Source organism: Miniopterus schreibersii, assembly GCF_964146895.1.
Source record: "Miniopterus schreibersii genome assembly, chromosome: 2".
In the NCBI taxonomy this organism is placed as follows: domain Eukaryota; kingdom Metazoa; phylum Chordata; class Mammalia; order Chiroptera; family Miniopteridae; genus Miniopterus; species Miniopterus schreibersii.
In genome coordinates this window covers 154,759,321-155,045,217 of record NC_138102.1, presented here as the reverse complement: position 1 = coordinate 155,045,217, position 285,897 = coordinate 154,759,321, and the positions used below count along the sequence as shown (strand labels likewise).

The 285,897-nt window shown below is 39.9% G+C and overlaps 6 protein-coding genes across 18 annotated transcripts; 4 read left to right on the top strand and 2 right to left on the bottom strand.

Moving 5' to 3' along the window:
• Positions 1–33,459: 33,459 nt before the first annotated feature.
• Positions 33,460–52,163, top strand: SMCO2 (single-pass membrane protein with coiled-coil domains 2; the record flags this gene model as incomplete). The annotated part of the gene is given in 9 exon segments (XM_081127798.1): positions 33,460–33,516; positions 33,519–33,549; positions 38,014–38,161; positions 38,773–38,922; positions 43,335–43,425; positions 46,077–46,133; positions 46,854–46,910; positions 47,934–48,109; positions 51,965–52,163. Coding segments are annotated over 9 exon segments (966 nt in total).
• A 25,064-nt stretch (positions 52,164–77,227) lies between these two features.
• PPFIBP1 (PPFIA binding protein 1) lies at positions 77,228–235,613 on the top strand. 13 transcript variants are annotated; one of them, XM_081124752.1, is made up of 31 exons: positions 77,228–77,469; positions 127,052–127,143; positions 179,642–179,740; positions 186,384–186,589; positions 194,044–194,130; positions 195,749–195,862; positions 196,736–196,867; positions 201,274–201,366; positions 201,694–201,786; positions 203,152–203,266; positions 205,054–205,086; positions 206,568–206,629; positions 209,578–209,662; positions 212,330–212,484; positions 215,668–215,783; positions 216,352–216,408; positions 217,892–217,952; positions 218,305–218,334; positions 220,438–220,609; positions 221,095–221,127; positions 223,221–223,371; positions 223,683–223,811; positions 225,495–225,645; positions 226,331–226,442; positions 226,573–226,661; positions 229,224–229,346; positions 229,882–230,007; positions 231,203–231,391; positions 232,658–232,837; positions 233,542–233,607; positions 233,745–235,613. In XM_081124752.1, the coding sequence occupies exons 3-31, from the start codon at positions 179,677–179,679 to the stop codon at positions 233,829–233,831; spliced, it is 3,111 nt and encodes a 1,036-aa protein (XP_080980878.1). In that variant the 5' UTR covers positions 77,228–77,469; positions 127,052–127,143; positions 179,642–179,676; the 3' UTR covers positions 233,832–235,613. The 13 variants fall into 13 exon arrangements, with proteins under 13 accessions (XP_080980878.1, XP_080980883.1, XP_080980887.1 ...); XM_081124757.1 differs by having other exon boundaries at positions 209,578–209,653; positions 233,745–235,612; XM_081124761.1 differs by lacking the exon at positions 201,694–201,786 and having other exon boundaries at positions 209,578–209,653; positions 233,745–235,612.
• LOC308552580 (uncharacterized protein C12orf71 homolog) lies at positions 141,338–144,477 on the bottom strand (the record flags this gene model as incomplete). Its single annotated transcript, XM_081127797.1, has 2 exons — positions 141,338–141,460; positions 143,827–144,477. The coding sequence occupies 2 exons, from the start codon at positions 144,475–144,477 to the stop codon at positions 141,338–141,340; spliced, it is 774 nt and encodes a 257-aa protein (XP_080983923.1).
• A 683-nt stretch (positions 235,614–236,296) lies between the features above and the next one.
• REP15 (RAB15 effector protein) lies at positions 236,297–236,986 on the top strand (the record flags this gene model as incomplete). The annotated part of the gene is made up of 1 exon (XM_081124743.1): positions 236,297–236,986. One exon carries the CDS (start codon positions 236,297–236,299, stop codon positions 236,984–236,986), a length of 690 nt encoding a protein of 229 aa, XP_080980869.1.
• A 6,599-nt stretch (positions 236,987–243,585) lies between these two features.
• Positions 243,586–275,942, top strand: MRPS35 (mitochondrial ribosomal protein S35). Its single transcript, XM_081127659.1, has 8 exons — positions 243,586–243,747; positions 246,995–247,041; positions 248,034–248,201; positions 250,068–250,128; positions 256,884–257,023; positions 261,743–261,852; positions 264,029–264,098; positions 271,772–275,942. Exons 1-8 carry the CDS (start codon positions 243,636–243,638, stop codon positions 272,039–272,041), a joined length of 978 nt encoding a protein of 325 aa, XP_080983785.1. The 5' UTR covers positions 243,586–243,635; the 3' UTR covers positions 272,042–275,942.
• A 148-nt stretch (positions 275,943–276,090) lies between these two features.
• On the bottom strand, positions 276,091–279,997 carry MANSC4 (MANSC domain containing 4). The gene is made up of 3 exons (XM_081127658.1): positions 279,604–279,997; positions 277,001–277,135; positions 276,091–276,776 (listed from the first exon to the last, which is right to left on the bottom strand). Exons 1-3 carry the CDS (start codon positions 279,830–279,832, stop codon positions 276,103–276,105), a joined length of 1,038 nt encoding a protein of 345 aa, XP_080983784.1. The 5' UTR covers positions 279,833–279,997; the 3' UTR covers positions 276,091–276,102.
• Between the last annotated feature and the right edge of the window lie 5,900 nt (positions 279,998–285,897).

Here is a 285,897-nt window from a genome sequence, read left to right as displayed (position 1 = left end):
TTGAATGGAAGCATCATAAAAAGAGTACTCTAGTTGTCATTTTTTTTTTTTTTTAACCCTAAGAATTACCTACAGTAGAGTAGTGGGTGGGAGGAGTGCGTAGACTCAAAAGAGCCTAAATTTAGCTGTGTGACTGCAAGCAAGCTATTTAAACTCTCCGTGCCTCAGTTTCCTCATTTGTAACAAGAGATTTGATCTCTGAGTTCCAGTTCTGATTCTGAGATTCTAATCCATAGGACTGGGTCAGACTCTAGAACTGTGCTGTCGTGTGATTGCCACCAGCTACATGTGGCTCCTGAACACTTTAAATGTAACTAATTTAAATTGAGGTAGGCTGTAAATATAAATTTCATGTCATATTTCAGACAGTATAAAAATGGAATATAAAATATCAGCAATTTTATATTGATTCCATGTTCAAATAACATTTTGGATTTACTGAATTAAAACATTAAATTCTTTTGACTTTTCTAATGTGGCTACTATAAGATTTAAAATTACACATGTTGCACACATATTTCTGTTGGACAGATCTGCTCTAGAACATTTTATTAAGTGAATATTACTGAAGTAGACCAAAGGTTATACCATGAATATGATACTTACCTCTAAATGCTATGGTTTAAAACACAATTGTGTATTTATCTTTGATTTAGTACAAATAACTGGACCTCTATCCATGTATCAAACTTAAAACTTTTTAAAAACTGGTAAACTTGAAAATGTGATCAAATATTTTATTATAGGATGATAGCCTGAAATCAAATAAAACTTGAGGTATATGTTGACACACTATGGTAGTTACTAAATTTGGAAATCCATTGAGAAACCAAAAGACAAACAGGAAAGTACAGAATAGACTTTTGGTGAGTAAATGGGATTAAAGTATTTAATTACAGTGTTACCATGGGGAAAGGCTGTATTTATGAGTCGTTCTTTGAGGAATCTCTTTAGAGTCAGAGGCACAGGGAAATGAAAGAGCCACTCACTAGTTGTCAGACAATGTTTGGTGCCGTCCAGTTTCAGATCCTGCTCTAAAGAGGTATCAGCCACTCAACTGGGTCATTGTTGGGCTCTAGAATTGGGGATTCAGATTTGCCAAGCAGGGTGTCATGGGCAGAGCAAGGCTGACAGCTACAATAATCAGAAGCCATAAAGAAAAATTGCTAAGCGGCCGCTAGGTGTCACTTTTCCATTTCTAAAGTGCTTGCTCTGTGTGTGTGTGTGTGTGTGTGTGTGTGTGTGTGTGTGTGTGTGTGTGTGTGTGTGTGTGTTGATTTCAGAGAGAGGAAGGGAGAGGGAGGGAGAGAGAGAGAGAGAAACATCAATGTTGAGAGAGTCATTGGTCGGCTGCCTCCTGCACGCTCGCTGCTGGGGACTGGGACTGAGACTGCAACCCGGGCATGTGCCCTGACCAGGAATCGAACTGAGATCTCCTGCATCATAGGCTGATGCTCAACTGCTGAGCCACACAGCTGGGCAAAAGTGCTTTATTTTCATTAGGTGGATTTCCAAGTTACTAGAGGCATTTATGTCTTTTGTGTCAGAATACATCTGCCTCTCTGGTATGAGTTATTTTGTGAGAAATGCTTTTTAAGAGAAGATTCTTCCTGCATAATATAAGAACTTTGGTTTAGGGAGCTTTCCAGATGTGGGTCTAGTAAAATGCTGAACTTAGAAAGAAAACCCATCTGACCTGGAATATGCTTTCTGAACTCACTTGAGAGTGCATGGTATGTGTGTCACAGCTCATGCATTCTTGAGTTTGGGTTTGTCTTTTATACAGTTTTTAGCGTTTTTCCAGTTCACTTGTGCTTCTCTGTATATTGGTATTTTTAAAATTTTGTGGTAAATGAAAAGGGTGAAATTAAACTGTATTTTATAATAATGACTAGTTTGGAGTTTTTTTTTTGACATATTAAAGTTTCTCTGGTGGGCCTCCTTCCTCATAATGACACTGAGAAGCTCCAGCACACAGGTGTTCTCATGCCTGGCAATCTCAGTGCAAATCACTTTTTTATTTTCTAGTAATTCACTTGAAGATGTCCGTTGATTCAGCCTCTGGATTAACTCAGTTCACGTGGACTTTCCTGTGGTCAGCAACCTAGAATATACAGATTGGCCAGGCTTTGGTCACATGCCCACACCTGGATTTAAACAGAAATTGTCAAAAATAGCCAACTCTCTGACAGCCTAGGGCCAGAGGAAGGAATGGGGACTTATGTAGAAGGGACAGGAAAACCTGTAGTTCATCGTAGTTGATTTCCTAGGATTGTGGGTTTAGGTAGTGAGCCTCTAGTCTTTTTGTTTTTGATTGTTTTATTTGGGGTAGAGGTGGAGAGGAATAGCAAGTCATATCACGTTTTTAACCTTGGCCACCTTTTCTGTGTAATATCCAGCCAGGAGTCACTTTGAAGATTCTCCATTGCTTGAGGTAAGTGTGAGCTGAGAGAGGCAATAAGGAGCCGTCTTAAATCCTGTCCAGCTATGTGTTTCTGGCATTTGATTTACAGTTTCTGAAGCAGTCCTACTTGGCTGATCATTACGCAGTATTTCCTGCATTAACTCCTGTCCAGCTGTAAATCTGTTATGTTTTATCTTAAGGGTAAATACATTAAAATAATTTTTGCAATGAAATTCATTTTTTAAAGGATGACACTAAAATGAGAAGCCTAGATTGTGTAAACTTATAACTTAATAGAACTCATGGAAATCTCATTTAATACTTTGCTGAGTGAACAATAACCCCAAAGGCTTCCCATCTACCAGAATTGGCATCTGGACCAATAGCACAAAGTTAGCTGATAACAAGAAAACAGATATAGTGCCTCAAATATCTGTTCTTGGAAGAGAAGGTGGATATGTGTTAGAGTATATATGTAAAATAAAATTCATAATGTTCACTGTAGAAAGACTTCTATTTTTTTATAATGGTAATATATTTTTAGTTTTCTAACTGTAGCTTTATATTTTTGAAAATTCAGGAATACAGAAAAATGCTAAGAAGAAAATAAAAAATCACCTATAATTCACCACCTAGTGAAAAACCACAATTAGTACTTGGGTATTTCTTTATCTTTTTCTAGGCCTTTATAATCTGTTGCATTTTTTTAAAGTTAGAATCCTGTTGTTTATACAATTTTATTATTCACATATATATTTTTTTAATCCTCACCCTAGGATATGTTTTTAATTGATTCTAGAGAGAGAGAGAAACATCGATGTGAGAGAAAAACATTGATCAGTTGCACCCTGACCTGGGATCGAACTTGCAACCTGGGTATGTGCCCTGACCTGGAATTGAACCCGCAACCCTTCAGTGCATGGGGTGATGCTCTAACCAACTGAGCCACAGTGGCCAGAGGATTTGTCCCTATATTTTTAAGTATAAAAGTAACACATGTATGTTAAACATCAGATAGTATTTAAAGGCTCAACCAACTGAGCCACACCAGCCGGGCCAAATTGTAAAACATATATAACAAAATCTACTATCTTAACCACTTTTACGTGTACATTTCAGTAGGGTTAACTGTTGAAAGAAAAACTCCCCCACCCCCAAATCAAATAAGTACACACCTATATTACCTTCTAGCTATCATGTGGTTTCATAGTTTTACACTAACGGCTTTGATACAGCTGAAGTTTATGTTAGACTGTAATGATACAGAAGTCTACTGTTTCTTTCCAAAATATTAACCACTTACCCCATAACCCTTCAGTGACTAGTTCTTTTCCCACCGGTTTGAAATGTTTTTACCATCTATTAAGTTCTTACATTATCCTGGGACCTGTTTAGAAAGGGAGTGGTAGTGGCAGGTGGGGAGGGACTTCTGATTTATTGAATTATTCTGGGTGTCTCTTCTTTTACCAATACCAACTGTTTAACTTAATGTTTTTCTAAAGCAATTTTTAAAAATATGATTTTAGAGAGGAAGGGAGAGGGTGAGAGAAACATTGATGAGAGAGAAGCATGGGTCAGCTGCTTCCTATATGCCCCCTGCTGGGTATCGAGCCTGCAACCTGGGAATGTGCCCTGACTGGGAATAGAATCGATGACCTGGTGCATGGGATGGCACTCAACCAACTGAGCCACGCTCAGTAAATTGTAAAACATATGTAACAAAATGTACTATCTTAACCATTTTTAAGTATATGTTTCAGGAGGGTTAACTATATTCGTGTTGTATGATAGAGCTCTAGAACTGTTCATCTTGCAAGACTGAACTAGAATAAGTAATCCTAAAATTTATATGGAACCAAAAAAAATATGAATAGCCAAAGTGACTTTGAGAAAGAATAGAGTTGTAGGTATGTTCATCGATTTCAAACTATACTACAAAGCTACAATAATCAAAGGACTATGGTACTGGCACAGACACATCAATCAGTGGAACAGAATAGCCCCCAAATAAACCCTCTTTTATATGGTCACATAATCTCTGACAAATGAGGCAAAAATATACAGTGGGGAAACAATAGTCTCTTCAACAAGTGGTATTGGAAAAATTGGGCAGATACATGCAAAAAACCGAAACTGGACCAACCTCTTAAACCACATATAAAAATAAACCCAAGTGAATTAAAGACTTAAATGTAAGGCCTGAAACCATAAAACTAGATGAAAACATAGATAGTAAACTATTTGACATCAGTCTGATATGTCCCCTCAAAGGAAACAAAAGCAAAAATAAACAGATGGGACTTCATCAAACTAAAAAGCCTCTGCACAGCAAAGGAAACAACAAAAAGCCTATTGAATGGAAGAAGATATTCACAAATATACCCAACAAGGGGTTGATAACCAAAATATACAAGGAACTCATAAAACTCTAACAAAAAAAATCCAACCAAAAAATGGGCAAAAGACATGAAATGACTTTTCTCCCAAGAAGACATACAGATGGCCAATAGGCACATGCTCAAAGTCACTAATCATCAGGGAAATGCAAATCAGAACCACAAGGAGGTGTCACCTCACATGAGTCAGAATGGCTGTTATCAAGTCAAGTAAGTGCTGGTGAGGGTGTGGAGAAAGGGAGTGCTTATGCACTGCTGGTGAGATTGTGAATTGGTACTGACACTATGGAAAACAGTATGGAAATTCCTCAGAAATTTAAAAATCTACCATATGACCCAGAAATTCTACTCCAGGGTATTTATCCAAAGAAAATGAAAACACTAATTCCAAAAGATATTCGCACCTCTATGTTCACTGCAGAGTTATTTACAATAGCTGAGATAAGGAAGCAACCTAGGTGTCCATTGATAGAAGAATGGATAAAGAGGTGCTTTATATACAACGGAATATTATGCAGCAATTAAAAAGAATGAAAGTGTGCTCTTTGTGACAACATAGATGGGCCCACAAGGTATTATGCTAAGTGAAATAATTCAGACAGAGAAAGACAAATACCGTATGATCTCACTTATATGTCAAAACTGAAAAAAACACAAAACAAATGAAGAAACAAAGCAAAACAAAACAAGACTCTTAGAAACAGAGACCAAAGGGATAGTTGCCAGAGGAGATGGGGATGGGGGATGTGTGCAATAGGTGAAGGGCAATATAGTTAATAATAGTGTAATAAGTTTGCATGGCAATAAATGATTACTAGAATTAGAGGGTTGATCACATTGTAAGGTATAAAAATGTCAAATCACTATATTATAAGCTTGAAACTAATATAACTAATATAATACTGTATATCAACTACACTTTTCAAAAGCAGACTTCCTCAAACATGTCATATTGAAAAAGTCACAGCTGCAGATTCATGGTGATGACAAGCATATTAAACTCTCTGAGAAAGAACTTATTTAACTGATTAATCCATCATCACTTCCTAAATGGATTCGACCACCGAGCCCTATCACATTGTTCCTATTAAAATAATGAAATAAGATTTTTACAAAATAGTTATTTTATATATTAAAACTGGTCTCTGACATTTCCCATAAAAATGCAGCATCATTTATTACATTGATGTCAGTTCTCTGAAAAATGTTATTCATCTTTATTTTACATCTTGTGGAATTTGGTCTCCACAAATTTTTTAAATTTTTAATGGTTAAAAAATAAGAATATTTTAAGAATATTACCACATCTTCAAACTAGGGATGAAAATTTCAAGAGTGTGAGAAGAAAGGAAATTCTAAAACATTGTCCTATTTTCTGTGATTATTGTAAACCAAAATGATTAAAAAGAATGAATACACGAAGGGGATGATGTCATTATTAATGGGATACCTGATAGTGCCTCATACAGATGAGGACCATGCCAGTGAGGCCCACAACCTAGAGCTTGACTCTTATTTTAACTCTAGATTTTTATGTTTTTCATAAATACAGTTTTGGTGAGCATTTGTTCAATGGGTCCTTTTCAAGAGATCATAGAAAACAAATCAAATCATTAAAAAACAACAGTTGCTGGGAACATGCAAGGTTGCGAAACAGTATATGGCTTAATGTTTTTTTCCTCTAAGATGTATGTTCATAGTAATAGCTGTTAGAAGAACTAAATCCAGCTTTTCTCTGAGTAACATACTATCTAGTGCTGAAACATACAGAGCTGATTTCTTAAATATAACCTAACATGGGAACAGAACTCATCAAAATAAATGTAAAAATCTACAGTGGTTCTCAACATGTGATCCCGGGATAAGTAACATCAGCATCACCTAGGAGCTTGTCAGAAATGCAAATTCTTGGGCCTCACCTAGGGTCTACTGATTCAGAAACACTGGGACAGGCCCAGCAAGCTGAAGTTTACCAAGTCCTCCAGGTGATTACCTGATACACGCTGAGATCCGAGACTATTGCTCTGGTTCCTGTCTGCTATTTGGCCTATCTTACCCAGCCTCTGAGGCTTCTCATTCTGTGTGATCTTGGCAACAGTGAAATTTCCCCACATTTGAGGAGAATGCGGACTTGTTTTCCAAATATAACATCTAATGAACAATCAGAAATGACCCGCCCCCTGTAGAAAGATAGAGCACAGAAATGGTCTATGTATTTTTAGAACACAAAAAGAAAATTTGCTAGCATTTTCTGGAGAACAAACAACTAAAAAGGATCCAGTTGTTTTTTTTTGTCACTAGCTTTAGATAATTGGTCTATAAATAACAAATAAAAGGGAAAAAATAACAGGATAAGAGTTTAGCTATGAAGTTGACTAATATTTGTGGCAGTTTAAGGAGAAAATAACCTAAGCATTCCCTAGCTATGAAAACAAGCCAAACGAGGGCATCTTGGCTCTAGGGATGGAAGAGACATCGCCCCACACCGTGAGGCAGCCTCTGAAGGTGGCTGTCTGTACGTAGAGGTGGCATCTGGTACTGGACCATGGTGGGTGGCGTGAAGGCTCCAGTCACAACCACCACTTTGCAAGGAATTCTTGAAATCTGCCCTCCTTCTCATAGATCTTCACATTCACCTTCATATCAGTGTGAACTGTGCTGAAAACTGGGTTCCCTAGTCAGGCATTTTTGGAAAATCCTGGGTTATGCTTCCATTTGGGGGGGACACTTAATTTTTCAGATTACAGTCACGTTCTAGAGCACATTATATACCTTAAATACTGTATACGCAAGTTTTACTTGTCAATCACATATCAATAAAAGTAGAAAAGAAGAATAATTATAAAATACTAAAAAAACAATGAATGGAAAAAGAAGATGTGGTACATATATAAAATGGAATGCTACTCAGCCATAAAAAAGAATGGTCTTGCTATTTGTGACAACATGGATGGGCCCAGAGGGTATTATGCTAAGTGAAATAAGTCAGACCAAGAAAGACAAATACCATATGATTTTACTTATATGTGGAATCTAAGAAACAAAACAGAAAGAAACTCATAGGTACGGAGAATAAACTAATAGTTGCCAGATGGTAAGGGGCTTGGGAGATGGATGAAAATGGTGAAGAGATTAGAAAGTAGTAATTTGCAGTTATAAAAATAGTCAAAGGGATGTAAAGTACAGCATGAGGAATATAGTTAATAATATTGTAATAATTGTATGGTCTTATATGGGTACTAGACTTATGGGGCTCATCACTTTGTAAGTTATATAAATGTCTAATCACTATGTTGTACACTTGAAACTCATTATATGTCAACTATAATTGAAAAAATTTTTAAAAAAACAAACAGGGAATCACTAAGAAAATGATACATGTATAATTTAATATTTTGTTTTAACCTAGTGTGCCTCCATTTGTTAATCTGAGTTACAACCAAGGCATTTTTTAGGGAACCTATTAATTGGAGTTCTGCAGAAATCTATCAATAATTTATCATTTGAGGTATCCAATTTAAATGGCTTTTGATGAAACAATATAAATGCATAATCCTACTAGATTTTTAGTTTTAGGGTTTTTTTTATCCAAACAATTTATTTTTAATTTTTTTAATCCTCACCTGAGGATGTTTTTTCCATTGCTTTTCAGAGAGAGTGGAAGGGGGAGAGGGAGAAACATCGATGGGAGAGAGACACACCAATGGTTGCCTCCCACACGCACCCCGACTGGGGATCGAGCCTGCAACCGAAGCAGTTGCCCTTGGCGGGAACCGAACCTGGGACGCTTCAGTTCACAGGCTGACGCTCTCACCACTGAGCAAGCCGGCTCGGGCCTTCTTGCCCAAACTCTTACAGTTGTGTTGCCCACACCTACTTTCACAAAAAGGAAAAGTAGCAAGTTACGTTTTTAAGATTTTCTCAAAGATTGGCTTTCATAGACAATTATTTTATTTTGAACTTATTCCATCACTTTTTACTATTCGGTACAATAATTACAACAGGGTCACAAAGGGAAAAGAGGTCACTTAGGTGAAAAGGGAAAAGGTCACTTAGGTGACAGAGCCCATGCACACAGCTCCTGCCTCAATTCCACTATTGCACGGAGCCTGCCAGGTCACCAGCGCACAGCCGTTGTCTCAGAACAGAAGGGGGCCCCCTCTGCTTGTCCAAAGAGCCCTTCCCTCAGGCCCTGCATCCCATCTCCCAGCGCCTCAGGTGCCTCAGTCTATCCTTCTCTCGGATCAGCATCTCCCTCTTTCCTATCTCTTTGCCCTTGGCATTTAAACCTATTAACTCTTATTAACAAAACAATTATCCAATAGGCCCATGTCTTGCTCCAAGTACTATTCTCCCCTTCACAGCTGGGTTTTGTTTTATTTTTATTTTTTGTAACTTGCCCACACTTCTGATTTCACTTCCTCACCTCCAATTTACTGAGTGTCCCATACTCCTCCGCTAAAATGTTCTTCAACGTCATCGATGGCCTTGTTGTCTCTAGCATTTCTCTCTTTGTGATATTCAGCACTGCAAACCACTTCCTCCTTTCTTTTCTTTTTTTAAAAATTTATCTTTATTATTGAAAGTTTTACAGATGTCTCCATTTCCCCCCCATTGACCCCCTCCGCCCCACTCCCGCCCTGTCCCCAGGCCTTCGCCGCACCGTCTGTGTCCATGGGTTATGCATATATGCGTATACGTTCTTTGGTTAATCTCCTGTGATCTCTCTCCTGGTTTCTCTCTCAGCTCTGGTTTTTCCAACATTAGAATTCCTGCAGGCTTAGTCCTAGGCCTCTCTCCTTCTATGCAGCCTATATTCTGTGATCTCAGCACTCCTAGAGCTTCCCTACCACCCGACTGCTTATGATTCTTAGATCTATGACCCCATTCTGATCTTCTTCCTTAGCTCTAGAACTATATATCCAACAGCCTAGTGTGTGTATCACCTGTATCTTCCAGAGAGACCTTAATCTCAACATGTCCAAAATATAACCCATCTCTTTGCCTTTCTTCCCCAATAAGCTTTTCCTCCACTGTCCTTTATTTTCCTGGATGGTACCAGGATTCACCCAGTTTACAAGCCAGAAACTTGTAAGGCGCCATTGACTCCCCTGATCCTGTACATCTAATCATTCAGTCAGTAAACATTCCCTAACTATATCAATTCTTTTTAGCAAGTAAAAATACAGGATACCCAGTTAAGTTTTCACCTTAGACAATTAATGAATAATTTTTGGTATAAGTACAACCCATGCACTATTTTTTTTAAATTTATCATTATTGTTGAAAGTATTACAACTGTCCCCCTTTCCCCCCCATTGATCTCCTGCACTCTGTACCACTCCCCACAGGCCTTCACCCTCTATTATCTGTGTCCATGGGTTATGCATATATGCATATAAATTTTTATGTTAATCTCTCCCCGCCCATCCACCCCTGCCTTTTCTCTGAGATTTGTCAGTCTGTTCCATGCTTCTATGTTTCTGGATCTATTTTTTTTTTTTTAAATATATCTTTATTGATTTCAGAGAGAGGAGAGGAGAGGGAGAGAGAGAGATAGAAACATCAATGATGAGAGAGCCATTGATCAGCTGCAGCCCGCAACCCGGGCATGTGCCCTGACAGGGAATCGAACCCTGATCGCCTGGATCCTAGGTCGACGCTTAACCACTGAGCCACGCCTGGCCGGGCTCTGGATCTATTTTGTTCAGTTTATTTTGTTCTTTAGATTCCACATATGAGTGAGATCATATGATACTTGTCTTTCTCTGACTGGCTTATTTTCGCTTAGCATAATACTCTCCAAGTCCCTCCATGCTGTCTCAAAGGGTAAGAGATCCTTCTTTTTCACAGATGCATAGTATTCCATTGTGTAAATATCTGAGAAGATGCTTGATATGATTTCAATCTTCTTGAACTTATAGAGACTTGTTTTGTGTTCTAACATGAGGTCTGTCTTTGAGAATATCCCATGTGCACTTGAGGAGAATGCATATTCTGTAACTTTGCAGTGGAATGTTCTGTAAATGTCAATTAAATCCACTGACCTAGTATGTCACTTACGGTCACTGTTTCTTTGTTGATTTCTTGTCTGGAAGACCTATCCAGTGAAGTCAGAGTAGTGTTAAAGGCCCCTACTATGACTGTCTTGCTGTCGGTCTCTCCCTTAAAGTCCTCCAGAAGTTTTTAAAATAAATTTAGGTGCTCCTATATTAGGTACATATATGTTTATCAAGGTTATATCCTCTTGTTGGATTGATCCCTTTAGTATTATGTAATGACCTTTCTTGTCCCTCATTATGGTCTTCCTTTTGAAGTCTATTTTGTCAGATATGAGTATTGCCACCCCAGGTTTTTTTACTTTCAGCCTGTATGAGTCATTTGTTCTGAGGTGGGTCTCCTATAGAACAGCATATATTTGGGTCATGTTTTCTTATCCACTCAGCTACCCTATGCTATTTGATTGGGGCATTTAATCCATTTACATTTAAGGTTATTATTGATAGATACTTATCTATTGCCATTTTAATTCTTTTTTTTAAAAAATATATCTTTATTGCTTTCAGAGAGAGAAAGGGAGAGGAGGGAGATAGAAACATCAATGATGAAAGAGTCATAGATCAGCTGCCTCCTGCACGCCCCCTACTGGGGATCGAACCCACATCCTGGGCATGTGCCCTAAGCAAGAATCAAACCTTGATCTCCTGGATCATAGGTTGATGCTCAACCACTGAGCCACCCTGGCCAGGTACCATTTTAATTTTTTATGCCTATGTTTCTCTTTCTCTCTATTTCAATTTCTAATTATAGCAGTCCCTTTAACATTTCTTGCATTGCTGGTTTGATGGTAATAAACTCCTTTAGCCTTTTTTTTTTTTTTTTTTTTTTTTGTCGGGAAGCTCTTTATTTCTCCATCTATTTTGAATGATAGCCTAGCTAGGTAGAATATTCTTGATTTCAGATTCTTGCTTTTCATTACCTTGAGTACTTCATGTCATTCCTTTCTAGCCTGTACAGTTTCTGAGGAGAAATCAGATGACAGCCTTATGGGAGCTCCTTTGTAGGTAATAGATTGCTTTTCTCTTGATGCCTTCAAGATTCTCTCTTTGTCTTGAATTTTTGGCATTTTAATTATGATGTATCTGGGCATGGGCCTCTTTGGGTTTTTCTTGCTTGGGACTCCCTGTGACTCCTGAGCTTGTGTGACTTTTTCCTTGACCAGGTTAGGGAAGTTTTCTGCCATTATTTCTTCAAACAGGTTCTCTAACTCGCGCTTACTTTCTTCTGGCCCTCCTAAGATACAAATATTGTTGAATTTCATGTTGTCCCACAGCTCCCTTAAACTGTCCTCCTGTTTTTTAATTGTTGTTGTTTTTTTAATCTCTGATTGAGTGATTTTTTTCTACCCTGTCTTCTAATTCTCTAATCCAATCCTCAGCTTCCTCTAACCTGCTGTTTATTCCTTCCAATGTATTTTTTATTACTGCTATGTCATTCTTGATTTCCTTTATGGTTTCCATATCTTTTCTCAGCATCCTTAAAATCAGTATTCTGAACTCTATATCTGATAGATTGCTTATCTCCATTTCATTTAGCTCTTCTTCTAGAGAACTCTCTTGTTCTTTCATTTGGGGTTGTTTTTTTTTTTTGTCTTCCCATTTTGGCTGCCTGTTTGGGTTTGTTTCTATGTATTAGGTAGAACTGCTAGGACTCCCAGTCTTTTGGATGGTCTCTGGTGCAGGCCAATGTCATATAATGTTTGTGACTGGCCTTGAGTACCCTGTTTGGAGCTATCAACAACCCACAGCTTGTAGTTCCCTCTGCTGGGGCTGGATGTGTTTGGTCAGGACCAAGATGCACAGCAAAGCCTGCTTTTCCAAGGCCCAGGTCCAGAAGCAGATCAGGCAAAGACTCAAAGCACTTAGAGGTCTGCCTCTGCCTACAGGCTGATTAATCTGATTCTCTTAATGAGCCTCAGGCTATAGAACACAGCAAGGAGTAAACTCCATAGGGTGGGGCAATTGCTTCCCCTACAGGCAAAAGCTGCCTGGCTGGCAAAGGTCTGCCTGAGAAAGATGTCCTCTGCAGTATGGGGGAATGACTCAGCACAGAAATCCAGATGGCTGCCTCTGAGCTCTATCTCCAGAGGCCACAGCTCTGGATTCTCCTCACACCACTCTGCCGTTCGTCTGCCAGAGCCCAAGGTGAGTGGCTGCACACAAAACTTTGTTCATTGGCTCCTTAAGAGGGTGCTTGCATTTCCAGCTGTCTCTCCCTGGCAGACAGAAACAGGCTGATTTCACAGCCAGATGTTATGTGGGCACCCTTCTCAGTTCTGGTGCTCTGGGCTGGGGAGACTAGCTTGGGGTTTAGAAACCAGAGTTCTCAATGGGAACCACCCACAGCTGAGATATCCTTCGGGACCTTCAGCTGCTGCCTGTGGGAGCCCATACAGCTCTCTCATGCCTCCACACTTCCAACCAGTCTCTGTGGTCTCCACTTTAGGTCCTTGGTTATGAGGGTGCTCTCCAGCTGGTCTTCAGTTAATTATTCAGGATGGTTTTTCTATAATTTAGTTGTAATTCCATTTTGGTCCTGGGAGAGTGTCAGTGTCGCTTCCACTTAATCTACCACTGTCTTGGAATCTCTTAATTTATCTTTATTGTTGAAAGTATTACAGATGTTCTCTTTTTCTCTCCATTGACCCCCTCTAAATCACCCCTCACCCCCTGCTCCCCACCCCAGGCCTTCACCACACTATTGTTTGTGTCCATGGTTTATCCATATATGCACGTAAATTCTTTAGTTGATCTCTTCCCCTCCCACCCACCCCCTGCCTTCCCTCTGAGATTCATCAGTCTGTTCCATGCTTCTTTTTCTCTGCATGTATTTTGTTCATCAGTTTATTTTGTTCTTTAGATTCCACATGAGTGAGATCATGTGATACTTGTCTTTCTCTGACTGGCTTATTTTCGCTTAGCATAATACTCTCCAGGTCCCTCCATGCTGTCTCAAAGGGTAAGAGATCCTTCTTTTTCACAGATGCATAGTATTCCATGGTGTAAGTATACCACAACTTTTTTATCTACAGCATTGGTATTTTTTAAAGTGCCCCAGGTGATTCCAACATACAACAGGCCTGAGGACACCATTCTAATGCATTTTCCACACTGTAGACAGTTTGCTTTTTTGAAAAGCACACACCTGAGAAAGGAGCTTATCAGCTGAAGACACTTCATGGCATTTCACTGATCTCAGGGTTATACATGGCCCTTTACCAAGTCTTACAGGGTCTGTGTAATGTGCTTCCAGTTTTCTTTTCTCTGCCACCTGCGGCCCCATGTCTGGCCACATCACCACTTCATGCCCTATGATCCAGGCTTTTTGGGTCATAGCAGTTCCCTGAAGTCGATCTAGTTCTTCTCCTTGAGTTTTTGCACATTCAGGATCTTTACTGGGAAAGTTCTCACCAACGTACCTTTTCACCTGGCTCACCCTTACTTTCCCTTTAGAGCCTTATAACTAAGAAGTGTGATGCATGGGCCAGTAGCATCAGCTCTCCTGGGGGCCTGTTAGAAATGCAGAATCTCAGGCCTCACTCCAGACCTACTGAATTAAAATGTACATTTTAGCAAGATCCCATATTGACATTAAAATTTGAGAAGCTCTGTTTCCAAGCTCATGTAGACATATTTTCTCTGGATTGATGTTTCTGAGTCTCACAGACTCAGCCAGGTGCCTCTCCTTTGTGCCCCACAATAATCTTCACGAGCAACTAACACATTGCATCTGTGTGCACCATCTACCACTATGAACTCGACGGGGGCAGGGCTGTATGTTTATCCATCCTTGCATTCTCTCTATTCTAGCTTAGTATATGGCACATGGCAGATGCTCAGTACATAATTGTTGATTAAATAAATGTGTTTTTTGGTGGGGGGGAAGCATCAGCTTTCCAGTTTAAGAGATTTGGATGTAAATTCTTGCTGTGCCACTTACTAGGTGTAGGACCTTGGACAAGTCATTCACCTCTCAGAACTTGTTAGTATAATACTGGTGAAATGGGAATGACATCAATGACCCTATAAAGTTGCTGTCAGGATTAGTGACAATAGATATAAACCCAGAACACAATGCCTGCCAGGTCAGAGCTGCACAATAAATGAGTGTTTATTGTACAGTACAGCTTCCCTCAGTTTAGTATGGTCTCCCTCAGTTCTCCCAGGTAGCCATATTGTACTGAGTTTAGTAGAATATACTATTCATTGCTATATAAAGCCTGGCAATACTTAAATTTAATGCCATTTCCCCCCTGTTTTCTCCCCACTGTGTTAAAACAAAACCAAATCAATATAAGTGAGAATCAACCTGGAATCAGTGTTTTGCTCTGCTTTGGGTCAGAATGACAAAACAGCCTTGGGCATCCTGACATGCTGGTCTTCAAAGACCTATACAAGGAGCAAGGAGTCTCAGCCAGGCTCTGGTACCCCTGGGATTAAATTTTGAAATTCCTCTCTCCCCATTTCTATCCCCCAATGTCCTGAAGAAGTAAAAACAAGGGAAGTTTTTATAGTATGATTTAAGGTGGGCAGCTTAAGATATACTAGCTAGAGACCTGGCCTGGTGGCTTGGTTAGTTGCAGGGTAGTCCCATGCACCAAAAGGTGGCAGGTTCAACTCCTGGTAAGGGCATATACCTAGGTTGTGGGTTCAATCCCTTGTCAGGCACATATAGGAGGCAACCAATTGATGCTTCTCTCTCACATCAGCGTTTCTCTCCCTCCCTCTCTCTCTAAAAATCAATAAAAACATCCTCAGGTGAGGATTAAAAAAAAAAAAGATATACTAGCTGGAGGTTAAATTTTGCTTTGAGAAAGGTCTTGTAGCCTTTTTGATAATTCACCCTGAGTTCACTCTAACATCCTCCACCCTCATTCTCCAACCACATGATTCTAATGCCCTGCATTGTTCACTCCTACACTTCATCTAACAGTTGAGCTAATGAGGAGAGAGGGTGAAATTATCAACTTCAGAATCAAAGGCATAAAAAGACCAAGGGAGTTTGAAAGGAGAAAGAGAAGGCGGGGGTGGAGAGGTGGACTTTCTGTCTCCTGTAGACTTGACTCTATGTTGGTTGTCAGGCCACCTGAGATCTCAGCCACCCTATTGGTCAGAAAACTGTATTCCTTAACTTGAAGTCACATTGTCCCGAAGTGTTGTGCTGAACTGCTAACCTGAAGACTCTTTTGCTATAGATCATGCCACCTCTTACTTCCATGATCAGGAGCAGAGAACAATGCTAGCATTACTGGGTAAACCACAAATGTCTTAAAGATCTTTCTTTGGACTGCTCCATCCAAACCAAATACTTTGCTTTGGTCTTTGCATAAACAACATTTGGATAAACAAACGTTTTATGCTTTATTACCTTTATCTCTGTAGGGAATGAAGTAATCCATCACCTGCTGCATACTTATGAAAAAATAACGCATAGAAACAATTTGACAAGATTTCTCAGTTACAAAGAACTTCTCTGTAACAAGTAAGTTATTGAAATTAATTGTGAATAATGCAGATATAATGGGTAATTTTATGTCACCCTGCCTGGCCATGAGGTGCCCAGATTAAACGTTTTGGGTGTGTCTATGAAGGTGTTTCTCGATGAGATTAGTGTTTGAATTGGTGGATCCCTAAAGTAGATTGTCCTCCCCAGTGCAAATGGGCATCACTCAATCTACTGAGGACATGAATGGCACAAAAAGTGGACAAAGGAGGAATTTGTCTCTTTTTCTGCCTTACTGTTGAGCTGGATATCTTGTCTCATCTTCTCTTACCCTTGGACTTGAATTTACACCACTGGCTCGCCAAGGCCTTTGGACTTGGACTGAATTATACCACAAGATTTCCTGGGTCTCCAGCTTGCAGACTTGGGTCTTCTTATCCCAAAATTTATTATGAGGTATTTGCTCATGTGATTATGGAGGATGGGAAGACCCAATACCTATAAGAGGATATATCTACCCTCTTCCTTCTCTTTCTCTGAAGAACCTGAGTAACAGAATAGAAACCTGCTAATCGAGGGTTTGGATTAAAAGACCAACAGAGGGAATCATAAGGCTCTTCTCTCTGCTTTGCTTTCCTGGGAGCTTTTTCTGCCTAGAGGAAATTTGATTTAAAAATCTATTGTGCCTTTGATTGAGTTAAATATAACACCAGAGGATTTATACAGAATTAGTATAATAAATTCTGAAGAGGGGGAAAGTTAAAACCCCTGATATAAATCCATTGAGTAATCCACTGCTAACAGCAGTATGTCTCGCTTCCCTCCTTGCACGCTGTACTTCCATTTTTGTGGCTGGGTTTTCCATTTGTCCAGCAGTAGAGCCACAGGCTTTGAAAAATCCAGTCTCCTCCTGCTGGAGACCCAGAAGCGGATGAACCCATTTGTCCTCAATGCCTGGCCATCTGGGCCTTGGCTCCCTAGCTAAGCCACTCCTACAGAACTTTTCAGACCAGAGCCGCTGGCTCCCTACTTTGCTGCCTGTCTTCCCTCTCTCACCTCAGTCTTTGCGTTTATGTAGTTTTAGCTCCTGGCCCCCACCTCAACCAGAGCAGCCTTTTGAGGCAATTGTGTCAAGTGAGGAGTGATTCTGTGGACTAACACAGGCACAGTGTTCAACCAGGGCTCGCCTCTGTTCCTCTCAGGACAGAGATCTGTGGAGGTCACTTCCCTGGCAGCCTCACCCTGTCCTGTCCTGAGGGTCACACCTGGTCACCTAATCCTATTCTCCCCAAGGCTGTTAACCCTCTCTCTACTCCTGGTTCAGGCCTTGTCCCTTCCTTGAGTGAGACAAGTACCTTTTTCCATCAGTATCACCAGCCCACTCACTCTGCCCTCCACCCCCACCCCTGCAGGCAGGGCTGGGTCTTGACCTGGCCTCTTTTCTCCTGATGCAGGTTTTAGGGAACCACTTGCATGCTCATCATAAGTAGATGTTATCAATTAGCTGAGGCTTCTTCTTACACAGATAAGTTTGTTAGAATCTAACACCACCAGGACGACTAGGACAGCTACTTCTATATAAATTACACCATAGATGTGTGTCAATTCATGTTATCTATACCCCCTGGGGGTTCTCCAGAATCCACACTTCAGGACTGGTCAATTAGCATTCTCGGGGCTGTGACCCAGAGTCCTAGAAGAGAGGGAGCATTTCAAATCTGGGTCTAAACTTGGAACAGGGAATTCTCTAGTTATCCAAGGGATCTAACACATAATATTCATTGGCGAAGGATTGATTGTTCCTATGTTATTTAAAAATGTCATTTCAGGCAACTCAGCCTGTCATATAAGATAAAATTATGACCATTATAGGCAAATATTAAGGTAGAAAGGCCTAAATCTTTCTAGGTGGAAGTTTCTCGACCTTTTTGTGTCACTGGCTTCAAACAGTGAGTACAAGGGCATGTCTGTTAACAAGGTTATCCCGCAGGGAAGAAGCGCTTCCCTAACTGATTCCTTGGGGAGAGTGAAAGAGACAGTTTAGCATCTTTATGAAACACTGATTCGGTCTAAGGAACTCTAGGTTTTGATAAACTTTACTGATGGCCACACTGAGGCTCTCATTCAACTCTTCTCATGTGAATAATTAGAAGACACAAATACAGTTATTTATTTTATCACTAACAATAATTATTTACCATTTGCCCTTTCTTCTCCTTCCGGAATTCAGCTTACAGTTGGTTCCCATTATTTGTGGTAGTTTTGATCTATAAAATTGCCATTGAACACTGACTCAGCAAATATTGAACTGCTGCTCCTAGGGGAAATACTGGGTTAGGGTCCTGCAAGCCCTGGTCACATTTTTATCAACTGATCAATACATAACCTTGTTATATGTGTGTCTCTATTTAAAGATACCATATTTAATATATATTATTGATTCATTACCATTGAAGTACCAGCCAACAACACCACAACTCATGATTGAATGAAGCTTATCTAATACGTGTTATTTCCTCTGTAAGGCACATCACTGCCTTCTTGTGCAAAGGAACACTAGATAACACTTTAGCATTATGCTTGGGGGGCATTATAAATAGTGAAATCAACAACAAAAAACCCACAAAAATGCAAAAGCATGGCACTGTATAGTCCCTGAATGGACACTTGTTTGCGATGTAAGAGCTCAAAGGAACAGACAGAGCATTACCTTGTCCAGGCTCAGCTGGGAGCCTGTGGTCAGGGGACTCAAACTTTTCACTGCTCTGTGCAAGGTCACAAATGTCTGTGAAAGGGCCAAGAGTATTGATTTTGGGAATTACAAATAAATTTTAGTGAGTAGGTCAATTTGCAAATACGGAATCTTTGAACAATAAGGATGACTATATATATTCTTGGTTCACCATCCGCCTCTCCCTCAACCACCCCCAGTCTTGGCCTTCTCTTCTAGAACCCTCCTGGACCTGCTTTCCTGAGGCAAAGTCCTTAATGTATTACCCGCCCCCCCCCCCCCCCCCCCCCGTTAAAGTCACTTTATACCTATCACTCTCTGCAGGGAACTTGTGTGAGTGAGCAGGAAGAGATGCAGTCAATTCCATCACATTTAAGAGATCATAGCTGATACAGCCAATACCTGTTGCAGAGATATTCATAATTTTGTAAAATCTGTTCCTTAATGATATAGGATAAAACTTTAAAAGAAAAATTGTGATTCTGTTGAGTAGTAGGATGGGTATTAGGGGAAATTAGGGCAAAGAAGGCACATTTCTGTCATCACATCCTATAAGAGACCACCTGTTCTGGAAACTGAAACCTTCTTCCTAGGTCCATGGTTGTAAATATGTCCTGTGAAGTCTATGGTTCGGGAGTTCTTTTGATGCCGGCAGTCCCAGAGCACGAGAGCCCACAGCCCACTCCTCCTGGGGTTCCCATGAGTATTTCAAGCCCCCGTCTCAATGTCCAAGGAGAGACATATCTGTCAATTGGCCCTAAGTTTTCAACCAGGTGGGATTCTGGGCTTGGACATCCTTCATCTTATAGGAGATCTCTGGTCTTGGAAGGGCCTCCTCCAGGAGCTGGCTGGGCGGGACTGAGACAGCCTTTCAAGTGTGGTCAAGATTCTTCAGTGTGGTTTGGGTCTGCCATCTATTGTTTTAAGGTTTATCATTATAAAAAGACGATTCTAACCAGAGCCTGCTGAGATAAAAGCTGCTACCCCATCCCATGCTGGGGCATATGAGTGTTATTTTAGTGGCTGTGTACACAGTTCTGTAAATCTATACCTTGGATGAAAGCCCAGCTAAAGAATGAAACATTCCCCTGTATGTATTCTCTGAAAAACAGTCACATATGCTCAGACATGAAAGAACAGCAAGCCTGCCCATGGCAGCTCCCCGAGTTGCAGAATTTCAAAAATGCCTGCAGCCTCACCAAAATGAACTGTCTGAACAAAAGGAGGTAGACAAAGTGAGAGGAGGCTGGATGTTGGCTGATTTCCTGGCCTCTCCTCCCTTCCACCCCCAGCCTCCCTCCCTACAGATGTTTTCGCTGAGCTTCTGTCAGCCTTCTTGGCTTACTCTTTGGCTCACTCCCCAGGGAGCTGTAGTCAAGCAAGTATGGCAAATGTTGCATAAATCAAGATAAAAGATTGCCTTTTCCTAACTAAGCAATTTTAGTTTTTGCTTATTTTTAAACGATAATTTTTTTTCTCTAAATATGAAAGTTGTCAGGCTCGTTGCAAAAAAATTGGAAAATGCAGATAAGCAACAAAGAAAATGACAAAAATAAGTGTAACCTCATCAACCAGATATAATCATTGCTGACATTGCTATTGCTTTTTTAGTGTTTCTTTAGGAATTAATATGAGTAGATTGTGTTTTCAATGGGATTACAGTAGATACACCGTTTTGTATGCTGCCTCCCCCGCCACTTAGCAATATATCCTAAACATCTTGCCATGATATCACATATCTTCAGAACATCATTTTTTTAAAAAATAGGCTATTTTTTAGAGCATTTTTTAGGGTTAGAACAAAACTGAGCAGAAGATCAGAGATTTACCGTATGCTCTCTGGCTTCCCACAAGCAGAGCCTCTGCCATTATCAGCATCCGCCCCCACACCACCTCCACCACATTTAATAACTGTATAGCCTTCCAGTATCATAATTCTTTTAACCAGTTCCTATTGTTGAACTTTCACATTTCCCCCCCAGGGATTATATTCAAAACACACAGAAAGCATTTAACAGGCAGCAGGCATGGACCAACCAATCAGAATGACCAGCCAGGCAGGCCGGGACTGGGTTCAGGATGCCCAGACTGTGCCAGGCACGAATCTTAGTTTAGCGTTTGAATGGCAGGGAACTCTAGGGAAAACCCAGGAGAGAGGCAGTGTCGGGGTACATGGGGGAAGGGTTTCAAGCAACATCTGTTTATCAATAGCACAAAAGATTTTCAATATTTTAAGAAACCATATGGTCATATTGATGCAAATTTTCTGAATACTGGGATATGTGTCAACATTACAAATAGAACAGCTATGAACATCTTTATAGACAGCTCTGCACAGATCTTGGAGTATTCCTAGGTGCACCTTTGCTGAATCAAAAGATGTAATACATTCCTAGGGCTTTTAGATGTAGTTCCAAACTGTTTTTCAAAAGTTACCACAATTTATTTTATTACCAATCTTATCTTGTGTTTTTAAACTATCAACCATTATTTTAACTTTACCAATAAAATCTGTATACTGTGGGGTATGTTTTTTGTTTTTTTTTTAATCTTTGTTCGTCCCAACCCAGCAAATATACTTATAGGCATGTATCTAAGAACACTTTTGTATTTATAAAAACACTCTTATAAAAAGAGACGCATGCATGAACATTCACTGTAGTGTTGTTGATAATAAGAATGACAACCCCCCAAAACTGAAGACAATTGAAATACCCAGGAACAGGGGGAACGATGATAATCCATATCACGAAATATTATAATGTGATTAGAAAGAATGAAGACGTGTAAGACTGACATGGAAAGTTCTAAGAGATACTGAGAGAGACAAGCAAGTTGTAGGACAGGATGTGCACTGTCGTTTGTTTTCTTTTTTTCCCCAGCAGAAGAATTCTTCCCCCAACCCAAACTTTTAAATGAAATTCCAATATATATACAACCTAAAATTAGTACCGATCTAATTATAAAGCAGCTTCAAGGGCGTGAGATCTGCAAAGTCACACAAGCCCCACATTTGACTCAATGCTCTGCTGCCTGTGTCCTGAAATCCTTAATAATTTTTGAGTAAGGGGTCCCACCTTCTCACTCTGCACTGGGCCGCACAAGTTATGTAGCGAGTCATGACGTAGACTAGACACCCCAAGTTGCAAGAGTCTTTCGTGAGCTTTCAAGGTATCAGAAGCCCTCACTAGCTGACCAGGGGGCCCGGAAGTCAGCCTCCTGACAAGTGTTGTAAGCAGCCCTCAGCGTCCAGGTCCCAAAGTCATAACTAAGTGACCGAGGATTTCAGGCAATTTAGGGGCTCAGGTCTTTGCAATCAAAAGCATGTCAATGCCAGGTACATCTGTAGCACTTCAGTGAAAAATCTGCATATGACAAAATAAATAAAACTTTTCAACCAGAACTTTTGGTTAAAAATGAAATGTAATATTTTGTTATCTCGCCTTAGAGGAAGTAGGATGGCTGATGTTTCAGATAGAGGAAGAATATGAGAAAATCTGTATTCTACCTCTTTTTTAAAAACAAATTCTCCTGGCTTACTTACTTGGGCTTCCAATGATTCCATTTTTCTCGTTCTATGTGAATTGAATTGTTGAATGTTTGAGATGAGATTTCGTGTACAGAAAAGACTAATTGCATCTGTCATAGAAAGGAAAGTGAAGTGAATCTCACGGGGCTTGTCTTGGAAAACTCGTGCCAGCAGCCCAGAAACCACTGCTTCCTTTCCTAACAGGTTGCTTAGAAACCTTGCATTCCTTTCTAAAACCCTGCCTGACATTGCGCTCTTATAGCATGACCTGGGTCCTGTCATGCTCTTACACAGGAATCCTCACCAACTCCCCATTGCCAGAGGGCCTGCCTGCTTTCCTGCCTGTCTCCCTTTCTTTCCCCCTTTCTGAAACCTGTACTGTACAGAAAACTCATGAATATTTCCACCAATACAAAATAGCCACTTTTAACCTTTGAGTGAACAGCTTGCAAATGATCTATGTGAAGAAAAATATAGGTATGGCTATAAATAACTATGTAAATGTCTTTCATCATTGACTTCTCTTCTGTTTGGTTGTAAAACATTGACTAAGTGACATTTGAATAAAATACAATGAAATTATTCAGAAAGACTATCTCCTGATCAAAGTCAAGTTTGAACTCCTAACGTTGGCGTTTAAGACAGTTCCCATTCCCTGGAAAACTTTCCGATTCTTCATTTATCCAAACAATATTTTCATTTTTATTTATTTAATTAATTAATTTTTTAATCCTTACCTGAGGATATTTTCTCCCTTGCTTTTCAGAGAGAGTGAAAGGGGGACAGAGAAAGAGAGAGAGAGAGAGAAAGAACCATCGATGTGAGAGAAACACATCAATTGGCTGCCCCCTCCCCACACACCCCGACTGGGGCCAGGGATCAAGCCCGAAACCAAGCTTTGTGCCCTTGAACCAGAATCAAACCCAAGACCCTTTAGTCTGCGGGCCGATGCTCTAACCACTGAGCAAAACCGGTCAGGGCCAAACAATATTTTTAAAAAGTATTAGAGCCCAGCCGGGCATGGCTCAGTGGTTGAGCATTGACCTAGGATCCAGGAGATCGCGGTTCGATTCCCGGTCAGGGCACATGCCTGGGTTGTGGGCTCGATCCCCAGTTGGGGGTGTGCAGGAGGTAGCCGATCAATGACTCTCTCATCATTGGTGTTTCTGTCTCTCTCCCTCTCCCTTCCTCTCTCTGGAATCAATAAAGATATATTTAAAAAATATGTATATTAGCAAAGCTGCCCTAACCCCCATGTAGGCATCCTTCCAATGATCCCTTTGCTCTGCAGTCCTATTGTGCTCACTGTATATGCCATTCAGCATCTGCCATTCAGTGTTTACTGATTATTGTGTTATTTCTCTTTTCTAAACTGAAGGGACAACCTGTCTTGGACATCCTTTTATCTTTTGCCTTATTTAGCACAGTGCCCTAGATTAAATAGGCAGCTGATGAATATTTGATAATACAGATGAGGATGCTGTTACCATCACATAAGGGGACTTCACATTGATGTTTTATTCCTGCGTACCTGTGAAGCTGTAGGCACTACCGTCCCTATTCTTCCTCACTGTGTGTGCTTTCTTTCAATTTCTGTGGTTCCAAACCTGACATGACTCTTGTTTAGAGCCTAATGCGACAGTTTTGGTTTCCTAGATGTTTCCTTAATATAATAGGACATCCACTCCATTCCCAGGCCTTCCCCATAATAATGTCTGTGTCCATGGGTTATGCTTATAGACATACAAGTTCTTTGATTAATCTGTCCCCACTCCCCCATCCCCACCTTCCCTCTGAGATCCCTCAGTCTGTTCCTTGCTTCTATGCCTCTGGGTCTATTTTATTCATCAGTTTATTTTGTTTATTACATTCCACATATGAGTGAGATCATGTGGTACTTGTCTTTCTCTGACTAGCTTATTTCGCTAAGCCTAATACTCTCGAATTCCCTCCATGCTGTCCCAAACAATAAGTGCGCCTTCTTTTTTACAGCTGCATAGTATTTCATGGTGTAAATGTACCACAGCTTTTTTATTTACTCATTTACTGATGTGCACTTGAGAAGAATGTATATTCTGCAGCTTTGCAGTGGAATGTTCTGTAAATGTCAATTAAATCCATCTGATCTAGTGTGTCATTTAGGGTCACTGTTTCCTTGTTGATTTTTTGTCTGAAAAACTTACCCAGTGAAATCAGTGGGGTGTTAAAGTCTCCCACTATGACTGTCTTGCTGTCAATATCTCCCTTAAAGTCCTCTAGAAGCTTTTTTATAAGTTTAGGTGCTCCTGTATTGGGTAAATATATGTTTATCAGGGTTATATCCTCTTGTTGGATTGATCCCTTTAGTATTATGTAGTGACCTTTCTTGTCTCTCGTTATGGTCTTCGTTTTGAAGTTTATTTTGTCAGATATGAGTATTGCTACCCCAGCTTTTTTTTTCATTTCCATTTGCATGGAAAATTTTTTCCATCCTTTCACTCTCATCCTGTGTGAGTCTTCTGTTTTGAGGTGGATCTCTTTTAGACAGCATATATTTGGGTCATGTTTTCTTATCCATTCTGCCACCCTATGTCTTTTTATTGGAGCATTTAATTCATTTATATTTAAGGTTATTATTGATAGATACTAATTTATTGCCATTTTAATTTTTTATGCCTATGTTTCTCTTTCTCTCTATTTCTACTTCTAATTACAGCAGTTCCTTTAACATTTCCTGCAATGCTGGTTTGGTGGTAATAAACTCCTTTAGCCTTTTTTGGTCTGGGAAGCTCTTTATTTCACCATCTATCTTGAATGATAGACCTGCTGGATAGAATAGTCTTGGTTTCAGATCCTTGCTTTTCATTACCTTGAATACTTCATGCATTGCCTTCTGGTCTGTAGAGTTTCTGATGAGAAGTCAGATGACAGCCTTATGGGAGCTCCTTTGTAGGTAATAGATTGCTTTTCTCTTGCTGCCTTTAAGATTCTCTCTTTGTCTTGAATTCTTGGCATTTTAATTATGATGTGTCTGGGCGTGGGCCTCTTTGGATTCTTCTTGCTTGGGACTCTCTGTGCCTCCTGTACTTGTGTGTCTTTTTCCTTTATCAGGTTAAGGAAGTTTTCTGCCATTATTTCTTCAAACAGGTTCTCTAACCCTTGCTTACTTTCGACCTCTTCTGGCATTCCTATTATGTGAATATTGTTGCATTTTATGTTGTCCCACAGCTCCCTTAAACAGTCCTGTTTTTAATTGTTTTTTCTTTTTGGATCTCTGATTGAGTGATTTTTTTCTACTCTGTCTACTAAGTCTCTGATCCAATCTTCAGCTTCCTCTAATCTGCTTATTCCTTCCAATGTATTCTTTATTTTTGCTATGTCATTCTTAATTTTCTTCATAGTTTCCGTATCTTTTTTTCATGCTGTTGAGCATCCTTACAATCAGTATTCTGAACTCTGTATTTGATAGATTGCTTATCTCCATTTCATTTAGCTCTTTTTCTGGAACTTCTCTTGTTCTTTCATTTGAGGCTTATTTTTTTGTCTTCCCATTTTGGCTGCCTGTTTGGGTTTGTTTCTATGTATTAGGTAGATCTGCTAGGACTCTCAGTCTTTTTAGAGTGTCTCTGGTGCAGGCCAATGTAAGGCACAGTTTGTGACTGGCCCTGAGTACCCTGTTTGGAGCTATCAACAACCCTCAGTTTGAGGTCTTCTCTGCTGGAGCTGGGTGTAGTTGGACAGGACCAAAGTCTCCTTTTCCAAGGCCTGGGTCCAGAAGCAGATCAGGCAAAGACTCAAAGCACCTAGAGGCCTGCCTCTGCCTGCAAGCTGATTAATCTGATTCTCTTAACGAATCTCAGGCTGTAGAAACTCCTCAGGGTAGGGCAAGAGGTTTTCTAGCAGGGTGGGGCAATTGTTTCCACCCTTAAGCAAAACCAGCAAATTGTCTGCCTAAGAAAGATGTCCTCTGCAGTGTGGAGGAATGAGTCAGCACAGGAATCCAGCAGGGTGCCCTCTGAGCTCTATTTCCTGAGCCCACAACCCTAGATTCTCCTCACACTGCTCCAGTCCACTCTGTCCTCCCTCTACTGGAGCCCAAGGTAAGTGGCTGCACATGAAACTTTGTGTGTTGGCTCTTTAAGAGGATGCCTGCATTTCTAGCCATCTCTCCCTGGCAGACAGAAATCTGGCTGCTTTTCACAGCCAGATGTTATGTGGGCACCTTTCTCAGTTCTGGTGCTCTGGGTTGGTTGGCCCAGCTTCGGGTTTAGAACCCAGAGTTCTCAGTGGGAACCACCCACAACTGAGATCTCCCTTCAGACCTTCAGCCTGTGCCTGTGGGAGCCCAGACAGCCCTCTCCTGCCTCCCCATTTTTTACCTGTCTCTATGTGGTCTCCACTTTAGGTCCTTGGTTATGAGTGTTCTCTCCAGCTCCTCTCTGGTTGCAGTTGATTATTCAGGATGGTTCTTCTATGTTTTAGTTGTAATTCCAGTTTGATCCTGGGAGAATGTCAGTGTAGCTTCCACTCAGCCTGCTGCCATCTTTAATCTCTCAATTCAACATCTTTCTCAATACCAAGTGCCACATCTCAGGACTCACTGGGCTGGGGTGGTCTGGTGACAGGCAGGTAGGACAAGCTGGGACTACAACCAGAACCTCTGGTGGGGGTGGGACACATGCTGGGTTACACCCAGCTGCAGGCCTGGGTAGAAGTCTGTGTCTGAGCACCTAGAGATATGACACCGGATGAGAAGTAATAGTTTAGGAAAGCTCTCAGGGTCACAAAATCCAGAACACAGACCGGGGATATCTCATGAGTGTGGTTGCCGCTGTTTACCTGAGCATCCTGTGTGCCTGGAACTTTAATTACATTATTTATCACCTTAAAACAAGGTTTCCCAAAATGTGGTCCATGAAACACAGTGCTGTGAGCACAGAAGTAGCTCTGGGGTCAAATAAGTGTGAGAAACTAAGTGTGCTATTTCCACCCCATCAAAGAAATTAGATTATTAAAGGTCCCTAAAGTACAAACATAAGCAAAAAATAAATAAATATTTGCAACCACAAAGCCTTACTGAAAGCACTTAAGATAAGAATACGTAATAAACACTAGAAATGGCATCTACATTCTCTGAAATTTTGAGAAACTTTTGTTAACAGAAACAAGAGAGACAAGATGGTCGCTCAAATACACAAAGTGAAGAATATTTTTCTACAAGTGGGGATCCAGGAGGACGTTTCCACGCAGAGGCCAAGGGACCATGTAAAGGCAGAGCTTGAAGACGAAGAGATATAATTCTCTGTCTTGCTGCTCAAAGAAATCCTGAGCTCCTTAGCAGACTGCCAAAAGAGGCACTCAGAAGAAGTTTTTGAAAAGGCAAGAGAAAACACAGGGGTATTCTGAGTAGAGAAGACGCTGCACGAGGGAGCTGTTTGGCAGTAGAGAGACTCCCATCAGATGGCCTCGATCAGTTCAGTGATGTGGGAGGCCTGGTCACTGCGGTCAGAGGGGGCCAGCAGCATTCGGGAGGGGGGCAGAGTGGGAAAGGCACTGAGCGAGACAGAGCACAGCTGTTCAGGCCCATATGTTTGGGAGTCAACAAGAGATGCATAAAGTTATGCTGAGTTAGAGAACCAAATGTGAAGGATAGTCCATAGAGTGGTGCTTAAGGGCACGGTCCCAGGAGAAAGACTACCCAGGTTTGGGTTTGAATCCCAGATCTGACCCTTTCCAAAAGGTGGTAGGAATTAACTTAGCTAATAGATGTAGAACACTTAGGAGAGTGCCTGGCACATTAGCAAGCACTCGGTAAGCGTTAGCTATTATTGTTGTTGCTGAAGTTGGGGTGGAACCACTCATACAAGAATCTTGAGATTTTTCTTAAAGAAACATGAGGTTACCTGGGACAACCAAAGGTAGGATCATAGTCATGATATGAGTCATGAACCCAAGGTTGAGGATAGGCCCAGCAGGCACTGTGAGATGTCACAAGACAATGGAGTCTGGATTCCTAACTAGGTACAGAACAAAAGTGAGACATCTGAGCTTCCGCACTTAGCTGAAGAAATACTCAGTGTGATGACAAGACCTAATATGTTGCCATCAAAATCATGGTTACCACATACGCATTCTTTCAATTCCTTTGACAAAAACAGTTTTGAGCACCTACTTTGTGACAGCCACTCTTCTAGTGCTGGGGATACAGCAGTCAACAAAACACACAAACATCCCTGTCCCATGGAGCCTACATTCTAGTGGAAGCTTTACCTAAACTCCTTCCTCACATTATTGCCTTTATCTCCTTAACAAACCAATTAGGTAGATATTTTCAAACCCATTTTTTCAGACAAAGAAATTAAACTCTGTCCCAAACCAAATAACTAATAAATTGCAAAGCTGGGTTTCAAACACTGATCTAATTTTAAAGTTTATGCTTATAAAATCTGCTCTGTATTTCATTTCTATGCTGCTGAATAATTTTGGTAGGTGCAGAGGAAAGCCTAAGGGTTGAGGAGCTTAAGACCTGTAAGGTCTGACTGTTAGGCCCCTTCCATGGGTGCTGAGTTCCCCAAGAAAGATGGGAGAAGCTGAGGTACAGAGGGAAATGTGACCTTGGCACTGAAGTCCTGGGAAAAGTGAGAGTGAGTTGTGGAGAGTGGTAAGAGGAAGTGTGGATTTCAAAGCCAAGTAGGTGACAGAGTCATGAAGTAGGAGCAGCCTTGGGTTGCAAGATCAACTGCTTCTTTTTGTTCCTGCTCAGTGGGGAAGGAGTGGGAGAAGTCCTGTCCTCCCTTGTAGAAAGTCTCAGATGCTTTGTTCAGGCAAGGAGATGAAAGAGGCAGGCATGGCAGAAACAGCTGAGGTTGGAAGAGCATCCAGGAGCATCATGTCAGAGGCTCCTAGATGGACGGACAGAGGGCTGGGGTGGGAGAAGGACTTCGTTTTCAAAGAGTTGGCAAGGAAGCTGGGAGACAGGCTGGAGACGCAGGCTAACGGGGGAGCAGGAGAGCACCGCCTCCCTGGAACACTGGGAGAGGGGGTTGAAGGCTGCATGAGCCACATTCCAAGTGGAATGTCAGACAGGGCAAGCCCAACTGCAGACTTACCTGCCTGGGTGTGTACCACTCATTCATGGCCTTTGGTGCTTGGAAAGGAACGATCTGGCATCCCCAGAACCTTCCAGAGAAACTTGACTGTTGCTAGTATACAACACTGAATTCAGAGGTACCTGTGATTGCCACACTGGGAAGAGCAAGGATATTATCAGGTATACACTATTTCACAGCTGTTCCATTTCTTTATAACCTTGCTAGGAGCCTATGGTGACATCAAATCCTTGCTTTAAAATTTCTGAGACTCCTAGCTAGCAGGTATGGAAGGGGGTGATCTTGGTAGTCTGACCTGGAGGAAATTCCCCTCAAAATATAAGTTAGAGATTTCATTAGCTGTCTTTTAAAATAGTTGATCTGATCTTTTTGACTAATGCTTCTCCAAATTTGTAATTTTAAAGGTTTTGTTGAAGTGGGGGTAAGGAGGGGTGATTCATTCTAGTTGTACCAAATACTCCTAGAGGTCAGTGGTGTAAACATGTAGGGATGAAGAGATGGGGTGTAGGGAGAAGAGAGATTCTAGTTTATAAGGTCTAGAGTGCAAGTACTTCTAAACTTTAATATGTATATGAATCACCTGGGATCCTGTGAAAATGCAGAGGCTGAGTCAGTGAGTCTAAGGTGGGACCTGTGATCTGCACGTTTAGCCAGCTCCCAGGTGCTGCTGGTGGTCTGCAGACCAGGCTTCTGAGCAGCACGGACCTACACTGCATAACTAGTCCAAAGTCAGCTTCAAAAGGTGGCTTGTGTTTGAGATAAGAAGGCTAGGAACAAATTCATGAAAACATATTGGACATTTAATGTTATAATAGTAGGATAATTGTAAAACTTACAGCCAGAATTGGCAGATTTAAATCCTGATTCTACCATTTTCTAGCAATAAAACTTTGGTCAAATCATGGATCATCTCTGGGTCTTGGTTTCCTCATCTGAAGAAATGGAGGCGATAGGATCTGTCCGGGTTGCCTGACCCCAGGGTGGATGAGAGCATTAAATGAAACAACTTAGTGAAAATGCTTCATCAACTGAAAGTGCTGTCCACGTATTTCCATTATTATTATTATTATTATTATTATTATTAATTTTAAGCTAAAGAAACCTTACTAATAGCTCCCACTTCCACTGTTTGTATTTTACTAGGTAACACTGCCAAGTGTTTGCATTCGTCTGATGCTGCCTTAAGCAGAGCAAGGGTTATTTGGCTTACTCTCCACAACTCTAATAACATCAGCAGCACAATGTTAGCTGCATTTTACAGATGATGAAAGTAAGACTTAGGGCATTAAGATTATGCGTAGGTGCTAAGTGTTGATGCTCTGATCTGAACTCAGCCTGACTCTCCAAAGCTCAGGCTCTCATTTTCGATCTCCAGTTGACTCACTGGAACAAACACCCAGCGTCACAGAAGATGGCGATGGTTTGGAATAGCAGTTGGCCGCCTGTTTCAGCGAAGGGCAACGTATTAAATATTTTAGCCTTTGCATACTAGGTAGTAAATATTTTAGGCTTTGCATGCCAAATTTAGGTCTTTTGCAACTACTCAGCCCTGTCGCTGAGGCACAAAAGCAGCCATAGACAATCCGTAAAGGAATGGGTGTGGCTGTGTTCCAATAAAATGTTATTTACAGAAACAGGTGGCAGGATGGATTTGGCCTGTGGGCTACAGTTGCTGATTCCTGGTCTAGAAAATTCAGACTTGTCCAATAGGGTGGCTATTTAGATTTAAACTTAAATTAAAAATTCAATTTCTCAGTTACATTAACCACATCTCAAGCGCTCAATGCACACACGTGGCTAGTGCCTGCTGCTTTGAACAGTGCCGAGGACATTCCCATCATCACAGGAAGTTCCACTGGAGAGCCCTGGTCTAAGCCATCTTTGGGGGTCAGGGAGAAATCTCCTGCAAGTAGCCCTAAGGACATGAAGTTCTGGGTCCTGGCTTTGCTAGTTCACCAGCTATATGAGTCTTGGCAAATCACATTGTCTCCCAGAGCCTCGGTTACTGCACACATAAAATGGGGACTCTACCTTCCTCACTGTGCTGCTGTGGGCACTAAATAAGAAAATATGTGAAAAGTGCTTTGTAATCTTTTAGGAGCTACACAAACACAAGCCATCATTAGGATTCTAATTGTTACTCAAACTGTGAGAAAATATATGGAGGCAGAATTTGTGTAGGTAGCTGGATTGAGAGAATTATATTTTCTTTTAAATCACCCAGTGGAATCTACTGGGATGTCAGAGAGTTACCAGAATAAGGAAATCTCATTATTTGAACAGGAAAGAGGTACGAAAGCAGGCAGATTTCAGAGGCCATTCATCTTTCAGAGCTTGGAATTGCTTTAGTAATGCTTATCACCTCCAGGAAACAGATGCAACTGTCCAGATGGGAGCTGTGATGAAGCTGGGCAGGTCTCAGTGTCCTTCCTGAAAGAGACCAAAGGTTTATTCTTCTCTGTCAAACTCCAAGTTAAAGAGGGTGGAGCTTTTTCCCGCTGCTTCTCTTTCCAGGGGTCCCCTCTGCACCGCAGCCACTGTGCACCTTCACGTGGGCCAGAACACAGCTCAGCTTTTCCAGAGTGACAGGCCCTCGGTTACCCAGATGGTTCCAGTCTCTCGGTGGCTCCCCATGCCTCTTTCCTCCCTCCTCCTGTTCCTAATCCCAGCTATAAATCACCTTCCCAGGGAAATCCCTGCATGATATCATTTCCCTTCCCACCAGTCTGCAGGCCCCTCTGGCCCTCGGGATTCTGTGTCTCAGGGTCCTGGGTTCCAGGCTACTCTCCAGTTCTAGGCCATCTTACTATTGTCACCCATTTGAGTACACAGAGGCGGTTTCTCCCTGTTTGGGGCTGGGTACAACCCTTCTGATTTCTGTCAATAACTGGAAGTTATGTTTGTTTCATATTCTTTTTTGTAGCTTTTCATATGAGCTTCCTGGAACTCGTCTCTCACCTCTCTACCTTCTCTCCTATTTCCTTTCACTTTAGTTTTTCTCACTCCTTAAGTCCTCTAACATCTCTTCTCTGCTCCCCAGCTACACTTGCCTATCTGGCTTGGATGAAGGTTCCTGCTCTCACACGGCCAACTAGGGATGGTGTACATTTAGAAAAGTAATTTGGGAATATTCTTCTAAATTCTTAAAAATCTGTATTTGTATTCTCAGTCGTTCCACTTCCAGGGAAGTGTCCTAAGTAAATTATAGAGATGCACTAAAAATGACTAAATAAGGATATTTATTGCTGCATTATTTATAATCGTGAAAAATTAGAAAAAAACTAATTGTCAACAATAGTAAAAGAATTAGAAAAAACACCAAATTTAAAAATGAAAAGATATATACCAATATATTAACAGTGGTTTTGTTTGTATACTTCTAAGGTATCTATGGTTATCCCTGAAGCACTAGTGATTTTTCTTTTTTGTCATTTTCTATTTTTTACAATGTGCATATATATACTCAGAAAGAGGTTATACAAATAAAGGTACCCCCACCCCCACCCCCAGCCTGCCTATTTTCTATTGCTCACTAATACTTCCATTCAAGGATCCAAAATGCACATTTACCGGCTCAGACAACCCTCATGTTAATCAGAAAAGTCCTTAGGGAGAGCCACCCACAAGACTTTCCCATATATATTTGAGCAGAGAAACCCTAAAAGCTTATTTTGGGGTCCCTTCCAATTGACAGCCAGTTTTGGAAAGAGACGGGTTAAGGCCAAATCCTCTAAACAAGCCTGCTATCAGCATAGGGAATATAGTTGCCAATCTGCCATGAAACCCCTCTTGTCATTAATGCTGAAGAAATGGCTCTCATGAAGCTAAGTGACAAGACATCTCTGCAGATGGAGGAGTTGGGAAGGAACAGCAGCTGACCGAGAAAAACAATGGCTTTCTCTGAAATAGTGATGAGGATGGAGGTCCAACGGAGAAGCAGGTCAGGGCTGAGCTCTCAGGAAGAGTTTCTGGGGTCATTTCTGAGACTTTATGGGGCCAGTAGGATGCAAACAATGACATTTCCAAGTTCAGGGTTGGGGTTGACAATCTTCTCTGCCATTCATATTTTGACCTTATGAATATTTATCGTGATAGGACCTGTGAAATATTAACTGGGCCCACTATCATAAACTAGGCAGGTGTCAGTTGAAAAGAAGTGGTCAAGACTCTAGTCTCAATTTACAAAAATACTTTGTTTTGTGCTTTCATTATCTTCACTTGCTAAAGATATAAACTATTTAAAGTACTTCCCAGAGTAGAGGAAGTACAAATATTTATGTAAGTACATGAGTGCATTTCTTTTTTTTTTCTTTTTCTTTTTTTTTTTTTTTAATATATCTTTATTGATTTCAGAGAGAGGAAAGGAGAGGGAGAGAGAGAGAGAAACATCAATGATGAGAGAGTCATTGATCGAGCCCACAACCCGGGCATGTGCCCTGACTGGGAATCGAACCCTGATCGCCTGGATCCCAGGTCGACTCTCAACCTCTGAGCCACGCCTGGCCAGGCATGAGTGCATTTCTTAATACCTGATTAAAATAATAAAAACCAACAGTCACCCCTGGCGGGGTGGCTCAGTGGGCCGGAGCGTTTTCTCGTTCACCAAGAGGGTGCAGGTTCGCTTCCCGGTCAGGCACACACCCAGGTTACAAGTCTGATCGCCAGTCGGTGAGTACAGGAGGCAACTAGTCAGTGTTTCTCTCTCACATCGATGTTTTGGTTTTTTTCTCTCTCTCTTTCTCTCCCTTCCTCTTTCTCTAAAAGTCAATAAAAACATATCCTAGGGTGAAGATTAAACAAACAAAACAAAACAATGGTTAACAACTTTTTAAACAGGAAGAACTTTTTTAAAGTAGAAGATTTTCCAGAACCCCTCATATGTCAAAAAAGCTATTATGATGTTAAAGATGTTTTAAAATGCATTTATAGTTTCTTAATAACAGTAGCATATACCTTTGGAAACTTTGAGCAGTATTTATTCCCATAAGCAACACTTATTCTGCCTATAGAAATGTATACAGATTGCAGGACCCTTTCTAGGCAGGGTGGCTATGGAGCGCCCCCCGCCTCAGAATTCAATACCCACAGACCGGGAACCACGGCCATCGGCCTCCATCATAAGTATGTTGTGATTCATTCAGAGGTACATGTGAGCGTGCATGTGTGTACATATATAGGGTGTCCCAAAAAATGTATCCACACTTTGAATAATTATAAAGGCAGTGTTTGAACTTCAACTGTGTTTTCAAACTTCCAGTAGCATTTTAGGATGAATTTCCTTTGTTCAAAGCTTAGTCTGGCTGAAAAGAAAGAAACATTGGGCTATCAGCTGTTAAAGTGTGTATACATGTTTTTGGGACATCTTGTATACACATATATGCACTCCAGAAAAATAACAATAGTCCAATAGGGAATGGGCAAAGGACATAGACACAACTATCATACAAAAGGAAATACAAATGAGTTTTATAAATATATGCAAAGATGCTCAACCTCACCCATAAAATAAGATGCCAGTTTAAGTATACCAGATTGGCAGAGATTAAAAACTTGAATAATATATGATTGTAGAAAAAGAGTGGGAAACAGGCACTCTCACCATTTTTGCTGGATGTGCAAATGGAGTCAACCTTTTTAAAGCATAATTTGTTAAAATCTATCAACATTTAAAATATACATATCTATTGACCCAGCAACTCTATTTTTAGGGTTCTTCAATAGGTGTACATATACACATGGACTCTTAAGTGTATAGGAATATTCATTGCCTCATTATCTGTAGTAGCAATCGACTGGAAACAATCTACATGCCCATTAATAAAGAATTGATTAGCAAATTATTAGACAGCCAGCCCCAGGAGGGAATAACCATTTCTAAAATGAGGCAGCTTTGTGTGTACTAATATGAAATGGACTCCAAGATAGGTTATTAACAAAGAAATAGTGTGTATAACGTCTTCTCATTTGTATTTTAAAAGGCATATGTATATTCATATAAACATAGCTGCTTATTTATGTATAGAATCTCTGTGGAAGAAGAAAGAAGAAACTAATAAATGTTGTGGGAAGGACATCTGGGATCAAGATGATATGGTAGACTTACTCCTTTCTGTATGGTCTTTTGAACCATAAGACACTTTTTAACTCAAATTTTTTAAATGGACATTTATTTATTATTCGTTTATTTTACACACACATTTGCCTGTGAGCACACACACAAGGGGGCACAGCTACAATGGCTTTGGAATTTCAAAGAAGTTGAAATTGTAGATGCTTTTTGTCCGCAAAGAGGTAGTTAGTACAGTGGAATCATATAATACTTGGGAAATCCAGCCTTGGTTTCTTCATCTATACATGTGATAATAATCCTTGTATCACTGGTGAGGTGTCACTGGGTTGTGGAAGTAACAGTGGTAAGGACTAGATATTTCTTAATCTGAACCCAAGACCTGGATATGATGGAAAGAGCCATGGTCTTGGAATCAGAAAAATGAGTCCAAGTTCTAGTCCGTATACTTACTAGCCACATGTATTGGTTTCCCGTGGTTGCTGTAACAAATTACCACAACAAGCAGTGTATTAGAACAACAAAAAAAGGATTCTCTCAGAGTTCTGGAGGCCAGGGTTCTGCAACCCAGGGGTCAGCAGAGCCATGCTCCTTCAGAAGGCTCTAGGGGAGAACTCTTCCTTGCCTCTCAGCTTTTGGTGGCTCCAAGTTCTCCTTGGCTTGTGGATGCCTCTGTTTTCACATGACCTTCTCCTCTGTGTTTGTGTTTTCTCTTCCATCTCTCGTTAGGACACCTGTCATTGAATTTAGAGCCCACCCAGGTAATCCAAAATAATCTCATCCCAAGATCCTTAAGTTACATCTGCAATGACTCTTTTTCCAAGTAAGGTCACATTGATAGGGTCTTAATATTAGGACATAGACATATCTTTCTGAGGCAACCACTTAACCCACTCACCCCATGATCTTGGGCAAATCACTAAATGTGAATACCTACCTTTATCCACCTCAAGTCTATCATGAGAATTAAAAGAAATAAAGTGCATGAAATATATTTGTAAAGAGTTATATGGATGTTAGTTATTCCTACTGACTTGGCCAATCATTTATACAAAGATTTCAATAAGAGATTGATCTCCACTCCAACTTTTTCTCCTTTCAGTTTAAAAACAGTTTTGCTGAAACACAAGAATTTCAGACAAATTTTTTTCAAAGGGAAGGAGAAATATTTCACAATGTAGTTACTGAAGATAAGAAATGTTTGGAGATAAATCATTTTCAGCTGTGTGCAGGCACAGACTTGAAAGACCAGAAAAGGCCTTGAATGTTTTTTTAGAACAAGGCAAAGAGTAAAGAAACAAAGAAATAAATTTTGTATGGAAAACCGATAGAGTAAGCTTTTCCCTCCAAACTCATTATTAAAAAAAAACACAAACAGCCCTGGCCGGGTGGCTCAGTTGGTTAGAGCATCATCCCAACATGCCAAGGTTGTGGGTTTGATCCCCAGTCAGGGCACATACAAGAGGCAACAAATGAATGCATAAATGAGTGGAATGGCAAATCAGTGTTTCCCTCTATCCCTCTCTCTCAATCAATAAAAAAAAATAAAGTAAAAAACTTAAAAGAATTATATCATGATTACTCATGGTCTCACACTTATATTTTAAAGTTGTTGCGATTTGTCACATTTGCTTTATATTTATATATGTTAGTAGATGTAATATTCTGAACCACTTAAAAGTAGGTCAAAGCATGACACTTCATTCCTGTTTACTTCAGACGGCATCTTTAAAAAATCTTTCTTCTACATAACCAAAATACCCTTATCACATTAGAAAATTAGCCGTAATTTAATAAAAGAATCTAATATTCTCAATTCTCTCAATATTCTAATTTTCTCAGTTGAGCTCCAAATAGTTTTTTGTGGCTGTATTTTTTTAAACCAGCATCCAAACAAGATCTATGCAATGCATTTGGTTGTTATATCTCTTTAGACTCTCTTAATATAGAACAGCCCACCCCGCCACACACACTTTTTTTTCCTTGACACTGACTTTTTTGAAGAGGCCAGTCATTTTATTTGAGTGGAGTGCTGGAGTCCATGGACAAATGGAATTCTATTACTCATCAGCACTGAAAAGAGCTGTGTGTGTGGCCACTGAGGTTCTACATGTCCCTGCCCCAGCCTTCCTCTGTCAACAGAGCAGGAGAGCATGTCTGCTTACCTTGCAAATGCATTAGAAGGCTCCAGCCTCAGAGAGGGCTATGTGCCGGCCCCCAGAGAGAGGGCATGGGTGAGCTAGGGGGACCACCACCTGTTGTGAGAGCCCTTTTGTTCTGCTTTGCTTCTTTCAAGATCATTATTGGGACATGTTGGAGCTGGAGGCTGAGCATGACCAAGGCCTGCAGAGTAAACAAGACGAGCAACAAACACATCATGTTCAACGTGAGGATCCTAAGGTGGCCACATCTTTGCAGTTTTCAGAGGAGAACGTCCCTGAACTGTAAGCCCTGATGTATGCAAACGGGAACATATAATCATGTTTTGTGGAGGGGAAAATGAACAGCAGAGAACTTAGGGAAAGCCTGGAAGATTTAAAATCCATACATGAATTAAACCTGGAAGCACTCATGTGCACAAGTAACTACCTACACATTCCAGCAGGAATGCAGAGTAAGGATATTTCTAAGGACATAGGCAAAGCCGTACCACTCAGATAATTTTCTAGATGTGAAAAGTATTATAATTATCATTAAAAATATATTGTTAGGCCCTTATAGGCCCTTTCCCTACTGTATATCTCTCCATCCCCCTAAGATGTCACCACTATCCTGAAATCAATACTTAACATTCACTCTATGCAGGGAAATTAAAAATATATCTATTGTTTTTACTAAATATTAAATAGGCTTTATTTTCTCCATTCTTGAAAAGATCTGTTAAAATGGATATCAAATACATTCCCAAACTTCTTTCTTGAGGCCTAACTGCCTATTGGGCCTATTTTGATGACAGAAAAGCAAACCAACTTGCCATTCAAAGGAAGAGGGTTTGGACCATGTGAGAGGTTTCCCATTTTTTACCTTAAAACTGATCGTAATAATATTTCTGCAGGAGTCAGGAGAACATGTTTTTCCAGCTAAACCACTGGAATACACAGATGGGTCTACAAGCAAAAGAACTCGGAGCTGATCACGTGGGCTGGATGAAGAAAATTAGCCATATTATACAAAAAGTAAACCTAACAGAAAACACAATGAAGAGGTAACTGTAGAGTGCTGGGGTTGGTGAGAAAATAATTAAAATTTTCATAGCTTCAGAAATTTTAGAAACTCTGGGTTTAAGGTGGTTGAGTCTTTAGGATAAGAAGTGTAAAGCCTTATGATTAGAAGTTAATGTCACATCTGTCAGAGTGGCCATCACTAATAAATCAACAAACAACAAGTGCTGGCGAGGGTGTGGAGAAAGGGGAGCCCTGGTGCACTGCTGGTGGGAATGCAGACTGGGGCAGCCACTGTGGAAAGCAGTGTGGAGGTTCCTCAAAAAATTAAATATGGAACTGCCTTATTTAAAATTAAATATGGAACAGCGATTCCTCTTCTGGGAATATACCCAAAGAAACCTGAAACACTAACTTGAAAGGATATATACACTCCTGTGTTCATTTAGCATTATTTACAATAGCCAAGATTTGGAAGCCGCCCAAGTACCCGTCAGTAGGTGAGTGGATAAAAAAGCTGTGGGACATTCACACCATGGAATACTGCTTGGCCATTAAAAAAAAAGGAATCTAACCTTTTGTGACAGCATGGATGGACCTGGAGAGTATTATGCTTAGTGAAATAAGCCAGTAAGAGAAAGATAAGTACCATATGATTTTACTTATATGTGGAATCTAATGAACAAAATAAACTGACAAACAAAATAGAAACAGACTCACAAATACACAGGACAGACAGCTGTCAGAGGGGAGGTGGGTTGGGGGACTGGGTGAAGGTGAAGGGATTAAGCAAAGAAAAAAAATTCCCTGGCCGGGTAGCTCAGTTGGTAAGAGCATCAACCCTTACTCAAAAGGTTGTGGGTTCCAGTCCAGTCAGGCACATGCCCAGGTTGCGGGCTCGATCCCCAGCAGGGGGCACGCAGGAGGCAGCTGATTGATGTTCCTCATCGATGTTTCCATCTCTGTATCCCTCTCCCTTCCTCATTCTCTAAAATCAATAAAAACATATTTAAAATAAATAAATTTAAAAAACGATTCAACCTGTTTGACATGAAAAAAATTAAATTATATTTATTTAATGCATATCTGAATTTAAATGCAATATTTAAAGATGAAACAGAAAAAAATTAAATTGTTATCTACCCAATCACTGGTATGAAGAGAATGGAGTTTGGAGTCAGAAGGAGCCAGGTTTGACACTGATAATGACATTTCTTGGATAAGTTAATCAACCTTTTCTAACTCTTGACTTTTATCTTCTATAAAAAAGAGACTAATGACAGCCACCTCATTGATTTCTTGTGTCTGGTACACAATAAACAATAAACGCAAGCTATTCTTAGAAATAAATTCCTCTGGTCTTCTCAACCATCCTACCACATTCCAAACTCTTTCCCACTGCAGGGCTACTCTTTTGTAGACGTTTTCTCACCTTTCAGTTAAATACCTTCACATGGAGCTAAAAACATCACCATGCCTGTCAGTTAAACATCTCCTCCCACCAGCCTTTTCCTGACCATCCTATCCAAAATAGTTCTGTTTTCTTCCAATGCACTAATATTTGCTTTTTAAAAGAGCCTGTGGTTTTCATTCAAATCCTATACATTAAATTTTCTTCCCATTTTGAAAATTAAAGCATAATTTACATACAGTAAAATTATGTTGCTCTGCAAGTTTTGAAAAATGTATTAAAAAAATTGTATTGCTCTGCAAGTTTTGGAAAATGCATACAGTTGTATAGCTGCCACAGTGAAGACATGGAACACTTCCGCCACCCACCACATCCTTTTGTAGTTAACCGCTCTCCCCTGGCTAAGCTGCTGGCGACCACTGATCTGCTCTCTGTCCCTACCGTTTCCCTTTTCCCGTCTGTCACATGAATAGAACGATGCAGTATGCAGCCTTCTCAGTCTATCTTCTTTCACTTAGTCTAATGCATCTGAGATTCACCCATGTTGCTGCATGCATCAATAGTTTGTTTCCTTTGTTGTTACCTAAATATACCATGGTTTATCCATTCGCTAATGGAAGCACATTTTAGGTTTCTCTGGAAATAAAGACACTATAAAAATTCACATACAGATTTTCGGCTATTCAATTTATTTTAATTTTATTTTTGCTTTTAAATTACATAGATTTTAGAATCAGTTTGTCAACTCTGCTGTGATTTTTACTAGAACTACCATTAATCTATAGATAAGTTTGGGAAGAATTAACATTTTAGTAATATTGACTCCTCCAATTAATGACTAGAGTATATCTATTTACTTAGATCTTTGATTCCTTCTATCAGTGTTGTATAGTGTTCAGTGTACAAATATTTTAGATTTCTTTAGATTTATGCCTATGTTTTCATGCTCTTGGTACTATTATAAATGGTACTTAAAATTTTTCAATTTCTAATAGTTAATTGCTATTATGTAGAAATACAGTTGATTTTTGTATATTAACCTTGTGTCTTGTGACCTTACTTAACTCGTTTATTAGCTCCAGTAGTTTTTGTAGGTTATTTGGGATTTTCCACATAGATAACCATATCAAGTGCAAATAGACAGCTTTATACCCTCCTTTCCAATCTGTGTGCCTTTTACTTCTTGTTGTTGCCTAATTGTATTGGCCAGAACCTCTAGTACAGTGTTGAATAGGTGAAGCAACAGCAGCCAGCGGACACACTTACCTTGTTCTTACTCCTACAGGAAAAGCATCAGCTGCTTTTTAAAAGATGCCCTTTCTTAAATTGAGAGAGTCGCTTATATTCCTGGTTTACTGAGTTGTTTTTAACATCAGAATAATCTGAATTTTTTCAATAGCTTTTGATGCATCTATGAATGATCATTTAAAAAATTTGTTTATAATCTCTTGACATGGTGAATTATAATGACTAATTTTTGAATGCCAAACCAGCCTTGAATTCCCAGAATAAGCCCCACTTGCTCATAATATGATATCCTTTTTATATATTGTTGGATTTAGTTTAGTAAAGTGGAATTTTTAGATGTATGTTAATGAGAGATATTGGCCTGTGTTTTTCTTTCTTGTAATGTATAGTGTTAGTATAAGAAAAATATTTGCCTCATAGAAAAAATTGGGATGTTTTCTCACCTGTTTTATTTTCTGGATGAGTTTGTGTAGAACTGGCGTAATTTATTTCTTAAATGTTCGGTTGAATTCACCAGGAAGCCATATTGCCTGGCGACTTCACTGTGGTAAGATTTTTAATTCCTTTGTGCTATCTCTTTACAGCCCCCACCATTCATTCCCTCTCACCCCTCCCTAACCCCTGGCAACAACAAATCTGTTTTCTATAATTATGTTATTTCATGAATATTACATAAATCAAATCATGCAATATGTATCTCTTTGAGGTTGGCTTTTTCACTTGGTGTAATTTCTTTGAGGTTCACCCAAGTTGTTGCCTGTATCAATAGTCCCTTCCTTTCCATCTGAGTAGTCGTCCGTGGTATCGCTGCATATAGTTTGGTTAACCATTCACCCACCAAAGACAATTGCAAAATTTCTAGTCTTGGGCTATTATGAAAAAAACTACTTTGAACATTCCTGAACAACTTCCTGTGTGAAAGTAAGTCTTAATTTCTCAGTTGTCCAAGGGTGAAATCACTGGGTCACATGGTAAATCTGTATTTAGTTTCGTTTTAACAGGAACTGCCAAACTATTTTCCAGAGTGACTGTAGCATTTTACATTCCCACCACCAGTGTATGAATGACCCCATTTCTCCACATTCTCATCTCGCTGCCATTTGGTGTTATCACTGTTTTTCACCTTAGCTATCTGATCAGTTACACGTGGAATGATATCTCGTTGTAGTTTTAACTTGCCAATCCCTCATGGCTAGTGGTGGTAAACATCCTTTCGTGTGTTTATTTGCCATCTATACATTTTCTTGGTGAAATCTTTGTGCACGTCTTTTGTTCATTTTCTAATTGGAGGGTTTGTTTTTTAATGTTGAGTCTTGAGAGGTTTTCATATATCCTAGATATAAGATGTTTGCCAGATATGTGACATGCAAATCCATTTAAAAGTCAATGGCCAAACAAACATTTTAAATTGTAATGAGGTTTATTAATGTTCCCTCTATGGGTAGTGTTATTGGTGTCAAGTCTAAGATCATTTTGCCTAATCCTAGGTCCCAAAGATTTTCTGTGTTTCTTTTCTAGGAATTTAACTAAGCTTCCATTTTAATCATCTGCCCCTGTGTCATTAGGTCTTACATTTCTTTACTATTATCGAAATTATTTAGAGTGTTTTCACTTTTTTGAATTGCATTTATGTCTTCCAGTTCCAACACAATCACTACCCAAGAGACTTCTTATTTAGGAATAGGATTTCATTTTTTAAAGATTAAAATTGATTCTTCTAAAAAGATTAAAAAAAATTGTCTGTTAGGTGATTTTTCCTAGTCCACAGATTTAGCCCCTCTCTTGGTCTGTTTGCAGCTTATTAAATGAGGTGATGTCCTTGGAGGGCCAAATTGAAAAGCTGGAGTCACACCAGGACCTTGACCCTGACCAGGGGGTAAACATCGAGGTAGGCTGGACGATTGGAAACAACAATTGGGAAGTTGTGGGGATGCTGCCCCCCACTCCTTATATTTTTTAATAGGTCATAACAAAAATTAAAACCCATCTTCTGTCACAAGGAGGAAGGCTATTGGCAGTCAGTTCTGAGCACCTTTCGCCTGGATACCACCACTTCTATTCTCTGATAACATAAAAAGGCTAGATTTATTTTATTCTACCTAGAAAATCAGTCAGACAAATTTGATAGGTTGACATCTCGATGCGTCTTAAGATAATGATGAATACTGTAAGGGGAAACTCGTCTTCCTCTTTGTATCCCAGCACCTAACAGGACAGAGAAGATAGTCACGGAACAAATATTTCTGAAGAATCGCCTCCTCAGAGTGAGAGAGAGAGATTTGCGTGTCTTTGTTTTCTTCATTGGGAGTTCTTGCGTTGGTTTTCACTCCTAAGTTTTCCTCTTGTTTTGTCTCCTTGTGTTTCTTACAGAAAGGTCTTATTTTCTCTTTCATAAAGAGTCACAGACTGGTGTTAGAAAGGTAGTGATCAACTCTGGAAAACAATTAGACTTTAGAACCCTGGATGATACTTTTTCTGCTCTCCTGAACTTCAGGCCTTTGAAGAAAAGTCTCTAAAAAAGGAAAAAGTCTGTGTCTAGCTTCCCCCCATTTTTTATTGAAATTGCCAGCCTCTGCTTTAGCCAAAGAGTTTAAATTAAGTGGATTTTGGAAAAAGTAAAGGAGCAATAGCTCTTTTGTTGTAGGAAGGTAATGTAATTTAGGCCTCTCACATATTAAAAGCCATCTACAGATTAGCACAGATTTATTACCAAGGAAAAAATTACTTTTAGCTGTGACTTGGTCCAATTTTTCAAAGTAGCAACCCCATGATGTGCTAGTTGAAAAGTCAGGAGTTTTTTTCACTGTCCTTGGGCTTTGGAGATTGCAAAATATGAAAACAGGGAAAAAGACTAAGGTCAAGAAATACTCTGCCTGAGAAAACTTCCTGCAGAGGTCAGCTGTATTACAGGAATGTGGATTTCAGCAGGAGTCGGGGCTAGGGAGGGGTGAACATCAAAAGAGTGGGGAGGAAGATAGAAAAGCACAAAAATAAATGAGAGAGAGATAAAACACACATGCCCACACATGCACACACACAAATAAGGGCTTGGGATAATATGAAAGGGAAAGACATCACAAATATTTAGGGAGATTCTCTCTGGAGTTACACAGCTGTGTATACACTGAAAAAAATAGACACACACTTAAAAATTAAAAACAGCCCAAATATCCACCAACTGATGTGTGGACAAATTGTGGCACATGTTGTATAGTGGAATACTACTCAGTAATAAAAAGGAATGGCCTTCTTACTCATCCAACAACATGAATGGATCTCAAGTACATTATGCTAAGTGAAAGAAGCCAGACTCAGAAGATCCCATACTTCGTGATTCCAGTTACGTAACATTCTGAAAAAGGCAAAAATAGGATCAGAAAATAGGTTAGTGGTTGCTACAGTCAGTTGGGTAAAGGGAGGAAGAGACTGACAAAAGGGCACAGGAAATTTTGGGTGCAATGGAAATATTCCATACATTGTTGTGGTGCTGATTATTTGACACTGTGCATTTGTTAAAATTCATAGAATTGCGCACTTTTAAAAGGTGAGTTTTACTGTATATAAATTATAACCTCAATAAACATAACTTTTAAAAAATTGACACAAATTCTATCCTCAGTAGGTCTAATGGCTGATGGGAAAGCTTGCATAAAAACAAATGCAGTAATTTAATGAGTAAGAAATTTTAAATATAATTGTTACAGGTGCAAAGTCAGTAGGAATGGCTGTAGGTTTCCTCTAGTGAAGGGAAAAGTGAACACTGTTAGAAACAGATATGGGAACAGCAAGCAAACTTTGGGAAAGTTAAAGGAGAAATAAGTTAATGAACTTTTAAAATATCACATGAATTGGCTCATTTATTTCTCATATAGAAATGAAATGACTCAGCAAGCCATAAAAGAGGAGGGACATTTGGTAAAAAGCATTTAAACACACACACACACACACACACACACACACACACACACACACACACACACCCCAGAAACAAATGTAAAAGAGCTTTAAGCTAAGAAAAGTCCTTTGAGGTGGCTTTTGGGTGTTGCCTGCTCTTGAGGCCCCACGTCCATGAAGCTTTCTGAAATCTCCATATGAACATCTAGACTTTCATTTTGAAACTGACTCCCATCTCAGTTATCTTTGATAAATGCTGTATAAAGATATTTTCTATGTAAACAAACCAGGGCACTAAGTAAAATATGATTATTATATCACAGCTCTTTTCTAAATAAGTAAATCCCACAATTCAGGGGTTGGTAATGAATGAACTTGGTAAACATAGGTATAGACTATACATTCTCTATAGCTATTTGAAGGCAAATACTCTTATTCCTGGTATCCAACCAGTGCAATGCCTAGCTCAATGGCTTCTTACAAAGGATGTGGCTAATAATATCTTGTTGATTTAATTTAATATTGATTTTGGAGATTGGCACCCAGAACAGTAAGGGAAAAGTAGCTTCTATTAAATCTCAAACTTCTTGATCATGAACTAGCTTTCTTTTTTACAACTTTTGTTTTATGCCCTTTGTTTTAAAGGAGAAGATTATGGAAATTAAAGAACAATTAGGAGAAATGGATAACAAATTTATCCAGGTAATGATAAAAATGGCTTTATAATTAAGGAAGAAAAACAGTTTTTCAAAGAAATCTCAGAGAATTAGAGAATTCTCTTTAGAGAATTTTAGTGAATGAATCTAAAGTTCAATGAAAGATAGAATTGTGAACCTAGAAGGGAACTTACTGTCATTTAACCTATGCCCTCATTTTCAGAAACTCAGAAATATAAAGTAACTTGCCCATATTTCCAGATGAAAAGAACCAGTCTGCTCTTGCTCTCCCATGAAAAACATAAATATATGTATATATTTTAATATATCTAAATATACAAAAATATTTAATATATATTTTTAAACATATAAGTACATATATATTTTTTTCTTTTAACAAAAGTAATACATGCTTTTTTTTTTTAATTCGCACCTGAGCATATTTTTTCCATTGATTTTTTTAGAGAAAGTGGAAGGGAGGGAGGAGTGGGGAGAGATTAATCAAAGGACTTATATGTTTATAAGCATAACCCATGGACATAGACATTGGTATGGGGAAGGCCTGGGAGTGGGGTGGATGCAAGGTGGAGGGGATCAATGGGGGAAAAAAGGGGACATCTCTAATACTTTCAACAATAAAGGTAAAACAAACAAACAAACCAAAACCACTTTACAATTAAGTGGTATCAAAACGAGTGAGGTTTTTATTGTATAAACCAGAAAAACATAATTTTAATTTTACCCCAAATTGTGGGTGCTTTTTCAGGTTGATGCTTGTAATGAAGCTCATGAATTAAAGGAGAAACTCATTGCAAAAATAGAGGTAAGATTTCACTGTTACACAAGTTCAAATAATGGTAAAATAAACTGATTTAAATATAAATACAGAGGCAATTCTTTCTCTAGAATTTGAGAGTATACCACATACTGATCTCTTTTTAACCTTATTGCCATCTTCTTCCCCTCCTGGCCTTCTGCTTTGGGCCAACAGAACATCTCACAGGTCTGGCAGATTCCCAATCCCTCACACCCCTGGGCAGCTTCCACATCTCCTCTATCTGGAGCTTACCCTCCATGTATACAGATTACCCACTCTTCAAGGCTCAGCTCAAATGCCATCTCTTCCAGACCTTCCCTAATCCCCCTTAGGTAGAAAAATGACTCTGAACTCCTCCCACAAGATCTTATACATTGAGATAAATGTGAATGAATGGGTGAGTGAAACAATGAATGAATGAATCAACCGGTCACCTGCTCAGAGGTGCCTAATCATCCCACTCTCTAGAGTAGATGTCCACCACCAAATCTCAGCTACTCTGTCTCATCACCTTATTTATTTTCTCTTTAGCATGTATCTTAATCTATAATATCTAATGTGTATATGTGTTTAGCATTTAATTCCTTGTCTAGTTTGTTAAGCAAAAAACAAAACAAAACCAAACGCACATGCAATGGAACGCACATTTCTCGTTTATTTTGTTAGCCGCTGTATCCTAGAACAGTGCCTGGTAGGAGTCGCTCAAAAACATGTGTTCTACATGGATGAACAAATTGAATAGATAAATTCAGCACAAGGATAATTGTTTTCCTACATGGACAGTCCAGCAAAGATTAGCATGTGGGTTTTGCTTAATTTTATACCATGGTGCTAACTTACTCCGTGATAGCGTCTCTTTCTAATAGGCGAGAATGCCTGCCAATGGCCTCCCTGAGGGACTCACACGTGATTTGCCATGTGGGCCCCTGAGGTGTTCTAGAGGAAGAGCACTCAGCATCATCTGCAATAAGACTGGCAGACATCTAGAGTCATTTTTTAAAAATGATAGTTGATTGTTCTTCTTCCCAGAACTTTTGCAAGGACATGACTGTGCTGAATGCAAGGCTGGGGATGCGCCAAAAGCAAGAAGAGAGCACAGACTCCCAGAATTCTGAAGAAATGGGTTTGGAAGAAATGGAGCCCCTGCATCTTCAGGCTCCAGCCCCCCCTTCAGTGCAGAGCTCTCCTCCTCCCATTAAAATATGGTAAGTCAGAGAAAGGAGCTTTCGGGGGCTGGACAGAGGCCCTAACATGTATGAACTACAGTAAGATTAAATTTCTTCAAGTGTTAATTAAAAATTTGTTTCACCTCCTTTTATAAATTATTTGTGTTCTTTAAAATCATAGTATTATTTTATTTATTAATTAAGCTTATTGGGGTGACAATGGTTAATATGAACACACAGGTTTCAGGTGTGAGTTTCTATGTTACAAGATCTGTATACTGCTCTGCGTGCCCACCACCCAAAGTCATATCTTCTCCTGTCACCATATATTAGGAGCCCCTTTACCCTCAACCTCTTCCCTCTGCAACCACCACACTGCTGTTTGTGTCCATGAGTTTCAGTTTTATATCCCACACATGAATGAAATCATATGGCTCTTAGCTTTTTCTGGCTGACTTATTTCACTTAGCATGATATTCTCAAGGTCCGTCTGTGTTGTGGCAAATGGCAGTGTTTCATCCTTTCTTATGGTTGAGGAGTATTCCATTGTGTACATGTGCCACGTCTTCTTGATCCACTATTGGAGGACACTTTGGTTGTCTCCATGTCTTGGCCACCGTGAATAATGCTGCAGTGAACATAGGGGTGCATATATCTTTGCAAATACATGTTTTTGAGTTTTTCGGGTATATACCCAGGAGAGGGATTGCTGGATTGTATGGTAGCTCTATTCTTAATTTTTTGAGGAATTGCCAGACTGCTTTCCATAGTGGTTGTACCAGTCTACATTCCCACCAGCAGTGAATGAGGGTTCTCTTTTCTCCACACCCTCTCCAACACTTGTTATTGCTTGTCTTATCGATGAAGCCACTCTAGCAGGTGTGAGGTGGTACCTCATTGTAGTATTGATGTGCATTTCCCTAATTGCTAGTGAGGCTGAACATCTTTTCATATATCTGTTGGCTGTTCGTGTGTCTTCTTGGGAAGCTGTTTGTGTGTCTGTTCAGGTTCTCTGCCCACTTTTTGATTGGGTTGTTTGTTTGTTGTTGAGTTTTATGAGTTCTTTCTATATTTTGGAAATTAAACCTTTTCAGAGCTACTGTTTGCAAATATCATCTCCCACCTGGTTGGCTGCCTCTTGGTTTTGTTGTCAGTTCCTCTTGTTGTGCGGAAGTTTTTAGATACAGGCCCATTCATTTATTTTTGCCTTTACTTCCCTTGCCTTTGGGATCAAGTTCATAAAATGTTCTCTATGACCGAGGTCCATCAGTTTGATATCTGTTTTCTTCTATGTAACTTATTATTTAGGGCCTTACGTTTAGGTCTTTGATCCATTTTGAGTTAGTTTTTGTATGAGGGAACAAGCTGTAATCCAGTTTCATTCTTTTGCATGTGGCTTTCCAGTTTCCCCAGCACCATTTATTGAAGAGACTATCTTTACTCCATTGTGTGTTTCTGGCTCCTTTGTCGGAAATTATCTGCCCATATACATGTGATTTTATATCTGTTCCATATATATGTGTTTTACATGTGGCTCTCTATTCTGTTCCACTGATCTGTGTGTCTGTTTCTGTGCCAATACCATGCTGTTTTGATAGTATTCTTATTTTAGATATAGATCCATTGCATTAGATACAATACAGATATAGGTATATATGTCTTTCTTATTGCTTTAGATAACTATTTGTACGTAAATCTTTAAGGATGTTTTCTGCAAAGGCGATGCAGTCACCTCCACCAAAGAAGCATACTTGCTAAGCAGATTCAGAAACCTCTGTATGCTGAACAGGATGTCTCTCCCTTGTACAGTATTGAAGACATACATACTGGAAAATTCTCACACTTTGAATTCCTTTCTAGAGATGCCACACCATCACATATACTCCGAGTACATATACTTCTGATTCTTTATCCCCAGCCACCAACACAGGTAGAATCTTCAGCTCCCTCTTCTGTTTGTGCACTATATCTTGCATGTAATTCTGAGGTAGAGCCCACAGCATATTATTGCAATTAGTTTAAATCTGTCTCCTAATACTCCATGGGCTATTTGAAGGCAAAAATCTTGACCATTTGGGGACTTGAAATGTAAAAGATATTCATCATGCTCAACCAAAATTAGTAAGTGAGGAGTGATGTCAATGAAAATGGTGGAGTAAAGACCCCAAGAAATCAACTAGAGGGCTGAAAAAAATGAATCAATTTATTTAGAACCCTGTATATTAAGGATCCCAGTATCCAGAATATATAAAGCACTTTTACAATCCAACAACAAAAAGACAAACAACACAATTTTTTAAATGAACAAAGAAGTTGAATAGACATTTCTTCAAAGAAGATACCCAGATGGCCAACAAGCACATAAAAAAATGTTCAACATCATTGGTCATTAGGGAAATGCAAATAAAAATCAGAAGATACCACTTTACACCACTAAAATAACTATAGTTAAAAAGACAGACAATAACAAGCATGTGGAGAATTTAGAGCCCTCAGATATTACTAGTGGGACTGTAAAATGGTACAGCCACTTTGGAAACAACTTGGCAGTTCCTGAAAATGTTAATATAGAGCTACCCTATGACCCAGTCCTAGGTATGCACCCAAAAGAATTGAAGATACATGTTCATGAAACACCTGTACACAAATGTTCACAGCAGCGTTATTCATAATATTTAACAAGCAGAAACAATACAAATATCTACCAATTGATGAATAGGTAAACAAAATGTGGTATATCTATACAATGGAGTATTTTCAGCCACAAAGGAGAATAAACTACTGATATATGCAGACATAGATGACCCTTGAAAACATTATGCTAAGTGAAAGAAGTCAGACAAAAAAGACCACATACTATATGATTCTATTCATATGAAATGTCCAAAATAGGAAAACCCATAGAGATAGAAAATAGATTAGTGGTTGGAAGGCCTGGGGGTAATGGGAAATAGGAAGTGACTGTTCACGGGTACAGATTTTCTTTTGGGGTGATAAAAACTTCCTGAAATTAGATAGTGGTGATGATTGCACAAGCTTATGAATAAACTAAAAGGCACTGAATTGTATTCTTGAATAGATGTGTGAAGTAGAAGCAATTATTTGTAGAACTACCAAGAGATAGCCAGTGGCAATAATGCCAAGAAACTTGACTCAGGTTTATAGAATCCACTGAGTCGGGTCACAAAATAGATCCATAGTTAGCTTGAACTGTATTCTAGATTTTTCTCTTCTGAAATGATTTATAGATGGTGATTATCTCCAGGTAACTGGATTATCCATGACATTTCTTTTCTTCTTGGTGTTTTTCTGGATTTTCCAAATCTTTTACTCTAATCATGTATTGCATTTCTAACTAGAAAACAGTAATGGAAGGACATAAAAGCAAATAAATAAAATATATCATAGGTACAGCTCAGAAGGAGGAGTCCTCAAAGATTTGGAAAAGCCTATATTACTTTATAAGGGTAAGTCTGATGCCAGGACAAAACTGGTGATAGAGAGGCCTGAATTCCATTGGTCACATTGTATTTTGTGTCCTGAGGAAAATCTAACTACCCTGTGCCTTTGTTTTCTCCCAAATAGGTATCACATACCTCATAAGTGAGGCAAAGATGGCAATAATCTGTGAGAAGAACATTTAAGCGGAAAGAGCCCCAAAATATTGAGGGTTTCATTGTTTCAGGGCTATAGAACCTTAGGATTCCAATGCCAGTCCTAAGATGAACTTAAGTGCTCAACTACTCCAAGCTCCTTTTGCAGATGTCAACTGAGGCCAAGAGAAGTTCATTTACTTACGTGAAGTTATAGAGCTACCCTGGGTGGAGGTCCCAGGAGTCACGTCAGTGTGGTTTTCTTCACAATGTTTTTAACACATGTTTTCTTTCCTTGTAGGAAACGTGCACTGAGGATTTTCATCATATTTTATGTCCTCACCTTCACTGTACTTTCATGTTACATATTATTTTTTGATGCTACATTTATCTTTGAAAGGGTGCTCCCCACAATGCTTGGGCGGCGCAGAATGTGGGAACTACGGGAGATTATTGCACCTTTCTTAAATTTGGAAGTGGAAGACTTGTTACCTTCCTAAAGATATTGGTACCCTACTGACTTTCTCCCCAATAAAATTCTGGCTGTTCTTGTATTATGGTAGTTAACTTAGTTTTTTAAAAAAAAATACTATAGGGTGTTTGGCAAAGGACATTGTAGTCATGTGGAAATTGGTTGATCACAGACAGAAAAAATTGAAACTAGTTTGTCTCTACCCTTAAACACACAATGACTTCTAGAATCATTCCACACATCAATTAAGACATTTACTTCAAACCACTAACCTCTCTCCTCCCCCAACCCTGAGGACACTGAGACCATCAAGTATTAGTTTCCTTGGTAATTTCACCCATTTGACCTCTGATGTCTCAGAAAAGAAAGCACAGAATTCCTCTCCATTGTTTCCAATTTTACTTAAATTGGATTGGGGCCATATTTTGGGTATAGTGAACATTATTTAGTCTTAGTCCCTCCCTAACATTCATTTGTGGCTTTGGTAACAGTATCTTAATTTTGCTTTGAAAGAAGTATCTTTTTCCAGTGAGCATAATTATAAGTGGTTCCCCATTGCCCTATTAGTAAGAGTTGGAACTATGTTGAATCAGACAATCTCCAAGAATGAGAATCTTGAGAATTATATGAAGAAGGGAAATGATTGGGACTTCCATTTTGTGAACTAGCTCATATCTTTTTCTGCTTAAGTTAGTCAGAGTTGGTTCGGTGGCTTATAATCAAATGAAGCCTAATTGGTGTGGTAGTTTTCAATCTCAGACTGGAGCATTTTTATCCAGAACTTTGTAGGTAATGGGGAAATAGTAAACTTTATTTTCAATGTGAAAAACAGTTATAATTGAACTGTGTAATATTAATAGAACCATAAAGAATAAATTGTGGTAGTAGGGCAGATGGAGTGTGACATGTCAGTTAAAAGGCCATTCAGTGGTTCAGATGAGCTAGAGGGGTAGAAATGGGAATGAAAAGATGATGGGTGAAGTAAACATTCTAAGGGTACATTTTATATTTGGTTGTGTCATGGATGTGCGGTTGGAAGAGTGGTGACAGGGAGATTGTGGAACAAGGTTCCAATTCTCACACTTGAATGGATCTTGAAGTATGGATAATATTTCACAGCAGAGAGGAGGAAAAGGCATTTCAGAGAAAAGACACATGGATAAAACAGAAGCCATGAATATAAGGCAGTCAAGAAAGTTGGTAGAGCAAATTGCACAATATATTTGTACATTACTTAAAAGTCAACATTATGCCCCATTCATTTTTGTGGTCTCTCTGGTACAGTCATTCCCAAATACTGGTCCTTTGATTGCATGTATCAGAATCACTTGGGGAGCTTTATACATTAGAAATTTCCAATTCCAACCCCAGATATTTTGATTCAACAGAGCTAGTGTGGGAATCAGGAATCTTATTTTTAAAAATCTCCCCAGCTAAATCTAATACAAATGCAAATTTTGGAACCATATCTTCGTACACTTTAGGACAAAGCAGTGCACATAGTAGGTACTCAAGAAATACCTGTTGAAGTAAATTAAATTATATGTTCTTATCTTTGTGAGCTCCCTAACATTATTGTTCAATAATTTGCATCATAGCAATTTTTCCAGTGCCACTTTATCACTCCCTTGAAGTGATCTTCAAGTCCCTTACTATCTTTTTGTCTTAACATTGGAGAAATCACCAGGTCTTCCCAATTCTCCCATAGCAATTTTCCCCAGGTCAGCTGCCATTCTTTGTATTAATAATGTTTCCATTCTGATAGGCCTTATCATACAAATGTATTACTGCTGGGAAAAGCCAGCCTATTGTTCCAACTTTCATAGACTACTACTATATACACAACTTTAGAAAAGACTCAATTCCAAATGCCACTTGTAGCCTGGGATCTTTTATAGCCAGGAAACGATATCAGTTGCTAGAAATGTGAAATTTGCTTGTAAGTGGTTCTCAAGCTGGGATGTTTAACAGAATTCCACCAAGAGACATTTAATAATAATTATACATTTGTTGAGCATCTCTTCCAGAAGTTCTGAATTTTTAGATCAAGGATGAATCTCTAATATCTTCTATTAATAGTTCCCCTTGACAATTCCTAGCATTCAGAGTTTAAGAGCTGCTATGCAATGTAATGGGCAAAAGCTACCTGAGGCTACAATTTGGCTGAGATCCCATATAAGGCTAACCAAGAAGTGACTAATTTTAGAGAGGAGGAGGAGGCCTGGGGGATGGGTGAGGGAATTTCCAGGCCACACAAAAAGGGAAAAAGCCAGAAGCTCTGGGAACAATGAGTAATATATTCAAAAGGTCTTGTGGTGTTGAAAGGATATGCTGAAAGACAGATTTTAAAAAGTCACAGCTAGACTTGTTTACAGATAAAGGGACTACTCAGACCAATTTGTAGACAGAACTTGGTGTGTGCTTTTTAATAATCTTCAGGTATTGTTCGATACAGTATCAGCTGATTTATTTGTAAAACTAGAAAAGAAGTGTTGAGTTTAAGTAACTCAAATAAAGCTAAAAGTATTGTTATAATCATATAACACTATGAAGTAAGGTAGGGAACCCAATTCTTTGAAAGAATAAATATTTTACTAACTTTCAAGATATATTTTATTAGGATTTTGACTAAGACAAAATAATTTTCCCTAGGGAATGAATATCCTTAAAGTGGGAATGATACTATTTCACATCAATTTATTTTCAGTTTGTCTGCTTCTCAGGCTGGAAAGCTGGATGTCATAATGTCCTGCTCTACTCAGAGAGGGAAACATTTAGTAAAGTACTGTAATATTATTAAAGTACTGTAATATTAAGCTGATATAAATGTATACATGTGGTAATTCAGCTAACTACTTTGGTTGGTTGGGTCTTATTTCAGATCTTTTAAATGCCATATTCAATTGCATCAGCGGCTATGTTCAAAATCACTCACTAAATGTCAGAATCACTTTACAAATATGGTCTTGGTTTTGGACTAGGAGGAAAGAAAACGAGTGGTCACAAAATCTCTATTTGTCATTTTTTTTGAGTGAGGAGAGCTATGACATAGTGAAAAGAGCTTTAAACTTGGATTTGAAGTTGAATTAATCTGCTGCCAAATGTGTGTTTGGTGGGGCCGCCTAATCCCACCCGCCCAAGTGGATCCAAGATCTCCCTCCCCAGCTGCCCAGAGTGTTGGCTGCTGAGAGTTCACAGCTAGGATCCTCCTTTGGACCTGCTTTTGGTTAAAGAGACCTGCTTCACCTAAGGTTCCTCTTCTTTGCCAACGGTAACCTGCATTCAAAGACTGATCCAGGCCAGGGTACATTTCTGAAGGGCCATCCCAGACCGAGAGCTCCTCATGGCATAGGTTAAAGTCACTAGTATAACTGTGTCCCAATCCAACTTCTCCCTCTGCCCAGTCCTGTTCCCATCATCCCCTTCACAGGTGACTGTGAGAGTTTTCCCAATAAACCCACACTCAAGTTTTCATTTCAAAGTCCATTTCCTGGGAAACTTGACCTAAGACGCCTGAGGAAATAAATGAAGACTAACCAAAGGAGAGCAAGCAAAGGCTATTTATTTTGAGTTCGCTGGAACAAGAAAGTCCGTCACATCACTTGTGATTTAACAGACTCAAGGAAAGAAGAGAAGTGGGAAGCTTTATAGACGAAAGCTTTATAGAAAAAGACGAAGGCTGCAGGTATGCCCTGATTGGAGGCTGTTGGCAGAGGGAAGTTATAGGCGGGCTAACTAAAAGCAAGGCATTCTATATAATGTTGGGGGTGGGGGGAGTATATTTAACTTTTTCTGGTTGGTCCTAACTTGGAAGGGTGACAAAAATTAAGGAAGCTGTCAGTTATTAATCACATCATTGTTTACACATGTATAAATTGGGGAAAATATTATCTGCCTCATGAGATAGTTGAATTAATGGGTTGGGTATTATTATTTTATTATTATTACTATTATTAATTACCATGGACAATATTTTTTTGCAGTGATCCATACACTTTATTACATTTTTCTTATTATTTTATAAAAATACAAATGTAAAGCCAAAAAAAGTAAAAGGGCTAATACTACAGTTTAGACAAAAACTAATAACATTAAATGTATCCAAAGCAGTGACTCTTGAGATAAGCATACTAGAGCAGCTGGTCAACAGGAGATTGAATTGTGAAGAAAAATAAGGTAAAAGAACATGTACAGATGACTGAAAATACATCAGTGAAAACTGAGTCAATATATTTTTATGAATAAATGTTTCCAAATTTTTCAGGTAGATATCCAGAAGAGGGATTTCTGGGTTATATGGTAGCTCTATTCTTAATTTTTTTTGAGGAACTTTCATACTGTTTAACACAGGGGCTATACCAGTCTACATTCCCACCAGCAGTGAATGAGGGTTCCCTTTCCTCTACAACCTCTCCAGTACTTAATAGGTACGAGGTGGTATTTCATTGTAGTTTTGGTTTGCATTTCCCTTATAGCTAGTGAGGTTGAGCATGTTTTCATATACCTGTTGGCCATTTGTATGTCTTATTGGGAAAAGTGTCTGTTTAGATCCTCTGGTCATTTTAAAATTGCATTGTTTGGGTTTTGTTTTTGCTGAGTTGTATGAGTTCCTTATATATTTTGCATATTAGCCCCTTATCAGATGTATTGTTTGCAAATATCTTCTTCCATTTGGTAGGTGGCCTTTTAAAACAACTTTTATTTACTTCATTGTTGAAAGTATTGCAGACATATCCCATTTCTCCCCCTTTACCCTCCTCTCCCCATCTCCTACTCCACCCAAGGCCTTCACCTGTCTATTGTCTGTGTCCATGGGCTGTGCATATATGCTTATAAGTTCTTTGGTTGATCTCTTCCCACCCTCCTTCCCCACTTCCCTCTGAGATCTGTCAGTCTGTATTATGCTTCCATGTCTGTGGCCCAATCTTGTTCATCAATTTGTTTTGTTCCTTAGATTCCACATATAAGTGAGATCATGTGATGTTTGTCTCTCTCTGACTGGCTTATTTCACTTAGCATAATATGCTTTAGGTCCATCCATGCTGTCTCAAAGGGTAAGAGATCTTTTTACAGCTGCATAGTGTTCCATTGTGTAAATGTCCCACAGCTTTTTTTATCCACTCATCTACTTATAGGCACTTGGGTTGTTTCCAGATTTTAGCTATTGTAAATTGTGCTGCTATGAACACAGAGGTACATAAGTTCTTTCTGATTTCCTAAGAATCCCAAAACGTTATTTTTAACGTGTTATTTTTTAGCATGTGAAATTACGTAACTAAGAACTGGCCTAATAGGGAAGAAATGATTTTGAGTATACTTCCTGAAAGTCTATATCTTGAAGTAAAAATCAGTGAACCACAAAGTTTTACTCCTCTCTTTCTCATGTTCCATTCATAGTCTGGCAGAAAATCTTGTTGATTCTACCTTAAAACCTATGCAGAATTCAAGTACTTCTCACCACTCCCTGAGACCAACTGCCCTACAGACCACCATTATTGCAAAAATCTATCAATTCTCTCTTTGATTCTCCCCGATTCCATCCTTGCCCACATATAATTAAGCAATCATGATGATAATGTTATATTGTCAAATCACATTACCCTTCTGTTCTAAAACCCTTCAGTGGCTTCTCATTTCTTGTAGAGTAAAAGCCAAAGTCCTTACAATGGCCTTTAACTACCTGTGTTTGGCCCTCCATTAGCTCTCTGACTTCCTTTAATCATACCACTCTGTTACTCACTTCACCTTGCTATTTCTGGAGCACATCAGGCACACCCTTACCTCAAGGGCTTTGCCCTGCCTGACCCCTCTGCCTGGCAGCATCTCCCCCTGAATATCCACATGGCTCATGCCCAGAGTGCCTTCATATCTTAGCTTAAATGTCATCTGCTTAGCCTTAATAAAAAAAAGACAGATAATAAGTGTTGGCGAGGGTATGAAGAAATAGGAAGCTTGATATATTGCTGATGGCAATATAAAGTGATATAGCCATATGACCCAGTAATTCCACTCCTAGGTATATACCAAAAAGAACTGCAAACATATGTCCACACAAAAACCTGTACATGAATGTTCATAGTAGCATTTCACAATAACTAAAAGCATAAATAATTCAAATATCCATCAACTGATGAATAGATAGGCAAAATATGGTATATCCATACAACTGAATTATTCAACCACAAAAAAATGAAGTATTGATGCATCTACAACATAAATGACCCCTGAAAATATTATACTAAGTGAAAGAAGCCAAACACAAATGGCCACATATTGCATGAGTCCATTTTTATGAAAATGTCTAGAATAGGCAAATGCATAGAGATAAGATAAAATACAGGGGGGCAAAAGTATGTTTATAGTTGTGAGTATGCAAAAACACTGAGTTTATTCTTATATTATTATTTATTAATTATTGTATTATTTATTTGTATTACAACTGTAAACCTCCTTTTGCCCAACTCTGTATTCTGGAATTTGATAGTGGTGATGGTTGCACAACCTTGTGAATATACTAAAAATCACTGAATTGTACATTTTAGAATGATAAATTTTATGTGAATCATATCTCAACTTTTTAAAATGTTGCCATCTTAATGAAACCAGTATGAACATCATGTTTAAAACTGCAACCCTCCCATCCCATCCCAACCTTCCCAATTGCTCTCTCCATTCTGTATTTTGCCATGACTTCTAATATAATATATAATTTACCCATTTATTAGATTTATTGTTTATCTGTCTCTTTCCATTGAAATTCAAGCTCCATAAGAGAAAAGACTAAAAACTAGGACTATATAGACACCACATTATTTTATATATGTACATATATAAAATCAGAAAATATGTCCATGTGAAAATGGGGATACTAACATCATAATCACTAAGAAACATTTCCTGAGAGTGATCATGCTGCTTTGAATGCTAAAGGCTAAAGAGAAAGAAGCTATATCCAAGGTGAGGGAGTCAAATTGAAAAGGGGTAGGTAGTCACAAAGGAGGAAAAGGACTGGGTCTGTGAGAAATCTGAGTCTAAAAAATATTAAGGAAGAGAAAAACATGTTCAGTGTATGGCAGTGGGTTTCTCGGTTTTGACCAAATTCATTTACATAGACCTCCCTAGGCTACAGAGGCCAGAGCAGACTGGCAGGGATAATCCACAGGACTTACTAGGTCCCTGGGAAGCAAAATTAAATTCACTGGCTGGTGGAATCGAGCCTAAGGTGACACACCTTGGATTGGGACTGGATGAGATAGGATCTTTTTTTTTTAAGGGCTCTTTTTTAAGAAATATATATCTTTAATGATTTCAGAGAGAGGAAGGGAAAGGGAGAGAGAGAGAGAGAGAGAGAAACATCAATGATGAGAGAGTTGTGATTGATGGGCTGCCCCCTGCACGCCCCCGACTGGGGATCAAGCCTGCAACCCGGGCATGTGCCCTGACCAGGAATGGAACTGTGATCTCCTGGATGCTAGGTCGATGCTCAACCACTGAGCCACACCTGGCCAGGTGAGACAGGATCTTTAAATTAAGAGCCCCAAGCCTATGGCCAAGCAGAACTAGAGAAAGGTAGAAACAGCCCACAGGACATTTAGTTTGCAATGGGGGATGGTGTGTGTAAGGTGTGAGGAAGGATATTATCCCCTGTGTCATTAGAGGGCCTGTGAGTAACCTAGGAGATTAGCTTCAATATTGGCATAACTTCACAAAATGTGAAACGATTTTAGTTTTTATTTTAATTTCAGTTTTTGAACCTCCTACATGAATTTTAGGAGACTCATTAATATTCAATATCACAGGATAGTTACTAACCAAGTGACACATGGTTTTTGTTTGAACTTGACTGCTTAGGATGATTGCTTTTTCTCTATTTCTCCTCAGTGTGAAGTAGATTTCACTAATATAGGCCAATCTCCAAGTGATTTTGCTTAACAAATAAGGCAGAGTGCAGAACAATGTAGCTGTGCTTATCTAGTCGCCACTCCTCACTTCCCCTTATTACTGTTCAGGTGTCTGCATTTGTCTCTTATGACTCTGGATCAGATCCTTATTGGTCTAAATCAATCAAAGTGGCCCTGATCCCCTTTGCAAGTGATTGGTTTAGATGTAAACATGTGATTCAATTCTGACCAATGAGACTTGGAGGTATATCTACTTGGGGAAGGGAGGTTTCTGGGCAAAAGATCCCTTTATATTAAAAGGAGACAGTAGGGAGCTGGGCTGGTGTGGCTCAGTTGGTTGGGTATTGTCCCATGCACCAAGAGGTTGCTGGTTTGATTCCCAGTCAGAGCACATGCCCGGGTTGTGGGCTGGATTCCCAATAGAGGGCCTACAGGAGGATGCCAATTGATGTTTCTATTTCTCTCTCCCTCTCCCTTCCTCTCTCTTTGAAAAAATCAATAAAAACATATTTTTTTAAAAAGAGAGAAAGAGTAGGGAGAAACGATCCCTTTTTTACTTTTGCATGTCATTGTGCTCAAAATTCCTTAGTCATCTTGAAACTACAGAGGGAATATCAATCTAGTTTGGGCTTGCAACCATTAAGAGAAGGCTGATAGATACCACAGAGAGACAGAAATAGCCTGGTTGCTCAATGGCACCAATGAGCCATTGAATTAACCCAATCTATAGGCCTATTGCATATACCTTTCTCATTGTGCAAGACTCTTAGATTCAGATCTGAGAAGGGGAACTGAGAAGGCGAGCGCAGGGTGAATGAGATGATTACTTTTCAAAGTTTATTTTGCTTTTTAAAAATCATATATATGTATAATAAACTGAGTGATTTTTATCTTCTTTAAGTAAGTGGATCAAGAGAAATCTTAAGTTTAGCTTATGGGTAGATGTCATCTTAAAATTAAGTGACAACAAATAAAGGTTTTACTAGGTCTGTCATCAAGTACAGAATTAAATGTACTTGAGTGAAATTTGGGTCTAGGAGGAGGAGGGAGCTATGCATGTTTGAATTAAGGGAGCTCCTTCGGTGATTAAACTACTGCTTTACCAAATGCTGGTGTTTATGTCGTTACTTGCTTTCCAAAATAAAAACAAGCAGTAGCGTCTATTGCGACATTTGAGTTTACCTAATAAAGAGCACTTGACTAACACGAAGCCTCACACATGGCCAAATGTCCTACTGATTGTACTTGATGAGGTCCAGGCCTTTTCAAAACAATTCCAAATGTGATATCTGTCCACACTGCACAGTTAATGTTCCTGTGTGTGGATACAGGCATAATTTGTTTCTCATTTTCACATTTTCTTCCTCAAAATGTGATCAGAGAGGGGGGAAAAGAAGAATCTTTCATGGCATATCAAGTGACTGATAAGCCCCTGGCTTTTTGGGATTTTAAAAATGATACTAATCCCTTCCAAGAGTGAATGTTTTCTTTGCATTTGGAAAGGTACATTCCTGCCTCTCAGACTCTGATAATCTCTCCAGGTGAGAGTAGGGCTGGTTTGAGGGGAGAACTGTTCTGGGGCTTCTGAGATCTCAGCTCTGACACTCAAGCTTTCACGTGTTTATGTGAAAGGTGTTGAGGAAAAGAGAGTAATGATAGCTTGTTGATTCCAAGACTATGAACACATCAACCCGACCCAACCTCCTTCCGTGGCTTTGCAGATAAGGAAGGTTATACTCAGCTTTAGGGCAGACTATGTCCAACAAAATTCCATCTTCTTTATCACAATGAGAGCACAAAGGTAAATAATAATATTAATAATAACAGTAATAATTATTGTTATTCACTAACAATATACCAATAAAAATAAATATAATATAAAAATACCAATATATAACAACACTCATGCTGTTTATTAATGATTACTATGTTCCATGCACTATATTAAGCACTTCATATATATTTTATTATTTAATCCGCACAGTGACTTTATAAGCCAGTTATTGCTGTTATCCCCATTTTTATATATGAAGTAATCGAGGCACAGGGAGGATAAGTAGTTTGTTCATGGTCCCACTGTAAATGGTAGAGTCAGGATTTGAATCTAGATCTGCCTGGCTGCAGTACCTGTGACTGTACACAGCCTCCCAAAATTGGATTGCAAGCTCTGTGAGAGCAAAAAAATGCCATATTAACCCCGTATATTTAGCATCTAGCACGTCACTTAAAAGATAGCAAGTACTCGATAAATATTTATTAATGAATGAACTAACATTTATTAAGCTTCAGGTGGAGCTTCCACTGGTGCTAAAGCTTTCAGATACCACCTGTCACATGCCCCTCTCTGACATCATCTCTGCCTGATCACTACTCCAGAGCCATGTTGATGCACAGGTCATTGACATAGGCTTGGAATGGCCAATGGCCCACTCTTCACCTAGCCTGTATGTGAGGCACAGATATCAAGCTACTCCAGGGGCTACAATCTTTTCTCCTTTCTTCACTTTGTCTACTCCCCAAATTGAATCCCCTCTGGAAGCCAAAGCAGTTCTTGTGTCCAGTTACTTTTTCTAGTACTCAGGGCCTCTCTGTACCAAGGAGAAAGGTTGGCTCTCCTTTCTCACTTTCTGGGCATGAAGCCTACATTGCCTGTCCCAGTCTGGAAACTTGTGTTCCATTTAGCTTCTGGCTGGTGAGCTAACTAACCACATGCTCAAAACCAGATTTGGTCCCAAGAATCCGCCCCCCGCCCCAACTTGGAAGAGTTTTGCTACATGTGACTGATAAATGAGCAAAGCAAGTAGTTGCATTATCATGTTTGGAAGTAGAGGTTTAACAGTTGGGGTGCTTTCGTCTGTAACAGTATATGAAAATAGTATTGGCTTAAAGAATAAGGGCATTTATTGCCTCATGTGATAAAATGTTCTGCAGCTAGGGTGGCTCCAGTGTTGGTTAATTAAGCAGCTCAATGACGTTAGCATCCTGAAGCACCTCAACTTCCATTCTCTGGGCTTTTCCTTCATGATCCCAAGATGGCTATTTTTGCTCCAAACATTCAAATGACACAACATGCAACAGAAAAGAAGGGTGGTTGGGGTTGATTTTTTCCAGAAGGTCCCAGCAGATTTCCTCTTGGGAACCATTGGCCAGACTAGATTATAGGCCCCAACAAACCAATTACCGGCCATAATCTGCCACTCTTCCCACTCCCCTGTACTTTCAAGCTGAAGCACAACAAACACCCAGCTGTCACCAATGAACTCTCTTCTTCAAAAGAAATTGGGTACCAAGCATACCTCATTTTATTGTATGTCACTTTATTGCACTTCACAGGTGTTGTGTTTTTCACAGCTTGAAGACAAGACCTTCCACCAGCAAAAAGCTCACTTTTTTTGTGTGGTGGTCTGGAATCGAGCCCACCACATCTCCGAGGTATGCCTGCATATGCAAAAGGTTAACAGTTATCTCTGGGTGGAGGGATTGCAAGTAATTTTTCTTCTTCAGAAAATTTTTTGCAATGAACATGTGTTACTTTTTTATTTTTATTTATTCTTTTTTGTTGTTACTCCTCACCCAAGGATATTTTTTCCATTGATTTTTAGAGAGAGTGGAAGGCAGGGGAGAGACAGAGAGAGAGAGAGAGAAACATCGATGTGAGAGAGAGACATTGATTGGTTGCCTCCCGCACGCCCCCTGACCCTGGCAGGGGATGAGCCTGCAACCAAGGTATGTGCCCTTGACCAGAATCAAACCCGAGCCACCGGGGTGGAATGGATCATTGGGGAGAAAAAGGGACATCTGTAATATTGTGAACAAAAATTAAAAAAAACAACAACAGCCCAGCTGGGTGTGGCTCAGCAGTTGAGCATCGACCTGGGATCCAGGCGATTGGGATTCGATTCCTGGTCAGGGCACATGCTCGGATTGTGGGCTCGACCAATGATTCTCTCATCATTGATGTTTCTATCTCTCTCTCCCTCTCCTTTCCTCTCTCTGAAATCAATAAAGATATATTTAAAACAACAACAACAAAAAATCAACAACAAAAAAACCCCGAGGCCCTTCAGTCCGTGGGCCAACACTCTAACCACACTGAACCAAACTGGCCAGGGAATGTGTTACTGTTTTTAAAACCACTTTATTTATTTATTTAAAATATATCTTTATTGATTTCAGAGAGAGGAAGGGAGAGGGAGAGAAAGAGAGAGAAACCTCAGTGATGAGAGAGTCACTGACTGTAGATCTAGCCTGCAACCCGGGCATGTGCCCTGACCTGGAATCAAACCGCGATCTCCTGGATCCTAGGTCGATGCTCAACTGCTGAGCCACCCCTGGCTGGGGAAAAACCCTTTACTTTAAAATAGTTTCAAACACTGAAAATCTGCATGAATATAATTAGGTATTCCTATATATTCTTTACTCCAATATTTGACGTTTTGCCATTTGTCTTATCATTTTCTCTTTTTTCTAGGATTTGAAAGCCTGTCATTCCCTTTACTCCATAATATTTGAATGTGTATACCCTAGGAACAAGAATACTGACTTATAGAACAACAGTATGGTTGTAAAATTTAGGAAATTTAACATCGATACATTAATTTAAACCCCATATCCTAATTTTGTCTATTGTACCGATACTATCCTTTATAGAAATATTTTTTCCATATAAGATCTAGTCCAAGATAATGTCTTACTTGTCATATTTGTCTCTTTAATGTGCTTTCATCTGGACAACTCCTTCAACCTTTCTTTGATTTTCGTGCCACTGACATGTACTAAGAGTAGGCCATACATTTTACAGGATGTCCTCAATTGGGGCTTGTTTGCTGTATCCTCATGATTAGATTCAGATTATCCTTTTGGGCCAGAATATTACCTAAGTGGTGTTGTGTCCTTCTCGGAGCATCATATCTGGAGGCACGCAAAGTTCACCTGACCCTCACTGGGGATGTTAATTTTAATCACCTGGGCAAAGTGTTGTCTAGTTTTCCCACTGATGTGATTTTTTTAAATCATAAAGGAAGTGTATTTTACAAAACAACAAATTGTAAAATATCACACTGCAATAACTGGAAAGTGAATTTAATGAAAAATAGTAAGTCATGCTCTCTCGTTTGTGCAAAGAACATTTATTCCACCCCATCAATGGTACTGACTTTGAAAGATAGAATGGAACTTTAAAGCATCAAGTTGCAGAGAATAAACTAAGGTCTAGACAGGTAGAGCAACCTGCCCAACGTTAGCATCAGAGCCAGGACAAGCCCAGAGTACTCTGTGCCTGACCTGCCTCCCTTCCTTCTCTGCTGGACCTTTGAGCCAAAGCACAACAAATGCTTTCCCTGCCCAGCTGTCACCAAAGAGTCCTTTTCTTCGAAAGAAGAAATCTGGTGCCCCCACCCCCTTCCTTGCCAGTTGGTATTATAATACCCCCAGGTCTTCAGTCCAGATTCCAGATCTGTTCACATTAAAACATTATCCATGTCCAAACTGGAAATGGGCTTCCTGTTTTATCATTTAAATGAGTTACCTTACTCCCCAGTTATCTCCCGCAAACCCACTTCTCACTGCTCACCTCTCACAGCTTGGAGCCAGCAAAAGCATGAGATAAAGAGGCTACACCATGGGCATGTTGGATGAATTCCACAGAGGTGCCTTTGTGAAACTTGGGAGTAGAAGAGTAATGATTTTTACCCCTGGGTAGAAACAGAGTCAACTGTGCTATTTTGAAAATTACCAAAGGCAGACAGCCGGAGAGCCTATAATTGTAGAGAGGGACAGTCTTTTCTGGCAGCAGTGTCTGTGTAGGTTGTAAAAGGCAGTACAAGTCCAGCAGTTGATTCATTGCCGGGGGGCTGAGGTTTGGACCCAGTGCTATCATTACACTAATATATTTCCCATATTGCCATTTTGTTTCACGATAGCAAGTAGTTAACTTTGTGTGCTCCGCTTCTCCCACTGGTGATAACAAGAGCTGCTGTTCCATGCTTGCAGGGGTATTTTGAAGACAAAGAGGGCACAGGGAAATAAAACAAACTTGGTGGCTCTTCCACTCCCTGGCTGTTATGGGACTGTATAGGCTGAATTGTGTGTGTGCCCCCCCCCCCCCACACACACTAAATTCACATGTTGAAATCCTAACCCCTGGCTTTAGAAAGTGACTATATTTGGAGATAGGGTCTTTAAGGAGGTAAATTAAAGTGAGGTCATTAGGGTGGGCCCCAGTCTGGAAGGCCATGTGAAGACGGAGAGAAGGCTGCCGTCAAGCCAAAGAGAGAGGCTTCAGGAGAAACAATCCTGCTGACTCACTGATTTGGGAAATCAGGCCTCCAGAGTTGTGAGAAAATAAGTTTCTGTTGCCTGAGGCACCCAGTCTGTGGTACTTTGTTATGGGAGCCTAGCAAACTAACATAGAGAGCTTGGGAAAGTTAGTTAACCCTTCTAGCTACATAATTTGTGGGGCCCAGTGCAAAATAAAAATGTGGGGCCCCTTTGGAAAAAATTAAGAATTTCGAGATGGTGACAGCAGGGGATTAAACCAAGTGGGGGCCTCCGAACGTGGGCCCTGTGCAACTGCCTGCATCTCCCTCCACGAAGCCGGCTTTGAATTCAGTTTTCTTATCTGGAAAGTGGTGATGATCATTTCACTTACCTTTAGGTTTGTTGGGAACATTAAATCAGATTCTAGAACTAGGCTCTCAGAGAACATGAAAAGGTGACTAAGAAAGGTGTTCAACTTGAACATTAAATGTCTAGCCCAGGCTGAGTCCCAGAATCACAAGAAAGAATAGTTTTCCTTTTCCTCAATTTATAGTTAATCAGCCACTGACTAGTGGGTGGGGACAATGTGTAGAGGGGGAAGGTGGGACAAAGTCATCTCAGAGCTGAGACCCTCTACTGGGGTGAACAATGCAGACCGTTGGATAGCTTGGTACTTACAGTTTTAGGGTCTCTGCTGAAAGGCGTGCAATTTCTCTTCCTCTTCTCTCTCCATACTTGAACCCAAGGAAGTATGCTCCACCCCAAGTGGCATTTGGACCCCAGAGCTTCCACGATGCTACTTGACTTTCTGACAAAAGTGTTATTATTGCCATGCATATGACTCCTTTTTTCTATAAATAAATAAATAAGTAAATAAATAAATAAATAAAGCTTTAAAAGGCAACTGAACACAACCCAGATGTCTAAAATAGGACAGGACAAATAAAGCTCATCCTTCTAAGAGTACTCCTCATTAGGAGGTAAAGTCAGGGGATTTTGAGTGGCATTTTGGAAGAATTATTTACTTTGACATATTTATTATTGCCTAAAAGAATTTAGAAGCCAGTGGGTTAAAAGGATTAGAATAAAATGCCCAACACTAATAATTTTTCAAACAGTAATATCATATGGAAATAATTTTTAGTGCAAGACAAAGTTCTAAATCTTCTACTGGTTTTTCAGCAGATTTCATTTTTTTGTAATTAAAAAAAATAAGGGCAGGGTTGCATCTAGGCTCCAGCTCTTTTCCTTCTCCCCCTTCATGTGATGATGGAATCGATGATTCACAATATCCGTTGGTTGCCCTTTTGATAGCAAAGCTCAGACTCTTGCAAATAAGTCCTGAAGAAAGCAGCACCTGTCCTCATATCAGTGATCTCTCTCACAAATGTACTCAATTAAAGCAAAACTAGGCTGTCCCGCCTGCATGGCTCACCAGTTGAGTATCGACCTAGGATCCAGGAGCTCGAGGTTCGATTCCCGGTCAGGGCACATGCCCAGGTTGCAGGCTCGATTCCCAGTAGGGGGCGTGCAGGAGGCAGCTGATCAATGACTCTCATCATTGATGTTTCTGTCTCTCTCTTTCTCCCTCTCCCTTCCTGTCTCTGAAATCAATATTTAAAAAAAAACCCAGCAAATCTAGGCTAATTGACAGAAGGTTTTTGTTCTTTACTTGAAACAAGAAAATGGTAGTAAAGTATTCCCTTTGTTCTCATTATAATTAGAATAAGTATAAACTCCTTTAGGAGCCTACGTGGTCTGGCTGCTGTGGTGAGAGGTGGTAGAGAGATAAGACGATATTCAAGCTCCTTTCTTTTGGTCTTTATTTAGGGCCCCTATAATCATAGCCTTTTCATTTTAGTTGCTTAGGGAAGAAATGAGGTAGAACAGGGTCATGTAATTAATATAATTATATTTAATTAATAAGTAATGATAATTACATGTTGAAAACAAATACGTTCCAGAATTCCCACAGTGTGTGGCACAGTATACTGCCCAGACAGACTGAGACTGGACCAAAGTAATGTCATAAGGGAACATGATTTAGAGAGAAACTCAATCTTGATCACTAGGCCATATCTTCAGAACTTTCACCTCATTTCAGAATAAAGACACTTCACTTTGTCGCATTTATTATTTCACCTGAGTCCTAGTGTTAGGCTCTCTCAAGGCGCATTAATGAGTGTTCAGGTTACTTCAGGTGACAGAGATTTAGCGTGAGACCACCTGGGGAATGAAGGCAATGCAGGAAACCACTGAACCATTGAGCCTCATAAGAATCGGAATATGGTAAAGAATTCAACATTAGCTCTGCCAGTCCTGTCATTCCTGCAACTCAGCTTCTCTCTCTGCACAGACTCCTAGTGCCAAACTGGGCTCAATCATGCTACTTCCCAGCATGTGACCTTGGGCAAGTTTCTTAAGCTCTCTGTGACTTCGTTTCCTCATCTGCGAAATGAAAACAGACTCACAGGGTTGGATATATTTAAAACATTTAAGATAGTCCTAGACACCCAGAAATTGGTGTTTCCTATTATCATTTTCATTTTTATTACTGTTGTGATGTTTTCCATTACTTCTGCAGCTACCCTCCATTACCCTCACGGTGTCTCCTGCCCCACGGTTCCAATCACCACCTTTTCTATGTGGGACTGTCAGCATCGATCTTTTTCTGCTCTATATTTTACCGGACTTGCTGACTTCCTTCTGATCTCATTTTTGTATATAGTTCATGCTTCTGTTTTCTCACTCTTCTGTTTTATTGCTTTCATTCTATTTGCTTCATTGCCTCTTTCTTTTCTACCCTACCTTCTGGTTTTCTTTGTGTTTACGTTCACTGTCTTGAGAGAGGATTTGATAGGCCACTTAGTGGCCATTCAGGATGACGCCCTGCTGAGGAGTTCCACGTTTATTTGCTTCAGGCTGTTGGCAAGTTTATACCTGACTGTACTATACCTTGATTCAGGTGGGAATCCAGGGTCCAACCAGTACTGTTCCAGATATCAAGGGTCTCAGGATGTTAACTGAGAACCCTGTGTATAGAGAAGTTTGGACTCTGTCAGAAGGAGCCTGTTGGGATCACAGCATCTAGGGCTTCATGACTCCAGTCCAGTACACTCTTCCTTTAGCATTGTTGCCAGCCAGCTTATAGATGGAGAAACTGAGCTCAACAATGTCAAGTGACCCTAGGCCTTATAAGTCAGAGTACATGCAGTGCTTTATTTAATTTTACCAAAGAAGAGGTTCTATTTCTTACACTCCCTCTTATTCAGGAATGGATGGGTGATCTTTTTCAGAAATGGCATCTTGCAATATAAAAAGTAGTTCTGTGGCTACTATATTATATCTACTTCAGAATTCAAGCAATACAGAATCAAATGGAAATTATTTATGGTGAAATAAGAGGAAAGAGGTTTAAAGCATTTAGAAACAGACATGCTAGAGGGATAGTTGTAACTTTCTCTTTGCTTCCTTAATACCTTGGCCGGTTTAACAAACCACAGCACTAATTATCTGGCAATTCAGATGCTACGCAGTCAGCATCCTACAGTGGAAGGCGTTTCTGGAGATAGGCTGGAGATAGGATTGAGGGGAGCAAGGGAAAGCAGCAGAGAACCTCATTTTTGTAGGATTTGGGAGGTAAGAGGCTCTAGCTTGAAGATTTGTTAATCAGCAACTTGTTTCAACTTGCCAGAGAAGTTCCTTTAATGAAAGTATTTAAGTAAACCAGTTGTCCCATGGTTATCTTACATCTGTTTATAGCTAACACTCATTCATCTTAGTCCTCTCAGAAGTTTCTGGATTGAAGTCTAACATGCCATTTTAAAATGTAAATTCTAGTTAAGTAGAAGAATTCTAGTTAAGGATTAGGAGAGACTGGATAAAGCCCCAGTAAATTAATGATTGTCCAGCTGAAAAGGTGAGTGGGATAGGAATTAATGGATCAGCGAGAGGCCTGGGAATCATACATGGCACTGGTCCAGAGAATGGGGTGTGCCGCAGTGTCAAACTGGGTACATTTTGATTAATAATGAACCATAATATATTATTTGAAAAATGAGCTTTACTTAATACTGTGACAGGTGAAAATCAAGGTGGGAGTCACTGGTTATGAGTAATGCTTTATTGTTGATTGAGCACGTTCCCAGGACCTCTAAAGAAGTCTGTCTGTGCATAGTACATGTTGGTAGGAAGGAATGGCAGTGACTTATCAACCCTGAAAAGGCCCGACAGGCCTGGGGAACGGTTTGCCTGCTTGGGAAGAATGCTATGCAGATCATCCGCATGGGATGGAAAACAGGAATTGCTGCTACGTATTGAAAAGGCTGACTCTCCTTGGTGGCCTCTTTCGGAGTGTAGGAATCAGACATGCTTTTGAGGAAATTCAATTTACCATGTTTGTAAATGGGGTTAATTGTTTAAGGAAATTTAACTTGTTTAATTTAGTCACTAATTGAACATTAATCAAAGACCATGAAAAAGACATAGTTTCTATTTTTTATTATTTCCCTCCCCCAGCCAATTTTAAATAGAATAATAAGTTGGGGAAGTTGACTGACTGTAACTAGGTGTTTGAATTTATCGGGCAGGTAACTGGAAAATAACCAGCACCATCTTGGTTACAAGGAGAGAGTGATGAAACAGAACTTTGCTTGGAGGGGGAGATGGGTAGATTTCTAATCTGTTTCCATGGTCAGAAAGGGGACAAGGAGGGTCCGATTCAGAATGGATATCAGTGGTGGCAGATGAGTAGTGACTTAGTCTCCAGGGAAAGGATATTAAGATGGTGTCTGGGTTATCAGCAATGCCATACTTAGAGTCAGACAGAATAAGCAGAAATTTCCTTTAGAAGGAATTCTACAGCTAGGCTTGTTTCATTTGCATTTGGGTTCATGATTTATACCGTGTGTTCAGCAATGTGACCAGAATGAGAACAATCTGATGCACCCAGATCCCTTTGTTACTGGGAAGGGACCGGGCCAGAGAAGGTCTGCCGTGTGGGTTCTTGGCTCTATGCAGGAAAGATTTCACAGTTCGAGTCCTGCTGATTTTGAGAGTACGTTTATTAAAGCTGGGACAGTGAAACAAGGAAGGGCCTAGGATGGAAGAAGCAATGGGAGAGAGCCTAGGTGGGGCTCTGCTTTGGCTCCCTAGAAACTCTATGGGAAAAGCATGAGCCAAGCTGCTAGGCTGCTGTCAGCTCACTGGAAAATCAGGGAAAAGGGGACCTTGGAGAGACAGGTTCAGGGGGTTAGCGTGGGACTAGCTGCCATTGCCCATTGATGTCCTGGTTGTAAATCTCATGGGGTCCTTAGAGTTTAGGAGATAAACGCCTTAGTGGGAAGGAGACAGGGAAGGGAAGGGCAAGGGCATGCTCCCAGGAGGAAGAACGAGCCCTAGGTTCTTCAGCTTGAGGGTTTTAAAGGCTGGGAGTTTAGGGGAGGTTTTAGGGAAGGATTTCAATAGAATATTCATCAACTTTTACAGGTGTATCTTTTAGGGTCTGGTCTCCACTGATTGGTCGGCAACAAGGCAGTGGGTCATCAGTCATCACAGCTGGTCCTGGCGTTGCCCACCTGGTTTTGCTGCTTTTCTGGGCCTGGAGCTGAAATACAACTAAGGCCTAGATGTTATCTCTAAGGAGGAAAGGTCAGGGGGTCTAAACTGAATGACCAGTGATATGCCAGGGGAGGAAAGGTCACCCTGGGGGTGAGGTCTGGCACTAGGCTCCTGGGCCTTTCTGCCCTGGTGACCTTCTGTATCTGGCTGTAAACTGCTCAGCCAGCTTGTTCAGCTATGTGTCTGTTTCCCCATTCTGCTTGCCAAGGAATTTTTCTAGCTTCCTACTATCCTGCTTCACTTTAAGACCACTCTGGTCAAGTTCTTCCTGAAGTTCTAAAGACCTAGCCCATCGCAGGTTACAGGTTTTAAGCAAAAGATGGCATTCATTCATTTTGTAATTTTTCTTTTTTAATCCTCACCTGAGGATATATTTTTATTTGTTTTAGAGCGAGAGGAAAGGGGGAGAGAGAAACATATGTGTATTGATCGGCTGCCTCCTGCATGTGCCCTACTAGGGATTGAATTCACAACCCAGGTATGTGCCCGGACCAGGAATAGAACCTGCAACCTTTTGGATGTTGTGGGTCAATGCTCCAACCAACTGAGCCACTCAGCCGGGGCTCATTCAGTAATTTATTTACTTTTCATAGGGCAACACATGGTTCTAAATCCCATAAAGGACATGAGAATGAAACAAATTGGCATCCTGACCTCAAGGACTGTAAGAAACTTACAGTCAGTATAGGACATAAGCCATATATAAAAATAATACTCTAGTTGTTTTATGTTATTAGAAAAAGGAAAATATGTTGACGTACTATGCCTCAGGCAACATGATCCATCATCTTGCATATGACATCTCATCAGATCCTTTCAACACCCTGTGAGATGGATTTTAGAAGAAATGGGCAAAAAATGGGAGTATGGGTGCAGAGTCATTCAGTTTGCACAATGCAAATGTATGAAGCAGAGTGATAATAAGTTCAGAAAGGTAGGTTGGGGCCGGGATGTAAGAGCCTGGGTGGGTCTTTGTTCCTTGGTAAAGGGGAGACATTCAAGTGTTTTGAAAGGAGTCTAGAGTGACTGGGACTGTGCTTTAGAGAGCTGCAGCTGGAAGCCTGTAAAGACTAGACAGCAAATGACATGACCCTGATGAGCTGGGTGAGCCTTTCCTGGTATCTGCATCTAAATGAGTAAGTAGAGAAAGTGTCCTCATGCACGCACAGGCTTGGGGCTGGAGGTAATAAAAATAGAGTCAATCTGTAAACTGTTACTCCAGAGGGCAGAACTGAAAGCGAGTAGATTGTAGACAACATATATATATATACATATATATATGGTTTGTAAAGAGACCTTGGTTTCAATCCCAGTTCTGGGTGTTCCGGAGCAATTTGCTTATGTAACCTTGCTGAGCCTTTGATTCTTACGTTATAATGGGGCTAATAACATTCACTTCATAGAATGGTTGTGAGAATTAAATGAGACACAAGACAGTGGTCTTTAGGGGAATAGTCAGAAAAGCAGGATCTGGTTCCTTGGGAGAAAGATCTTTAGTGGTGGGCTGCTCTCCTAGGTCAAGTGCTCATTGTTGCCAGATAAATTCAAGTGGGTGCTAGAAGGCTACTTGTCAGAAATGCTATAGAAGGGATTCTTGCCTCCAATAGGTAGTAGCATCAAATGACCTTTAGGGTCCATTCCAAGTTCTACTTTTCTTATTTTCTGCATGTTTTCTCTTGCTAAGTGTCCTCCGCCCCACTTCCACCCCATAGTGATAGTATCTGGCAAAATTCATAGGTACTAAAGGTAAGAGGAACATAGGAATAACTAAGCAGAAAATAGATATCTAGATCTTCAGAGCTGATTAGTGTTGAAGCCACAGGAGTCGTAAACAGACTTTGCTATTAAGTCAGCTAAGATCCAGAGTAGTGGGTAAACTCTGGGTAGCTGCTCACTGGGCACCCTATTTCACTTCTGCTGAAATGTCTTCACTCTTTGGGGCTTCCCTAAGGTACGCAGAGGCAGTGATTTCAGCATATTTCAAGCGTTAGAGTCTCTTTTAAAAATGAAGCATTATGGTGAAGCCTAAATGTAGAACTGAGAAGAGCTGTAACTCTGATTAAGGGGGAGGGGAGAAGGTGGGGAGGAGCCTGAAATCTGGCCCATTGAGTCCTTTCTCACCCGCTCTGGAACCCCTGGTATGAACACTGCTGCTCCAGCCCGGGCCAGTTTTCAGCTTTCCTCTTGAGTCTTTTGTTTTCCGGACTCTGAAGGCAGCTGTTATCACTCCAGCTGTGGAGGGGATGGGAGGCAACTTCCTGTTATTCTATCCTGTCATCCCTATGGGGGTGGAACATTCCCTCCCTCATCTGCTGCTGCTGGTTGTAGAATGTGAGCCTGAGTGTAGCCATCCTATGACCGGGGCTGGAGGAATGACTGGTAGCCACCCAGCCACTGTTACGCGAGGCATTTGAGAGAGCAAGGCAGGCAACAGGCACAACAGACAAGTGTGTCCCTGACTGTGGGAGAGGGAAGGATGAGTGGCTAAGAGGCAGGTTAAGTGGTTGGTACATAAAATATCTGAGGGGGTGAAGGGTTGTTGCATAAATGGTGGGAGAGTGGGAAAGGGGAAGGACTCTGGCCAAAGTAGAGAGAGAGAGGAAAAGAGAGATAGTTAGGGTTTCTGGCTTGGAGATTATTTGAGGTTTGGTTTATTTAAGGAATGGAGGAGGGTTAGAGGTGATATAATGATCCATTTTCTGTCCTGTATTTTTATTGAGTGTTTTCCTTGAATTGGGTGTAAAGAATACAAATAGATAATATACACGGATCTTGCTCTTCAGAGTTTGGGAAGATAGAAAATGTATGTAGCTAGACATATATAACCATATGTTTACATGTCTGTACAATCTCAATAAAGCTTACAATAACTTTCGATGTATTATCAGCCCCATTTCATAGAATAGGTAACTGCTGGTTGTTTTAGTGACTTGGCCAAGTTACACGGGAAGTAAGTAGCACAACTGGGCAATGACTGGACTCCAAGCCCTTTTTCTGTCCACTGTAGTACAGGGTGAGGACAGGGACTTTAACTAATTAGGCTTTGGGAGGACAGGACGTAATACGGAAAAGGGGGGTCAGAAAGTAGAAACTTCCAGTTATAAAACAGTCATGGGGAGCACGGCCAGAGTGGCTCATTCGGTTGAGCATTGTCCTGTGCACCGAAAGGTCACTGGTTCAGTTCAGGTCAGGGCACACACCTGGGTTGCGGGCTGGATTCCCAGTTGGCCCATGTAGCGAAGACAACCGATTGATGTTTCTCTCTGACATTGATGTTTCTTTCTCCTGGCCCCCCACCCCTTTCTTCCTCTCCCTAAGCATGTCCTCAGGTGAGGATTTAAAAAATAAAAAAATAAAAATAGTCCTGGGGATGTGCAGCATGGTGACTATAGTTAATAATACCGTGTTACATATTTGAAAGCTGCTAAGAGAGTAGATCTTAAAAGTTCTTTTAACCCCCCCCCCCCCCCCCCCCCCCCCCCGCCCCACACACACACAGAAGAGTGGGGTTTCCAGTTAGGTCAGAAGAGAATCAATCCGAGATCTGTGAGGAGACCAGTTTGACTGTAGCAGAGTGTTTCCCAGGACTGAAGTGGGAGATAAGATGAAGTGGGAGAGGTAAATAGACCAGATTAGGGAGAGTTTTAAATGGCTAGCCAAGAATTGCAGAGAAAGGGGGGCCGGATTTAGAGGGGAAGATCTTGATGGCAAAACCAAACTGTTTCAGGAAACTCATCTGGTAGGGGCACATAGAACTGGGGGGAAATGGAGTCAGAAGTATTAAGATAGGAGCTTGGAATAGTGTAGGTCTGACAATGCTAATGACAAAAAGTAGGCTTGTGAGAGCACTGGCCCAGGGCTGTGGTTTTTCTTTTCTTTTTTTTTTTTTTTTTTTTAGCATCATAGTGTTAGAATGAGTCTACATTGTGGGCAATCACAGCTTTAAAGAGAAAAAAATGGTCTTGGAGTTAAATGGACCTTGGTTTTAAGCCCAAGGTTCATTCTGGGTGTTCTGGAGAAATTTACTTATGTAACCTTGCTGAGCCTTTGCTTCTTATGTTAAAATGGGGCTAATGAGGGGCGGGTGGGACATCTGTAATAGTGTCAACAATCAAAATAAAGTTATAAAAATATAAAACTGTTAGATTTTTAAAAATGGGGCTAACGACACTCACTTTACCCGATGGTTGTGAGAATGAAATAAGGTACAGGGTTGGGCTCAACATCCCTTTACAATTTCTGGCAGGACAGTGAAATGTGTGACATTGTCATCCATCAAAAATAAATAATATAATCCAACAGAAAGTCAATAACAATTTCCTTGTGCTTCCAGAAATGATGGATACTATGCTACCTGTATCTCATATAAATAGAGCCAATTTTCACCATTCAGCTCTGCCTTGGAGCAGATAGGCAAATTGAAAGAAACCATCTCCTCAGAATCTTTCTGTTCTGTTAGCCGAGGGGATTATACAGCATGATATCCGTCGAGGGTAAATGTTAGTTAATTCTTAATTGATAGCTCAGCCTCCGCAATTGGATCCATTCAACAGTAATTATTCTCATGTGGCTTGTTCAGCTCCATTGTGAGTTCCCCTCCCTTTCAGCCGTGCATGCAAACAGCAGCGTGGAGGCTGTGAAAACGGTAAACAGTAATTTTTCTTATTTCAGAGGTTCAATTTTATTTGCCTGGAAGCTCGCGTCGTGTGACCGATTTTCATCACTCCCAGCAAAAGCAGTCGCAGGGTCGGGTAACGCCGCAAGTTACACATTCGGAGCCGGTCGCCTTCGCTAGCACCGGCTTCCAGTTTTCCCCCGAGTGCCTTTGAAGTTCTCAGTTTCTCGGCGAGGGGAACACCCGGCAGCCCCAAGATAAACGGGTAGCGCGGGGAGCTGGCGTTTTCCTTCGTGTGCCTGACTTAGAGCTAGCCATTTTCTGCTCCACGCACCGGGGGCTCGTACTTGCCCGTGACACAGAGGCAATTGTTTTTCTTTAAAAAGGGGACTCGGGTGGGTACAGTTTCATTTCTGACGTGGGAGACAGTGAGTGCGCCAAGAAAAGTTTCAAACACGACCCGCGAGCTTCTTCCCCATCCATCGCCTTTCCTTGGACACAGCAGAAAAGGCAGCATATTTTTTTTTTAATTTTTTTTTCCATCAACACCCACTCCCAGTCCTAGTCTGGCTCGGCGAGGAATGTATAAAATGAGTTGGCTCCTCTGAGTGACCGCCCGCGGGCCCAATCAGCGCGAGCCGCGGCGCTGCCGGCCCCGCCCCCTGCGGACGCTCTTTGGCCGATTCCCGCAGGGAGGGCGGGGAGAGGGCGGCGGAGGGAGGGGGAGGTACCTGGGCCGCGGGGTGATGTCAGCTCCCAGCTCGGTGTCTGCCCGGATTCCTGACATGGTGTAGGGCCCGGAGGGCGGGGACGGCGGGAGCGGGACGGGACCGGGTTCGGGTTTGCTAGCCTGTGGCGGGGCCGGAGCGCTGGGGCTCGGAGCTGCGGGGGAAGGTGGACCAGAACTTTTGGAACTTGCGCCGGCGGCTTGCACCCCCCAGGTAAGGGCGTCTGGCTCCCCTCGGAGCCCCGAGAGGAGTGGCACCGTCGTGCGGTCGCCCCAGGGTGTAGCAGCTGCTCCTCCTCCTCCCCGGGTCGGTTTCCTTTTCCTACTCATTCCCGTTTCCCAAGGGGGAACGGGCACTTTTTGGGGGGGTGGTGGTAGGGTTGAACTCCTGGGGCTCCCAGCTAGCTTATGTGTGGAAACACCTCCGGGACTGGACGTGTGAGGTCTCGTCTGAATCCTCAGACCCCTTCTCCCGATGCACCCTAGTCTCCCAATAATACTTGGAGAGCCCTAATCAGAGAAGGGGGGGCGGGAGGGCAGTGGATTGCGGGGGTGTCACAAAAAGTTTATGAAATATGGACTCAAAAACAGTGCTCTTTGAGAGAGAACAAAAGTTTTGTATCTCTTTAGTTCCCGTGTGGCCTATTACATAGTGATTTAAATGAAAGGATATAATTGCTATTCTTATATATTCTTATATAGCAACATAAAAAAATCTTTTCATAGAGTCCTGTCAGGATGTGAGAAATTCACTTGGGGGGTATATTCATTATGAGCTTGTGGGAAAACTAGGCTCTTGGGACCACGCTTGTAAAACGCCAGCCTTTTTCACGCCTACATTTAGACTGAGAACCCCTTTCCCTGCCCCCTTGGTGATCTGGAGGGGTTAGGAAGGTTGCTGAGAATCTTCAGATAAGTCTTCTATGGCTCAGAAAAGGAAGAGGGCTGGTCGCTGTGTTTTCAAGGATCATTTTTAGAGCAGGGAGTTTTAAGAGGGAGATGTGGCAGAAGGCGTGGCATACAAACTCTTCATTATAGGAACATGCGTTTTTCAACATGTGGGACCAAAACAAATCCTTCCTTTCAATAAGAAGTGCAGGGAGCAATAGAAGGAGGATTTGATTTAGTGTCCAAGTTGGGTAATTAGGGAAAGCAGTTTCCTGCTGGGAGGAAAATATATTTTGAGAACTGGCAGTATAGAATTCTGATTTTTGTATATTTCCTGTTTCAATCCCCCCACCCCCACCCTCCTTGGAGATTTGTGTGCCCAGGTCACTAACTGGGTGTGATTGATTTTTTTTTTTTTTTCCTGGGGAAATAACTCCACAAAGTGATTCTGAACTGCCACTCATTTATCAGTGCTTAAGGCTCTTTCTTTTGGAGAAGAGAAAAAATGTATGGGCTGAGACTCCTGAGTCAAGTTTCCCTTTTCATTCACCACTGTTCCTCACAGTGAGGATCCTTCTGTTGCCAGGTCTGGGAGGAAACAGGCGGGCGTGGACTTCGACTTCATTGTGAGTCAAAAGCTGCATCCCCAGTGCCTGAACGAAAGGGCATTTCCCGGACACGGGGAAAGGAAGAAGCCACCACGTTACATCCAATAAACCCAAGTCAGGAAGTGTGGAGATTCAGGACTTCATAGATGGGGTTCTCTATCTTTCTAGCCAGATGACAGTTAAATTTCAGAGCTAGAAAGAATATTTTGTTTGCTGTTGTTTATAAAACCACCTGGGTCTATATTGTTCTCAGTTTCTGAAAAAATTAATTAGCACAGGGTGGAGAAAGAACAGGATTTTTGCAAAGGGCAGGTGTGCTTTACTGGAAAGGCCGGAACATTTTAATTTTGGTTTGTGCTTTAGACTCAGAACAGAAATTTCCTCATGGCTCTGAAATACTGGTGGACAAGTCTTTTCTATTTGTGTTCTATAGGAAGCACGTAAAACATACTGTATTTTTCAGTAGGAAAGAAAAGGAGGTGATGTGGAATTCCTGTGGGCTGATCACTGGAGCCCTGGCTGATGGAGTTTGTAATACCCAGAAATGGAGCTGCAAAAACCAGTCAAGTAAAGAATACTTTTGGGATGTTATCCTGATGAGCCAAATTCAGATTTATGCTTTTTCCCTCAAGAAACTAGCCCTGGCTTAGGGACTTGAGTATGCCAAAGCTTTAAATTTTATTAACAGTTTTTTGAGTAATAACAGTAATTTTACCTACTTAGTTTTAACCAATATTTCTCTTTTACGTTTATGAGGCAGACGTGGTATAGTAAAACACGGTACTTTTAAAGGACAAAACTTGAAAGATGTTTGTTATTGAGAAAGGTAGGCTCAGGTTTTGATTAAATTATCTTTGACCAGCATCTATCACTTGTTCTGGTAGCTAGTTAAAAAAAATGTACTGATCTGGCCTTTGTGGACCAATGTTGACTTGAAATCTAGGGCACACTGTAGTTCCAGATCAATAGTGCCTAATTCCAAGGGCACCATAGACCTTTTTTGGAAACAAGTTCAGTGAGGGAGAGGTCATTTATTGTTTCTGCAGTCTTTTTGTCACTCTCTGTACCAGCATGAGAGATATCAGAACAAGGTCATTTTTTTTCCCCCCTGGGTTACTGACTTAGCTGACTTGTTTTTAAAACCTGTCTTTCATATTCATGAAATATTTGCCTTTTATAGTTAATTTAGGTTATGTTGGTAATTTGGTACATTAAAATTAACTTTTTGAGTTTTTCATCTCCCATTTTTAAAAGTACCTATATCCCAAACAGCACATTTTCCAAGTTGTTTACTAAAAGGCCTCATTCATCATCCATCTTTTCAAAGATACTACGTGTTTCTGACCTGATTTTATTCACGTTTTCACAACAAGTGAATGAGTGAATTAATGAATGCACATACATTCCCCTTTGGGGCTGTGTCTTGATTCTATATTAAAGAAACGTTGCTTCATGGTGAAAACATAAACAACAGATATTGTGTAACAATGGCTTTTTACTCCCAGAGGTTTCCCTAGAAAGCCATATTCTGAAATTGAGAGAGAAAAAAAATCACAGTTGAGCAGCCAATTGTGAAATTTTTCAGGGAGCCATGATTATGATTATTAATTTAACTACGGTTGAACAGATGGGTTTAAGTATCAGATTCAAAGCTGTTAAGGTTAGTGATGCTGGTTGTTGTTTGGAGATGAAGGGAACAAAGTGTCTGCCCTTCAGCCAGCATTTCTCTTCTACTAAAGGTTGACCATTTCATAATTAAATCAGTCATCAAATTGTCTAAAAGTTGACACTATCCAAAAACTGCTCTGGGCTGGTGCAGTTCTTGCATCTGTAGTATGTTATATCATTTGTTTCTCAGATTCATTGTCAGAAACTTTTCCCTTGTCAAAAAGCCTGCAACTTATGTCACATATATCACCACCACCAAGACTGATGCTTTATTAAATGGATTTAAAAAACTAAACTGAACTAGCCCACCCTATAGAATACAGACTCTTCTATTTTATACTCTTTGTTTTAAATATAGCCATTATTGATGCCAGTTTGGCATTAGTTGATAATGTTTCAAAAAGCCAAGTGGTGAGTTTCTTTTACTTCATTTTTTTTTTCCAAGTTGAGGGATCTGGAACAACAAACAACTGGATTTTAGATTTAAAAAATGGGCCCTTCTGGGAGTTTTGAGTTTGCACACTTGCTGGGCAGTTTTGGGGGTTGAGGAGGGTCTGAGTGAAACGTGTACCAGTCTGTACCGGTTGAAGAGCTTCTATTTCTGAAATGTGGGTTTGGAGTGGCCCACATTTGTGGCCCAGTGAGTGTGTTGTCATAGTTTGTGACTGAATTTTGTTTGTATGTCTCCCTGGAACTTGGTGTGACTCACTTTTTTTTAAAAAAAAATTGATTTAAGAGAGAGAGGGAAGGAGAGAAAGAAAGAGAGAAACGTCAATCAGCTGCCTCCCTCACATGCCCAGACCCGGCATCAAACCTGAAATCTGGGCATATGCCCGGACTGGGAATCGAACCCCCCACCTTCTGGTTCAGGGGACGACTTTCCAACCAACTGGGCCACACTGGCCAGGACAGTGTGACTCACATTTTGACTGGCTCACACACACTTCCTTGTTTTTGTTGGCAAGTGGAATGAGTTCAGAATAGAAAGATCATTTAGTGGTTTCTGTTCAGCAGTGCACCTAAAAATGTTCATGACTTGAAGGAATTGTACAAACTCTAATTGCACTGAATTACAGTCATTCTGGCAAAGGCTCATGTCTGAAATATGGATCATGGAGGAAGAAGTTCAAGTACTATAATGTTTGGGCCTGGCTGTAGATTTTATGGACTTCCTAGGAACTCCAGAGTAAGGCTAGATATTTTCACCTCTGGTTTAAGGAAATAAAACATTTGACATAAAAACATGCATGTTCAAGGGAGCAGGTGTGCTGATTTCTAGTGTGTGCCTTTGTTAACAGGGAAAACTTAAAGATGCTGGAGAGACTAAAGATGCTGTTTTCAGTGGCAAGCCCATTCATAAATAAGTGGCCAAATTCTTTAAGCAAGCCAGGAGTAGATAGGCCCATTGGGAAGTGTATTAACTCTTGCCTTGCTATGAATGTAGTACTGTACCATATCACTAAGTATGCCTATGTTATCTCATATTTCTGTGCCTAGGATCTAGCTCACAGAGGTCCTTTGCTGTCTTTGTCATCCCTCTCTTCATCTGTAATCTTTTACGCAAATGTCATTTTGCCATCACAGAGCTGTATGAGGTTGTTATGAGGAAAGCTTACTGAATTTACTTTATTTGGAAGAAAGTGAAAACAAGGCTGCAACTCTATGGCCTACTTTCTTAATATAACTTGATAGTGTGACTGCAGTTGCATAAATAATGCCCCTGCAATCGTTATTTTTTTTCTAAAGATGTTGCTTCTCATAACAACACATGGTGGAGAATTTTGTTTTGTTCGAATTGGAATTTGAACATGCTCTACTTTTTCTTAATGAATGATAGAAGAGTCGAATGAGCTTGTTGGTTCTCACCTAACTTAACCATGGGAAGTGTGTAGTGGGAGGAAGGGAAACAGTGACAATTCAGGAGAAACACTCTGGTCGAACCTGTGAGTCTGCCAGGATGATTTGTGTGAAGTCACCTGGGACTCAGTGTTTTTCCTCAGGATCAGCTGCTTGGATGCTTCTGTAAAACTTTCACGTTCTTCCAGCCTCTGCTCCCATCAGTGTGTGACTTTGCACAACCAAGAGGGATTTTAAACATAGATTTAAGATTCTTTTATTGCTTTTCTCAGGGTACCTGGATTCTCTAGGATGACTTGTCCTCTACATCACTCTGGGGGCAGACAGAGCTAGATGCCCAACCAATGCCCATTCCACTCACTTCTTCGCTGCAGCTGAACCCATTTTATTTATGACCAGTTAAAAAACAAACTTGATTTCCTAGAATCCCTTGCAGTTGGAGGTTGTCAAAGGGACATAGCCCTGGCCATTGAAATATATGTAGCTGGGTGGGGCTCCCCAACAAAGCTCTTTTAAGGAGGTGGCCTCTGTGCTCACTTGCTAGCCTCTTGCTCTTTGTGCTGCTTATTTCTCCCTGGAACGTGGATGCTGTTTTCTAAATGGAGAAGTCTTCTTGTGACCAAAGGCAAGAAACTTGAGGGGTAAGCAGGCTTGGAAGTTGAGGGGTAATAGGTCTGCTGTACCAGACCTCTTCTGCCCATCTCTTGACTTTTTGTGAGGACAGGAAAATTTGATTAAACCACAGAAGTTAGATCTGTTACTTGCAGCCAAGTGGGATCTTAACTGAGTTTAAATTTTGAAAAAGTCATTATTGTTCTCTTTTCTAAGAGAAGGCAGCATTGTGTATGACAGAAAAAGGGATTGGACTTTGCCCTACAAACTCTACTTGAATCCTGGCTTTGCTATTATAGCCTAATATTGGCAAGTAATTCAGCATCTCTCAGTCTCAGTTTTCCCATCTGTGAAATGGTGGTACTGATATTTGTCTCATAGAATTTTTGTCAGTATTAGAAATAATTAGAAATTGTTAATAAAAATAATGGCACATTTGTCACATAGATTATTCAACAAATGGTGGCAATTATTATTGAAGGAGAATGTAGTGGCAAGCCTGTAGTGGGGCGAGTGTGGAGGAGGAGGCAAGTAATTTAGATTCCAGTAAGTTCTCAGTAAACATAGATTGAATGACTGAATGGTTGATTAGTTTTATAGCTGCAACCACTCGCCCCCATCTTCTTGGTGTTTATTTTGATGCTCATTTCTTATCCTCGACCCACCCGCCTAAACCAGAATACTTGGAGCTCTTGTGTTCTCCAACTTCAGTTGAAAAAGCAAAGGCTGTCCTTATGAAAAATTATTAGCTATAGCATAGGAATGAAAGGAGTGAGCTCCAGAGTTGGACAAAGTGGATTAGACTCCCTTGACCTTACTAGCTGTGTGATTTTTGTCTTCTGTGAAATGGGAATGATTGGGTGATTATGAGGAATAAATGTGCTAATATATGTGAAGCTCTAACAGCTGTTTTCCTGGGACAGAATGAGCACTGGATTAATGACAGATACTGTTATTATTTCATTAAACACTTGTTAAGCAATTCTTGGCCTTGGTATGAGGTCCTTTTGGAAATGTGAGGGCAAATAAAAATGTTCTTTACCCTTAAGAACATTCATAGGCAAGCGATTCAGGGAGGAAGGGGATGACCCTCCCTGTACGTAATTGTAATAAAGAACAGATTTAAAATACTATTTATCTGTTAAAAAGTTGAAAAAAGGTACTGATTTATACGATGTCTCTGATATATATTTTAAGAAGAAAACAACCAAGCACGCATGCGTACTTTATATATTTGTCATTGTATAAAGAATTGTTAAATGGGGTGATTTGGGGGAATGAGATTGGGGCAGCAGGAAAGATGAAGGGGACTTTTTTTTACAGCATAATGTCTATTTTATAACATTTAATGCATTATTCTTGAAATATGAAAAATATTAAATTTTAAAAAATCAGTTTGTTGGGCCTTTTGGAAATAGGTGGGGAAGATCATGCTATGAACTAGACTAGTCACTTGAGCAAAGGATTGGGTTTAGGAGGTCCCACTTGAGGAGGTGGGATTTGAATGGGCATTGAAGGATGGGGAGGAGATGTTGACGAGACAGTGGGGGAGATGAGCACATTTGGGTTTGGAGCAGAATATAGAATTTGGTAAGATTTAGAGGAAGAAAAGATAGAAAAATCAATATCATTAAGAGAGGTAAGATATACTGGAGCCAGATCTTAGAGGATTTTGAAGAGAGTGACAAGATTATGCTTTAAAATAAGCTATTTTTTTGGTGTAGGGTGGGGAGGGATATGAGAACTATTATTTTATGAAGATGACTCTGGGAAGTATATTGGATGTTAGCTGGAGTATATGTGGCAAAAAGGGAGTGGGGAGGGATAGAACATCCTTAATCAAGAAAGGCACACAAGCGAAAGTTGAAATTTTATGGAAACATGATGAATTAAGATTTGAACATGTGGAGTTTGAGATTCCATCATGACCCACAATAGCCTACGTTTGTTTTCTCAGTGTACAAATGGGTAAAATAGTAGTACCTGTCTCATTAGGCTTTTAGGAGAATAGCAACAATAATAATAGCTAATGCTTACATAGAACTTGGCGCACTAAGCACTCTTCTGAGCACCTTACTTTAAAAAAATTTTTTAAATATATCTTTATTGATTTCAGAGAGAGGAAGGGAGAGAGAGAGATAAAAACATCAATGATGAGAGTCATTGATTGGCTGCCTCCTGCATGCCCCCGACTGGGGATTGAGCCCGCAACCCGGGCATGTGCCCTGACCAGGAATCAAACCACAATCTCCTGGATCCTAGATCGATGCTCAACCACTGAGCCATGCCTGGCCAGGCAGAACCTTCTTTATTTTAATTTAGATTTAATGTCTACATCAGCCATAAGAAAAGGTACTATTATTATTCCTATATTACAAATGAGGCATCTGAGGCACAGACTGGCTAATTGAATTTCCCAGGTCACTCATTGTGTATGTTGGACTCAGAATTTAAATGCAGGTACAGTTTTTAGGGTCAATATCCTCAGCCTCTTTATATTTCTGCCTGTGGCTTAGCTTTGTGCTTGGCATGTTAAAAGCCGTTAAGAACTGCTAGTTGATCTTATCCCCATGAAGATGTTAAGCAGGAATTTAGAAATATACATTTGGAGTTTAGGCAAAGCCCTAGAGTGATGGATCATCTCCATAGGGATGTTACATAAAGAATGAGAGTTGTTGGACTTGCCAAAGAAGAGGATCCAGGCTAAAAAGAGAAGGAAGCATCGCAGGTTCTCCAATAATGTCTTTTCGTTGTAACTTTGATGAGGGAAAAGAAATTTGATTTCCAACCGGGGCCACGGTCTGTGTGGAGTCTGCACATTCTCCCCATGTCTGCTGGGTTTTATCCAGTCCTCTGGTTTCCTTCCATATCCCAAAGATGTCTCAGTCTCAGTGAGTGTGGGTGTGGGCGTGAATGTCCCCTATGATGGAAAGATGTCCTGTCCAGGGTGGGTGCCTGCCTGGGGCCCTGAGATGCCAGGATAGTCTCTGACCATCTGCAGTCCTGAACTGGAATAAGTGGGTTGGAAAATCATCATCTTAATTTTTATTAATCTTTTAAAAATGTATGTGTAGCTCACATTTATTTTAACATTTAATATTAGAAGTGTTTTGAGTCTTATTTAGTTTAGTGATTTTTTGTGACCAGAAATAAGCCATAGGAACTTAACTTTTGTCTATATCGATTAGCCTGCAGTAAAAGCGGTTTCCTTATATGTCATATCACCTAAAGTTGCAGTTTCCAAGAACCTGTTGGGGATATTAAGTGAGGACTTACTGAACATGGCATTTGGTGAACTCTTGACATTTAGACACGGTCAGGCCAGGGAGAAGTTATTAGAGGAGGTAGAGTGGGAACGCCCGAGAATCAGAGGATGGTGGTGGCAAAGGGAAAAAACACCCGGCCGAAGTGGGTGGTCCGTGCCATCCTGCTCTGCGACCCATTATGAGGTCGGCTCTGAGAAACTGCCCCGGTCCAGCTGCCAGGTCATTCGTGAACTTGGAGAGCGGTTTCACTAGCGCAGCGGAGATGAAGCCCAGAGTGCAGGAGTTTGAGAAATACATGGGAGGTGATGAATTCCAGGCGGCCCCATTGGCCCAGCCTTTCAAGGAATCGAACAAGCAGGGACGTGCTGTGATGTGACAGCCTGGGTTCGAGGAAGGTGCAGGTGGACAGGGTGATATGAGAGACTCAAAAGAGAGGGGAATGGGTACAAAGGACAGGAATAGATTCACAGTCAAGTGGAGAGTGGTAGGTTAGCCTTGAAATCCGTCAGAACCTTCTTCAGTTGGGATGAAAGAAAGGATAGGGGAAAAGAGAAAAAAATGTGATTGGAAGGGGTAGGTTGAGTAAGTTCACCTCAGGCAGTCTGCATTGTTTTCTGTCTGATGGGAGGCAGCGAAACAGCATTTACAGACAAGCAACTCAGGCTCCTGAGAGGCTGGCTCTCGGGGTTATTGGTTCAGAGGAAAAATTGGAAAGAATGACAGAAGTGTCTCATCTAAACAACACAAACTGACACATTTGCCCGGATGTGTCTCCGGGCAGGAAATTAATGTATTGCAGTGGAAAGTAGTGGTGGCACACAGAAGGGGAGAATGACATGAGACAAAGGAAAACTTGACTGTATTTAAAGGAGGAATTTTTAGACAACCCGACTTAATGGTTTGCAGAACAACTGCCCAGGGAAAACCTGAGCGCTCTGAGTGGTGAGAAACAGCCTGGTTCTGGAACCACAGTGTGGGTTTGGTTAAAACCGAACCACCAAAGCACCGGGAACACTTTAAGGAAGTTGTCAGTGGAGAGGCCGCTGCATTAATTGTTGCTCCTGGTAAGTTTTTTTTTGGTCTTCAGTTTAACTGATTATTTCAAGAGAGATCTTTAGTTGGAAAGACATTGGGTCGTGATGTTTCAGCAGACTTGCTGTTGTAATGACGTTAGGGGGATGGGAGAAAGGGACTGAAGCAATTCAGTAATTAACTGTGTGGTACTATAAATCAGCTCCTCTCCCATCAATCCATAGGCGGGTCTCTTGGGGGTTGCTTTGAAAGACATCAGGGAAAACTTAATCTAAGTGTGTGTAGCATATTTAGACAGACATCATACTCCTGAATTAAATGATTCTCCGTGGGGCCAGATAAGGCATTGAGGAGCCCAGTGTAAAATGAAATTATGGGGCCCTTCGTTTAAAAACCCTGGCTGGGTGCTCCGTTGGAGCGCCGTCCCGATTTGTCAGGGTTGTGGATTCAGTACCTGGTCAGGGCACATACAAGAGTCAGCTAATGAATGCATAAATGGGTGGAGCAGCAGATCGATGTTTCTCTCTCTCAAATAAAAAAGTAAATTTAAAAGCAGGAAAAAAGTGTGTTAAATGTACTAACATAAAAGTTTCTCCTTTTTGTCTGCAGTCTCCCTCTTGACTCATCATGGTGTTTATTTGCTATTTAATATCATTGTAAGTGAAGAAAAAGGAAAATTGTTAGCATGAACTTTACTGTTCACCTTTATATCGTACAATGCCAGTTTTAAATGCAAAAATAAGAGCTTTTAACATGTACGCAGAATCACAGAAATGACACACTTCCTATTTTGCATATGTATATTTATATTGTTTTTACCAAAACAGTGGGAACACTGCACAAAGCTAACTCACTACTTTTATTTCACTTCTTGATTTGTGCATTTGATCAATCTGGTTTACAGAAGGAAGGGCTGGTGTAAGGAAGGACTGAAAGGAAAAAGAACTATGGGTTTCTCTTATCTTTCCGTTTTCTTCTATCTCATCATGTTTAGCATAAGTGGGTGGCTAATACAGGGAGGTAATGGGAGTAAGAGAGGATGTGATAGGAATCCTTGGTTGTTTGTGTTTTATTGGTTCGAATGGAAAGCATGGCTTCTTGGCGCTGTCAGCACCCCCCCATCTGCTTACTCAGGTTTCGTGACACACTTTCAACTAGTCTTGCTGAACTCCCCATACATCACGAATCCACAGAGTTCTGTGCTCCTGGGCACTGCAAACACTATGTAGGAATGGGGTGGCAAGAAATGGTGTGGCCACACACACTGACTGGGTTCTCCTCTGCTCACACGCACTTTCCCTTGTCCCATCAGATCTCATTCACAAACAAGTTCAAAGTTACACTTATGAAGAATCTCAAGACATTGACAGCAGAGCATTAAACCAACTGTGGAGCCTTTCTGAGCATAGGGTTCTGTGTGACGACGTGAGTCACAAATCCCTGAAGGTGGCCCTGTTCTCAGAAGTTAGAGAGGTCACTTTTAAGCCTCTGATTTTCCCTCTGGTCTTAAAGACTCACCTTCATTATCAAAGTTTGCGATGGGGCAGGTTTGTGTCTGGTATCCTAGGAACTCTCTCCTGGCCATCAGCACTGTAATTTTTGCCTTTCAAATATATTTTTAATAACTCTCTATTGCCTCTACCATTACCTCAGTTCACATCCCTGTCATCTCTGGTATATACCCTGCAGTTAATTTTATACTTGTTTCTACACCTCATGGCCAGACAAATCTTTTAAATAAACTTTTGATATGAGGCCACCTTACCTGCTTTTTTTGATCTCCTGTAGGCTGTAGCTTAAAGCAGACTTCTCATACTGAGTCCTGGTGTGGAGACTGCTTGGAGACTGGTTTGACCTACACAGTATGTATTTTAAGAAATTTAAGCCAATACTTAAAGTGTAGGAGATTTCACCTGTTGAAATTCAAGTTTTACAAAGAGAAGATCTGGCTACTCTGGGCTTCTGTTTTGCTGGGCTGGTGCCCTAGAGAACAGGAGTACCCATGGACTTGGGGAGGAATTTAATTTGGGTTTGCTTTTAGGGCAGACTCTTTGTTCTGGCAAAATCATCACTTTCACTTATGTAAATTTAAATCAAGTATCTGAGGGAGTGCTGTGAAGCAATTAGGAATGCTGATCTTTTATCTGAGAAATTAAGTTTCCACCTTCATACTGCAAGTTGATGTATGCTTCGTAGCAGCCCTTGGTTGCTTTTTTAGGAGAAATATTTCTTAGGTCTCACCTGGCCAGTGTCACTACTGGTCACCTGAGATCACTTTGTGACCTCTTGTGACCTTGACCTCTTTCTCCAAGTTTGTCTTCCCCTGTCCCCTGTGCTCAGACCAGGCACTGCACCCCTAGAGTGCTTTAGGTCCTCTCAACCTTTCTCCTTTTTTTGTTGCTCTTCTCTTTGCTCAAACCCTCCTTTCCTCCAGGCCCACTTAAAGCAGTTCAGGAAACTTTGCTAAGAGCCTCAGTCAGAGCTCAGCCTGTGAATTCAGGTAATGAAATTTTTAAATGCTCAAGTACCAAGAGGGTGCTGAGCTCAGGTCATTTTCTAAGGTTCTTCTAGCCCAGTGATTCTGAGATGCTGTGATTCTTCCAATGCCTGTGCCTATTTATTGCCACACAATTGGTATGTAGTTGGTTTTTGAAATTGTGCTTTTTGAAAGGAAATTTGCTTGCACTGTCTCGGTTCATTATGAGGGCAGCACTAGCGTTATCTCCATTTTACAGGTGAAGAAACAGAGTTTTCTCCAAAACTGACACTGCAAATAGATTATCTCTGGTTATGTCTTATTTCTCCAAGTAGATTATATACTTGTTGAAAGCCATTGACTGTGCCTTTGTTGCTAGGCCCTGTGACTCAGCAGGGACTCAATGTTTATATGATCAGAATAATGGTTCACTCAACCAATATGTATTGAGGCCTAGATGAGGCTCCATGGGGATGCAAAGGAGACTCAAGTGGAAAAGATGGGTGTGAATCAGTTATACTATAAGATATGTCTCCTACCTGTGCACAATTACGATATAGAGTCTTGGGCTTTGGAGTTAGCTGGGCCTCTAGCTGTGTCTCAGTTTCCTCATTTGTAAAATGGAGCCAATAACAGTATGTACTTTGTAGCATGGTTTTCAACCAGGGTGATTTTGCCTTGGAGGAATCATTTGGCAATGTCAGGAAATACATTTGTGTGTGTGTCGTAAGTAGGGGTGGAGGCACGACTGACATTTAGTGAGTAGGGTCCAGGGATGCTCCTAAACACCTTATAATGCATGGACAGCCACCATAGCAAAGAGTTACCCAGCCCCAAATGTCAGTTGTGCCAAAGTTGAGGAGCCCTGCCTCATAGGGTTGTGGAGATGAAACAAGATAATGAATGCAATGAGTTTGGCCTAGTTAACTGTTACTCTAAGAAAACCATCTCAGAGATTGCAAAATCAGCTTTCGAGAGGGTGAACGCCAAAAGGATTAATTTCAGCAGCGTTTGAGATACTTGCCAAGGAAAAGCCTAATGCTAAGGATTTCATGGTCTCCTGTTTAGAAGTGGCGAAAGACTCACTGGAGATTGTTAGTGTGTGTTACACTGTGTACTGACATGAGCTGGCATGGGTTTATCAGAGCTGTGAAAACAATCATTAATTTTTAGGGTGTTTCTGGTAAACTTCCTGCTTGCTTAACTAGTTTATTCTGTGGAGATAATTTTGGTGTGTGCTTTTAAATCCTCTTCTGATGGAGGATGTTTTAATTAGTGAATTTCCAAATTCTGTTTTGGTAAGTGGGACATGAAAAATGTTTGTTTTCACATCAAGAAACCTAATGTTTTTCTAGTTCTAGATTTAAGACAGAGCCACCTTTCCCCTTGTTTACTGCCACGCCTGCCTATTGCACAGTGCTTTGGTGTTTGTGGGAGTGGTGTGGAGAGCTGTTGGATTTCCATCTATTGTTTATTGTAGATTTGCAGTTGAGATTGTTACGCAAATTTTTCGTAATCATAAAAGTAATATATGTACCACTTAGAAGATTTGAGTAGTAGAGAAAAAAACATAAAGACACAGTGAAAGTAATCAGTAACCCTACTACACAAAGAAAGGTACAACTAGTGTTGGTGTGTTTCCTTTCATTTCTTTCATTCAGATATTTTTTCCATATTTAAAAAAATCTTTTTGATTTTTTTTTTTTTTTTTTTTTTTAGAGAGAGAGGAAGGGAGAGAGAGAGAGAAAGAGAAACATTGATGTGAGAGCTGAACATTGATCAGCTGTCTCCTGCATGCCCCCTCCCGGGATGGAGCCTGAAACCTGGGCATGCACTCTGACCAGGAATCTAACCAGTAGCCCTCAGTGCATGGGACAGTGTTCAACCAACTGAACCACAATGGCCAGGGCTTTTTTCTATATTCAAAATATTCTGAGTACATGATTTTTGTGTTCTGCTTTTTTTTTTACTTAACATATTTTATTTGCCTTTCCCCACACAATTAAAATGTCTGTAAATATTATTTCTAAGAACTGTAAAATATTCCATCTATATTTGTTTCATGATTTATTCAATCCCATTGTTATTGGAAGGGGGACCTGGCCCTGCTCAGGTCTGCCTAGGGCCAGCCAGTGGTGTGTGGGTTGTTGATTTCGTGCAGGAAAGATTTCACATGAGTCCAGGTGATTCTGAGAGTACGTTTAAAGAGGGGACAGTGAAACAAGGAAGAGCCTAGGATAGAAGAAGCTACAGGAGAGAGCCTAGGTGGAGCTGCTTTAGCTCACTGGAGAGTCAGAAAAGCGGACCTTGGAGATAGGTTCAGGAGGTTAGCCTGAGAGGAGCTGCTGCTCCCCATTGCTCCCCTGGTTGTAAGTTTCATGGGGACCCTTAGAGTTTAGGAGATTCATGCCTGGGGGAAGAGAAGGGGAAGGGAAAGGTGAGGATGTACTCCCTTGAGGGCCCTGGGTCCTTTGTTTTGAGGGTTTTTAAAGGCTGGGAATTTAGGGGAGGTTTCAGCAGAAGATTAATCAGATTTCCAGGGCTAGAGGGTCATTAGTCATGGAAGCTGGTCCTGGTGTCTTGTCTCCCACCTGGTTTTGCTGATTTTCTGGGCCTGGAGCTGAAATACAACTGAGACCTACATGTTATCTCTAGGGAGGAAAGGTTAGGGGGTCTGAACTGCATGACCAGGGATATGCCAGGGGAGGAAAGGTCACCCTGGGGGTGAGGTCCGGCGCCAGTTTCGCTCATTGCTAGGCATCTGGGGCTTTCTGCCCTGGTGAACTTTTGTGTCTGGCTGTAAATTGCTCAGCCAGTTTCAGCTGTCTGTCTCAGTTTCTCCATTTGCCAAGGAATTTTTCTAGCTTACTAACCTGCCTCACCGTTGCTGAACATACACAGCCGGTTTTCAATACTTGATGAGTATCTTTATGCAGCCAGCATTTTCTGTATTTCAGATTGTTCTTATCTTTGCAATGGATGATCGGAAGTAGAACCAAAGGATGTAGACATGTATGGATATCTCAGTCAATATTGCTGGTAGTTGCCAAAAGTTTCTATTAACTTTTGTTGCCATTAGCAGAGTGATATTTTCATTTTAATAATATTTGATAATTTTCTAGGCATATTTTGTTTTTCTCTTCTTTTTTATTTGATATTAATGAGATCAGACATGTTTATATGACTATTGGCTATATTTCCTGTTTTTAACAAACTTCATGTATTTTGCCCATTTTATCTATTGGGTATCAGTTTTCTTGTCATAAATTCTAGTTTTATGTATTTCACTTATTAATCCTCACTCATAGTTACTGCAAGTATTTCACATAGTTTTTTCTTAATTTTTTATTTGTTTTATCTTTTAATATTGTTTTTAGTGATATAGAAGTTTAAAATTTCTTTTAGTCAAATCTGTTGATTTTCTTTTCTACCTGGGGTCTTTGATCTTTGTCTATACTGACATGAACCCTTTCTGCTCTGGAAGTCACTATACTGTGTCATCAGTCTTTAAAAAAATTCAATCCCCAAATGACCACTGTAGAGTCTCCTAATGTGGATAAATGGGCCTTAAGTGCTTATTCTAATATGGCCACCCACTATATACCATGGAAAACCTTCGTGTGTGTGTGTGTGTGTGTGTGTGTGTGTGTGTGTGTGTGTCAGAGAAAGAGAGAGAGAGAGATAGAAAGAGAGGAAAATTGATGTGGGCCGAGCCTCCTTTGGTTTGGTTTTGAATTTACTTTTGCTCAGGATGGACCAGAGCTTCCTAAAGTCAGGGAACTTCCATAGATGCCCAAGTGGCACAGTGTCGGGAACCAACTACTGGGGCAAACTGGGGCTATGCCTGGCACAGAGTTAACCCACAACAATTTTTTTATTTGTTTAGTGCATGCGAAAGTAGACTGAGCAGACTGTGGCAAAGTCTCCTCCACTCCTCACTCCCCAAGTTTTCTCATACGCTCCAGGCTCTGTCTCTTGCTCAGCCTGCTCAAGACAACACCTGTCCTGGGTGGACTCACAGCAACCCACAGCCCTATCGCAGTCCTCCAGCCGCATTAGCCAAGGATAGGGAGGTAGCAATAGCAATGGGCGTCCATCTGTTTTGCAAAGCCCTTTCTCTGGGGCATCTTCATATGCTTCTCAGCTCAACCTTAGGAGATTAAATACTACTTTCCTCTCCATTCATCTGGGGGAAACTGCCACTCAACAGAAGCACAACTCAAATCTAGAGCTCCTGACTCCAGACCCGATCCTTTCTACTTATGAAACAATTCTCTCATTGTAATTTCTTGGCAGTGCTATTGGGTCAGAGGGTAGCAGCAACTATTTTAAGTTTTGGAGTCAGACGTATCTTGGATGGAATCGAACTTGGTCATGTCTTAACATTGCGACTTTATTATTTAACCCAGCCTGAGCCTTGGTTTTCTCACCTGTGAGATGGGGACAGTGTTTACCTTGTAGGAATATTAAATTAAGATAATACATTCAAGATGCCTAGCACAGTACCCAGCTCATTCATTATAGGGGCTCAGTAATGATTGTTTCCTAGCCTCAAAGTTGAAAATGCTGCTGTTCTTTTTTGTTTAAAAATTTTAGGATAACTGGTAAACCTGTTCAGTCTTGTAAACTTTTAGTAAATATTCGGAATATTTAAGTGCAAGAAACGCTTTTTTTATCTGACCTACTTGTTTTCCTGTTCCATAGTTTTTCTTTCCTGTTAAGGATGTCACCTGATTCTCTTAAATCCTTCTGCTTAGAAAATTTCGCGATGAACTCCCAGCTTAGGACATTTCTCACAGCCAAAATAAAACATGTATTGTCTATGTGTTTGTGTAAAAAGCACAGACAGCTCTTTGGAATGGCAGTCACTCAGTCATTCCTTTACACATAGTTGAGATTTTTGGCATCATTCATGGAGTTGTTACTTGTCCATGTATAATAAGAATTCAGGTAATAGAGCAGTCTTCAAAAGGAAAAAAAAAAAGGTAGAAAATCATGAGAAAAGACAACGTTGTTAAATAACCCAGGAGAAAAGTTGTTGAGTAAATTGTTTTTTATACCACATATAAGTTGGGTTAGATTTGATTGGTTTTATGCTAGATCTTGTTAACCACATAAAAAGTACTGTATGTTTGCTCAGACTTTTCCATTTTAATAAATCGAGCCAAGTAATTATAAATGTTGTTTTCTTAGAATATTATAATCCAATGCAATCTTGTTTTTATGGAGTTAAAGATAACACCTGTTGGGAATCTTCTTTAAAATATGTTTTGCACCTTCTTTCTTTTTTGGTCCCTGAAGCCAGGTTTGCATTTTCAACAATACATCATCTTAGTATATTGGAATATGGGAAAGGTTAATGTGGATGGGGCTTCATTGGGTTAATAACTAACCTTCTAGCTCCTATTCTGGGAAATTTAGATCTGTTGCCCTATGGTTTTTCCAACCCCTTACCCCCCCAGCCCTTGGTAGGAATAGGGCAATAAGGATGGGAAGTTCTTTTAAAGTATAATTTATATAAATTCACAAGTTAGTTGCGTTTTTATATAATGCATGCCCTATGTGTATATGCTTTGCACTGAATGTGGATACAGTTAAGTATCCGTGATTAAATGAAATTTGCATGGTTTCTAAGTTCCTTCTTAGGTCTAGAATTCAAGGATCAAAGTGAGTGAACCGTTGGCCAAATCTTGTGACTATTGCAATTGAGTGTAGGGCATTGTAAAATATCACACCCAATTTATTTTATTTTATTTTATTTATTTTATTTTATTTTAAATATATCTTTATTGATTTCAGAGAGAGGAAAGGAGGGGGAGAAAGAGAGAGAGACAGAAACATCAATGATGAGAGAGTCATTGATCGAGCCCGCAACCCGGGCATGTGCCCTGACTGGGAACCGAACCCTGATCGCCTGGATCCCAGTTTGACGCCCAACCGCTGAGCCACGCCCGGCCGGGCCCACACCCAATTTTAATAGTCAGTGGACATTTGTTTTCCTAAAATTCCAGGCCTATCATTTAGTTTCTTAATTTGCAGCCAAAGTGGACGTTTGGGGCAGAGGCGGTAGTGGTGATAATGGTAAAGGGAGTGTAGAAGAATAAAATTGGTTCTGACCCGGCTATTGATTTTCAGGATACAAAGGACTAAAGACTATGCTTTGCGATCCTGAGATAACAACCCAGTTGAGCAGCCCTGTGTTGATCACTTCAGCCAAATCATTTTGGCAACAACCCTTTGAAACAAAGCCTGAGAACCCAGCAAGTTTTACTGGGCATTTCTTGTTGATGGCTGGTTGGCTAATGGAGTAAATAGAGTAATTAGCTCTCATTAGCACTCCCACAAGCTGTAATACATCCACCTGCAGCAGAGGGATGCTTGCTTCTGTTACTGAAACCATGAAAATCCCCATCTGATCTCTTCCGTCCAAGCATTTTCGCATTGCAGACACAGAATGCCAACTTGGCAAGAGTGAAATCCAACAAGTACTTCAAATAACAGTGGCAGAACCTACTGACCAGAGCGGAAAGGCTTTTCTGAGAACAATGACTGTCTAAGAAATTGGTGAGCTGTTTAAAACTTTTTCTTTTTTTTCTCTCTCTTGTGTATGTGGCTGATATGAACCAGGTTAGTTACAGACATGGAGTACTGGTAGTCATAGAACTTGATCCCCTTAGCTGCTTGTCAACTGCACTTCAGAAGTTGTGGTCTGTATCAGCAGGATCTGGGTTGTTTTGAGTCACTGAGAGAGACAGACAGACAGAAACTGACCTTTGATGGTGGTTTGTGGCCTTTTTTAGGACCACCTGCTATTGATAGACCTTGTTCCTATGAAATATAGATCTGTAGTATGAAGGCGGGGCCAGAAAAGGAGAGGGAGGGAAACAAAGTTTTGGGGCTTTGCACATAAGCCTGGAGAAATATATACAAAAATTGCAAATTGACATAATTTTATTGTATTATTTTTTTAATCCTCACCCGAGGACATGCTGAGAGAGAGGAAGGGAGAGAAAGAGAGATCAATCGGTTACCTTTTGTACACACCCTGACCAGGGATTGAACCCGTTACCCAGGTATGTGCCTTGACTGGGAATCGAACTGGCAACCTTTTGGTGCACGGGATGGTGCTCCAACCAACTGAGCCACTCCAGCCAGGCAAATTGGCATAATTTTATAGGAAAGGACCCTGAACCAAGAATCTGGCAATCTGACCCCAACATTGGTCAGTTGTGTGATCCTGGGCAAGTCTCTTAATCAGTCATACAGTTGAGATAATACTACCAAACTGGTCCTCACAGGGAGGGCTATGAGGGTCAAATGAGACAATGCGAAAAAAGTGTAAAATGTTAAGTAGTAGTATGATTTTAAGTTGCATTTTTCATATGGAGTACATTATCTACATTTTTAACATCCTGCACCGAAACCTCTGATAATAAGATACAGACACTGCAAGTGCCTGCATTTCCTTTGACTTGCATTCCTATGACATCCCTAACTCTGCCCCAGGACCCTAAATTGGACTGGAGCCTGGATGACTACTAGGCAGTTCCTCGAAATTTTCTGGAAGATGGTGCTGCCTCCTGGGCAGTGCAGTAGCGGCAGCTCTGGATTCCTGCTCAGGCCTGCCTGCCATCTGCTTTCTCGGGGCTGCAGTCAATACTACAGTCTTCAATAATCTATCAGCTTCAGGAATGGTTCCCTGTTATTAAAAGTTTGAAATGTTGCGGACAAAGTGTTCATGACGCATTTTCATACTATATGTAGAACTGTTCTTTTCTAGCAGCGTCAGAATGAAGACTTGCTAGGATTTGAGGTTATAAAGCATGTATGTCTTAGGTGGGGAGGGGCAGACTCTGATGGTTAAGGTTGAAAACTCCAGATCTAGCATCCTGTGCTTTGGTGTCAGTGTTTAATGCCACGTGATGTTGTGCCTTGCAAATCCCCAGCCCGGTGATGTCTCACCTCCCTTGCTTGTGAAACTGTGAAACTCCTGGGCACCATTTAACTCCTGTCCCTGTTGACTGCATTGGCTTGGTGTTCAGAAAGTGATCTGAACTGATTATCAAAAATTTGTAATTTTTAAACTGAATTAAAAATATTTTTTCAAAGATTGTTTTCACCTTCAAAGAACTTCTGGTAGAACGTGTCTCTGTGGGGCCCTTAACTTTCTCAGAACAAGTGAAATAAATAACTTAATATTTAGAAAACTGCCTGTCTTTGACTGGGCTCCCTAGAAGCACGCTAACACCAGGAGTTGGGTGCTGAAGGATTTTAGGGGCGAAGAAAGGAGGGTGGCAGGGTTGGATAGAGGAGAAGCTGACCAGCAGTGTAGCTGCAGCTGAGGTCCCAGCTGCCCTTATGGGGAGCTCTGGAGCTGGGATGGCTTTCTGAGTTGTCCACAGCTGAGACAAGGGCCTGGACCTGTGTAACCCCGAATCAGCCAGCCGTTGGCAGCTTAGCAACTCCTTCTTGGGGCATGCCCTTGGGTGAAGCAGTGTCTTGCAGCTGGCTAGGACCTTTCCTGTGAGCCAAGAGCAGCCAGAGATGGATGCATTGGCCCTAAAACTGGGGTCTGTGTGGAGTACACCAGTGTCTACTATCCTGTCCCAAAAACCTAGCCTCTTGAAAAAGAAACAAACAATAGTAGGCAGCACCAAAATCCCAGTGTATGGTCAGTCCCTTTATCTGCAAAGTTAGACAATTTGAGCCCTTAGCAAAACTGAAGGAAGAGGTCATACCCCTTTTGATAATGATAAGTCAAACAGATCTCTGGCCTTTCAAAAGTTTATGAGACATTTGGAGAATATTTCCACATGATTATGGTAGCTGGGATCAGCTTCTTTATATATTTGTGAAATGGTTGATCCATAATTGAATAATTTTTCCCAAGCATGAATTTCTACTGCATGTGTAGAATTTTAATTATATGTGTACATAAAAACAGTTGTTTCTGAGATATTAAACTCCTGTTGAGTTTGTAGAATTGGTGGGTCATTGCCACAAAAGGCACACAAACCATCAAACCCAGAACCTTCCAGAGAACCCTACGGATGGAGAGCAAATTAGGGAAAGTATAGCTTGTGTCAAAATTCCGATCACCTGATGTGGTATTTTAGCCATGGTTAAGGGTAATGATTTAGGAGTTCTCTTGCCAAAGGATAAGTTAACATGCTGTGAAGAAATGAATCAGTGTTCTGGCATTTACAAAAGCTGGTTGTATTCAGCAAATGTCTGAAACTGTCTGGTATGGTTTGTGGGATGAGTAAACAAGGCCAAAAGTTATACATAATGTCTTTCCCAACTGCAGATTAAGTGATATCCATGGTTCTCTTTCATTTTCTGTTTTCTAGTACGTGAAGGAAGCAGTAGTTTGAGTGTGTTGTGGGGACTGGAGGTAGGGAAGTCTGACGATGTGGGCCTGGCCCACAGAAAGGGTGACAGAGTGTGTGTGTTCTGACCAATGGGCTTCACTTCCCAGAAAGTCCCCCTTAACTCCTGTATAGCCCTGTGGCCTTTGCCTCCACCTGCATTGCTTCCCAGGAGCTCTTAATGCCAAGTCATAGAACATGTTGCTAACCTCCAGCTGCCTTGGTGATAGGTCCTGTGTTAAAAACACACATCTCTGAACATCTCGGAGAGATGAGACGATTGGGGATTGCATGTGAAGTAGATAGTGTGCCAGCTGGCTTATTGTATTGTCTAGAAATGGGAGACAGAATAAAATAAAAAGCTTCCAGGGTTTCCTCAGATGAGAAGGAGATTAATGTAGCATAGTGACTCTGCTGCAAAGGAAAGGCTGAAGGTGAGACTGTTGAACAGGTATGCTTTGCTGTCTTGAACTCCACTTTCTTAGAGTGACCCAGGAGTCTTGGATGATCCAATAGGGCTAGGAGCAGACATCCTAATCGGGGGCAAGAAAAATCATAGCATCGTGCACATCTTTCCGTGGCTTCTCCCACTTTCTGACCTGCCCGCACGTGTGCGTTTATCATTGATGTTCTGGAGAGTTCAGATGAGGACCCTTCAACTACAACTTTTCACTGTGACTCATGTCTGCAAAGGATGAATAAAGAAGAGTTTCCAGGAAGTGCAGTGCTGTGTCAAGAGAAATAATGTATTAGGAGAGAAAATTTTGAAGAACCAGAATTTTTTAAAAAAGAAAGATGGAGGAAACCTATCAAGAAAGGGGAGAACCAGAAGTAGTCTGCAGGGTGGTGCCTGGAGCTATGGGAAATAAATCAAGGACAAGAGAAATGGAAAAAGGTCAAAAGCATTGCCTGATAGGGCTGGTTGGAGCTGGAGGACACAGATAGCACCCACGAGGCTTGGAAACCCACTTGACACTCAGTGCACACAGAACTGCCCTATCCACCTGCCTCTCTTTGCCTCCATTCACCTGAAGCAGGAGGATCTGACACACATGTGGGGAAGATGCTCTTTGGCCGTTGTGAAGGTGAGACCTTGAAGTGTGGGAAAGCTATACTTGCTTCTTTGGCTGATGTTGCATAACCTCCCTGAGAAAGGACACAGTTGTGAAGGACACAGGCTTTGGAACCAGCGGATTTCCGCCGCTTATCAAGATCTGACTTAAATGCTGGGCCTCGGAAAACAGAAATGCTGATGTGAGGTGGTTACATTTCATAGGGTTATTGTGAAAGGTTTAGTGGACTATAATGAAGTGCTCAACACTAGCTAGCTGTTAACGTGCCAAGAGCTATAACTGGATTTGTAAAAGGCACCCTCCTTATACTCTCTGGTCCCACCGTACAAGCTTTTAACCTGAGCGCAGTCTCAGGAGGGTGTTAGACTCTGTACATGGCCCCATGTCAGGGCTGGACAGTGATTCATGCTCTGGCTGGGTTGCTTAAAGCAGCTGCAGGTCCTTGCAAAGGCCTCTGAATGTCCATACATGGCCCTTCCTGAGCATTCCTGGACTTTAAGCCCCTGATCCTTTCTATAGGCTGCTATAGCAGGGACATCCATACACATTAGCTTGGAAAGCATCCAGGCACTCTTTTTAAATTTCCATGGATAATGGGTTGCTCCATTACATACATATAAATATTTATTCACCTCCTAAGCACCCCCCATACATAAGACACTGGACGCATTAGGGCGCAGAATGCAATAGTATATCAGTGCTGCTTGTTGTGAGTTAGGGGTTTGCATGGTTATGTTATTTGTGCCTTACTGCAGCTCTGGGAGAGGAGAGGAAGGTACTATCCCCAGTTTTACAGAGATTACATAACTTGCTCAAGATCAGAGATTATACTCAGTGGAATGTAAGATGCCATTAATTATAAGACATATTCTAATTTCAGTGATATTAAAGTGTGAAAAAAGATATCTTTTTACTTAATGAAATGTAGTACATAGCAGAGTCTGTATGCTACCCCATTCCTGTCTGATTTCAAAGCTTGTGGGGGTTTTTGTTGTTTCTTTTACCTCTAACACAGACAAGGGCTTATCTATCTGGCTGGTGATGATAAAACAGGCACAGATAAGAGGACAACTTATGTTTTAGGGCTTGAAAGAGCAGAAATGTGGATGCTGATTCATAAGAGCATTTTAATCTGAGGTGTGGACACTGTTACATTCTCTTTTTTTTATAAGTAAGGGAACTTACCATAGGCTACAAGTCTCTGCTGGTACCATCTTTCTAACCTGGCACTAGCTAGAAGAAATGGGCTTTATTTATAATTTACATCCTTTCCATTTCCAAAGAGCTATTGACATGGTTTAAAAGGATTATCTTAAATCAGACAGTAGTTTGAGAACTAGGTGGATGGCCGCATGGAAGTTCTTGGAAATCCAAAAAATGGGAGGAAAATACCCCAAACACCTATTTGATGTCATTGTGTATTTTAAGTCAGATGAATGGCCAAGCATTCTTTCTGCAGCTTTTATGTTGTCCTGTCTTCTTAGGCCCTGGCAGAGCCCCATCTGTGCTTAACATACTGGCTGGCCAGTCTCTATGACAACTCAACAACTTGGCTTTTCGTTTTTCCATTTTTACGGAATTAATTATTTTTATTTCAAGTAAATGTGTTGCTAAAGGATGTGAAGATCGTGTGTCAAGCTGCCATCGAGAAATAAAGCAGAATATTTTTAAATGGATAGATTTTTCTGTCATTTAAAAGTACACTTTTATAGACTCTGGTTCATAAGTAGATAGAGATATTAGAAGACTTCAACCCAGCGATTCCACTTCTGGGAATATATCCAAAGAAATCTGAAACGTTGGTTCAAAGGAATTTATGCACCCCTATGTCCATTGCAGCACTATTTACAATTGCCAAGATTTGGAAGCAGCCCAAGTACCCATCAATAGACGAGTGGATAAAAGAAGCAGCTATGATACGTTTACAATGGAATACTACTCAGCCATAAAAAAGAAGGAAATCTTACCTTTCTAGAGAGTATGGATGGACCTGGAGAGTATTATGCTAAGTGAAATAAGCCAGTCAGAGAAAGACAAATACCATGTGATTTCACTTATATGTGGAATCTAACGAACAAAACAAAGTAGAAACCGACTCAGATACAGAGAACAGATTGTCAGTTGTCACAGAGGAGGGGGGCTGGGTGTCTGGGTGAAATAGGTAAAGAGATTGAGCAAAAACAAACACACACGAACTCATGGGCACAGACGACAGCATGGTGATTACCAGAGGCAGGCGGGGGTGGGGGGTGTTGAATGTGGAAGAGGGTAAGGGGGGATGATAAATGGTGACTGAAGGCGACTGGACTTTGGATGCAGAGATCACAGTGCAATGTGCAGCTGATGCAGAATTGTGCACTTGAAACCTGTTTACTTTTATTGACCAATGTAACCCCAGTAAATTCAATTAAAAGAAATAAAGTCTTTGAAAGAGGCAGAACATAGGATCCTAATTGCCGCATAGCATACTGCATTCCAGGCATCTGTTAGCACCAGCAGAAACCTCTAACCCCTGGTTTCTTTATCTTTAAAATGAGGGCATGATAGATATTGCCAGACTTCTCAGGCTTTAAAATTCTTTTGACTTAAGCATTCCTGATCAATTCTAACACAGCTTTTATTCTGACTAATTCACCAGGGGGGGCCTGCCTAATGCCAAATGTTGAGTTTGTTGGTTTCCTATTTTCTGTTGTCAGTGAATTGAAGTAGATGCTGTATTTTATATTTTGATCACCTGCAAATTGCGTTTCACAGGGAAAGTATTTTGGACATTTTCTCCCCCCATATCTTGTGACTAGAGAGACTTATTGTTATTGAAGAGAACTGAGCTGTGGTAGGTTTGGGGTGGGTGGGTCAAGATGCCCTTTGGCTGCAATAATCCCTGACAGTCAACCCCACAGCCAGTGTTCAGCTGAGCTGTCCTGAACTGCGCGGTCAGGAGCACTGACACTGTGTATGGGTTTATTGAAGGGATGTCTGGAGCAGAGAACAATTGTTTGGGCTGCTTGAGAGAGGCCCAGCTGTGCAATGGAACATCATAGTTTGGACTAAGGGACAGACAGGATTGAAGATGGGAGAGAAAAAACTGCATTCATATTCAGCCCACTGTGCCCCAGGTGAGATTCTAAAGGGGTGATTCCAAGTGCATGTTTCACAGAGGGGAAAAATTTTCCTTTCCTATAGTTCAAGGCTATTTGGTAGCACCGAACTTAATGTATTGTGGCATGACCCTGGTTACTTCCCTGGGTGGGGGACAGAGGGGGAAATAAAGTTGAACTCAGGTTTACAGTGCTATGAAGAGAGAGAAATGTCTTCATATTGGTGACTGACAAGCCTGATCTCTCCCGCGGGCCTCCAACAATGCTGCCTCTGTCACCATGCAGGCCAGCTGGGTTGGGGATTGTGCTCTTCAGGGCTGTGTGTGAATGCTGTTTTGTGCCCTGCGATGTTGCGTTCCGCTGCAGCCCTTTCTGGCTCACAGATAGGTTGCCCCCACTGCTCTCTTAAATGTCCAGAGGCCGAAGAACTTTGGCTGCCCTGCTGGATAAGCTGTCTACCATGTATGAACTGACTTCATGAATTACCCTGCAGAAGCCAAGGGTGCCCAGTAAAGCTTTCTGGAAGAGTGCCGAAGCTAAGGGTGCCCAACATACTATGGGACTAATATGCTATATGACACGTGTTGGAAAAGTCCCTGGTACTTGATCAGCTCTCAGTAAGCAGTTTTCATAGGAAATTGATTTCCTATGAATTGGTGACTTATGAATTGAAAAGAAAACAATTCTTCTCCACAACATTTATCTGGGATGACAAGGAAAAGCTCTCTAAGAGAATTCACTGATCATTTTGAGCCTTATACTCAGGGACTCAACATGCACAACCCTAGGGGATGCCATTCACATTATACATATTGCTGGCCTGCATTTGATTTCCGTAGTAATCTCTGTACCTTTGAGAACATTTTCTGGTGTCCTCTATTAGAACAGGGAGATGGGACTGGCTGCAGGCAATGATCAAATGGTTCCTGCTTTTCTTCCCTCTTCCACATCTCCAAACTGATTAGAACACTTTCTGAATTATATGTGGTATTTAAATAATTGATTCAAGAGGCAGTTTATAAGCAGCTCTTTAAAAAATGTTTATTAAATTTATTTGGGTGACATTGGTTAATAAAATTATATAGGTTTTAAGTGTATAATTATATAATACATCATCTGTGTATTGCATTCTATGTTCACCACCCAAAGTCAAGTCTCCTTCCATTACCATATATTTGACTCCCTTTACCCTCTCCTGCCTCCTCCTAACTCCTTCCTCTGGTTACCACGGTACTGTTGTCTGTGTCTATGAGTTTTTGTTTGTTGTGTTTATTTGTTGCTTTCAGCTTTATATCCCACATACGAATGAAATCATATGGTTCTTGACTTTTTCCATCTCACTTATTTTGCTTAGCATGATATTCTCAAGATCCATCCATGTTGTCGCAAATGGCAGTATTTCATCTTTTCTTAGGCTGAGTAGTATTCCATTATATATATGCCCCTCATTACAAGCAACTCTTGCTAAGTGCCTTGGATAAACCTTCTGTCACAAAATTTAGCAGTGCAGAAAAAGGCATCTTTTGGGAATGGCCATGTTTCAACAAAATTTCATTTGATACCGAGGTCTGCTTAACAATACCCATCTAGTTAACATTGAGTGCTTAGGTATATATTGTGGTAAATGAATTAAAACTGGTAAACTTGTAGCCTGGTTGGCATGGCTCGGTGGTTGGGCGTTGACCAATGAACCAGGAGGTTACAGTTCGATTCCCGGTCAGAGCACATGCACGGGTTGTGGGTTCGATCCCCAGTGGGGGATGTGCAGGAAGCAGCCGATCAAAGACTTTTTCATCATTGATGTTTCTATCTCTCCCTCTCCCTTCCTCTCTGAAATCAATAAAGATATATTTTTAAAAATAAAAAAAATAAAATGATTGCTTTATGAAAATCTGTATTTTCTTTGATTAAAAAAACTTGTGCACCAGGAGGAAATGGTTTGTGATTTAGAAGCACTCAGCACCAGTTTCTTATTCAGCATTTTTATCAGTGACTGGGAGTTGTGGTTGAGACAAAGCTGGGAGAGGTAAGCGATGACAGTCAAAATTCAGATACTAATCCATACAAGATGACATGGTAAAGGGAAGCTGGTAATATTTTAACTAACAGGGCTGTTTGTCATGCTGTGAATGTACATTTTTAAAGAGTCAGCTACAAATGGAGATGACTCGGTTTGACAAAAGCTTCCTAGGGATTGTAGTTGAGCACAGATGTGATGCTCTGATCACGGAAAGTTAAGGAAAGTTAACCTAAACCGTGTTGAACAGATTTAATGCACATTAGTGTCCCATTTCCTGGAGATAACAGCCCCTTTGTGCTCTGTGTGGGAGTCTTGTTCTGGACTCCATACGCTGCATTGATGCTGCCAATCTGGAAGGTTTCCAGTGTGGGGTGTGGAAGTAGTGTGACCAGAGGTCAGGAAATTGTGTCCTGTTAGGAGTGGTTTGAAGAACTAGAGCTTGATGTCCTATGAAGTTAAGGGAGACAGGACTGCTATTAGAAAACTTTGGTTGCCAAGCGGAAGAGGGAATAGGCTTGTATTGTTTGGTCCCTGAGGACAGTCCTCAACTGATGCTGAGACGGGGGTGGGACAGGCCCTTCCAGTAACCAAATGAGTCTAGCCATTTACGGAGGTGGAAGAATTCATCGCGATGTGTCAGAAAATATTCGGGTTTTGAGAGAGCACTTGAATCTAGTGTTGGCTTAGGTCCTTTGAACAATAAGGTTCTATGATTTTGTAAAAGAGCCAGCTCCTCTTGATTCTTTTCAAAATTTATTTAATTCAGAGAGAGATAATGGTGGAAGAAAATAATCTCTTTCCAGTGGGATAAGTCATAGAAAATACAATTACTGCTTGTTTCTGATGGAGCTGAAAAAGCTCTGGAAATTTCTCCAAACGTGACTGTTCTTGTTTCTTCTTTACTGCAGAGCCTGTTAGGACTATAGATTTCTTATTCCTTTCTTTGGTCTTGTGTTTTACTTGAGTGGGCTAAATAACAGTCAGTATTATATGCAAAAAAGATTGCTCCTATTTTTTTCCTGATGTGAAAGCTAAGCCTTGTTTTCCGTTTCTTGGCAGAAATTGTGCTTTTCTTTGGAGGAAATCATAAATCAGGATTGAAGGGAAAAAGATATTTTAACCCAACTCTTCTCCCTTTCTCTAACGAATAACAATCACTTAGTGATCATGTGGCACTGCAAAGACAGAATTAAAGCACCAAAGCCATTTACCTGTTAGCAAGCTTGTATTTCCATTAACTTGGATCCTTTTGAGAAATTGTATTGTTGGGGGGAAAAATGTCCCTGTTTTATGTTAATTGTCCTGATCCTATTGGCAAGTATATTTATTCTTTTAAGCATGTTGGGCACCATTTTAAATAAAATTATGAACAGCTTATTTAAATCATAGCCTTATGGTTGAAAGAGGCTGTTCATGGTGGGGGAAAGCCCCAGTTATTTGTCAACATTAAACTTACATTCAGTGTTTAGAACTTAAATTGTGAAATTTAAGTAAGTTATGAGTAATAAATACAGAATATGTTGAAATTAGCAATTAGCCCACTGAATAAAACTGCTTCTGAATACATCTATTGCTTTTGGAGTCAAGTGTTTTTTGGCATAATAACATGCTGGTTTTGAGTCATCTTGTTGTGGTTGATATGCTAGTTCCAAGATCTGCAGGAGAAATCAAAAGTCCAGTGTGGGCTTCTGATTTCCTACGTGCCTAACTAAGGTGTCTGACATGTAGATGGCTAATATGGCCATTTCCATGGCCACCTGGGAGTAACAAAGAGCATTAACCTTCATTTCTATATTTTAATGAAACAGAAATATTGAAAGACATAAAAAATTATATGAGACTTGATCTTTAACAATGTTTCCATCCCTTGCCAATGATAACATTTGTTGTCATAGAATGAAAAACTTTGGGTTATCACTAAAGAGAAGTTACCATGGTAATGCCCCCAAAATTGATAAAAGACTGGCTGTTTTGGGCTTAGCTTGCATTACGAGTTATACAGATCTTGGAAAAGGTTTGATAGGTTACATTTACGGTAGTTAGGAACTAAAAACGGAGTCTCATGTTTATTGTTTCTTTCTCCCAAGAATTGAATGCCATCTACATTAGGATTGTTGCCATTTACTGAAGGAACAGGAAACTTCCATTGTGCTTGGCTGTTGGCGATCTGGATTTGTCTTGTTTTAGAGTTTTCTTCTTGTAGGTTACTTTAGGCAAACAGCCCTAACATCCAGCATTGACCAGGAGAGAGCAAGTTGGAAGAATGACTCACAGAATTACTAGTAAATCATCTAACCTCTCTGCTTCAGATTTCAAACAGGTTACTTCTTGAAATTGTTGGGTTGTTGCAGGCTAATAAATTAATCTATGTAGGCCTGCATTTTCTAAGAAGAGTGATTATTTTACATTTGCTCCAGCACATATATATTTGGAGGGAGGGGGAGAGAGAGGATTAAGTGTCTGAAAATCTCAATGAAGACGCTCTTTAGGTCTCCCTCAACACCCCCCACCACCCCAAAAAACAACACAGAACAACCACCTTGAGACAGGGTGTACTGTATTGTTCAAATGGCTTGGATTTTGTTTAATTTCAAAATCTGGAGTTGCATTGAGTTCTCTTATTTAATAATCCTCCATGACTGGCTTCACATGCATTTTAGAAAAAAGAAAAGGGAGTCTGCTTTAGAAATCTCTTACACCATGAGTTATTTTTAAATTAATGAAGGAAAAAATTTCTCTCCTCCCGCTAACCTGTTTTGTATCAAATTAAAGTTTTTAGGAGTAACATCGTGGCAGCAATGCTTTTACAGAAGGAAAAAGAATAATCTGAAAAATTAAAAATGTGACGGTATTTGCCAAAATACTTGATGGAGGTGTTTACATGGGGAGATTTACTACTTAAAAGAGCCCTGTCTTTTGAATACCACTTTTTTCACTTGTGTTGTTTTTACTTTTAGTTCAGATCATAAGTTTCCAACTCTGTAGACACATTACATTTTGTGTAAGTGTTAAATGCTCCCCTTATGGGTTTTATATGAGAAATGAGTGATGCAGCTTTTACTGGGGCCAAACCTGGAATTACTGGAATGTGAACTGCCTCCTTACGTTTCCAAGTCCCCAGAAAGTTATCTTTCCCTTACAGATTCTAAATAGATTTTCTAATTTAGTTTGTTTTCTGATAATCCTGGGAGCTAAGAATCATTCAGTTATTAAGGATATCATCTTATTTGAAGCTCTATCCCTTTATTTCCTAGAGTCAGTCCTTTCCTTAAACATGGCCTTACCATGCTCCATAGGATTTTAGTAACACAAAGGGTATGTTTACGTGGATGTTGACTCTTGAAATATTTTGGAATAAAATTATTAGGCATTTTGTATTTTATAAATACTTTACTAGTATGGTCCCATATTCTCTTTTCTCATACCTGTCTTTCCTAAAGACCTTCCGGGTTTGTGCAAGATTATTTTGGTGTTTAGAACCTGTAACTGTGGTTTTAAATGAATAGGGCTACTTCCAGGGATTAGATCATACAACCAAGAATTGAGAGTGCTTATTTTGATTTTATCTCCCTCCTTCCCAGAATGGGACAAGTGCAAAAAAGTAGGAATATGTAATTAGAAAGGATATTACGTGTTACATATCACGCACACTATCCTATGTAGGTCAAGAGATACCTTACTCTTTTTTTGAGGGTGGCTGGGGAAAGGAGGTTCAGTGCAGGTATACTCCTCCCTTGCCTGCCACCCCCTCACACAAGCAATGTATACGCACAAACACAGACATGCTGCTTAGACTCGAGTAAGACCTATGTGTTTCACCATCTGCAAAACAGAAGCATAAAGGAGCATGTGTAAAGTGCACGGTATGGTCTTAATTAGGAAGTTGTATTATCGTAAAGTCTTACTGGCATCACCAGTGGTAATAAGATTAAACTTAATTAACCTAACCTTGCCAGTGACCTATTTTGCTGGACATAACTCATAGTCATAACAATAATTTTAAGCATTGAGTATGTATGAAATTCTCATCAGTGCCGAATACTAATGACAGTTTCTATTTGCTTGGTTTCTTTATTTTAAAAAATATCTTTTTTAACTATAAGATTTTCTTACGCCTCCTTCGGTTTGAGGTATGTGATGGTTCAAGGAGGAAAGAAGCCAACCCAATAACACAGTACCAGAACTCTGTTATTTTACAATTGGATCACTGGGGTACCTATGATATTTGAAAACCTAATTATAGTTATACCTCATGGAATAATTATAAGCTCCTCTTCTTCCAGACACAAAAATTAAATGGTGAAATTTCTATGCACATACACAGCACCAGTGTGGAACAAACCCTACTATTTTCCTACATGAAAAATGTAATTGGGCCAAGTTGACATTCTAGAGAGGACACACAGACTGGAAGATGGTGAAGTTGTTCATTCCTCCCCATCAGAAAACAAAACACTGTAATTGTCATTTAAACTAGCAAGTTGAAGGCAAGTGGCTGAGGGTTTCCTTAATGATAAAATAAAGTCTATGTAATGTTCTTTACCTGGGGAGAGGTAAATATTACACATGGAAAACTTGACACAAGGAAATTTGTCCTTGTGTAAAATATATTATTGCTTTTTTAATCTTTGAAAATCTAAGGTTTTCCCTTTCTTCTAAAATAGCAGTCAGTAATCTGGTATTTTAAATCCAAATTATTGGCTGGTTTAGACCTTGACTGAAAAACTTGAAAGGAATAAAGGATTACAGTTTGCCTGAGGAGAGATGAGTTCATAAAACCTCAGGAATGAATTAAATACAAAATTAATCTATTTGTTTTGTTGATTTGGATTTAGTGTCCTTTGCTGCAAAACCTCATGGATGCTATTAGTTTGGGTTATAGTAGATTGGACTGGTGTTATCTTTGAGAGAGACTTCCTGAGGGTACACAAAGGGAAGAGTCCAGGTTAGCACCTGATCTGCATCCAATACAAGCTATAAATTAGTAGCTCATTTTAGCTGATCCTGAAAGCAGGCCTGGCCTGATCAGTGTTGGAGGTGATACTGACATAATCATTTTGGGGGCTGTTACTATGAGCCCAGTGCTGTGTGAATGCTTTACTTACATCAAAACAGCCAGATGAGGTGGGTCTTATTACCTCCATTTTAAGCTAAGTCTACTGAGGTTGACAGGCACTGGGCAATTTGAATGGGCACAAAGCCAGCAACCAAATCCAGACTTCCAGATCCACAGCCTGAAAACCTAACCATTTGGTCTCCCTAGAATCGCTGGTAGGTTCACTTCTGTGCACTTGTAGACTAACTTCATATCCTATGTGCCAGACCTTTTAAATAGTAAATAAGTAAAATTGGAAAACAAAAGTTCATAATCTCATTATGAAGAGGTAATTGTTACTGGATGTGGTATTTTGAACTTTACTTATGGGTGAACTATGTGCCATTTTCTTTTTTTATTGAATATATCTGACATAGAGCATGGTGTAAATTAAGTTGTACAATGTGTTAATTTGATGCATTTATATATTATAATATGATTGTCGTTATAGTGATATTTAACACCTCTATCACATTACGTAATTATCCTTTCTTTTTAGTGGTTGAGATAATTGAGTTTTAGTCCCCTAGCGAGTTTGGTGATTGTAGTACAATAATGTTGTCTGTATTCATTATACTGTGCACTAGCTCTCCGTGGCTTATTTACTACTTGTTGTAAATTTGTACCCTTAATATATCAATCTTACCCCCACCCCTCCATGCCATTTGTCTTGTGCACAGAACCCTCTGATGGCTTATCTTCCTTAACTGGAAATCACATCCAGAGTCCTTAAGATGACACAAAAGCTCCTGCATCACTCCCACCCCCAACTTCTCTGACTTCTTTGATCTTTCCTCCTGCTCCTCCCCACCTTCTTTACTGTGCTCCAGCCACAACTGTCTCCTTTTTGTTCTCCAGTTCTCCAAGCACACTCCTGCACCAGGACATTTGCACTTGCTGTTCCTGCTACTTGGAATGCTTTCCCCAGAGTACTGAAAGGCAGGCACCCATTTCCTTTAGCACTGTGTTCGGATGTCACCACATCAGTGCAGGCTTCCCTGACCAGCTCGAAAAAATAACAACCTTCCTCTTTGAGCGCTCTGTGTCCTTACTCTGCTTTGTTCTCTCCATGGTATTATCACTGTCTCTTATGTTTTCACTCGTTTCTTTATTTATTTGCTGTTTCAAGGCAGGGACTTTGTTTTGTTTATTGTTATATCTCCAGCAACTAGACGTGTCTGGAACATAAGGGAAGCTCCAAAAACATTTGTTTAATAAAAGAGATAAATGAAAATGTGTGTGCGTGAAGATGTACGTATGAATGTGCACACATACCATGCACTATATTATACATGGTATTTTGTAGCATGCTTAGAATTAGGACTAGTATTCCATTATATGGCTAATTTATTATTAAATTATGAGGTTTCATTAGACCTACATGATTTGTTACCCTCAGATTATCCTTCAAATGGTAGTTGGCTTTGATTTTATTACTCTTTTACCTTTAATTTACAGAACCAATTAGTTGCTACCTCCTGCTGGGTTTCCTCTCCCTCCACTTTAAATATCAATATTCCTTATTCCCATTAGTACTAAGCCATTCCTTTCGTAAAGTCATAATTGTGTCATGTTTTCAGATATATTAAAGAAAATGGGCTTTTTAGACTGCTTAAACGGGGTTTAATTCTGATTTTCTCACTTCTTGTGTTCTCAGGCAAGTTAATTTCTGAGCCATAGTTTTGTTGCTTATAAAGATGGTGTGATAATGTTGATTTAGCAGAGTCACTTGCAGGTTTAATCAGAATAACTCATGTGAGAGCAATGCTACTTTATTGTACTCTGAAAAATCCTGGCAGATTGGAATCCTTGGTTCAGTATTTTTTTCACTTCAATATAAATGAATGTGGTGGGCATAATTCTAAAGATGTCCCCCCAGGATTCCTGTCTTCTGGTTGTTCAGTCAAATACTAATCTAACTACTGCTGCGAAGGAACTTTGCGGATGGAATTAAGGTTAGGGATCAGCTCACCTTAAGATAGGGAGGGTAGCCTCGATTATCTAGAGGAGTTCAGTGTAAGTAATTTCATAAGCCGTTAAAAATTATGACTCAATTAGAGAGATGGCGTAAAGAGGGAGGCAGCTGAGAGATGAGGCAGAAAGGTAAGTCAGAGAGACTGAGGAGTGAGAGGGGCTAGACATGCCGTGTGGTCTCTGTATGTTCAGAACAACCCTGGTTCACAGCCAGCAAGGAAATGGGAACCTTAATCCTACAGCTACTTGGAATTACTAATTTTGCCAACACTCTGAATGAGCTCATCCCCAGAGACTCCAGAAAGGAACACAGTCCTGCCTTCACCATGATTTCTGCCTGTGAAACCTGAAGGAGCAGACAACCAATCACACTGTGCCCAGACTTCTGATCCACAAAAACTGTGAGGTGATAAAGAGGAGCTGTTCCAGGTTGCTAAATTTGTGGTTGGTTGTTGTGGCAGCAATAGAAAATTAATACAGTGAGTTTGAGTTTAAGAAATAAGACCAATGTGGGAAGGATGTTTGAGCATAGCTGCGGTAAAAGACATTTGCTGATCTTCAGCCTTCCCTTTTCTGAATGAACATTGCTTCATGGAGCATTCTCCTTTCCAGAGGTTTATCTTCTAGAAAGACTGGGAAACTTCCATGCAATCAGTGAATGCATCCTTCCCCTTGATCTGTGCTGGGGATAGAGGGATACTAATGCGTTCTTAAGAGTCTAACTCTCCTTTTCTTTAGCAGCTTTTCCATCACAGCACTTCCTCATCACAAATGTTCTTGGACTACAGTTTATCTTCTACAGTTGATGTCCACCTTTTCAGGAAAGAAGTTTCGGCTTCTGACAAAAATTTAGAAAGTAGACCTTAGGAATATTCCTGGGGATCTTCTGGAATTTCTATAGTCAGGCATATCTCTACTAGGTCTCCTTTCCATGACCATCACCTTTGTTCATCCCCAGTATTTTCAATCACTTCAGGAATGTTATCAAGCTTGGGTCTTGAGAGGTGAGAAAGGACGTTGGATTTTGTGGATGGCTGGGCCGTTTTCCTTTCCTCCACCAGCAGCCGTCAGCAGACATGATTCCTACTCATCCTTCGATATAATCATGAATCGGCTCATGCCTGGGCCTTTGAGGCAGCTCCTGAATGTTAAGCCAGTACCTACTATATCTTCATCTTTTTAATAATATATGTGCAAACTATTTTACAGATGGCTATTTTCTCCTATAATTTTGTAGATTCTTTGAAGGACACCCAAGGAACTCGTAAGAGTAGTTGATTCCAAGGAGAAGAACTGGATAGCAGGGGCACAGGAGAGGGAAGGAGGCTTAATTTTTAGAATAGGTCCTTCTGTACCCTTTAAACTTTGTCCCATGAAACACAACAGCGACAACACTGTGTTAGACTTCCTGTTTTCCCACAGCTTTACAAATATGTCTTACCAGTCTTTTAGTACATGAAACAATGGATCTCAATTTGATTTACATTTCTTTGATTATTTGAAAGGTTGTTTTAGCTTCATTTTATTAAAGTTTAATCCATTTTTTTAAAATTTACTAATATATTCTCATTGTAAAACCAAATTACTCAAGTACTGAAGGTTAAGCCTAAGTTCCCCATCTCTGCTCCCTCATAGCATTACCACCCATTGCTTTGCTCTCCCCAGAGCTCCCTGCCAGGCTACCCGTCTGGGTGTAGCCTTGTAGAGTTATTCTCAGCATTTAACATGTTGGTTTGGGGGGGTGGGGTGTCTTTAAACATAAAGGGACTTAGGGAATCTGCAGACCCCAAAGGTTCAGGCACTGGGCAAGCTGCTCATGAACAGTGGGTTTCTTTCTTTTTATATGCATTTGCTGTGTGAGACATTGAAGACTTACTAAACGTTGAACTTTTGATCTCCTTTCTACTTTAAAACTTCAGATAATGTATATAACCCTCTGCACATAAGAACAAAGAATGAGTGTACTTTTTTATCTCCACAATCGGATTTGAGGATATTTGAAAGGAATTCAAGTGTGTCGTTTAAAAATAGTCTTCTTTAACAGTCACATGGCTCATTTCACAAAAATATAATTCTCCAAACTTATTTCTTTATGATTTACCAAGTCTGGTCATGTTTTCACATTTTCTTTTTGTAAATGAAAATCTGCTCTGGTTTTTTTCTGGGAGTCGAATAGCAGGGAGATGAAGATACACTAACGGTACATTTTCGCAGGACTGATTTTTTTCCTTTTGTGCTGATTATACTTGTTTTTACTTTCCTCCCAAAGTCTCCCAACTCTTCCATGTAGCCTTTGATGTGCATCTGTCCTCTAATATTTTTATCCAGATGACACTTTCAAGTTCTTGCCAGAAAAATTCCAGAAAAAAAATCCTTTTTATCTTGCCTTTTAGGTCTCTCCCACCACCTTCCCTCCTGATCTGCAATTTGTTCTCATGATGTCTCTTTTTCAGTCTCCTGGGCTACCAGCCCCTTCACTCTCCCCATCAAGGGCAGGTGCTGGCCAGTCTCCTTGCCGAGGTCCCCACTAGCACCCTAGAACCCCTTGTCTTCCTGTCTTGTGCCATGACTGCCCTGTGACCTCTGCTTCTAGGGTACTGCCAGGCAAAATGACTGAGTCACTGGTCTCCTCAGCAGGCTAAGAGAAAGCAATCCTTTGGTTATTCATCTCCCATTAACTTCCTAACCTGTTTCCTTTCATCACTATTTTTTCAGTTTTCAAGTCTCAGTCTGTAGCCCTCGCTCCCTAAGGATGACATCGTTTCCTTTTATTAAAAAGGTCTAGGTCAGGAGGCACAAACTCAATTGCCAGCAGGGGCTATCGAAATTACTACAGTGAATGAGGCGATAGGTGGAGACTGGGGTAAATGGCAGGGTACCAGCCACATCTAACGTGGGGACAGCAGGGATTGTTGTCCTGTGGAAGCTTGGGCCCAGTGTTGTCCAATTTCCTGTTTTCTCTAGGAAAATCAAATATCTAGTTTTCTAGGTGAAATCTCTTCAAGTTTAAATCACATTTTTTGAAGCTCTTTGTAGGCCAACAAAACAGATCGAGCAGCTAGTCATCTTGATTCTCAAGCTCCATTTTCACTTTCCACTCTGACATACTTGTGTTTGCATTTGCCTCCATTTCTCTGATCACTTGTTTTCCTTCCTGTCCCAGGCAGTCAGTTGTTTCCTCTCTACCACCTTTTGTCTACATAAAAACGTTTAGGATTTCCCCTTTCCTTTCTTTTCTTTACTTTCTTTAGTGCTCTTGCCTATGTTCCTAATATCCCATCTCTTCTTTATTCTTTTATATTGAATTTATTAAATAAGCAGTCTTCATTCATTGTCTTTACTTCTTCCTTTATTCCTTTAATCTCTGCAATATATCTTGTGTCTTACTGACTCTTGAGGCACTTTCATTTTTTCCATCCTGTGATTTATGCTAACCTGAATGTTCGTCTCTGAACACTACTTCTCTGTTTTCACTAGATCACCTTGCTACATCCTAAACATATTTCTCCAAGCTTTTCTCACTGGCCCTCTCTCTTCATTTCCCTGTTGGTTCTGGTGGCCTGTTGTATATGTTCTGCTGGTACACCAGATTCAACACATTCGAATGAGATTCATTATTTTAACTCACTTCCAACCCTGGCTCTTTGAATTGACTCATATTTTTGTTAATGACAGCACTGTCTTTTTCCAGGAGTTTAGGTTCAAAACTTTGGAGCCATCTTTGAGTTCTGTACTCCTATTACTTTAATCACCAAGTCATATTTTCTCCATTTAAATTATAGCTGGTATCTGTGTCTTCCTTTCTCTTTACTTGACTCAGAGGCCCTTTATGTCTGAATTAGGATACAGGTGGTCTTCTTCCACCTCTGTGCATCCATATTAATTTATGTAAAATACAACTCTGACCATACCACTCACTGGCTTAGAAAACCTCAAATCTCTCACTTACCAAATCTAGTTCAACCAGGGCTCCTTACCTCTATCATCCAGGGCTTGTAGGATCTAGCCACGCCTCTCACTGGCCCTTCATACATTTTGCACTGCATCTGACCAGAATGCTGCTGTTCGCTGAACACCCCCCACACTTCAGCCCCCATGCTTCTGTTTCCTCTGTCTGAAATTCTTTCTCTCCGCTTTTCCAACACTACTTCTGCCCTTTTGAAAGCCTGTTCATTGTTCAGACTTTCATCTTACCCATTATCTCTTTTTTTAAATAGTCCCCAATAACTACCCCTAACTATAAGTTATTTTTCCCAAAAAACCATTAACAAATATTCTCAGTTTGTAAAATTTTTGGCTCTTTCTTTCTCTCAATCAATAATAATTTTAGTGAGAGTAATGTAATTACATATGCTTCCTTATTGTAAAAAATCTATTTCCACTTTGTGATACTCTAATTTTAAGGTCGATTTCTAAGTTCAATTTATTTATATAATTTTTTAAGTGGTCATAATTGAAAAAAATTAATTTATAAGTTCATGTAGATCCAACTGGGAGACTTGCCATGTTTACCACTCATTCCTTTTAAATCCACCAGCTGCACAAAAGTGGTCGAAGCCAGCCAATAAACTGCAATCTAGTGGGGTGGGTGGGTGGTTGTTAGGGGTGGACCTTGTAGGGTTAAATTGCCTAGGTTAGAAACCTGTCTAAAACTGGATAATTTGGTTAATCTCTGTGTCTCAGATTTTATATCTGTGAAATGAGGTAATAATAATGGTCTTTCCACCAGGGATAGTGTTGAAGATTGAATGATTAACACACATCAAACACTGAGAACGTTGCCTTACCCATAAATAATAAGCTCTCAATTAATGGTAGCTATTATTTTTTCTTTAATGTTTGTTAATTCTTTTTTTAAAAAGAATAGGAACATGCTGCATTTTCCTATTTTTAATAGGGCTTTAAAAACCAAAACTCTTAAGTTTGTTATTTTAAGACAGATTAGAAAATACTGTGTTCCCATTTTTAGAGAGTACAAATAGGAGAGGTTTTATGGATGGGATATCATTTAGACATTAAAAAATGACTTGATAGAAATATTTTCAGACTTCTGTTTTCAAACACATGTTTCTTTCAGAAACCTTTCTCATTGTGACAGTGTCATCTTTACTTTGGAGGAACTAGGGCCCCTGTGTGGGTTTTGCAATTTGCACTGATAGATTCACCAATTTCTTGTGTTCACTGTGCTTAGTGATGTTATCATCCATCCGTAGTTACTTTAAGCTACTTGTTCATTTTGTGGGTGTCAGTATGGTTACATTATAATGATTTATGACTACTCCGTCCACTAACCTGGGCGCACGTAAACGGTAACACTTTGCAGTCCTTGGAAGGACACAGGAATCAGGGTGACTCACGGCTGTGGAACTTCCAGCCTTCCTTCAGAGACCTCTTATCTTGTGTAACCAGTTGGCATCTGGACTGAGAGAAGGTTCCAATGGCAATTCATTCATGAAATGTTAGTAAAATTTGGTCTCTCTCCCTCGCTTGTGCTTTCCCTCCTCACCTCTCTTCCTTCCTTCCTGGAAGCCTGGTATTACCTTCCATGCAACCTTTGTACATATTAATTTATGTTTTAGGCAAATTATTTCCTAAGATAAATGCATTGGAGTGGAATTCCTCTTACTGCAATAGAGCAGTAATGTTTTCCTAAACTACGAAAGTATTAAATAGAGCTCTACTAACAATCAATGATCAGCAATGTCACTACCAGACTGAAACTGTAGTAGGGTTTTTTGTTTCATTTGGTATTTGAAATGGTAACTCAGGGTTGCTTAATATACATTTCTGGTTGCCATTGTGAATGAAATTTCCCCCATGTTTTTATTTATATATATATATATGTGTATATATATTTTTTTTCTCCTATGAGACTAGGGTTTAGATTTTTACCCCCTAAAAGGATAAACACTTAAACTTGTATTTTACATAGTATATAGCAATGATTTCTTTTATCCTATATGGAGTTTCTGTTAGCTTCTCTAATAAAAAGTTACCTATAACATTATTCTGCCCATTTGTCAAATGTGGAAACTTGAGACTTAGACGGGTCAAGTAAGTTGACCAAGATCATATTGCTGAAGAGTTGTGGACCTGGAATCGTAAAACTCAGGCTGATCTATTCCACATCCTACACTTTTAGTCATCATGTTGCTCTGCTCCCTTGGACAAAAATAATGCACAGTCTTTATTGTAAAATTATGAAATACAGATGAGCAAAAAGAAAAATCACATTTATCTGAAATTCCACTACACAGAGGGGACCACTGTCAGCATGTTGGAGCTGACAGCATGGCTCGGGGGTGGGGGCAGAAGACTTATCACAGTCTCTGGGAGCCAGAAAGGTTTTGAAAAAACATGTGCACACCCCTCCCTTCAACCCCCCTCCCCCACCGCTCCCTAAAGATGTGACTGGTGGTGGACCTCTGTGGGGTCGATGATGAAGAGGAAGAAGAAAGTATTAAAAACCACAGACGGTTATTCTTCCTGCATTTTTACCTTCTTATATGTATAGTTACAAAACTCAATTAGTATATCACGAATGGCCTTCTGTGTCATTAACCACTGGTAACTAGCCCTGCAACCTTGATCTGCTTAATATTCAGCGTAGCCATTGTGTCCATCTTTTTTCTTATAAATAACGTTGTGAAAATGATATACGAAGATCTTTGCTCATTTGTCCAGTTATTTACTTTAGCTTAGTAAATATGGAATGTTGGGTCAAAGGTTATTACATTTTTAGGGCTCTTGATAACCATTGCCAGTTGCCAGTATACCCTTGCGAGAACCATCTACCAGCTTGGCCCCTGATAAAATCAGAACGAGGGGGAAGGAGAGGGAAAGAAAGAGAACAATTTCTCAACAGGGTGAAAGGGTAAGAAAAGCTAGGGTATTAGCCTTGGATGGTGCTGTTTGAAAGAAAATGAGGCTGCCTTTTACTGGGATAAAACCTTTCATGATATGCCCTGGCTGGGTGGCTCAGTTAATTGGAGCGTCATCCAGTACACCAGAAGGTTGAGGGTTCGATCCCTGGTTGGGGTGTGTACAGGAGGCAACCAATGGATCTCTCTCTCTTCCCCCCTCTTCTCTCTAAAATCAATAAACATCCTCTGGTAAGGATTAAAAACAATGATAGAAGTGAGCTGCATTTTGTCCCTTGTATTTTTTTCCTTCTTATCAGTAGTTTGGGGTATGTGGGTAGCAAAGCATTAAACGTTTCATGAGCTGGCCGGCGTGGCTCAGCGGTTGAGCATCGACCTAGGATCCAGGAGATCGCAGTTTGATTCCTGGTTGGGGCACATGCCTGGGTTTTGGGCTCGATTCCCGGTGGGGGGCTTGCAGGAGGCAGCCAGTCAGTGACCCTCTCATCATTGATGTTTCTCTCTCTCTCCCCCACTCCCTTCCTCTCTCTGAAATCAATAAAGACATATTTTTTTTTAAAATGTTTCATTTTGTATCTTTTCTTACAATTGCAGTGGAGAGAGATTTAGAGAATTTATAGGTCAATGTGTCTTTCTGAATATGGAAGTTGGAAATCAAATAGGTATTTAGCCTGCAGTTTTTCTAAACGAATATATCCTACTCTAGTTTAAATAAGTCTATAAAACTTCGAGGTCTCATGTTGGCTGACAGATTTTTAATAGGTGGTTGCTGGGTAAGACCTATTTTAGGCAGAGAACCCTCAGCTTTGAGTATAAGCTTTGGGCACTTCTGTGTTATAAGATGGTCTTGTATTATATTGTTTTGAATATCCCACTATAAATATAAATATATATGTAAATATATATATGTTTACACAGACATATGTATACACACACACATATATAATTTAATTCCTTATAATTCATTAAGTTAATACTTAGGAAATAAGTCAGTGAGCCCACCAATTCATTTCTTTTTAAAACACACATGTTGCAGAGATCATGGTCTTAGTCTGACAATGAAAATACATCTGTTTCATGTGGGGCAATTTAAGGGGAAGAGTCCTTACTGTTCCTGCTGGGTCAGCAGTGATCGAGTTCATAATGGGCCAGCCCACTCTCCACAGCAGAATGACCTCACTGAGGTATGGTGGTTCTCACAGTTTTCCTGGCATGATAGTGTTATATTCCAGTGGGCTGAAGCTGCTGTTTTTATTCACATAATCACTCCTACAAATTTCACATTCGTTCAGAATGCTCTTTCAGAATGTTTGTGGGATCCAAGTGGTTTGACTTCATATTTTTTGGATGATATTTGTAATAACACATTAGTTAATGATAAAGGTGGAAGGACTTGATTCCATAGGATTTCTTGGCTATAGCAGCTAGAATTTTAGGAGTAATGCACCTGTTTTCCTTACATAGTTCAGAACATTAATAGAAATTTCCTCTCTGAGGATATGACTGACTATATAGTCAGCAATATCTTATTTCTGCCTAACTACCCTTATGCTTCAAGATGTGTGCAACTAATGGGAACATATTTTCTAAAGTTCTTCCCCAAAATGTAATTGAAATCCACTGTTTAAATATGTTGTTAGGAAAGTTTTACATTATATAGTCCATAATATTTTTTTATATAAAGAAGTTTTAATACATTCTTCCATAAAACTTTCACGGTAGGTCATGATATTTGTCATAAAAAATAAACTTTAAAGCATTTGCCAGAAAGAAAAATTGGTGCTCTAGCAAGCTGAGCTATGCTCATTCCCTCACCCCCAGCCCCACAATACTGCCCCACACCATATGCAGCCAGGCACATGGTTATTTTTACATATAACTTTATGGCAAACTTTAATAATTTCATTCAATTCGATCAAACTTTCGAAAACATAACTTTTGAATTCCAAAATTGCTTAGCATCTTTGAATTAGAACTTTTGGTGGGAAATAAAAAGTAATTTGCCAGTACTGGCAAAGAAAGCTATGCATGAAAACTTTAGAATTAAAGAAAAAAGGCAAGCTGTTATTAAACACTACAAATACGATTGTGAAGCATCATGCTAACTTAAAAATACGTGGGCCTTATTTGATGTAATATGTCAGTAGATGTCGCAAATACTGAAATTTTGGAATTGAGGGAAATTTGACTATAATAAGTTTGATTGTGGCATGAAAAATAGGGTCACTAAGGACTACCTGACATCAGAGATTGTCACATTATTCATTCAGCTAGTATTTACAGCACAGTGCTTAGTATTGTGGGGACACACAGAACACTGTACACTAACCCCTTGTAAAGCATAAGAAATGAAGTCCAAGCCCTTTGTACATCTCAGATTTGCAGATATACTGTAACATGTCATTTATTCAACTCTTTAATGTCTATTTATTTTTTTGGCTAAGAGCCTTCACTTTCTTGCACTGCTTAACTTGATCTTTCCTTCTATCACTAGCCCCAGTTGTTAGCTTTTTTCCTGACTATTGCACAAAGAAGGCATTTTAAGTCAGTTTATATGAATTAATGGATAGGCAGAAAACAAAGCCGTGTTGGAATACAGATGTGTATGGTTGGCTGGGCATTGTGTAACTAGCCAGACAGCCCAACCTTGTAATTTAAATTTGCTTCTTAGCTAAACTAGCACTACTTGTGAGGGATCTTGAATCTAAAATTTGACAATGCCAAGGGTCTGCTTGAAAGAACCTATTCTTTGATAACAAAGTCTTATTGAGGAGGCAAAACATACTTCTAGAATATTTAAACAGTAAAAATCCATATGTGATTAAATGCTTAGATGAATGAATGGGTTGAATTATTAAATGCTTTTGTCAGTGAGAGAAGGGGAAGACTATGAGGGACGTAATAGGAAAGGCTTTGTTATTTGCAGAAGGCATGAAAACTGGCTACAAGCATGGTTTTCAGTATGGTTAGGCATCACCCTGATTCATTTGATTGTAACTCCTACAGTCCCTATTTCTAGTCAAAGGGAGCCAAGATTTTGGTCCCAGGTCTATTGGACTCTGAAGTTTCTGATATAAACTTTTATCCTATCTGGTTACCCTACAACTTTATAAACTCAAGCACACTCTGTTTCCCCCTTCCGTTAAGGTCCAACTCAGCGATGGCTTCTCTCTAAAGTCTTTTTAGAGCCCCTAATCGGAGTCCTGCAGCACTTTGAACCTTGAATAGGCAGCTTTAGTGTAGTCTTTTGTGTACCTATTTCCCCACTGGATTGTGAGAATCCAGTCCTCCCAGGAAGTACAGATTGTATCCCACGATATTTAGCACAGAGATGTGGCCGCTTCACTGGATGCGATGTTGGTTGTAAAACAAAAAATAAAGGAGTACAGACTAAGTATGTTCATAAGCAGGAGCAGGTATGATGTCCCGAAGAAAAAACAGGTCACCCTGGTTATATGAAAGACCAAAAACAGAAGGAGGTAAGACTGGAAAAGCAGGGAAGGGGTGAGATGAGGAGGGTCTTAAATGTCACACTCAAGGATTTGGACTTTACTCTGCAGACACCGAAAGCCAGTTAAAGTTTAGCCTGGTTAAAAAGATGGTTAAGGCCATCTCTATTTAAATGTGAAATTGGTGGTGACCAGTCTAGCAGTACATTTTCCCCTTATTTTATTTGGATCACATAAACCTACCTTTGAGTACAAAAGAGCACTGGGTCACATTTAGGTGACACATTTCCTCCAAACATCCTGGAGAACTTCAGGAAGTGGGGATAAATCAGCAAGGGGACATCTTCCTGAACCAAGTGACATCTGATATCGGGATAGAGCTCTTCTTGCCAAGCTATTAAAAATCTTTCCATAACTTCTGTTAGTGTTTGCTCAGCCTTTTCCCAGATGGAAACTAGGCAGAGGATAATACTAGATGGGAACAAATGTGGGAGATTTAAGGTCCCTCTGGTAAGTCTGTATCCTGAAGGCTTTCTGAAAAGCTGACCTGCCGACAGAGGCCTCACTCACCAAGGGGAAGACAGACATTGGTCAGTTAGTTTGATTTTTTGATTACTTGTGGTAAAGAAGAGTATTGTGGGATTTTATATTCCCAATACCCCAAGGTTAGCTCTAATCTTAGAAATCAGAAGGTGTCTTAAAAATCCAGGGAAACCCATTTATAGTCTTATATTAGGTATCTTATCCTAAACCATGCAGAGGTGTACTTTACTGTCTTTAGCCAACATTGCTCACTAGCAGACTCTTTAAGATTTCCTTTTATTATCTGTAACCTTTATAAAATTAAAATTATTATCAATCTAGCACAGAGATGGATAATACCAGCTCTGGACTCAGATTGCCTGGGTTTTGATCCCGATTTTTCCATTTAACGGCAATGTGGCCTTGGGCAAGTTTCTTAACCCCTCTGCCTCAGTTTCCTCATCTTTAAAATGGGGATAATCATTTACTTTACTCACAGGGTTTTAGCCACAATCAAATGAATGAACTCATTATTAATTTACTAAAAGTAAAACCCTTAGAATAGTGCCTGGTACATAAGTTCCCGGTAAATAATTACCTATTATTTTATTGTAAATGAGAAAATTAAAGTAGCTAAAGGTTAAATGACTTAGGTAGTTATCCAGCAAGTGACTAAACTGGGATTAGTGTTTCTTATTTCAAGATTTAGTTCACTGAGGTAGCTGTTTCTTTGACCAGAAGTCATCAAACTTTTTCTTAAAGGGTCAGAACAGATAATAATTATTTTATACTTTGTGAGTCTTATAGGCTCTGGTGCAGCTACTCAACCCTGTCACTGCAAAAGCGGCTATAGCCCTGGCCAAGTGGCTCAGTGGGTTTGAGCATTGTTTCGTACACCAAAAGGTCTTGCGGTTCAATTCTTGGTCAGGGCACATACCCAGGTTGGGGGTTCGATCCTGTTTTAGGGCATGTGTGGGAGGCAAACAATCAATGTTTCTCACATTGATGTTTCTGTCTCTCCCTCTCTCTTTAAAAAAAAAAATAAATTTAAAAAGCAGCTATAGATAGTATGTAAGTGTCATACCTGGATAGAGACTGGATTTTGGTTTAGTTTGAAATTATGAAATATGGCATTATTATAATAAATAGTATCTTTACTTACTAATGATTATATCTAACATGTTAATCTCAGTTATGATGCTCATGCTAAAGAATATCAAAGGGATTTAGAAAATAAGCAATAGTAGTGTGTTTTCCATTCGCAAAGGGATATATAGAAGTCATTTATTGAATGGTTTGGAGGATTATCTTGGAATTGGCGATCTGAGGTTTCTGCAGGACGTTAAGGGTTTGTTTTATTAAGTGAACGTAAATACAGACTGGTTTTTGTTTTTGTTTTTGAAAATTCTGTATAGGGAAAGTTGTGAGTCAAATAAAAAGCTGTTTGTAATTATCTTTGTCATCACACTATGGGTTTTTCTGCTAAGAATGTTGTTTGCATAGGTTTGGATTTTTTTATGGCTTATTTTTCAATTTAATAATGTGTTCTTGTTTTTAAATTAGCCTTGTCAGTGAGCCTTTTTGTGAGTGACTGGCCGTGTTGGTTGGTTCGTATTTATAGCTTACGTCTGTTTCTGAGGAAATGACTAAAGTCTCTTGCATTTGGTCAAAACTGTATAACAAAGGACATCTTTGACTCACTTACACAGGGCTCATGATGGAAGCTCAAAAAAATCAAGTGGTTTATGTTTATAAATGTTTTTATGTATTCAGTCCTGGTTGATTCAAATAATCAGAGCTCTGTGCTGAGGGAGGGATAAATATACTCAGTGCCTCTTAGTTCAGTGAATTCCTCTGGAGCAAGTTCAGGCAATACTTTCTTAGAATACTCTTTAAAAAAATTGTTTTCTAATTTTGCGTGCTGTTTTGAATTGGGTCTTACAGAACATAGTTACGCTTTTTTCTTCTCTTTAAGAGGCCTGGACACATGTGAAGTTTGTAAACCTTGCACATGTAATTTCTGGCGAGGAGGCTGATGGGGACTGGGGCAGGGTCTGGGGAAGTGACTGACACAGAAACCCACCGTGCCTTGCTTCATGCTGGAGCCCCTATTTGCCCCCTCTGGAAGATCCACAGGCTCTCCCCACCCTCTTCTTATCCCCTCACTGCGGTTCAGTCCTCCTCATGGAAGTATAGGTGGCCTGCCTTCCAGGGCAGGAGACAAAGGCACTGGGTGGGAAGGAAGAGAAGAAGGCCTGGCTCCTGACTGCGTGGACCCAGGCTGACCTGTGTTCTGGCACCCGACCGAGAACTCACATTTTCCCATAAAGGCTCCGTTAGGAAGGGTGGTTGGATTTTGCTGCGATCACTGTTCTAGATCAGCTCTGCTATGTTATGAACTCATTGGGCTTTTTCTGCACTAGCTTTAATCATCATTTAGTTTCAACACTTTCATAAGCAGCTCAAGGAATCTCCAAATAAGTTCTGGATCAAAGTATAAAAGAGATAAAGGTGGAATTGCTCTGTCTACACTACACATCCGCTCACTCCTGCCTCCATTCTCACAAGCACCTGTTGGAGAGGGTGCCTACATACTCACTTTGAAAACTGCTGATGAATATAACTTTGCTTTTGGAGCATATGCTAATCTAGAAATCGGGCTTGCCTATGTATGCATCATTACTTGCTTAAAATTTACCCAGATTGTGAGTACTCGGAACAGTTTATTCCCTGTATTATTTATTCTTGTATTATTTATTTGTATTACACCTGTAAGGCTACTTTGCCCACCCCTGTATATGGGTCATATATGAAGCCAGCTCTAGGGGAGGCTGGATGGACAGATATGAAGCATCCCCCATTAATGCCTGACATTCCATTGTCAGTAATGCATTTTATTTTGGTGTTAAGCACCTGCCTTCTGAAGCTCTTTTTTTTTTTTTTTTTAATGAAAATGTCCTCAGGAAGGATATCCATCAAGTTGTTGGAACTTTGGAGCCAATCCTATTTTTTCCCTACTTAATGAAACATCTGGAGTCACTAACTCCTCAAAGGAACAGATAGAAGAAGGAAGCTGCTACACTCCCACTTCACGGTTTTGTCTGGGACTGGCCCCGACTATACATACGTTTGAAAAGCACATGTATTTCTAGTATTTCTAGTATTTAACTTGGAGATACTTTGCTTTCTCGTTTAGATTGAGGTAGTTCTGAGGTATCTGAAGAGTGAGCACCTCAAAAGGAACTCACAGATCCTAAATATCCCTTTCCTACCAGAAAGTATTTTATTGATGTAATGGTGGAGATCTACAAGCCCATATATATAGTAATGGGAATTTTTTCCAAGTATATATTATTCAAAAGAGATAAGGGAATCAATCAGAAACTCAAGTTTTAAAAACAGTGTATATGTTTCTGCATATTGGCTACTTACTGTTCTTGCTGGACAAGAAAATAATAAATTCATTTTTTAAAATCTTAACAACTAAATATTGTAAAACAATGGTTTATTCATTTACTCAACAACCATTCATAGAGTACCTAACATGTACCAGGTGCTTCGGGCTATAAATTTAGTGATGATGGTTTTAGCAGAAACTCAGGCTTAGGAATATTTGAGGTTGTCGGGTAACTGAGGAGGTAAGGAAGGGTGAGAGGGAGGCTGCTGGATGGGCAGGAGGAAGGAGGAGGAGGGTGTGGGGAGGGGGGAACGGCAGGGGGTAAGTGGAAGGCGAAGCAGTTAAATCTCTCGGGCCTCGACACATTTTCTTTATTTAATTACACATGTGTTATCTAGTTTGATGTTCTTTGCTTATACAACAACTTACCATCTATGGATTATATTTTTTTCTGGTGTGGCATAATTTCAAATTAGTTTTAATTGACCTTCTCTATATTTCTTTCTTTCCAGTATTAAAGAACTTTATGGATCAGTTTGCTAATAAGTACATGCAAGATTTGAAGAGCTGAAGAAGAAATCAGTATTAAACCTTCCTTTTTAATGTAAGTAAACTCTTCTTCACCATGGCTCATTTCGGACCTTTAAAGCCTGCAATTACCTTTCTGTATCCTCGGTGTGTGAATGTTTTCCCAGTAGTAAAGTTACTTGACTATGTCAGTCTACTCATTATGTCTGTGAGAATTTATGACCCACCCCCTTTAAAATTTTTTAATTCTAAAACTAATATGACTAACATAGGTGGCTGTAGGATTTAGGCATGTCGTGACAGTCAGTGAACAAATCATTTTTTGGCACTGAGAAGGAGAACACAGACCTGGTAGCACATAAAAAGCACCGCCTTCTCCTCAAATCCTTTATTGCCCTTTGTCTCAGACCGTCGCAGTGCCCCATCGAAGCAGCGAGAATCGTCGGTCCCTATGGGCTTAGAAAAATGAGGTGTTTTCATATAAGCTTATTTACTCCTTTCCTCCCTGTTTCTTTTGCTCAGTAATAATAATGATATTTAATTATTTATTGAACCTGTATTAAGTGGCAAGCATTTGACTAATTCAATTCAATTTTCATTCAACGACTACTTTCTTTGCATGCTTGCCACATGCCAGACACCATTACCTTATGTTATCCTCCTGCCAACATCGCAGAGTAGGAGTTAATATTTTAGTGATCTAGGTGAGGATACTGAGATTCAGAGAGTGGTGAGGAACGTGCTGATGGTCGCACAGCCAGTAAGTGGCAGAACATGGGGTGTGAGCACAGCGCTGCCTGACTTTCTCATTTACCACATCCTAAATAGTGTTCGAAGCTTTTTCTGGCGCATCTGTCGGTAGGAGACTGGAAACTTCTGGGTTGTGTTCTTAATAAGAATGTGATCCTAATCCTTCTAAACCTGGGCTGTAGTCACAACAAGGATTGAAGTTAGAGAAACATCCTCCCATGTTTGAGAGGTAGCTTTGGTACCTGGTTGGGGACTTAAGAGATCTAATGTTCAGTCCCAGCTTTTCCTTGGATTTCCTGTGTCCTTGAGACATTTAACCTCCATGGGAAACAATTACTCTTATGCCAGTCAAGGAGAGCAGAACAGATGTTCCCCAGGATCTCTTTGAGTCAATTTTTTATCAAAATATCTTATACACAGAGGAAAGATCACAAATCATAAGTGGATGGCCTGCTGGAATAATTGTGACAACCTGGACATGCCTGTATAACAGCACGTGGATTAACAGAAAACTACCAGTACCCCAGAACCCACTCTCCTAATGCTCCCAGGAATAACCTGTTTCCTGATTTCTAATGCCATTGATTGGTTAGTTTGGCTATTTTAAAAGTTTATGTAAATAAAATCATACCATATATATTCTTTTGTTTCTGGCTTAATTTCCTTATTATGTTTGTGGAATTTATCTGTGATATTTCATATAGTTTATTTCTTTTTCATTTTCCTTGCTATTATGGTATTCAATTATCTGTCTTTCACAGTTGGTGGATATTTAGGTAGTTTTCTGGTTTGGATATATTAGAAATAGTGCTCCATTAAATATTTTTGTGTGTATCTTTCAGTGATGATTGTATTTTGTTTGTTCAGGGACCACTCAGTAATTTAGATTCTGTGGCTTTGAGGAGTGATGCTGATGTAAACACCTGTGAAAGCAGACAAGTTGATTTTAGGTAGGCAGGTGACTTGTCTGTCTCAACAGGATGTTCTAAGCATGCTAGTTAGAAAGAGGAAGATGTTTCACAGATCACTTTGGGCATTTGGCCAGGTGGAAGGCCTCTCTGATATGTATATGGTATGGTAAGCCTTGCTTCCCTGGCGCAGAAGAGCTTTGGTTGGGTATAAGAAGGGATTACAGAGAGGAAGAGAAAATAGACCCAGAAGAAAGAGATGTCTGGGCTCTCCTAGAAATGATCAGGATATTTCACCAGTCAGAGCAAGAGCCTGGAAAAGTGACAGCCGAGAGGAAGAATCAGTTTACGGTACCTGAAGAGTGTAAGAAGATGAACAGAGAAAAAAAAATCGATCTGAGCAGGCAGGCTGGTTCTCAGAAGGAGCTCTCAGAGCATTTCCTGAACAAACTTACTAAGGTTAACTTTTGTTTCAAGGGGGGCTTGGAAAATCAGTATCTAAACTGTGGATCTTGAAGCCAAGAATAAACTTAATAAAATTGCTAAACTAGGGAAAATGTATTTTTTAAACAATTACGGGATGTGAGTGTGTGGGCTTTGCTGTGAGACTGTTCTGCATTCAGATCATGGCTCCACCTCTACCTTTTCCCTTGATCCCTCTGGGTCCACCTTCTCATTTGTAAAATGAGGATTTTAATATGCCTACCCTGTAGGTTTGCGGTGACAATTTACCACATTAGTGTCAGCAGTGGCTTTTGGGCACATTGCACTAGCACTAAAAATAGCCATTATTCTTATTTTTTTTCTGATCTTATTGCTAATATCACCTGTTTGACTCTGTATCTGATTTTACAGGAGTTTTCAGATCTCTTCTTAAAATATATGAGATAAGCTTAGTTTCTTTTTTTAACCGTATTGAACACTAACAAAAATATTTTCCTACTTGCCCCATGTTAAGCTGAAACTCAGAGCACAGATGAAAGAAGCAGTTGTCCATGTGTCCCTTGCATGTCCCTCCCCAAAGTGAGTGGTGAAGACACCCTTGGTTTTGGGAACTGCTTTACTTGATTAGTTGAAGAAGAGGCCAGTGGAGCTGAGATTCTTGGGAAAGTTGGGTCATTTTGCATAGAGGAAAATGATAATTTTGTATATTATACTCTCAACTCTTGCCAGGCATTTTGCAAACAAGTGTTCTTATTTTCTAGGGGCCTTCAGGGAGTGGCTATGTGGGTGATTCACTACAGACTACAGCCATTATAGGGTGTCCATTCCAACTGGTCAGTGACATCTTTCCACCTGTTAGCAAATTCTGAAATAGCTCTTGGGGCATATGGTGTAGCTTAAGCTTGATTTTGCTCTCAATGGGATTACAGTCTAACAAATGAATAATCTTGTGTTCTAAAGAGGAAACTGGGAGAGTGACTTGAGTCGAAGAGAACATTTGACCCAAGACTCTGAAATTCTAGTTCTGACTTCTCCGTTAACTAGCCATGGAGCTTCAGGTTATAGTGTTCATCCTGGGCTTCTCTTTCCTCATATGTAAGTTAGTTTAGACTGGGACTTTGCAGCAGAGGAGGATTCTGTGAATCCTCTGAATGGAATACTGAGTTTTGCATATATATGTGGTTTTCTAAATGCTAGATTCTTTCACAGGTTTTATCTCAAGTCAAAACTTCTTGTGACAACAGATTCTAGTACTTATGGTAGTGGGGGAAGGAATAGCTGTTTATTTATTTATTTAAATATTTTTATTGATTTTTAGAGAGAGAGGAAGGGAGAGGGAGAGAAACATTGATGAAAGAGAGAAACATCTATCGGCTGCCTCCTGCGTGCCCCCTACTGGGAATTGAGCCCTCAACCCGGGCATGTACACTGACTGGGGAATTGAACCAGTGGCCTCTTGGTGCACACGAGGACACCTAGCCAACTGAGCCACAGCAGCCAGGGCTCAAACATTCTTTATTCTAGGCAATTCATACTAGAAAATCTGAAAACACTTGGGGATGACAATCTTACTTGGACTTTTGTGTCACATAGTTGGTTTCATTGGTTCATTATAACTTGATACAACACATAAATTAATTTCTTTTTATCATGAAACTTACACTAGATTTCTTTTTTTTTAAATTTAATTTCTATTTGCCTCAACTTTTTAAAAAATGATTTTAGAGAGAGGGAGAAAGAGATACAGACATCGATGTGAGAGAGAAACATGATCAGTGGCTTCCCACATGCACCCAGACCTGGGATCGAACCCACAACCCGGGGTCAACCCGAAATCTGGGTATGTGCCCCAACCGGGAATTGAACCTTTTGGTGTATGCAGGCCAAGGTGAAGCTAGCAGTCTCTTCTCGGTTGCTTTGTTTTCTGCTCACTTCTTTGTAAATTTGCAGTCAGTGACTTTGATTTTCTTTTCCCCCTTAATGCAGATATGTAAGCATATAGCTGCAGACAGAGAGAAAGGAAATGTTTACACATTTAGCAAATAAATAGTCAAAATGTGTGGGGGTGTGGGGGTGAGCACACACCAGCTCTATAACCGGAGAGGTGGTGTGCTTTTCTCTCAAGTTGCCATGGACTTATGCATTTAATTAGGACGCCTTGGCATCTCTGATGGCACTCAGTTATGTCGTCTCAGCAGTGTTTTAAGAAGGAGGGAGAGGTTTCAAGGGAATTTTGACTCTCGGTGGACGTGTGGTCTATATTATGGTATTCTTGGGAAATCAGGGGTCTGGCACCAGAATGCCGATTAGCCAAGGCTCCCCATTGCTTCTGGAGTGAAGAAGTGGGAGAAGGGATTTCAGTAGTTCTTAAATTATCATTTAGCAGTAGCTCAAGGGTTGTGCATCATAATCAAAGAAGTGAGATTGGGGCCCCAAGATGTGTGCTATGTTCCTTGCTTGCCCTAATGCTGCCCTCTCCTTAAATCACAGCCCAGAGCTGGTTCAACCAAGAGGAGACTCAAATTAAGGGTGTGGCAGTTTACAGCCATTGTAGCAGGATTCATTTAGTCTTTAGGGAAAAAATAATATATACTATCTATTTAGAAATTGTGGCAGCTTTCAGAGCTTGAAATATCCTTGAGAGTCTCCTGTGACTATTATGTTGAACTGAGAGGTAATCGCTTGCCAGTGACTGACTCCTAAGTATAGTACAATAATTGTTTTTGTCTTCTGTGTTTCAGTTTATATTTCAAAACAAGTTTTCATTGTATGACCAGCTTTTCTCATTTGTATGTTTGTTTTTACTTTATTCCTTTACCTTCATGGTAGTAATTATGTGCTTGGCTCCAGATACATAGGCCATTTGACACTGTGACACTGTGATATTAAGAGATTTTAGAAGAAAAGGTCATCAGCTGTCTTTCTGGGCTATTCTGAGCATTTTGTACTATATTTATTTTGAATCCAGCTTTTCTTGCCTTTGATTAGCTGTTCCTGTTCCTTGCCTTGGCCTCTCATCTTGCTTGGAAGCTTTTCAATAGTAATTGGATGACTGCTTTGTTCAACAAGTAAACACAATCTCAGCTTTGGGAGGGAGTCAAGAAGACAGGATGGAGCTCACCATTAATGCTTCGGGTTCCAGTGTGTGGAATTCCTGGAGCGGGGAAGCCGCCTTCCAATACGCTGCTGTCTGAAGGTGTTTCCTGCTTCAGGACGTTCACTTTTACAAAGGGCAACGTGTTTCCTGAGGCATTCTTGAAAGTTTTGGATGATTTGGTGGGATTTAAATTGTCTTATTTATATATTTTTAGAAATTAAAGAATGGATGATTTGCTGAGAAAAGTTGACTTTTTGTCTTCACAGTCTAAATTGGTCTTGCCTGTGGTTTGGCATATAACACACCTTTCAGAGGCCTTACACCCAGCTTGGACTTCCTGTGTTGTTGGGGGAGATAAAAACCAAGTATTGAACAGGAAAGAAGTGGCCCTCAAGAAGTAGCAGAACTGCCCTGGCTGGTGTGGCTCAGTTGGTCGGGCCTCATCCCGTGCCTGTTTGATTCCTGCTCAGGGCACATGCCCAGGTTGTGGGCTCATTCCCCAGTAGGGGGTGTGCAGAAGGCAGCCGATCAATGTTCTGCTCTCATAATTATGTTTCTCTTTCTCTCTCCCTCTCCCTTCCTCACTCTCTAAAAATCAATAAAAATCTATATTTTTAAAAGTAGCAGAACTTCAAGCATATGACTTCTCCCAGGAGAGAACAGCAACACCCCAGAGTGCACATTTACATTGGCCCACAGCACCCCCTGGCCTGTTGACCCCTCTCTTCTCCTTCCTCCCCTTGTTAGCCAGCAGAGCAGCGAGCGCCTTCGTGAAACTGTGTGAGTGATTCTAAAGGGACAGAAAATACTAATTCTACCAAAGTGTTGCAGGACCCAGAAAGTGACTTCTGCTTCAAGTGGAGCTGAAAAAATCAGTGTGTTATGGTTGGTTCTTTGCATTCTTTACCTGATATAGTCGATTCTCGTTATCATTTCTATAGTTTCCGTGCATACTGAGTTAGTGAATACTGAATCACTGCTCCTAGGGCATGTACAGGCTTAGGTTCCTGTGAGCTTTTGCCACCACATTTTCTCAACTGACCAATATATAGCCTTGTTTCTGTTTAAAGGCACCCTATTTAATATTAGCAACTCATTAACAATGAACTCATGATACTATAAGTCATGCCTGAACAAGGCTTATCTAATATGCATTTTCTCTGCAAGGCACATCACAACTTTCTTGCATTTAGGAACACTAGACAGCATTTCAGCCGTATGCTTTGGGGCCATTAAAATTTTTTTTTTAAATTTATATTTATTGTTGAAAGTATTACAGATGTCCCCCCCTTTTGATCCCCTCCACCCCACATCTGCCCCGCCCCAGGCCTTCCTCATACTATTGACTATGTCCATGGGTTATGCATTTATGCATATAAGTTCTTTGATTAATCTCTCTCCCACCCACTCCCCCACCCCCGCCTTCCCTCTGAGATTCATCAGTCTGTTCCATGCTTCTATATCTCTGGTTCTATTTTGTTTATCAGTTTATTTTGTTCATTATATGAGTGAGATCATATGATACTTGTCTTTTCTCTGACTGGCTTATTTCTCTTAGCATAATACTCTCCAGTTCCATCCACGGTGTCCTGTGGGACCATTTTAAACATCGAAATCACCAACAAAAGGCACAAAAATGTGAGAAACAAGGACAGTTGTTTATAGTATGGAAGCAGAGCTGAAATTAGAAGGCAGGACATCACCTTGTTTGACCTCAGGTGGGACCATGCTCACGGGCAACTCAGATTTTTTGCTGCCTTGTATATATTCATGAATGACCACGAAAGCACCATTTTGAGGTTACAAATAAATTTTAGTGAGTAGGCATATTCATAAATATTACTGTATAATACAATATAATCCCAGTTATTGTGGCAGGAACCTCCCTCAGCCCCAGCTCTACAGTTCATGTAGAAAACTAATCATTTAAGGTAAAAATGAGTTACACGGTGGTGACCAATATCCAGAACACATTTTTAAACAGCCTCATGTAAGGTGAAGACGGTCAAGGAGAACTTTCCCAATTAATAAATCCTGTTGTTGAACAGATAACAGTTAACAACATCCAGGCTTTGAACATCTAGAGAATAGGTACAATATCTTCTGTATATCCCCATGTCCTTGGCATGAAGGATAATAATGGCCAGCACATAGTGGGACCTCAGTGAGTGAATGAACACTAAATAAATGAATGAAAGATGGAGCAAGAAGAAACCTTCGTGATGCCTTACAGCCCACTTCAGGGCACCATAGGGGTCTGGTGCGTCTTTTCAGCTTAGATAATTTCCTGTCCAGTGTTCATGTCAATAGTTATTAATTGTCAGAAATAGTAGTGTCTTAGAGCTGGTGTAGCATGCAGGGTATTGTAGCTGGGTCTGAGAAAGGAACAGGAGCACCGCCAACCATATTGAGAAAGCTCCTTAAGGGCTAGAACAGTATTTGACTCTTCCGTCCATCTTGCCATAGAGCCTGATTTGAAGTTTGTTTCTTCTCTGATATTCCTGCTACAAACTTCTCTCCACTTTAGTCCCACTCCTACACTGCTGTTACTAGAAACACATCTCCATCTCTTTCTTCAAAAACTCCATTTTCCCCATAAGATACAAATCAAAACACCTTCGTGATCTGGTTCCATCCCTCCAATTCAGACTTCTGTCTCTCACCATTGCACTGAAATGCACCCTCTGTTCAAGCTAAACTGGACTTTTCACTGTTTCCCAAGCATACCTTTTAGGACTTCTGGTCTTCGCATCGGCTGTTCCCTCTGCCAGTGTTATCTGCCCCTTCCCAGCTCTGGCTCACATCACAGCTTCTGTGCTATGTCTTGTTAGATACTCATCTCCCCCACAAGTATGAGCTCTTCAAGGGAAGGCTCTGTTATTTTCATCTTTGTGCACAGACTCTAGCATGTTACTATGCAGTAAGTGTATTTAAACCAGTGAATGAATCTAAACATTATCTGGAGGATTTGGAAATGTGAAGGCTTTTGAAAAGTCCTTTTAAATAAATAAATTTAAAAAAAGGCTAGAATGTCGGTTTCTGAATACGGACAAGTAGAAAGATGCGGCTGTTTTTTGTTAATTAGCTTTGTTTGTTGTACAAAACTGAGGTTTTCCACTCAGGAAACATCTATACTATGCCATGTTCCCTGGCCCCCAGTATCAACATCCAGGGACTAGATTTAATTAAAGTAGAAGCTAGTTAAATTTTGTATGAGAGGAAATGACATCCAATTTCAGATATTATCTATTTAATTATTTCCTGCAGATTAACCATTTGTCTCATCAAATGTTTATCGTCGCGCTTCTATGTACAAGGAACTGGGCCAAGGGCTTTGGAGCGTGAAAAGATAAGAACACAGGGGCTTTTGTCTAGTGGGAGAGAAAGACATGGAAGCACATTTCTTTAAAACAGGATAAAATATGCACTTACTACAGGTAGTGCTATAGTAGCATAAAGGAAGGTGAGATTATTTCCAGCCAGCTCAGTTCTATAGAAGAGCTTGAATTTAACCTGAGCCTTGAAGGGTCACTTGGGGGTAGGTAGGTAGCAGGGCAAAATGAAGGAGTAACATGGTTAGGGCAGTTCCAAGGAGAGGGAGCCATATAAGCAAAGGCACTGAGGCAGAAAAGTACAGGGACCAACAGCAGGAGACAAGTACTGCAAGGAGTGTGAGAGTCGAGGGGGAGCATTGTAAAATAAGACTGGAAATGTATGTCAGGATCCTATTATAAAGAGATTTAATGGCGTTTTTCTTGGACTTAATTCTGTAGTAATTAGGAATCATGGCAGATTTTTAAAACAAAGGAAGTACATCACAGCAGCTAGCAGCAGCCAAAATCTGTAAGCACTTACAATGTGCCAAGCACTTTTACTAAACCCTCACCACAACACTTTGAGGTTAGGACTGTTAGTATAACATTTTATAGATAAGATGGAAAGCCCAGAAAGGTTATGTAACTTGCCAAGGATCCACAGCAAATCGGTGGGGACCTGGGATTTAAAGCGTGGAAGTCTTCTAAAGAACTTGGGTTTAGCCCTGGCCGGTTTGGCTCAGTGGTTAAAGCGTTGGCCCAGAAACTGAAGTGTCCCGGGTTCGGTTCTGGCCAAGGGCATGGACCTTGGTTGCAGGCTCAATTCCCAGACCTGGTTGGGGTGCGGGCAGAGGCAGCCAATTGATGTGTTTCTCTCGTATCGGTGTCTCTCTCTCTCTCTCCCTGAAAAGCAATGGAAAAATTATCCTCGGGTGAGGTAAAAAAAAAAAGAACTTGGGTTTTGAATCTAGGACTGATTAGAAGATTCAGGGAGACTCTGAACTTTCTGAATTGTTTGAAAAGTGTTTAGTATATATGAATGTGCACATTTGTTTAAGAAAAAAAACTATAGCTTTAATCATATAAGAGGCATGCACCAAAAATGTTCATAAAGACTGTAGCATCACCCTCTTTTGCTCTCGAGAGTCCTCCCGTGTGTTCAGTGCATTATGTGGTGGCAACTTTATGCTTATGCTTCTTCTTATGTTAGAAGAAGCATAACAATCTGGCATTGCTCAAAATAAAAGGAAATGTCAAAACTTGCAGGAATTGGTATTATAAGTGGCAAGCTATTCCTGATTGTGAGAACCAGAGAAAATGTCCAAGAAGTTCTTTTGAAGGTAAACAGGAGCTCGCCAGGCCTTGAAACTTGCGACTGAAGGCAGAGAGCCTAGCTTTCCACTGGGCAAAAATTATTCTTTTAAATTTCAGCAAAAGCTAAATAAACTCCTGAAATCTGAAATGTTTTTGAAAAATGCCCAGATGCTAATCTGTTTTCAACTGGACCAAGCTGTCTTCTAACTTTGAGTTAGAAGGACTTATGGATGAATGTGTATAACCTATGAGACTGAAAATTCCTTGCAGCCAGCGGTGAATCCAAAGGCAGGTGCCAGGACAAATGAATGACTGCAAATTAAAGAATTGATCAGCTTATATCACTTGAGAAGTCAAATTAATACCTAAATTTTGTTTAGAGTAAACATTTTCATGCTTTAAATATGTACCCTTTTAAAGGTATTTATGTCACACAAGTGTAGCAAATATAATACTTTATTTTAATAGCAGAGATCTGGATTTCCTACTTAATGGGGTTTTTCTTAATATTTTTCTCATCGTTGCTTTCTCATTTTCTCTCTATTTTATATTTTTCCCTGGACCATTTGAAAGTGTCTCATATATACGGTTCATATTCAGATCTTCCCAACTGTAAAAAAAATATCTTTTATAAGTTTTGTAGATTTGATCAAGGATTCAATCAAAGATTCTAAATAGCCATTGGTTGTCATGTTTCTTTAGTTTTCCTTATGAACAGTCTTATCTCCCTGCCTTTTGTTTGTTTGTTTTTTCTTATTTGATATTTCACTGCCTTGGTTTCCTAATGATTACATTCAGGTTAAGCATTGCTAGCAAGAATACATTGCTTCTCTTCAGGAGGTACATGATATGAGGTTAGGAAGGCTAATTTTATTAATCACTTGATTAAGTTGGTGTTCACTGGACCTCTCCATTGTGAAGGAACCTAATCTCCTTGATAACTAATAAGTAATCTGTGGGGTAATTCTTGGAGACCATATGCATAGCTTGTTCCCCAACAGCCAGCCATTCACCCAGTGGTTTTAGCATTCATTTTTGATTCATATGTGAATCAGTTGTGTTGGAGGTTGCAATATGGTGCTCACTGAGTTTTCGGAGTCACTTTACTGAAGGAAAATTCTCCTTTTCATCTCCATCTCTGTTTGGGGGGAAAAAATCTAGGCCCCAAAGACAGGTGGCAGAAGAGCTGATAAAACTGAAACTTGAAAACAACTATCCAAATATATGTTAATATTTAAAATGTGCAAAGTGTCTTTTTTTTTTTTTTTTTACTTTGTGAGCACGTGTACAGGAAATTTCCGAGAAGGGAGGGGGGGGCGAGGGAGGGAGAAAGAGGGAGAGGGAGAGGGAGAGGGAGGGAGGGGAGAGAGAAGGGGAGAGAATGAGCATGGGTGCTTAGTTTTGGTGATTTGCACTTAAAATAATAAATCTTTATTGATTCAGATGAAGAAAAACAAATTGCCATTCTTATTTTCTTCTACACTAAGAGAATTCAATAATAATGAGATGGATTTTCATTCAAGAGTCACCATCTGAAAAGATGTTTGATGTTTGCCCTCTCTTTTGAAAATGCCTCAGAAGTAGTTCTTTACGGGGCTTATCAGATTGAAATCGACTGGGCATCAAAACCATGGAATCCTTTTGAAAGGTGGGATAGTAAACAGAAATTGTTTAATAGGGGGATTTGCTGATCTAGGTTTATAATCTTTTTGGGAATTTATTCTAAGGCTTTCATACCTACTCTGCTCCTGACTGGCTCACTCAGTGACTCAGTGTTATCTGATGAGGGTCTTATTTCACTTTTGAAAGCAGAGTGTTGTTCTCTTTGTTGGGATATTAGGGGGTAGCAGGAAAAGATTGACTTTAGGCAATGCAATATAAAACCCACCCATCCATCTCGAAATTAGAGAGTACCCTGCATGCAATATAAGTTCTCCCCCTTGCAATTCGTAAAGAAAATGTTTATTTTTTAAGCACTTAACTATCCATCCTACCTAAACATTCTTTAAATATTGGGGTAAGGACCTTACAAAGCACTCTCTATGAATTCATTTATAGTTTGCTTAATTTTTTTTTTAGTGGTTTGTAAGAGGATTTTGGACACTATTTTTGTGAGAGGTAGGCCTGGACCTGTGCATCCTCTTGAGCCACAAATTTTCACATTACTATGTCCTTTAACTCTGAAAAAATGATTTGCCTCTGTTTTGTGTGTTGTTGGTTTTTAATGTGTTTTTTTTAATATTGATTTTAGGGAAAGAGGAGGGAGAGGGAGAGAGAGAAACATCGATGTGAGAAAAACATCGATCTGCTGCCTCCTGTACACGCCCCCCTACTGGGAATTGGGCCAGCAACCTGTGCATGTGCCCTGAGTGGGAATCGAACCAGAGATCTTTCAGTGCATGGGACGACACCCAACCAACTGAGCCACACCAGCCAGGGCTGCCTCTGTTTTGCTGGTATGATATGACCACATGCTTTTTCTCTCTCATTGGGATCCTGCTGAGTGAGAAATTGGCTTGGTATGGGGTGGTCTATAAGATTTACATTAGCGCCCGGCCGGGCGTGGCTCAGCGGTTGAGCATTGACCTAGGATCCAGGCGATGGGGGTTCGATTCCCAGTCAGAGTACATGCCTGGGTTGCGGGCTCGATCCCCAGCCGGGGGCTCTCATCATTGATGTTTCTATCTCTCTCTCTCCCTCTCCTTTTGTCTCTCTGAAATCAATAAAGATATATATATAAAAATTTTACATTAGCTATTCCAATTCTGTGTTTGGTGAGAGTTGAATACTCTCTACCATTACTTGATAAGTTTTCAGACTGTGTTTCTGATTTATCTTATGTTGTTGTTATAGGTTCTAGACTGAATATTTAAGGCAATATCTTGTTAATTCAAGCAGCTGAGCTTTATGGGTTGCAAGACTGAGCAGTTCACTTGAAGGAATGATTTTAGCTTTGAGACTTGAGTCAATGAATCCTGAAACTTATTGGTTAATTAGATTAGCATGTGCCTGGCAAGTACAGCAAGTCTACAAGAGGCTTGAGGTTACAGCAAAGCTAGTAATGTCTTTCTATGACTACTTCCAGTGCTCTTTTTTTTTTCTTTTTTTAATGTTTTTATTGGTTTCAGAGAGTGGGAGAGGAAGAGAGAGAGAGAAACATCAATGATGACAGAGAATCATCGATTAGCTGCCTCCTGCACACCCTTTACTGGGGATCCAGCCTGAAATCTGGGCATGTGCCCAGACTGGGAATCAAACCATGACTGCCTGGTCCATGGGTTGACACTGAATCACTGAGCCACACCGGCTGGGCTACTTCCAGTGCTCTTGTGTAGTGGACCTCCTCCAGCCCCAGCCCCAGCCCCAGCCCCATGTATGTGACACAAAGCAGAGAACCATTGGTCATAATTGGCATGCAGCTAATAGCTTCATAGCTTATTTGACACCACAATGAATGAGGAGATACTGAAATATTTGTTTTTAGGCACTTTGACTTGCTTTCTGAGATGTAACATGACAACTCCAAAGACTATTTAGAATTCTAATTCTTTACAAAGAATATTTATTATAAGAGCTTGTAGAGTATACTGCTTGACTCACAGAGGTAGGTTCATACTTGTCAAGCAGGTTTATACAACACTGGAAAATGAACAGGACTTACTTAATTAGTGTGGCCAGTCTTTTACAACAGTTCATTTTAGTTGAGTTTTTCTTAGAACTTGACTTAAAATGATAACAAAACTCTGGTTACATGTGCCATGATGGTGGATGTCATCTTTCTTTTAAGCATATCATAGTGTCTGTAGTCTAAAGCAACATTAAGGCTCCGTGTATATTTATTTTAAATTTTCAAATTAGTTGCTAAATTCCTCTGGTCTTAGGTTTCTCAGTATGTAGTCGCCACCTCACCTGACCCTTCACAGGCTGCTATTTTCTCGTCTTCCTGCCATCCCTGCCACCCGCCAGCCCCATTTCTTCTCTGAACACAGCTGGTCATATAGTCACAGAGAGACCACTATGTGCCAGATACTGTGTTAGGATCTTGCAGAACTATGACCTGGTGCTTGCCCTCAAGAGGTCAGAGTTTGTATAGGTGCATAAGTCCTATAGAGCTGTCTGAAAAGTACAAGTCATGGTGTGAGGTTGGCAGGGTAGGGAATGGGGGATAGTTGAAGGAAAGATATGGTCAACTCTACCTGGAAGGATTAGTCAGTCTTCTTGGCTTCATGATAATCCTGGAGTAGAGACTTTAAGAACAAGTTCCCCTGGCAGTGGAGGACTTGGGGAAGTAATGGGGGACATTGTCCAGGGAATGGAGAAAGTAATCCCTATGTTTTGTGTGTTGGCTCTTATGAGAAGCGAGAGTGTCCTGTTGGGGAATTTGGCGAGTATAGATTTAAAAAAAGATCTAGGAGAAGCAGCAGCAAGACATTGTGTTTGCTGCTAGACGTGGTAGACATGCTGCAGTTTGGGAAGGAGGTGCAGAGGTTGGATCTGTAAGGAAGTGAATGAACATCTTGGAACAGGTATCGTCAAGAGCCTCAAGGTCTCGGTGAAGTCAAAGAGCTAGTGAAGGTGGAGGAACTAGTCAAATGGAAAGGTGTTCTCAGAGAGGTGGATATAAAGTGAGGAATCTGGCTTTGAAGAGAGCCCGGGTGTGACCAGGAGCATATATTGCTAGGAGGCCCTATTCTTGGATCTCTTCCCTCTCTGTACTGTCTTTCCTTGGGCAGTATCATCTCCACTGTCTCTCACATATAGCCAGCCCGAATCACATGCCTCACCTCTACACCACTTTATTCAGTGGCTTAAATTAACCACATTTGTAGCTCAAGGAAACTCTGATGGAAAACCTTTTAAAACCAACCTGCCCATGTTGAATTGATAATTCTTTAGTATCCAGTGTGTACCTCATAAGACTCTTCTCACCCATACCTCTTTATAGTCATGTGCTTACATGGCTTTGTCTCTTAAATAATTAGTAAGCCACTTGAGCCCACAGGTTGAGTTTGCTTTTGTTTTGTCCTGGGTAAGCCAGAAAAGTACCTGGCACTCCTGTGTGCTAAGTATTTGTGGAAGGAAGGAGATAAGGGAGTTGAAATTGAGGGAAGGAAGGAATTTGAGACTAAAGAATTATACACTTTACCACATGAACTCTGAAGGTTATATAGGATGTAGCAAAAGCTGAAGGAGAGTTCTTGAGTACCTATGGAGGTACTCAAGATGAGGAGGATGGTCGTGGTCCTCGGGATGGGAGGTAAGAACAGTAATGCCGAGAGGCCAGGGCAAGAACAGTGAGTATGAAACAGCCTTCTTCAAAGAAGTTGACATTTAGAGGAAAGTTTGATGACAATTGTAAAGCAGTGTCAGAGGGCACAGTGGGGAATGCACTGGGAAAGGACTGAGCTGAGTCAAGATCTACTGAAACCATAACTTTGAGTAAATATTGCTTCTATGTGGGAAATATCTTTCCCACTTCATGAATGAGGGAAGTTTGGCTTAGAGTGGTTAAGTAGCATTCCCAATCCTCACATTCCTCCTAAGTGGGCCACTTGTTTTATAGCCAAGGCAACACATGCTAGAAACCATCAGGTCCCCCAGGAGCATCAGAACCACTGTCTGGCCCGCTGGTGTGGCTCAGTGGTTGAGCGTCAATCCATGAACCAAGAGGTCACCAGTTCAATTCCCAGTCAGGGCACATGTCCAGGTTGTGGGCTCGATTCCTGGTGGGAGGCGTGCAGGAGGCAGCTGATCGATGCTTCTCTGTCATCGATGTTTCTGTCTCTCTCTCCCTCTCCCTTTGTTTCGCTCTAAAAAATAAAAACACACACAACGTATTTTTAATAAAAAAAGAACCACTGTCTGAACTCCTGAAAAACTGCCAATTGAAGCCTTTCCTGAGCGACCAAGTACCTGCTGCCACTTGCTCAAGCCCCAGAAGTTCAACCAAAACCATACTACCAGGCTGGGAGTCTGATGGGTTACACTGCTGCCTCCTGAAAACAGGGATGTGGGCTAAGGGTAAAATGCAGTAAGAAGGGGAGAGAGGAGAGAAAAAGAACACTTCAGTGTTAGGAAGAAGAATACTACTTAAAATTCCCAGAGAATATGTTTCAGTCTTCTAGATAACGTGTACTTTCAGCCTGAGTCAAGACGGTGAGCCGGGAGAGGAAGACGTGGATTACAAGAATACGTGTTTTGTTTATTGGGGAAAAACATGACTCATGGGGGCTGTCGAACAGGGACCATCAAGAAGTTTTAAAATCTGGCGATACGAGGCGTTCTCACTCAATGGATTCTTGAGGTTGGATTCTCTTGCTTCTGTGAGAGAGTCTTTTCTTTTGTGTCGGATGGCGGGGGGACTTGGTGACCTTCTCAGGATGCTCTCTTCCCCAGAATGAGGAGAAGACTCGCTGCCTGAGCCAGTGGAAGACCCACCTGAAGTTGAGCAAGGAGAGGGCGTGGGCGCGGGAATGAGTGTCCTCCGGCTGATCAGATGAGAATGAGGAGGTCTCTGTGGTGCTTGTTCTTTGTTTGCTAGTTGCCTGGCTTATAGTCTGCCAAGGAAATGAGTGAGGAGGTGAGATGTGTGTAGCCTGGACAACCTGGGGTCCATATTTGCCCATTCATGGGACTCCAGTCCTTCTACCAAAAAGAACCCAACTGTAAATGCAAAGTTTCCATACTCATTAATACAGACACACAGTTTTTTGGCTCATAATTGTTAGCCTTTTCTTTGCTTTCCTATCTTCTCTCCCTCAGTGGTCTTTGGTATTTTCCCTTCAATTCCACCCTCGCTGTCACCCTTCTCTCACTCTTGGTCATGTCATACACCCAGAGGGCCTGCCCTGCTTTGTAGCAGGTAGCAGTGCTCCCTGTGTTCCACCCCAGCCCCTCCACCAGGCCTCTCCCCTGCTTGCCTCTGTGCTCACCTCAGCAAGTTCATGCTCCTGAAGCCTTGAAGGAATCTGTGGAAACTGGGTGACATCTTCTTTTTCTGGTGGGTTGAACATGGGCACGTCTTGATAAGTATCATGTTCTTGATGAGTGACCTGAGCCATATCTGGAGGGGTGCTGCTGGACAGCTGGAAATCTTCCTTTTGAGCAGATCTAGGGAACACAGATTCATCATCTTCATCATCTTTCTGATTTTCTAGAAATTCCTCAAGCCTTTGCACAAGCCCATCCAGTTTGCTGAGAGCCAATTGTGTCTTCCCTTTGGGGTACTTGTCTATCCACTGGTTGTCTCCATGTAGATCCCAACTAATGACTGAGTCGGAATGGTTACAGCCCGTATCAACATCCCAGGCCAGGGTGCTGCTGAGTTTGCAAAACTGCTCTGGGGCATCCCAAATTTGGTCTTGTCTCTCCAGGAGTCTCCGTATACTTTCAGTCTGCCATGACCCTTGGAAAGGAGGGACAGAATAGGTTGAAGGACCCTTGAGAGATGTGTCTTCACAGGAGAGTGTGTTCTCGTAGGAGGTGTCCTCATCAGGGTAATAACCCACAGAGAGGCTCAGGTTTGATTCAGAGCTGCAGTCCTCGGTGTCCGCACAATTGCTGCGGGAGAATGAGTCTGCCATGGAGTTCAGAGGCTCAGAATTTAGGTCGCCTTCATCTCAGGAATCTTCAAAAGAAAGAAAAAAATAGATGAGATTGGTGAGAAGAAGAGGGGTGTCATCATACTTAAGCAGGAATATTATCCATTCTTTTTTCTATTTGGAACTATCACACTCCGATAGAGGAAGTTCATCCTATTTTGCAATCTCCAATGAAAGACAAAAGAGGCAGCCCTCTCCCTTTACTTCTACTAAGCATGTTCACCTGATGCCTCACATCATCTTATTACAGTTGAAAGAACTTGTCTTATAAAAGAAAAATGATCATTGTATAAAATTTGAAAAATATGAAGATGAAAATAAATATGTCTATGATCCCATTTTCCAGAGATAAAAACATTTTAGTAGATTTCCTTATAATCTTTCCTTTTCATATGTTCACATAGTTAAACATATACATACTCCCATTCAATGGATATGATGTCATATCCTTTGGAACAGATTATTTTATGGTATAATATGCAATAGACATATATTTGGCTATTCCGTCATTTTTTACCACTTTCTTATTAATGACCATTAGGTGGTGGTGGTTATTTTAATAAATAAATCTGCATTAAACCCCCTTGTTAGTAAATCTTTGCCTCTCTTTATATTGCTGTATGTGGGCTTAATGGGTCAAAGATCACAAACATATTAAAGGCTTCTGATAGTTGATACCACATAGCTTTCCAGAAAGGTTATAGTCATTTAGACGCCCATCTTCCCACCATCTGATGGCACTTCTTTGTCCAGCTTTTTCTATGATGTCCCAGTAAGTAAGTGGGGGTGAGGGAGGAGGGCACACACACAGACACACACACGCACACGCACGTTGCAGACCCTGCCATTCTCTGCTCTGGTGGCTGCCCACGTGAAAGAGGTGATACCAGTTTAGCTCTAAACTGGGATGTTCAAAATCCTTCAGATCCTGAGCCTCAGTGGCTGAAAGTTAAACTGCCAGAAGTCAGTGTTCTGGGACTGTTGGTTACCACAGCAACACAAGGACCCGCCCCCCATTATAGTCAGAAAACTGGAAAGAGAAAGAAGGGATAGAAAGCCACAAGAGCTAGCCCTTGCTTCCAAAATATTCTGCCACCATCCCATCCTGGGCTGAAGAGGGTCCCTCCTGAGGGCAGAAGGAAGGTTACTTCTGCCATGGCAGTTGCTTCCCTCTTGTCGTGTGGATGTCTAAGATGGTTGCTATTTTAAGGGACTTTAGAGCCTATTTGGTGAGATGGACATAAACACCCTATTATAGCACAGAGAGGTAAGCACAGCAACAGAACTTAAAAATAACAGTGTGGAAAAATAGGAGGAGGCACCTCATGCACCATGTTGAGATTGGGGTGGGGTGGGGGTCAGGAGAAGCCTCCTGGGGGACATTGCTTCTCACATATTTATGAAGGAAAAGGCTAGTGAGGGGAAAAGCAGGGGTATGGCTGGGGAGAGAGGGTCTTTCAGGCAGAGGGGATGGCATGAACAGGGACACCGAGGTGAGAAACAGCCATAATGTGTAGAGAGATCTAGCAGGGGTCAGTGAGATCATGGAAGAGCCCCCCACACGCCCCCCTCCATTTAGGGAACTTGGATTTTATCCTGTAAGCCTGTACTTGGATAGTAGAGTTCATTTATCAGGCCCTCTTCCAGGTTAATTCAGAGTACATTGAAATAATGGACATGGTTCAGCCAAACAAAACTTCCAGTGGACTTGGCAGCGTGAATGTTATTGGTCGGGTTTAATGAGAGTGGAATCAATAAGTTCGCATTGGGTTGAGGGGATGGAAGGAGAGGAAGTACGGACAGTGGGTGTAGACTGTACTCTAGGAGTGTCAGAATGAGAAAGTGAGAGGACGCAGAGTCGAGGTTAGTTTCTGCACCCACCCACCAAATAAAAAAGAGGTGAGGAATTAGTGCAGGGACGAGTTCAAAATACAAAAGGCTGGCTGCTTCGTTTGGAGAAAGTAGGGGTGGGATCCATGCCATGGGCAGACGGGTTGGCTGTAATGAAAGGAGTACGTTGTTCCATGATATTAAAAGGGGAAAAAAATGAAGATGGATGTGGAAAACTTTGGAGGAATGCATTGTTAAGTACTGCATTTTCTTCCTTGAGTTTTTTAGCTAGGCTTTTCCCTTATTCCTGAGATTAAATCTGCTTTTTTTCTTTTTCTTTTTACACCAATTCTGTTAACTGGATCTCTGTTCCTGTTCTCCTTGTTCCCAACTCTATCTTGGCAACCTCTTCAGTAACATGAAGTGTCTTGGTCCTTCCACAATTCCTTTTCCTTATCTTCCTTCTTCCTCTGGGCATCCCTGCTGTTCACCAAGCCCTCCCACCCACGCCCAGGCTGTCCCTCCCTTCCAGGGACATCATGAAATTACTGGGGGATTGATCAGATCATAGCTCCCCAGTGCTCTAGCCTCGTCACTTTGCCTTCACTGCTGTGGTGTCTTCAGTGGGTACTTCACGGGCAGAGATAGTAAATCTTTCATTGTCTGTTTGCAAATACGGGATTCTGAAGACAAATGTGGGTTCTTATGTAGGACTGAAGGCTCTCAGTTGCGTAGACTAAACCAAAGAAACCTTTTCCATGAGCAGTTACTGCGGCCAGTGTTGTTATAGCAACCTCCAGTCTTGTCTAAACTGAGGCTGTGGAGACTGTTTCTAGGTCAGTTCGGTTATTCTCAGGAAGAGAGTAGGGCATCCACTCAGGGCTTCCTAGGGATGGAGTGCACATGTACTTTGAAAAAGCGTATTCTTAACATTGCTTAGATTTGCTTTTGGTCACGTTTTTAAAAATTTCAAGTCTTAAATAGCATTAAAAGAACCCATAAGGTTTTTATATTTATCAAAAAGAGGCATGGCTTTAAACACACACACACACACACACACACACACACACATACACACTCACACTCACACTCACACTCACGCTCACGAAACACTGGTCTGACTTAAAAGCACCTCAGTTCATTGGAATCTATCAGTTGTTTAAAGTCTTTTCCAAATATTTTTCTCTGTCTTTATTTCCATTAAACAAGAACTTTGATAGGACTCTCAGATTTTTCACTGTTGTCCCAGTTTAAATTTGTAGGTTCTGTTCACTAAGATTATTTTAGGTGACTCTGTTTCATGAGTTATGATGGCATGATGTAAGAAGTAGGTGGAGTTGGAGCTGGGGAGAAACCGTCTCTACTACCCAACAGAGGCCATCTGGCAAGTAGCCATAGACTGCTCACCACCCTCATGAGTGATTGCGGACCTAGATTAATCCCCGGGGGTGTAAGTCAGGAGCAACATATTCTCTAGCATTTGTGGTGCAGTTACTACATGCCAGGTCCTGTCCTAAGCATCTTACATGTGTTTGTTAATTCTTACAACAACCCAGACAGTTATCATTATTTGCTCTGTTTTACTGAAGAAGGAACCAAGGTATGACCAGTTATATAACTTGCCCACCATCCCAGATCATAAACTCTAGAACAGGGGTGGGGAATGTCCATCCCTCAGGCTGTATATGGCTGGCAAAATCATTTGGTCTGGCCCTGCCAAGGCCTCACCAAAGAGAAGCAGTTCCAGCCGTCTCTTTAGGGGTGAGTTAATGAAATGTTTGACCAAATATAGAAGGTTAATTTTTTTTACATTTATCTTTATTGTTGAAAGTACTACAGATGTCCCATTTTTGCCCCCCAATTGACCCCCTCCATGTCGCTCCCACCCCCTCCTCAGGCCTTCACCCCATTACTGACTGTGTCCATGGGTTATGCATATATGCCTATAACTTCTTTGGTAATCTCTTCCCACCCTCCACCCTCCTTCCCTCTTTCTTCTGAAATATGATCATCGGTTGCATGCATCAATGTCTCTGGATCTATTTAGTTCGTCAGATTCTTTTGTTCATTAGCTTCTTCTTAAAGAAGACCCTTCAACATTTCCTGTAGTGCTGGTCTGGTGGTGATGAACTCCTTTAGCTTTTTCTTATCTGTGAAGTTCTTTATCTGACCTTCAGTTCTAAATGATAGCTTTGCTGGGTAGAGCAATCTTGGTTGTAGTTCCATGTTTTTCATCACTTTGAATGTTTCTTGCCACTCCCTTCTGGCCTGCAAGGTTTCTGTTGAGAGATCAGCTGACAGTCGTATGGGTGCTCCCTTGTAGGTAACTAACTGCTTTTCTCTTGCTGCTTTTAAGATTCTCTCTTTGTCTTTAACCTTTGGCATTTTAATTATGATGTGTCTTGGTGTGGGCCTCTTTGGGTTCCTCTTGTTTGGGACCCTCTGTGCTTCCTGGACTTGTAAGTATTTCTGTCCCCAGGTAAGAGAAGTTTTCTGTAATTAGTTTTTCAAATAGGTTTTCAATTTCTTGCTCTCGTTCTTCCCCTCTGGCACCCCAATAATACGAATGTTGGGCCTCTTGAAGTCCCAGAGGCTCCTTATACTGTCTTCATATTTCTGGATTCTTTTTTCTTTTTGCTCTTCTGGTTGGGTGTTTTTTGTTTCCTCATGTTCCAAATTGCTGATTTGATTCTCAGCGTCCTCTACTCTACTGTTGATTCCCTGTAAATTATTCTTTCAGTTCGTTTAGCCTTCATTTCAAATTGGTCCTTTATTATATTATCAATTTTCTCAGTTATTTCCCTAATAGTATGCTTAAACATCTTTATAAACAAAATTCTGGACTCTGTATCTGTTAGCTTGCTTGGATCTATTTCATTTAGTTCCTCTTCTAGAGATTTCTTCTGTTCTTTCCTTTGTGACATGTTTCTTTGCCTCCACATTTTGGCTGCTTCCAGATGTTTGTTTCTATGTATTAGGTAGAGCTGCTATGTCTCCTGGAATTTGTAGAGTGGCTTTGTGGAGTAGGTGTCCTGTAGGGTCCAGTGGCTCAGCCTCCCCAGTCACCTGAGGTGGGCCTTCTAAGTGCTCCCCTGTGTGGGCTGTGAGCACTGTCCTGTTGTAGTTGAGCCTTGGTTGCTGTTGGCGTCTCTGGGAAGAATTGACCCCTTGGCCAATCAGCTGTGAGGACCAGCTGTAACTACAGCCAGAGAGCTGCTGTGCTGGAGACACCCCTATGGAGCAGGATTTACTTCAGTGGAGCTTTGGTGTTCACCAAGTGAGCCCCTTGAGTGTGTCACTCGTGGATGTGGCAGGGTTGTAATCCAGCGTGGTCGAGTCTGACCACCAGGTGCACTGTCTCTGGGGCCTCCCGGGAGGTGCAAAGTCAGCCTGTGCCAGTGCCTTGCCCAGGGCCACCCAGCATGAGCTACTCAGCAAACCGTAGTTGGCTGCTACTTGTGCTGGGCTTGGAGGTGTCCAGGAGAGGCCAAGCTATGAGCCAATGCAGCTGCCGCTAGTGCCAGACCCTGGGCCACTTTTCAAGCCCTATGGGGCTTGCTGCTGCTTGTTGGAGAGATTTTAGGAAAGTTTTAAGCACGACGCTCAAGAGGCCACTTGCACAGAAAAGCCCCTGGAAATGGTCTGGATGAGCTGCAGGTGGGGAGGGGCGGGGCCTCTGCGAATCCCGGGGCGGGGCCAAAGGTGTGGGTCAGGTGCTGGTGATTCCAATATGGCGCTTGCCTGCCGGCTGTGTGCAGGGAGGACTCGCCAAAGGAGCAGCGGCCTCCGCCAGCCCTTCTGCCTGGGAGGAAGCCGCCCTTCCACCTCTCGCCCGGATCTCAGGCAGGTTAGTTCCTCCCCGAGTGTCCCAGGTCCTTTCAGGCTGCTGCCCGGCGCTGGGCTCAGAGGGAGCGTCCGAGTGAGTCCGTGCCGGGCCCTTTAAGAGGAGCTGCTGGAGCTCCCGCAGCCTCCGCGACCCTCAGGGACAGTCCCCGCTGGTTTCACAGCCCGAAGTTGTGGGGACGTCTCTTCCAGCCCTGGAGCCCTGGGCTGGGGGCCTGCTGTGGGACTGGGACCCCTCACTCCTCTGGGAAACCCCCACCACTGAGATTCCCTCCTGGGTTTCAACCTCGGCACTGGGTGTGGGCCCGGGGCCCTGTCTCCGGGATCCAGCCCCGATCCGCCCGCATCTCTGCCCCTCCTACTGGTCTCGATGCTCCTTCAGCTCCCTGGTTGTGGGGCTTCTGTGGAGCTGGATTTCAGGAGGCTCTGAGTGATGGTGGTTCTGTATTTTTGTTGTCATTTTGATGTGGTTGTGGGAGGTGGCGGGTGCAGCTGTTACCTACGCCGCCAGCTTGTTTCCTCAGAAGGTTAATTTTTAAGTTGATAATTTTGTATGGCCTAGGAATGACGTTATAAATATCCACCTGGCCCTTGGCAGATAAAAGGTTCCCCACCTCTGCTCTAGAACCTGGATTCAAATGTAGGCAGTCTGGCTCCAGAGTGCCTGTTCTCACCCTCTACACGTGTGGTCTTGTCTTTCAGGAGGCTACTGCCCACCTCCTCCCTGGAAGATTCTTGGGAGAGTTGACTCAGTCTATAATCAAACCTATATTCTGATTCCTTGAAAGAATCTCCTTTGCGTAAAACAGTGTTCTAAAATACCTGTAAGAGGTGGTACACAAGACTGGCCCAAAACAATGGCATCCCCATTTGGGGCAGACTAAAATGAGATTTAAATTAAGTATTCAGCTTCCTCTTTGGCATAATGAGGTCTGGATCCCTGTGCTCTGGCTTTCCATTTAAAACTCTGTGACTGCCTTGCAGAACACTGGGGGCCTAGAAAAGAATTCATAAGTGCCTCTCTTTTCCTGCAGCTGGAGTGAAGGTGAAGGAAAAGCTGTATGTTGTACTGGTACCCATTGAAATAGAACACTTTGAAATAAATATAACATTTAAGTAGGAAAAAATTATTACTAGACTAAACTACCAAAGTTTAGGGTGATCTGAAAGACAAAAGACTTCAAATGGGGGCAGCCTCAGAGAAAACTTGAAATTTAAAAAAATTATTTATACCATTTCTTTCTTTCTCCCCTCCCCCCCACACAGGGTGACCCCAAAAATGTATACATACTTTAACAGCTGATTGTATTATATTTTGAAAATGAAATGCATTTTAATAAATACTGCCTTTATAATTATTCAAAGTGTGTATACCTTTTTTGGGGACTCTACACACACACATACATACACGTATGCATATATATTTTCATTTAAAATATGTAATTTAAACAGTAAAAGTCCCTGAAACTCCTATTTTGCCCGAGAAAAAAGAATAATCACTGTTAATAATTTGATATATGTTGATTAACTTGAGTATTTTTTTTTGGAAGTATCAGTGACACATCAGCCTTAGGATGCCATGCTGAAGAGTGTAGTCAGTTCTGAAAGACAGCTTTCACCTCTAATAACGGATCAGGGACTTCAGGTTTTCATCAACAATACTGCTTGTGTTCATTTCTTTAAGGCCTTAACTTGACTTGCTGGTCTAGCTTCTCTTGGATCACAGTCCTATTATCTAAATTGTATAAGCTGGCTCATCATTACCTTTACTCTTGAAGCAAAATCATCCATCACAAAGCCACTCGAGGTTTTAAAATGATAGTTTGTCGTGAATTTACAATGTTTTAGGCCTGAAGCCAGTAATAATGGCAACTTGAAAATTTGGACCACTTCCTAAAATCCATTTGACTAGATGGAATTTGGAACTTAAATATACAGAGTAGGAAGCTTATAAGTTAGAAGTTAAGCTGCTGTGATGGTTAATTTTATGTGTTAATCTGACTGGACCACAGGTTACCCAGATATTTATTTGCTTAAACATTATTCTGGGTGTGTCTGGGAGGGTGTTTCTGGATGAGATGAACATTTGAATCATTAGACTGAGTAAAGCAGACGTCCCTCCCAGTGTGGGTGGGCATCGTCCAATCCTTTGAAGACCTGAAGAGAACAGAAAATGAAGGGAGAATTCTTTGTCTGTCCGACAGTCTTTGAGCTGGGACATTGGTCTTCTCTTGTCTTTGTACTCAGACTGGACCTGACATCATCAGCTCTCCTGGTTCTTGGGCCTCTGGACTTGGGCTGGAACTTACATGATCAGCTTTTCTGGTTCTCGGGCCATTGGACTCTGACTAGCAAAATATCATTGGTTCTCCTGGGTCTCCAGCTTGCCAGTGGCAGATCCTGAGACTTTTCAGCCTCTATAACTGTGCAAGCCAGTTCCTTATAATAATAAACCTCTTTTTTTTTAAAATTCGTGTGTGTGTGTGTGTGTGTGTGTGTGTTTGTATTATTGGTTCTGTTTCTCTGGAGAACCCAGACTACTGTAGCTACTTATTTATTTTTTTTGAAATTATGAAATATTTTTAATCATACATAAAGAGGCATCACGGACCCCATGATATGCTGCAGTGAGGACCCAACATCATTTCTGTGGCAGTCTTGCCAATAATGCATCCTCTTGACCTAATCATGAGACAAACTCCAGCTGTGAGACATTCAACAAAGTAACTGTCAAGTGTCAAGGTCACAAAAGGCAAGGAAAGACTGAGAAACTGTCACAGACTGCAGAAGACTAAGGAGAAACAACAGCTGAATGCACTGCAGGATTCTAGATGGGATCTTAGAATAGATAAAGGATCAGTATGTTTACTTTAGTTTATAGTATTATATATACCAAAGTTAATTTCCTGGTCTGATTATTTTTATGTTAAGATGCTAATCTTAGGGTGAGGGATGTATGGATACTGTGTGTGCAACTTTTCTCTAAGTCTAAAATTAGGTCAGAATAAAAAAAATTTTAAAGAATACGTAAGTAGAGTAAATGGTGCAACAAAAACCTATATACTTATAACTCATTTTGGTCAAGTCTTAACATTTTGTTATAGTCGATCCATTATTTCTTTGAAAAGAAAGAAAGCATTCTACATAACACTTAAGCCCCCTTGTATTCCTTCTCTGCTTCACTTCTTTCCCCACTTCTGCCATGATCACTGTTTTGAAAATGATATTTACTGCATGCATGCTTTAATACCATTTTACAAATTAATGTATTGTTTTACTTTTGAAGACGAAAGACAGTGTAAATATGAATTTACATCATACCACTAAGCTGTACACTTAAAAATGATTAAGATGGTAAATTTTGTTATGTTTATTTTACCACAATAAAAAAAAATTGAGGGAAAAATCCCCAGTGTAAACAGACTGTAAGGAATGTGCTTTAGAAAAGAGGAAGTCCCTTATCCTCATAGCTTGTTTTGTTTTATAGGAGTTATTGTGACAAGGTCATTCTTTTCCCCCAACCAGATTCTTAGCTGAAATATTTACAGTGTTTATTTTGGGGGGTGGGGAGAGGACCAGTGCAGTTTCCTATGCTCTATTTGTATGTTTGTTCCCAAACAGACACAACTGTATCAAAGCTCATGTGCTTCATTAGTGGGAAGAATGGTGAAGATAGTGTCTTGGTGGAGGCAGAGTTCAATGATTTTGAGCCTCTGCTAGGTGCTTTCACATGTTTGGTCATTTAATTTCCATGACAACCCTCCAAATGGTGTGTTTTCACCCCAGTCTTAACTTGGGCAGTTCAGAGGACCCAGATATGCCTCCGGAGTCCAGAGGCCCTCCTGAGCTAGGTGGCTGCTGCTGCTGAGAACTACCCTCAGCTGGTAATACCCACTGGGTTGATATGATTATTTAACAGTGACAGTAGATGGGAACTATAGGTCTCCTTTTTCACAGCTTCACCTCCCAGGATTGCCATGAAAGCAATTCATCGACCAAATTCTGCCACACAACCAACCATTTAATGGCAAGCAGACCTAAAGACATTGAACAGCCTTGTTTTGTAAGCTCTAGAACTGTGCCGTTTTGCAGGGTAGCCACTAGCCACATGTAGCAGTTGTATTTAAAATTAAATAAGCCCAGCTGGCGTGGCTCAGCAGTTGAGCATCTGCCTATGAACTAGAAGATCCCAGTTCGATTCCCTTTCAGGGCACATGCCCGGGTTGTGGGCTCGATCCCCAGTGGGGGTCGTGCAGGAGGCAGCTGATCAATGACTCTCTCATCATTGATGTTTCTATCTCTCTCTCCCCCTCTCCCTTTCTCTCTCTGAAATCAATAGATATATTAAATTAAATTTAAATTAAATTAAATTAAAAACTTGGCTTTTCAGTCACACTAGCCACATTTCAAGTGCTCAGTGACCACCTGTAACTAGTGGCTACCTTATTGCAGAAGACAGACAAAATATTTCCGTCATCACAGAAGGTTCTGTTGGACAGAGTTGTCCTGGAGTTCCCTATGCTCTGTCCTTTTGTGTGTTCCGGTAGCACTCTGAACAAAAGGAAGTTTCATTAGAGGAATATGGGACAAAATTCTAGCATCAAGATTAAGATAACTTTACATGTTGGGATCAGGTGACAGTATTTCATACGAAGCATCTAGAAACAGGACTGGTGGAAATCTTCCACTGAAGGCACCGTTTGAAAGGTTTAATAACTGGGTTAGATAGATTCTTATATTTAGTTTATGTAAGTGATAATATCTGTACAATACCAAAGCCCATCATGAGTACCTTTTAATTGATAAAAAAATCACTCTGGCAGCCATTAGGCTAAACAACAACCCCCCTGGTGTTCATCAGAGAGAAACATAGTTGATTTGATTTTCTGTTTATGTAAGCTTTTAATTTGTCATTCAAATGCTATCCACCCGAGTATAGGTTAAAAATACTTATCACCTTTGTTTCACAACTGGCCATTTTGAAGCATTTTAAAAAATTGCAATGTAACAGATTGAGTCTAGATTGTTTCATTCAGTCTTTACATCAACCCTTTCCAGTAGGCATTGTAGGCATTAAATACCTCATCAGGGCTTGACGGAGTTCTTCAAAGTCCTGTGGCCAAGATATTGCCTAATGGAGCCGTTGCCTCTTTATTTCATTAGTGAATTTCTTAAGTGAGAGCTAAATGCAAATCATTTATACAGTTGCCAAACGTAACTTACAGCTTTTCTTGTTTTATTTCCTAATGTCAAGGCTCATACCTACTTCAGGCCGAGACTGATAGTGCCTCATGCAACACCAAATACCAGAACCTTCTAGGCTTCTCCTAGCTCTCTGTTAGAACACTTCATGTTATTTCTCAAATTTTTAATTAATTTAACAACTGTGTCCCTATCAAATGAGTGCCTTTCAAGTTCTAGGCTACTTCTAGCAGCAGCAAACCCATTTTTCACCTGGCTTTGCTTCATCTATAAAATTGAAATAATAATGTCTTTCTTGCAGAGTGTTTGCAATGATTAGTGATTATATATGTGGGATGCTTGACAAGTGGTTTATTTTTATTCTATAATTCAGGAAACTGAAATTTCTTCCTCTTTCATTGGCACCGCTCTGGGGAAAATTTTTTTTTTCCCATTTTTTAAAAATTTTCAAATGTCAAAGGTAGCCTCATTTCCAGCCCTGGTTGAGTATAGAACTCATGGGTGCATATAATAATCATACTTGTTTGTGTGGTATCTGACTATCTCCCCCCTCCACCCTGTACCCCCGGACTGGAGCCTCCAGGAGAGAACGGCTAATCCATGTTGTTCCAGGAGGTGTCTGCACCCACCTCTGGGATTCTGGAGGTCAGGGGGAACCACCAGAATTAGCACCCATTTCCTTTGTATCATGTACAGGGGCCACACTGGAGATTTCCTGTTGGGGTGGAAATGCCCAGAAGGGATCCTTTTAGGGCTAAGCAGAGGTCTGGTGAAATGATGTCATCTAAGCTAGCCGTTCAGACACCATAGCTGCAAATTGAGGCCAAAAGCTCTCCCTTTGGCACCACTCTATTGGGTAGACAATACTCGTGGTGGGAAAAGTTTTCCACAAGAAATCTTGGGGGGAAAGGGTGCGGAGACTGTAGATGTCCCGGGTGCGTTTAGTTGTCTCAGAGGAAACAGAAACCTCAGACTCACACAGTTTACCTTTTCCTCAGAGGACGAGTAGTCAGGTGCTCAGAATGCAAGGACCTTTTTTCTAGTTCTCTCAGGGCCTGCAGAGGAAGGCGCCAAGGTGGGCGTGAGGGGTAGAGATCTAAGGAGACATGCTCCAGGCTGATTTCTCAGAGACAGACAGACTGCCCTGCAGTTCCCCGACTAACCCAGTGGGAGAAGGTAAGAGTAGGGGGTAGCCTACAGTGTTTTTCTTACATTCTGGAAAATCAGAAAGGTGGTGCCTAAAGAACAGATGACGAATGAATGCGAATAGGAGCAGGAAATGTGAATGCCTATTATAAATAATAATTCAGTTTAATTAGAAGGGAACTAGAAGAAGAACAGAATGGGAACAGGTGAGTCTAGGGCGGGGGCTGGGGCAAGATGCAGGTAGGGTATTTCTCTGCATCTCTCTGGCCATTTATCTTCAGCCATACAGAGTTCATACCAGTAGATGCTGCTTTTGGCCAAAACCTCCCGTCCCTGCTCCCCCTCCCACCTTTAAATGATTTACCAATTCAAGTGCTTTACATTTCTCTCCAGCCTTTCCTTAGCACAGATAAAGCTTTCTCTCCACGTGCCTGAGGCTAAATAAAATTAAGCTACAGGAAGTTCCCCACCTCTGGCTCAGATCTCCCCCAGCATCTGTGAATAGATGCTCTTGTGTGCCTGCACAATGGTCTCTATTCAATTATGAACCACTTGTGCATGTCTCCTCTTGGAAGATAGTTTGCTACCCAGGATGCATTTGTGGTGGCCGACCAGCTTAGGAACTGGTTAATGAAAATGATGTTGATTAATGAAAATAACTACAGGAAATGATCAAAGCTCTTTCAGATATTTTGAAGATAAAAATAAGTTTTTTTTTTTTAATTACAAAAACAACACTTGATGATTATGGAAAATTAGAAGATACAAGATAAGAGGAGGAACTATTTTTAATAGTCTACCAAAGACAAAACTTTAGATGTAGAAATCAGACCGATGGTTGCCAGGAGCTAGCGGTGGGAAAGTGGTGGCTGCTGCAAAAGGACAAGAGGGGATAGAAATAATCTCTACCAGCACCATCCAATAAAAATGTAAATCGAGCCACAAATGCAAGCCAGTACCTTTTAATTTTCCAGTTGGTTACCCAACTGTGTACATTTATTAGAACTCAATGAATTGTACACCTAAAAAGGGTGACTTTTACATGTTAAGTATACTCAATTAAAAAAAAAAAAGAAGCCAGTTTTCTGCTAGCCATAATGAGCCAATATAGGTTCTTCCCATGAACATTTATTAAAATTATCCCCTTAAAATGAATCTCGGAAATGGAATTTGGCAATTAAAAATAAAAGTAAGACAATATATATACAAGGCTGATAATTTTTATAGACACCTCAGATGTGTGCATGTCTGTTTTTCCTACACAGCTTACTTTAGAAAGGACTGGTGAAAATTTAATTAGTACAGTTTTAAAAACAGAATTTGCGTGTGTTTGACAGGATAAAGATGAGCACAAATTGTTTTGATAAAGACCCAGTGTTAATTCTAGGAAAGAGCTTGTCATTTCTGTTTCATACCTACTTTTCTTGCAATAGTATTAAAAGTCACTCGTCTCCGGACTTCCTTCTGCTTCTCTTACATAGCATGCTTTGTAGTAACTATTTTGACAGTAGATCTGTCTGTAGGCATATTTGGGGTGTGTATGGGGGGATGGAGCTCATACCTACTTGATAAGAGGAGGTTGTGGAGAAGTTGGTTGTGGAGCAGTAAGTTTAAATTTAGAACTAAAGCCAGGAAATATTTTTGGTTGTGGAACAGTGTGTCACGAGTTATAAATAATGCCATTTGCCATTTGGCAGCTATTTTGTTGTTTTCTTTTTACACCTAAAAAATCCATGTTTAAATTTTGTTGAAGCTAATGTAAACATTGACAATTTACAAATGAATAAGTCCGGGAGAAATAGGTGGAAAGAATATCTTCTAAAGAGTCTTAAAGTCCAAATTCCTGGACTGAAAATAAAAAGATAAAATTCGTTGCCCGGGTGGGCGTGGCTCAGCAGTTGAGCATTGACCTAGGATCCAGGCGATTGGGGTTCGATTCCTGGTCAGGGCACATGCCTGGGTTGTGGGCTCGATCAATTGATGTTTCTATCTCTCTCTCTCCCTCTCCTTTCCTCTCTCTGAAATCAATAAAGATATATTTAAAAAAAAAAAAAGATAAAATTCATTAGGGCTGGAAAACCAATCCCATAAGTATAGGTTGGGGAAGACACGCTGATAGGAAATTATCCCACAACATTCGTAGAGCGCCACATGGAATGGCCTTGTTTTAAAACTTGACAAGCTGCAGTGTACATGAAAGAAATAGACCCCAGGTTAAGAAGGTAAGCTCTTCTCATTTTTGTTTCTTCTTAGCTCAGGGCTGAGTTCAGTGCTCAAGAAGCAATTAATCTAAGTCTGTCCTTTTCGAGATGAATTTTGTCTACTTCAGGGGTGATCAGATTTCAATGAGCATTGAAAATGCAGATCCCTGTCCCCAGAAATTTCTAGTTTAATAGGTGGAAATGGGGCCTAGAATCTGCACCCTCAGCATGCCTTGTCTGGTAGACTCCACCTTGAGGAACACTGATTTAGAACAACCAGTTAGTCTTTTATTAGGTTTTCTCTGTATATTAGACACTGTAATGAATTCAAATAAAAAGCAGGATTCCTGTTGTGAACATGTTTAAGTAGCTTACAACACAAGGCAGGATTCTTTAGTGGGACAATCGGTATGAAGTGAAGGAGCCCAGAGCCCGGAGGCCATGCCACCAATAGGTGACTCAAGAAGATGGGTTGGATTCAGTTTAGTGGAGACGAAACTGGGTGTTTGGGCACCTTGAGGGAGATAGTGTGAGATCCAAGAGGAAGCGTGGCATCACCTGGGGAAGGAACTTTACTTTGATATCAACTGCAATTGTGAAGCACCAAAGAAATTTTAACAGGCAAAAAGAAATATGGAAATTAAGAAGGCGACATGAAGGAAACGTAATTGTCAGTGGTACTTCAACTTGAGTGTGCATTAGAATCACCTGTTAAAGCACAGACTGCCAAGTCCCACCCTCAGAGTTTCCAATTCAGTAGGTCTGGGGTGGGGCCTGAGAATTTTCATTTTTAACAAGCTCCCAAGTTCTGCTGATGCTTCTTGGTCTGGCAACCACACTGTGAGACTCACTGCTCTTAGCGAATCTGGTGTCTTGATGTATCACAAATCTCTAGGTGAGGACTGGAGAAGATTGTAGGGCAGAATGGAGAAGGAGATGGTCATCCAGGAGTTGTGTGACCTACAGCTCCTATCACAGGGGCTTATCTTTTCCCTCTTTTCTTCTGAGATGTGTTTACTCTTAGGGCAACTGGTCCAACCAAGAACACTCTGGGATCGGGGACAGGTATGTGGTCATCGAGAATAATTTGAGAACTACACATCTCATATTCAGCACATAGCCACAGTGCTTTTAAAACTCTGGTCAAAATCGTTTTTCTCAGATTTTATAAAGAAAAATGTAAGAATGGTAGATCATATTTTAATACCAACTTTTACTAGAAGGCATATTAACCCACTGCTCTGTGGGAGTTTCAATTCTAAAACTGAGCTCATGACCTTGACCCCTCACTCTTGCTCCTTCCTGTATTCTTTATAAAGTGTCATCATCTGCCCAGTTTTTCATGGCACAGGCTGGACGTCTTCCTGGACATCACTCCTTCTCTCTCAGACTTTCTTCTCTGCATCTGGTCACTCACAAAGCCCAGTCAGTTCCATCTTCTAATACATCCTGTCTACTTTGCTGTTATCATTTTGTCCATCCACCGACTCTCACCTGGGCCTTCCCCCATCTTCTCTGGCTTCCTTCTGATTCATCACCTACATAGGAGCCAGGAAGATTTTTTTAAGAAACACAAACCCTATCATGTCACCACTGTGCTTAAGACCCTTCCACGACAGCCCTGTGTATGTAGGATAATCTTTAGATTCTCAAAATGGCCCACATGGACCCTGCATGGCATGGTCCCTGCCAGCATTTCCCTTTTTGTTCTTTAAACTCCTATCCCAGTGACTGTTTCACTGCCTGAACTAAACATGTGTGAAACCATGCCCTTTGCTGAGGTGGTTCTGGACTTTATTCCAAGGGTACTCATGGAGAAGGAGGGAGTATGTCGGCCCTGCAGGCAGATGCGGTCCTGGTGCTGGCACAGGCTGGATCTCAGCCTCCACTTGCAGGGGCAGGGCACCCTGTGCAGGACCCAACCTGCTTAGCCAGAATGGTGACCCTGACTCGAGATGTCACTTGGTTTGCTTCCAAATTAAAATAGGTCTGTTTGCCCTATTTAGAAGCAGAATCCTGGACAACTTGTGGAAATCCCTGATAGCCTGGTGATGTATTAGTGATCATAAACATGAAAAGGCTTTTACCATGAAGCTGCACAAACTGTTTTTTGCATAATGAGGGTAACATGTATGTGTCTTGAAAATATACCTGTGCTGCTTGCTTGCTTGCTAGCCCTGCCTCACAGTTGAAGAGCAGGGGTAATTTACAATCTAGAATGTGTTTAACTGCTAGCGTCTAAGTTTGGAACTGAATACTTAAAGCCCGCAGACTACTGTGGTTTTAGTATGTGGAGGAGGGCCTCCCACTCAGAGTGGCATGACATTCTTTCATGTGACATGTTTGCTCTTGTGAAAATGACTTGAAGTATGTGAGACCTGGCAGGAGAAGAAATGGGAGGATACCTAGTTCTTGGTAGGCATGAGTCATCTTATAAAAATTTAAATTGAACATTTTATTAAGCAGTTTCATTGTTGGTACAAAACTATTTATCAATCCTAGATTGCTTTGATGTATAAGTTATATATCCACATATCCTCTGCCAGGATCCTGCATAAATCTCTCCCTGACCAAACACTGAATAAATACCATTATGATAATTTTGCCTTTGATTTGGGGGACAGTTTTGTTTCTTATTTTCAAACGTGGTGTTGAATATTGTTTTTGTCTTTTTGTAATCTTCTTTCAGCTTTATGGATGTGCCAACATTTTACTTGTGGCAGGAGGAGTATAAGAAAGTATGAAAAACAACCACACATACGCACTATCTTTGTAATTTCAAAACTATGGACATTCTCTGGAGGTCATTGCAGGGTCACTCAGTAGGAATAGGGTTTGAATCTGGGAGCAAGTAATTGCTCTGCAAATGTTTGTGTTGAAATTGAAATTGCTGAATATGCTGCATCTAATAGGATTAATGTATCATGTTCATTACTTGGTTATAAAAGGCAATTGTTGAATGTTGTCACTGAAAAGAATATAACATGGCCAGCAGATCTTGCCTGTAAAACACGTTCTCCTATCTAGAGCAGTGGCTGGGTTTCTCAGGCCAGTTGCCTTCTAAACTCTGCCTCACAGGATGCCCTGTACCTTTGTAATCGTGAGTCATCTTCCTCTGGGCAGTTGGGCAGTCTGCTGCTGCCCGACTCAGCATCTTGCTACTTGTATTAGTTTGCTGGGGCTGCCGTAACAAAGCACCACAGACCGGGTGTCAACCAATAGCAATGTCTTCTCAGTTCTGGAGACTGGAAGTCCAAAATCAGAGTGTCAGCAGGGTGGGAGCCTGCTGAGGACTTCGAGGGATGGATCTGTTCCAGGCTTCTCTCCTTGGCTTACAGATGGCTGTCTCCTTTTGTTTTCACATCATTTTCCTTCTGTGCATATTCCTGTGTCCAAATTTCCCTTTTTTACAAGGACACCGGTCATGTTGGAATAGGGTTCACCCTAGTGATCCCATTTTAACTTTATTATCTCTGTAAAGACCCTGTCTCCAAATAAGGTCACATTCTGGGGTACTGGGGATTGGGGCTTCAACATATGAATTTGGGGGGAGACACAGTTCAACCCAGCAGACCACCTATATAGTTGAGCTTCAATACAAATGAGCCTCAGAAATCTAGCAATATTTATTTTGGAATCTTCTATAAATCACCGAAGGAAATCTGTAAATTAGCTAAATTTTCACCTCTTTTCCTGATCCAACAGAGCACCTCAGTGTTGGTTCTGCAGATAACAGCTCTCTCTCCCTCATTCATTTCATGAGTCACTAGGCCAAAAAGTGTTAAATGAAAACAAATATGAGAGCAGCACCTTTAGTAAGGGGACTTCAGCCACTCCCTTTTCATCCAAGTCCTTGACCTGTAAATGTCTAACCCATTCCGAGTTCCGAGGATTTGAAATATAGTGTGTTTTCACTTGACAGTTGTTATAGTTACACCATTCTTACGTATCCTTTATTTTCCACTCAAGCCTTGCTGAACTGAGTGTTTTGACACCCACAGCTCTCCAGTGCTTTGGACTGACTGTTTATTCCAGGAGCTTGCAGCTGAATTTTCTGGCAGGCCATTGTCCTGTCCAGTGACCCACTTCAGAGGTGTAGATCCTCGAGCTGAATGAAGGATGTCTTCCTTTTCTCCTCTGGGCCTTTCCAAGTTTCTGGAAGATCAGGCATCTTCCAAACCTCTTCCCCTGCAGACCCCTGGCTCCTATCATACTTGTGTACCACTTTTTGTTTTTTTTAAGCTCACCTCACTCCCTGTTCCCAAGTGTGTTGTGTGTTAATATGATAGGTATGGATCTCCTTAGGCTTCTGGGAATTGAGGCATGACTCCACTTTTGTTTCTCCTGGCCTCAGAGACCAGGATGAATGGGATCTTCTCTCCTGTCTCTGCTAAATGAGTCAGCTTTCGTCTCCCCTCAAGTATATTCTAAAATAGCAGCAATCTGTTCATAAAACTACTGTCACTGCTGGAAACCAAATGTAGGGCTGATTAGATACCACGTAGCATCCTCCTCGTGCATGCCTCTGTGAGCCTGTAGCAGTATGGAAGGAGACGAGATCAGGGTCCTTTCTGACTCCATGTGAAAGGCCCCAGTAATCTTTACTATCAAGATGAAATAGAATATAAAATTTCTACTAAATAAGAGATATATACATATCTCTATCTATCTATCTATCTATCTATCTATCTATCTATCATCTATCTATCTATCTATCTATCTATCTATCTATCTATCTATCTATCTATCATCTATCTCATCTATGATCATCATCTAGCTTCATATTTCCCTAAAACAAAAGGTCAATTCCCTCTTTCATCATTAAAGAACCAAGTATCCTTTCTTCCTGCCCTTCCCCAAGACTGAATACCTTCTAAATGAGGAGTTTCTTATAGGCGAAAGCTTTTGGTTAGCTTAGGGGGATCTGTTCTGCTTTTGCTGCCTCTTTTTGAGAAAGGGCCCTCTTAAGGAGCTCTCACATGGAGTCAGACAGAACAAGCATACTTATCCTTCCTTCACTTGACCTCTTCTTGTTAAAAAATGATTTAATAAATGAGAATCATTTTCTCTGCCACCCTCATAAGAGATGCATTGCTTGTTAAAATAGGCTTTTCTATCACTTGCTAGCCAACCCCAAAGAAGTAGGCTACATTTTAACGAAACTAATAGACAATAAGGACATCAACCATCTCAGGTAGCCTTTGAAATGTAGGTTTCTACTCCAGATGTTCAGTCTCTGGCTGGTTTCTTTTACGGAGCCTTGAGCTATTGATTGTACCTAAGAGGAAGACCTGGAACCCCATCTCTCCAGAGGCAACCAGGTAGTTTGAGAGGGTCTCCTAGATTGGGATCGTTACAGTGCCAAGGACCAGAACCCCTCCATAAGCTTCAATCAATGCTTCCTGATTGCCATGCCTGGCTTCCTGTGAGAGGAAATCCCACAGGACATTGGAAATGCCCAAGAAGATCCAGGGAGGAGCCCAAACTTCCCAATACTCACCCAGTAACCCAGTGGTTCTGGCATTTGACTGCACCAAAGAAGAGAAGCCTAGAGGATCCCACATGAATTCCAATTTCCAAATTAACTAAAATACACTCTCCAGAGGGGATCTTCCTTCAGAGCTAAGATATGAGGATGTTTTAAACATTTCACCTGGAGTAGTCCTTTTGCCCTTGACACCAATCCTCTGAACTAGTTTTCCATGTTGGCTTATGGACTGTTCTTGAGTAGTTTGACCTCCCTCCCTGTGACCTCCTCTCTTGTTGGGATACAGGGCAATGAAACTGAACCCCCAGTTCCTTCTTTTGAGTAAATAACTACCCATCTTCTTTGCACACTTTGATACAGCTCTCTTACTTGGACCTTACTCTATAGGTCTAAAGCATTTCAGGTGGCCATTTGAAGTTTAATCTCTCTTCCTATCCCCTGGAAAGATGGTTTTAGCAGAAATTGTCTCTGGCAGCTGCTTCCCTCTTGTCACCATAGCAAGACTTCCTAACTCCCATTAACTTTTTGCTTACACACTGGAGCCTCCAGCAAGCTAAGAAAAATGAGAGTCCTGGGGTATGTTAATGGTTCTGCATAACTTTTGGGGAGCTTGTCTCTCTTTACTCTCAGAGTCCTAAGACACTAACACTCCTGCTCTCACAGTTAGGTGAGCGTTTAATAAATGCCATTTGCTTTTCTCAGTGCTTTTTCTTCCCTGTTTTTCTCCCTCCTCCCTCCTTTTGGTCTTCCTTTTCACACCCTTATCTTCATTGTTTTTGTCTTTTTGATAAGTCATTCTCACATGTGTGAGATGGTAGCTCATTGTGGTTTTGATTTGTGTTTCCCTGATAATTCATGATGTTGGGCATCTTTTCAGGCACCTGTTGGTCATTTGTATGTCTTTTTTGGAAAAATATCTATTCATATCCTCTGCTCATTTTTTGGTCAGGTTGTTTATTTGCTATTGAGTTGTCTGAGTTTTTTAAAAATATGTTTTGGATACTAACCCTTTATCTGATAAATGATTTGCAAATATGTACTCCCATTTCATTGGCTGCCTTTTCATTTTGTTGATGGCTTCCTTCACTTTGCAAAAGCTTTTTAAAATTTTTATGTAGTCCCACTTGTTTGTTTTTGTTGCCTAACGGAATTGTTTTAATCTAATTCTTTTGGCCTTCTTTACAAAATATTATGAAATTAATTGCACAGTGCATATTGAGAACCCCATTGATGAATATTTAGGGTGTTATTATAGTTCTGTTTTTGTTTGAATCCCTTCTCTGCCACTTCGCAGTCATGTGGCCTCTCCAGGTGATGATGGTCTTTGATGACATTTTTTGGTGATGGGATATCACATATTGCAGTAGGGATCAGGTGAAACAGCGGGTGAGGACCACTTGTTTCCAGGTGTAATTGTCTAGATTTAAGAGTCAAAGCTAGATCTGTAATGTATAAAGGGTAAAAAGAAGGAAAAAAAAGGGTGAAAAGAAGGATCTGGGAATTGTTTGTTTGTTTTTTATGCCTAGGAATTTTAGGTCCAGAAGGTTTTCAACATTTTATTGGTTGAACAGAAAGAAACTGAGGAATGGAAGAGACTGAAGATATACAAGAATGAGGGAGTAATTGTTTAAAAGGTTAGGATGAGATCAAGAGTAAGGGTGGAGAGTTTTCCCTTGATGGAAGGCTGTGAGCCAGGAATAGGCAAGTAAGTATACATAGAAATTTTAGAGCGAGGAGAGGAGAGTTCCCCAGGATTCTCTGTATGGTAGGCTGTGAAATATTCTACTGAGATTAAAGGTCTGCAGGAATAGCAATAGATTAGGAGAGAGTTTTACAGGAATTTTTAGAGACAGTCATTATGAGGAATGCGATAGGGAGGGAACTAATGGTGAATAAAAGGATTGTTGAGTAACATTAAAGGCCCAGTCAAGATTAGATATCAGGCATTTGAAGTGGAGCCAACCCAGCTTTCTGTAGCAGTACTGGGACAACCAAATCAACACATAGCAAGGAGTTGCATAAGGAAAAATACATTTTTAATACTGTATTACTTTTTAACAGAAGGTAGGACTTGGGGCATCCTGAGATTAAGATAATTCCCAGACATTCAGTACATGGTATAAACAGCAAAAATGTAAAAACCAAGCATATTGTTCCCTTGCCCATTTTTAAGCTCAAGCAAGCACCAGTTTAAGTAGAATTTGTACTCTAATCCCTTAGAATATCCAACTTTGGGAATGCCACTTGAAAATAAGACAGATGCTGTACTTGGCTAGGAAAGTTGTATCTCTGGCAGGTGGATTCACTTAATCAGGTCCATGAGATGGACTTTATTGCTGCCACTTGAAAATAAGACAGATGCTGTCTGTGGCGAGGAAAAATTATGTCTCCGGCAGGTGTTCTCACTTAGGTCCATGAGATGGACTTTATTGGGAAATAAATGCGGAGATTGAAGGATGGCCACTGGAATGAAAACTCCTCAGTGTGTGAAATAGTTTCTGGCACATGGTGGGTAAATGATAAATATTGAATATGTGTATATATATATATACACACACATATGAATAAATTTATCCACATCATTTTAAAGCACTAGTCCTATCAGATATAGTAAAATATGGAAAATCCTGGTTATATTGGTCATTTGGTAGCCCTGCCCCAGTCCTTCAGCATATAGGTATAGTAAAAGCAAGCTTTCAAATTCGTGTCAAAACAATTCAGCATATTTACTGTCCTTTTCTTCTGCCTCCCCTATTCCCTCTCCTGAGAGCTATGGGATATCAGGACTTTTATTAAAGGGAAAGCAAAATCTAGATTGATGATCTAAGACTTGAAAGAGCCAAACAGGTCCATTAATACACCCTTGTCTCCTGTGCGGCACTGTATAGCATGTTTGGCGGTAATTAATGAATAATTTTGTTAGTGGCTGTTCATTTATTCATCAGACCTTTGCTGAGCTCCATGTCCTGAGCTAAGCTTGGCGTAGAAATTATTAAAAGTGGGACCTTCATTCTTTCAGCCTGATAGAGACAACATCCCATGGACCCGAGTTAAGTGAGCCCACCTTCCAGAGACACACCTTTTCCCTAGCCAAGTATAGCATCCAGTAGAGATAAGCAATGGTACCTGGTAATAGAGATTTTTAAAAAAAAAGTGCTGCGGGGGTGCTGAAAGCTCCCTGTGGGCATGGGTTCTGCTTTGGGTGTTCTGCCATGACACACAGCTTTCGCATACAAGCTCCAGGTGTTTTGTTATGCTTTGCCGTAAAGGAAGGCAGGTGATGACTCTCTGTGGATGCTAATTTTATAGTTCTCACTGCTTTCCTTTGGTGGATGGAGGACCGGTTGCAGTTGCCTCAGTAAATGGCCACTCCACCCTTCTATGAAATAGGCCACAGCCCTTGAGTCGTTTCTTTTTCCCAAATGTATCAAACTCTGTTAGCTTTCCTATCGAAATATACACAAGGTGATGGGAATGTTGATACATGCCTGTGTATTTCACTACGGAAATTCTCCTCCCTTCCTCCCTCCTTCCCTTTCTCAACACCAAATACATGAGCTCTCCCTCCCCCGGGGCCTTTGTAGGCTTTCGTTTCTACCTGGAAGCTCTTCCAATGTAGCCACGTGACTTTCTCCCTCACCTCTTTCAGGGCTTTGCTCAGTGTCACTTTATCATTGGGGCCTTCCCTGATTATCATATTAAAATTTTAACTCCCTGCCCGGCCGGGCGGGGCTCAGCGGTGGAGCATCGACCTAGGATCCAGGAGGTTGTGGTTTGTTCCCGGTCAGGGCACATGCCCGGGTTGTGGGCTCGACCCCCAGTAGGGGGTGTGCAGGAGGCAGCCGGTCAATGACTCTCTCATCGTTGATGCTTCTCTCTCTCTCTCTCTCCCTCTCCCTTCCTCTCTCTGAAATCAATAAAGATATAGTTAAAAATAAAGTAAAAAAATAAAAATTAAAAAATAAGATTTTAACTCCCTGCTATTTTCTTTCTGCACAAAGAGCCAGCACAACGTGTAATTAAGAGCATGGGCTCTGGAGTCCGACGGACTGGCTTCAGTCCATTTTCCAGCTCTTTGTCTTGGGTGATCTTTCTGTGCCTCAGTTTTATCACCATAAAATAGTAAATATTGTGTCTGCGGGGTTGTTGTGAGGATCCCGTGAATTAACTCGTGAATAGCATTTGAAGCAGCGCCTGGTACGTAGCAGGCTAGTGTTATTCCCCTGCTCGCTTTGTTCCCCGTATTACTTATCACCGTTGCACCGACTGTATATTTACATCTATTTATTTATTTATTTATTTATGGTTTCTTGACGTGAGAGCAACAACTTTTCTATTTCCTTCCTTTTTTCTTTTTTCTCTTTGAACAGTGCCTGATACATAACAGATACTGAAGAAATATTGTTTAATCAGTGGGTGAATGAGAGACCAGGAGGAGGGGGGTCTGGGAGGCTGTGGGGCTGGTAAACTTTTTCTGCAAAGGGCCCGAGAGTAAATATTTTGGGCTTTGAGGGTTATAACTACTCAAATCTGCTGTTGCAGCATAATGAATGAGTGTGACTCTCTTCTAATGAAAACTCTATTTACAAAAACAGGCAGTGAGCCAGGTTGGGTTTATGGGTTGTAGTTTGCCACCGCCTGGGTTGGGAAATAATTTCTGGCTTTGCTTTCCTGGTTCTCATTACCCCTCCCTCAAGCATATCTCCTCCTGCCGCCCAGTGCCAGTCGTTCAGAACTGAAATGTGAATGACCTGAAAAGCATTGTTACCCATTACCACTTGGGTCAGTACTCGTTAAGTGTACAGAATTTCCGTATGTCTGTTAAGACTTTAATAGTGAATAACAATGTTAAGAATATATTTCGTACTTTCAACTGGATAATTTCAGGGCTCTGGTTTTGATATTTTTTCCCCAACAGCTGAAAACATCTCTCTACTGCTGATGACGGCCAGAAGCATGTATGCTACAAAGGAAAAACACACTGACGTTTCACTTACTGCACAGCCAAGAGTGTAACTAACACCCGGTTGAAAGAGAAAGCAACAGAAATTACCCACTAGGCAGACAGCTGAGTTTTCAAAGTTATTATAAAGTATTATTCCCCCACAAAACTGTTCCTTAGCCCACAGTTGTTGTTTTTTTAATCACACTTCCCAATCAATTTGGTATCCTGACAAGATGCTTCCATTTTTAAATATCGTACATTTTGGGCCATGTTGTATGAATAACAAACGATGAAAACTTAGCACAAAACATACAGCTTTTATTGCTGTAATTGAAACAAAGCGGATCAGAAGTTATACTGTTTTGGTGCTGTGATGCACTGTGATTAGACGTGTAAGTAGTTCAAGTATATGGCCCCCATTGATGTTAATTTTATACAACCAAAAGTGGTGTTTTGCTTTACTCCTTCTGAATTTAACCATATATCGTCATTGTCAGTGCTAACAGTATTCTGCTTGCCATTTAATTATTTTTATCATTTGACATGTGTGCAGAAAGAACAAATCTGAACCGCACTCCCCAGTTTTTGGGGTTCCTCTCACTCCCCGCGTTGCCCACCTTGCTCTCCATCCATGGTTCGTGGCTGCAGCTTCCAGTCACAGTGCTTGTGTACACACTTACTCCCACCACACACATGCAGGGTGTCCTCCAGAGCAGTGCTTCTCCACCCGTCTCTGCCGAAGGACCAGTTTTGTTTTGTTTTTGTTTTTCAATCCCTCATGGATTGATTCTTTCTGTAAAACTCAATTAAAAAAAAAAAATTGGTTGGGCCAGAAAAATTATCACATAATTGGATATCACAGGAAGGTCAGGTTGCTATAAAATATTCTAAATACTTATTTTCAATTTCTGTGCTTATCACATAGTAGGCCAGTAACAGTGGGTGGACCAACACCAGTTCAGACCACATTTTAAATGACTTTGGAGCAGCCCTTCTCAAATGTTTTTGACCCAGTATAAAATATACTTTCTTGTATTATGATGCCATATATATCCATGTCACATAAACACACACACTCTGAAACCACTGGAATGTCAGCTACCTAAAAGCAGAAATGGTTTTCTTTTTCCCTTTGTCATCTTCACTGTTCTATCTCTAGTACCTAGCACACGGTAGGCCTTCAGTATTTACTGCATGCAGATGTGTATATATAACCAAATCAAAAGTTTCACAGAACAGTACTTAACCTTCTCTTCTTGTGAGACACTCTGATGTTTTCTGTTTTATTAAATAAATGTTGATTGCAGTCTACTAAAATTATTTCACTTCCTTTTAATCTTAGGGGTCATGACCCACAATTTATAAAACACTCCTTTAGAGGGTGCTTATATATAGGCAGCTTAATTTTCCTCCTTTCAGAGCCTCAAGCAGCTAATCCACACTCCTGCCTTCCGTAGGATATAATCTGGGTCCCACATCCCAGAACTGCTTACCTCTTAGCCAACTAAGTCTGGGTTGGTATACTTGGGTAGCATAGTAGGAGTCAGATGAGTTGACTGATTTTTAAGAGCTACAAAGAAGAGATGGGTGGGGGCTCAGGTTAGAGTGGGTTGAAAAATTAGAAGTTAAAACCTGCTCAGCCCTCCTGATACTCCCCCATCATGTTGGGAACTAAATTTGCAAACCCTTAGCAATAACATCATTCCAAAGTAGCACAGTGAATTTGGTTCACCTACATCTTGAAAAGTATGAAAATTTGTCTTGTAAGATTGTAGATAGAAAGGGTGAGAGCAATGATCAAATTTAGCCACATTTATCATAAAGTTAAGATGAGGAGACAGGTTTCTGGCTTAAGCAGTTAAGAGGAAGGTCACATTCTTAGCCAAAACGGGTCATGTGGGGGCTGAAACAGTTATGACATAAAAGTGAGCGTGTTTGAGGAGCCCCTGGAGCGCAGCGCCACACCGCAGGCCTCTGATGTCTGCCACAGGAGGTACAGGGATCAGAGATCAGAAACTGCCTCTTTTCAAGGAGCTCACAGCTTAGTCAAGGAGACAAATGCTGTTAAAGTGAGGCTCTCGTGGAGGTTGGCGATCCTGGTGAGGGCAAACGGCTGTGTGATAAATACCTACCGAATCAGTGAGAAGCACACTGGAAACAACATGGGTTTTGGTTTCAAATGTCACCTCCTGAGTTACTTTGGACAAATTCAAAACTTCTTCGTGCAGTCACAGGACCAATAATAGTAGATTGGGAGAAAAGGGATATTCAATTTATCACAAGATCTTCAGATTCACTGATATTTAATACATACCAGTTTTTCAAATAGCAGCAACATCCTTTTATTCAAGAAGTAATGGATCTTGGCTTATTGTATGAACCTTTTTATCAACTCCTTTCTGGCTGCCATTCCTAAATATTAACAGCATAGAGATGGAAAGCTTATTTCTGTTTATCTTGTCCTGTTTTCCCTTGCTGCTCCATTTATTTAAACACTTACGGGCTTGGCCCCATCATTTTTGCCACTCTTTAGTTAGTGAGCAAGAGAAGTAACTTTTACTATTACACAGTCATTTATACTCCCCTTTTTATGCTCTGCCTTACAATTCTCTGTGAGAGGCTGCTTTGTTTTCTGAGTGTTTGTGTTTATGCAGGTGGTTAATAGAGCAAGTATTTTCTTATTTGGTTTGTAAATATTTGGTGAGCCCTTGGTATGCTTGAAGTTATGTTGGAAAAAAATAAAATATTTAAGACAATATATCATGGTCAAGGGTGTTCAGAATCCTTGTGTCTAAAGATATGAATGGAAAACTGAAATATTTTATTATGGAAAATCTCAAATATATGAAAATGTAGATAGAATAGTGTAAGGTTACCCCCATGTACTTATCACTCACCTTCAACATGATCAAATCATGGCTAATCTTGTTTCATGTGTATCTTTACCGTCTTCCCTTCTCTTTTATTGTTTTAAAGCAAGTTCCAGATACTGAATTATTTCATTCATGAGTATTTTGCTAATCATCTCTAAAAAATACGAGCTCTTACAAAAAGAACTATTATAACTTAAAAATTAAAATAATTCTTTAATATCATCAAATATAGTCAGTGTTTACATTTCCAGTTATATCATCAATATTTTACTTACTTTACAGTTTCACAATTTGTAAAAATGTTTTAATAATAGTTATCACCCCTGCTGCTAGCATCCCGATCCTTTCCTGTTTTCAACATGTCCCTGCCCTTTGATCCCCACTTCTTACCATGTTTTCCTTTTCACATGATTCTGAATTAATTTTACCAGGATGTTAGAGCAGATTGAAGGTGAAAGGATTTGGACTAACACAGTGGGGAAGAGAAAGTATGTGATGACAGATACATAGCAGACTACGAGAAGGCGAGGAGGATTGCTTAAGAATCTTAACATGTTGTAGACATAGTAGTTGAAGACTTAGTAGTTGAAGTTTAAAGGGAGAGATTTTTTTGGGTTAGAACATAATTGCTTCTTCAGAGCTGTTATTTTTGGATTAAAAGTAAGAAGTGGGGACTGGGGAGAGGAGCTCTGCCCTTGTTTACCTTGGTAGCCAGTTCCAACCTCTTCTGGGTGGGGCTGCTTGTCCCAAGAGGAAAGCTGGCCTCTTTAGTACTGTGCTGGAGCGTGCCCAAGAATCACATGCACAGCTTGTAAAAACCCAGGTTGGTGGGGCCCAAGGATGTACATTCTAACTAACTCCCAGGTGATGCTGCTGCTGGTCCAGGAACTACAGCTTGATAACCACCGATAGTCTTTCTTACTCCCTTTTGGTCTTTCCATCTTTAAAACATTTTATGTTTCCTAAGATTGTATTGCTGCATACATTGGAAATCATTGTGCAATTGATTAACATCCCTAGTGAGCATCTTTGGGGGGAAATTGGTGAGAAATCTGTGTGTGATTTATATGGAAAATATATTGTTTTTATAATGACCACGTAACAATATGGCGCTTCACCAGCCTAGTAGAATATATGTAAACATTCTCTCTTTCAATGAAGCATTTCTTTAAGTGTCTTAATCTCAGCGAACTGTATCTGTCTTTGGGCACAAAATTAGAAGTTCTCTTTCAAACCTAAACATTTTACCTAAGGAAAGCTGAGAAAGCTTGGACAAATGTCATTCTCACCAAAGTTTAAAAAAACCTTTGTAATTTTCTTACAGCCTTTCTTTCTTTCTTCACAGAGAAACTGGGCAGCTAGCCTGACCTAAAGCATCAGTTAGTCAGCAACCCTGCAAAAAATTGTGATTTGTCTGCCAAACCTTTAGCCACCACACCCATTGCTGGAACTTTCCCTGATATTTTACCCCATCCAAATCTGCTCCAAATGGGTCCTAATCAAGCTTAAAATATACCCCAAATTTTTTCTGTTGGGTCTTTTTTTGTCCCTTACTCTAATATATGAATATTACCCCCAGGTTCTTGCTTCTTTAAGACTATTCTAAACTTGTTTTTAATTAAGCCATTGGAGTGAGAAACCACTAGATTGAGCACTCCTGCAAACAGCTGGTTCTCTCTGTTCACATCACTTAGCAAGTGGGGGGAGGGGGGCTCTCTGGTTTGAACTATGACCTTTAACCCAAACCCAGTTCCTTTGTTGTGGTGGTTGTATTTCCTGGTACCTTTTCTTTCAGCAAGTCATTCAAAGAAGTATGTATTAGTTATTCAGAGTTCAGAAATCAATTTGCTCTTATGTGAGAATCATTGGATGTTGAAGTTTTAATTTTCTAAATGGTTTTGTCCACCTAAAAGGCCAAATTATAATCAGCAGGTTTCTGGGTAAACAAAGAATTAGAACAAAGGGATTTGGATATTCTGTCTTTTATTTTGGACTTTAGATCTGTAATTGGATTATTTATTATCCTTGATTTGTGATGTATTATCACTATAAGTCCATGCATTTTTCCTCCTTATATTAATTCACTTACTTATTTAGTTCATTTTAAAAAATGACTTCAGTTTTAATTTCTAACAATCGCCTTCATTCCTTGTTTTTAAAATTCGAGATGAAAGGTACATACACTGAAATGCACACATCTTAAATGTATAGTTTGATGAGCTTTGACAAATGTATAAACTTGTGTAACCAACACCTCAGTCAATGTATTGAACAGGAAGTTCCCCAGTATCTCTAATCATATTCCACTTCCTACAAGTAAATATTATTCTACTTTCTATCACCATGAATTGCCTGATCTTGAATTTCATATAAAAGGAAGCATACAGTACATAGTCATTTATGTCTGGCTTCTTTTGGTCAACATAATGTTGCATGTATCAGCAGTTCAGTCTTTTTTATTGTGGAGTAATATTTCATTGTATTGAAATAACATTCCATTGCATTAAGTATGTGAGAACGCCCAGGGGAATCTTCCTCTCAGATGTGTTTTTGAGGATACAGGACAATCTTTTTAAGAGCATAGGATTTTCTGAAGTCTTTTTATTTAGCCTTTCTATTTTTGAAAATACTCTGACCCATCCATGACAATTGGCATAGCTTTGTCAACACAGATGCTCGCTCAATTAGGCTGCCTCTAAAATACCTCAGGCCATTGGCAAGTCAGAATTTTAATATATATGGAAATTCTATTCTTAGTGTTAGTACTTAAGCACTTCAGGCTTCTGTTTTTATTCTTCTTTGTAGTCTTTTAAAGACCACTGGGAATTTACTGAGACTTCTTTTATGGCCTTACATGTAGATGGCCTATCATGGTGAGTATAACGTGGACTTTTGAGGATGATGATTCTTTTTTTATTGATTTTAGAGAGAGGAAGGGGTGGGGAGAAGGAGAGAGAGAAAAACATCAATGTGAGAGAGAAACATCAATCAGTTGCCTTCCTTTTGTGCCCCAACTAGAGATTGAACCTGCAAGCTGGTTATATGCCCTGACCAGGAATCGAACCTGCCACCTTTCAGTGTATGAGAAAAGATTCCAACCAATTGAGCCACACCAGCCAGCGCTCACTTTATATTTCTGTATTAACAGCATATAGTTAGGTCTGTCTGTTTTTTTGGTTTTTTTTAACCAGTCTGATTTTTAATAGTGTTTATTTGATTTATATTTAATGTAATTATTTATATGATTGAGTTTTCTGTCTTTTTCTTAACAGCGTAATTGAGATATAGCTCATATACCATACAATTCACCCATTTAAAGTGTACAATTCAGTGGTTTTTATTATATTCACAAATATGTGCAACCATCACCACTGTCAATTATAGAACATTTTCACCACCCTAAAAAGTAATCCTGTATGCTTTAGCTATCACCCACTTATTTCCCCCAACCCTCGTCCCCACACCAAGCCCCAGGAAACCAGTAATTTGTTTTCTGTCTCTATAGAGTTCCATGTTCTGGATATTTCTTGTAAATGGTATCATATAATATAGTCTTTTGTAACTGGCTTCTTTCACTTAATATTTTCAAGTTTTATCCACGTTGATGTGTCAGTACTTTTTCCCTCCACTTTCTTTAGAGCAATTTTAGGTTCACAGCAAAACTGAATGAAAAGTGCAGAGTTCCCACATACCCCTTCTCCTCAACCACAGCCTCCCCCATAATCCCACACATCCCATGCCAGTATGGTACAGTGTGATACCAGATTGTTACAATCAACAAACCAACATTGACACATCATTATCAAACAAAGTCCATAATTTGCATTAAGGTTCATTAATTTTGGCTGAAAAATGTTCTATTGTATGGATATATGATTGAGTTTATTTTTTATTTATTTTTTAATTCTCACCCAAGGATATGTTTTTATGTATTTCTTTTAGAGAGAGAGGAAAGGGGAGAGAGAGAGAGTGAAACATCAGTTCTGTTGCCTCCTGTATGCACCCTGACCTGGACTGAACCCGCAACCTAGGTATGTGCCCTATCCGGGAATTGAACTCACAACCTTTTGGTGCCCTGGACGATGCTCCAACCAACTGAGCCATCTGGCCAGGGCTATGGTTGAGTTTAAATCTACCATATTGCCATTTGATTTCTGTTTCTCCCATCAATCCACTGTTCCATTTTTATTGCCTTCTGTTGAATCAGTTGAGGGTTTGTTTTTTTAATCCGCACCTGAGGATATGTTTACTGATTTTAGAGTGAGGACCAGGGGGCAGGGAGAGAGAGAGAGAAGCATCAATGTGAGAGAAACATCAATCAGTTGTCTCCCACACTCTCCCCAGCTGGGGTCAGAGCCCACAACCCAGGCATGTGCCCCAACCGGGAGTCAAACCTGAATCCCTTTGGTATATGGGACAATGCGCCAACCAACTGAGTCACACTAGCCAGGGCTCAGTTGAGGACTTTATTAGTGTTCTATTTTATTGATCTAATTGGCTTTTTACGTATATCTCTTTATTTAATAATTTTAATGAATCACATTATGTATTCTTAACTTACCACAGTCTGCCATGAATTAGTATTAAACATCTTTGTATATAATGTAAGAACTTTATCCCCTTCTATCCTTTGACCCAATAAGGTTATGATTTTCTTCATGAGAAGTAGCCACTCTGTATCACCTGGACTGAGAAGTACCCACAGGTGAAAAGATATGTAACTGTGAGTCTCACTCATATGGTTCTGTTTACTCAAGAGCCGAATTGCCTCTGGTTTCTACCTGCTTTTGGTGGCTGTCTAATTTCTTAAGAATTGTTTTTATTTATCCAGTGTTTTGTATTGCTGTTTGTGGGACAGTTTGTCCAATAAAATCGATTCCACCATTATCAGAAGTGGAATTCCCATTTTGTCATTCTTATTTTTATTTATTTAATTGAGAGAGCGTGGAGGGGAGAGGGAGAGAGAAACATCGACATCCTTTCCAATACTTGACAGTGTTAAATTTCTTTTGCCAACTGATGAAATATAAAATGGTATCACACTGTCTTAAATTTCTTAATACATTAAGCATCTCTTAGTATTTTCATTGATAAAAATGTTATAGGTCTGTTAATGCTGTCACCCCTTCCATTTTTTATTGATTTGTAGGAATCTATATTTGGAAACCACCGAACTTGACCACCTGTACCTTGACTACTTTTAATTTATTAAAGAGATCTTTGACCTGTGAATCTGTCATTCTCCTTGACCACCCTATTTAATTTGCAAACCCCTCCAAACCCCTGACCCCCTTATCCTGTTCCATTTTTAGCCCTTAGCACCTACCACCTTTTCCATATTATATACATATTTATTGTGTGTATTGTCTGTCCTCTCCTTACTGTTACATGTAGGGTGTTATGTGATAAGTTTAGAGATCAAGAGTAAACATTTATAAGCTTTTTTAACAGTGAAATATTGTCATCATAGTTTTATGATATTAAACAAAGGGTTGGTCTCTAAAGAATTGGAAATATTTTTAAAAATTGGTTCTCCACTACTTTGAAAAGCATGGCCTAGATTCTCATGCCTCCCTGCCATAGCATTTGAAAGGCTCTGAACAGAACAGAAAAGTAGATAACTACCTGTGATACTTGGAAGTGTCTGTGCTCTACATGAAATATAGTTGCTAACAAAGATGAATATTTGTTTTTCTAATTTGTTGAGGCAGGGAGAGTTTTTTTCACTGTGAGCATTACTTTATTTTATTAGCATTTCCCATGTTTATAGCTGAGCCTGACATGTGTCCCTTTATATATGTCTCATGGTATCTAGAGAGCTTTGAAGTGCAACTTTTAAAATGAAAGGGAATGCAAGCCACTTAATTATATGAAAGTAAAGGACTGAAGGCTGTTCGGCTTAATCCTTTATGTTCTCAGTTTTCACGTTTTAAGTCTTCCAGCCTGAAATGTAATTATTAAATCTGTGCCCTACCTCTCTGAAGTAGCTAAATGTGCAAGTAAATTTTTGAGAGCTACCTAGGCTCATAACCTTGCTGGTTAACCCCCTGATTTCTGGGTAACTATAAATGCATACCTTGGGTATTTTTGTGATGTAGTATTTCCACATAACATGGCATTGGTATTTTATACCTTCTGAAGTGAGTGAAGTTCTGGGAAATTCTTAGATGACATCTATAAAACTATAAAATCAAAGTAATATTTCACATTGATTAAATGGCATATTATTAAAATGAATGTACATAAAGAACTAACCCAACAAGCTCTTTATCAGAACTGTAAATATGTTTGTAGAAACATAAAATGGTAAGTGAGATCTGGCTGCTTGGAGACAAAGGGCAAAGGTTTCTGTTGAACAGCATACCCTTTAATTCCCAGGTATTTGTTACATCACAGCATCTGCAAAGTAGCAAGAGCCTTAGTTAGGCCTGTGGAGAGTGTTTGTATGGGTACTTAGTCTGGTACCTGAAATACGTTAATTAATATTGAAAACCACATGATTTGACTTTTATGTGCTATGACCAAATTTCTTACAAGGCTAATTTCAGTCTATTTTTTTAAATACGTAAAAGAGTGAGTAGACTGTGACAGTTTCGGCATAAACCTGTCTTTCAGATAGAATCAGATAAGCAAATCCAATATTGTAGTGGAAATCAGACCAAGGTTAAAAACTGGCCTTTGCTATATTTACTTGGCATGTTTCCTTGTAAAAGTCAACAAACGTCTTTGATTTCATTTATAAAATGGAGGTGAATTTATTCATTTAATAGAGTTGTCATGATTAAGGATTATGGATAATTTATGTAATTGTATAGGGACCACTATAGGCACTCAATAAATGGTAGCTATTGTTATCTTAAAAAATAGCAGTAGCCTGGCCGGCATGGCTCAGTGGTTGAGCACTGACCTATGATCTAGAGGATTGCAGTTCGATTCCCGGTCAGGGCACATGCTCGGGTTTCAGGCTCAGCCTCCAATAGGGGCTGTGCAGGAGGCAGCCGATTAATGATTCTCTCATCATTGATGTTTCTATCTCTCCCTTTCCCTTCCTCTCTGTGAAATCAATAAAAACATATTTTAGAAAATGGCAGATTTGTGTGTGTTTAGTGTGTGTGTATATATATATACATATATATATATACAATGAGAACCATTTTCTTAGACAGGTCTTATGGTAATCCTTATACAGAAAAAAAGGAGCAAAATTAAGAGGGTAGAGATTGGGTGGGGCTGGAACAGGGAGGGAGAGAGGTCTTGTCTACCCAGCATTCCTCAGGGCCCTGAGCAAGTTTCCACAGCCATCCCTGATACTCTTCACGGAGACCTAGAGCTCAACAGAGTGCAGCACAGAAAGCATTCTACTGGGTTTTAAACAACTTGAGTGTAAGAACTGAACCTCACTTGTTTTATTAACTGACACAGGTATATCATGTGGTCTTGCAGTATAGTGACAATTTGCCGCAGCTTGTTAAATGGTCCAGTTAATTCAGCTTTACTACTTCAGAAATTCTTCATATTTGCCTGCTAGGTGGAGTTATCATTTGAGGTTGAATTATCAAACCTGCCAGGAAGCATGCATCATTTAAAGGATGTAATGATAACATCATTATTTTTTCAGACCTAGGTCGGAATTTGCCCTTGACAAATAACAAAATGATGAGTGATGCAAGTGACATGTTGGCTGCGGCGCTGGAGCAGATGGATGGTATTATAGCAGGTAATATGCATCCTCTAAAATATGGAATCCTGCCATTTATTCTACTGTCTTGGCTTTTTCATCACAACCATTTTATTACCTTTCCACGTTCTTATTTTCATTTATTGGCTCTCTCCAATGCCTTTAGGTTCCCTATGGTTTCATCCTTGACTCTCTTTTCCGTTTTCTTCCAGAATTTTTATTTTTATTTTTAAATTTTCAATTACAGTTCACGTTCAATATTATTTTATATTAGTTTCAGGTATACAGCATAGTGTTTAGACAAATATATACTTTATGAAGTGATCCCCAATAATTCTAGTAGCCACCTGGCACCATACATAGTTATTATAATCTCATTGACTATATTCCCTATGCTATACTTTACATCCCCTTGACTATTTGGCAACTACCAATGTGTACTTAGTCCCTTCCTCTTTTTCACCCAGCCCCACAACCCACCTCTGCTGTGACAGCTGCCAGTCTGTTCTGTGTATGTGTGAGTCTGTTTCTGTTTTGTTTGTTAATTATTTTGTTCATTAGACTCCACATATAAGTGAAATCATATGGTACTTGACTTTCTCTGACTGACTTATTTCACTTAGCGTATTACCCTCTAAGTCTATCCATGTTGTCATAAATGGTAAGACTTCATTTTTTATGGCCAAGTAATAGTCCATTGTATATATGTATCACATCTTCGTTATCCAGTCATCTGTTGATGGGCACTTGGGTTGCTTGCATGTCTTGGCTATTGTAAATACCGCTGCAATGAACATAGGGGTATTAGTGTTGAACTGAATTAGTGTTTTGGATTTTTCAGATATATATCAAGAATTGTAATTGCTGGATCATAAGGTAGCTCTATTTTTTATTTTTTTGAGGAAATTCCAAACTGTTTTCCATATTGGCTGCACCAATTTCAATCCCACCAACAGTGTGGGAGGGTTCCCTTTTCTTCACTTCCTCACCAACATTTGTTCTTTGTTGATTTATAGATGATAGCCATTCTGACAGGGGTGAGGTGATATTTCATTGTGGCTTTAATTTGCATTTCTTTGATTAGTGACATTGAGCATCATTTCATATGTCTATTGGTCATCTATGTGTTCTCTTTGGAGAAGTGTCTATTCAGACCTCTGCCCATTTTTTAATTGGATAGTTTGGGGTTTTTGGTGTTAAGATGTATGAGTTCTTTATACGTTTTGGGTATAAACCCCTTATTGGATGTATCATTGGCAAATACCTTCTTCCATTCAGTAGGTTTTCTTTTCATTTTGTTATTTGTTATCTTTGTTGTGAAGTCCCATTTGTTTATTTATTTATTTATTTATTCTTTAATTTATCTTTATTGTTGAAAGTATTACAGATGTCCCCTTTTATTCCCCATTGACCCCCTCCACCCTGCACCTGCCCCCTGCCCCAGACCTTCACCACACTATTGTCTGTGTCCATGGGTTATGCATATATGCATGTAAATTCTTTGGTTAATCTTTTCCCACCTGCCCCTGTCTTCCGTTTGAGATTCTTCAATCTGTTCCATGCTTCTGTGTCTCTGGATCTTTTTTGTTCATCAGTTTATTTTTATCTTTAAGCTCCACATATGAGTGAGATCATGTGATACTTGTCTTTCTCTGACTAGCTTATTTCACTTAGCATAATACTCTCCAGATCCCTCCATGCTGTCTCAAAGGGTAAGATATCCTTTTTTACAGCTGCATAGTATTCCACAGCATAAATGCCCCACAGCTTTTTTATCCACTCATCTACTGATGGGCACTTGGGCTGTTTCCAGACCTTAGCTTTTGTAAATTGTGCTACTATGAACATAGGGGTGCATAAGTTCTTTCTGATTGGTGTTTCAGGATTCTTAGGATATATTCCTAGAGGTGGGATCACTAGGTGAAATGGCAGCTCCATATTTAATTTTTAAAAAAATATGTCTTTATTGATTTTAGAGAGAGGGAGGGAGAGGGGGAGAGAGAGATAGAAACATCAATGATGAGAGAGTTATTGATCAGCTGCTTCCTGCCTGCCCCCTACTGGGTATTGAGCTGCAACTGAGGCATGTGCCTTGACCAGGAATCGAACCACACAATCTCCTGGATCATAGGTTGATGCTTAATTGCTGAGCCAAGCCGGCTGGGCTCAATATTTAATTTTTTGAGGAAACTCCATACAGTTTTCCATAGTGGCTGTACCAGTCTGCATTCCCACCAGCAGTGTCCTGGGGTTCCCTTTTCTCCACACCCTCGCCAGCACTTGACATTCGTTTCTTTGTTGATGGTAGCCATTCTGACAGGTGTGACATGATACCTCATTGTCATTTTAATTTGCATCTCTCTGATGATTAGTGACTTTGAGCATTTTTTCATATGTCTCTTGATCATATGTATGTTTATTTTTCTTTTGTTTCCCTTACCCAAGAAGATATATCAGAGAAAATATTACTAAGAGTAATGTCAGAGAGTTTACTGCCTATGTTTTCTTCTAGGAGTTTTATGTTTCTGGTCTTACACTTAAGTCCTTAATCTATTTTGAGTTTATTCTTGTATATGGTATAAGAAGATGGTCTAGTTTTACTTTTTTTTATGTATCTGTCTATTTTTCCGACAACATTTACCGAATAGACCATCTTTACTGTGTTGTATATTCTTGCTTCCTTGTCATATATTAATTGACCATTTGATGTGGATTTATCCTGGCTTTCTATTCTGTTTCGTTGATTTATATGTCTGTTTTTATACCAGTACAATGCTGTCTTGATTACTATGGCCTTGTAGTATAATTTGATGTAGTTGGAGGTAGCATAATACCTCCAACTTTATTCTTTCTGTAGCTATTTGGGGTCTTTTATGGTTCCATATAAATTTTACAATTATTTGTTCATGTTCTGTGAAAAATGCCACTAGTATTTTGATAGGGATTGTATTGAATCTATACATTGCTTTGTGCATTATAGACATTTTTAATGATGAGCATGATATATGATTCCATTTATTTATATCTTCTTAAATTTTCCTCTTCAGTGTCTTACAATTTTCCTAGTATAGGTCTTTTACCTCCTTGGTTAAATTTTTTCCTAAGTATTTATGCAATTGTAAGTGGAATTGTTTTCTTAATTTCTCTTTCTGATAGTTCATTATTGCTGTATAAAAATGCAACTCATTTCTGAGTATTCATTTTGTATCCTGCTGCTTTACTGAATTTACCAGTTCTAGTTTTATTGGTAGATTCTTTAGGGATCTCTCTCTATAGTATTGTGTCATGTGCAGATAATGACAGTTTTACTTCTTTCTTTCTAATGTGGATGCCTTTTATTTCTTTTTCTTACTTGATTACTTTGGCTAGGATTTCCAATACTCTGTTGAATAAAAGTGGAGAAAGTGGACAACCTTGTCTTATTCCTAATCGTAAGGAAAATGCTTTTAGCTTTTCCCCATTGAGTATGATGTTAGCTGTGAGTTTGTTATATGTGGCCTTTGTCATGTGTAGGCATGTTCCCTCTATTACTGCTTTGCTGAAGGTTTTTGTAATAATCGATGCTGGATTTTGTCCTATGCTTTTCGGCATCTATTGATACGATCATGCGATTTTTATCCTTCATTTTGTTTATGTGGTAATCACACTAATTGATTTGCAGATAGAAAACCAACCTTGCATCCCAGGAATAAATCCCACTTGATTATGGTGTATGGTCTTTTTTATGTATTGCTGAATTCAGTTTGCTAATATTTTGTTGAGAATTTTTGAATCTATGTTACCAAGACTATTGGCCTATAGTTGTGTGTGTGTGTGTGTGTGTCTTTGTCTGATTTTGGAATCAGGGTAATAGTGGCCTTGTAAAATGAGCTTGGGAACCTTCCCTATACTTGAAATTTTAGGAGTAGTTTGAGAAGGATAGATGTTAATTCTTTTTTGAATGTTTGGTAAAATTTACCTTTGAAGCCGTCTAGTCCAGGACTTTCATTTGTTGGAAGTTTTTTGATTACCTGATTTGATTTTGTTAGTAGTAATAAGTCTGTTTGGATTTTCTGTTTCTTCTTGATCTAGTTTTGTAATATTGTTTGTTTCTAGGAATTTATCCATTTTTTCCAGATTGTTTAATTTCTTGTCATATAATTGTTTGTAGGATATTCTTATAATCTTTTGTATTTCTGTGGTGTCAGTTGTCACTTCTCTTTTGTGTCTGCTTTAATTTATTTGGGTCTTCTCTCTTTTATTTATGAGTATTTTTAAAGGTTTATCAACCTTGTTTACCTTTTCAAAGAACCAGCTCTTGGCTTCATTAATCTTTTGTATTTTTTTAAGACTCTATTTTGTTTATTTTCACTCTGATTTTTATTATTTCCTTCCTTCTATTTACTTTAGGCTTTGTTTGTTTTGTTTTTCTAACTCCTTCAGGTATAAGGTTAGGTTGTTTATATGTGATTTTTTTTGTTTCTTTCTTTTTTAAAACATTTGAATCTCAGGAAAACAACAAATACCTTGTTAGTATATTTGTTCCCAATATTGCATAGGATGTACTTAATACTATAAAATTGTTTGTTTTTTAAAATTTTTAATCAATTACAGTTGACATATAGATTATAATATTAGTTTTAGGTGTACACCCCAGTGAGTAGACATTTCATAACTCACCAAGTGATCATCCCGATAAATCTTGTACCCATCTGACTTCATACGTAGTTATTAGAATATGATTGACTATATTCCCTATGCTTTATTTTACATCCCCATGACTATTCTCTAACTACAAATTTGTATTTCTTAACCCCGTCACCTTTTTCACCCAGTCCCTCAACCCCCTCCCATCTGGCAAACATGAAAATGTTCTCTGTATCTGTGAGTCTGTTTCTGTTCTGCTTATTCATTAATTTTGGTTTTTTAGAGTCAGTCATTGATAGATGTGTATTTATTGCCACTTTATTATTCATATTTTTTATCTTTTTCTTCTTCTTTTTAAAGAAGACCCTTTAACATTTCATGTAACACTGGTTTGGTGGTGATGAACTCCTTTAGCTTTTTCTTGTCTGGCAATCTCTTTATCTCTCCTTCAATTTTATTTCTTTTTATTTATTTAAAATATATCTTTATTGATTTCAGAGAGGAAAGGGAAGGGAGAGAGAGAGATAGAAACATCAATGATGAAAGAGTCATTGATCAGCTAGCCCGCAACCCGGGCATGTGCCCTTACCGATCGCCTGGATCCTAGGTCGATACTCAACCGCTGAGCCATGCCCGGCCAGGCTCTCCTTCAATTTTTTGCTGGGTAGAGTAATCTGGTTGTAGTTCCTTGCTTTTCATTACTTTGAATATTTTGAGTCAACTCCTTCTGGCCTGCAAGGTTTTGTTTTGTTTTTTTAAATATACCTTTATTGATTTCAGAGAGAGGAAAGGAGAGGTAGAGAGAGATAGAAACATCAATGATGAGAGAGTCATTGATCGAGCCCACAGTCTGGGCATGTGCCCTGACCGGGAATCGAACCCCGATCACCTGGATCCTAGGTCGACACTCAACCGCTGGGCCACGCCCAGCCGGGCGCAAGGTTTTTGTTAAGAAATTTCCTCATAGTTTTATGGGGGTTCCCTTGTAGGTAACTAACTGTCTTTCCTTTGCCGCTTTTAAGATTCTGTCTTTGTCTTTGACCTTCGCCATTTTAACTATGATGTGTCTTGGAATGTGCCTCTTTGCATTCGTCTTGTTTGGGACTCTCTGCACTACATTGACCTGTATGTCTATTCTCGTCATTAAGTAAGGGAAGTTTTCAGTCATTTTTTTCAAATAGGCTCTTAATCCTTTGCTCTCTCCCTCCTCCTCCTGAGACACTTATGATGCAAATGTTTTTATGCTTGATGTTGTCCCAGAGGTATCTTAAACTATCTTCATAAACAGATGTACACAGGTAATTCATTGCACTTCTTCTGAGATTAAATTCTGGCAGGTTAGTTGGGAGCTAGCCCCTTACCTTTGAAATTATGCTGTGCAATCTCCACCTCAACGTATAGCTTATTTATAGGACAGTTAAAGACTGTGGTTCCTAAAATTTGTGTTTTTTGTAATACATGACTCCACCCAATCTGATCCACTACCTTCTTGACCCCTGTGTCTCTGAGGTTAGCACATTTTACACCAAAGTCCACCATACTCTTACTGTACCACATGGTTGGCAGCCTCCTGTTAGGTATTTGACCACTGATATTAACCATCAGTTATATGGTTTTTATTTTTACACCAAACAGCTATGCCTTGGAGAATTTACATGATCAAATTATCTTTTCCCTGTTTCTTTTTTTCCTCTTTTTATTGAATTTATTGGGGTGACACTGGTTAACAAAATTATACAGGTTTCAGATGCATAACTCTACAACATATTATCTGAACACTGTATTGTGTGTTTACCACCCCAAGTCAAGTCTCTGTCCATCACCATTTATCCCCCCATACCCTCCTCCCCCTTATTCTCCCCCCCCCCCGGCAATCACCACACTGTTGTTCATGTCCATGAGGGTTTTTTTCTTTTCTTTTTTTTCTTTTTTGCTCAATCCCTTCATGCACTGGCCCTACCCACCCTGTGACTGGACTTGCTTGCCACCTTCAGCTTTGGTGTATTACCTAATATAAATCCTGTTGCCTTTTCTGTTTTGTTTTTTTTAAACCTAGGTTCTAAGGCCCTAGAATATTCCAATGGGATTTTTGATTGCCAGTCTCCCACCTCCCCGTTCATGGGAAGCTTTCGAGCTCTGCACCTTGTGGAAGACCTGCGTGGACTGTTAGAGATGATGGAAACGGATGAGAAGGAAGGCCTGAGATGTCAGATCCCGGATTCAACAGCAGAAACGCTCATCGAGTGGCTTCAGAGTCAAATGGTAGGTCTCTTTGTGTTACGGCTCCCACGCTGTGAATCTTTTGTTGCATATTCTAACGTTTAGGACATAGAAGAGCCAATTAGAACAAGAAAAAAAATTATAGGGCAACAAGTCTGCCCTAAAGAGATCCCAATTCCCTTTTGACTCTAAGGATTATTTTTACAAAGTGCTATTTGTGTACATTTCCTAAGGGGCCCAGCAAGTCACGGGACTATTCTTATAAAAGTGAGCTAGCTTTTAGATTGTGACCGAATGACCTACTGTGGCTTTGAACATCCTGTAAGAGAAAGGACCTTGCACATAGTAGATGCTCTCTCAGTACTATTGGGCAGTTCACTGCGAAAGGACCCAATGGCAATTCTAAACAGGCCGTAAGGTGACTGGGCATTCAGAAAGCAAGAGGTGTGTAGCAGTCTTTGATAGGAAGTGCCATCTAGTGGTTTGTGGTGGTCACTTCAATTCCAGTGTGCAAGTTAAGCTGTGTAGTGGGCTTTAAGTGGTACTCAAATTCACTGAACAGTGAAGCCTCTTTCTAGACATCCTTCTCAAAAATTGATGACATGGCCGATCTGCCCTTGTCCCGAACACAATGGTAAATACCATGGTTTTAGTATGTGTCAAACACATAAAATCTAAAGAATATCAGAAACACATATTCAAGGGAAAAGATGGGGAAGGTGTTATTTTGTAAGTATTTAAAGGATACTCAGTTTTCAGGGATATACATTAATGAGCTTATGAGTTAACTGTGTTTGTATAAAAGCTAATGAACATTGAAAGAATCAAGATCTATGTTTGTATCTGTGGTAGAAAGGGAGCTGTTTGCTTTGGGAACCTTAATACTATATCCTGCAGCTAAAACATGTTCACATGATGTGACACAAATACTAGTGTTCCCAGGCAGTCCCATGCTGAGTGTGCTTATGTTCCCAGCCAACATACCTCCCCATTTCTGATCGTATTTTAGTGGTGGTGCAGCTACACAAACTTGACAGTTGGAGGTATTTTATTTTTTTGTAATACATGATGCCTTATTATTATACTTTATATTTGCTCTGCAAGTTTCTTCTGTAGAGATTGAAGTATCCAGGTTTTCTGATTTCTTTAGGGAATTGCTTCATGCTCTAAAATTAGATGTTTCCTAGCATATTCCCTAGGCTATTTCTACTTCCTGTCTCACCACTTCATTACTCCATATTTTTTTCTGATAATTTATAACATAATGGGAAAGGAATTTACTGTTGATGGAAGAAACTATTCCTAGCTCACGTCCAGAGGGTGTCAGTGGCAGCCATAGCTTAAGGGTACCTGTAGCTGAAGTTTTAACTTGTGTCCAAAAATAAGTGTCCAAAACAAAATCATGTCCAAAAATATTTTCGTTAACATGTGCTCAGTCTGTTCTGTTAATGTCTTCCTGAAGAGTAAAAATGATGGTGATGTTATCTGAATATAAATCAGATCACATCTTTCACTCCTTTTTCAGAAACTTCTCAATGGTAGTCACTCAGAGTAAAAGCCAGATGCTAACTCTGGATTACAAAGCCTTATAGGAGTCGCTCCTCATTATTTTTTGACCTCATGTCTCATTATACTTCCCCTTTTTCACTTCATTCTAGGCACATCGGCTTCCTCACTGATTCTCAAATAGCCTCACTGATTCTCAGCCGTGCTGGGCAAACTGGCCTCAGGGCCTTTGCACTGGCTATTCACTCTGCCTGGAAAGCTCTTTCTCCAATTTCTTTATGGTTAGTTTTCTCATAGTCTCTGATACTTACTTAAAATTTGTGCCCTCGGTGAGGCCTTCCCTGGCCACCCTATCTAAAATCTTGCATATTCATTCTTTTTATTACATCTCCCTGCTTTATTTTTTCTTAGCATTTACCACTTTCTTATGTACTATAGATTTGCCATGTTTGTATCATTTGTTTTCTCTCTCTCTAACTGGAATGTAAATATAAAGAATCAGAGAATTTTGCCTTGGAGTTAGGTTATAAATTATTCATACATAGTTCACCTTTTTAAAACACGAGTACAGACATTTTTCAGACTGTGAAGAGCTTCTGTAATATTTTAGAAAAACTTATTAACGATACTAGTTACATAATTAAGATTTCATTCATGTTTAATGATGATAAACTTGAGAGTCCATTACTTAAGACTGATACTAATGTTCTCATTAGTGCAACTGGGTATTTGCAGTTCTAATTATCATTTTACCTGGCCAGGGAGATCCCTTGGTTTCCTGTAGAATGCAGGCCCATTTAATGGTTTCTTAGGATCAGAAGCTGGGTAAAAAAAAAGACCATAGTAACACTAGTTGCCTGTCATAGTGAAGGGATTTTAAATCAACAAGAATGAATTTGTGTTAACAGGTTGCCTATAGCTGTAGCCTTCTAGGAAAGAATAAATATTTTTTTAAGATTCAAAAATTTAACACAAATATTAACAATGCTTTAGCAAACTCCTAGTCTGAGAGGGCAAATAGAAAAATATGTTTGTTTGAGCCAAGCAGGTGGTTTTTGCTTACTTTAGATCTAACTTGAGTTGCCCTAATGCTTTTTTTCAGTAGATGAAGTTGAGAGGTTCATGACCTTGATCAGGTCATGAAATCCCCAAAGTGTCTGATTATTTGGCAGTTTCAGAATCAGCAGAAATTACAAAAATACAACTTTCAACAAGAGTGAGTGAAAATGCTGATGGTAATACCTCCAGATCAGGCATCATAACCCATGAGATAAGTAGAGTATAAATGGGGGAAATAAAGTGTTCTTGGCTGGCTTGACCTGTTAAATCACCACAATGATTAATTTCTTATTTCTACGTTAGAAAATACGTTTTATTCAAAGTGTGCCTTTTAAAAAAGGTTTTGTAAAAATAAAAATACTCATAATATAGAGTTCAGACATGGGACATGCTCTCCCCTGTCCCTGACTCTCAGCCACACAAAATCCATTCCAGTCCCACCATCCTCCGATCCCCGCTGCTCTCTGGCCAGCTTCTCTTCTCATGTGTGCCTCCAGGGAACATTTTTCCAAGCCTTGGCAAACAAAGTACATCTCAAGATTGTATTCCATATGTGGCCACAGTCATCTGGGTTATGCAGCATCCCGTGGAGGCATCCTGGCTAAAGTTGAAGCTGTTTTCTCCTTTGGCTTCTGGTAAACATCTATGAAAAGTGTCCACAGACACAGGAAAAGAAATGGGCCCAGGAGTCAGCAGAATTCTCAATCGAGAGAGGCCAGTGCAGTGTTAGGTGAAAGGTACACTTTCAGTGAAATCCCAAGCTACTGGTATTTGTTTGTATTCAATAGAAAGAGATGTCTATGTTCTTTCATGAAAGTGAGTTAAGAAAGAATAAGTGGCAAGAAGAGTAGGGACATTGTTTTGGGGATCTCGCGTTACCCTCCCCAAAGTAAAAGAGAGATTACTTTGCTAGATCTGCATCCTGTCAATAAATATTGAATAAATGAGTGGATAATGGGTGAATGAATGAACATGGTATGCACCTACAACAGAAGTTGGGCTTTAGCTTCTAGGGACCTTCTGTTCTCTATCCTTCTGTAACTCGGGGACTTTGGAGTATGCCTGTGGCCAGGATAACGTCGTCTCAACATGTACCCCTCTCCCTGGTGCAGAAGCTTTGGGGAGCTTGGTGATGTGGGTGAAAAGAGGCAAGAAGGAGTTAAAGCCCAGCTTCCCCATTCAAGGTGTCTAAAAGAACCTTTTAGGAAACACTAAGGAAATCTGTCTAACTCAGCCTGTGTAACTCACCCTGCACGCGCTGGCCGTGGATGCACAAGAGAGGTGCTGTTCGTGCCTGTGTTAGCTGTGTAACAGGATAGCCACTGTATCTTAGCAATTGATATTTTGGGCAACAGATACCCAAATTTTCCAAGGGAAGCTCTCTCAAGGTATTATTTTTTTAAGATTTTAAAATTGATTTTTAGAGAGAGAGGAAGGGAGAGGGGGAGAAAGTGAAACATCGATGTGAGAGCAAAACATCGATCAGCTGCCTCCTGCACGCCCCCTACCAGGGATCGAGACTGCAACCCGGGCATGTGCCCTGACCGGGAGTCAAACCAGTGACCTTTCGGTGCACAGGATGATACCTAACCAACCGAGGCACACCAGTCAAGGCTCAAGTTATTTCTAATGAGACTGGCTGATGAAAGAACTTGTCATTTGCTTCTCTTGCCAGCATTTCAGATGTAGTTACTTTTTTGGAGTGGTGAGTCTTAGGGGCTGGCCTACTGCTGTGATTTTTCTCACTCCAGAGCACTTGTTTTTTGCTCCAGCTGGCTGTTTAGTTAAGAAGGTGCTGTCTGTCTCTGGAAAACACTGGGAAAATTTAAACTCAGAAAAACAAACCCAGAAATAAAAGCCATAGTCTGATTTCTACCACATCTGCACTCTTGACTTGGAAAGTACGGAATAAATTCAGGCTTATCTGAGTTTCAGTCTTTGATGCTCTATCTGATGACATTGAATAAACTGACGTCTTTTCTAGGAGAGGGTCATGTTTGGGCTTTTGGAGTGTAGTGAAGCATGTGTGAGATTTATTTCCCCTTTGGTTTTTTGTTTTTTGTTTTTTGTGGTGATGGTTTTAGTGGAGATGATGAGATTTTAGAATCAACAGAGAGCTTGCCGAAGAGGCATCCTTATTGCCCTAGCATCTTATTTCCTCTTTTGAACTGCATTTGAAATTTAGGATGGAAAAATAAGTGGGCTGTTTGCAAGACTGACCCAGAGTCAGAGGTGCTGTAAACCGCTTAGAACATTGACCTGGGTTATTAAACACATAGGCACTTCTTTAAAAAAGTGTATTGGAAGAGAGAGACCCCGCGTGTAGCTGACTCTCACCTAGTCCATTCAGTCTGATGCCTGCGGTAATGGAGGTTCATCGGATGCTGTAACTGGCCTGGGAGTGAGCATGTACTCCAAGGAAGGCTGCTCACGGCAGGCCCCGACTGGACTGCGGTGGACCTGAAGGAAGGAGGAAGAGCGGGCGGGGGGCACAGTCCACGCAGAAGGAGCATGGCCTGGCTGTGAGGGAGCGCCTTGTGCCCGGAGGGGCCTGCTAGGTGGAGCGCAGGAGCTGGAAAAAGAACAGAGGTGGCAGGCTATTTGCCTGGAGGAGTTTACGTCTCTCCAACATTTGTAAGCAAAGGTAACGAAATTGGCAGAAATATAAATAAGGGTGTGAATAGAATAGACCTTGACCTACTTGAATAAGTCACCACAGTGCTTTAAAAGTACGTAACTACTCCAGTGGTAGCTCTTAACTTTGGTTTTATGTTCCTATAGTGATTTTTGGTGTTTTTTTTAAAAATTAAAATCCTCCTGAGCATTATGAGCAACTTGTAAATGTTATTTATTAATATTGTTGACAAACGTGAGCACTAATGGTGTTGAGGAACATGAACATTCTCCTTGTGAGCCAATTTTAGGGTGATTTTAGGATGATTTTGTAGAACTGGTTTGGAAACATATTTCCATATCATATGCAGCAGCTTCATCTAGTACTTGCTATGGAAACACTTCAAATCTTGCTCTAATTTCCTTTAGGCAGAAGAAAGACAACTTTTGCTTTGTATCCTCACTGAGCAGAAGGCTTTTTTCCCTACTTAATGAAATGTATTTGTTTATAAAACGTTGCTTGTGTGGGGATTGAAAAGCAGGTGCCTGCTAATATCCTTAATTAAAATGAGGAATTTAAAGCTGTGGAGGGCCAGTCTCAGCACTTGCTTAGATTGAGAACATGCATTATACATCCTGGCTTTTTTCCAAAAAACTGTCCTCAGAAGTTACATAAATTTCATTTCATGGTAGTCCCCAGGGATGGAAGTTGCCCAGGCCACTCTGCTAGGCTCCTTGTAATACTCGTAATTTAATGCTGGGCACTCCAGTTTACATCGTGAACAGGGTTATGCTGTGGTAGTGGTGCAGGTATGTGGTCAAGATGCTGATGTTAAAAATTTCATCCGTTCAAATATACATTGCACGCTTACTGAATTAGCTCCTGATTTTTTTTGTGGCCTCATGGGAAATATATCATCCAGTGTGCACAGTTTTTAGAAGAAACACCCTGAATTTTCTTTTTTGTTAAAGCTCCTTTCTGTGTTATTTTTTTTTTCTTCAACACATAATTTTTGTTATTTCCAGAATTTATACTGGAAACCGCATTAATACCAGTTAATTCTGGAAAAATAATAGATGTCACATCAGATATGTCCTGGGCAGTAAGGATGTACAGTTTATATTTACTCTGATTCTAAATCAGAGGTGGTTATTTGCTTTTTTTTTTATTGAACTCTGGATGGCTTCATCTAACCATTTTGGACTCCACTGGCTTTTATTTCTGTTGTATTTGAATGAGGAATCAGGAAATCCTATTGTGATTACATATTATATGGCTGAACTATTTAAATAATGAGATAGCAAGGGACATATCGCATATACTACTATATTTCAAAATGACACTTTTGTGTTATCTGCTCCCTGTAAGCCTTTTCATGTGTCTCCTTCATCTCTTGCATGTAAGACAACTGAGAAAAAACCCTCACTTGCTTTCCTAATCTATACTTCCTTTAGCATTTATACCATGCAGAAGTATGCCCAAATCTGATAAACAGTGGCTGGAAGGGGCTTGTAGGGAGGGGAAGAAAGAGTGAGCACTAGTCTAAGCAGAGCCCTGGGCCAGAGGCTGTGGAGGCACAAGATGACACCAGCTTGTAGGCTCTGCCTGGGCGCTTGCTCAGCGTTATATGAACAAACGAGCTCACAAGAAGTTAGTGAATTCAGGACGTAAAGTGATAAATCTCCAACGAGCATGGCTAGTCAGGGCTGCCAGGGGAAGCCCTCACTTACGGAGAGTTTAAGCTTTTGGGGGAGGGAGAAAGGCTTCAAAGGGGAAGCGGAGATTTGTCCTATGATCTGGAGACTTGGGCAGCAGGAAGAAGCCTGCGGGGTAAGTTGCCCCTGTTGTCTCCCATTTAAAGGGAGGGATTTGTAGTCCTGGATTTGGGACTTGGGGAGGAACAAAAGGGCATCCCAGGTCATTCCCACTGTCTCCACTCAGAATGAGTGGCATTGGGCATTTGGAGGGAAAATAGTGCTTTTGTGCCCAACTGCACACTTGCAAAAAAGTTCTTGTGCCCCCGGTGTGTACCTACCGTCAGTGAATGTCAGTAGCCACTGTTCCTTTTAGGTTAGTATTTTCTGCTGGATGAGAAGTTGTTTGGTTTGGTGAAAACATGCCTAACGTCCCTATCTTACCTATTTTGAGGTAAATGAACCAAGTTGCATTCTTGTATTTTCTATTAATGGCAGTCAGTCACAGCTGTGCTAAGTTCAATTCAGGTTCCTTGGATTAAAAACAGGTACAGATTTTTACTTACCCACAGCGGTTCGATCTTAAAGAGGGCCAGGCTTACCCACACTACTTCCTCTTTCAGACAAATGGACACCTACCCGGCAACGGAGATGTGTATCAAGAAAGGCTGGCGCGGTTAGAAAATGATAAAGAATCGCTCGTTCTTCAGGCAAGTGATTTTTAAATGCTGTTCTTTCTTCATGGCATGCTTACAAAGACATACCTACATTTTAAATTGGGGCGGCAAATTCAGGTGCTTACCGGAGCCAGACTGCTAGTCGCCGTAAGTGCAACAGGCTGGCTGTGTGCAATAGGGAGTGGTGGGGACTATGGCAGAACGAGGGTATGCATCCCCAGTCTGGGGGAGCAGCCGTTAATCAGCCTCGCTCATCAGGGGCCAGGCTGTTGACAGGTACAATGTCATCTGACTTGATTTCCCGATCTATCATCTGATCTGATTTTTTTAATATGTAGCAGAAATTCTGATTTTATACTAAATATATGTATTCATAATATAGACTCATATATTTTTATAATATAGACTCTTAAATCTGAATAAGTACTTCTGAATCTGAATACATATATACTTAATGTTTCAGTTTGAATAATGATACCATGGACCAAACAAAACCTAGTAAGTGGGGAAGTCCTATTTGTAGGCTAAATTTGAGTTTTCTCCTTCAGAATGTTATCCCCCCCCCATTATTTATTTATATGTATGTTTTAGTAAAGTATAGTTGACATACAATATTACATTAGTTTCAGGTGTACAGTGTAATGATGCAGTGTTTATGTGCCTTATGAAGTGATCACCGTGACGCCCAGTGACCATCTGTCACCGTGCCGTGTTATTACCATATTACTGACTGTATTCCTTATGCTGTACACTACATCCCCGTGATTTATTTGTTTTATAAATGGAAAATTGTACCTCCTAATCCACTTTGCCTTTTCACTCGTCCCCTCACCCTCCTCCCCTGTGGCAACCGTCAGTTTGTTCTCTGTACCTATGGGTTTGTTTCTGTTTCGTTTGCTTGTTTTGTTTTTTCGATTCCACACATAAGTGAAATCACATGGTATTTGTCTTTCTCTGTCTGACTTAACTCATTTAGCATAATGCCCTCTAAGTCCATCCATGTCGTTCTAAATGCTTGGCAGATATTTTTACTTTGATATTTTGAGCTAAATGAAGTACGTTTACTAGGCTGGTGATCTTTGTGGGGGAAACTCAGATTCGCAGTAAGCACCGAGGATGAAGGACTAACCCAGCAGCTCCTCATGGACCTTTGAGTTATACCCTGGCTTTGAACACGTGTGTGGATAATGTGATCATGAAAGATCACATGGAATTTGAATTCTCTGGGTTCTTTCCTTTATTCCTCATGAAGTATCACACTTGAATAGTCCTTGATAACTGCTCCTCCAAAAGTTAACTCCATTTTCTCTCTTAATCTCTAATAATGCCTTCTACCTTCACCTCACCCCAACCCCTCAAAAAGATAATCTGTGTACATGCTCCCTCTCATAAATGGTTGAAATGGTTTTAACCTATAAAGCATCGCACATCCCCAATCAGCCCTAACTTTCTTAAAAATTGGAGTCTTCAGATCACAAGCACCACACACACAGGAGTGTAAAAGGCTGCTGTCCTATTAATTCTTAGAGTTTTGATCACTTTATGCCCAAATGAGTGGTGACAACATTCCAGTTTTCTATTTAGAAAAATGAAGTTTGCAGTGGGACCCAAATTCTTCCTAATCCATCGCAGTATTTTGTTCTAAATGCAGGTAAGTGTGTTGACAGACCAGGTAGAGGCTCAGGGAGAGAAGATTCGAGATTTGGAGTTTTGTCTTGAGGAGCACAGAGAGAAGCTGAACGCCACAGAGGAAATGCTGCAGCAGGTATGTGCGAAGCTGGCCCCAGGTGGAATTTTCCTGCTGAACTATTTGAGGTGTTCCATTTATATATCGTGTTTGCTCTGATGGAGCAGTAAATTTTGTGATTCACTTAGGCTGGCATATTTTAAGTAAAAACCTAGAGTAACAGGGACTCAAAACATGTATAACAGTAAAAAGTGCTCATATAATTAGAATCTGAAATAACATATTAATAGGATTACAGGTAATTTTAGTTTTCTTCTTTATGCTTTCATATGATTTTCTAACTCCCAACCATGAGCATATTTATATGATTAAGAAAAAAGATAAATACCGTATATGACCTTTATTAGGGAAAAAACTTGTACACACACATACACACACATGGTGCTCATATATGAGAGGACCTATAATATAATGGACAGAGTTCACACTGGAGCAAGACTGCTTAGGTTTGAGTCCCTGCTGTGCTGTGTGACTTTTGGCAAATTCTTAACCTCTCTGCTCCTCAGCTTCCTCATATGTTGCATGAGGATAATTCATGAGTTATCCTTGTGAGTTTCTACCTCATAAGGTTGTTTTGAAACTTCAACCGCTAAATTCATGTCAGAACCGTGCCTGGCAAACGCAACATCATCATCATCATTAGTGTTACCATCAGGCTTAACACTATATAGGGTTTATATATGTGTGTCTCTACATAACATGTCTCCCCAATAAGCAGACGCCTGTTTAGTTCTGCTCAGTGAAGATGAACTAAATTTTATCTATTTAGTAATTAATCTTCATCACATCCTCTATTTGATAGTTACTGCTTTGCAGTCATAAGTGAGGCACATCCAAACGTGGCTGTTTATAGTAAAACAACTTTTGAATGTATCTCTTAAATTCTAATAGGAGCTTCTGAGTAGGACATCCTTAGAAACTCAGAAGTTGGATCTGATGGCTGAGATATCTAACTTGAAGTTAAAACTGACGGCTGTAGAGAAGGACAGATTGGATTATGAAGATAGATTCAGAGACACAGAGGTAAGCAGCACCCTCTCTCTTTATATACAGAGGCATACACATGCATACGTCACACACACGTTCCCAGAGCAAGCTGAAGTTCCTCGGAGTGGGAGGGGGAGGCAGCTAATGACCATGTGCCCTCATTCATCCATGCTTCTTTTTAAGAATCATCTTTAATTGCATTGAATTTTTATCACTGAATGCTAATGGCAATTTTTATTTTCAGATTTTTTATGTGAAATAGAAATACTTTCATTAGCTTTTAGAAGAACTTTAGATTTTAGGGCATTTGGAGCGTCCGTCTTTCTGTCTGTACGTCCGCCCATTCTCTGTTCATTCATACTGGTTTTCTTCATTGTGAAAATAATGGGGTGAAGTATGTGATTTTACTGTTTATTTAGCTATTATTTAGGCATCCTGATTATTTGCTATATAATGGGTTTTTAAGTATGGATCGAAAACAGGCTTTCATTATATAATCATAAACATCACAGATTTTTAGAGGTCATTTAATTTGGCCGCCTACTTTTGATCTATTCCACACATAAATCATTCCAATTAAATAAAGCTCACTATCCTTTCATAAAATTCAGAGTAGATTCTGCAACTTGAAGTACCCGTTTTTGTGGCCAAACATACTTGTGTTTTATTTATTTTATTGTTAATCCCCTTCTCATTTGTTTATTTGTTTACTGCTTTGTTGGGGAGGAAAGCATATCCATTTGGCATTTATTTATTTGAAAAGAAATATAAAAGGCTGCAGAAATTCCTTCTCTGCTAAGGCCATCTCTTCTTTTTTCTCTATTTTGTTCCCTCGGTTGGGGTGTGGAGAGATGCCATACTGGATTACCAAATGGGTGCCAAGAAGGGGAAAGAAGTAGAGGTGTATTACATTTTCCCCCCATCTTAATTTCAAACATTTATGTCCTGCTGACTACATGCCAACATGATACGAGGTGCATTACACATATTATCCACTGTATGAAAGCCCTTCACAGATTTGAATTGAATGAGATTTGCTCCATTGCTGTTTCAAAATTAAAATGTCTGTCAAAGATCTAACTATAATTGGAAGTCTTGCTGCATGTATCACTTCCTCAGTAGCGAAAGGAAATCCCTCACTTGGTGCACACTTTAATTGTAGAGCTTTTTGTCAATGACCTGTATGAGCATGCTTCTCATTTGATTGAGACTGGGGCTCTTAGAACTCAGGAAGTTACCCAGTTTTTTAAAAATTTTGCTTTTGTGCTTTCTTTAAAAATAATTGTTCCGGCCCTGGTCAGTGTTGCTCAGTGGTTAGAGCATCAGCCTGCGCACCAAAGGGTCCAGGGCTCAATTCCCAGTCAAGGGCACATACCTGGGTTGCAGGTTTGATCTCAGCCCTGGTAAGGGCACCTGCGGGAGGCAACAAATTGATGTGTCTCTCTCACATCGATGTTTCTCTCTCTCCCCCTTTCTCTCCCCATCTCTCCCTTCTACTCCCTCTAAAAATCAGTGGAAAAATATCAGGTTAGAATTAACAACAACATTTTTTCCTTACTGTCATTCATAACATAGTAGTAGAATTCAGTCAACAGATAGATGACATGGCATGGAGCTAACTCTGGTGCAGGGAAAGAGGCTGCACTATTTGGGAATCGAGAGGTGGCCTTCTATATCATATACACAAAGTTTAGGGGATGTCTTAACCTGCATGCCTGTGGGTAATTTGGATACAAAATGTTAACCAAACATCAGGACTCACTTGAAGTAGATGTTTTATGATTTTTTTCGTAAGACCCCAGAGCAATATTTACATCTCTTGAGGTTGTCTGCATTTTTATAAAACTTTTTTTTCCCAGCACTGCATTCTCAATCATATTGCAAAGTGATCTTGTCATTAACTCAACAGTGCCCCCTTCTGGTAGGAGCACAGATGTCAGAAATTGAGTTTCTGTGGAAGTCTGAAAATTCTCTAGAAGGGAAAAGGGAAAGGTAACAGGGATTTTCTTTTTTAAAAGGACTGAACTTTTGGTTAAAAAAAAATAGTTGGAAATAGTTTGTATTTCACTTTTTAAAGTTTCATAGTAAAGATGTATTTTCACATTTTCCAGCTGGAGTTAGCATAGGAAGATATAACTTCTTTCAAGTTGGTGATTTACATTCATATATACAGTGTTGCCACAAAGGATAATTGGGTAGTTGATGTTTATTAATAGAAAAATGGTCTCAATGTATAGTTCTATTTTCTTCAATTGTTTCTTCTTCTTTGCAAATTGCTACTATTTCTAAAGGAAGTGGTAAAATGCAATAATACCTAACAGGAATTCAAAGCTGTTTCTTAACAATGAGAGAGGGGGGAAAAATATATTAAAAAGACTAGATTGATGAGAGAATATCACTAAGAACACATATTTTGCAGGGATAATTAACAAATGGGAGAAACTGACTTTTTTCTTGAACTTGAATTCTGAACTTATAGATAAGGAATCACAACTAAAATGTTATTAAATGATGTCAAATAGTTCTTGACCTCATTTGTAACAGGAGAAAATAGACACCCTCTTATCGAAACATTGTTTTAATAATACTAGTAGGTAATTATTAAATAATAATGCTAGATAATACTTTTCCTCGTTTTGCAAGCAACACTTTAACCCAAGAACAATTTAAAAGCCTGTGAGTTTTCTGGAAAGTGTATTTCATTGTACCATCCCTTTTCCTAGCCTTTGTGAGTTTGTAACTTAGAAGTTTAGAGTATTCCTTGTTAACAAAGTTTTATTTTCTATATAACATTGTTCTATTTTTTTAAAAAATATATGTTTTTATTGATTTCAGAGAGGGAACGGGGAGAGAGACAGGCAGACAGACAGATACATCAATCGGCTGTCTCCTGCACATCCCCTACTGGGGACCCAGTCCGCAACCCCGGCATGTTCTGTCCCTGACCAGGTATAGAACCGGCGACCTCCTGGTACATGGTACAGTTCAACCAACTGAGTCACACAGGCCGGGCTATTTTTTTTTTTAATGGCATTTTTGTATAATTCTGTTCTGTCGTACATGAATTTGTGACTCAGGAGTGTCAATGCCTTGTAAAAGAGAGGAACAAAGACACTTTAACCATAGGTAGGGCCTTCATGGCTTGTAGTAAAAGAAAAAAATCATCTCCTTCACAGAGTATTTAACCCCCCTTTTTTGGAATTTTCCTACTCTCTGGGCTCTGAACAAAAAAAAAATATCACTATTTCTCACAATATTTATTGAAATTTTACAAGCAAATCAGTTTTTTATAAAGATGACAATAGAAAAGGTGTCTGATTACATTTGTATTATGAAAACATTAGGTTTGCTATCTTTTTCATTTTCCAAATATAAAATTATATTATGATACAGTGTATTTTTAAATGACAGGGACCTCATCCATGCTCAGGTTGAGAATCTTTGGTTTGAAGGATGTACATTTCATTTCATACTCCCAGATTGGGTTGATGAACAATCTGTATTTTATAGACAAATGAAGAAATTATAAAACTATTCTTATAGCTCTAGCCAGTTTTGCTCAGTGGTTAGAGCCTTGACCCTGGGACTGAAGGGTCCCGGGTTTGATTCTGACCAAGAGCCTGTACCTCGATTGCAGGTTCCCCCCTAGTCAGGCAACCAATCAATGTGTCTCTCTCACATTGATGTTTCTCTCTCTCTCTCCCTCCCTCCCTCCTTTCCATGCTCTCTAAAAAAACAATGGAAAAAATGTCCTTGGGTGAGGATTTAAAAAAATAAATAAAACTATTCTTATAAACACCCACCATGTCACTGAAAACACTCTAAAAGGGATTGGTTTTGCTAAAGAAAATCTCTCTGGTTTATTTTATTTTATTTTATTATTTTATTTTTTAAAGTTTTTTTTAATTTTTTTTTTTTTTTTAAATATATCTTTATTGATTTCAGAGGGAGGAAAGGAGAGGGAGAGACAAGAGATAGAAACATCAATGATGAGAGTCACTGATCGGCTAGCCCGCAACCCGGGCATGTGCCCTGACCGGGAATCAAACCCGATTGCCTGGATCCTAGGTCGACGCTCAACCACTGAGCCAAGCCCAGCGGGCCTCTCTGGTTTATTCTAAAAGACAGAGTTTATATAGTGAATTTTATATAGAAATATCTGATCAGTGATAGTAAGTGATTAGCTACCTTTCTGAATCAAAAGTAGCCCCCTTCATTTTTATAATCCCATCATTTTAGGGCCGAGGCATTAGGAATTAAAAGCGGTGCTTTAAATCGAAAGAGTTCTCAAGGAGAAACACTTGTTTTTATTTGTCTGATCTAAGTTATATAACTTTAACCAGGATTTAAGGTGGTTGATTTAAGATTTCCAAGCTGCTATTTTGGTATGTTTAAGTGTATTACCACTTTTGTAATGTATTTCCCTGTTTCTTTCTGGATAGGAGCTAATGCAAGAGATCAATGATTTGAGGTTAAGAGTCAGCGAAATGGACAGTGAAAGACTTCAGTATGAAAAGAAGCTGAAAGCAACCAAAGTGAGTTTTCTCAATGACAGCAATTTTTAAACAAATGGCTCTACTGCTTATCTGTGATCAGTAATAGAAATGCAGTGTGTTTTCTACTCAGTGTATGATAAAGAAGGTATTTTACAAGTGAGTGAAATTTTTCTCTGATGTGGAGACCGTCCTGATTTAAGCACTATTCTGAATAAAGTCCAGGGCTTACCTAATCTGATACAACATGACCTGTCATTTCTCTTAATGACCTAACCTCCTGTGTACACAATGATACTATTTCCTTGATCACTTAGCATATCTTTTTCTGTCTATAGTTTTCCTTTCCCTCCTCTGTCTCTCTACCAGTCTTTAATGGCCAAACTTTCTAGCATGAAAATCAAGGTGGGTCAGATGCAGTATGAAAAGCAGCGGATGGAGCGAAAATGGGAGTCACTGAAGGTGCGGTGGACGTTGGGGAGTGGGGGTCCATGCTTGCTGCTTTCTGGCTTGTGGTGTTGCTGTGACGGTTTGGATGTGACAGTGTTCTTAGTGGTATGTGCATTCGTTTTGTCTGTGTGTCCCCTGTTTTTTGTGTGTGTTTTTTTTTAATATGTTTAAAGCTGATTAAAAGGACAATGTGATCCTCACTTTGTTTTCAGGAACATATGAAATAATTAGTGAAAAATAATTAGCAAGTAAATAAAAGTATTCGTTTATAAATTGAATCTCACTCTCTTACACTATCTGAGATCCAGGCTTGGTAAAATAATTACGACAAGTTCACCTGTGAAAGAATTCTTTCCCGTACCCACAGTAGACATTGCTTTCCTCCTTCGGGACTTTCTCGAAGGTGAATGTATTCAGCAGTTAACTGTCACGGCGGTGAATGGAAATTACCGTTGAGAGTAAGAACAGTAAGAACAGGGCAGTGCTTCTTGCCAGTGCTACCGAAAGGTTCTTGTGCTTGGCATCTACTCCTCCCACAAGGAAATTTCTTAGCTTCGTTAGAGAGCTACATCTCGTAGCACTGAATGTAATCAGTATCTTTGGAGACTGAAAATAAAATGTTTGAAAATAAAATCATAGTTTCCTGTGTTAATTACAGCCAGCAAAATTTAAATTTGCTAAAGCTCTTTTCCAAAATGAAACTGAAAGTTAAAACATTAGTAAATAGGTAGAACACTGGACGTGGGATCTTTAATAGTTGTGTAGTTTTAAAAAAGAAGAATTAAAATCTGTTTTCTAAATCTATTTTTTTTTTTTTTGCATTGTTGTCGGAGATTGTATCTTTGTAATGAGGATAAGTATTTGGGCCTAAGGTTTGGCTAAAGTTGTTCATTATTTGCTACCTTACCCATTAATTAAGCTCCACCTTGTGCAGGGAACCTAAGTGCCACCTTAAAATGCTATATAAATATCAAGCAAGTCTTAATATGCATTTTCCAATCTGCATTTTATTTCGCTTTTATGACACTAAGCATCTAATTTGATTATCTCTTCTGATTAACTTGGTCAAATTTTTTTTATTTAACATGACAGATAAACCTTAGGGCTACCTTGGTCCTACTTATACTTTAAAAGGTTTCTTTTTTAACTTGGGCACAAAGACACTTGGAATAGCTCTGCCATAATTACTGTAAATTAGACTTGAATAATCGCCTTTCTTCTTGTTTCTCATTGCCACTGTCTGAGTTCAGAAGTCTGCGTTTAAATCCTTGTAGTTTTTTGTTTTATTCACAAAAACTAATTGACTTAAAAGCATACTCTCTGAATATTCTCTTTTATTCATAATCTACCCTTCTAAGATGAATTTGTCATTTGTAGGATGAACTGGCATCTTTAAAAGAACAACTGGAAGAGAAAGAATCTGAAGCGAAAGGGCTGCAAGAGAAGCTGTTGTGCAAGATGAAAGGAGAAGGGATCGACATTTTCGACCGAGGTAGGAATATGTCTTTAACGCTGGCTATCTTGTTTTGTTAAAATCCTCTGAGATCTGCAAAAGAAGCGGATGTTAGTCGATGTGTCCTGTTAGCGTCAAAGGAAAGAGTAGCGGAAGCCGCCTAGCCCAGGATCATAGGGAATCCTCCAGGATCACAGGGAATCCTCCAGGATCACAGGGAATCCTCCAAGACCCTTTCCTGTGCTTGGGGATCTATAAACTTCCTCGTCAGCGGCTGGAGAAGGGCAACTCTGTACTGTGTTGGGTGCATATTTTAGATTAGGAAATTGTAAATTACCATCGTGAGAGAGTTCTCGTCAAATTGCAACATAAGGGAGTATCGAAAAGCATGGAAAAGGGACCGTTACTATGTCCCAAGATTATTTTCCCCTAAACTGAACTTGAGACAACGGAAAGACATTTAGAAACCTTGTCTGCCCTGTTGAGAGAAGAAAGGCTCTGTATCTTTGGGGGCAAAAAAAATCAATGAAAATTTCTTATCATGCATTAACCTTCTAGAAAGCAAAAACAGGCTAATTTCTTTTTGGAAAAGTGCATGAATTTATCCAAAAATTGTTTTCATAATTGAGGCAGTTTGTCCTAGATTTACGTGGACTGTGATTTTTAATGTAGCGTTATACTTGATAGAAAAATAACTGAAATGAATGAAATGTGTTTTTCTGAGTTATATTTGGAAATACAAATACACGTAACATTTGACAACACTAGATCAAATTTAACCTTTCCTTGTTGTTACAAATGATGACACTGGCAGAAAACAACTTCTGATTCATTTGAAACAGAACAAATTACATTTAGTATAGTTTTAGTACGTTTTTATCTGGTATGTGAACATTGATATTGTTATTGTCTATTCAATGAGCGGCTTGAATTAGATTATCTCTCAAGTCTTCTTGGCTCTGGAATGCCCTGGCTTTATATGCCTGTAGGTTTCACAGTTATCTGTCCATCAGAAAACGTAATTCATCAAGCATTGAGAACAATGGATTTTTTTACCCCTCCGTAATTTGGCATATGTAGAATTGTATGTTCTTAAAGGACATTCACAAACAGGTCATGCTTTTAGGATTTTAAGAGAGAAAAAAAAGGAATCATAGGACTTGTAGGCTAGAGGGTATGTTAGAATAGTACTACCCAAAGCCTGAATCAGGGACTGGTGCCAGTCTGTGAACTGTTGTTCCCGGTGCGCAACCAAGTAAATACAGGGACTGACAGCAAGTGTTTAGAAACTTCACAGCAATCTGGCGTTGACATAACATCTAACATCATGATCAGTAGACTCATCTCATTGAACAGAAGCTGCACCATGTCAGTGTTATTGAACTTGAGCGGTGAGTTGAACGTGACAGAAACAATGTACTGGTCATGTTCAGGAGGGCCGAACATGGAACTGTAATGGAAATATAAAACACAACCAGTGGGACATCAACCGGCTTTTCATCACATTCTGTGTGAGGAGTGCTTGCACTCTATAGGCTGGATTTTAATGTGAGAAAATCAAGGTTCCGAAAGGTGAAGTAACAGAGGTAGTAACTCAAGTTTAGGTCTTCTGGGTTAATTACATTAGACTCTCCTTTTCACTGCACACAGAGCATTATGTAGGGAAATACCAGGGCTGGAGTCACAAAATAGTGCTTCATTGTCAGTCTTTATGAGGTTAGAGTCTCTTTATTTAGGTAAAAGGAGACAAAATAACAGTGCTTTAAAAATATTATTTACTGTTGTAATGTGTGCTAACTTCCAATTCAATGGGTTTTCCTGCACAGATGAAAATTTTAAAAAGAAGCTCAAAGAGAAAAGTAAGGTTTTTGGTGTATTTCCATCAGCCTTTACGTTCACCGAAAGTAATACTTGGACTGTTCTTTGCATGTGTTTTTAAAGCATTTCTTTCACCAAGAATGTAAAGTTGCTTCATCGATAAGCTCTCCATTTCTTCAGAGTGTACAAAATAGAGGGTGAACAAGCAATAAAAACGGGGAGTAAAAGACCCCTTTGCGAACTTTATCTGGTTCAGCCCTTTTGCTCCACAGGATGCGTCAGGGCACCCAGAGTGGCGGGGGTGAGAAAGCTTTTTCTCTGTGGCCCAGGGGATGCCGGGTCAGAGAAGCAAATAATGTTTGCCCTCCTATAAAAACCTACTGTTTTTGAGGTTTACCATAGTTGAAAGATGGTTTCAAACTTTGCTTTTGCTTTTCAGTGTTTTGTAACCAACTTTTTCACTGAGATCTACTTAGAGGTTTCTTTAAACACACCCTCTTGGTGTTTCCAACGAGATTCTAATTGTTTAATTGCATTAAATAATCCAGGCTGTTTAATGGAGCCTGGATTCCTTAAGGGAGCATAAAGATAAATCCTTAAAGGACTCTCTCCTCCAGACTTTGAATTCTTAAGTCAAGGGAATTTGCCTTAAAAAAGAAAGAAAAAGGCAATTCCTATAGAATATTTTAATTGAAAATGGTTTCTATCAGTACTGAATGATCCATTACTGTTTTAAAAATTATCTTTAGTAGTTTTTTCTTTCTCAAAAGAAGGCAATTTTAGCTGAAATTTTTGTCTCTGTTTTGAATTTTTTCATTTGTGATTTCATCCTAGGTTGACATTCGATCTTTAGACTATCTGCTTTTTATTATTAAAGTAACATGCTTTTGTATTTTAATATCAAATTTTAAGGGAAATCACATTCATCTTTGGCTTTTATGTTTTAAAATAGCATTTGGAAATGAAGTTTATAGATGAAGCAAAGTACTTAATATCCTTCGGTATGGACCCTGCAGCCGGCCTCTGAGCATGACCCCTCGTGCAAACACCACGTTCCATCAGGCTTACCGTTTGTGTCTCCATCTTGGTTATAACTGAATATCATTTTGTCTGCTTCTGTCATTGCGTGCACTTTGTTCATTGCTTTGACCCACTGCTTTATAGGTTTCTTTGTTGAAAACTCCATGTTTTTATTGTCATAGCACCGAAATGTCATTTTCAGTGTCCTCGTGAAGGTTTTGTTGTTGCTTTGAGAGAGGGTATTTAGCTCTCACTTACCCTTATTTTCTTTCTGGAATGATGACTATTCAGGTGAGATAGAAGATGTTCATTTTTCAGATTTTCCCCTAAAAGAGAATACGGATGGTAAATGTGCCCTTTTAAAAAACAAAACAAAACAAAACAAATCAAATCAGTAACATCTTTACCTTAAAACAATTTAACCTGAAGGGTCAGTAGCTTCTCGTTACTGTCACACACATTAACTAAACTGACTTCTGATTTAATGTTCTGATATTTTCAGATATTGAAGTACAAAAAATGAAAAAGGCTGTGGAGTCTTTGATGGCAGCAAATGAAGAAAAGGTATCTAGATGAAATTTAAATACTTATTTGGATGTGTTATAGCACCATCTTGGTCATTCCATGCATTTTCTTGAGATCTTGCCACTTGAAAGAACACACCCTATGCCCTACTGACATTAAGGGGCAAACATTCTCCCTTCCTACCCAAGTGTGCCCACCGTCAAGGGTCACCGTCATCGTGGCCGTGCATAGGAATGGAGACCAGCAGCATTGGCCCCACTGAGAATTCTCTCTCCCCTCCGTGCATGAATTCAGAAAATGTTGGCGTTATCAAATCAGTTCTTTATATTCAGAGACTGAACATAAAGAACTGGAGATTTGGGCTGCTGTGTGAGCTCTGAAAGAGGTGACCCATGACAACTTGAGCTTCATGGTCACGTTCATTTTCTTCTTTGTATATGTTATTTTCTTCATACTTCTGACCTCTTTCATCGGGGATCGTCTGTGCCCTCCTGAGTGGTGGGATGCCAGAAAAGAGAGGCACAGGCGTCAGGAAATCAGCCTGGCCCTAGGCCTTGTTTTAGCTCTGATGGCCCAGTGCCACGTGTCCAGGAGTTTGTTTCCTCTGGTGGTTTCTCCTCATTCATCCTGCTGAGAGCGCTAAGAGCGCTAAGAGCAGGGACACAGTTACCCTACTAAGGAAGCGTGTCTCTTCACCGCTTTCCCGACCAGCTGTCCAGGCAGCAACAGTTGGCTCCAGCCCCTGTTGTCAGAACTGCTCTCCCCTTGTGAGGAATTTTCCCAAGAACTTTGTCTTGATCTGTCTTCCATCATGAGTTTCTTTTTCTAATTCCTGCCTACTCTGTTTCACTTGTCACTTATTTTTGCCTTTCATTCTCTTTATTTATTCTTTATTCCATGGAAATAAACTCATTGTCTTCTGAGGAGTAGCAGGGGTTGTGCATCAGGAAAATGAAGGCTCCTAGGCAAAGCGTCCATTAGTGAAACCATGTTTCAGACCAAGGCTTCAATCAGCCCAGTGCATGCTGTGAAAGTCCTGGAACATGAGATGCAGGTGGAAGGGTGTATGAAGCTAACAAAAGAGTTACACCGAATGGTGGGCAACCTTGTATGTTAGGCTAATGATCTGGGGTCTTTGCTTGTAGGCCTGGGGCAGTGACATAACTAAATTGCCATTTTGGAAAGCTAACTCCAGTGTCAGAACGGGGGCAGGAATAAGGGAGAGTAAAGATTGAACAATTAAGAAGCTGTTAAAATAATGTAGATGAGAAATGAAGAGGGGCTGCAATAAGGCAATGGCAGTGAAGTGTAAAGGAGGGAAGATATTATTTTTTAATCCTCACACGAGGATATTTTTTCCATTACTTTTCGGAGAGAGTGGAAGATGTGGGTGGGGGTGGGCGGTGGAACATTGATGTGAGAGAGACACATCAATTGGTTGCCTCCGGCATGCGCCCTGACCAGCACCGGGGATGGAGCTCGCAACTGAGGTACGCGCCCTTGGCCTGGATTGAACTCTGGACCCTTCAGTCCTCGGGCCAACGCTCTAACTGCTGAGCAAAACCAGCTAGGGTAGGAGGGAAGATATTTTAGAGAAATTTACAGGTTGACAAGATATTAAAACCTTTGAATTTGAGGGTAAGTTTCTGGTTTGATCAGTGGGGTAAATAATGATGTCCTCCAAGAGTTAAGGGTATCCAGAGGCTGAAGTATTGGGGGCAAATAGTGAGCTTCATTTTAGATACATTCAATTTGATGTGTCCATGGGACATCTAAAAGGAGGTTTCTCATAGAGAGTTGAAAATAAATTTAAACTTTAGATGGGTGGGGAGTGAATCTCATCAATTTTAGAAAAAATACATAGGTAGTTGTAGTTTGGTGGGGACTAAACTATAGTTGCTGTATCAGTTAGCTTTTGCTCCATGACAAGTCACATTTATTATTTCTCGTGCTCCTGAGGGCTGGCTAGGTGGCTCTTCTGGGCGGGGCTGCCTTAGCTGCTCTCTACAGTTAGCCCGGGGCTGGGATGGGGCTGGATGGTGTCGGATGGTGTGACTCACGTGTCTCGTGATTGACAGACTGGTCTAGGCTGGCCCCAGCTGAGATGTCTCTTTTCTAAATGTTCTCTTATCTTCCAGTAGACTAACCTCCGCTTCTTCACATAGTGGCCTTAGAGGAGCAAGAGAGGGAAAGCCCCAGTGTGTAAATACTTTTAAGCCTTTGCTTAAGGCACATTTGTCGATGATCTCTTACCGGCCCAAGTGGGTCCACAGTCAAGCCCACGTCAGTGAGGGAGGAGCTCGGGAGCTCATTGTTATCATCCGCCACAGCAAGCGCCTGGAAAAGAGAAGAGGGCAGGCACAAAACCTGAAAGCTCCGTCCTTGGAGTCTGGGTTGGTAGATGGTGGCGGTTATAGAAGGACGGTATCTGCGCGGTCAGGGGATTAAGAGATTGGAAAAGAGTGGGAAGAAAAGTAAAAGAGGAAGGAAAGAGTGGAGTCAGTAAAGTGCCAAACAGAGATCAAATTAGAATAGGGATGAAAGTGCTCATTGTTTTCAGTAAATAGGTCTCTGGTGACTGATTGAAGGGAGTGTTTTGAGAAGGGAAAAGCCAGGTGGTGATGAGGGACAGCTGACGAGACAGCAGGTGTACATCTGTTTTTCAAGACTTGACATATAAGTTAGAGAGGAAAGTCATTGAAGTTGATTTTTTTCTTGGGTTGGTTTTTATTTTGTATCTTATTACCTTGTTTTGTTTTTGTTTTTTAAAGATGGCAGCTGAAGGATAGGATCTCTAAACTTAGAGGTACTTTTTCTATGTGTCTGATGTACGTAGGAAAAATGTTCTAGATAGTACCAGTTTTACTAAAGTTTAGAAGTATCCTTTGAATAACGTAAATAATTCACGTCTACTTATCTTTGTGCTTCCACTACTTTTACCATTTTAAAATCATAGTATGAAAGATAATCATTTATTTTATTAATAGGATCGGAAGATAGAAGATCTTCGACAGTGCCTGAACAGGTACAAGAAAATGCAAGATACGGTGTTACTGGCCCAAGGTAAAAAAGGTAGTGTAGCTCTAAATGGTTTTCTACTTAACTTGACTTTAAGTGGCCATGATCTTTTATATTTGGCCTCCATTTATCTTATGGAGCATACCCATCGTCCCAAATTAGACAGCTCATTCATTCATTCATTCATTCAAGGGTATTGTTAGGCACCTGTTCTCTGCCTGCAAGCGTATAGTCTAAAGAGCATACAAAGGAGAGCCTCTCTAAGGAATCCATTAGATAGCTTTCCAGGGACAGAATACAACAGTACATGCAAGAACTGTTTTTGCAGGAGTAGGGGTGGGGGTGGGGAAGAGTTGGTGTTTTTAAGACATAAAAGACCAGTGCTGCTGGAAGGTAGTGATCAAGGGAGAGAGATGGAATGATAGAGGCGAGCACCAACCAGATCATGCAGGTGAGGAGTTTCTTCCTTGGCCGGGAGGGATCCACTGAAGGGTCTTAACAAGTGAACTACATGATCTTTGTAGCAAATAGACCAGAGTGGGAGGGAGCAGTGTCAGAAGGAAGGAAAGCTATTTGAGAGACTCTTGCAGGATTCCACGAGGAACGATCTGAGGGTACGAATTGGAAATGTATTTTGGTGTTTGAATCAACATGATGATGTGTGGAATTAGATGAGGTGAGGGAGGAAGAGGAAGGATCAAGAAAGATCTCCGATGAAGGCAACTGGGAGGGTGGTGGTTCCATTTAACGAGACAGAACAGCCTAGAGAAGGGGCACTGGGACAGCTAAGGGGGGCTGTGTTTAGCTCTGAATGTGTTTAAAAAAAACCTAAAAACCCCTAAGACATTTAAGTAAAGATAGTCATGCAGTTTGTTATATTTAGTATTATTTTATCTGTAGATAGGCCAAATTGAAAAAGCTTTGGTAGTCATTAGAAACAAACAAAAATGTTATGGACTATAAAAGTTCTCTTGTTTATTAGCGATACGTAGAGTGGGTTATCTGCTCTAAAAATAAGCACTGGAGATTAACAAGCCTTTTCGAAGGTACTCGTGAAACACTCAAATTTTGAAATTTTAATTTTAATTGTGTTTACAAAGATAATCTTGCTTTGGATCAGAATTTTTGAAAAAAAAAAAAAAAAAATATATATATATATATATATATATATATGGATTTTCTTTGTTTTTTCCACAGTATACTTCTAATTATCAGCATTGACTTATAGCAATTCTCATCACTCTGCATTTCTATATTTTCAAAAGAGTCTTCTTTTTTTAAAAAAAATTTGATTTGAGAGAGAGAGAGGGAGAGAGAAACATTGATGTGAGAGAGAAACATCAATCAGTTGCCTTTTGTACGCACTCCGACGGGGATCAAACCCGCAACCTAGGTATGTGCCCTGACCAGGAATTGAACCCCCCACCTTTTTGGTGCATGGGAGAATGCTCCAACCAACTGAGCCACACTGGCCGGGGCAAAAGAGTCTCTCTTTTAAGGAGTATTGCAAATTTGCAAGCAGTTTTTGCGTACGAATAGCATATAAAACATTGTTTAATTTTATAGTCTCAACATTGTAATTTTTATGTTTAAAAAACAAGGGAGAACAGATAAATTCCTATAATTAGACAATATTGTAAAATATTTAAAAAGTAGAGCAAAGGAGTAAAATTCAGTTATAATTATGCATGATCACCGTGGGCATTTTAATGTATTTTTTTCTAGTCTTTTTTTCTAGGCATCTAAATGTGTAGCTGAGAGAGGTAGTTTTAATCCATGTACAGCAGGATAGATTTTCATAAACCATTCACAATGATGTCCTGTTCTGACAAAGTGTTACGTAAACAGTGATTTCTCACTAGGCTTTATATTTATTTAGTTAATTTTCATACAATTGTAATAACACCTAAATTCTAATAAAATTAGAATGCAAGTCTAATAAAACCTAATTTAAGAAGCTATATCTAGTTTAATATTTTTAAACAAGTATATGATTTATCTTTTTTTTTTCAGAGGTTAGAGTTCATTCTTTCTGTTTTTAAAAAGGAGTACCTGGCACTGTGGTGTTCAACACTTGCTCTTCATTTCTGGAGATGTGAACAAATTCTGAAAGCTGCTGCTTTGCTGCATTTGTGGTTGTTTTCCCCATTTAGGCTCTTCTTTCTGCTTTAAAATGAATGGAATAAAAGGATCCTCTTGGGGGATCAAAAAGTCGTTCTCTCTTTTTCTTTACTTTCTATGTTTTTTCCAGGCACACAGTAGTGATGAAAACTGAGTTATTTAAATGGTGACTCTTGCTGTTCAGAATCACTTGTTGTACCACTGGTATTGCTCAGATTGGTTATTTCTGAACTGAAATTTGTATAAAGCCCCAAATTTTGGAACAAAATTACAGGAGAGTTGTTGAACTGAATTAACTTTTAATTTCAATCTTGTGAGTCTGTGATTGCCCCTGTTTACACCACTATCAGTTCATACCTCTATTAACACCACTGCTAGATACTCACGTGGCCCAAAGCCCCTGGGCCTCAGGTGCTCCCAGGTGAAGCTGTTGTTTCCTAGGTCCCATGTTGTTCTTTTTCAAGTGATGCCAGAAGTCGACTCTGATATTTTTGAGGATCAGAAAATATTTTACATTTAATATATTTGGGATTCTTCTTCCAAAAGTGAAATATAAATGGAAATCTGCTGTTGTCCTCTTTTTTCTTTGTCTGTTTCTAGGCCAAGAGGGCGACTATGATGATCTGTTCACTTCCAGTTCTGTCTCCACTTTGCTGGAAGCACAGGGTTTTGGTGAACTGGAGAAAAGTCTATCATCTACGCCAGTGATGGGGTCCCCAAGTCGTGACCCGTTGAACACAAGTGTCCCGGAAGAGGTATGTAGAGATTCTTAGTATTTCCTTCCTGTTGAAGGAACCACGTCATTGAAAGTTAAAGTGCTGTGGATAACACGAAGGACATGGTTTTTTTTCTCAGTTCAATTACTGACTTAATTTTTCCTGGCAGTTTTTTGTGTCCTGCAGGTTTTTATTTGAAATGTGTGTGGTTGTTGTTTTCCTTCTCTTTAATAAATAAATGCCCTGGGTGATGTCAAGATTGCTTGTGTAATTTAGGAAAAACATAAGAACCCCTTGGAGATAGATGTCATCTTAAATGTGGGATTATAATCTACACATTAATTATTAAGTAAAGAATAAATAAAATGGGGATAAAGTGAGGTTATATAAAGAAATTGATTTGGGTCACCTGCAATGGTGTCTTTAAAAGATGATGGAATAAAATTTCCCTCTGCCTCCTTAGATTTGAAAGAAGCCACTGGAAGGGAATAAAGTTTTAAACTCATTTACTTTACTTTCACCTCAAATTGCCACCGATACCTTCTTCTGTCTATTGCACACCAGCCCGAAACTTTGTGTCTTGAATGACAACATTTTTTTTTGCTGACGAATCCGCCCTTTGGACAGGGCTCAACAGGAACATCTGGTCCCTGCTCCGCTTGGCAGCAGCTGGAGTGGCGCTAAGGCAGGGGGCTTGAGTCACCTGAAGGCCACTCATTCGCTGTTGGATGGGACCTCAGTTGAGACCCTGGCGGGAACCACTGCATGTGACTGCTTGGCGTCCTCCCAGTACGATGGCTGGGTCCTGAGGATGAGCATCCCAAGAGGACTAGGCAAATTTGTGTCATCTTTTATGACATGTCCCAGAAGTCATGTAGCATCTCTTCTCCTGCAGTCACAGGCCCACCCAGGTTCACGGAGAGGGAATATCAACTACCTCTTGATGGGCAAGTGGCAATATCACATTGTAAGAACATGAACATATCGGTGCAACCATACTTGGAAAATAAATCTGCCCCTCCACTCTCTGGCTACAACAGTTTACATCCCTCCTCACATGCACAACAGACCCACCCCCTCTCCCAAGACCCCTTAGTTTCATTCCAATTAGGCATCAGCATCCCTGGAACTTGTCAGCCAGATCAGGTCAAGACGTAGGTGAAACTCCTCAGGTGCATCTTCTTGGACACAGCTTGTTGGGTACCATTCCATTCAGTTTTAAGAACTGGAACTGCCCGGCCAGGCGTGGCTCAGCAGTTGAGCATCGACCTAGGATCCAGGAGATCGCAGTTCGATTCCTGGTCAGGGCATATGCCGGGGTTGCGGGCTCGATCCCCCGCTGGAGGGGGTGAGGGGGTGCAGGAGGCAGCCGATCAATGACGACTCTCTCATCATTGATGTTTCTCTCTCTCTCCTTCTCCCTTCCTCTCTTTGAAATCAATAAAGATATATTTAAAAACACACACAACTGGAACTTAAGGGACATGCTTTATGTCCCCCACATACCTGACATACAGTAGTGGGATAGGTATAGCATAACTGCTATCGCCACTCTTACTTAAAAAGGGAAAACGGAAGGCACACACGTGTCACTAATTCATAGCAATTCCAAAATCCAGCCAGGTACATGGTGCCAGTGCCTTTATTAGGACTCAGTCCTCTGGGCTCTTGGTTCTTCCTTCTGAGTCATCCTTCCTTTTCCACAGGAAGGAGGCTGTACTTGCAGATAGTAGTTTTCTGTAGAAGTGTCCATATAGGTCCAAAGCCCTCTTTAATTTTCTCCTCTCTCTGTCCCTTTTAATCTAACTTGGTATAATATTTTAAACATTTAGAATTTCTTATGAATCGATTTGTTTTCTACTCCATTAGATAAAAGCATATCCACAAATACCTTCACGATAAGCCCTTTACTTTAACAGACGTCACATTTTATAATCTTTTATAGTGTCAGAGGATGAGACCACCACTCGGTAACTGAAACAAAAATCACAAAACTGAATTTATTGCCTTTTAAAAAAAAAAAAATCTTTATTGATTTCTGAGAGAGGAAGGGAGAGGAGAGGGAGAGATAGAAACATCAATGATGAGAGGGTCATTGATCAGCTGCTTCCCACCCGCACGCCTGCAACCCGGGCATGTGCCCTGACTGGGAATCGAACCTCGATCGCCTGGATCATAGGGCGGTGCTCAACCACTGAGCCACACTAGCTGGGTTATTGCTTATTTAAGTAATTAACTTTGTTGGTCAAGGACATTCTCTCCAAGCTGATCATAAAGAGGGTTTTTAGGATGCTTCGAGGTCAGGGGTTGGTGGACTTTCAGAGGCAGGAGTGAGTTGACAGCAGCTGTATGTGGTTATGAAGGTGAGACTCCTGTTGACTGGGTGGCATTTAGAGGTGTGTTTGCTGGTGTGAGTCCCCACCTTGCTGGCTGACCCCCAGAGGTGAATCATGGATTGGTTGACTTGCAGAAGTGAGTCACCTCAGGCGAGTTTTGTTCATTTATTTTTACTGGAATATTTGTTAAAGTGTTTCATTTACTTGTTCATGATGTGTCCTACAATCTAACTGCTCTGTGGTCAGAAACTATTGAAAACCAGAGTATACAAATTCTTTCACAGAGTCCATCCTTAGGACACACAAGGCATTTGTTTGGGAAAATGTATTACGCATTTTCGTTGTTGCTGCGATAATATTGTTACTAGTATGCAAAGTGTTTTAGGTGATGTAGCCACAAAGTACATTACAAGTTCCTTTAATTACACTTTTCATTGATTCTGTCAATTGAAGTTAGTCCGCCTGTTCACACACAGAATAATAATTAATGGTGTGACCAACGTTCTATGTTAGACGAGTGGTAGAAACTAAAGTGGAAATGGTCCTTTGTTCACAAAGCAATTTTACCCATATCGTGTACCATCATCATTCTCATTTTACAGAGAAAACTGATACCCAGTTCCATGACTTGCCTTAGGCAAGTGTGTCGGAGCCAAGATCTCAGCTGGAGCTTAAAGTTGTTAGGGTCTCCTGTTAACTTACTTTGTGGTATTTATTATGTCTTACAATATTCAGTGTCTTATTCAGAACCAAGTTCAAAAATTGCCTTCCTCTAGAATGTTTTCTCTGATCAGCACTTCTGGATGTTTACACCCTGAATTGCTGTTACTCTGTGGCTTGAGTTTTGTTGGCTGGATTGATTCTGACTCTTCTTATTATATTACAGTTCCACACCAGCATCCTGCAGGTCTCCACCCCTTCATTGTTACCAGCGTCCAAAGGCTTGGAAACGTCTGAAAAAGCACAATTGCCTCCTAAGCCTGAGACTTCATTTGAGGAGAAGTATGTCATTTATGTCCTAACATTGCAAATACAAATGTTTGGGAAAGTGGATCAACCAAAAGCAATGGTGCTTTGCATTTATTGACAGACACAATTTTTTACCCAGGGATGCAAGAAACAGCAAGATGTGTGCCAGGGAACCATAATCAGTTCTGTGTTATTAAAATAAATGGTGTGAAGCCAGAAGTAATTGGAGATGAGGCTGAGGACATGTGGTGTCAGGTTAGAGAGGGAGTCTAGGGAACCTGGACTTTATATGCTAGGTCATGGGTGGCCATCAGAGGGTCGCAAGCAGGATAGCGGCGGCCCTGTGCCTGAGGCTGTTTGGACAGCAGCTGTGAAGGAGACAGGACAGGGATACAATGGCTTTTGCAGAGGCAAAGAGGATTTGGGGGAACATAATCCCAAATTAATTGCTCAATCATACAATTAGACAAAATAGAATATCAAAAAAAGAGAAAGAGCTTTCCTCCACAATTGTTTTGTTTTTGACCATTCTGTTCACTTAGAATATATGGTCTTTTCTTCATGAAGTTCATAAAGACTTTTAAAATTTTTTTTATTTTAGTGATGGAAAAAGAATCCTTGGTGCTGCTGTTGAAACCCAAATGTGTGATGGTCTTTCGTAAGTTATAATAAGTTATTGAATGTGAAAAATTTGATTGGTACTTACTTGGGACAGAGGAAGCTTCTGTTACACTAACAATAACCAGTATTGAAAATGAGTGACTGTGAGGCCTGAATTAATGAATGAAGCTGTAATGATTAAGTGGGGGCACTGAGGCTGGGGGGGTTGTAAGTTAACAAATACTTGCTCATTTATCATTGTCTCATGCCAAGCTTCTGTAGATCTTCCTCACCAGTTTCCATCTGAAGTTCAGTGCTTGCAATTTTGTTTTTATACTGACATTTTAAACCTTGCAGAAAAGAATCACAGAGAGTGATGTGATGCTGGAAAGGCTGCAATGTTTTTTGCATTTTCAAGTTGATAAACTGACCTAATATCTATGTTTTTCCATGTTAAAGTCTGGATTAAGTTAGGCAAATCTATTTTTCAAGCAGGACTCAAAGATGAGATCTTTTTTCACCATTATCTTTTACTTTATTTGATAATAGACACTTCTAGCAACTTATTTACACATGAATACATGGCAAATGCCTTTTAAAAGTTTGCTTTATATTTATATTATTCTGTTTCTTCAAGCAAAAGTGTTACTTTGCTCTCTCTTTAAACTGGTCACATATTCCTGCCTTCAATTTTTTGTAAGAGCAGCTCTATAAACCTGAATGCTAACTATGCGAAAGAGAAAGGTCTCTGGATGTTTACAATGTCACTTTGCCGACACTAGTATCACAAATGAATTATATGGACAGCAATAGGGATTCCTCTATTATGCTTTGATGAGAATTATAAAATGAAGTGCTCTGTCAGACTCAGAAAATCAATTCCTTTGTGCATTGAAAAGTAAAATTTTCATCCTTGATTTACTTTTTAAAAATATTTTTTATTGATTTTTAGAGAGAGAGAGGAAGGGAGAGGAGGAGAGAGAGAGAGAAACATGGATTGGCTGCCTCCTGCATGGGCCAACCGGGGATCGAGCCTGCAACCCGGGCATGTGCCCTGACCAGGAGTCGAACCAGCCACCTTTCGGTGCACAGGATGACACCCAGCCAACTGATCCACACCGGCCAGGGCTTCCCCCTTTATTTTAATTAGAATGACTATATATAAATAGTACATGAGTACTTAAAGAGTTCCCGACGTGAATGTATACATGCAAAGGATCTAGCACTAGGCCATGGAAAACACTGGTTTAAATTTTCGAACATTGACATCACAGGGATAGTTCTAAGTGTTTTTCCAGCTATTCAAACATGTGCGGGACATTTACAGTTATTGGCAGGACAGTTAACCACCCCTGCTCTTGAAGGAACTAAATGTTATAATTTACTTAAGCACATAAGTGACTGCCGGAATCCAGATGTTCTTTTATTACCAGGATTCAACCCGCACACAAGTTTAGTTTCTTTCCAAGATAGCCTGCTTAAAAACAGTGGCACCAGAGCCACTTATTATTTATTCTAATTATTATTATTGTTATTTTTAGAACTTCAAGTCTGCAAAAGTCTAGCAGCCTGGGCAATCTGAAGAAAGAGCCATCAGACGGGGTTAGTTCTGTGTTTTTTCCTGTCTGTTACCCTGAGAAGAAAATACTTAGGGATCTTCATCTTTTCCCATTTTGCAAATAAAACCCTTAAGAAGAGCTTGTGGTTTCTCTGACGGAAAATTATTAGATACCATGGGGAAGGATAAATATCAAGACGTATGATAGGAAGGATCGAAAGTAGTACATAAAACCAAAAATGGAGACTTTAATAATAAAGCACTGTCAGAAATCAATGAACCTGAGATTTTTGTAGCTGGGATCTATATGTAAATTAATTTATGGAATTGTGTGTGACAAATTGTGAATATATAAGGGCTGCCTATAACAACCTTAACTATTGTTGTTTTGAACAGGAAAAGGAGTCTGTTCAGAAGCCTTCAGAGGTAATTTTTTATTACAGTGTAAAGATGTTTTTAGACTTCTAATGCGTAAGATTGTTTAAATGCTTCCAATAAACCAAAACTCTTAGAAACAGGCTAAAAGAATTAAGCCAGACACAAAAGATCACATATGCTATGATTCCGTTTATGTGAAATATCCAGACTAGATAAATTCATAGAGACAGCACGTAAATTGGTGGTGGCCGGGGTGGAGAAGAGCGGAATGGGGAGAAGCCGTTTAATGGTAAGGGGCTTTCTTTTTGAACGAGGGAGGTGTTCTGGAACTAGATAGAAGTGGTTGTTTGCACCACATTATAAATGTACTAAATGCCACTGAATTGTTTACTTTAGAATAGGTACTTTTATGTTACATGAATTTTACCTCCTTAAGTTCCTGGGAGAACAAAAAGAAAATGCCAAACTCTCGGTCACGCAGTTTAACCTTCTAGCGATTGTCACTGGGCTTCCTTAGACCTCACAGAAAGCCCTCCTTTGGTCCCCAGAGGTTTTTATACAACCACTGTCCATCTACAGCAAACATTCTGCTATTTTAAAGGCATCATTGAGATGGGCTCTGGTTCTTCTTTCCTCTGGTTTTTGGTCATTAGCCTCGTAAAGGTTACCGTCTGGTAGACAGGCTGCTCCCAGATGCAGTCTCTTGACTGTTGGCTCCCAGCACCTTGAGTCATCCCGGGGGTATAACTGGCAGAGGGCAGACAGTGGACACAGTGCTAATGAAAGCCGTCCTCTGCTCCTCTCGCCTTGCCAGTTCACTAATGAGGTGATCTTGACATCAGTGTTAAGACACGGATGTTAGTGCCACTAAATTGTGGCATCTGTAAACTTTCATTACTATGAGTAGTAGGTATGTAGAGTAAAAGAACCAACCACCTTAAAGGCCTATATCCAGCTCCTTGCCCTTCTCTCCACCTCTGCAAAAAAGAAGGAAGGAAGGAAGGAAGGAGGGAGGGAGGGAGGGAGGGAGGGAGGGAGGGAGGGAGGGAGGGAGGGAGGGAGGGAGGAAGAAGAGAGAGAGAGAGAGAGAAAGAAGAGAGAGAGAGAGAGAGAGAGAGAAAGAAAGAGAGAGAGAGAGAGAGAGAGAGAGAGAGAGAGAGAGAGAGAGAGAAAGAAAGAAAGAAAGAAAGAAAGAAAGAAAGAAAGAAAGAAAGAAAGAAAGAAAGAAAGAAAGAAAGAGGGCAAGAGATGTTAGAGAAATGAGGACAGCCAAAGGAAAGCACTGTTACATAACACTGAAACACTATAAAAGTCCATGTCACTGTAATTGCCGATTCCAATAACCGGAAAGCTAAAAACAAATAAGCAACATCGAAAAGCATAATTTAATCACAGTTGAAGTTCTGAAATATTGTAGAAATCTGAAGTAGCTTCTGAATCAACCAAGAAAAATTTAATGACAGTGAGTCTGGTTTTAGTTAAGTATATCTGAATGTATCCCAGTTTCTGAGAATTGTTCATCCAGATTTGGTAGCTCCCAGGCAAGATATGAGTATATCCCAGAATCCCATTTCAAAAATGCATTTTAAACACTTGCTGATTATGCCTGCATTTCATTATTAATTCTTTGAGAAGAGTCTTTGAAATAATTGGAGTGCAGTCTCCTTATACTGCCTGTATAGAAGCTTGGGAACACCGCCTACTTTGTAGAATAATTATATCATGTTGTATTGGGCTTCTGTTGACGTAGTTATATTATAAAGAGTGTGAGCTGTATCATAGCCAAACCTGCGTCATAATTGTTGGAAAAGTAAGAAATCTATTGCTATTCTAGTTTTTTATCTCCATGGGGTTTGTTGGGGTTTTTTTGGACGAGACAAGTAACATTTGAGAATTTCTGTACCTATCCCGATACTTAAAGCCCCTAATATTTAAACATGTGGGTTATAGGTTAGTGACAAACATGTTTTTGTTTTTGTTTCTTAAGTAGCCTTAGAATTGATTTTTTGAACTTCTAATGTGGCACTTGATATTCATAGTCAGTTTATTAGTTTAGTTACTCCTTTAAATAAAATCATGTATGTAACATACGTAGTATTGTGCCTGGCAGGTGCATCAGTGTTGTTTCATTTATTTTTACTTCTCTCTCAGGATAAAGCTCCAGTAGAAAGCAGCCCATTTGGGAGCCTCCCTCCCAAAGCCCCAGGACACAATGCCTCCGTGGATGACAACCCCTTTGGCACTCGAAAAGGCAGATCTTCCTTTGGTCGTGGCTTTTTTAAAATAAAAAGTAACAAGAGGACAGCAAGTGCACCGAACTTGGGTATGTCTGGCCAAAATGCCTTTGCCTGAATTCCACCAGAACAAGGAAGAAACCAATCCCCTCCCTTCCTTTATTCATCTATATATACTTTTCTCTTTCTCAGAGGTAAAAGTGAATGACTTAGGGAGAAAATTGGCAAAAAAATGCTTCCGTGGATTTAATGCAGTGGTATGAAGATAGCTCTGTGTAGACTCGCACCCTGCTGTCTGTTCTAGGGTGTAGACAGAAGAGAGGCCTAAAACCATGATTCTCTCTGACTTTGTTATAAAAGCTTCCCATCTGTTTTTCAAGTGGATAAAGTAACCCTATGTTGACACTGCTAATGGAGTCGGCGCAGAGCAACTAAAGCACAGTGTGGTGCTTGCCTTCCCTCCCGCTGTGTGTATTTGGGGAGTAGGAGTCTGATCTGTGTTTCATTTTGTCATTCCCATGTGTCCTCTCCATTGGGCTGCGTGTGATTGTGTGCGTTGGTGGGATATCTGAAGATCGTAAACGAAGTGCCAGTGCACCCACCTTAGGTATCGTACCCCTGCATGCCAGCCTCGGCCAGTGCTGCGCTCCAAACCGAGCTAATCCCTGCTCTTGGCATCTGTGACCTCTAGAAAGCGAGCTGGCAGCAATCAAAAAATGCAGTTCTTTACTCCAGAGTATTCTTTCCACCTTCTGCTAAAAAGGACTCTCTGTAGAACCTTTGCTTCCAAGCAGAAACACTGTTTTAAGCAATGCTAATGACACCTTGCGAGTAGCGCTGGGGGATCCAGAGCGCACAGCATCCCTCTCAGGGCAGGGCAGGTGTGTCCTGGCATTGTGAACTCCAGCTTTCACCCTTCAAGCACATTCCTCTCACACTAACTCCCAGGTCCTGGCAGTTCCTTCTCCACATTTCCATTTCTGCAGCCTCCAAAAAGAAATGTTTTTAGCCAAATAGGTCTATGGAAGACATTGAAAATGGTTTTTTAGACTTGCTTCTCTTAGGGGAGTGTTCTTCTGACATTTTATTGCTTTGAAGATAGAGGTAACATTTAGTGATGACACAGGTAACTGTGTGTTATTTGAGGAGTTGCCCCCAAAGTGATTTTAGGAGGGGGAAGCTCAGTTTTCCTCTTTAAGGGCAGGGTTCCAGGAAGAAAAAACAATCTAAACATAAAAATGAGATGCTTTTAAAATGAGGGTGGTGTGGGCAACATTTCAGGGACACGAATACCCATCATGGCTGTAGGGTTTGGGTGGAAAGGTTGTTTTGGGTTTTCCCCACAGGTTCTGTTACCTTGTAAAGATGTCCACATATCTCTTCACGTGGATCATCAAAGGTGACCCCTCTCTCTCTGTAGCCTTAAATGTCTAGAATGAACACTGGATGAATACAATAAACTGATTCAGCCAAACAACTATTTTCAAATGTTTTGTTACCTTTCTTAGAAGAAAGGTATTGTCAATGCTAAGAGGCAAATGCTGCTTACTATAACCTATAACCACAGCTCCGCTTCATAGAAAAGTCAACCTCTGCAACCTTTATATCTTTCTAAGACACTGCTCCTGTGATTTTTGTACAACTTTTACTTCCCTCTATAAAAGTGTAAAATCTCACATTGAAGAAACAGTAGCCCTGTATTTTCTAGTGTGGGACCCCATTAAGGAACAGCTAAAAGAACTAAAATAGGTGTTGCTTGGAGACCTGGGAGTAGCAAATTTGGATGTCATTTTTTGTAAGGCAGAAATCAACAGGCACTAATTTTATATCAAAAGAAAAATGTATTCATATTCAGTGCATTCTTCTCCCAGTGCCTAGGATATGATAGGTTATAAACAGAAATAAGTCCCTTACATAAATTGCCAGAACTTGGAAACTGGTTTGAAATAAATGCCAAAGGTAAGGAAGGAATGAAAAGAAAATGACAAAGAGTTTGAACTGGAGTGCAAGGAACATATTAATTGATGTTAATGAAATATTAAATAAAGAAATTAATACAATGGAAAATTTGCCTAGTCCAGGATGTCCCCGGCATACCGAATTGGGAATTTATTCAGCATTCAAATACTGAGGCTGGGGAGAAAGATGAGGCCCAGAGATTTTCATGCCAGCTGCTTATCAATGAATGAAGCCATCATTTAGTGCTGAGCATAGAGTAGGTGAGCTTGTCAGGAGATCCTGCAGAGGGAACTTAGAACAGAATCTTGGGGTGGCATGGAGGAGAAAGACAACAGGGTGCTATAGCAAAGAAGGATCTATCAGATGGCTGGTCTAGGAGGGTGTCATGACAAGAAGCTAAAGGAGTAGGCGATGATCAACAGTACCAAGTGGTATAGCAAGATTGAGAATAATTTCATTGTGAATTAAATCACTCAAGGAAAGAATATGGCAATCCTGTCACACCTTTGAATCTCAAAGGGGTTGTAATTCTTAAGTTAATTGACTTTATACACAATCCATGTACAATAGAACATAATTTGTGTTTCATTTGTAATAGTTGCAGGGTGCTCTTTGTAAATCATTGGTTTATAGACCAACAGAAGAATTCTTACCAGTTGTTAGAGCCAAGAAGGTTAACGTCTAGTCATGTTCATCTCATATATTAAAATTCACTGAGTTGGTATTCTCTTCGTGGAATAGCTGAAACAGAAAAGGAGACAGCCGAGCACCTAGACCTGGCTGGTGTATCTTCTCGGCCAAAAGAGTCACAGGGGAGCAGCCCCTTCCAGGTGTCCCTGTCATCTCCAGATTCCAAAAAGAAATCCCGAGGCATCATGAAACTCTTCGGAAAGTAAGTAACAGAGTGAACAAGTGAAATGGGTTTTGTCTTACGTGTTGTTCAAATGTAGGAAGAAATGGAAAATAGCTGAAAATGGACGTGAAATTGTGAAGCTTTTGCTTTCCTCTTCTGGAGGGAAGATTGTGATTTGGGACTCATTAACTCACTGGGTCTCAAAGTTTAAATCCAAATGTATATCCTAATGACATACAAAGAGGAGTAGCTCATGTATATGCACCAATTACAAATGTTCTGATTAACTTTAAATTCTAGGGCCTCCTCAGGTCCGATACAAGGCAATGTGTGTTGTATCTTCTCTTCAGACTTAGGAGAAGTCAGTCGACTACATTCAACCCAGATGACATGTCTGAAACTGAGTTCAAAAGAGGAGGGACAAGGGCAACTGCTGGGCCCCGACTGGGTTGGTCTCGAGATTTGGGGCAATCTAACAGGTAAGAACAGCTAAACTAATGGACTTTTGCATCTCTACCCAAGCATCGGGGTCTCATGAGCACCAGCAATGTTAGTATTGTCTCTGGGTTACACAGTCAAATCCATTGCTTACTGCCATGCCTGTTGGAAGGGTCCACCATCTTTAGAGCAGTGTAATTTGACAATGGTTGATGAACAATCGTGCAGAAGATGTGGGCTATGTGAGATAGGTGAGGAGCCTCAGCTAAAGTGCCCACAACATCTGAACTAAGATGACTATTGGCCGTGCCATGTGGCTCAGTTGGTGGGTGTTGTCCCGTGCACTGAAAAGTTGCTGGTTCGATTCCTGGTGAGGCCTGGGCTGTGAGCTGGATCCCCGGTGAGGGGCATTCAGGAGGCAGCCGATTAATGTTCTGCTCTCACATCAATGTTTCTCTCTCTCTCTTCTCCCCCTCGTCCTTCCTGTCTCTCTAAAAATCAATGGAAATATTTAGAATGACTATTGGACTTAAATTTTCAAAGAAAATAATTGTAAGTACTGTAAAGCATAGCCTTGCAAAGATGGCATAGTGTGGTGTCTTAAGAGTAAGTTCTAGAGGCAGACTGCGTGGGTCTGATTTCTGGCCTTACCACTTCCTATAAGCTGGGCAACTTTGAGCAACTACTTTCATGCTCTGTGCCTCTGTTTCTCATAGTATTTATTATTACCTACCCCAAAACAGTGGTTGTGAAGATTAAATGAGTTTATATATGCTAGGTATCTGGCAAATAATAACTGTTTAATAAGTATTAGTGATTAATGGAGTTTGTGAAAGCATGTGAAGACATACATTCTATCAGAAATCTTAAATTTATTGGGACTATGTAATGTTTTATTCATTACAACTTTAAGAACTTTTCCTACACCTTCCTCACAGTTCAGAGCTGGGTTGGAACTACTATACTGATATACTGAGCATAAAAAGGGTGGGGTTGGCAAACATATAGCACAAATCATTGATACTAAGTCTTTCAAACGTGATAATGGGCTAGAAACCTTTTAAAACATGGTCCCTCCCGGTTTAGCCTTCTTCAGATACTGAGCAGTCTCATTTGCCATCTGTTATCTTTGTACAAGTAGAGGACCTCCTTGTGCTGATAAAGAAGAAGGAAGAAGTCTTGTTTATCACCACTCCCCCCCCACCCCCAACAGGAATACTATTTGTGTGTCAAAGTAAAAGAAAACAAAAATTTGCTTTCATTATACTTATAATCAGTGCTGACATATTGCCTTCTTCTCATGGCTTGCCATCTGGAGAGAAACCATAATTCTGCTAAAGTTAATTCAAGTTTGCCTTGACTTTCTTTTTATCTGACCTAGTGTTTTCTGTTTGTGAATTCAGTCTTCAGACAACATTGGCTGAAACTAACACAATGACTTGACTTGTTGGTTCAACTCAGTCTCCTATAGAACCTGGTTTTGCTAAACCACACTGAATCTTTTGTGGTTTCATTTGAAATGAAGACTGTGGTCTCACAAGGTCACTTTCAACTCCAGTGCCACTCCCTCTTCCAAATATGTACTGATAATTAAGCTTTGCATAGTCACATGTGTGTCACCAGGAAAGCCCCATGTCTATTGAACATACAGTCCTTCGGCCTTGATGATAAGCCTCAAGATTGGCTTTGAATTGTTTTTCATGCAACTGTTCATTTTCTTACAGTGACTTGGATATGCCTTTTGCCAAATGGACCAAGGAGCAGGTTTGCAGTTGGCTTGTGGAACAGGGCTTGGGGTCCTACCTGAATTCTGGCAAGCACTGGATTGCATCTGGCCAGACGCTTTTGCAGGCTTCTCAACAAGATCTAGAGAAGGTGACTACTTCTCTATTTTGTTTGCATAACAAGTTCTGAGAGAGAGAGATAGAGAATATAAATGTAGGGCTGTTTTCTACGCCTTAATGGGCAATGGGGGGAGCCAGTAAGTGCTCTTGGAAAAGTCTGGGTTTCCTGCTTCATGCTTATTTTATTTCATGGACTGAAAACAAAGGACCTGGTTGTAATGATTCCTTATGGAACACTTAAGCCACTGGACATTTTAATGAAAAATAATTGTATGGCCATAATAATAAACCTTAAGCTCATATTTCTCAAAATCATTTTGTGGCTTTATCATTAGCCCATCTCCCCAATGCAATTCAACTTCACTTTGCAAACAGGGGGGGAAAAGAGCCCTACATTTAATGTTCCATTATTTAACATTTCTTCCCAATTATTTAATAAGAGTGGAATTCCTGTTATGCGTCCTACAGTACCCGTCCTGCAGAGGAAGGAACCTACTAGCAAGTGTCTCACACCACTAAACTAACACCAGTGGTCTTGGCTTTCTGGGAGCCTTTTGTTCAGCAACCTTTTACTAGCCCGAGTTAGTGTTCTGATTTCATGTCATTGTTGGCTCTTCAATGCTCGCTTCATTTTGGAGGAATCTGCATCCTTTGCCAGTGGCATCCAGCCCATATTGACAGAATTGTAAAGCCAGTGTTTCTGTTTATTATTTCAGGAACTTGGAATCAAGCATTCGCTTCATCGAAAGAAACTCCAGCTGGCATTGCAAGCTCTGGGATCTGAGGAGGAAACCAATCACGGAAAGCTGGATTTCAACTGGGTCACTAGTAAGAGGTTTTCAATTCTTAAATTCGTAAATAAGTAAGCAAGCAAATAAATACATAATACTGCGTTTTTCTTTTTAATCACAAGAAGGTTTTCTGTGGCACATTAATGACACAGTTTTCTGTCCTTTAGGATGGCTGGATGACATTGGTCTCCCCCAGTACAAGACCCAGTTTGATGAAGGACGCGTAGATGGTCGAATGCTCCACTACATGACCATTGTAAGTGATTCACTCTTGGGGCTTGGGGGTTTTCACAGTGATTCCACCAGAGTTTGAATGTGTTGCTTTAACTTGAGGAGAGGGGCAGGAATATTTCCCGATAAGGTGAAGTTGTAGGATTTGGTGGTTGCAACAGCCTTGGAAAATTTGAAACCTCATTTAAATGAAACTATCCAGAAAGTTGATTTTATGTATATCCAGTGTTGTCGACACTGAAGTGCATACTTTGAATGGGTAAATTTTATGGTAAGTGAATTATACCTTATAAAGATGTTTTAAAAATAGAGTGTGGAGTTTTGAATCCCTGGCAGTCTCTAAATTATGTATATTTCTATATGCAGTAACCACTTAGGAAAGGCTACCCTCTGACCTGACATCCACAGGGACTTGTCTTCTCCCTTCCCTCCCACTTTTGAGAACTGTTACCTGGAACTCACTCACCCTTCTCACTTCTGCCCAGTTCTGCTAGGGTGGGAGTCACCAGAGTAAAGAACTAGGGAAATGGTTTCACATGTCTAGCCTTTCTTCCCATGGGTACCAGGACTTGCCCCTGCTTTGCAACAGTGGGGAGAGAGGGGTTCCAGGAGAACGTGTTCTAGGTACCATAGTGTCCTACCTGACATACTTTTATTTAAATGGTTTTTTGTGAGGTAGGCTATGGATTCAACTACCATAAGTATCTCCTTTAAATAAATTGAAAGTTTCAAACAGCTGACTTAATGGGAATTTTTTAACATTAAAGAAACTTGGAGATCAGCTCATGGGATCTGTTTTCTTCTCTATCATTGAACCAAAGTCTGCATCTTGGTGGGCATATTATGTAACACTAACAGGAGGTATGTTGCACATTTACTGTGTGCCAGGCACTTTACTGGGATCAATACTCAAGTCTCAGCAGTCCTTGAGTTAGCACTCTACTGGGTAACCTGACCAAGTTTCCATAGTTCCAGGGTAGGAGAAAATCATACAGCTTTGAACCTGCACTATTTCCAGATCCCTGCTCTTAGTAGTTCACAGTTCTGCCTGGAGCAAATTCAGTAAATATTTGCCAGCCTATCTAGGTCTAAGTATGTTCCCCTGGGACTGTGAGCAAATTCAGGCTTAAAATCATAAGAAGCATGTCTATAAACTTTCATGGCTATAAAAGAATAAATTACCTTAGAAAATTTGACCCCAGAAGTTCTAAGTCATAAAAAATTCTGTCTTCATGTGGTATCCTGGGTTGGATCCTGGGACAGAAAAAGGCCCTTCATGGGAAAACTGCTGAAATCTGAATGAAGTCTGGAGTTTAGTTAATTGTATTATTGTCTATGTTGATTTCTTAGTTTTAATGAATGTATCATAGCTGTAAACACTAGGGGAAGCTGGATGAAGGATGTATGGAACTCTCTGCACTGTTGTTGGTGACTCTTCTGTAAATCTAAAAGTACTTAAAAATAAGAGATTTTTAAAAATCCAAAAAATTTTTTTGATTAAAAAAGGAAATGGTTTCTACTTTTAAAATCCCTTAAGCTAAAATAATTAACATTTTATTTAAATGATAAACATTATGCATTTCAATTTTTTTTTAATCTGGTAGATTTTAAGTTGAAAATAGCCCACATGGAAATGTAAATGGGTGCCTGAATCTTAGATTAAAATATGTTAAATGTCCTTTCTAATTTATAAGGCACTACTTTTGAGAAATTAATCCAGAAAATTAGGAAAGAATTTTTGCTCAGTTAGTAGACTTTAAGGATTTAAATTGATTGCCTAATATTTTAAAAATATTTTTATGATAGATTAACTTTTTTCCCTCACAAGAAATATATTATCAGTAAGGTGTGTCTAAAAGGGATGTTTTTCTTGTTTATCTTCTGGGTGTCTTTGGATGTAGACCAGTGCTTATGTTGACACCGCCCTCCCAAATCACCTTCTTCTAACATAATTTGTTTTGGTGTGTTTGGTATGTTTGCAATGTGCCCAATAACCACAGACTGGTCAAAGTTATTCCTTGAAGGAAATGATTGGTGATATGTGTTGATACTTATAACTCCTTAATTTCTTTACACTCAACTCTCAACAAGACCTTTGCTTTGGTTGACATAAATTTTCCAAAAATCCCCACAGTGTCTGCTAAATAAAGCATAAAAACCTAGAACTAGAGATTTCTTGAGGCTGGGGGGATAGTATCACTGACAATCAAGGCTTGCTTGCTGTTAGCTATCTGCTTGATCAAAGCAGGTCACCTTTGGTAGTGACCCAGCAGGTGCTTTTCAGACTGTGTGTTTCAGAGCCGTGGGGTCCCCCAGTCCTATCTCAGAATGTCTGGAAGAGAGAGAAATAGATTGAAGTCAGTTTCGGTTGGAACAACATTCATTTTGGTTTTCTTATATATTGGGGTCCTGGAGAAGATTTTGATTGGAACAAGAAAAAGGGTCCTGTGGTTACTATTAAATAAAGGCTTTGAACACAGTGACGAGTCCTCGGGGTCCATTGGCTCTCCCACTTTTATGTGCGTTTTCTGAGACTTCCCCGAGGTCGTCCTGCTCACCGAGTCCCGCGTTTTGTGCTTTTCTGCAGGATGACTTGCTGTCTCTGAAGGTCATGAGTGTGCTGCATCATCTCAGTATCAAAAGGGCCATCCAGGTCCTGAGGATCAACAACTTTGAACCCAACTGTCTGCGGAGGCGGCCCTCGGACGAGGTAGCGCCTGAGTTGAGGTCGCGCAGCGTGTGTTCCCCGTGCCTGTGACTCCATGGGTGCAGCACCCAGACCCCTTTCTTCCCGGAGCCTGTGGGCAGGGCTGCTGGCTCCCTCGGAGCCTCACTTCCAGCCTCATTAACTTAGGCTTTGTTTCCTATATTCCTTCCCCTCCTCCCACGACGGCTCCACCTGTGTCACAGAAGCCACGGATTGTGTTTTAGTTTCCCTTCCTCCTCCTCTTGAGTGTATTTTATTTCCCTGCCTCCTTAAGCCCGAGCGTTAAATATCACTATAAAGACTTCCTTTCCTAAAGCAATGCCCTAATAGTGTGTAGAGAAAGCTTGAAACTTTGTGAAGTAATTTTTTTCAGAGAGAATTCAAATTAGCAAACAGTTTTTTTACCCTTTCTGTAAACCTTTAGTGGGATGTCGAGTAACATGATTTCTGGGGCAGACTCTCAGACAGACTTGCAGGTGTAGTATTTGGAATCCCATCATCAATGACTGCAGCTCTTGGTGGTTCTCTGTCCCCACAGAATAGCGTCACCCCTTCGGAGGTGCAGCAGTGGACCAACCACCGGGTGATGGAGTGGCTGCGCTCCGTGGACTTGGCGGAATACGCCCCCAACCTCAGGGGCAGTGGTGTCCATGGCGGGCTCATGGTAAAACTCTATTTTAGTTTAAACTTCACTTATCCCTGTGTCTCCTTTAGTCTAGTGAGTAGGAGATCATCAGTTTACTTGTTTTAATCCTAAAGTTGTCTAACCCAACCCTCCGGCACTATTTCTAGTGATTTTTTTACTTTCAGAGTATTTTTTTCCTCATTTTTTACTGTCCTGTAACTCTAGATCAGATTTAAACCCATCTCTCCCATACCCCTCTTTTATGTTGAATAACATCTGGCTGTTGGCTCTCATGTGATCGTGTTCTGAAACCTCTGCAAAGATACAGCTCATATTTCTGCATGCAGATGTGGCAAAGAAGTTGGCTTCCAAAGGCATCCCAGTTGGTGCCCTGGCTGAATATCTTACTTGGTTAGAGCATCGCCCCCATACGCCAAGGCTGTGGGTTCTATCTCTGGCCAGGACACATACAAGAATCAACCAATGAATGCATAAATAAGTGGAACAACAAATCTATCTTTCTTTCTTTCTTTCTTTCTTTCTTTCTTTCTTTCTTTCTTTCTTTCTTTCTTTCTTTCTTTCTTTCTTTCTTTCCTTTCTTTCTTTCCTTTCTTTCTTTCTTTCTTTCTTTCTTTCTTTCTTTCTTTCTTTCTTTCTTTCTCTCTCTCTCTCTCTCTCTCTCTCTCTCTCTTTCTTTCTTTCTTTCTTTCTTTCTTTCTTTCATCTATCATCTATATCTATCTATCATCTATCAATCATCTATCTCTATCTATCTATCATCTATCTATCATCTATCTATCTATCTATCTATCTATCTATCTATCTATCTATCTATCTATCTATCTATCATCATCTATCTATCATCTATCATCTATCTATCTATCATCTCCCCTCTGCCTCCTAATCCTCATCACCTTCTCTCTCTCAAATCAATTTTTAAAAACAAAAGAACACACAAAACAAAAACTTTATTCACTGACAGGCCAAATACAATACCTCAGAGAGTTAGAAGCCCTGACTTAGTAATGCCTGAATGTCAGGACCAGCTCTACCTCTCACTAGCTTGGGCACAATCAAGAAGAGATATGTAAATTAAAGATTAAAGTCCATACTCTCTGTACCTCACTGAGAGGGTCACTGGAAATAACTAAATGAAAGAGCTTTGCAATTTTTAAAGCACAATGCAGACACCTGTGATGTATGGTACCTTACACAATCCTTATTTTTCTTATAGGTTCTGGAACCTCGTTTTAATGTAGAAACAATGGCTCAGTTATTGAACATCCCACCGAGTAAGACCCTGTTGCGAAGACATTTGGCCACTCATTTCAACCTCCTGATTGGTGCTGAGGCCCAGCACCAGAAGCGTGACGCCATGGAGTTACCAGACTATGTACTTTTAACAGCCACTGCCAAAGTGAAGGTTGGTGCAAGCTCATATCGTTTAATAATTGGTTACACCAAAAACTAAAGCAAAGGCTCAGTTCTGTTACCTGGCTATCCCATTTTCTGGAATTTACTAAGTTTTGTGGAGGGGTTAAAAATATATGCATGTTTAAGAGTAATCAATAAAATGCAATTTTGAAGGTTCCTTTCTGGGGGAACTTTTTGCTGAAATCACTTATTTTATTAGAGTTAACAATAATAAAGAACATGATGTTGGCTTCTATAATCGACACATTACCAACGCGGAGAGCCCATGACTTGGGCCCAAATATTGATTGTAGTTGGTCCTGTTTTTGCTGTGGATAAATCAAGCACAAGAGGTGCCTTGCTCCTCATACGGATTCAGTTTGTCTGGCCTATAACTGACCAACCTTGCAATTTAGGCAAAGGTAGACGAGCAGGGGATGGATATTCCTAGTTTGCCTGGACTCATAGGTCATACAAAGGTCAGACTACTTTTTCTTCTTTTAAATCAGTACTGTGTTAACTCTTCTGAGCGTTAACCAGCTTGATGTGGATATAGGGTTTTATCTGCTCCTTCACAAATATGTATCAAGTTCTTTTTTTTAACTCCATCTGCTTGACAATTTCTCTTCAGCTCCCTTTCTTCCTTAAAAGATGTGCCGGCTTTGAAACCTCTGAGAGGTTCTGTTCTGTATAAATTCTCAGCATCAGCCAGTCACCATCTCCTTAGCACTCTCAGCGACCACCCAGGGACGAAGGTGGGGTTTCTCTTCTAAGCCTCACTGGGCGTTTTTTTTTTCTTCTCTAAAAGAGCAGGCGTTCTTTTAGCAGTTACCATCCTGTTGTGGAAGCATAACAGGCATACGAGATAATCACAGCCCCACCCAAAAAGAAAATATAGTAAGGGCCTTTTTTTTTTTGCTGATCTTAGATTGGAAAACCTTGCAAAACTGGATTTAGCCCTGAGAAATCACATTGCATTAAGTCCTGTTTAAGCAAAACGAAGGCTCTTTGCACACTCTGCTTTCCTCACTGCGACTACCCAGCTAGCTGGTTTGAACAAGCGTAGTCTTCTGAGATTCTTAGCAGGGATCGTTGATCGTATTTGGATGCGTCCATCGCAGGCCTAGGATGCCTTTGTTTTTACTTTACAAACTTAATCATTCAGTTGCTTTTCTCTATATGATGAATAATTAAGTTATACATGTTATTAGCCCCTTTTTTATATGCGTTTTTATCAAATCCCTGGATGTTCTTGTTTTCTTTCTTTCTTTTAAAGCCAAAGAAGCTCACCTTCAGCAATTTTGGGAATCTGAGAAAGAAGAAACAGGAAGATGGGGAAGAGTATGTGTGTCCAATGGAACTGGGACAGGCCTCGGGAAGTGCATCTAAGAAGGGACTGACGCCCGGCATGGACATGCACCTGTACGACGAAGACGATCTGGACCGGTTGGAGCAGGTGGGCGCCGCAGCATCTGCCCGTTTTCAAGTTCTCCCAGCACTGAAACACCGAATGGGAACTTTCTGCACTGTGTCTACTAAGCAAGGAAGTTTTCTGCAAATGCCTAAAAATAAAGATAATAATAATGGTGAACAGTAACAGATTGCTCACTATAGCCCAGGCACTATCCTAAGCACTTAGCATGTATTAATGTTCATGGTAATCCTAAAACATAGGGAGTATTCTTAGCCTAATTTTAGAGCTAAGGACACTGAGGTGCAGAGAGATTAAGTAACTTACCTAAGATAGGAGAGCTGGGATTCCAACTTGCCAGGCTGATGTGAACCCTGTGCCTTACCGACGCTATCCTCTCTCTGTGTTAAGGAAATCTGAGTATTAAAGCAAGTCAGGAATGGACAGCTCATACTACTTAGCCTTTTCAGTAAGATGTCATGGGACTGAAAATTGCCCTTTAATCAGTGATCCTTCGGTGCCATTGTCAACATCAGAGCATTTAGTCTAGACGTGCCAGCAACGTGCTCCTTCTGAATCTCAGCATCCAATCGCAGTAGTGGGAGGAGATTATCATCGGAAGTGTTCTGTTGCTTCCGTCCCATTCAATGCAACCCGCATTATTCCTTCTCAGATGTTTGTTCATTTTGCCACACTTTTCCTTGAAATTGTGCCGATGAGTTTGTCACATTGCCGTGTGCTCTTTGCAGATGGAAGATTCCGAGGGGACAGTGAGGCAGATAGGTGCATTCTCTGAAGGCATCAACAACCTCACAGTAAGTTTGGAAAGTGAATTTAAAATCTTATCCTACAAATAGGTTTGGGGTAACTCCACAGGTCTGCACGCGTGGTGGAGAATGCGTAGTTCTGAGCTCCTGGCCCGCCATGTGTGACCCCCTTCCTTGTTTTCCAGCACATGTTAAAAGAAGATGACATGTTTAAGGACCTCGCTGCCCGATCCCCCAGTGCCAGCATTACTGATGAGGACTCAAACGTGTGACCGTCACGCCTGGACGCGCATGAGGAGCCCTTGGTCTCTCTCCACGTTATTTCTCAGACACTCGGTATATCCAGCAAGCAGCAGATTGTGTATTGTGTATTGTGTATTGTGTATTGATCCAACTTCTGCTCATTTAGACATGGAAATGGAAAGCAGGGGAAAGGTGCCTATTTTAAAGCTGCCACGGAAAGTGAGACACTGGTGAATGAGAGTATAATTGTTTTTCCTCTATTTAATGTAAAAAATCTGTGATATATTATATTTAAAGTGTTGCATTTAATATGAGAGTACTTTACCATGGCGTTTCCAGTCATGTTCACGTAGGGAAGACTTGGGAGAGTGGTAACCCCCAGGTGGCTGATTCTGTCATGTCCACGTAGCCACTGAAACAGAACAGGCCATGCTTCTAAAAATCAGTACGTGGACTCTCTTTAAGCACCCAGCGTGCCCACTGAATGCCAGCCACACCTCCACTTGCCTCTTAGTGTCCTGTTTTTATATATTTTTCTAAATATATGTATATATTTAGTACACAGAACATAGAACTTTTATTTTGTGACATACATAAGGAAGATGGTAAAAAAAAGATCACATTGAAAAAAAATACGGTGATCAGATTTTTCATAACCCAGCTGGTTCTTGGACGGGTCAGGATGATCTTTCTTTCTCCATAAGCCAATTTTGATGATGTTGATCATTCGGATTAAATTGGTATATATGAAATAACTCCTCTTTGATGATACATCACAAAATTGCTGGTTAGATTGCTGGTTAGTTTTTTTAAGAATTTCAGCCTTAATCTTGGACTCTCTTAACTCATAAAAACTCAAGGGACATTTACATTCTGTGAACTCGAATGCATTCAGAAGCTCCCCCACAATTTGTAGAAATAATTTCTGAAGAAAGCAGACTAAACCGAAAACCTTGACAGTATTAAGCTTCTTCTTTTCCTCTTTGCTAAATATATCATTACATCAAAATACGAACAGTCTGACTAATGTTATTGATTGTACATTTCTCAGGCTCCCCACAAGTGGAATCTTTTTAAAAAGCTGAATATTTGTCCGAACATTTTGTCTCAGAAGTCAATAACTCTGAGTATGGAAAATAAGTTTTGTGACGGCTATATTGCGATGATAAAATACAGTTCACGCTTTTCCAAAGCACAGGGCCCAGATGTTCTTTATAGAGAAAATACAAAGCTGCAGCAAAAAACTGCTGCATTTATTATTCTCTTTAGGGGTATTAGAAGTGACATTCTATTTTGTATCCAGTACTGCGCCATTACTCTGATCACCAGCTGTGGTAAGGACGGGTTTTCACAAGTCGGCGTAGGGTCGGGCAGTTTGGTATGTACCCATGGACTTACGAACTATACGACCTTTCAAGTTATCAGCAGGTTACTAAGCTTTTCGTCAAGGAACCTATAAATACTACATTACTACTTACTCATAACTAAAATGATTCGATGCTAACAATAATCTTTTGCTCCCTACCATCCATTATTTGGTAAATGTATTGGACTCTTAATGTACTTGTGTTTTATCTTAATGTGGACATATGTCACCATTTGGAAAACAAATTTGTTATTCAAACCTGGTTAAAAATACCAGGAGACTGTTACAGATGCCAAATATTCCTTATTCAGGACATTGTAACATAACCAATGATATGCGATGAGGTTAAAACTTTTTTGATGATATATATTTTATTTACAAAATATTATACACTGCTGGTATCACCATATGAAAAGAAATAAAGTCAGCTGATAATTGCCTTATATTTTGATTGTCTGTTACTTTATTTTCCTTTGTCCAGAATAACCAGTAGGCTTTCTTTCTGATATAGAAAACAGTAACAAATTCTTTATAACTCACAAACTCGCAGAAAATGTTTTGAGTGGGGTTCATAGCATATATCCACAGGTAGGAATATGAGGCGTTTATCTGAGAAACTTTGTATGAAGGAAGCTTAGGCCGCTGAGCTGGGGGTGAGGAAGAACCATGGCGGAGGGGATCCTGGAAAAGCAAAGGGAAATGACTCGCCTGCACATTTGAAGAAGTTACTTGTAGAAAGTGTATGGTTCTTTAAAGAATTAAATGCTATTTTTAACTGAACTGAAATTTAAAAAGATGAAACATATCTTGGAAAAGATTACCAAGTATGAAAAGTAGAGTGAATATAACTAGAGAAGCACAAATGCTTTTTGTGAGAGCTAATATCTCTAAATAAGTTAGCAGGACTCTGCACCAGTGCAACACACCCAGTTGGCAAACAGGGAGACCTGTTTGTTTAGCTGTATGTATATATGCTTAGCTATACCAAGTAAGCTGCAGAGTTAGAAACCTGAGACCACAGTAACAGATGTGACTTCGCTGCGAGACTTTTACTCCGAAAAAGAAGCCATTCTGAACGAGGGTCACATGTTTGATGCTTGGAAGCGGTATTGATTGGGTGCAGAGAACATGGGGCAGAAACCATCGCAACAGTTGGCTCTGAAGGACAGCAAGGGGGTCCTCAGCGTCTGTGAGGTGGTCAGTGGAGCTATAGTGCATGCTGCTCAGAAACTGGAGGAGTACCTTGGATTTGAAGACCCTCTGAGCAATCTGTGCCCAGCTCCAGACACCCTGAATGAGATCTTTTTGATCCACTTCGTCACTTTCTGCCAAGAAAAGGGGGTTGATGGGTGGCTCACCACCACCAAGATGACCAAGCACCAAGCCTTACTGTTTGGGGCGGACTGGGTTTGGACCTTTTGGGGATCTGATAAGCAAATAAGGCTTCAGCTGGCGGTTCAGACTCTGCGGATGTCTTCTCTTCCTCCTGCGGAATCTAAGCCTTGTGAGCTCTCCCATCCAGAATACAGGAAGAGTCGATTTGATAAGCTGGACGAATTCTGTAACTTGATAGGAGAGGATTGTCTGGGCCTGTTTATCGTCTTCGGTGTGCCAGGAAAGCCTAAAGACATCAGAGGAGTTGTCCTGGACAGTGTCAAAAGTGAGACAGCGAGGGGCTGTCTGCCAGGAGGGAGGGCTGTGGCACAGTTCATCCTGGAAACTGAAGACTGTGTCTCCATCACAGAGCTGCTTGGAAACTGTCTGAGTAAGAAAGGCGGGCTAAGAGAGGTGGGCAAGGTTTATATTAGCATCCTCTGAACTGGATTTGTGTGATGGGACTGGCCTGTAAGAGATGAAAAGAAAAAGATATATTATTCCAATAAGCAAGCTCCTCCACTTGCATCATCCAGCATGGCACTCCCCCCTCCCCCCACTGAATGAAAATGATCACCTGGGTCAAAACGTGTTAATGTCATGATTCTGGAGAGGGAAGAGCCCTGCCGTATTGCAGGGAAAACTGACAATTTAGCTTAATCTTTCACCTGTTTGCTCAATAATAAAAATGGGAGGAGAGGATAATAAAGCCACCCTTAAAATTTTATTTGCAAAAAATTGCCATTGTTTGAAATAATAAGTCTAGCTCTTGAAAGTGTAAAATGTGTTTTTACTGCTGTGAGTGGGAGATGGGTAGGGTGAGGTGGTGCATAAGACTATAGAACAGGTTTAATTACATATGCAATACCAGCTTCAATTCAGGACTACTATGCAAAACCTCACAATGCTTTCTTCCTCTGATCCATGCCCTCACTCCCACATCACCCCAAGCTGCTGCTTCTGTGCAGTGGTTTTTTTCATCAGAATATGTTTTATGCACTTTTTTTAAAAAAATATATCTTTATTGATTTCAGAGAGAGGAAAGGAGAGGGAGAGAGAGATAGAAACATCAATGAGGAGAGAGTCATTGATCGAGCCCGCAACCAGGCATGTGCCCTGACCGGTAATCGAACCCCGATCGCCTGGATCCCAGGTCGACACTCAACCGCTGAGCCACGCCCCACCGGGCTATGCACTTTTTTAATACATGCGCGCGCACACACACACACACACACACACCTAAAGCAAAACCACACTGGAGCATCTCATCGGCTTCCCATCAAAAAATACAATTGAGGCGTATTCCACGTGGTCTGGTGATGTCCTCCTGGGGCGATCAGAAGGGGGCACGTTGGCACAGACAGCGAAGTCATCCTCTTTCCAGGGTCCAGGTTGATCACGGAATATACGGCATCAGCATGGCAGGAAAGCTCCAAGGATTTGTGGAGAAAGTTGGTCTGATGCCTCAGTTGTTTCTTAAAAAGCCTCTCATGCCTCCATTTCTTCAGGGTCATGGACAAGAGACCCACTAGGAGCAAGATGAGAGCCACTACACCAAGGGAGCCAGAAACAGCTGTGGCTGCTGTGCCGAAGCTGCTAAGTTCTTCAGGTGTAGTCTCTGGCCTCGGGCTGCTGCTGTTCTCCCAGCAGAACAATGGTGTGGGGCTGTCCAGGGAGGCCTCGAGTCCTGAAGCCCTGGTGGGATTTACTTTGGGATCTGCTCGGGTGTTAGCTTTACCTGTGATTTAAACACAGCAACCCATATAACAATCGCTGGTAGTAATGCTTCACATTTGTTTAGCCTTTGCAGTAAGGATGGTGTATTCATATATAAAAACCATCTTTGCTTAAAGTCCTGGGTGGGATTAGAACAGTAGTGTTGGGGAGGAAAAACAGTGTTCTCCCTACTCCTCTAGGAAGTAGAAGCAAAAAGTGCTTAGAAGTGTAAATGGAAGATAGATTCGTGCGCACATGATTGCTAAATGCCTATTACATGTTGGGCCCTGTTCTATGCCCTGACAATCCAGCAGGAAAAAGAACCATGTGTCTGTCTGGGGGGAGTCTCCCTCTTAATGGTGGAAGACAGAAAATAAACATATATGTACACATATTTAAAGTGCATATTTAAGAAATATAACGGGTACTGTAAAGAAAAAGCGGGTAAGGGGATAGAGAGTGAAGGAGGTGCTATTTTATATGGGGTGGTTAAGGAAAGCTTCAATGAGAAGGGGACAACCAGAGATCTGGATTGAATTAAAAGAGAGCATCAGTGCAGATATCCGGAAAAGCCATCCAGGCCTAGGGAACCACAAATGCAAAGGGCCTGAAAAGGGGGTGTATTTGATAGGTTTGAGGCATAGCAGAGGAGGCTGGTGTGGATGGAGCAGAGTGAGCCAGAGGAAGAGTGACAGATGAGCTGGAGAAGTAGCCAGCAAAGAGATCAAGCAGATCACACATCGATGGCTCTGGATTTTATTGAGTGATACAGGGCGACAAATGCCTTACTCAGACTGACCTCACTCGATTGCTGGGTGGAGATGAGACTGTAGGAAGGAAAGTGTAGAACCAGAGCCCAAGGGGACAGGTAGGAAGGAAGCTATTACAGGAACCAGTTGCAAGAAAAGCGTGGCCTGGACCAAAGTGGAGAGGAGGAGGGGTACAGAGGTTAGGTTTAGGAAGAGCTGAAGGTAAAAGCATACAGCACTTTTACCTTGTTTGGTGATTAGATGAGGGGTATGAAATATATCACAATTAGAATGTTGTATTTCCAAACTTCTTAAATATTATGCATATATGCAAAGGCAGAACTAAATTTGTCTTTGATGTTCCTTCATTCCAGAAAACCAAAAAAGATCAAAGAAAGCACTTAAGCCCTGTGCTTTTAGTAAGCGAACATGAATAGGCCCAGGAGACATCTCCTGAAGTTGTTAAACAATTATTCCTACTTTGTTCCTGGAAGGTTATAAGACCCAATTAATGTTTCCTGGGCATATAGTGACCCCTCTCTGCAGCGATGCTGTGTAGAGTTAGCTATCGAGAAGTTGGTGTAGTATGTATAGTAAAAAGTGTTCGACTCGGAATCAGATGTGTGTTTGAGTCTCAGTTCTCTTAAGAGCAAAGTCTACCTACTTAACTCTTTGATTTTTTTTGCCTGTAAAATGGGAATGACTTCAACTAACTAAAAGAAGACAATGCTTGTGACATTTTCTGTACTAAAGTGTAAACTTATCAAGATTTTGATGTCTAGTACAAATTGTAAATATGCATGTTATAAACAGCTGGATGATATAAACCAAAGACTCACCATATTTTTTAATTAAAATAAAAATGTGAAGCTTTTGCTGACTTAAAAAAATACTGTATTCTCTTATTAAAAAATATTCATTGTGCCCAGCTGGTGTTGCTCAGTGGCTGAGTGTTGACCCATGAACCAAGAGGTCACCAGTTCAATTCCCGGTCAGGGCACATGCCTGGGTTGGGGGCTTGATCCCCAAAAGGGGGTGTGCAGCAGGCAGCCGATCGATGGTTCTCTCTCATTGATGTTTCTGTCTCTATCCCTCTTCCTTTCTCTCTCTAAAGATCAATAAAAACATATTTAAAAATATATTTTCATTCTGGTATAAAAATTAAAAGTACAGAAATGTGGAAAATTAAGTCTTCAGGAGTCTCACCTCCACCCCCATACCTACTCCCTCTAGTTTGCTGTTTACCCTTTCATGAACCTGTACTATATATTAAAAATATTTTATACAAATGGAATAATATGATCCATAAATGCATTTTAACCTTAAAAACTTACCTATATATTTTGGACAATTTTCCATGCTAATAGATTTATATCCACTAGGTTCTTTTTAAGCTTGATATCAATGATTCTCAATCCTGTCTGCATATTAGACTTACTTGGGGAACTTAAAACAAAAACAATAAAACACCAATGCTCTAAATACACCTAGGCTAGTTGATCAGCATCTCAGAAGGAGGGGCCCTAAACGATTATTTTAGTATCTTCTGAGGTAATTCTAATGTTCAAACAGAATTAAGACTCGTGTCTTAAGTAGTACTCTATATTGTATATACTATAAAATATTTAACCAAGTTAATTTTGATTAAATAGCTCAGACAGAAAGTAATTGGATTAATCTAGGTTTTAAGTACAAGAAAAACCCATTATTTAAAAAAAAACCTTAATATTTAAAATTGTTCTACACAAGGATTGGCTACATGATTTATGGTGCCCGTGCAAAATGAAAATGTGGGGGTTCTTGTTCAAAACTTATTAAAAATTTCAAGATGAACAGCCGAGCATTCAGCCAAGCACAGGGCTCTTCTAAGTGCAAGTCACGTGCTCATGAAACCAGTTTTGTTTGTACAGTATGTTGGGTTATTTGGTCATGAAGGCTGAAGAAAAGATTGTTATCATGAGTAAGTGATTGCACATTAAGATCTTTCCCAACTGAAAAATTATGTAATTCTTAGTAACTCCTGTGCACACAATAGTACATGCTTTACTCTTTACACTACATGAACCAGATATTATTGTCTATTGATAGCATTACAAATGATTTTTTAACTTAAAAATTATATATATATACATATATATTTTTTAATTGATTTCAGAAAGAGGAAGGGAGAGGGAGAAATAGAAACATCAATAATGGGAGAGAGTCACTGATTGGCTGCCTCCCTCAGGCTCCCTACTGGGGATTGAGCCCGAAACCCTGGCATGTGTTCTGACCAGGAATCAAACCATGATCTCCTGGATCATAAGTCGATGCTCAACCACTGAGCAATGCTGGCTGGGCTTATCTTTTAATACAGAATGAACTTTATTGTACTCGATGCCTGGGAAAACAGTAAGTATTTCTCTGGCTCCACTAACTTTAATCATATCTAACCCACTTTATTCTTAGGGAAAGAGTAAAACAAAAGACAGAAAGCATAGGAAGGTAGATTAAGGACCTAAGTCTCTTAACATCTTACTCAGAAATTGAGAATACTCTGAATTTAATTCAATAAGGACTCATATCTCTTTTGTCCCTAAATTTCTATGGTATAGGCCTTGCACCTTATTACACTAAAATATTCAAACTCAAGAGAGAAAAAGTGGCTGCTGTATTGACTCTGAACTTAATTCTAGTGGCCACAATTTATATTACGTCTCCTGAAATACAACTCAATCACAAGGGTCCTGAGGAAGATATTGTTCCTATTTTCCTTGAAATTGAAGCTCAGGGATGTTAGGTGGATTTGTCCAAGATCACAAAAAAGCAGAGCTGGATTCAAACTCCATATTCATCTGACTAAAAGGTCATACTTTTAACCTTAAAAATAGAGAGGTGGCCCGGCTGGCGTGGCTCAGAAGTTGAGCATCAACCTAGGATCCAGGAGATCGAGGTTTGATTCCTGGTCAGGGCACATGCCCGGGTTTCGGTCTCTATCCCCCGCAGGGGGCGTGCAGGAGGCAGCCGATGAATGACTCTCTCATAATTGATGCTTCTCTCTCTCTCTCCCCCTCTCCCTTCCTCTCTCTGAAATCAATAAAGATATATTTAAAAACATATAGAAAAAGTAGAGGAGAGGGGAAAATACCTTGTGAAGATAGAGGAAGAGATTGGAATGACGTGTCTACAAGCCAAGGAATGCCATGGATTGCCAACAACCATCAGAAGCTAAGAGAGGGGCATAAATAGCCTCTCCCCCTGAACTTCCAAAAGGAACCACCAACCCTGCCAACACCTGGATTTTGAAGTTTTAGCCTCTAGAACTGTGAGAGGATAAATTTCTGTTGTTTTAAGTCACCCAGTTTGTGGTACTTTGTTACAGCAGCTCCAGAAAACGAACACATCTAATCACCATACTTCTGCTTTGGAACAATAACAGGATAGTAAGAAGCCAGAAAAGATGAGAACGGTGATTCTTACAAACACTTGTTCCTATCCTGCCATTATTCCCCTCACGCACTGACTGATGCCCATGGCACGCTGAACGCCCACAGGTACAACACTCTGGGACACCTGCGTACTTCTGCGCCACTGGTTGTATGCTTGCCAAGAGTCAGTGGTGTTTGTTCCCAGTTGTTCCTGTTATTACAACTTTGTATTTTGATTAAATATTATACATACCAGTTGCAAAAAAATAGAAAATAATTTCATTAAGGGCTGTATATTGATCCATTAAATAGTGACCATTATTTTCTAAGTCCTGATAAGTATGACTTTTTATAATACTAACCTGATCTACAAACGAGTTAAGCAAATCATTAAAAACAGTTACATCCTACACGCACAGGATGCTCACTCTACGCCAATATTGTATCCGGATGATTGTCTATATTAACTTGATTAAGCTCACACAAATGGTGAAATCAAGTTTTAAACTCAAGTATCCTTTGAACTATCGGATTCTGCCTCTCCCCTTGGAGTGTGTCACTTGCACTAGCTGAATACTTTTTGTTGTTAATCCTCAAGAGGATCGTTTTTTCCATTGCCTTGCAGAGAGAATGGATGGGGGGGGGGGGGGGGAGAGGAGAGAGAGAGGGGGAGAGGAGAGAGAGAGAAACATGGATGTGAGAGAGACATGACTCGTTGGCAGGCACCCTGACCAGGGGTGGGGAGCGAACCTGCAACCCAGGTACCTGCCCTTGACCACGAATGGAAGCTGTAACCCTTCGTGGGGCCCACGATCTAACCACTCTGCAACACCGGCTATGGCTGAATACTTTCTTTAATCCAAGTAAGGGCAGAAAAGCAGCAACTGCAAAGGAGCAGGGATCTAGGGTAGACCCTGGGCCGTATGAGGTCCCACCCGGACCACACCTGCCCTCTGAGAGTCACATTTACCGCATCTCTTATGATTATTATTTGCAATTGTCTTTGGACTGACTGCTCCGCGTATTTTTTAAATCGTTTAGCTTCCTTTCCAATACTTCTTTGTCTCTGCCTGGGGCGCACTCCCGCCTCCGGCGCCGATTTCCCAGGCCCACGTGTGTCCCGGTTCGCTCTCCTGGGGGCGGGGCAAGGCGGGCGCGCATGCGCGGGAGCGGCCTCGGGCGGCCGGCGCTTGTCCTCCGCCGCTCGCCGTCCTCGCGGCCATGGCGGCCGCCTCGCTCCCCGCGTGGCTGGCCCTGCGGCCGGGGACCGGGCCCCTGCGTGCCTTCTCCACCGCCGTGTCCCCCACCGCTGTCGCCCGGAAGCCACGCCCGCGTGAGTGTGTGCCGCGTCGCCTCCGGGCTCTGGGGGAGGTGAGGGCGGAATAGGGGACCCGTGATGGCCGCCGAGGCGGCGGAGCTGCGCTGCCCGGGGGAAGCCGGGCGGCCTCCGCCAGCCTGTCCCCGGCCCCGCGGTGGGAAAGCCGTGCACGTGGGTCTGCCCTCTGCGCGCGGGTCGCCCCCTTCCGAGCCGCGGGTGTGTGCGCTGGGTGCTCCGGGCGCCCCCGCCTGCGCGCCCCTCCCCCCGTGACCTGCGCGCTTTGGCGCCCGGTCCCCGGTCACCCGCGCGGGCCTCTCCAGTTCCTGGTGCTCGGTGGCGTTTCCTGGGGGTGTTGACCCAGGGGTATTCTCAGACGTTAAGAGAGACACACAGCTGGCCCAGAACAACCGCGGCTCTGAATTCCAGGCCTAGCTGAGCCACCAGTGGGATGACCTTCATTCAGACACCGAGGTGACCTTCACTCTGAGATAATGGGGGTGCCTGGGGGAGTTCTTGCCCTCGGGGAATCTAGTGACAAAGACCCTTGTGCAGTGTGAGGTTGCGGAAAAGAAGCGGGAATAGGGTCACCTGGGAGCACTGGGGAGGAGCCGCAAGAATCTGGAGAAGCCCTGCCCACGAGGAGGCAGGTCCGCCACACCGGGTCTCCGCGCTCCCTCCTGTAGGACCTCTCATCTTCCTACCACTAACACCCGGCGAGGCCACCATCACTCATTTCCACAGCAGTGCCTTTACTGATCCCTGTTTACGCTTTTGCTCCCCGACGTTGAACTCTCACAGCTGCCAGAGTGAAGTGTTCAGACAGCGAATCTTACCTTGCCACTCCCTCGTTCCAAATCTACAAGTGGTTTCTCATTGCTTTAAGATAAAGGGTAAATTCATTACTGCGTGATAGTGGCTCTTCATAGTCTTATCATGTCTTTTTAATTTTTCATTCATTCCGTAAATTCTTAACTCCTCCCGTGTGCTTGGCAGTATTCTAGATACCGGGAAAGAGCAAAGGTCCCTCACCTCATGAAGTTTACATACTTTGGGGGAAGTTAGACTATAAACGGATAAACAGTGTGCGTGCAATGTAAGGTTGTGGTCAGTGCTGTGAAGAAAAATAAAGCAGGATGTTGAGAATGATGGATTGGAGGAGTGGCTATCCGGTAGGATAAGATGGGTAGTCTGTCTGGAAAGACCTCCGTGGGGAAGTGACATTTGAGCAGAGCCCAGAACCATGCTGAGATGGGGGATGAGGGATGGGAGAATGCATTGCTGGCGCAGGGAATTGCAAGTGCAAAGACTCAGAAGTGAGAATAAGCTTATGGGTGTGACCAAGGGACAGGAAAGGAGGCCTGCGTGGCTGGAGCTAAGTGAGCAAAGAGGAGAGTAGTAGTAGTATAAGGAAGGTTAAGTAATGGCCTGATCTTGTAAAGGCTTAGAGGCATTTAGCTTGGATTCTATTTTAAGTTTGGGATCACATTGGAAGATTTTGGACAGGGAAGTGATAGAACGTGATTTACCCTTTTAAAGATCACTGGATGCTGTGTGTAGGACTAACTTTAGGAGGGTAAGAGTGGGAGTCAGAAATACAGTTTGGAAGCTGTTGTAGTATAAATGAGATGATGGTGATTTGGTTTGAGGTAATTGTGGAGAAGGTGGTGTGGTTGAATTTGGGACATATTTTGAAGGTAGAGCTAATGGGACTTACTGATGAATTTGATACGGGGCTTGAGGAAAAGTCTCAAGGAAGCATGTTAGATTTTTGTCCTGAATAATTGGATGAATGGCAATACCATTTACAGGGGTTGGGAAGACTGGAAGAAGAAAATCAAGAGCCCTGTGTTACAGTTGAGATGCCTATTAAATGTCTCCAGTCTCTCTTCTCAGTGCATGCTGTTTTACTCTGAAGTGTCAGCCGTATTGAATGTTTACTTTGACTTTTCATCTTCCTTTTCTCTAGAACATGGTTTCTCACTTGCTGGTTCCCAGGGCTACCTCCTGCTCATCCTTAATGTTTTAGTGTAAAGTCAACTTCCTCAGGGAGATTTTTCCCAACTATTTGATTAGGCTCTGTCTCCTGCTCTGTGTTTCCATGAATATTTATCGTTGTTTATTGAAATTACTTGTCAAATAGTTCATTGTCTTATTTTGACAGACTATCCGTTCTGTGGGAGTAAGGACTGTGTTTCTCTTGTTCTTTGCTGCCTTCCTGATTTCTGGTGCACAGTATCACTCTAAAACTTTTGAAGGAATAAATGAGATACTCCTGAGGGATGAATAAGAATTTGTCAGATGAAGAGATGAGGTGGGGAGGGAGAAGGGGCCAGAAGTTAAGCAGATGGGAGGAAAGCATATTTCAGGCAAAGAGAATGTAAAGTTCAGAAAGACCGAAGAGCCAGGTACTGGACGTTCAGTGTAGCTGTGGGGCATTGTGGAGGGAGACGAAGCCACAGATGTGAAGAATGTGATGTGAAGTTCAGAGTCTGAAGAGTCCTTGTGCTATGCTACTGTCACAACTCTGGGTCCTAGGTTTCTTGGCTATAAATGACATGTAAGGGCAATGATAGTGCTTACAGTTCTGGTGAAGAAGGAGATTAAATGAGATAATGAAAAACAGCACAGTGTCTAGCATGTGAAAGTGCTCAACAAAAAGCTATTGTTTTACAGTAGCAAAACAGTTATTTAAGGGGCATAAGATGATATTTTAAAAGATATATACTGTATGTAAGTAACCTGCCCTCTTCTACAGTTACGTGATTTATTAAGAATGGGTATGATTTTTGTTATTGTTGTTATTTGTAGCATTGGCAGTTCTAATGTATAATAGAGAAGGAAAAACCTAAGGGTTTTCCTTTTTTTTGGTAGAAAGAACAGACTATTTCCAAGTATGAGCAAGTGTACTTAAAATTAGAACATTTCAAACCATTTATCTTTAAAGACACAAAATACTTATTTCTAGCTAGGTATTTTAACTTGGGAAAGTGAGTTTATTTGACTGTGAACCTTAAAATTTATTGAAAGTATTTCTTTAGATGATGATTTCACTTTATATTTTAATAACTGTAGAATTTTCTTAACTATTTCTGACTTTTCATTTTCATTAAGATGCTTTTAGTCTCTGAGCTTACAGAAAATGGATTATTGTTTCAGTTTTTGTTACTGAATACCTTAAATTGTATTTGAATTGTGGGATCATGATCAGTGTTGAACAATTCTATGTTACAAAATTCTCTATAATTATTGTGTTGTCTTTTAGGTACAACAGAAAGAACATCCAGATCTGAAAGGGCACTCAGAAGAAAGGTGAACAATTAACATACTCTAAAATATACTATCTTAATGGTTTCTGAAGTTCTAAAGTGAGGCAAATATTCATGATGAGGCAAGAGGGTACATCCCAGGAAAGGTTCTTAAGGGGATGTTTACTTGGTGACTACCACAGTCTTGACTCTAGCCGTGGACTGGTCTTTGTCAATACCCTGAGAATGGACCATCTTTGAGAGGTGGACACACCCACATATTCCCAGAAAACAGGTGGGAATATAGAATTCTAAACCAGAATATAGAATTATTTTGATGCTTTTAACAGTCATACACCCTGGGATGTATGCATTAATCTTACTAGTTTGTTTTCACTCTGTGAGCATCTCTGTGGAGGAATCCAGATTATAAGGTCACTTGGCAGGGAGTCAGAACAAAGGCGTATTAGTTGGAATTTAAATGGCATCAAATTATAGTTGTCTAAAGTAGTCATTTTCATAGGAATATTACCTGGTTCCAGGACATACTACACTAGTTTCGATATTGCTTAGATGGGTATAGCCACATTTTGTCTCTTTAAACCATACTTTAGTATTTTATATATATATAGGTATTGTGATTGACTAAGCTGTCATATAGCTATTCTGTGGGCCTAGAAAATATGTAATTTCTTAAGTATTTATTCAGTTAGTTTAACCTTACTTTACTTGTTTCCAAGTTCTCAGTGTTACCTCATGTACTGACTTTATCAAAGAAGTTTTATAAATCATTTCAAAATATTCATAAACAAAATGGGTAAAGTTTGCTTATCAATAAATAAGTTAGGGAGAAATTGTACCCTAGAGGGTTTGAGGAAGTAGTGCAGAAATATTTAGGTAGATTTTGTGTTTTTTTCATTTGAACAGCAGCAGCTTTGTGGGATTTTACATAGGTTGCAATTCTGCTAGTGTTTCTCTTAATTACATGTGTTCTTTTGCTGTAAAATTAAAATACATGTTCATATTTAAAATGTTAAACTGTTTTATGTTTCTTAGGCACTACCTCCTAGGACAGAGAAAATGGCTGTTGACCAGGACTGGCCTAGTGTTTACCCTGTTGCAGCACCATTTAAACCCTCTGTAGTACCTCTTCCTATTCGAATGGGTTATCCAGTAAAAAGAGGGGTGCCCATGGCAAAGGAAGGAAACCTAGAACTTTTAAAGGTAAGATAAGTTATTGGATCATTGGCTTATATCTAAATAAATGGTGATCCTCCTCCCACTCCCCTTATACTTCTTGTTTAACAGCTTATTGTATTTTAATTTTAATTTTTTTCCCATTTAGTAATGGATGTTATATTTTGATTATCCGTTGTTAAAAAGACTCAAAGAACCCTAGGCATTTCAGAATGTAATTAATTTGTCCTTTGGCTTCCCTTTTGGCTTTTTCTTTTCTGTTGTATATTTTTTTATTGTACCTTTTTATTGTATCTTTCAAATGGAACTAAGAAAAGCGAAATAATCTAATTTGAGATTGAGAACTGGGGGGTGTGTGTGGAAGATTTCACTTTTAAAAGAGATTTTTAAACTTTCTGTCCAGAAAGGTAGAATATTATTTAATATTATTGTTATTGTCCTTAAACTTTATTGCTTGAAGCAAAAGAGGTCATATTAAATGCCTCAGTTGGTAGCATCAATAGTGATTTATGAACTGTGAGTTTTTAAAGAAAAAATATATATGCTTAGCCTGGGAATGCATGTCTTAAATGGTTTCCTTTTATATACAATGGAATTATCATCAGCAGATTGTTTTCCATTAAATGAGAGTCTTCTTGAAATACAAAGAAAAATTTAATAAAAGGTGATGGTGAAAAATTAGATGGTAATATGGGAAAGGGGTTATCTGCTGCTGGAGACGGGTAAATTAAATTTGGAAATAGGAATGTTTTAGGAGACATAAGAAAACAAACATTGAGGAAACTAGTTTTTTCTTCAAGTGAAAGAGGAGATGTGAGTTTAAAGATAGGTCTTTGGAAAATATCACTGGTTGAGAGAGGGTAGCAATATATTTGTAATAATGCTAATGGTTGTCAGTGGTATTTAAATAAACATAGAAATCCAAACATTTAACGCATGCCATCCCTTTTAAGAATCACCTATATGCCTAGTCCAGTGAAATGGTTTATTCCTAGTGAGTTCCATTGGATAAGTTTATTAACTGAGCTAATACATGCAAAGTGCATAGAACAGCTCCTATATAAATGTTATGTAAGCATTAGCAATTATTTTTTCCTTTTATGATTTTAAGATTATATTTTATGTTTCAAAAATAAAAGTGTAGAAAAATGAAGCCACATAGTCCATAGTTCCAATTTTCATTGCCTATTTTCTCTTGATTAAAATAAACATTTTCTGATCCACACTTAAGATTCTAGGCATAATGTTTGTAATAACTTTCTACATGTTTAAATTTTTCTTTCAAAATTAGTCTATTTAACTAAATTTTCTCTTAAATTGCTTAACATTATCAAGAAGTATCTAGTAAATGTAATTATTTATTTGAAGGAATTAAATCTCTGACCTTTACTGAACTTCCCATTGGTCCTGCGAATGATTAGGTAGCCTCTTAATATATCATCATATATGTATTCCCAGCTTCATTAAATTGTTCAGTTAAGATTTGATAGCTTCATTTATTCATTCAGTTCTAAAATTCTATTAATTACAAAGTAGAAAATGTATCACAGTGCTATGTAATCCAGGGGAATTAGGATGATTAAACAATGATCTGTGTCCTTAGGTGCCTTCAATTCTATAAGGGAAATATATACACCTGGCAGGAAGAACACTATAAAAATGTTTATTTTTTCAAATGTCATTTTAAGACACTTGGTACTGAATCTGTATTTCAAGGAATTTTTTTTCTTGAATTCACACCACCTGTGGCATAGGATGTGGTAGTGTAAAAAACCACCACATTTTATTTATGATAAGCCTTGTTGGGCCTATGATTTAGTTATATGAGCAAATTGCCTTTTTCATGTTTTTAAGACAGTTGGCTAATTTATCCTTTAAATTTCTCTACTTTAGATCCCCAATTTTCTGCATTTGACTCCTGTAGCAATTAAAAAGCATTGTGAAGCTCTTAAAGGTAAGCGGTTGTTTTGTTACATAACTGACTTTGAACATAAAATTAAGAATCTCATTTCTAACAATAAAGGGGTCGATTCATCAAGAGGATATAATGTTTGTAAATGGTTATGCACTCAACTTTGTAACACCTAAATATATAAAGCAATATTAACAGAACTGAAGGGGGAAATAGACAGCAATACAATAATAGTAGGGACTTCGCTACCCCATGTTCAACAATGGATAGGTCATCCCGACAGAAAAAAATAAGGAAACATTGGACTTAAACTACACGTTAGACCAGATGGACTTGATGTTTGTGGAACACTCTGTTCAACAGCAGCAGAATATACTTCTTCCTCAAATGCACAGGAAAAGTTCTCCAGGAAAGATCGTGTTAGACCACAAAAAAGTCTTAATAATTTAAGAAGACTGATATCATATCAAGCAACTGCTCTGACCATAATGGTATGAAACTAGAAATCAGTTACAAGAAGAAAACTGGAAAATTCACAACTACATGGAGATTAAACAACATGCCTTAAAAAACAGTGAATCAAAGAAGAAACCAAGAGAAATAAAAAAATATCTTGAAACAAATGAAAATGGAAACACACCATACCAAGACTTATAAGATTTAGCAAAAGCAGTTTTAAGAGGGCAGTTTATAGCAATAAATGCCTACACTGAGAAACAAGAAAGATCTCAAATAACCTAACTTTATACCTTAAAGAACTAGAAAAAGAAAAACAAACTAAGGCCAAAGTTAGTGGAAGGAAGGAAATAACAAAGATCAAAGTGGAAATAAATGAAATGGAGACTTAAAAAGCGCAATAGAAAAGATAAATGAAACTAAGAGCTGTTTTTTTGAAAAGATAAAATATGCAAACCTTTAGTTAGACTCACCAACAAGAAAAGAGAGAGGACTCAAAATTATAAATAGAAGTGGAGACATTTTAACTGATAACACAGAAATACAACAGATCATAAAAGACTACTGTGAATAATTAATTACACACCAACAAATTGGAAAATGTAGCGGAGATGAATAAATGTCTAGAAACATAGAGCCTACCATGAGCGAATCATGATGAAATAGAAAATCTGAACAGACTGATTACTTGTAAGGAGAGTGAATCAGAAATCAGAACTCTTCCAACACAAAAGTCTAGAACAAGATGGTGTCACTGGTGAATTCTAAACATTTAGAGAAGAATTAATACTAATTCTTCTCAAACTTTTCCAAAAAAATTGAAGAGGTGGGAACACTTTCAAATCCATTTTACAAGGCCAGCATTGCCCTCACAGCAAAGCCAGACAAGAACAGTGCAAGAAAAAAATGTCAAGCCAATATCTGGTGAACATAGGTGCAAAAGTCCTCAACAAAATATTAGTGCACTGAATTCAACAGTACATTAAAAGGATCATATACCATGATCCCATTAAGTGGGATTTATTCCAGGGATGGAAGGATGGTTCAGCATCTGCAAATCAATGTGATATGCTACATTAACAAAATAAAGGACAAAATTATATAACCGTTTCAATAGACGCAGGAAATGCATTTGACTAAATTCAGCATCCTTCAATGAGAAAAACTCTCAACAAACTATATGCCTCAATATAATATAGGTCATATATGACAAGCTCACAGCTAATATTATACTCGCTGGTAAAAAACAACGCTTTACTCCTAAGATTAGGACAAGGCAAGGACAAGTCACTTTTATTCAACATAGTAGAAGTCCTAGCCAGAGCATTTAGGCAAGTAAAAGAAAAGACATTCAAATCGTAAAAGAAGTAAAATTGTCTCTAATTATAGATGACATGATATCATATGTAGAAAACCCTGAAGACTTCACCAAAAAACTTTCAGAACTAATAAATTCAGTAAAGTTGCAGGATACAAAATTAATGTACAAAAATCAGTTGTGTTTCTATATAGTAACAGTGAACTGTCAGAAAGATAAATTAAGAAAACAATCTCACATAAAAAAGAATAAAATACTTAGGAATAAATTTAAACAAGGAAGTGAAAGATCTATACACCAAAAACTAAGACATGATGAAAGAAATTGAAGATACAAATAAATAAAAGATAGTCTGTGCTTGTGGATTAGAAGAATTAATATTGTTAAAATGCCCATACTGCCCAAAACCATCTATAGATTCAGTGTAATCCCTATAAAAAATTCTAATGGCATTTTTCACAGAAATAGAAAAAAACAATCCTAAAATTTGTGTTGAATCACAAAAGACCCTTAGTAGCCAAAGCAATCTTTTTCTTTTTCTTTTTTTGTTTTTAACTATATCTTTATTGATTTCAGAGAGAGGAAAGGATAGGGGGAGAGAGAGAGAGAGAAACATCAATGATGAGAGAGTCATTGATCAGCTCCCTCCTGCATGCCCCTGACTGGGGATCGAGCCTGCAACCCGGGCATGTGCCCTGACCAGGAATCGAACCCCGATGGCCTGGATCCTAGGTGGACACTCAACTGCTGAGCCACGCCTGGCCGGGCAAAAGCAACCTTAAGAACAACAAAGGTGGTAGCATCACACTTTCTGATTTCAAATTATATTACAAAGCTATCATAATTAAAACAATGTTATTGGCATAAAAACAGATAATTGGAACAAAGTAAAGAGCCTGGAAATAAACCCAGTATGTATGGTCAATTAACTTATGACAGAGAGGCCAAGAATATATACTGGAGAAAGGACAGCCTCTTCTTCCATAAATGATGTTGGGAAAACTGGATAGCTTCATGCAGAAGAATAAAACTGGACCCCTATCTTGTACCTAACAGGAAAATCAACGCAAAATGGATTCAAGACTTGAATGTAACACCTGAAACCATAAACTCCTAGAAGAAAACAGGGTGGGGGGGGGGTTGTCAGGATGGGTGAGCTCCTCGATACTGTTTTTAGCAATGATTTTTTTGGATTTGACACCAAAAACAAAGGCAAAAAAAAAGCAAAAATAAGTGGGATTACATCAAATTTAAAAGCTGCTGCAGAACAAAGGAGACCATCCACAAAATGAAAAGGCAGCCTACAAAATTGCTAGAAAATACTTGCAAAATCATATATCTGATAAGGAATTAATACCCAAAATATCTAAGGAACTCATAGCAAAAAAACAATTTAAAAATGGATGAAGGAACTGAGTAGACATTTTTCAAAGAGGACATAACAAATGTGCCAAGTTACATGAAAAAGTGTTTAACATCACTAATCGTCAGGGAAATGCAAATCAAAATACAATGAGTTATCACCTCACACCTATTAGAATGGCTATCAGCAAAAAGATAAGAGATAAGTGTTGGCCAGGATGTGGAGGAAAGGGAATTCTTTTGCACTGTTGGTGAGAATGTAACTTGGTACAGTGTCTATGCAAAACAGTATGGAAGTTCCTCAAGGAATTAAAATTAGAACTATCACGATTCAGCAGTCACACCAATTATTCGAAGGAAATGAAATCACTATCACGAAGAGTTATCTGCACTCCCATGTTCATTGCAGCATTATTCATAATAGCCAGGATATGGAAACAACCTAAGTGTGTCACTGAATGAATGGATGAATTTTTAAAGAATATGTTTTATATTATTTAATATTTACTATATATACATATATATAGAGAGTATATGTGTGTTATATATGCTCTATGTATAGTACGTGCATCATATACACATATATAATGAATTAATCATCTGAATATGAATATACTTCCAGTTGTGGATTTATTGATTTTGAGCAGTAGCTATCCGTTCCTAGATATAAACATAGATTTCACTCACTTCTACATGCATGGAGCTAAGGGCAAAGAACTTTTTTTTTTTTTGATGGTTTTATGTATGTTCTCATAATATGTACATATTCCAATTTAATTTCTGATCTCATTTGCATTGGACTGTATCTAGAATAAACAAATTTGAATTGTTTTAGGTTCATAACTGTTATATTGAATAGTTATTGAATATGTAATTTAAGAATTAGTGCCTTAGGATCAAGTCTGAATTTCATGCTGATTTTAAAATGATGTATAAATGCTCAGTATACTTGTTAAGGCTTTTCAGCAAAAAATGAAATCTAGAAGCACTTTATACGTAGCTTGATTATGCAGGAAAGAAAAATAGTAAACATGATTATGATGAAAGTTTAGCTTTTGTGAAGAAGAGATAAAGAGGTCTTGAAAAGTGCGAATAATTATCTTACTCTTGAAATAAGGGAAGAAAGAAAATCTCTTCTGTCTCCTTTCATTTGTCTAGTCTTCTGTTTTGGGACATTAGGGTGCTTTTCTGTCCTGTTAGGTTATATGTTTCTGTATTTGTATTAGACTGACACCACTGTTACAAATTTGCGTTCCGTTTGGAACAAATGATATATCACTTTTTGAATCTTTTGTAAATCCAGTTGATAAATGCATTACACTGATAAATTCCATTTTTAAAACATTATTTTTAAATGTGCATTTATAATATAGAAGAAACTGGTCATTGTAATGTGATATTTCTAAACTGCTTCGTAGTTTTTAAATGTAAGGCTTTCATACAGTACATTCAGAAGAGTAGCATTATATTTTACAGTGCTTGAATGTTTTAATCTTCCCTTAATTTTGCCTTTACACTTCTGCCAGCTTCTGGATTTAGATTGTATCTTCCAAATAATTCAAAGGCTTTTCAAATATTTCTTCTCAGTTTTCTTCCAAAGTAGGTCAGTTTGGATTTTATATCTAACTTGCAGATGGAAAATCTGAAGCATAGGAAAGTTAGGTAATTTACCAAAATTTTAATAATCAGTGGCAGAAGTTAAGTAAAAACCAAGGTCTTCTGCAGTCTAGTCATTACTCTACCTATCAGATGAATAGAGGCTAACAGAGGTCTGTTAGGTACTTTCCAGTTGGCTGTATTCTTTTAAACATGTAATCAGGTCATTTAATATACAGGCTGTAGTTATCATGTGGTGAGTGAAATGACTTATTCAAAGTTTAAAAAAAAAAGATTCAGTACAAACTCAGGAATTCATAAAATTCCCCAAACTAGTCTCTCTTATAAAGTGCTTGCTTGGCAGTGTTGCATCTTATAGTGTAGGATGTTGGAATTAGTCCATGATAGGAATGAAATTACCTCAATAATCTTGCTCTGTTCATTTTGTTTAAATGTCGAATTGTTCTTAATTGCAAAGATGTTTCTTTCCCTTCCATATATCTGAGTATTGATCTCTCTTACAGGGTGTTTAGGGAATGGTGTGAGCTGTATACACTTAATTTGCTAACATATAGTTAGTCCTAGATCTTAGAAAGTTTCTCTAACCCAAAGTGACATTTTGCTGACTCTGATATTAAAGCCTAAATGGGGAGTTAAATATAGTATCTACTATAAGAAAATGGTGAGCTTGGGGAAAATGCTATTGGCAAAGTACCTTTCACTGTTAAATCATTTCCTATAAGAGTGCATGTGTCTGCCTGTGGTTGTGACCATCCTCTCCCGCAGTCCTGCTTGTTTGGAGAAAGCAGGGATCTCTGAGGTCTGGTGTGTTTGACCTATGGAACCAGTTACTTTTAGCTAGTCTTAGAATGAGTCTGTTTAAGGAATGAGGTTTCCATTGAGGTGAACCTGATAGTGCCGGAAGGTTTTCATCCCAAGCTGAGCGCCCTCTGTCACACTAACTTGATAGGAATATGGCAAAATGAAATCATCTACCTACCTGTGGAGCCCCCTCAATACGGAAAGCTGTGGGAAGCTAGGATCTATTTCTTTTCCTTCTAAGGTTGTTCCTCCCCTCCACCCCTACCCCCCCCCCCTGAATTGAGACCTCAGTTTCCACTTCTGTGCTGTGGAGATAGATAGTGGGCCGTGTTCCCACTGCTTAGAATTTCTTCTCTTGCGGCCCAGGTCTCAGACCCAATCCCACCTCCTCTCTAGGCTAGATGTCTTGCCTGAATATGAGGATAAGTCTGTACCTCTTAATTGTTAGCCCTAGTGGCCCAGAAGTCACAGAAGAAACATGAATTACTGTAAGGACCTATTTAAGGATGACCTAGGCTTTTGTACCTTTTTATCTTGAGGCCCTCTTCAACTCAATTTCTGAAAGATTGTTAACCACATCTCAGTTTTCTCTTGGAACTTTTTTTTTTTTAAAAAATCCTTACCTGTTCACCTGAGGATATGTTTTTATTGATTTCAGAGAGAGAAGAAGAGAGAGAAGAGAGAGAAACATCGTTGCCTCCTGTATGTGTCCCAACCAGGGATCGAACCCACAACCTTTTGGTGTAGGGGACAACGTTCCAACTGATTGAGCCACCCAGCAAGGAATCTCTTAGAGCTTTTTCAGAACTTCTTTCAATCCCTTCCGCTAATCTTTAGTAACCTTCATTTGGGAGTGAATACTATTATCTGTTGTCTTGAATACAGTAATTCTCTGGGCACTGTGAACTGTTTGGTGTTAGTTGGTGAGGAGGAATTAAACTGTCCCATAATGTATTTGCAAAGCTATAATAGCTTCCAAAGTCACAGTTCCCTTTTAACTGAACATACTGCTCTCTCCCAAACATGAACTATTCAAATCATTCTCTGAAATTCCCTAATAGGATTCACCTAAGAAGAAAAGAGAGGAGGGTTGATAAATCTGTAAAGTGCAGAATAGAATCTGTTCTTCCATTTCATGTAAACTGAGAATGATCTCTCAATAATTTGATTTTGTCTGGTAGCATATGTTACAATGAGAATTTACTTGCAAAATTATAATTGAAATAATTTTTTTAATTCTCAGATTTCTGCACTGAGTGGCCAGCTGCACTAGACAGTGATGAAAAATGTGAGAAGCATTTTCCAATTGAAATTGACACAGCTGATTATGTTTCATCAGGACCATCTATTCGAAACCCCAAAGCACGAGTAGTAACCTTAAGGGTAAGAGATAGTTTAAAAAAAAAAAGAATTATTATAATACATTACTTAAAAAGATATCATTTTGTATGTATTATTATAAAACTGGTACATATTTATTATAGAAAATTTAGGCATATAAAAGTGTTTGGAGAAATCTCCAAAAGGATCAACTAAAATGTCCTAGCATGCGGATGTTGGTCTCTAAACACTAATGTCCACTAAAAGATATCAGAGATCCTTGGAGAAATAGCTAAATCCAGGTCTGGGATAAGAAATACTTGAGGTGAGACTGGGCCATCTTGTTGTGCCAGAGTGCAAGAAAATTTTCCAGGGCTAATGGGATTATAAAGAAAAGGCCATAGGAACCAACTTAAAACAGTTCCCACAGACTGAAGTTAGGATATAGAATAATTTTATTTGATCAAAACTTACTGAACATACCCACCTACAGATTACCTGTTGAAGAGAAAAGCAAAAAACAGGTAATTTCACAATGGAAAGATCAGGTTGTGAGCCTCTAAGCCTAGTGATCAATTTCAGCATACTAAGAATGAGGCAACCAAAAGCTGTGTACGCTCATGTAATGTAATATAAAATATATAGCAATGTCTGTCAAGTGTCCCCATCAAATCATCTTACTGTAATCTAATCAGTTTCTTAAATCTAACTTCCACTTTATATGAAATAGAAGAGATAGAGGAATAAGATAAATAACATGAAGATACATTCAGACCAATTGAGAAGGTAGGAAATGCTACAGGATAAAATACCTACCACTTTAAGAAGCCTGTCATTGGGGGAGTGGGGAGTAAAAAGAGGAGTAGGGAGGCCCTTTGCTGTTCTAGAGTTAAAAAGATGTAAGAAACATGACAAGCAAATGCAACAGACTTTGATTAGATTCTGGTTTAAACAAAAACTATTTATGAGGGGTGGAGGGGATCAATGAGGGGAAAAGGAGACATCTGTAATACTTTGAACAATAAAGATAAATTAAAAATAATAAGAAAAAAACATTTTGGTGAGACAATTTGGGAAATTTGAGTGTGGAGTAGATATTTTAGATGATATTAAGAAATTATTCAAACTTTTGTTAGCTGTATTAATTACATTGGAATTATGTAAGAAAATCTCTTTTAATTTATAGAGAACACTGAAGTATATTAGTGTAAAATGTCAGAAATTTGTAATTTTAAAGAAACACTTAAAACCACAAATACATACACGTGTGTGTTAATACATGAAGCACTCAATATTTTAAATTTGTCAATATTAAGTACTAAAGTTGTCATGTGTGTTTATTATACTACTTTCTCTATATCTCCATACATTTGAAATTTTTCATAATAAAAGTTTCAGTAAAAAACAGAATTTGGCAAAGTAGCCAAGTGAAAAGTTATAAAATAACTATGTCATTTTTGACAAAGGCTGCAAGATAATTCAATGAGGAAAGAATAGTCTTTTCAACAAATAGTGCTAAGACAGTTGAGTATGTATGTGTAAAAGAAAGAAGTTGCACCCTTACCTTACACCATATAAAAAAATTAATTGAAAGTAAATCATAGACCTAAATGTAAGAGACAAAACTATAAAACTCTTAGAAGAAAACATTGGACTAAGTCTTCCTGACTCTGAATTACACAATCGTTTCTTACATATGGCACCAAAAGCACGAGACCAAAAAAAAATACATATACTAGGCTTTATCAAAATTGAAACTTCTGTACTTAAAAAATACACCATCAAGAATGTGAGATGACAACTCTTGGAATGGGAGAAAATATCTGCAAGATATCTGATAAGGAACTGGTACCCAGAACACATAAAAAACACAACAATGAAAACATAAATTACTCAATTAAAAGATGGGCAAAGGATTTAAATAGACATTTCTCCAAAGAAGATATGCAAATAGTCAATAAGCACATGAAAAAATGCTCAACATCATTAGGAAAGTGTAAACCAAAATCACAATGAGATACTACTTCATGCCCATTAGAATGGCGAAAACTAGAAGGTCTAACAGTGGCAAGAACTGAAAACATGACCATATAAATATGTACATGAATGTTCTAGCAGCATTACTCTTAAGCCAAAAAGTGGAAACAACTCAAATGCCTACCAACTGATGTATGGATAAATAAAAATATGGTATATTCATAAGATGGAATATTATTTAGAAATACAAAGAAATGAAGAACTGATACATGCTACAACAAATGAGACACTGAAAACATTTTAAATGAGAGTATTCATATTGTCGGATTCATTTATATGAAATGTCAAGAATTGGCAAATCCACAGAGACAGAAAGTAGATTAGTAATTAACAGGCCTAGGGGGTGAGGAAGAATTAAAAACAACAATATTTGTATAGGACTTTACTTTAGAAGTGCTTTCTTCTATTTGATCTAATTTATTCCTGGCAAAAATCCTGTGGATCTTTTCTGTTTATAAATGAGGAAACAGGAAGATCAAAGGAATTGTTTAAGGTCAGTTAGCCAATAAGTAACAAATCTAGAAATCAACCATAATTCTTGTGTTTAGTGTAATACCAGAGTTCTTTAACTGCACTATATTTATAAATAGAGAAGCTATTTCACACATTTAGACATTGCTCAATTTATGTAGCTCTTTTAAATATGGTCATTTGAAGATACACATATATAACCACAACCTCCTGTGATTTTAAATGTCAGCATTGTTTTGGGGATAATGTTAATAGTACAATATTGATTCTTTAAATATAGCAACTTGAAAAAAGAAAAGCCTGAGGATTCTTTCAAGTTTGGAAAAAAGAATGACAATGAATGCCACTCAACTTCATAATTGTGTCATTATCCAGGTTAAAGACTACAGTTTTGCAGTGCCTTTGAGTGCTAGCAGGTGGCGTGAGTGTACCACACAACTGTGTCTGAAATGTTTGAGTTCCTAGCATAAACTCTATAATTTTTGAACATTAAAATGTTAATGTAAATGAATTTTAAAGCAGTTGTTATAATAACAATCAGCACTACTGCCATTTTTTTAGACTGCTTTTTAAGTACAAAGCTAGAACACTTAAATTTTTTAAATTATAAATTTTAAAATTTATTGTTAAACATTATGATTTCATTGAAGAGAGTTTTTAAAAGGAAAAATCTCTACATTTTCACTATCCTAATGTAAAAACTATTTGTTTCTCTTCTGTATCTGTGCATCTGTGCATATATTTTTCATAATTATGATCATAATGTAGGTCCATTTTATGATTTTCTTATAAATAATTCTCCATATTGTTAATCGGAGTTGCCATAAAATTGCATATTTTACCCCTCAAGCTGATATCCTGGTTGATGATGCATATTGTTTCCAGGGGACTATGGTAATTCAAATTGTCTTCAACGTGCAACCATTCTATTGGATTAATAGTTAATAGTCAATGTTTTTACTACTTATGTTTTTCACAAGTACATTTATATTCATCTAGTTGTTTTCTGTTTTCTGTAGTTCAAATAAAAATTCACAGTGCTTAAAAAAACAATATACCCTCCCTTGTTTTCACTTGGGTATTCATTCGCAAATTTGTGTTATGTGCTTCTTAAGTCCTAGGCCATTGCTAAGAACAAGGCAGGCACCATTCTTACCCTGGAGTTTGCAGCCTAGTGGGAAAAAAGGAAAAGTAGATAAGCTCTTCTGCTATGCTGTCTTTAGGGAAGTGCAGGGTTATTGAAGCTAGAGAGAAGAAATGGGTGGGATTTTAAAATCTTATTTAGCCTTTTTTCTTCTCCATACAGTATGACTCTCTTATTCTTAATGCTTTCCGTGGGAAAATAATGTGTTTACCTTATTTAACTGTATTCTAGTGTCTAACTTATTCTCCTGTGTGCAGCCTTTTCATCTCTAGCTAATGCCTTCAGCCATGCCGTAATTCTCTACAGATTAACAAGCGTGTTCAGTTAGTCTATCATTTCCCACAGTATGTTTCAAGGAAGACTAATTCCATGAATTATCCCTTGAAAAGTGTAACCTGAGGCCAAATAAATGTGGGAATCATTACATAACAACCCTGCATCTGAAATTTCAGAATGTTTACTACGTTATATAGCATATTACCTCCTCTAAGAAATCCTGCCGTAGAGAACCCTATTAACTCAGCATTTCCTGAATGCATTTAAAACACGTAGCCTTTTTAAAGAAATAATTCTTCTTAGCAGCCTGTGGGACTAGCATTGTCATTTTGAGAAATATTGAGCTATATTATTTCAACTGTTTTGCTCCTTTGATGCTGCATTCCAGCCTCCGTGAGAGATCTGTAGCTTTTAAAAAATGCCCCTAAACTAGTTGGAATGATACGGGTCTCATAATTGCAGGGTAGGAATTTCTTAAAGTCCTTATGTTTTATCAATTTATTACTATATTCCAGCTTTACTAATACTAATTGAGTTTATTTCTATTAGTTAATGCCACTCATAAGCACCCTAATTTTATTTATTTAAGAGATATGCCATTGATTCTTTCTGGAAAGGTACTAATGCCCTGAACGTTCAAAGAACACCAAATAGTTTGCTCCCTCCCTTTTTTTCCTAAGTAAAACAGGCTTTATAGTGCATGCCAGTTGCTAACTCTGGATAGAAAGGAGTTTGAAAAGGTTCCCTTTTGCTCATTTTAATGTTAATTTAAATGATATTACTACTGTTTTTTCATTAAACAAAGCATATGAAATGATCTTTTTTTTAAATAATTTTTTTCTTGTGTTTTTAAGGTTAAACTTTCCAGTTTGAATTTAGATGATCATGCAAAGAAGAAACTTATTAAACTTGTAGGAGAGCGATACTGCAAGACCACAGATGTGCTTACCATCAAAACGGATAGGTAAAGAAGAAAAGTGCAGCCAATCAGCCACGTGTGTTGCTTTATTGACCTCCCATCCCCTGGCAGTCCTTTTTTAAGAAATGACATTGGAAATAAGGATAGCCTTTTATATCAACTTCTATAGCTTTGTTAGGTCAAGAGAAGTTGTCTGCTTTAGTTATGTATATATTTTAATCCTCACCTGAGGATATTTTTTCCATTACTTTTCAGAAAGAGTGGAAAGGAGAGAGAGAAACATCAGTGTGAGAGAGACACATCGATTGGTTGCATCCTACACACTCCCTGACTGGGCAGGGCCAGGGATTGAGCCTATAACCAAAGTACATGCCCTTGACTGGGAATCGAACCCAGGACCTTTCAATCCTTGGGCGGATGCTCTAACCACTGAGAAAACTAGCTAAGGCTCTAATTTATATTTTTAATATCTTTATACTAGCCTACTGTGATCTTGATATACATGGAGAGGCTTTCCTTGATGAGTTAAATTATTGTGATTTTTTTTTTTAACTATGATTTTAATACATCCGTGTATATAAAACGCAGGGAAGATGTTAGAAGAAAACAAAAGTGTGATGAATGCTCAAACAGGCTTTTACAAAGTCAAAGTGAATAAAAATCTTGTAGTTCACAATTAAAATTATTAAATTAACTGGAAATTTATCAAAGTACTTGTGTAAATAACCAGAATTTTAGTGCTAGCATGCAAGTTCATAAAAGCAGTATTGAATTTATATATGAATTAAGTCATTTGAAGTAAAGAAAGATTATTGTTATGTTTTTACTAAGTGGTTACTTTATTTCTAGAATTATACTTTGCTTGTTTCTAAATTATGTCAAAATATAAAAGACATGCCTTTAGAGAAAAGCAAGTGGACGGCTGTCCTCTCTTCCTCCCTGTCAGTTTCAGGGCATTTGGAGGTGTCATTGCCAGTTAGGTTTTGTATCTTGCTTGGGGTGAAAGTAGCCTGACACACATGAGAAAGCAGCATGTGGAGGTGGGAGAAGCTCAGGAACTATGACTTCAGATTATTACTATTGGAGGGAAAAATGGATTTAAAATGTATTAGTTATATTCTTTTCACTATCTTTAGAAAGTGTGAAATAATGTTGTTTTTAGTTGGTCCAACTTAAATACCTTTTAAATGTTGCTGTTTGAAATTTTATAAGTATCTGATAATGTTGCTTTTTTTCCTTAAGTTTACAAGTTTCAGTCTGTGTATATGTTTTATGGTATTTAGAGTAGAGAATTCTTAAACCTAAATAGAGAATAAATAGACTACAGTTAAAGTCATTTGCCATATGATGGTTTTATTTTATATTTAAAGAAATTGGAAGTAATTGTTTCCTTTTGTATATTTTATTAATCTAAAAAGTAAACATGCCATCTCATATTTATGTACAAGTTTTACTGAATATTAGGTCATTGATTCTGTTTTAATACAATAGCAGCAATACATCATTATATAGTGTAGCTCATTTTTAAAAGAATTGGCTTTGGGCAAAACAAGATGAACATTTTTTTAAAAAAAATATATCTTTATTGATTTCAGAGAGGAAGGGAGAGGGAGAGAGAGAGAAATGTTAATGATGAGAGTCATTGATCGGCTGCCTCCAGCATGCCCCCTACCGGGGATTGAGCCCGCAACTGGGGCATGTGCCCTAACTGGGAATTTGAACCACGATCTCCTGGATCCTAGGTCGATGCTCAACCACTGAGCCACGTCCAGCCAGGCAAGATGAACATTTAGATTAGCACCTATCATCGATCTATCTCTGTTTTTTTAAATGAACTCAGCATATATGCTCACACTGTCCACCAGACTCTTAGCTCTGAGATCATGAAGGGCACTTGGGTTGGACCAAATCATATTAAAAATAGCATAAAGCTATTATCAGATACAAATAATTCCATTAGTTTTTGAAAGCAAAGAGATACTTGAAATAAAAATTTAAGAGTTCTCAGTGTCTTTAAGTAGTGAATTACATAGACTATTCCTTTCTAAAAGTCGAATTTTCTTACATAGACTATTCTTAATCTAAGAATAGAATTTTCCTAAAGCAGATAAGGAATACCTGAATATAAGTTGTTCTTTGTATTTAGTATTTATCTATCTTGCAAATAATCTTTTTACTGGATTTTTAGGGTTTTCACTTCCTCCCTCTCTCTCTTTTGAAGGTGCCCTTTAAGGAGACAGAATTATGATTATGCAATGTATCTGCTAACAGTTTTATACCATGAGTCTTGGGTAAGTGATTGTGTATGAATGTTTAATCATTTTGTCAGTGTAAATGAGGTGATGTTTTAACCTTTCGAAACAGTCTGTGTGGCAATTACTCAGTTGCATCTTTAATCAACCACTGGATACACTAAGGATATATGAAATATTATAGGTAACTCCTACTGACATTGAAATCGAGGATCTTAAAATAGATTATGCAGTTTTTCTCAGGACCTCACAGAAATCAGATGACTAAAATACCTTTGAAATTCAGAGTTTCTGACTTTGGTTGGAAAATTCAGAATTTTTAAACTCTTTTGTTTGTGTCTTTAACTTTGGATGAAAGTTGTCAACGTTATGGAAGGATAATCATCATCTGTATAACTTGAGAATTTATAATTTATCCTGTTATTCAAATAAACTGCAGAATAAAGCTCCATAGAAAGGTATTTTAAATTTTTACTAAGATTTTAGTTAACACATAGCATTTTGTGTAAACATTTCACTGGTATACATTAGAGACAATTAAGGGCAATTAATTACTTAAATACTATTAAAAATAGTCCTGTGACTGACGGAAAGTTTTAGTATATGCATGCACATTTATAAGGGAGATATTGCTATGTTTGAGCATGAGCACATCTGATTTAAAGTTGGCAACATGTTTAGGTAAAAATTGAAATAATTTTAGATATGCATACAAATTAAGAAATGAAGGAGAGATTAAGTACTTTCCCCAAGTTTAGCGTTTATTATCGGAAGACCTCAGGCCTGAACTGGTATCATATTACTTAGTTGTGTTTAACTTTGACTTCTGTTATAAAATACTATGGTAAAAGATGAAATTAAACCTGAGCGTTAGCTGCTAGTTTGCTGTCTTTTCCAACTTAACTGACTAATTGAAAATGTGTCTATCTCCATGACCAGTTTTTGCTGGGCTTGTATCATACTCACCTGTGAAGGAAGCTTTTTCAAACTACAGATGCTTGGACCCTATAGAATCAAAATCTCTAGTGGAGAGGCTCAGGCGTGTTTGGTTTTAAAGACTCCACAGGTGATGCTGATGCTGAGCTCTGCTTGTGAATAAGTTTCCCAGTTTTTGAGTGTTATTAATAAAGAAACTGACCAGAAGGTTGGTATATCTCTCTCTTTTCTTTTTAATATATCTATTGATTTCAGAGAGAGGAGGGGAGAGAGAGAGAGAGAAACATCAATGATGAGAGTCATTGATCAGCTACCTCTGCACGCCCCGTGCTGGGGATGGAGCCTGCAACCCAGGCATGTGCCCTGACCGGGAATCAAACCACAATCTCCTGGATCCTAGGTCGATGCTCAACCACTGAGCCACTCCCAGCCGGGCGTTGTATCTCTTTTAAGGTGTTTTTTTTTACACATATCTAGTATCGGAGCTGAGGGTGCAGATGGAAATTTGAATGAGAGGTCAAGAAAATGGAGAGGTTTTCCCATCATACAGACACACGTAGGCTTTTTCATTTGATGTGGTAGGCTATGGCAGCTGTTCCAGATTCCTGAGGGGGATGATAATACATTGAAGGTGACATTTCTCGTGTCTCTTTGCCTTCGGGGAAGACTTCATTTTACTTCTCATGTTCAAGAGCTTACCATGTACTTAAAGACCTTTAGGAAAAGTTGTATTCTTTCCCACCCCGTGGCTGAAGTCAGGAACCTGAGCATTACACTCTTTTCTTCCCTTGCCCTCTCCGATATTTAATCAGTCACGGTCTTTTCAGCTTTAAGCCTTCAAATATCTGTCAAACTATTTTCTCCTCTTTATCCCTACTGCTGCTAGTCTGGGTCTTCATCTTTTACCTGAAAAACTGTAATAGCCTTATTGATTTTCCTGTCTCATCTATCTTCCATGTTGCTGTTAGAGTAATTGTTCTAAAAAACAAGTCTGTTGTGTCATGTTTCTTTATAAAGTCCTTCAGTGGTTCTCCATTACCTAGGATTAAATCTAAGCTCCTCAGCGTGTCTGTTCACAGTCACTTGCCACTTTATCATCAGCTGCTCAGGAAATGTGGGTTGTATATCCTATACCTCAGCCATAATGATCGTAATGTGCTCTTTTCATAACTTTACATATGCTGTTCCCTTTGCTTATAATCTTCCCCCCCAAAAAATGTCAGCCTTGCAAATTCATATGAATCCTTTAATACACCTCAGACATTGCCTCTCAGGTGTTTCCTGTCCATCCTTTCCCCTCCTCCCTCCTTCAGGCAGCATTCCTTTTATTATTTTATGGTAATTGTCTGTATGGGTGGCTGCCTAGCTCCATCAGACTCTGGCATCACTGAGGACAAGGACTGTACATGTTATTCATCTTTATATTTCTAGCATCTAGTGCAATGTCTGGCATATCAGCAATCGGTAAGTTTTTAAAAAACTGATCTGAGTTGAATTGAATTCCTTGACACATTAATTTAAAAAATTTAGCTGTGGTAACTGAAAGAATTGGCAATAACTTTATTCATGAAGTATATTTATCTCCTTCTGTTTTTTATGATTTTCAAAAAACTTACGGTTTTTTTAATGGTCAAACTGTTTTTCTCTCATATAGCACAATGCCTTACTTGTAACCATGAGAAGTGGAATATTACTATGATTCATGCCCTAGGCAAAGGGAGTTGTAAATAAGATGATAGGTGACAAATTTGTGTGTTTGATGGAATAGATATTTTTTTGCCTTCTGTTACATCAGAATACAGTGACCATTACGTGAATTAGCTATTATTATATGTTTTTCTTTGTGTTGAATTTATGCTTGCAAGGGGAAGAGAGAAGATAGGTTCAAATTAAATTATTCTTTTGTTCTTTTTATATTCTTTTTACCATGTTTCTATGTTCCTTGGGATTTGTCATTCTGCCACTAACAAGCAGTATGATTTGGGGCACATTGTTTAGTTGCCCTGGGCTTCAGTTTCCTGATCTGTAAAACAGGTGGTGTAGCAGTATTACCTCATAGGACTGCTGGGAAAGTTCAAAGCGTTAAGGTATGAAGGCGCTTAGGATAGTAAGATTCTAATAGCTATTGAGATTCACCCCATGCCGCTTTTCTCACCCGGTTTATGTTCAGTTCCCTGGATGTACTGAGCTATTCCTTCCGCTAGGCCTTTATGGGCTGTTTCCTCCGCTGGGATCAGTCTCCGTCTGACTGGCTTCTGCTCAACTCTGAGTCTCCTACTAGACTGGCAGTTCCAGGACAGCACAGTGCCTGCCCGGTGCAGTAGCTGTGCAATCAGTATTTACTGAGTAAATGAGTGAGTGAAAGAATGGAGCCAGCTGTGGAACAGAGAACAGGATTGTATGGAATGGAAGGTTGCTTCCTCTAGGGTTACTATAGTCAGAGCAGGTCCCCTCACCGTAGGCAGGGAAGAAAAGAGAGACTATTCGCTATATGTATATGTATGTGTATGAATAATATCCACCCTACGAATTAAATGGTGAAATGTTAAATGTTCAGTGGTTGAAGTATTAAAATAGGCATCAGATTCTTTGCCTGAGTGATGATCGGCTTGAACTTACAATAGTATTTTTATTGTCTCCCAGTATTTGACTATGCCATTGTTTATGCTCTGAGGTTAATACATTCCAACTACACTTCAAAAAAAGAAACTCTGAAACAACTGCCCACTTTCAATCCTGGGTGTTATTTTAGAAGCTACAATTTTTACTGAATTACAAGTTATAAATTGTAGATAAAATTTAATGATAACAATGTTTTTAAAATGGGTTTGGAAGGACATGCACGATGTATCACCAGTATTGATTGGTTATCTTTAGGTGGTAGAATTATAGATGATTTTCTTTCCTTTTACTGTTCTGTAATTTCCATCTTTTCTGTGGAAGATGTGTATGGAACTGCAGCTTGTTGATATATATCTGAATTCAGCTCTAGATAATTATCCCTTTAGCATTAGCCCGTTTTTAGAGGCCCTTAATGTAACAATGAACTTTTGCTTGAAGACATTGAAGTTAAAGAAAAATGTTTGTTTGATTTTTTAAAATCGGAAACTTCCAGGAAGGCCATTCAAAGGTACATACATGTAAAAATCTTATTTCAAAATTGTTACTTTTAAGTATAACATTTTGGAGATACTGCCTATTTAGAGGTAATACTGAGCCATTTTAACTGTGATATTTCTAACAATGTGTCATGTTTCTAGAAATATCTGCTATATGTTTTAGTCTAAATCAGTTTCATTTCATTTTTTCTCTAGTTTTGTCCTTTACGTCTTTTTTCTGGTCTGTGCCTTCTCCCAGGTGATGTACGTTACCTTGTGTATGCCAACAACTCCAAACTCTTTCTCTCGTCAAGCCACTCTCCTGAGCACCCTGTGCTAGTTGAGACCCTCTTGTTGTGAGCCATAGAAACTCACTCAAGCTGGCTTAAGCAGAAAAGATACAAGGGCAAGGATCCTACAAAATCTCAGGAATGGGCAGAACAGAAACAAGACAGTTCATTCCCTGGGCTCTGTTACTCTATAGGCAACTGCCCCATTTTTTTCTGTCTGAAGGCTGATTTCCTTTCCTCCTCCAGTCTATATATCAGAAAGCATGACTTTCACTATTTCAGAATTTATAGGACTAGTCACTCCGGGGGAGGGGGAACAAAGGAACAAAACTAAAAGTGAAGCTAAGCTGAATTTAATTCTCTCTTTGGATTCCAACTCCAAGGGAGGGACTCGGCTTCAGTCAGGCATTGTCCAGTAACTGACTAGATGGGCTAGATGATGCCAGGGAAACAACTGTCGGGCAGATAATCTGCACGTAGGAATTGATCATTGATAGAGTGAGTGAATTGAATGAGTGAATGAGCTGACCTAGGTTAGGATTTCCTGAATCAAAATACCACAATAATGTTATTGTGGTTATGATTTTTTAAATAGTCATTTTTTTAAAGAAAAATACTAATGTATTATGGATAAAATGACAGATTCTGAGATTTCCTTCAAAATAATTCCATGAGTGCATGGTGTAAGGGAGAAGTGCTTTTATATAGAGAGAAGCATATATGAAGCAAGATTGGCAGAGTTCATTGTTGCAACTGGATGATGGGTGCATGAGAGTTCACGGTGCTATTGTCTTTACTTTTTTATATGTTGGAAATGTTTTGTAATAGACTTTAATCACAAAAACAAAATTGTGTTTAGTAGAATTAGTAGCCTCATATAAGTTATTGGCTTATAAATTGAATTGATTTTGTTCCAGTGCCAGTATTATCCCATCTGAATAATGAGGTTTTTGTTTTAGCCAGCTCTAGTCTTTGTTTCACCTGAAGGGCAGTTTCAGCAGATGTCTAATATGAACAAGCACACAAAATACTTTTTACCTGAAATATTTGGATATGAAAACATTAGTTTTTAGCTAAGGTGCCTAGAGACTCGAGCTTCTCCTAGTACTGCCCAGCATATAGTAGGTTCTCAGTAAAAGTTTTTTTGAAAGGGTGCCCCCCAGCAGTCACAAACCAAAAAGGAGCATTGTCTGTTGAGCTGTTGTCTTGCAATTTATTTGTTTAAGAAATCTTGTTTGTTTTTTGCTGTAGGCTTTTCCATCATTTAAATTTTGCTGACTGTATCACTGTAGTATAATTTAAAAAAATGAGATAAATGAAAGTGGAGGGTAGTTGTGATTGCTCCAGGCTCACCTGGCCACCTGAGGTCTAAGGAACCAGTATCATGGCACATCTATAACACAGTTGGCAAACCAATATAGAATCATATATACCAAATGTCAGGGGAAGAGAAATAAAATGTTGGAAATTATTATTGTGTTTACTTTGGTTATCTTCTGTTTAAGCATCTGTTTCAAAGCAGTAAAGAAAGTCTTGATAAATCTAGGTGAAACATTTTTTAAGCTGTTAAGTAGTCTTTATTAACTTATTAATCTATTAATATCAACTTATTTGTTATTTGATTAAAAATAATCTCTTAATTACTTGTCCTTTATCAGTCAAGAATAAGATGGAGTGACTTTTACATAATGATTTAGAAAATGTATTTGTTGACTTATTAAATGTACTTCACTTGTAAATTAGAATTATGAAGAAACTATGACATCTTGAAACATTTAAAGCATTTCTAAGAGTAGATAGGACCATTTACTTAGAGCATTTTTTAAGATGGCTGACATTTATTTCTTCCCCAAATATTACAGTTAAAATTAGGTGGGGTAGGGTAGTTTTGTCAGTTATTATTTTTTAATGTATGAATTTAGAATTTGGCTGTTAGAAAATATTTGCCACAGTTGTGTGGGCAGGGCATACCAAGAAAAATTTCACATTATTTCCATTCCCCTCAGCCAAGCCTAAAGCCTCATTACCAGATAAATAGGGGGCATAGAGATGATTCTCAACAGATAAGATATTTCTGGAACATAAAATTAAGACATTGACCTCAGCCATAAATTCAGTAGAGAGGTGGGCAGACAGTATGGGGGGCTGTGAGTACAGACACCCTGTATTGGCTGAGGAACTGGGCGACCAGGGGCGACGGGCTCCATCCTGTGGGTTTCTCGTGGAGAGAGAGCCCTCAGTTTGAAGGGTGAGGGAGGGTTTTTCTTGTTGTGGGTCCCTGTGGCCAGGAGCCTGTGTTAGGCCTCAGAGGCCTGACTGGAGTTTGCGGAGTCAGTGGTCTGTTTGCACTTGGTGGGGCTCCTGTTTTACTCTCTGAGGGACAAATAGCCAATGCTTTTCTCTCTTTTTGTGGGGGTAGGGATGGGAGGGAGGCATGGGTGAAACTGTTTACCTTAGTCTTGATGCTCACGTAGCTCTGAGGAGCCTTGGAGCCTGTCTGCTCAGGCTGGGCTCTCTTTCAAGAGGAGTGTTTAGAAATAAATATTTCTGACAGTTTACAAATCCCCCTCTCTTTTAATACTTGAGAATGGTATAACTTTGGGGGTTAACCCCTTAAAGTTGTAAGAATAGTAGATGATTTTATATGGCCTGTAGCTCAGAATCTCACGTGTTAATTTGGAAAGAACGAGGTCAGTATTCAGCACTTCCTTGAACCAGAACATGTTACTTATTAGCTTCATTGCTTGATTTTCACAGAATGTTGCATCTTCATTTAAGTCACAAGGCTGAATTATATTACTATGAAACCTACCAGTGTTCCCTAGAATAACATGGTAATAATTTTTCTAAGAGAAAACAAGTGGTAACAAAAATTATTTCCATTATAGGAACAGAAAAGAGAGATAATACCAAAACAAAATTCCAGAATATATGAAGTCATTATGACTGAAAATCGTGTATTACACACGTACTTCAGATTTTTAATTTTATTATAATAATTGGTCTTTCCTGTCATCCCCACAGGCATGTTGCAAAGATAAATACAGTCTCCATTCTCATTATTTTTAACCGCAGAAATGTGAACTGTTGATGTGTTAGAGTTTAGGGACTAGAAAGCTGCAGAAAATGAGTTTTCTGTATCTTTTGGAAAACAGTATAGCGTCATAAGCGAAATCAGAATTAGTGAGTGGAAGCAGAGTGTTCACGTAATAGAGTGCGCAGCCCTGAAGCTGTTGGTGCCAGTGGAGAGCAGTGCTGGATAAAGGGGTAAACCAAAGTGTACATACAAGAGGATTGACCGTTTTGCAAACTTCTCTTCCCCCCCTAAACTCCAACTTTGTCTTGGATAATATTTCTCAGAATTCAGAACTCGTTTTTTTTCTTTCAGAAAACTGAGGACTGGGAGAAAAGTAAGACTGAAGCAGACATGGAAGAGTATATATGGACAAATAGCTCCTCGGAAAAAAATGTCCTGGAAACACTTCTCCAAATCAAAGCTGCAGAGAAAAACCTGGAAGTAACTAAAGAAGAGCTCCTTGGCACTAAAGAAGTTGAAGATTACAAAAAGTCTGTAGTTAGTCTTAAGAACGAGGGGGAAAATGAAAATACCCTTTCTCAGTACAAAGAATCAGTGAAGAGACTATTAAATTTGACGTGAGTTATGTAGAAAAAATATGCTTGATTTATTAATTTTTATGATCTATATGTAATTGTTATCTAATTTGATATAAAGTTGAAAATGTTGAAAGAAAAACATTGTTTTATTTCAGAGTAAAAATTACTCCTTTCACACTAATGCACAATGGCAGTGATTATTCACAAATTTTCTTACATTCTGGGGCAATTAGACTAATTAGATCTGTGTGATTTCTTCTGGTTCTAAAGTGTTTTGATTTTATTTCTACCTTAACAACTTTAGAACTTAAATATGTACAATATAATATAGTTATTTTGTTACCTGCTACATTGTTTTCCTACACATTAGCACCTATTGGATGCTTCTGAATTGTAATTTTGGTTATTTGGGAAGCTAGGTCCAGAACCCAATCCCCCTCTGCAGCTCAGTGTTTTGTTTACATAACTGCTGTCTACCCAGTGCATTTTTGCAGATGCCAATCCTGATTAGAAACAGGTCCTTGGCAGTATTTTCTAACCTAAAAAGTTGGTTCCATCCCTCTATTTTGAGGTCACTTTTTATTGATTCAATTCTGTTTAGCATCTTACTCTATTTTCTGGGGCTCATTTCTCCAAACCCAAGCTGGAAATGGAGGGTAACTGGTATACATCTCTCGATTCCCCAGTTAGAGCTTCCACAGCTCAGGAAAGAGATGGGACATAAGGGCCTTGAGTGTAATTGGAGTAAATGACAGAACAAGAACTGCCCTAAGGCTTTCCATTCCATTTAGCTGTCAATTAAGGATTTTTAAGTATATCTGGAAGTCATTTCTTAGCACTTCCAAAGTTGTCCACAAGTGATTAAGTTAAAATCAAAATAAAGGTATCATTGAGTTTATTTACCTAAGACTTGTTTTGCCTGACAGAATTAGAGGACATAAATGAAAGCCAAAAGCAATTTCAAAACAATTGCCCAAAAGATTTATATAATTTGAAGGTATGATTTGTTATTAACAAGCCCAAGAGTCAGTGGATTAGAAAGGACAACAAACAATAGGGCTTTGAGTACAAAAAGAAATGAGAGGTATGTTGTATTTCATTGGATGAAAATAGTGAATGAAAAGTAAAGCAGATAAAACTGAATTTTTAGATCAGGTTTAAAGCATATGTAAGTGTATTGAAATATTATATTTTTAGCGTCTCGGAGAGAGTTAAGGAAAACTCAGCTGCAGAAACAGGATTGAAGAAGGCAACATTTTGAAGGAACATGAAGATGCAGTAGATTAGGGCCATCAGTCCTGCAGTAACAACACAGTGCAGGTGGAAGCAGGGGGAGTCATGATCTGTAATAAAGAATTTGACCTTTCCAGAAGGATTGGCGTCTCCCTTCAGCTTCTGGGAGGTAATCTGTGTTATAGCTCATAGAAGTGTCTTTGTTTAGGGCTGAGCTGCTCACAGTGAACTTTAGGGTGGGGCTGGCGACACCTGATAATCTTAGGCAAGTCAGAAAAACCAAACACGTTATTTGGGCCTGGGGGTCGGCGGGGGGTCTTGAGTCATATGGTAAATCAGTCCACCTGGGACTGAGATCAGCCACAGGTAATCAGTGAATCATGCCTGTGTAATGGAGCCTCGATAAAAACTTTAAACACTGAGGCTCCGACAAGTTTCCTGGTTGTCAATACTCTGGGCATGTTGTCAGACCCTGGAACTGGGAGAGGAATCCGTCCTGCCTCCCCCAGGGGTGGGGGGCACCAGAAGCTATGAGTTTTGAACCTTCCTGGACTTCATCCTATGAGCTTCTTCTGTATACTTTCCCTGTAATAAACCACAACCGTGAGTATAACGGCTCTCGTTGAATTCTATGAATTCCAGTAAATTACTGAACCTGAGGGTGGTTTGGGGGCCCCTGCCCCACCCTGAGCTTAGAGTTGGTGTCAGAAGTCAGGGTGGTCTTGTACAAGACCGTGCCCTTTAACCTTTGCAGTCTGGCTAACTGACCTGAAGCGCTTGGGCTGAGGCTTGTCCCTAGGATGGTAAAATCTTAGAGCTGTAAGATGAATACAAAACCTCAAAGGTAACAGTTGCTGTCATCGTGATTTTAGCCATGATTAAACAGCACTGCTTGTCCGTTAGATCCGTGTCCTTTACACTGTTAAGTTAGCCAGTGTATAGGATGAAGATCCTGCTCACCCTTGTATAAGGAGGATTCTAGGGGACACTGCTGTGTCAATAGGCAGTCACTTCTGACTTCAAACTCTAAGTCAGTCACTTGGAAGTTGCTTAAACGTAGGCAAATAAAACAAACCTGTCTTCTTAATTGTAGGGTGCTTTAGTTCTTTCCATATTTTCTTTCCAATATTGGTAAGTATTTCATAATACTGGTCAACTACAGACTTAAAAAAAAGATCTAACTACAATGTGGCAGAGATTTCAGTATGGTGGCGATTTCCCAGATGGGTGTAAACCTTTGCCTGAGTTGTGGACTGGGTCCTGACATTTTTGTGTCTTAAAGTTTTAAATTCTGCCCAGGAGCGCTCTTTGGTTCCTTCAACTTCTATTCGGGACGTGGCTTCCGGGCCCAGTTGTGTTCGCTTTTTGGCTGCCTCTGGCGTGGTTGCCTCTCCTGTCTAAGTCTGATGGTCAAAGGGAGGGGCAGAAGAGGAGTGTGAGTTTGTTTTCTTATAAAGGGTAAATATATTTTCCCCAAATTATGGTCATTTCTCTAAAACTATCAGTTTTAAGGAATGAGTAAAACTGAGAAACTCCAAGGAAGAAAAAATAAGTTTGTTTTCTTTCTAGCAGCCCTGGTTTGTTGGGAAGCTTAAGTAATTTGTATACATTTGAAAGAAAAGCAATCTTAAAAGAATGTATGTAGAAATTTTTAAAGACAGCTTCCTGGATTATTTATTTAAATGTAATTTTGGGGTAATTTAAATCTTGATATCCCCCCTAAATAGCAGGGGCTTTTTTCCTACTGTATGAGGAAGGAAGTTGAACAAATAGCGAGATATAATAGCGAGTTAAGGCAAATTGATTGAATTTTTAAATTCAGACTTATAGTTAATATTTTGAGAGAACAGTACTATTTTATTAATCTTATAAGATTTCCTCTTCTACATTTTTTGTGCTTATGGTTGTCTTACTATCTGTTCTCACATTATAAAGAGTTTTAGGGATGAGATTAAAGGACTACAGTTTAAGATCACTAGAGACTTAAGTTACAGTTTTCTACATTTGTGGGTCTAAGAGTTAGGGGGCAAATCTGGTGTAAGAAGTGGGCAGAGCTGAAATACCGAGTGCTAATATTTGCACCTGGTAAACTATATGCAAGTAAGGGGATAAGCTTTATTCAACAGATGTCAACACAAAACTCGAAGATCTCCGTGCCATAATTATTAAAAGGCGTGTCATCTTTAGAAAACGCAGATGGATTAGGATTGAGAAGAATTAATCGATGGGACATAGAAAACTACATAAAAATCAGAAGCATTTGCTCATGGGTTAGTTACTAAAAATGTATAGTGCTCTTTTGCTCAAACCACTGTAAGATTTTATTAACATGTAACAATAATTTGACCTTGATGGGAGACAAATAAGATGTTACAGCATTTTCCTCCCTGTCTTTTCCCATGCTTATTAGAAAAACGGAAGCTTTTAGTCTAACAGTGATGCTGAGCATGGACTTTGAAACAGATTGTTAAATTAAGTCCTGGCTTCACTACTTACTAGCTGTGTGACTTTAGGCAAGATACTTGGTCTCTCTTCTCAGTTCCCTCATCTGTGTAATTGGATAACAGTAGTATAGTGGATAATAATGGTGTGCCTCACTCACAGAACTGTGAGGATCCAGTGAGTTTATACATGTACAGCACTTAGAACCATCTCTCAGGATGCTAATAACAGCAGAGGTCAGGACTTCGGAACTTTGGCAAAGAGGACACTATTCAGAAAAAACGGAAACAATAAAAAAGCAGTTACGTTTATCAAGCATTAGCCTTTTTTAGACACTGGTAGGAGAGGGCATCCTATGCAATTATTTTTTAACCAAACTGCCCTGGTCTTGCAGAAAACTAAAAATCGTAACTCTTACAACTTTCACTATTAAGAGTTCTCCTTCAGAATGTTACGTTTTTTCGTTCGCCTGGATCCTGACCTTCCCTGTCCTGGTTTATACTGGCCCCGCTTCTTTCGACAGCATCCAGATGCCAGGATGACTATACAGCAGCAAAGTAAGAGGACAGAGGTACAGAGGGCCACGGGAACCAGCCACGTCTTCGGAGTCACATGTGCCCCGTCCGGTGTTTTGCCTTCGTTCTCAGATGTGTGGTTTCTGCTGCTGTACCCTTTGGTTTTGTTCGGTAACTGTTTGCTGCTGTTGAGTCGGGATGGAATGGGCATATGAGAAAGTTCTGTGTCTATGGGCACAAAAAAAGGAGAAAGAGTCTTGTTATCTGGATTGCTGATGAAATCAGCACTGGGTGACACCTTATTTACCGTGGTGGCAATGGAATCATTCAGGGAGGTGAATCTTGCCCAAGAATCTGTGGTCAATTCCTTGGAATACCTGGTATGGCTTGCATTTACAACCAAATCTTGATGTGTGGTTGATGATGGAGCCTCTAGTGATGGTAGCATTTGGCTTATCATGGTGGTTGGTTGTTTATCTAAATTCATAGCTTTTAGATTTCTTAGTCTGTCCCATCTATTAGATGAAGAACGGGTATTTAGATACGGTGGAGGTGATTGTCCAAAAACCAGCAAATCTGGATCTATACCTGAAAGATAACGCATCATTCTTTTTACTTTAATTTTAAACAGAAGGACCATAAAGTACAGTTTGGAGAAATCTCAGGTTGTACTGCTGTAACTGAGCTAAAATGTTGCTTACTTCTGAAAGGCTTAGAAACATCCAGCTTTTGCCAGCCGGTTTCTAGGTTACGTGCCTCTACTAGAGTATTACCAGCATTCTTCAAAACACAAACAATACGTAAATCCTTACCGTCTGTTATGTTGTATAAAATGGCACCGGTTCCGGGCTCCAATATGCAGCTTTCCAGCGCTGGGCAGTGAATGTGGAGGCAGTTGACATTGTCGTGCATAGGATCATGGTAGAAGACAGCCAAGTTACACGCAACTGAAAGGGAAACAGGCAGAGGACCTCTGCAGGTAGCCCTGACTTCTGCCAGCTGGATGAGCCCAGGTAACACCGGATTCACAGTACATTACAGGACCATAGTCAGACCTTTTACAGAACCTCGCGAACTATCGTAACCACTCTTTTAAAAGAAAATACCCACTGATTTCTCCTAAGTAATCTTTTATGCATCCCATCCCATGCGGAATCACCTAGAATCATTGCCAGTATTTTATGTTCCTGAGAAAGTCACTTGGCTACAGAAACCTCTGGGAAATATATATATCAGATTTCTAGCTGCAGTGCCCTCTCAGAATGCTAAAGGACTAGAGTTCACCAGAGAAAGAAAGAGGAAAATGAACGGACAGATACTGTAACAGAAGGGGAGTAACAGAAGGCAAAACCAGATGGCTACATTCCCGGAGAGGCCGGGCGGGAAGGCGGGAAGGCGGCGGGCCTCGCCGACTCAGGCCTGCTCCCGCCGGGCTGCGAAGCCACACCCGGGACAGCCTGATCCTGTCCTTCCGGGAGGAAAGGAGCAGATGGGGAAGGACGTGGGCATTTGGATTTCAGTGGTTAGGATGACACTACCTGCTCATTGTCCCTTGTTCTACGTAAGTTTGCTCCTTAAAATGTCGTGTAATTGCTGGAAAATCTTAAGTCATGCTTGCTAAATGCAGGTCTTCAGTCCTCCCTAACGTGCGACACATAGTTGCCTGTGTCAGTGTAGTGGGAACCAGGTGATGGGGAGTATCCATTGGCCACAAGGTAGCAACTCCTCTCATCAGGTAAGGCGACAGCGATGGCGTGGTATCAGCAGGCCCCAGCTGCCTAACGCTGCCGTGGATCCGTGCTGCTGAGCCTGCTCTCCCGCGTAAGCTGAACTGCGGGGGGTGCCTCTCCCCCATTACTGCTGGACACCCCGGCTTCTGCGCTCTGTCCCCTTCCAGTGAGAGACAGAGTGGGGCAAAAGTCAAAAGTACGTTATAGATTACAAACACGTTCCCTGGGGCTGTGCTGTAGTCTAGGGAAAGGAAGGAAAAATACTCAGTTTTAGACATTACATTTCTGATAAGAAAGCTGATGCTGGAGGGAACAGCTTTTAAAAGTGTTTTACATTCCTCTCGGTGTACATTTCAGAGTTCCCTCTAGCAGGTTACCTATTCAAGATTGTAGCATTTTTAAGTTCTGGCTTCCAGATAAAAACTGGGAGGTGTGTTTGTGCCCTTTCTTCTGGAGAAAGAAAGTCACAACTTGGAGGCTCTGAAATCCTGGGACTCTACTGGCTGCTTAAAGTATCCTGACAGTCCGGAGGCCAGGGCTTCCCTGGTGTTGAGAGGTAAACTGATACCATGAGAAAATGCTGGGACAGTACCGCCCCTCCCCCGCCGCCCCTCGGGAAGGTGTGTGGGAATTACAAGCGTCTCTAAGGTGAACATCTGGATTGGCTACCTTTTCAAAGAGATTTCCCTTTAATAAATTAATTGCCCTCCTCTGTGCCTGATTAACTTATCACACTGTGGTCTTTTGACAGTTTATTTATTTTTTGACAGTTTATTATTTATTTATTTTTGTTTTTTGACAGTTAGTTTAGACTCTCCAAGTAGTTCCAGTTTGCATCCCAGAAATCTTACATGCATAACTGGATAGGAGGCATTGGCAATTAATAAGTCAGAATCAAACCAGGGGAAGTAAGTGTGGGACAACCAAGAAAGATAGTTTAAAGTGTTGTGTTGCTTTGTTATTTCTAAGTTGCTTTAAAATCTTGGAAGAATAAAAAATAATGAAAGAAGTCTTTACAGAGTTATAACGTGAAATTCTGTAACAATGAAATATTTTCCTAAGTACAGGCTTTGTTCATGGTCTATGGGTGATGTTAAACCCGAATTCTGGATTTCGGACAAAAAAAAGTTAGCATATTTTGAAAATTAATCTCCTCTCTCTCCCTTCCTTCCCCCTCCCTTTTTCCCTATTTGACATATATCTCCCTATTTGTTTCAAAATATGAATCACAATCTAAATTCCTGTTCAATACATCCCACCCACATTTGCTCAACACAAGCAAACACATTTAAATTTTTTGAAATGATACCAATACACCAGAAGAATTCTGAAAAGAAAATTATTATAAATATTTTTGAAGTTAAATATGCTGTATTTGGGGCTGTAGGCGTATTGTTAGTTGACACTTGGAGAAATATTTTCATTTAGCACTTTGGTGAAGAAAAGGATTCTCAGTTACCTGTGGGTTCCAGAGCATGCGGGGTCATTAATAGATTTATAAACCGAGGCTATCCTGTCCCAAACTGCAAAGTCAGCCTCAGTGTCCCTCCCTCTTCTCCTCTCCCTCTCCTCAGGGCATCTTTCCCAGTTGTTTTCAGCTGTTCACTGGCCCCTCTGCCCAGGGCTCCTCACTCAGGCTTGGGAAGCTCCTCTCACTTTCGCTCAGGCGTGTCGTTGCTACTCACCATCCCTCCTAAGACAGCAGCTCCTACTGCATTTCTGGCCTGTGCTCTCGGAATAATACCTCAGGAACTGGGCTCCCATCTTCTGAGACTCCTCCAGGTTGATGAGAAGACCCGGGAAGCGACGGATCCAGCAGTCTCTGTAAAAAACAGTGGGCGAGCAGAGGGAGTCTGAAGTCCACCCCATGCTCAGGAGCAGTACCACGTCTGCTGCCACCACCGCCACGTGCATTTCCCCGGTCGGAGGCGTCGGCAGTCGGTCTGACTTCCAGGCAGAAGCTGGAGCTGACCATCAGGGTTTGGGACAGTTTCGGGACAGTTCCTTAGGGCTGTTGCTAAGGCACAGCTTCCTTGGAGCTCTTCTAGAGGGTCACTGCCTAGAAAGACGAGGCCGTTCTTTGACTGCACATTGATTTTTCTTTTGTTTCTTTCCAGTTGGGCCCCGGGTGAACATTGCTGGCGTTAATTCTGAACCCTTTCCAGGCCATTTCAATACTTTGTCTCTTAGCCTCTTAAAGACGTGGATTCTCTCCTCTCTTTTTCTTCTTTCTCTGAAAGTGAATCGTCACAAACACCTTTTACTAAGTAAATAGAAAGGCAAGTGGAAATTCTAGCCAAGAGTCTTTGTGAGGACAACAATAGTTCAGTCACTTGACGTCAGATAAAGGAAGGATCCATTTCCCCAGAAACAAGACATAGTTTTGTAAGGGCACTTCTGCATGGTTTGGAGGGAACTCGTGTGACCGCAGACTTCCCCACCCAATTATCTCTTTTTTCCCTTGAATTTAAAGTCTAGTATTCAGAGTCACCAGAAAACCAGTTTGTGTACTGGTATAACATTTTCGTTTTCACTTAAAATATATATATATTGCAAGTAAATGAAAACTGAAAATAAAATTAAAATTAAAAATTTTAATTTTGCTGTGATTTTGAAAACATTGACTATGGATCCTGGTCACTTCCCCAGGCCAAGGTCAGCCAAAAGCTTCCTTGAAAAGAAGACTACAAAGATTCCGCAAAAAGAACAACCTCATAATGTAGATGGAATACAACACCCGTTAAGTGTATATTGTGCTATCAAAAATGAAAAGTGTAACTCACAGTGAAAGATGTGAAGACGTTCAGATTGGGGTTTGTCCAATCTGTTTTCTGATATTCACATTTGGAAGTTTTAAAGTAGCCTTGGTGAAGCCAATACCCTAAAGACATAGTATCTCTGATTGAAGCAGAAGGAGTTGCAAAGAACTGAGCAGTAGGAAATGGTGAAATGTTTTTAAATTACTAAATATTAATAAAATCATTTCCATGGCAATGCCAAACATTTGAAAATATATTATAGGCAGTGAAAATAGTCTCGTACTTTCATAAAGACTGTATGTTTTATGTCCCGTGATATTCAAGATGACATTAGTTCAGAGCATAAAACTTGCTTTTTTGTATCCATTTTTATACAGAGCATTAGTGGTAATCAGCTTCGGGTATAAAGTACTGTGTTACCCTTTTTTTTATTTGAGTAAACTTTTCCTATCCTGTGATCTGTATTTCTTTCGTAGTTTTTTGCACAGTGACTCATTCATTGACTTGACACAGAAATATTAACATTCTTTCAACTTTCATCTCTCCATCTGTTTCCTAATAATAGCCTAATTGTCACATCTTTTGATTTTTAGAACTATAAATATTAATAATTAATAATAAAGAGGAAAATATTCAAAAGACTAACTTTGAAAGCAAAACATTCACTTTCTTCCAAGCAATAATTATATTATGCATTAACCCTTAACCTTGCATAAGCCACATAAAATGCACTAAAAATGATAAACATTTTATTCTAAGGAACTCATAGAAAGCAAGTTTCAGTTGCTTACCTGCAAACCATCTGACTGTTCCATCTGTTCTGAGGGGAGAGGGAAGACAAGTTTCCTAATGGCAAAGCAAGGGGCAGATGAACAAAAAATTACCCTGTTTTTCTGTGAGTTTGCATAGCTATTTTGATTAGTTTGTGCCCGGGGGACATAAACCGGAAAGTCTACTTTCTAATTTTGTAGCCTCCACATCTCTCAGTCACATCCAATGTGGTTTCTTTTGTGTGCTATGTAATTCCTTGAAGTTCTCATGTTCCCTGCGGGGGTAATGGAACAATCCACAATTGTTTAATCTTTTCGCTATCGAATGATGTTCCAGGGAAGGTCAAAGTTGCATTTTTAAAAATCTACAAATTTCAATGTAAAAGCATGCTTTAAAATTTTTTAAACTTTTTTTTTTTTTTTTTGGTGATTATATAAACATTGAGTCTTGGAACGAGTAACCTCTTAAAGCCAAGTATTTTGAAAAGGGGAGCTAGAGCATGGACTGCAGGGGCAGAGGGAAGAATACATGACCGGCTCAGATATGGGGCCCAGAAACATCTAGTCTCAAACTTGTCCGTGTGAGATGAAACTGCAGAAACCAGAAAGCAACTACAACTCTGCATAAAACATTGCTGAACAGCTTTTGTACAAATTATAGCAAATACCCAGAATCATTGCACTATTGCCACGTGGTGATATATTGTACTTATTTCCAATTGGGCACTCTTGAGAGAGGTTCAAAAATTAGATTTCTACCTTAAAAGTCACTCATCTTTCCCAAGAGCCTGATTCAGTAGCTCTGGTGTGGGAAACAGAATTCTTATTTTTATAAGTAAGTGCCCCAGGTGATTTCCTAAGATGCTTGAAAAACACTGATAGAGGTGACTGAAATAAATGGAAGTTTTGTCTACATGTAGATGTCCAACTTGGTTTAAACAGAGCCATTTTAAGAACTGTGCTACTTTTAACTCATTTAAATATGCTCCATCTACTTTAAAAAAAGGGAAACTTGGCTTTGCTTGTTAAAAAACAAACAAAAAGTTATTTTAGGAATATTGGAGGGACTAAAAAATAAAGATAATTTTTAAGTGGCAGTGAAGTCATAGCATAGGTTTACTAAATTCAAAAGATGTTTGAAAAAGTCATTATTTTATCCTCATTTTAAGGATGCTAATTGTACTTTTAAAAATATATATCTTTATTGATTTCAGAGAGAGGAAAGGAGAGGGAGAGGGAGAGAGAAACATCAATGACGAGAGAGCCATTGATGGGCTGCCTCCTGCACGCCCCCGACTGGGGATCGAGTCCGCAACCGGGGCATGTGCCCTGACCAGGACTCAAACCTCAATCTCCTGGATCCTAGGTCGATGCTCAACCGCTGAGCCATGCCCGGCCGGGCAAAATGCTAATTGTATTTTTCCTTAACATTTTCATTCCTCACTTGATAAAATTGGTGTAAATTATTTTAAAGAAATGGGGCCTGAGAAATGTAAATATTAATTTTCTTAAAATGTTTTGCTTTTATTAAATTGATATACTTTCATTTAAAAGGTCCAAATCATATAGAAAAGTATAAAAATAAATAAAAACTATTCAAGATCTTATAATCTTAACATTTTGGTAAGCGTCCTTCTAGACATCTCTAAAAGACAGATACATGTACATACACAAGTTTGCATAAATGGATTCATACTGTTCTAGAACCTGTTTGTTTTTTTTTAAATCCCCACCTAGGATATGTTTTTACTGATTTTTAAAGAGAGAGTGAGAGAGAGAGGAGACAGAGAGAAGCATCGATTGGTTGCCTCCCTTTATGCATCCCAACCCCAGATGGAACCCACAACCTAGGTATGTGCCCTGACTGGGAAATGAACCCACAACCTTTTGGTGTACGGGATGGTGCTCCAACCAACTGAGCCACCCAGCCAGCGCTAGCACCTGTTTTTGTTTGTTTGTTTGTTTTTAATACGTATAAATTTATATTTTTCAATATCTCTAAAGAAAGATGTCTCTACCTCAAAAGTTGTAATAGCTCTAGCCCTGGCCAGTGTGGCTCAGTGGTTGAGTGTCCCATACACCAAAAGGTCACATGTTGGATTTCCGGTCAGGGTGCGTGCCAGGGTTTCTGGCTTGAGCCCCAATAGGGGGTGTGCAGGAGGCAGCAATTGATGTTTCTCTCTCACACTGATGTTTCTCTCTCTCCCCCTCTCCCTTCCTCTCTAAAATCAATAAAAACATATTTTTAAAAAAGTTGTAATTGCTCTATGATATTTCATTCTCTGTATGTATGAAAATTTACCCTGCACCTCAGCTTCCTCAGCTGTAAATGAGTATAAAAATAGTATTGTAGTCCATGCAAACCCGACAGTGCCTGGCACTGTTATATAGAATGAACATTATAACATTCAGTAAATGTTAGCTGCAATTATTATACACTGTTTTCCCATTTTTTATTATTAAAAACAACATTAAGATAAACACCTTGTACTTAGATTTTTTTCCATTGTATGTCAAATGGTATATTTTCCATAAATTATTAAAGAACTAGCCTAACTCTGTGTTTCACCATTATTTTAGTCTCCCGTAAAACAGACCGTGATGCAAAGTGCTTGAAGTGAATCCTAGTTACCACAAGGGCCAGTCTTTATTATCCAATGATCAATCAATAACAGATCTATACAATTATGCCTCCAGGTATATATAAGCAATATTTTCATGAAGCTTAGAAATAATATTTTAGGTCCTTTGTAAATAAAAGAATTCATGTTGTTCTTCCAGTTTAACAGAAAGCTTACTGTGTGTTTTTAAAATGACTCGATCTTTTAAGATGCTCCCAGTCCTAAATGATGTTATCGCGTTGGGGCCAAAAAGCTTATAGGATCAGTGCCCAGTATTGTCAAACTAACACCCCAGATTCCCTGTCAGAGTTGATCTCACTCTGATAATATTACTGTGCGCGAATTGCCTTTCTAAAGCACATCATTCTTTGAGCGTGATTTTTTTTCCCAGTCTTTTTAAAAGGCAAGAAAATACCAGTCTGAGGCATATCTATGTCGGTATGGAAACAAAAGCACCATTGGTGAAAGATTCTAAAGAAACTGAGGAGAGACTAAGAGCCTGTTCTTCTTGGCTGACCACTGAATCTGGCATTGTCGCTGATGGAGGGACAAATAAATCCCAGGTCCAAGTCTCTTTGATGCGGGGGCACCTCCCAGCCCAAGTTCCCCAGCTAAATGCCCAGTACTGGACATGACACTTCATCTTCCTAAAGAGGTTGCTAAATTCATGGGCACTCGCCCCCAAAGAACCTTAGAATGTCTCAACTGCACCGTCATTGTCAACGAGCCTGAGAGGTCTGTGAGAGTGAGATTTTATCAGTAAAGATAAAGGCCGGGTGAAACAAGGTGAAAAGCTAGTTTTCCATGGAATCTAAGGGGGGGGGGGCGGGGGGGGCGGGAGTCATAAATCCGTCTTTATTTCCTTCACTTTTCCCAGGGAGGTCAGAATCTACTAGAATAATTTTTTTCTATATCTTCAAAATTTTAGTTCCTTATTCATGGTGTATTATAAAGAAAATAATGGATGACATCACCTTACTGTGAAGCAGTTAAGTTACATAGAGACAAGCACAAATGCAACCAAACAATGTGTTGAATTTATTTTACAGATATGACTTTCTCCTCTGGGTTTAAAAAAAAGTATTTTATTGATTTCAGAGAGAGGAAGGGAGAGGGGGAGAGAAAAACATCAATGATGAGAGGGAGTCATTGATCTGCAACCCGGGCACGGGCCCTGACCGGGAATGGAACCGAGATCTCCCGGACCCTAGGTGGAGGCTCAGCCGCTGAGCCAGGCCCACCAAGCTCTCCTCTGGCTTTTCACTTGGCCCATCCTAAGATAAAGTGTTAATCAGCGTCGGAGTTATCTTCTGTTTGCAATAGAGGAAACATACTTAATGAAGGTGTTATTTAACAACTTGGCATTCAAGAAGAAAGCTGAAGCTTGTAATAATAAAAACAAAGTCCAAAGACATACTCTCTCCAGGTTAAGGACTATTAGGGATGGTTCTCAGATCTCGGTGTGGGAAGGTTTCCAAGGGTGTTTTGTGAGATAAGAGTGAATCCACCCTCTGCTGCTTCCCAATCCCACCCCTCAGGATTAATTCACGCCTCATGGCAACTCAAGTTCCTTCCTATTCTTGGGGGTGAGCTTTCTATTTGAAATGAGAGAGAAGGTGGGGAAGAAGCGGCCCTTCCTCAAGCAGTCCTCAGAGGGGCTGGGGTGGGGGAGGGGAGGCGAGAGAAGGGCGCCGGAAAAGCCACCTCTCCGGGCAAACGGGAACAAAAGTGGCCAGACCTTCCGCCCAAAGTTAACATTTCCTAATGCCCGGTCCGAGCAAGGCGAGACAGGGAAAACAATGGCATTCCTGTATGTCAAAGTATTTTAA

Coding starts and splice junctions, on each gene's coding strand:
- MRPS35 (XM_081127659.1), top strand. CDS start 243,636: ATGGCGGCCGCCTCGCTCCCCGCGTGGCTGGCCCTGCGGCCGGGGACC. Junction 243,748..246,994: donor CGCCCGGAAGCCACGCCCGC/GTGAGTGTGTGC, acceptor GTTGTCTTTTAG/GTACAACAGAAAGAACATCC. Junction 250,129..256,883: donor GCATTGTGAAGCTCTTAAAG/GTAAGCGGTTGT, acceptor TTTAATTCTCAG/ATTTCTGCACTGAGTGGCCA.
- MANSC4 (XM_081127658.1), bottom strand. CDS start 279,832: ATGCACGTGGCGGTGGTGGCAGCAGACGTGGTACTGCTCCTGAGCATG. Junction 277,136..279,603: donor CTGCTGTCTTAGGAGGGATG/GTGAGTAGCAAC, acceptor TTTCCCTTTCAG/TTGCGTGTAACTTGGCTGTC. Junction 276,777..277,000: donor TTTATACAACATAACAGACG/GTAAGGATTTAC, acceptor GTTATCTTTCAG/GTATAGATCCAGATTTGCTG.
- PPFIBP1 (XM_081124752.1), top strand. CDS start 179,677: ATGATGAGTGATGCAAGTGACATGTTGGCTGCGGCGCTGGAGCAGATG. Junction 225,646..226,330: donor CTCAACAAGATCTAGAGAAG/GTGACTACTTCT, acceptor TTATTATTTCAG/GAACTTGGAATCAAGCATTC. Junction 226,662..229,223: donor TGCTCCACTACATGACCATT/GTAAGTGATTCA, acceptor GCTTTTCTGCAG/GATGACTTGCTGTCTCTGAA.